Source organism: Mustela putorius, unplaced genomic scaffold, assembly GCF_011764305.1.
Source record: "Mustela putorius furo isolate JIRA1106 unplaced genomic scaffold, ASM1176430v1.1 tig00004007_pilon_pilon_pilon, whole genome shotgun sequence".
Lineage (NCBI taxonomy): Eukaryota > Metazoa > Chordata > Mammalia > Carnivora > Mustelidae > Mustela > Mustela putorius.
In genome coordinates, this window is record NW_025422145.1 from 15,228,693 (window position 1) to 15,472,713 (window position 244,021).

The following is a 244,021-nucleotide window of genomic DNA, read 5'->3' on the forward strand; positions in this document are numbered from 1 at the left end:
CAGATCGCCTCAAATTATACACTTTACGTATGTGCAGTTTAGCGCCTGTCAGCTACACATCAATCAAGCTATAAACAACAGCTTCAGGCCAAATGTTTACTTACTTATTTACTTGAGAGGGAGCAAGCAGGAGTGAGAGGAGGGACAAGCTGACTCCCTGCTGAGCACAGAACAGCCACTGGGTTCAGTCCCAGGACCCAGAGATCATGACCTGGGCCGAAATTGAGAGCTGAATGCTCAAAGGACTGGGCCACCCAGGCACCCTGGGACAAAGACTTTTAGATTACAATTTTGAAAACCAGATTAACATTTTGTGTTCTGTAAGTATACTCAGAAGGAAGCCAATTTTCAGTGTAGATCACACTCTCCCCAGTAGCATCCTGTAGTTGAGAGCACAGAGCCACACTGTGTTTACTGATATTTTATTCGGTGGGGAAAGATTTTTTTTGTCACCTTCAAATTTAGTAAAGTACATTTCTTAGAGTAAAAATAGAACATCAGTTTGTAAAGCACAATGTAACTCCTCCTGACTCAGCCTGGGTTTGGGTGATTTTCTTACTTAAACATTTCCCTCTGGGACGCCTGGGTGGCTCAGTTGGTTAAGCAGCTGCCTTCGGCTCAGGTCATGATCCCAGCGTCCTGGGATCGAGTCCCACATCGGGCTCCTTGCTCCGCAGGGAGCCTGCTTCTCCCTCTAACTTTGCCTTCCACTCTGTCTGCCTGTGCTCGCTCTCGCTCGCTCTCTCTCTGATAAATAAATAAAATCTTTAAAAAAAAAAAGTCTTTAAAAAAAAATTTCCCTCTGAAGTTGCGGGCACCTGCTCCCATCTTCCCATGAAGACAGGACTTGCCTGGAGCCCACTGCCCAGAGCATGCTATAGCCCACAATCTGCACCCAACCCCTTTCCCCCAAGGCCAAGACTGTGGCCAGGGAACTGGGCATGAGGAGCCAGCAGGGAGAGGTTTGTACAGGATTCAGAACTTGTGTTTTTGGCCTCAGGTCATACTTTCTGAAGTTCCCATCATCCTTCTCCCACTGTGTAAAAATTGTCCAAATTATTGTGTGGTGGCAGAAAAGTTAATTCTGTATATTTTTTGTTGTTTTATTTAAATTCAATTAATTAGCATACAATGTATTATTGGTTTCAGAGGTAGAGGTCAGTGATCAGTCTTATGTGACACCCGGTGCTCCTTTCCTAATTCTGTGTATTTCCAACGGACATTTCTCAGCCTTCATCAGACACCTGCTGGGGCAACTAGTTGAGTCTCTGACTCCTGGTTTCTGCTCGGGTCATGATCTCAGGGTTCTGGGATCAAGCCCCGCATGCTGGGCTGTGTGCTCAGTGGGGGGGTCTGCTTGTCCCTCTCCCTCTGCCCCTTGCCTCACTTGTGCTCAATCTCTCAAATAAATAAATTAAATTAAAAAAAAAAAAAAGAGGGGCGCCTGGGTGGCTCAGTGGGTTAAGCCTCTGCCTTCGGCTCAGGTCATGATCTCAGGGTCCTGGGATTGAGCCCCGCATCGGGGCATCGGGCTCTCTGCTCAGCGGGGAGCCTCCTTCCTCCTCTCTCTGCCTGCCTCTCTGCCTACTTGTGATCTCTGTCGAATAAATAAAATCTTAAAAAAAAATACTGGGACGCCTGGGTGGCTCAGTTGGTTAAGCAGCTGCCTGGGATCGAGTCCCACATCAGGCCCCTTGCTCGGTGGGGAGCCTGCTTCTCCCTCTGCCTCTGCCTGCCATTCTGTCTGCCTGTGCTCGCTCTCTCCCCCTCTCTCTCTCTGATAAATAAATAAAATCTTAAAAAAAAAAATGCTGTCAGGTACTGTCTCCATGAGATGCTCTGAAATATGGATGTGAGGACCTGCTCCTCAGACTCCAAAACTTGACAGTAAAGTTAGCCTCTGCGAGTTCAGTTAATGAAATCCACACCGATTACATTTGTCCCCTGAAGAATTAAAAAATACAAGATTTAATCAAAATACATGAAAAAAGAGTTACGGACTCCTCAACCCATTGGCAAGGTTCTATGGGTCTACTCACAGAGAGCCATGCCAGAGTCCACAGAGAAATAGGAAATGCACCAATTCCCTGCCGGTGTGGGTCTGTTTCGCCGAAGCACCAAGTTAGAATGAGCCGGAAAGAGGGAATTCTGGAGAAAGGTTCAGTCTCTCCTACGGTCCCCAGGACAGAAGGGCTGAGTTGGACAGAGCCCTAGTCCTGAGATGTAAGGGGGGACGTAGACAGGGCATCAGAGCACGCAGCCTCTGCCGTCTTCCAACTGGCCCTTGGGCGTCACCAGAGAGGGGCCCTAAGACCCCTGGTCACAGGAAAGGAGTACGGGTGTGCGCACACGTTAGAGCATGGCGGGCTGCACATCAGACATTGGTGAGTTTGCTGGGTGAGTCCGGGTCCACATGGGACGGTCTGCTAACACACACGTTCTAGAAGTAGCCCCTCTCCAAGCCCACGGCTGTAACGGGAGTCGTCTCGGAAGGACACCATGTCTAGCTGCAGCAAGACTGAGTCTCTGTGCAGAGCCAGGAACGGGCAGGACCCTCCCCTGGATACGCAGCATAGCATGGACCCTGACTGCTGGGCGGCAAGCTGGCTCTCACCCATAGGGTAAGGACAAAACAACATGAAGATAAGACGGAGGAACATCTGCTGAGCCTGATTTTTTTTTTTTAAAGATTTTATTTATTTATTTGACAGAGATCACAAGTAGTCAGAGAGGCAGAGAGAGGAGGAAGCAGGTTCCCCGCTGAGCAGAGAGCCCGATGCAGGGCTCAATCCCAGGACCCTGAGACCATGACCTGAGCTGAAGGCAGAGGCTTAACCCACTGAGCCACCCAGGCGCCCTGCTGAGCCTCAGATTTTGTGGATTCTCCGCAATTCATCTTCTCGCTCTTCCTGATTTACTCAGAGATCCCCCTGTACGGATGTCAAGGTGGAGAGAAGATTGGAAGTCAGAGTCAGCAGTGCTCAGGGCTCAGTCCGCAGCCGGATGCTAGGTCAAAGCAGGGGCATGGTGCACCCTTGGCAGCTGGGGAGTGTCTGAGAGACGAGGTCTCCCTCAGCCTCTTCCACCTTTCCTGTGCCGTTGGGGTGGCCTAGCCCTGGCGGATGCCACCGTGCACAGGGCAGGAAAGACACTCTGTTGGGGGAGCGGACAAGGTGAACGACCAGAGCGGCCAGAGATGGACACCGGGACAGCAGTGCGTGGCACAAGTCTGGCAGAGGGAGACCAGCATTAGTGCTTGGGCCTTTCCAAGGTGACACAAAGCTAACACAGGCCAGCCACGGTCGAATGTTACCAAACTACCATGAAACAGGAGAATTGAGCAGAGAGAAACTCCCCCAAACTAGCCATCCTTATTTCAGACAATTTTAAGGGTTCCTTGGCTGACAGAAAGACCAAGGCAAACACACCCAGCTGCCCAGGGCACCATACTGACGTCTCAGCAGCGACCCGTGTGGTTCATGACACCAGAGGGCGGACAAGCTGGGAGGTGCTCGTTTATCCGATCAGCGCTGAGGCCTGCTGTGCGGTTCAAACTGTGCATCTGCTCCCAGACACTGGTGAGATGCAGGAGAGGCTGGAGGGCCGTGGCCTCCTGGTAGTGCGCAGCCCTCTGCCTTGGCTGGGGTTTTCCGGGGCTCACCCACTGAAGGGGAAGCTCAGGGTTGGAAGGCCTGTCGATCGGCTTCTGCAGCTCAGGTTTCAGAAAACTCTGACAATCAGCCTTCCTTTCAGAGAAGCCGGCTGTCCCTCCGGGGATTTAGAGATGGCCTGTGTGAAAGGGGAGAAGCAGCTACTTCTCCACCAGCTGCTACGGAGCCAGAGTGCCCTGCTGGGACGCCAGTACCCCCGCCGGTCCCCTTGCCAGCCTCACCACCTGGCCCGGGGGTGCCTCTGCTGGTGTCTGTGAGCAAGGAGCCCCAGCAGCTGCCCTAGACCCAAGGGACAGAGCCACAGCCAGTGGAGCATCACAGGCAAGCTATTGTTTCTGGGCACTTCTGAAGAGACTGGCATTTGATCTGGTAGCCTGAAAACGGCCATCAGCAATGCGGGTGGCACTGCCAATGCGATCGGCTGATGGCCCCAGGGGAATGCAAAGGCAGAGGAAGGGAGATGCCCACCCCCCCTGCCCTGCTTGAGCTGGGATGTCCATTTTTCTTGCCGGAGCACCTGTTTCTCAGACCATCGGCCACCAGTGGCTTTCCTGCGTCTGCAGCTTGCAGATGGAGATGGTAGGACTTCTTGGACTCCACAGTCATAGGAGCCAATCCTTATAACAAGCCTCTTCGTATCTACCCATCCATCTCCTGCTGGTTCTGTTTCTCTGGAGAAGCTGACTGAGACGGTCATCAAAATCTGCTTTCCAGCCTCGGTCCTCCTGGAACAAAGCCACTGTGGGGTCCCAGAAGGTGGTCTTGCTTAACCAGACCCCTCGTGGGACCAGGTTTTTACCTCAACTCTGAGAGACCCAAGCTTCACAGGCAGCATGGCATGTCCACCACCGTGCCCCTGGCCACCCCCAGGGCCTTCCTCAGGGAAAGGCAGCAGCCCAACCCGGCAGCTCTGACAACAGCCTCTCTCTCTCACTGGCCAACCTCCCCAGTTGCCACTCTCTCTGCTTTGGTTTTCCATGTAGGAGCTTGGGAAGGACCCATTTGTCTGCCTTGCTGCTGGGCTCGACGCCCATTCGGTCTCTATGATGAGAAACACCTTTATTTTACTAGTAGTATTTTTAGTGGGCTCCATGCCTAGCACGGAGCTCCATGTGGGACTTGAACTCAGGACCCTGAGATCAAGAGTTGGACGCCGAGTGACTGAGCCTCCCAGGCAACTCGTGAACCACGTTTAAGTACCAAGCGCAGGGGACCCCTCTGCCAGGTGGCCTCTCAGCTGCCACCCTTCCCCCTGCATCTTGAAGGCAGGGAGGGTCTCTTCGAAGAATGAAGGGCCTAGGACAGGGGACACATGAGCATGGCGTCAGGGGCACAGGGCTCAGGCTCGTCCTCTAACGGCAACTGCCCGGGGGCAGACCAGGACCTCATGGGGCCATGTAGCCTCCCTGAGGACCAGGCTGGTTGGAGCACACCCCGCCCCCCGGGGAAGCAGACAGCCTCCCCTTGCCCCAGACTGGCCGGGGGATGGGGGCTTCAAGGACTAGGTGGGAAGAGGTTTCTAAACTCACAGAAAAAAGACAGGAAGGAAGCATCCCCATCTCGAAATGACTAGGTCACACTGGTGATTCCTTTAAAGCTACAAACTTTCCCAAACTCCAGTGTGTCAGGAGCCAGTACAGGAGGCCTACTATAAGAGCTATAAGGGACTGAATATGATTGGCTGTTCATTTAGGTCCACTCATGCAGGAGGTGCATGAGCACTGCGGTGATTGGCTAGGCGGGCTAAGCTGCGGGTGTATATATGCTTAAATGTACTTGTAGAGGGGCGGGCCGCCGGGAGCCAGGCCGGGGCGCGTCACGCAGGCCGGCCTGAGGGGGCCGCAGCTCGGACCATGGCGGCGGCGCAGTTCCGGTTAGGCAGCGGCGGCGGTGGCGGGCGCCGAGGGGCGGCGCGCGGCCCTGGAGGTGGCGGCGGCGCCCGAGCGGGGCGGCGGGAGCTGCGTGCTGTGCTGCGCCAGAGGGGGAAGAACATAAAAAGAAGCCATTAAAGAAGTTTGCCTCCACGCGTGTCTCCGTGTCGTTCTTGCTGGCGAGAGCAACAAGTGGTGCCGAAACCCGGGAACTCGTGCAGAAGAGACACGCGGAGTTAGGCAACGATCAGGTAAGGAGTGCACCTATTTCTGTCTAGTGACAGGGAAAGTTCCTCAAGTCGAGGACGAGCGTAGAAAGCTTTCCGGGATGGGAAACGAGATGGCTGCAAAGTTCCTAGGATAAGGACGAGGGAGCTTGCAAAAAAGGAGGAAAAGCTAAAGAAGGCTATGGCGCAGCTCAAAATGCAGGGGAAAGTTATGGCGCAGCTGAAATTAAAAGTGAAAGAAGGAGCTATGGCGCAGTTACAAACAGAGACGGAAGTGGTAGATAACTTAGATCCTATGCCCACGTGCCCAGCCCCAACAGCGCCACCTTACGAGGGGCCTCCTCCGTATAAACCTTGCTGCACCAAGGCCTGCTATTGTGCAAGCTGCACCGCACGAGTGGCTGCCATAGTAGCCTCTCAGGAGTTTGGGTGGGAACAGGATTCTCATTCAGTCCTAAAATCCCCACTTACTCTAACTCCACCTTTTTTGGCTATAATTATACCTACCAAGACCCTGCGCAAGGCGTGTCAGCTCACCTTCTAGATAGGTGGCTGCTCTGCAATGCTGCACAGGCATGTACAGGCTTGGAAAGCCTTCACTTTATTAATGGGTCTACATGGCGTAACTGTACGTACAACTATCACATAGGCTCTCGATTTGAAAAAATTGGATTCCACTTTAGGTAAGGCTGGGCCCTTCTTCAGGTTCACAAGAGACTTCATTACGACTTCACATCTTTTTGTTTAGTTTAAACTTTAGTGATAACGTACCTTTAATACGGATTCCATTTGTTTTTAAAACCTTGTAAATATAAAAGTTTGAATTAAAACAACTGTTATTATTGCAAGGGTAATTCAAGTTTACATGGTTTTTACATTTTCTTTTTTTTTTTTTTTAAGATTTTATTTATTTACTTGACAGAGAGAGATCACAAGTAGGCAGAGAGGCAGGCAGAGAGAGAGAGAAGGAAGCAGGCTCCCTGCTGAGCAGAGAGCCCAACGCGGGACTCGATCCCAGGACCCTGAGATCATGACCTGAGCCGAAGGCAGCGGCTTAACCCACTGAGCCACCCAGGCGCCCCTGGTTTTTACATTTTCAATGGTGTGATGACTTTTTTGATTCTGTGTACTCCAAGGTACTGGAAAAGTTTTTCTTTTACCAAATTTTTTCAACTTCTACTAAGTATAATTTAATGTAAATTGATGAAAACTTGTGCTACTTTTTGTAACTAAGTTGGAAACAAAAAATGATAAAAGGAAGTATGTAAGGGGAAAATGATTCTCGTTAAATCCTGCATTTTCAGTCTCCGTTGTGTCATGTGTATCAACATATTACATACTCCATGTAAAAATTTGCTTAAAGTATACAGCATTTAGCATGTAGTATATATGCCGTAGGTATTAGATTGAAACACTAAAGTCTGCCAGAAACTTTAGACAGTAGCAAGAAAATTGTTTTGTTTTTTCTTGGAGAGTATCAGTTTTGCAAACTTCAGTTGTAAATTTAAAGGGCTGACTTTAGTTCTTTCACGGTAATGGCTTGAATAACATCATCTTTGGGATATTGCACCTCAGCTAAGCACATAAGTTACTCACCAACGCCCGTCTGTGTTAGAGCTCCTTTTCTCTTCATAGTTTTTAATGCTTCTACTATTAACAAGTCATCTAGTCTCTCTTGTGAGTCCCAGAATTGTCAACTATCAGAATGTTGGAACGCCACAGTGGGAGACTCGGCAGTAATAGCCAAGATACCGACATACATCCCTATGCCAGTGCAAGTGAACTCCGATAACTTGCCTGTGTTGCTACGGCATAAAAGAGATTTTGGGATAACAGCGGCCATCATTGTGGCTATTGCAGCATCTGCCGCCGCTGCTACTGCTGCCGCGGTAGCGTTGACAACCTCAGTACAGACAGCAGCTGTGCTCAACAACATCACAGGAATGGTCGCTGAAGCATTGGCTACGCAAGAACAAATTAATGGACATTTGCATGCTGGGATCCTTATTGTAAATCAAAGGGTTGATCTTGTACAGGAACAACTTGATATCCTAGAGTCAATTGTGTCGATAGGATGCATACATAATATGGCTGGACTTTGTATCACCCCTATAGCTCATAACAACTTATCCTTAGCAGCTAACCTCTCTAGACAATTAGGAAATATGCTTAATGGTACCTGGAACCGTCAATTTCAAAATTTCACTAGGCAATTAAGAGCTCAAATTATGTCCATAAATTCTACCAAAGTAACTATTGCACCTGTTAGTGAGTGGAAAAAAATGTTACAGCAATCTGTTTCGTTCCTCAAACAGTGGGCCGGACTTGGTGCCATGGCTGTTCTCTTAATCACAGCTAACATACTAATGTTACGTTGGGTGTGTGGCCGTGTCCGTCGCAATCAACGACAATAACACCTCATGGTTCAAGCCATGATGGCTCTTGAAGCTGGTACCTCCCCCCAGATATGGCTAAGTATGCTAGATCGGTAGTCAAAGACGGGTAAGACTGATCCCACACCATAGCAACCTAAGACAGGGGCTCTTCGACCAGGGAGAGTACCCGATGACGGGTAAGCATGTGTGCTGAGGATTGGCAACCTAAGACAGGCACGATCTCAGCCATTATAAATAAATAAAAAAGGGGGAGATGTCAGGAGCCAGTACAGGAGGCCTACTATAAGAGCTGTAAGGGACTGAATATGATTGGCTGTTCATTTAGGTCCACTCATGCAGGAGGTGCATGAGCACTGCGGTGATTGGCTAGGCGGGCTAAGCTGCCGGTGTATATATGCTTGAATGTACTTGTAGAGGGGCGGGCCCGCCGGGAGCCAGGCCGCGCCGTGCCGCACCGGCCAGCCTGAGGGGGCCTCAGCCCGGACCATGGCGGCGGCGCAGTTCCGGTTAGGCAGCGGCAGCGGTGGCGGGCGCCGAGGGGCGGCGCGCGGCCCTGGAGGTGGCGGCGGGGCCCGAGTGGGGCGGCGGGAGCTGCATGCTGTGCTGCGCCAGAGGGGGAAGAACATAAAAAGAAGCCATTAAAGAAGTTTGCCTCCACGCGTGTCTCCGTGTCGTTCTTGCTGGCGAGAGCGACACCAGTGAATTGTCTCACAGTAAAAAGAGTGTGTTTTAGGGACATGCATTTTTTTTTTAAGATTTTATTTATTTATTTGACAGAGAGAGAGATCACAAGTAGGCAGAGAGGCAGGCAGAGAGAGGGGGAAGCAGGCTCCCTGCTGAGCACAGAGCCCAACTCAGGGCTCCATCCCAGGACCCTGGGACCATGACCTGAGCAGAAGGAAGGGGCTTTAGCCCACTGCATGCCCCTAGGGACATGCATTTAATGGCACAATGCAAACTGGTGGTACAGACAGGGAGGGCACTGCGTGCCCGGCCAGACCACAGCTGGGAGCGCCTCCCGTACAAGGGCACCTCAGAGCTTCTAACAAACAGCACAGAAAACAAATCCTAGGGTCCAAGGGGTTCCCTTAGGTCCTGGCCTGAATGCCAAAGAGTGATCATCAAAGGAACAAATGAGAGCTAGAATTTTCTGACCCCTCTGGGCCAATGAGAGGCTGCTGGTGACAATGGCCAGCTGGAGGGCCTAGAAAGTGAGGCCCTGAATGGCACAGGACTCAACCACCTGGGATATCCCAGCAAAGGACAGACTCCAGGGCAGATGGGGGGAAAACCCAGTCCATGTCACCAACGGCTGAGAGGGATGGGTGGCCCCCAGCCAGGGGATCCCATGGTAGTCCAACACCTTGGCGAGGAGATTCAGGATGCCAGGCTTGGGGCAGGAGGGATCAAACACGCTTCTCTAGCCTCCCTGGTCTGGCTTCCCCTTGTGGAGTAAGACCCCCAAGCGGAAGAGCAAGGAAGGGAAGACGGGGGGCCTGAAACACCCTGCTTTCTGCAGACAGGCAGTAGGGCCACCACAGGACCCCCAGGGGACACAGGAAGGAAGACAACAAAGGCCTCCCAGGCTGAGGCGAGGCAGGGCAGTTGGGGGGACAGCCACCGACCACAGGCCAGCTCCCCAGGGAGTTCCAGAACATCCCAGTGCCCCTGACAGACATCCACAGGGTGCAGGCCGGCGAGCAGGGGCCTCACTGCCTGATCACTCCCAACTGAGTACGGGAGACGGGGCTGTGGGGAGGGAATGTGGACATAGCCGAGTTCCCAGAGGACGGGCCAGTGTCCGGCTGAAATGCTGCTGAGACTGTCCAGTGTGGCGGTGGGAGGCAGCCCTTCAAGGAGCACGGCAGGAGCCGTCCCAGAAGTCCTCGGGAGACGGTGGACCAGCTTCCCTTCAGAACACTTCCTTTGCTTCAGGCATCCAGGGCCTGTCAGAAATGATGCCAAGGTCACAGAGGCAGACCGAGGGGCACCAGCTTCCGCCTTCTACATTCGCCCTGGACAGCACCCGAGGGGCCAGTCGAGAGTAGGAAGAATGCTGCGGGTCCCCCTCAGTGCCCAGAGAGGGCGGCGGCAGCCAGGCCCTGTGTACCCCTGGGTGTCGGTGGTAGGGGGGGATGTGGGGGACAGACACCGTCATCCCTTCTGCGGTCTCCCAGAGCTCCCCAAGATGAGTGTTCCCAGTGACTAGGGGCCAGCCTGGGGCCCACACCCTCCCGCTGCCTGGCCACCCACATGCCATGAGCCCTGAGAACCTGTCTGCCGGCAACCAAACCACAGGAGGCTTCCAAAGACGGGCTTCTCAGCATCACCTGTGTCCTCCAACAAACGCGCCTCCGGGAAAACTGCTCCAACCACGACTTCGTGGTGTGACCATATGCTGTGAGCCTCTGGGTGTCCCTCCACCACATCCACCCCAGAGACAGGACAGGAGCTGGCCACGGCCCTACAGTGCTTCTGCCACCAGCCCACACTGGGAACCCAAGAGGCTTGAGGGACAGAGGAGCTCAGAGACCCAACCACGTCCTCAGCCTTCTTCCAAGGAACCCGCTGCTCAGAGAAGTAGGGTCTGCAGGCCTCACAGGCTGGCCCCGACACGGGGTTAGGGGGAGAGAAGTGGAAGGTAGAGAGCAATGGCAACCCCCCTTCCTCACGGCCCAGCAGGCCCTCAGGCCTCCACAGGGGGTCACTAGTGGAGCTCCCAAAGAGAGGGGTTCCCATCCCCAGCAGGCAAGCCATGCCTGTCCTGATTTGCAGGGAGACCTGAAGTCTGGGGTGCAGCTCCATTGGGCTGGGCCCCTCCCAGCACCACTCAACTGTTCAAGAAGGCCCCTCCCCAGCCCTGCCCTACATACAGTTTGGTCTGTTGGGGTAGCCAAAACCCAAAAGTGCCCCAAAAAGTACTAAAAATATACCAAGGGATTCAGGGGAGACACATCAGGGCCCAAAACAGTGAACATCAGCCCGTTGGATGGGAGTTTCAGGACAGGGCCCAGGGACAGAGTGACCTCCAGAAGGTGAGGGCAGCACATCACCTAGAGCTTAGCAGAGAAGGACGCGAAATCTGCCAGCAACTTGAGGTCGTTGGGGAATGTCAGCCACGCCCCGCCGTCAACCACCAGCACGGCGCCCGTCACGTAGGATGCCAAAGGGCTGGCCAGGAACAGTGCACCATGGGCGACTTCGGTCTTGTTGCCCAGCCTCTGCAGGGGGATGGCCAGAGTCTTTGTGCTGACACTGGCCTGGGAGCCGACTGGAAGGGCAGAAGGAGACTCAGCCCCGTGAACCCTAGGCCCCAAGCCCTCCCCTCTCCTCTGTCCAGCTCTCCCTAAAGCACACCCAGGAGCACTGAGGGCACTGTTAGCCCTACCCTGACAGAGCAGGAAGGCAAGGTCTGGCCACGGCCGCAGGGCCAGCACACAGCTCTGACGCACACTCTGTCAAGGTCCTGGAAGCCCTAATGGGGGCCCCCCTTTGTGTCTGGCCCGAGGCCAGAGGCTCTGCGGTCTCTATCTCCAAGGAGCAGCTGCCTACATCTGGCCAACCACTAGTCTCTCGCAGGCGTGCTCCCCAAGAACAGCCAAGACTTGGCTTGAAGACCACCTCTTTGCTGGCCCTGGGAGCCATGAGGAAGTGGTCCTTCACTTGGGCCTGTCCCAGCCGGGTGGGAGAGGGTCCCATGGAGGCACTGTGGGGCACGGGGCTCCCCAAGGGGCTTACCCAGCCGCCGAAAGCCCTCTGTGCCACTGATGGGGCCAGGGGCGAGGCTGTTGACACGGATGTTCTGGGGACCCCACTCCACAGCCAAGTGCCGTGTCATTGCATCTGCAGAGAAGACAGGCAGGCATGAGAGGAGACACAGGGCTGTTCCACTTTTTGTGATGGCTCAGCTGTGAGCTGGGGCTCAGGACCACCCCACTCCACTGCCCACCGCTGGGCTTAGCTTCACTAGGACACTACTGGCTTCCAGGGACAGGCAGGGGAGGGACCCAAGGGAGCCCAGGCAAGCAGAGCAGAGGGGGTGCCCGTACCCACAGCTGCCTTGGCCGAGCCGGCATGCACTTGAAGCACCTGCCCCCGGATCCCCAGTGTCGCAGTGATATTCACGATCACCCCTCCATGGTCCTGTAACACAAGGGGGCGTGCAGTGAGTGGATGGCCAGAGGATACGGCTCCCAGGCAGAAGGGACACTCACCCTGAAGAACTTCTCATAAAGCACACGAGATGCATTGAAGGTGCCCAAGGTGTCGATGTCCATCACGGTCTTGAAGGCGTTGAAGGACAATGCACTGGCGGGGCACAGGAAGTTTCCAGCTGCACCTGCAGGGCGCAAGAAGATAGCGGCTGGCGTCCGGGCCCCAGGCAGTTAGGACACATGGGCCCTCAGGGTGGTCCAGGCTGGACAGGGAAGGGGCCTGAGCACTTGGGTAACCTCTTGAAGGATGGGGCAGGATGGGTATCATGGGCTGAATTATGTCCCTCAGAAACACATGCTGAGGGGGTACCCGGGGTACCCAGTCAATTAAGCATCTGACTCGATTTCAGCTCAGTTGTGAGACTGAGCCCCAGGTCGGGCTCTGCACGGAGCATGGAGCCTCCTTAAGACTCTCTCTCCTCCCTGCGTCTAAAAATAATGATAATAATAATAATAATAATAATACTGGTGATAGGAGTGGAAAGTCGGCTTCTCCCTGCCCCTTAGCTCCTCTTCCTGCACATGAGCACGCTCCCTCTCTCTCGTCAATAAAATCTTTAAATAACAACAACAATAGTTTTTACACACATGCTAAAATTCGAATCCCTGGTGTGTGTGAATGTGACCTTATTTGGGAATAGGATCTTTGCAGATGCAATCGAGTCAAGAGAGGCCACCGAGGGTCAGGGGCCTAAATCCAAGGCCTGGTGTCCTCCTAAGAAAAGCAGAAAAGACACAGAGACGCATGGGGGAGGCCACACAGAGAGGCCCCAAGCCAAGGGGCGCCGAGGACTGCCAGCAACACCAGAAGCTGAGAGAAAGGGCGGGGACAGACCCTGCCCGGGACCCTCCAACACCTTGGTTTTGGATTTGTGCCCTCATGAGAATGAGAGAACATGTTTCTCCTACTCTAAGCTATTCAGCTCGTGGTGCCTTGTTAGCAGCAGGAAACCAACACACCCCATGTTTTTAAAAGGGAATTTCAGGGCACCTGAGTGGCTCAGTGGGTTAAACCACTGCCTTCGGCTCAGATCATGGTCCCAGGGTCCTGGGATCGAGCCCCACATCGGGCTTTCTGCTCAGCAGGGAGCCTGCTTCCCCCTCTCTCTGCCTGCCTCTCTGCCTGCTTGTGACCTCTCTGTCAAATAAATAAATAAAATCTTTAAAAAAAAAAAAAAGGGAATTTCAGCAAAGAATGAACCTTGGTGGTTGGCAGGACCGAGCTCACTGGGACATCAACTCCAGTGGACGCGAGCTGCCCACACCAGGGGGCGCTGTATGTGCAGACACGTGGAATTCTAGGTACCGGCTGCTCTAGTTTCCTATAAATCTAAAACTTGACCAAATTGTCCATTTCTTCTTTTTTCTTTTTAAAGGGAGAATTTTGGGCCATGAGAGTGCTCTGACTCCTAGGATCTCCACTTGGGCCATGACCGCACAGACCCAGACTGTGCCTGGGACCTGGAACAGGAGTTCTGAGGCCCCTGAGCAGGGAGGTCTGGTACTGCCCACCCATGAGGAGCCCCTGGGTGTCACCCAGCAGCCACTCACAGTTGACAAGAATGTCGATCTTCCCGAACTCCCTCAGTGCCTGGTCCACAGCAGCTGTGATGGCAGGGAGAGCCCGAACGTCCAGAGATAAAGGGAGGCACCGCTGGCCGGTGGCAGCAGCCAGCTTTCTGGCAGCCTAGAAGCCAGACAGGAAGAGAGGTGGGCAGCAGCCCAGTGACTTCTGAGCCTGATGTGGCCAGATGATGCTGGAAAGCCAGGGTGTGCTGCTGGACCCCACTTTGGGAAGGCATAGCTGGCAAGTGGCCACTCTGTGGGGCCACTCTCTTCCCCTGTCCCTGGGATTCTCCTTCCCTATTACCTCCAGGCCACTGGTCCCTGCTCATGGGTCAACGGCAGCTCCAGGTGGCATCTGGATCCTGCCCAGAGACCAGCTGCAGCAGCGGCGAGAGTCTCCTCCCAGGTGGACGTGATAGGCAAACCACCCTCAAAACCTTTTTGGGCTGAGAGCCCTCTCAGAGCCACAGAACTACCCACCCAACCACAGAGCCTCCTTCCAACAAGGAAACGTTGTAAGAATCTGGGGTATCCTTGGGAGGCACTTGCACGGAAGCTGCCTGTTTGTTGGGGGAGCGGGTTTTGGTGTCACCATCTTCTGGGCCTCAGGACCTCCCAGAGCCACCCATGGATGTGGTGGACACAGGAGAGACCTCTCACCTTTGACACTCTTGGAAGGCTTCTGCTGGCGATGACCGTGTGGCAACCATGCCTGCAAAGCCAGAGGGCAGGCGTGAGGGGGGACAAGGTGCAGGAGGGCAGGCGTGAGGGCACCAAGGTGCAGGGACACACCCAGGTGGCCTCGCACCCACTGCTCTAGGCGGAGTTCCTTTCCCCCAGGGATCTCAGGCTGAAGCACCAGCCCAGGGCCAAAGGCATGGCCTGCAGAGAGCACAGGGGCTTGAGCAAAGCTGAGTGGTGCCCACCCTGGTGCCCACCCTGGGGTCCGCCATCTGGGTCTCCCTGGCATGGGGTAGCCCAGCCCCGCAGAGCTGTGGGCCCTACGCCCAGCAGCACCTGCGCAGCACTGCAGCAGCCGGGAGCCTCAGATGCACAAACCAGGCGACTGCATGGGGCCTGCAGGGTTCCCCTGGCCTCTCCCTGAGGTCAGACTGGAGGACAGGGAGGGCCCACTCCAAGGCCAGAGCACCCTCCCTGCCTCACCGCCTGACAGACTCAGTCTCACAGGAAGGCCAGCAGCTACCACCTGCTAAGGAGATCCCACCTAAGCCGAGAAATGACCCTCAGCACAGATGGCCACACTCGACTCAGAGAAGCAACATGCACAAAGCCAGCAGCCTGGACAATGAACCCACCTGCGATGGACGAGTTCCCACATCTCATCCAGTGAGACCTACCCCTCTGGTATGGAAAGTGGGGGCCTGGAGAAAAACTGGGAAGGGATCCCTAGGATATCAACAGGCTTTCTCTTTCCCCCAACCCAATCTAATTCTGGCCCTTTCCTGGGTGGGGGTCACAAGCGGTTGACGTGGACATAAGCTCACAAATCTCATGTCTCAAGAGACACTGTGCTCTGCACACTGCTGGGGTCAACTTGGCTCACCCCAACCCTGGCTTGGCAAAACCCCAGGGAGCCTGGCAGTAGAGTTACCTCAACCTGTTGAACCCTTCCTCTTTGTACAAGTGGGGGTGCTGAGGCTCAACTAATCTCTAGGAGGAGACCCCAGAGTCCTGCCTCCTCCGGGAAAGCATGTGACCCCATTCAGATGCTCCCTGATAGCCTGTTGCCTGGAGCAGCTCCTGCCACCCAGGAGCACCTTGCCCAGGGTCCAGCAGAGCCCATGCAAGGTGGAGTGAGTTTCGGGGAGTAGGAGAACACAGAGGACACAGAGGAGAGCTCACCGCATAAAAATCTCAGCAATCCGGAACCCGATCCCAGAGCCACCACCTGTGATGAAGGCCACTTTGTCCCTAAGAAAACAGGAGGCACTTTAGAGAGATAGATCCCGAGGGGCTTGGGTGGCTCAGTGGGTTAAGCCTCTGCCTTCGGCTGAGGTCATGATCTCAGGGTCCTGGGATCGAGCCCCACTTCGGGCTCTCTGCTCAGCAGGGAGCCTGCTTCCCCCTCTCTCTCTGCCTGCCTCTCTGCCTACCTGTGATCTCTGTCTGTCAAATAAATAAATAAAATCTTTTAAAAAAAATAAAGAGATAGATCCCTACTTTTCTAATAAATGGACCAAAATACACACAGGGTCCAGTGTTTTGCTTGGCTCTCTACACCTCTTTCTCTCTCTTTTTTTGATTTTGGGTCTCTTGATTTATTTAATGTATATTTCTCTGAGTTCATTCTTGGCATTTTAGCATTTTGTTTTCTCCTTCATCTATTCTTCTCTGGACAGAAAAACAAGACAGAAAAACTCACCTCAAAAAAGAGAACAAGAGGCAGTGCTGACTGCCAGGACCTAATCAGCGTGGGCATCAGTAAGACGCCAGAATGAGCATTCAGAATAGCAACTGTAAAGATACTAGCTGGGCTTGAAACAAGCAAAGATACTACAGAATCCCTTTCTGGAGAAATGAAAGAACTCTAATATAAACAAGTCAGAATCAAAAAGGCTATTAATGAGATGCAACCAAAAATGGAGGCTCTAACTGCTAGGAAAAATGAGGCAGAGGAGAGAATCAGTGATGCAGAAGACAAAATGATGGCGAATACGGGAACTGAGAAAAAGAGATAAACAGCCACTGAACCACAAAGGGAGAATCTGAGAGGTAAGTGATACCATAAAGCAAAACAATATTGGAATAACTGGGATCCCAGATGAAGAAGAAAGAGAGAAAGAGTTATAGAAGGTATATTGGAGCAAACTATAGCTCCCAATGAGCCAATCTTGCAAAGGAAACCAACATTCAAGTCCAGGAGGCAGAGAAGCACCCCCTCAAAATCAATAAAAGTAAGTTGATATCTGTGGAAAGCAGCTCAGGACAAGAGAGAGAAACCTACAAGGGCAGAAACATTAGATTGGCAGCAGACCTTTCCACAGAGACCTGGCAGGCCAGAAAGGACGGGCATGACCTATTCAGGGCTAAATGAGAAAAATATGCAGCCAAGAATACTTTATCCAGCTAGGCTGTCACTCAGAATAGAAGTTGTGATCAAAACTTTCCTGGACAAACAGAAACTAAAAGAATTTATAATCACCAAAGCAGCCCTACAAGAAATATTAAAGAGGATCCTTTGAGCAAAGGGAGAGCTCAAAAGTAACAAAGACCAGAAAGGAACAGAGATAATCTACAGGAACAGCAACTGTACAAGTAATACAATGGCACTGAAGTCATATCTTTCAATAATCACTCTGAATGTAAATGGACTAAATGTTCCAATCAAAAGGGGATAAGGGGATATCAGACTGAATAAAGAAAAAAAAAGAGAAAAACCCGCAAGACCTGTCCATATGCTGTCTATAAGACACTCATCTCAGACCCAAAGATTGAAAGCGAGGGGGCAGGAAACAATTTACCATGCTAATGGACCTCAAAAGAAAGCTGGGGTACCAATCCTCCTATCAGATAAATTCGATTTTAAGCCAAAAACTATAATGATAGATGAGGAAGGACACTGTATCATGCTTAAAGGGTCCGTTCAACAAGAAAATCTAACAGTTGTAAATATTTATGCCCCTAACATGGGAGCAGCTAATGATATAAACCAATTAATAACAAAATTAAAGAAACATATTGATAGCAATACAATAATAGTAGTGGACTTTAACACCTCCTCACTGTAATGAACAGATCATCTCATCAGAAGATCAACCAGGAAGCAAGGGCCTTAAATCACACATTTGGACCAGATGGACATCACAGATATATTCAGAGCATTCCATCCCAAACAGCAAAATACACTTTCTTCTCTAGTGCACATGGAACATTCTCCAGATTAGATCATGTCCAGGGTCACAAATCAGGTCTCAACTGGTACCAAAAGATGGGATCATTTCCTGCATATTTTCAGACCACAATGCTCTGAAGCTAGAACTCAATCATAAGAGGAAATTTGGAAAGAACTCAAATCCATGGAGGCTAAAGCGCATCCTACTGAAGAATGAATGGGTCAACCAGGAAATTAAAGAAAAACTGAAAAATTCATGGAAACAAATGAAAATGAAAACACAACTGTTCAAAACCTTTGGGATACAGCAAAGGCAGTCCCAAGAAGAAAATATATAGTGATACAAGCCTTTCTCAAGAAACAAGAAAGATCTCAAATACACTACCTAACCCTACACCTAAAGGAGCTAGAAAAAAGAACAGCAAATAAAGCCTAAAGCCAGCGAGACAAGAGTAATAATAAAGATCAGAACAGAAATCAATGAAATAGAAACCAAAAGAACAGTAGAACAAATCAACGAAACCAGTTCTTTGGGAAACCAAAGAACCAGTTCTTTGAAAGAATTAAAAGACTGAATAGCCCCTGGCCAGACTTGTCAACAAGAAAAGAGAAAGGATCCAAATAAATGAAATCATGAATGAAAGAGGAGAAATCACACCCACCACTGAAGAAACACAAACAATTACAAGAACATATTATGAGCAACTGTACGCCAACATATTAGTCAACGTGGAAGAGATGGATGCATTCCCAGAAAGAGAAACAACCAAAACTGAACCGAGAAGAAAGGAAACCTGAAGAAGCCCACAGTCAGCAGGGAAATTGAAGCAGTCATCAAAAACCCCCCAGGAGGGGAGCCTGGCTGGCTCAGTGGGTTAAGCCTCTGCCTTCAGCTCAAGTCATGATCTCAGGGTCCTAGGATCGAACCCCGCATTGGGCTCTCTGCTCGGCGGGGAGACTGCTTCCTCCTCTCTCTGTGTCAAATAAATAAATAAATAATATAAATATATAAAAAAATATATAAATAAAATAAAAAAAAATCTTTGTAAAAAAATAAATAAAAGGATGACTCACCATGACCAACTGGGATTTATTTCAGGGCTACAAGGTTGGTTCAAAATCCGCAAATCAACCAATGTGATACAATACATTAATAAAAGAAAGAAAAAGAACCAACCACATGATACTCTCAATAGATGCTGAAAAAGCATTTGACAAAGTACAGCAAAACTCTTCACAGTGTAGGGATGGAGGGTACATACCTCAAGATCATCAAAGCCATCTATGAAAAACCCACAGCGAATATCATTCTCAATGGGGAAAAACTGACAGCTTTTTCCTCTAAGGTCAGGAACACGGCAGGGATGTCCACTATCACCACTGCTGTTCAACATAGTAGTAGAAGTCCCAGCCTCAGCAATCAGACAACAAAAAGAAATGAAAGGCATCCAAATCAGCAAAGCAAGAGTCATACTTTCACTCTCTGCAGATGATAGGATACTGTATGTGGAAAACCCAAAAGACTCCACTCCAAATCTGCTAGAACATGTACAGGAATTCAGTAAAGTGTCAGGATATAAAATCAATGCACAGAAATCAGTTGCATTTGTCTACAGCAACAATGCGACAGAGGAAAGAGAAATTAAGGAGTCAATCCCATTTACAATTGTACCCAAAAACCATTAAGATACCTAGAAATAAAAGAGGCAAAGAGTCTGTACTCAGAAAACTATAAGGTACTCTTAAAGAAATTGAGGAAGACACAAAGAAATGGAAAAACGTTCCATGCTCATGAACTGGAAGAACAAATATTGTGAAAATGTCTATGCTACCTAAACCAATCTACACATTTAATGCAATCCCTATCAAAATTCCATCAATTTTTTTCAAAGAAATGGAACAAATAACCCTAAAATTTATATGGAACCAGAAAAGACCTCAAATAATCAAAGGAATGTTGAAAAAGAAAACCAAAGCTGGAGGCATCACAATTCCAGACTTCAAGCTCTATTACAAAGCTGTCATCATCAAGACAGCATAGTACTGGCACAAAAACAGACACACAGATCAATGGAACAGAACAGAGAGCCCAGAAGTGGACCCTGAACTCTGTGGTCAACTAATCTTCAACAAAGCAGGAAAGAATGTCCAATGGAAAAAAGCCAGTCTCTTCAACAAATGGTGTTGGGAAAATTGGAAAGCCACATGCAGAAGAATGAAGCTGGACCATTTCCTTACACACACGCAAAAATAGACTCAAAATGGATGAAAGACCGCAATGTGAGACAGGAATCCATCCAATTCCTTGAGAAGAACATAGGCAGATACCTCTTCGACCTCAGCCGCAGCACCTTCTTCCTAGAAACATCGCCAAAGGCAAGGGAACCAAGGGCCAAAATGAACTACTGGGACTTCATCAAGATCAAAATTTTAAATCAAAAGCTTTTAGACACCAAAGAAAAGTCAAAAAAACCAAAGACATCTGACAAAACGGAAGGAGATATTTGCAAACGTCTTTTTTTTTTTTTTAGGTTTTATTTATTTATTTGACAGTGAGATCACAAGTAGGCAGAAAGGCAGGCGGTTGTTGGGGGGAGGCAGACTCCCTGCTGAGCAGAGAGCCTGATGTGGGGCTCAATCCCAGGACCCTGAGATCATGACCTGAGCCGAAGGCAGAGGCTTATCCCACTGAGCCACCCAGGCACCCCAATATTTGCAATGGTCTTATCAGATAAAGGGTTAGTATCCAGAATCTATAAAGAACTTATCGCAGATGCCAAGGTGTTCCATTGGTTAAGCATCTGCCTTTGCTCAGGTAATGATTCCAGAGTCCTGGAACTGAGCCTGGCAGGTATCAGGCTCCTTGCTCAGCAGAGTCTGCTTCTCCCTCTGCTGGCCACTCACCCTGCTCGTGCACTCACAGTCTCTCGCCGACAATTTAAAAAAAGAAAGAAAGAAACTAACCCTAAGAACAAATAATTCAACCAAGAAATAGGCAAAAAACACGAACAGACATTTCTCTACAGAAGACATACAAATGCTTAACAGACATGAAAAAATGCTCCACATCACTTGCCATCAGAGAAGTACAAACCAAAACCACCACGAAACGATACCTCACACCAGTCAGAATGGCTAAAATTAGCAAATCAAGAAATGACACATGCTGGTGAGAATGCGGAGAAAGGGGAACCCTCCTACACTGTTGGTGGGAATGCAGGCTGGTGCAGCCGCTCTGGAAAACAGCATGGAGCTTCCTCAAAAGGTGAAAAAACAGAGCTATCCTACGACCCAGCAATTGCATTCCTGGATATTTACCCCAAAAATACAAATGTAGTGATGTGAAGGGGCACCTCCTCCCCAGTGTTTATAGCAGCAATGTCCACAATAGCCAAAGTATGGAAAGAGCCCAGATGTCCACATACACACAATAGAAAATTACACAGCCATCAAAAAATTAAATCCCTATGTCATTAATTACCATAAATATAAGTGGCATAATATTCCACTAATAAAAAAAAAAGATTTCCGGGGCACCTGGGTGGCTTAGTCATTAAGCAACTGCCTTCAGCTCACGTCATGATCCTGGGGTCCTGGGATCAAGGCCTGAGTTAGACTTCCTGCTCCTTGGGAAATGCCGAAATGCCTGCTTCTCCCTCTCCCTCTGCCAGCTGCTCCCCTTGTTTCTGCACTGCTTCAAGTAAATAAATAAATAATCTAAAAAATAAAAATAAAAAACAAAGACTTCTGTGCTAGTTTTAAATACATGGGGCGCCTGGGTGGCTCAGTCAGTTAAGCTTCTGACTCTTGATTTTGGCTCAGGTCATGATCTTAGGGCTGTGTGTGGGGAGTCTGCAAGAGATTCTCTCCTTTTCCTTCTGCCTGCCCCACCTCTGTTCCTGCATGCACACACGCACGTGTGCACACTCTCTAAAATAAATAAATCTTTAAGATGCATGTGTAGGGCACCTGGGTGGCTCAGTAGGTTAAGCCGCTGCCTTCGGCTCAGGTCATGATCTCAGGGTCCTGGGATCGAGTCCCGCATGAGCTCTCTGCTCAGCAGGGAGCCTGCTTCCCTCTCTCTCTGCCTGCCTCTCCGTCTACTTGTGATTTCTCTCTGTCAAATAAATAAATAAAATCTTTAAAAATAAATACATAAATAAAATAAAATGCATGTGTATATTTAATAAAAAACTGAAATCTTGGGGCACCTGGGTGGCTCAGTGGGTTTAACCGTCTGCCTTCTGCTCAGGTCATGATCCCAGGGTCCTGGGATTGAGCCCCACATCGGGCTCTGCTCACCTGGGAGCCTGCTTCCTCCTCTCTCTCTGCCTGCCTTTCTGCCTACTTGTGATCTCTCTGTCAAGTAAATAAATAAAATATTAAAAAAAAAGAAAAAAGGAAAAAGAGAAAGAAATCTTGCTATTCGCAACAACGTGGATGGAAGTAGAGAGTATTACGGTAAGTGAAGTAAGTCCGTCAAAGATAATGACCATACGATCCCACTAACAGGTGGAATTTTAGAAACAAAACAGGATCATGGGGAAGAGAAGGAAAAATAGAACAAGAGGAAATCAGAGAGGGAGACAAACCCTGAGAGCCTCTTAACTATAGTAAAGAAACTGAGGGCTGCTGGAGGGGAGGGCGGTGGGCGAAGAGGGCACCCCGATGGTGGACAGAAAAGGCAGATGACTCCGCGAGCACTGGGAGTTTTATGAGACCGACTGATCGCTGATCCCTACCTCGGAAACCAGGAATACACTCTATGCTCACTAACTGAATTTAAATTTGAAAAGATAAATTACTTGAAATTTTAAAAAATTTAAAATTTAAAATTAAAGAAAAAAAAAAGGTACAGTCAGAATAAAAATCGCGAAATTCTAAGAGAGAGAGCGCGCGAGCGCGAGCGATCCCCGCAGACCCGGGGCGGGAGGAAGCTCTTGACCGTCCACTGCGCGCTCCCAGAGGCCGAGCTGATGGCCAGGGACGGGGGGAGGCTGCAAGGCGGCTCGACGCTCCTTGCTCGAGTCCGCAGCCCCCGGCTTCTGGGGCTCCGCGGAAAACGGTCTCACTGCGAGAAGCTCCGCTCAGAGCTACGAGCTACCGGGCGCCTGAGGGCTCGCGGCGGAGCCGAGACCGCGTCCCGGGCCCGAGTTCAAGCCGCGCGGGGCACGGAGCCTGCCCGGGACGGGCAAGTCATCAAGTCCTCCGCAGAGCGCGGCTCCGGAAACAGACGAGCGCCCGCCACGGCCCCTGAGCCCCCCGCCCAGGACCGCCGCCCGGAGCCCCCAACCCAGACACGGACACGGCCGACAGAGCGAAGCGGCGCAGACCACCGGCGTCCCCACGCCCCGCGGCGCCCGCACCACCTCCGCAGAGGCCGCCCCGGCCCCCGCCCCGGGATCCCCACCCCGTAACCCCCACCCCGTGACCCCCACCCCCGCCCTCACTGCAGCAGGTCGGGGCAGAAGTGATGGCGGTACTCAGGGAGACACTCGTCCTCGCTAACGTCGGGCGGCGGCTGGGCCATGGCGCTCGGTGCGCGCGGCGAGGACGGCTGAGACCGGACCGGTCGGGAACCCGAGCGCCTTCGACACCCGCCACGCTTGCCGGCCGTCAACCCCTACAACGGCGGGGGACCGAAGTCCAGGGTGCGGCCCACTGCGTACGACGGCTCCGCCCGCACCGCCCCCAGCCACCGCCTCTTCCGCCCAGGACTCCACGCCCACGGAGCCCGACGGCACCACCCCCCAGCCACCTCCTCTTCCGCCCAGGACGCCCCGCCCACGGCGCCCGACGGCACCGCCCGCCCCGCCCCCAGCTTCCTCCTCTGCCGCCCAGGACGCCCCGCCTATGGCGCCCGACGACTCCGCCCGCCCCGCCCCCAGTCACCTCCTCTTCCGCCCAGGACGCCCCGCCCACGGCGCCTAACTACCCCCGCCAGTCCCACCCACATCCCCCTCCTCTTCCGACTAGGGCGTCCGCCCACGGAGTCCGAAGACTCCGCCCACAGACTCCTCCTGTTCCTCCCCGGACGCTCCGATAGCACCGCCTACAGGCACCACCTCTTCCGCCCAGGACGACCCGCCACAACCACCTCCGCTTCCGCCCAGGACGCCCCGCCTACGATGTCCGAAGGCCCCGCCCACAGCCACTTCCTCTTCCTCCCTCCTCCCCGCCCCCCGCCCCCCCGCCACTACCTCTTCCGCCCAGGACGCCCCGCCTGTGGCGCCGGAAGACAAGCCCCTCCCGTAGCTGCCTCCTGTTCATCCTAGGACACCCCGCTAGCCCCGCCCACAGCTGCCTCCAGCTCCTCCCAGGACGCCCAGCCCACGGCGTCCGGCCGCCACAGACGCCCCGCCCACAGCCACCGCTTCCCTCCCCCAACCCTGACCGCCCCGCCAGCCCCGCCCATAGCCTCCGCTCTTCCTCCCATGACGCCCCGCCCACGGTGCCCCAAGGCTCCCCGCCAGCCCCGCCCACAGCCGCCTCCTGCTCCTCCGGTAACGTCGCTCCCACAGAGGCCGACCGCCTGCTAGCAGCGCCTACAGCGGCCATGGCTTCTCCCAGGATCTTTGACTCTCCGCGGCGGCGCGGCCTGCGAGCAAGGGAGGCTGGTGGCGACGCGCGCAGGCGCCGTGTGGCTGGTGAGTCCCCAAGGCGGGGACCGCTTGAGCGGGCTACGGGACTTCCGCGTCCGAGTCTCTGACAAGTCCGGGTGTCAGTTCGGTGCTGGGAGCCAGCGGGGCACGGCGACACTAAGTTCCCGGCTTAAGGGGCGCCCTCGCGCGCCCGCTCTGCACGTAAGACACCTGGTCGGGGCGCCTGCGCGGCTCACTGGGTTAAGCGACTGCCTTGGGCTCAGGTCGTGGTCCGAGTCCTGGGACGGAGCCCCGCGTCGGGCTCCCGGTTCCGCCCGGAGTCTGCTTCTCCCTCTGACCCTCTCCCCTCTCGCTCTCACGCTCCCAAATTAAGCCTCAAAACAACAACACCTGGGGGGGGGCACCCCCTTTACTGTTGCATAAACACGACAGAGCAGGAGCGAGGACCCCGGCCCAGGAAAGCCACGGTCAAGGACAGCCTTCCCCTCGCGCAGCCAACCCCAGTGCGGGTTCCCAGAACGTCGGTTTCATGACCCATGAGGAAGGTCTGGGCACGTCGTCCGAGCCATCACGTGCAGGCACGGGTAGCGATGAGGGCTGCAAACCCGGGGTCAGGGCATCCTTTGTAAAGCTGTCAGAGTAAGTGAGGACCAAGTCGGCTCAGCAGGTGTAACGATATGCAAGGTCCAGTACCTGGGACAAGGGACCGGAGACACATCTGAGGCCCCAGGTGTAGTGTGCAGTGTGTAATGCCAACGTGAGAAAAAGCAGACACAGGCAGCTCCAGTCAGTCTCCACCATAGGAGGCCATGAAAGGCCTCCTGCCCTGGGAGTGGTCTTAGCGGGCCCCCTCCAGTTCTGCGCAGGGCAGGCAGCTCCTCATTCAGCATGAGGCGATGAATGAGGGCTAGGGCAGCACCAGCTCTGGGACTTGGCTTGATTCCCCTGCATTTCAGGCTGGAGGTCTTTGGACCTCACCTATCTGATACATTCAACAAAATTATTGATCTCCTGCTGGTGTGTGAGAGTAAGCTTTATTTCTACTCTCAAACTCTTACAACTTTGCATGAAGTCCTCATCCCTACTTCAGAGATGGCAAAAACTGTAATCATCAACCCCTCACACACACACATACACACAACACAGTGAATTTTAATATCCCACCCACGTTTTGGGGAAGGGAGGTTACATGACACACTTTTGAAGATGCCCTGAAGGTTGTCTGACACTTTGGTCCAGAAAGTGGATCTCTTACTGGCTTAGGATTCTAAAAGGCACGTAAAGTTGGTTGCTCAACCCCTCTGGGCTGGGATGGGGCAGAAGGTAGACTGGAAGGTGTTCTGGGGCCAACTAGCAAACCACAGTGTGCGCTCAAGTCTGGGAAAACAGAGGTAGCTGATCCTGGGCGGCTGCTGGGGTGGCTGATGGCAACCTGAGTGCTCATGGTGGGTAGATGCCGCTCTGGTGGCCTTCGTCTGCCCAGTCCACCAGCTCGCTGCTCTGAAACCACAGCTGGATCTCCCTCTGGGCCCCCTCCACGGAGTCGCTGGCATGGATGATGTTCCTGTGCCAGAGGACAAGCAGCAAGGTAAGGCATAGACCTCAATGTGCACCTCAGGGACCCCGAGACTACCTGCTCATCCCCTACCATCAAGAAGAGCAAGCCCAGCATTGTACAGAGAGGAAAGCAAGAACAGGGCCTCTTACCCACAACCTCATGACCAGCCCAGACCGTCTCCAGAGCCTCACGGTCCCACCAGCTGTCCCATGCCAGCCCCTGAGGGTGTCTGGCCAGAGTCAGGTAATAGGAAATAATGGCGGAGTACACACACAACACAAAGAGAATGCTTTATCATCTCCTGTGTGCAAAGGCCTTTGAAAAAACTCTTCTAGCAAACTTAGGTGTGTGTGACATCCCAGCATCAAAAGTCTCTTGTGGCTCTACTGTGGCCCAGCAAGATCCCCAGGTCCCACGGATCTGCCTCAGGGACAGACAACCACCCCTGACTCAGGCCCTCCTCAACCCTGAGGAGCTGGCCCATCAGCTCCGGTGGCTTGAGTGTGTCAGGGCGCCCGGACCTGCTGATGTGGATGCTGAAGTCCCCCCTGATGGTGCCAGGGGCAGCCTCAGCAGAGTCGGTGTGTCCTATCATGGCCCTTGAGGAGCCGACCACGTTGGGACCTTCCCAGACCTGCAGCACAGAGATAAAGGAGGTTGGGAGTGGTGCGGACCACCAAGGACTCAGCAGCTCTGGGCTCAGCCCAGGGCCCTCCACCCTTTCCACCACCCATGCCTGCCGTACCATGGCCACCACAGGGCCGGAGGTCATGTAGCTGATGAGGGCTGGGTAGAAAGGCTTCCTCTGCAGGTCATGGTAGTGCTCAGCAAGGACTCTCTCTGGCGCCTGGGTGGCATTGGAGCAAGATGGGAGAGGAGCCCCTGGGCACTGGGGCAGTCGCCATGGTGTCCTGACCTCAGGGCACTTTGCAAATAACACCTACATGGCCTGGCACACCAGCAGCCACCTCCCCACCCCGCCCCTGCTACTGCCAACACCATACTCCTCCAGATACAGGGCGGAAATATGAAGGGCTGAGGTCCACGAGAAGTCCCCCACCCCAGTCCCATCAAGGACACCCACGGATTGAGAGCCCTGGTACCTGGAGCATCTTCATCCCCACCAGCTTGAAGCCCCTCCTCTCAAAGCGCTGGATCACGTCCCCAACAAGCCGCCGCTGCACCCCATCTGGCTTCACGGCAACCAGGGTCCTCTCCCGTGTCCAGGAGGCCCCTCCTTTAGAAGAATGGGAATCAGGTGCCTCACCCTTTCACATCTCCCTGAGCCCCGAATCAGCCACGGCCCAGGTGTCACCAGAGCAGCCCTGGAGGGGAGAAGCACAGGGTCCACAGCCAACAAATGCCCAGCAGGACTCTGCCTTTCAGGGACCGACAGGACAGTGGGCCCCCGGGTGCTTCCAAGCTGGTGGGAGGGGCCGGGCAACCCGCAATGGATCCCATGTCCTTGAGAAGGCATCCAAGAACTGGGAAGCCACAGCTCGGGCCACTGGCCACACAGAGCCTCAGAGATGTCACACGGGAAAGAAAGCACTGTTGCAGGCCATGCTTTTGACCCCTGTCCTTTGGAGGGAGGGCACAGCGTCTGAAGTCCCAGCCTGCCGCACGATGAGGACCCAAAGCTCATCTTGTGGGTCTGAGGTGAAGGATTGGCAGGGAACCAGGCAGTAGTGAGGGGCACTCTCCCCACCACGTGGGCCACACACGACAGGACGAAGAGAGCTAGGGACCAAGAAGCAGGGTGGAGGGCTTCCTGTCTGAAGTGGGGGACTCTAGAGGGCTCCTCTATTGGCCCGAAGGACTCAATGCCGCTGGAGGCCTTCAAGGGAGGCAGCTTCCAGACCCATGTAGAGGACTGACCCTCGCCCAGCCCTTCTGTTCTCCAGGGGACACCACCAGGGGGACGGAGGCATCATCAACCCCTACAGCCCCAGGCCACAGAGTTCTGCTGACCCTCAGCCCTGAGTCCAGGTCAAACGTGCTTTTGAGAAGAGCCTACACCCTGGGTGTCCTGCAGAGTTCTGCTCCGGGGGACAGCAAACTGGAAGACCAATGATAGAGTCAGGGCAGGCCAGTGTCCCTGGGGTTGTCTGCAGCTGCCCTTTCCCATCCCATAAGGTGTGCTGGGCCTGGACAGCAGGCACTGGGCGCCCCCACTTCACTTCAAGACTGCAGGAAGCCCCCTGGTTTGTGCCCCTAAAGCCCAGTGTCTACGGGCTGGGGAACCTGGCCTGCCGCCAGCTGGCTTGTCCGCTGGAAGGTGGCAGTTCACCCCCTCCAGCTTTGGGAACACCGAGACATCCGGCTCTCAGGGAGCACCCTGTGGGCCGCAGTTAGGGGGAGAACCGGCTACAGATACGGGCCAAAGGGAGTTAGGTCCAGCAGAAAACGCCCCGAGGGCAGCGGCTCCGCGGGGAGTGCTTATCTGTTCACAATGTGCCCCGCAGTAGCCCCAGTCCGCGGGGACCCTCACCCCGGCCTGCGGTGGCCACCACGCCTCCTGCTCCGGAGCCCGCAGGTGACCGTGCCCCCGAGCAACCTGGGGCAGTGGGCGGAGGGTGGGCGGAGGGTGGGGGGCAGTGGGAGGTGGGGAAAGGCGTGCAGGGCGCCCCCGGTCCGCCCGGCGAGACCCCGAGGCCATCTACAGAGGCCAGGCAGCCTCGGGTCGCACGCTCGCCAACAAAGGCCGGGCTACGCCCCCCGCCCGCCTCCCCCTCGGCCGGTCGCGGGCCACTCACCCGAGCTGGGGCGCACGAACAGTCTCGGGCCCGGGGCCCGCGGACCGCTCAGCAGCCCCGGCAGCGCGGCGCGCCCCAAGAGACCGCCCATGACCCCCTCCCGCCGGCCTCTGGCTGAGCGCAGAAAGAGCGCGAGCGACTGAGCCCCGCGGGAGAAAGGGCGGAGCGGAGGGAGAGGGAGGGGCGAGAGGGAGGGGAGGGCGGGGCGGAGGGAGAGGGAGAGGCGTAAGGGAAGAGGAGGGCGGGGCAGGAGGGAAGAGGAGGGCGGGGTAGAGGGATAGGTGGGAGGGAAGGGGAGGGCGGAGCGGACGGAAGGGGAGGGCGGAGCGGACGGAGGGGGAGGGGTAGCAGAGAAGGGGAGGGCGGGCGCAGGGAGAAGCGGGGCAGGAGGGAAGGGGAGGACGGTGCGGAGGGCGAGAGGGGATGAGAGGGCTGGGTGGAGGGAGGTGGGGGCGAGACCGAGAGAGCAAGAGGGGGCGGGGTTTAGAAACGGTATCCTATTATAATACCGTTGGGGTAGTAATGGTGGCCAGCTTCTTTTCTAAAAGATTTTATTTTTATTTATTTATTTATATGACAGTTAGCACAAGCAGGGAGAGCAGAGGCGGGGTGAGAAGCAGACTCCCCACTGAGCAGGGAGCCCGATGTGGGACTTGATCCCAGGATCCTGGATCATGACCTGAGCGGAAGGCAAGCACTTAACCATCTGACCCAAACAGGTGACCGCAGCTTGTTTTCTAAATAAGAGATCTGCTCGCTGTTAGGTAGTGAGTTTTTGAAAAATCATATGTGCTTTTTGTTGCTACTGTGAATAGAAATGTTTTCTTTTTTTTTTTTAAAGATTTTATTTATTTATTTGACAGAGAAATCACAAGTAGATGGAGAGGCAGGCAGAGAGAGAGAGAGAGAGAGAGAAGCAGGCTCCCTGCTAAGCAGAGAGCCCGATGCGGGACTCAATCCCAGAACCCTGAGATCATGACCTCAGCCAAAGGCAGCGGCTTAACCCCCTGAGCCACCCAGGTGCCCCTAGAAACGTTTTCTTAATTTTATTTTTAATTGTTCTTTGAAAGTATAAAAATACAGTTGACTTTTGTGTGTTAAAGTCTTATCCTGCAACTTTGCTGAACTCGTTTATTAGTTCCAGTTGTTTTTTAGTGGATTTCTTAGGATTTATTATGCATGAAACTATGTCATATGGGCCTAGAGATAGTTATTTCTTCCTCCCCAATCTGGATGCCTTTTATTTTATTTTCTTAATTGATCATTCTGGCTAGAATCTCCAGTAAAGTATTGAATACAAGTAGCCGCCTTCTGGCTTAAGATGGGGTGTTAGGTTATTGCTTTGCTTACCTTAAAAATCAAACAGTCCTGGGGCACCTGCGTGGCTCTGTCACTTAAATATCTGACTCTCGGATTTGGCTCAGGTCACGATCCTGGGGTCAGGGCATCCAGCCCAGACCACTGCATGCAGAGTCTGCCCAAGTATTGCTCTCTCCCTCTCTCCCTCTCTCCCTCTGCCCCTCGCCTGGCTCATGCACGTGAGCGCCCTCTCTATCTCTAAAATAAAATAAATAGGGACGCCTGGGTGGCTCAGTTGGTTGGACGACTGCCTTCGGCTCAGGTCATGGTCCCAGAGTCCTGGGATCGAGTCCCGCATTGGTCTCCCAGCTCCACGGGGAGTCTGCTTCTCTCTCTGACCTCCTTGCTCATGTTCTCTCTCACTATCTCTCTCTCAAATAAATAAATAAAATCTTTATTAAAAAAATAAAATAAATAAAATATTTTAAAAAGTAAGAAAGAAGTTTCACGCAGATGAAAAACTGAAATACAAAAGGCAAATCTATAAAGCTTTCAGATGATGGGAAAATATATTCACAGCTTTTTTTTTTTTTTAAGATTTTATTTATTTATTTGACAGAGATCACAAGTAGGCAGAGAAGCAGGCAGAGAGAGGGGGAAGCAGGCTATCTGTCGAGCAGAAAGCCCGATGCGGGGCTCAATCCCAGGACCCTGAGATCATGACCCAAGCCAAAGGCAGAGGTTTTAACCCACTGAGCAACCCAGGCGCCCCTATTCACAGCTTTCTGTGGGGAAGAATTTCTTGAGGCACAATAAGCACTAATTATAAAGGAAAAGATTGACAAAGTCAACTCTATTAAAATTAAGAACATTATAAAAACACCATGAAGATACCAGACGAGCCAAAATTCAAACACTTATGACGTGAAATGCTGGCAAGCGTGTGAGCCATGGGAGCTCCCATTCATTACTGCTGAGACTGCAAAATGGTGCAGTCACTCTGAAGCCAGGTTGGCAGTTTTCTAGAAAACTAAACATATGGGGCGTCTGGGTGGCTCAGTGGGTTGAGCGCTGCCTTCGGCTCAGGCCCTGATCTCAGGGTCCTGGGATTGAGCCCCACATCAGGCTCTCTGCTCAGCGGGGAGCCTGCTTCCCTCTCTCTCTCTTTCTCTGCCTGCCTCTCTACTTGTGATCTCACTCTGTCAAATAAATAAATAAAATCTTTAAAAAAAAAAAAGAAAACTAAACATGTGACCCAGCAGCCATGCATTTCGGTGTTTATTTAAATGAGTTCAAAATGTATGTACACAAAAATGTGCACCTGTGTATCTGTAGCAGCATTACTCATAACTTCCCAACTCAGAAGCAACCGAACATCCTTCCGCAGGTGTCTGGATGAACAATGTGACCGTATCCCTGCAATGGGACACTATTCAGTAATTACATGTGTGAGCTACCAAGCCGCAAAAAAGACACGGAGGAAAGGTAAATGCCTATTACTCAATGAAAGAAGCCTATCAGAAAAGGTTACGTGAGGGCGCCTGGGTGGCTCAGTGGGTTAAGCCGCTGCCTTCGGCTCAGGTCATGATCTCAGGGTCCTGGGATCGAGTCCCGCATCGGGCTCTCTGCTCAGCGGGGAGCCTACTTCCCTCTCTCTCTCTCTCTCTCTGCCTGCCTCTCCGTCTACTTGTGATCTCTCTCTGTCAAATAAATAAAATCCTTAAATAAATAAATAAATAAAAGAGGGGCCCCTGGGTGGCTCAGTGGGTTAAAGCCTCTGCCTTTAGCTCAGGTCATGATCCCAGAGTCCTGGGATTGAGCCCCACATCGGGCTCTCTGCTCAGCTGGGAGCCTGCTTCCCCCTCTCTCTCTGCCTGCCTCTCTGCCTACCTGGAATCTCTCTCTCTGTGTCAAATAAGTAAATAAAATCTTTAAAAAAAAAAAAAAAAAAGAAAAGGTTACGTGACATTCCAGAAAAGGCAAAGCTATGGGGACAGCTAAAAAAAAAAAAAGACAATCAGTAATTGTAATTATTAGGGGCTGGGGGAATAGGAGGGGTGTGGGCAGGTTTTTAAGGTCACAGAACAATTCTGTGTGACACTACAATGGCAGATAGATGTCATTACACGTTTGTAAAATCCAGAATGTACAACACCAAGAGTGAACCCTAGAGAAAACCGTGGACTTTGGCAAACAATATTGTCAGTGTAGCTTCACTGGTCGTAACAATGTAGCACATGGCCCAGGTGGGATGTCCATAGTGAGTGCGGCTGTGCACGTCTGGGTGTGAAGGGTGTATGGGTTACTCCATACTTTCTGCTTAATTTTACTGTGAATTTGAAATTTCTCTAAAAAAACAGAATCTACTCAAAAACACACACAAACCATGAAGAAAGAAAAAAGACAAAATCACAGAATGGGAAAGAATGTTTCCAGCACCCAAAACCTATACAGGTCTAGGGTCTTATTTCCAGAAGTCGGTGAGTAAAGTACCAATAACTCCGTGGTACGGCAGACAAATACTTGAGGTTTCTCTTCTCCAGAGAAATCCAAACAGCCAAGAAACACACGCAGAGGGGCTCGGCTTCAGGACCGATCACAGAAATGCAAGCCAAGCCACACCAAAAATCCCAAAGTTTGGGGAGCCTGTTCTGACTCTTGCTCTCAGATCAGGCAATGATCTCAGGGTTGTGGGACAGAGCCCCACATCGCGCTCTGTGCTCAGTAGGGGGTCTCCTTGAGGTTCTCTTTCCCTCTCCCCCCACCCCAACTCTCCCTCTCTCTCTCAAAATAAATAAATAAAATCCTGAAAAAATTCTGAAGTCCGAAAATTCCAACTATTAGCGAGAATGTGGACCAAGCAAATTCATGTACGGCTAGTTAGACTCTCAACTGACAAAACCCACCTTTGGTAAATAGTTTGGAATCATCAAGAAAGTGAAAAATCAACCTACAAAATGGAAGGAAATGTTGAGAAATCATATATTTCAGAAAAGTCTTTTTAAAAAGATTTTATTTATTTTTGTCAGAGAGAGAGCTCAAGCAAGGGGACCAGCAGGCCAAGGGAGAGTCAGGCTCCCAGCTGAACAAGGAGCCCGATGTGGGACTTCATCCCAGAACTCTGGGATCGTGACCTGAGCCAAAAGCAGACACTTAACCAACTGAGCCACCCAGGCGTCCCAAGGGTCTTTTTTTTTTTTTTTTTTAAGATTTTATTTATTTGACAGAGAGAGAGTAGGCAGAGAGAGAGAGGAGGAACAGGCTCCCCGCCAAGCAGAGAGCCCAATGCGGGGCTCAATCCCAGGACCCTGGGATCATGACCCGAGCCGAAGGCAGAGGCTTAACCACTGAGCCACAAAGGCGCCCCAGGCTACTCCATTCGAAACTTCAGATTTTCCAACTCTGGCTGTGGGGGGGAAGACCCTGAAAGCAAAGCATCCCTTGGTGGGATCCACAACTGCTCCCTGTCCATTAGGACCACCGTGAGCCAGCAAGACCCTGACTACCCGGTGACTGACCCCAAGACAATGACCAATTTGACTTTCACTGTGCACCGTTACCCCAGGTTTTGTGTATATACACCTGGAAGCATTTGCACACTTTGGAATCAGTCTTTGGGACCCTAGTCTCCTGTATTTGTGGCATTGGCATCACTGAAACAATCCATTTTCTGCTTCAGCACCACTCATTCCTGCGCCTGGTCTGCTTGGGACTCCCCCGGTCAGGTGCCCTTGCAACCCCGCACCCTGGCTACAACCCCTAGGGCTTCAGCTCCCTCCTCGCCCTCGCTCCCTCTCTGTCTCCCTTCCTGTCCCAGAGTCCTCACCGGAGGAGGAGCCTGCTGCCAGGTTGTGGGCAGTCCCATGTTCACGGCCAAGGAGCTGATGTCTTCGGCCGGCTGCCATGCGGACCCAAGGGCTGCCAACCGTGACCTGGTGAGCTTAGATGTGGATCCTCCTAAGTGTGTGTTGTTTCAGTGCTAAATTCTGAGTTATTTTGCTGTGCAGCGGTAAATACCCAAGTCCAAGACCAAGGAGGGAGGAGGTGTGAGTGGTCTGACCCTCACTGGTCCGGGACCCCGGGGCTCTTATGATCCATGCAGCTATCCCTTCCCTCGGAGGCCAGGGCTGGGACTGTGTCTGGTATCTCTCCCAGCCCTCTTCCCGGAACCCCCTGCCTTTCAAGACTTGGCCCATTGGGTTTCAGTGTCGGGGTGTCAGTCTGTCTTAGGAGGACTGACAGTGTAGTGTGGCATTAGGATGAGCACAAACTTGGACTTCTGGAACATTCCTGGGAAAGTGCTGGTGGTCTTGGTACAATGTTCTTGGAGAGACCCTGCCCCACAGGGTGGAAGGGGAGGTGGCAGGAGAACCAGATTCCAATCCTGCCCCTGCCACCTGCGACTGTCAGCGTCCCCTTGCCATCCTGGTAAGAACTGGGTTCTCCCAGCAGCCCTCTGTTTGTTTCGTTTAGAGAGAGAGCCAGCAGGGGAGGGCAGAAGTCAGGGGAGAAAGAGAATTCAAGCACACCGAGCACTGAGCACAGAGCCCAACTTGGGGTTTGATCCCATGACCCCAAAGACAGAATGGAGCCAAAACCAAGAATCAGACACTTAACTGACTGAGCCACCCAGGGGCCCCTCTCCCAGCGGTTTTTAAACTTTGGATAAACATGCAAGTTTCTGTCACCTGTAACAGGAAGTGGTGGGCCCCAGGGGTCACCACTGTCTGTGCCCATCACCTGCCAGACCGCAGCCAGGAGGGGCTCTCGGGGCTGGTTGTGACTCATTTCCAGATGGGTCACTGTTAGGGACGTCTGCTTTAGTTCCATGTGATCAGAAAAACATACTCTGTGTCCCTTCAATTCTTTTCAGTTTATCAAGAGCTGTTTTGTGGCCCAGCATTGATCTAGTTCAGGGAACTTGAAAAGAACGTCCACTTGGTGGAGTCCGACGCAGTCCTCTGTAAACACCGTGAATTCCGGGCCCCTGACTGCGGGACCAAAATACTCCATCTTTCCTGGTTTTTTCCTCTACCATGTTTCATCAACGGCAGAGAGAGGGCCCTCAAGTCCCCTCTCCCCACGTGCAAATGCCTATTTCATGGTTTCATTCTGCCCATTTTTACTTCATGTAGCTGGAAGCTCTCTTAAGAGGCGTGTGCACACATTTCTTCCCTTACGAAGGGAATTTTTCACTACTAGAAAATATTTTTGCCTCTGCTTGATCATAATCTCTATTTTGAAGTCTACCTTATCTGGTAAAGATAGAGACACTCGAGTTCCTCACGCTCACTATCAGGTGATTTATCTCTGTCCATCCACTTACTGTTTTTTTTTTTTTTAAGATTTTATTTATTTGGCAGATCACAAGTAGGCAGAGAGGCAGGCAGAGAGAGAGGGGGAAGCAGGCTCCCTGCTGAGCAGAGAGCCCGCCGCTGGGGGGCGGGGGGAGGGTTCCGATCCCAGGACCCTGAGATCATGATCCAAGCCAAAGGCAGAGGCTCAACCCCCTGACCCACCCAGGTGCACCGATCCACTTCCTTTTAACGCATCCATGTCTTTAAGGTTGAACCGAATCATTTCTAGATTGTCTGGTCTTGCTTTATTTAAAATTCACTTCGACAATATCAGCTTTTTTTTTTCTTAAAGATTTATTTATTGGGGCTCCTGGGTGGCTCAGTGGGTTAAAGCCTCTGCCTTCAGCTCAGGTCACGATCTCAGGGTCCTGGGATGGAGCCCCGCATTGGGCTCTCCCCTCAGTGGGGAGCCTGCTTCCCCCTCTCCCTCTGCCTGCCTCTCTGCCTACTTGTGATCTCTGTCTCTCTGTCAAATAAATAAATAAAATCTTTTTTTTTTAAAGGGATCTTTTTTTTAAAGGGGATCTTTTTAAAAAAGATTTTATTTATTCGTTTTTTGAGAGAGAGAGAGAGTGCCCAGGGCTGGAGGGGCAGAGGGAGAGGAGCGAGGGCAAGCAGACTTTGCACTGAGTGCGGAGCCTGACTGGGCATGGGCGGGGGGGGGGGGGGGGGGGGGGGGGGGGGGGGGGGGGGGGGGGGGGGTGGGGGGGGGGGGGGGGGGGGGGGGGGGGGGGGGGGGGGGGGGGGGGGGGGGGGGGTGTTTCCGTGACCCTGAGATCATGACCTGAGCCAAAACGGAGAGTGGGGAACTCAACCAACTGTGCCACCTAGGTGCTCCTCTACCCTTTTTTTTTTTTTTTTTTTTTTTTTTTTTTTGTGAAGTACACTGAGCACGTGTTACATTGGTTTCAGGTGGACGACGTCCTGACTGGACAGTCTGATACATGATTCCGTGCTCTCCGTGACATGTGCAGTCGCGTCTGTCAGCACACGTCACAGTATCATCCATGGCATTCCCTATGCGGCATTTTTCATCTCCATGACTTCTTTATTTTATAACTGGACGTTCGTACCTCTTTGTTCCCTTGATTTCCCCTATCCCTCTACTAACCTCCCTGCCCGCAGCCACCAGTTCATTCTGGGTATTTAGGAATCTGTCGTTTGGGGGACGCCTGGGTGGCTCAGTTGGTTAAGCAGCTGCCTTCAGCTCAGGTCATCATCACAGCGTCATGGTATCGAGTCCCACATCGGGCTCCTTGCTCCGCAGGGAGCCTGCTTCTCCCTCCAACTCTGCCTGTGCTCGCTCTCGCTCTCTCTCTGACAAATAAATAAATAAAATCTTAAAAAAAAAAAAAAGAATCTGTCGTTTGGGCTCTTTCTTCTTTGTTGGTTCATTTATTTCTTAAATCCCACATATAAGTGAAATCCTTTAGCAATTGTTTTTTTCCTGCCTTATTTCACTTTGCATTTTATCCTCTAGGTCTGTTCATGTTGTCTCAAATGGCAAGATCTCATTTATTTTTATGGCTGAATAATATTGCATTCTCCACACAAACCCTCTCTTCTTTATCCATTCATCGTTGTTGTTGTCGTTGTTTAATAAGCTGTACACCCAACGTGGGGCTCAAACTCACTAACCCTGAGATCAAACATGGCACATTCCTCCAGCTGAACCAGCTCCGTGCCCCCACTTTGTTTATTTGTAAAGGATGTTTTTGCGAGATATTGAATTGTGGGTTAACAAGAGTATATTTTTCCCCAGGACTTTGAAGATGACATTCTAGGATCTTCTGGCCTCCATTGCTCTGACTTCTGAGAAGTTAGAAATCATTCAAACTCTTGCTCCTTTGAATGTCATTTTTCTCTGACTGCTTTCAACACTTTCTGCTCAAGTCTGCCTTCCAGTTGTTGTGCCTGGGTGTGGTTTTCTTTCTTTCTTTTCTTTTTTTTTTTTTTTAAAGATTTTATTTATTTATCTGACAGAGAGATCACAAGTAGGCAGAGCAGCAGGCAAAGAGGGAGGCAACAGGGTCCCCGCCAAGCAGAGAGCCCGATGCGGGGCTTGATCCCAGGACCCTGAGAACATGACCTGAGCCAAAGGCAGAGGCTTAGCCCACTGAGCCACCCAGGTGCCCCTGGGTGTGGTTTTCTTTGTAGGGATTCTTCCTGTGGTCACTGAACTATTTGACCTGTTGAGTAATGTCTTTCACCAAATCTGACAGTTTTTGGCTCCTAATTTTTCACATTTTTTTTCTGCCTCCTTCTCTCTTTCCAGTCTTCTTGGGATTCCTATTTTATTTTATTTATTTATTTATTTTTAAAGATTTTATTTATTTATTTGACAAGCAGAGATCACAAGTAGGCAGAGAGGCAGGCAGATAGAGAGGAGGAAGCAGGCTTCCTGCTTGAGCTTGATGCAGGGCTTGATTCCAGGACCCTGGGATCATAACCGGAGCTGAAGGCAGAGGCTTTAACCCACTGAGCCACCCAGGTGCCCCTCCTATTTTATTTTTTCAAGACTTATTTATTTGAGAGGGGGAGGGACAAAGGGGGAGGGAGGGAGGAAGTCAAAGAGATAGTCAGGCGCCCCAGGACTCCAATTCTGGATGTCAGACCTCTGTTTGTCCCTGATGGAAGAGCCAGGAAAAATGGACTCCTTCCCCTAGGACAGGCCTCAAATAGCCTGAGAGCCCAGGCTGACTGGTCAGGGCTGCCAGTGAGAGCCTTTGAACCAGAGCAAAACTCTTGGGTCCCCTGCTCTAGCGCGTCTTCTGCCCCTGTCACCCTTTCACCTACCTCTTAGAAGGGGACCAGGAGTTTGCTCTGGTCACCATGCTCCAGTGCATTTGGATCTCATCCCAGGCTCACTGGTGGTGAAGAGCCCAAGGGCACTGCTTGTACCCTTCATCTTCCGGTTCGTGAGTGCCCAACACCCAGGACAGGAAACATTTGTTTGCCCAGATAAAATATGCATAAAGAAGAACCACACACTGGGGTGCCTGTGGGGCTCAGTGGGTTGAGCCTCTGCCTTTGGCTCAGGTCATGATCTCAGGGTCCTGGGATTGAGCCCCACATCGGGCTCTCTGCTCAGCAGGGAGCCTACATCTCCCTCTCTCTCTGCTTGCCTCTCTGCCTACTTGTGAACTCTGTCTGTCAAATAAATAAATAAAATCTCTCTCTTTTTTTTTTAAAGGGCTCGATCCCAGGACCCTGAGATCATGACCTGAGCCAAAGGCAGAGGCTCAACCCACTGAGCCCCCCAGGCACCCCAATAAATAAAATCTTAAAAAAAAGAACAAGAACCACACAATGAACTTAAAGGGGGAAAATATGCTAACCTTTATTTTTATTTTTGTAAAATAAAGATTCAAAAGTTTTACGTTGCTTCCAAAACTTTTGGGTAAAACATTGCTATGAAATGCAAATTTGGGGGGATCCTGGCCCAGTTTATGCCAACAAGTTGAAGCACAGGGACAAGGAGGGAGACAAAGGCTTGCATCCCCCCACCCCAGCCATGAGATCACAGAAGGTGTGACCCAGCCCCTTCATCCGGGAAGCCGGCAGAACGGTGTTGGGACAGGAGGCCGTGAGCCCACAGAGCAGGGGGCTCCTTCTGACCTGGGGTCTTCACAGGGACTCCCGCACAAGAGGCACTTGGAGGAGGAGCCCATGTGAGTTAAGATTAAGACAGGCAGGTTGGAAGAGAGCAGCCAGGGTGTCTGAAGACCTGAAGCATTCCACAGTTTGTGGAGGGCTGAGCACCCGTCTCTGGCTAGAAGGGGAGCCGTGGGAGTGGAGACCAGATGTCAGCTGGGCCCAGGGTGGCCGCACCACTAGCCTAGAAGAACCAGGGAGAGAGCGTGAGAGGGAGAGAAGGGTGGGGGGGCAGAAGAAGTGGGAGCGGGCAGGGAGTCAGAGCCGGCAGTGAGGCAGGCAGGAGGGGAGGGTGATGGGAGGGAGCTCGCTGCATATTTTCCTCTTCTGAGGTCTTAGAGACCTCGTGCTGCATTTCCTCCTCTGATTAGCTGAATAAAATTGGATTATAGTTTTTTTTTCTTTTTTAACTTTTGAAATTCTTATGCAAACCAAACACAAGTGGCCAGACATGGTTTGCATGTGGGGAAAATCTCTCTCCTGTCCACTGCTCCATTTTCCCCTCCGTGTGAGTGGACAGCAGTCCCCTCGGTCTACACACACCTAGCCGGTGAGAGGGCCTGAAAACATTTTGGTTCAGAAATGGGATGGATCCGTGTTATCCGGCAGCGGCATCTCTCCACTCTGTCAATAACCCTGCAGGATTATCCTCTAGAAGCTGTGCAGAAATTTACAGTACACATCCTGATTTCTTTGTAGAGTTCCCAGGTTTTTGCAAGGACACAGGCTCTGGGCCCATTCCCTGTGTGTCTGTCCCCAGGCTCCTGGGTTTGTTTGATTTTAATGTTGCCACAGAGACCTTCAAAAGGCTGAGGCAGTTTGCATTCCCAGGGGCACAGTGTGGGGCACCTGTTCCCTGCCTCTAGAGAGGGCTGCCTGCCTGAGTCTGACTGAGGTTTTTTTTGTGTTAAAACACACAAGCACTAGAATTTTCACCTGCGACTGAGCAGGGGGGGTTCATGCCGGCCTCTGGTGTCTTCTAGCCCATTCTCTTGTGATTGCTGTGAGTGGCCTGAGTCTGTTTTCCTTTTGGGTTGTGTTAGTTTCAGTGTGTAAATTTCTTTTCTATCTTAGATAGAACAACCCGTTATCATACACACAGCACATGTATTCTCCCATTTGTCTTTTGACTTGGTGACTTCTTTAGAGATTTTATTTATTTGACAGAGAGAGAGTGAGAGAGAGCACAAGCAGGGGGGGCAGCAGGCAGAGGGCTACCCAACAGTAGGCTCCCCACTGAGCCAGCGAGGCTGGAGATCCCAGAACCCGGAGATCATGACCTGAGCTGGAGACAGATGCTTAATGACAGAGCCACCCAAGCGCCCCACGAAATGTTTTTTAAAATGTAGTCAAATGAGTACCTTTTCCCTCATGATTCTCCATCCCTTCATTCCAAGTCTCTTTCTAGTATTTCTCTCATTTTATTCTCAACAGTCGACCACTCCTCTGGTTGGAATTCATTGATCTGTGTGGGGTGGAAGGCAGGAGGCTCTGCAGACAGGGCCTTCCTGGTGGGGCCTCTTCCTGTGTTCCCACTGAGGCTCTGCCAGGTGGGCCCTCAGCATCTTCCCGCCACCAGTGCTCTTGCACTTAGCACAGGTCTACCGACCTCAGCCCAGGGCACAAGTCCATCTACGAGTTCACCAGCCCCCAGACACAGCCATGGTATGGAGCGTGTCTGCCACCTCCTCTCCTACCTGTTGGGGAGCTTGGGGGCACAGGAAGCCGCCCTGGAGTGACACAAGGGAAGCCCCAGAGTGAGGCGGGCGAGTGGGGGACCTGAGCTCAGCCCAGAGTAGGAAGAGCTTTCCAGTGCCCAGTGCTGACCACAGCTGCTGCCCAAGCACGATTCAGACTCAGCATAGAGCACCAACATCCAAGCTCAGCAAAACCCCACAACTGACCTCTGTCCCTTTAAACTGAGAATGGTCAACAGCCCAGGGAGTGCCCTGCCGTCAGGGGTGAGGAGGCCCCAGCCTAGGTCCCCACGAAACAGAGGAGCTCTTCAGTGGCTTCACATCTTGGCCTTCCTCCTGCCTGGGCCTCCAGTCTCCACCCTTCTGCAGCTTTTAGTGGTATTGGTCTGGCTGGGTCAAGTGTCTCCCCCTTCCTTTCTGTAAACTCTCAACAGACAACCCGAATCCCCTGCCCCAAGAGGCACAATATTCAAAAAAGACACCCACAGGTAAAATCCTTCCTTCCAATCCTAAACCAACAGGGCTCCCTCCCATGGAGTCAATCAGCATAACCGGCTGCTGGATGCTTCCAAGTCACCCTATGCCTCTGGTGCAGGCAAATGCAATTTTCAGTGGCTCAGTCGGTTAAGTGCCTGACTTTTGATTTGGGCTCAGGTCATGACCTCAGTGCCATGAGATGGAGCCCCTGGGCTGCTTACATGACTCATTCCCCCTCCCTCTGCCCCTCCCCTTCTCTAAAAAATTTTTTTCCTCTGAAAATGGTACCTTTCTATACACTTTGTTCTGCCCTTTCCTTTTTTCAGCCAAGGCTCCATCTGGCAGACCGTTCTCAACTGGCCATAGGGCTTCCCGGTTTACCGCCGCACTGTGTCGGTGTTTGAATCATGGTATGAATGTCTGTGATTCGAATGCGCCATTGCCTAATGACCAACATCTGGACATATGCTGTACCGTCCTGCAATCTCACTTCTATGAGCATCTCTACAGGGCGAGTGCAGAGGGGGACAGAGCAAAGCCCTTGTCGCTCTGGGAGCTGAGTCCAGAGGCTTCCAGATGCTCTAACACTACTCAGCAAATACAGGAATGTCTGTGGGCCCACAGTCTAACCCTTCCAGCGTGATCAAACTTTTTGACCTTTGCAAATCTGTTAGGTATAAGGAAAAAAGACGTCAAGGCGCTTTTTAGTTTGGGGAGGTTGGAGACTGTTCCTGTTCATTTGCATATCCTTTAAGGGAGTCTCCTTGAATTTACTGAAGAGTGGGTATTTTGTTATTGATTTGTAGGGGCTCTTCATTATTAAACTTATAATTTTTTTTTAAGATTTTACTTATTTGTCAGAGAGACTCAGAAAGCACACATGCAAGCACAAGCAGGGGGAGTGGCAGGCAGGAGAAATGGGGAGGGGGGGAGGTTCTTGCTCAGCAGGGAGCAAGATTCCAGGATCCTAGGATCAAGACCTGAGGGGAAGGCAGATGCTTAACTCACTGAGCCACCCAGGTGTCCTGTTATCAGTCCTAAACTGCTATCAATCTTGGTAATTAAACAAATAAATAAAACATTTACAAATCTTTAAACAAATAAAATCTTTAAAAGACTGAAAATAAACTATTACTAATCCTATTAGGACTGGCCCTTTGTGGTAGACTATGCAAGCATGTTCTCCTCTGTCCATGGATTGTTTCTCCACCTTGCAGGTGGTGGTCTGGCTCTGGAGGAAGCTTCTATTTCACCTGGTTGAATTTCCGTGTCTCTTCTAGTTGGCTGGGCTTGGAGTCCTATTGAGAAACACCTTTGCTTCCCCCAAGAATCTGAAAAATTTCCCCCAGGTTTTCGTCTTTTTTTAAAGGGGGAAATTCCTAGCCCGTTTAGAATCTAAACCGATGGGAAGGGTGAGGGATGAGTCCCACTCACCGAGGCAAATTGCCACCTTATAGAGCACGAAATTCCCACACAGACATGGAGCCTTTCCATTTTTCCACAAAAGTGTGTTCTTTGCACACACACGTAGCAGTTTCGTGGTGTGGAGGCCTGGCCTGGGGAGCCCAGCTGTGAGGGGCTGGAGGCACACGGTCAAGGCTAAGGCCCACGCTGGCAAGGCGGAGGTGCGCCCAGGACTCGACCGCTGGTGGGCGCGCGTCTCCCCAGCGTCCTCAGCACCTGGCTCGGAGGCCCTCATCACGCGTGCCCGGCGCACACTCGGGGAACCCAGACGCTCGCCTCTCGCGCAACCCAGCAACTGTAGGAAGCTCTTGGGGGCGATCCGGGCACCGCCTGCCGCCTCAGATCTACAGTGGGTTCCAATTCTCGCCCGACCCTTTCCCTTCTTAATCCTTGATTCCCGCGCCAGCCCGCCGCCCCCTCTCCGTACCCCCTCCGTCCCACGCTCCCGCGCGCACCGCTGGGTCCCGCGCCAGCCCTCTGCCCTCGTGCACCGTGGTCCCCCGCTAGCCCGCAGCCCCCCCGGTGCCCGCTCCGTCCCACGTCCGCCGCGCGCCCCGCTGGGTGCCGCGCCAGCCCGCAGCTCCCTCCCCGTGCCCCCTCCGTCCCACGCCGCCGCGCGCACCGCTGGGACCCGCGCCAGCCCTCTGCCCTCGTGCGCCGTGGTCCCCCGCCAGCCTGCAGTCCCCCAGTGCCCGTTCGTCCCACGTCCCCCGCGCGCCCCGCTGGGTCCCGCGCCAGCCCGCCGCGCCCCGGCCCTCTCGGTTCCAAGTCCCTCGTGCGCGCTGCGTGACCCTCCTGTCCCGCCCTGCCTCCCCCAGCAGCGCGCGCGGCGGTGAGTCTGCCTTCCCTCTCAGCCCGCGACCTCCCTCTGACCCATTTTCCTCGCGCTCCCCCTGTGTCCCCAAGTCTCCTTCGGCCCGCTTCGGCCCCCGCCAGCCTCCTCCTTCCCACCCCTGTCCGCGAGTCCCGCTCAGGCCCCGGCTCCCGGCGGGGCGGGGCCTCGCAGGCGGAAGTGCCCGGGGCGCCGGCGGCTGGGACCGGCCGGGACGATGGGAGCCCGGGGCAGAGGCGGCAGCTGCGGCGGCGGGGGCCGCAGGGGCGGCGGTGGCTGCCCGGGCGGCGGCGGGGGCGGGCGGCCGGGGACGCGGTCCGGGTAGCGCCGGGCCGAGCGCGGAGCCATGGGCCGGGCTGGGACCGGGACCGGGACCGGGGGCGCGGCGGTGGCCGTGGCGGGGCCGCTGCTGCTGCTGTTGCTCGCTCGGCCCCCGCCTGCCGCCGCCGGCGACAGCAGGAAGAGCGGTGAGCGGGCGCCGACCCGCGGGAGCCATGGCGGGGGGAGGCGTGCGCTGGCCGGGTTGGGGGGCTGCCGGGAGGCGGGGTCTGGATTGTGACTCACCCTGGGGGCGCCTGTGCGCTCACCTCGCGCGGGCGCAGAGCCCAGGTCCCCACCCCAGGCAGGGGGGTTGGGGGGGGGTTCAGGGCGGCCCCTTGCGGGAGCCGAGTGTTAAAGTGGTGGGGGTGGAAAGGACGCTGGCGCCCCATCCACTGTCCCCGGGGCCGAGTTCGTGCAGACTGACCCCTTGGAGTGCGCCCTTCGCTCTCGGGCCCTCCCGACGCGTTTAGGTAGGGCACAACCCACGGGCGAAGGGACCGGGAGGCGAAGGAGCGCAGGGGGACGCAGCTGGCACTCCGGCTGCGGGAGAGAGGAGCTGTGCCATGTTGTTCTGGGGCGCCCCTCTGGCTTCAGAGACTTGGGAGTTAGGAGAAAGTTGCTTAGATCCAGGAGTGGGGCCCAGGTGGGTGGCCCGCCTTCATCCTTCGCAGAGTCTTAGCCAACCTAAGTGCAGTGACTCTCAGCAGCTGGCCGTGCTTCTCGCAGGCTGGACTCCCAGGTGGACCTGAGGAGCTTGGCAGGCCAGGGTTGTCTGAGAGTCCCCATCCTTGACTGAACCCCCAGGAGGTGGCTTCTGCACCCCCCCCCCACCGTCCTGCCTGTGGGTGCTGAGTAGCCTCCCCTGACTATGGCCTGGGTCTCCCTGAGGGCCCTCTGGCCGGTGATAGGTGGCCCACACCTACCCCCCTCCACAGCAGGCCCCAGCCGACACCTCCCCCTGGACAGCAGGCAGCTTATCCCGCTCAGCAGGGGCTCTCTCCCTCCACTTCCTGGCTCCCTGCCCCTCCCCCCTTCCCTGAAACCCTCCAAGCTCTTGTTTCTTTGAGGGCTGTGCCTCTGGTGTCTGAGCTTGACACGGCTTGAAATGAAAGGTAGTTTACCCAGAGATGGGCTCCTGGTTGAATTGCTCCGTGGGATATTGCCCTCCTTATGTCCACCCGTTTCTCCATCCTGGGGCAGGGCTGAGGAAGGGCTCGCTGGTGGGGGGTTTATGGAGATGGAAAACTTGGGGCAGCCCCTCACCTCTTAGGCCTGCTGAGAGGTCAGGCCCTGTGTGGCCCTGGCTTCTGGAGTTTGTGCATGGGCAGGGTCTCTGTACAGGGTACCTGTGTGTGTTGGCGTGCCCTCTCTGGGGTTCCCAGGACAGTCTCAGGGACTTTTTCTCTTTTCCATCTGACCCTGTGTCCTTGGAGGGGCCTGTGGCACAGGGCTGGGGTCCATGAGTCCGAGGCTCCCTGAAAGATGTCATGTGGTAATGGCCTAGCATTTAGCAAGATACTGGCTGGGGGTCTGGGCCAGGGAGGTCAAGCTGTGGCCCTGGGAAGGGGTTTCCCTGGCTCTTCAGGGGATTTTGAACAGGTCTCTTATCTCCTGTGCACCTGCTGAAACGTCACACCTACCAGCTGTGTTCCAGGTGCCCTCAGGCTGACATTCCAGCGCTGGCAGCAGCCGGAAGTCCTTGCCCCTTTCAGGCCAGGTTGCTGGGTGCCCAGCTGGCAGACTGTTTCTCTAAGGTGCCCTGGTTCTGAGGTGGGGGTGGGGGACTGTCCTACCTCAGCTCCCCAGCACTCTGCTCTGCCCTTCTCATCACGTTATCCTAGGGGCTGAAGCAGCCCTGGGAGGAGGTTTGTGTTAGGTCAGCAGCTTCTGGCTTCCTAGCGTTCAGTCCACAGCCTGGGGGGTGGGACCTGGCGGCCAGCAGCCACAGGGAAAGTCTTGGATTTAGAGCCTACCCCTGAGCTCCCTGCTGTGCGGGGCTCCTTTGGAGCTCAGTCTGGCTTTGCAAGTGGGTCACTACTTTCTCTCCAATGCCTCCATGGGAGGCTCAGGAGGTTGGCAGAGGGGATTGGCTCTCCTGGCTCCCTCCCTGCTCCCCTGGCTTACCTGGAGGGGCCCCTGGCCTGCTTGTTGAGGTGGGGAAGGGGAAGTGGAGATGGTGTCAGCCAACCACTCGCCCAGTGGGGCAGGGAGAGGCCTTCAGCCTGGAAGAGAGGGAGGTCACACCCTACTGTGTCTACAGTGCATTTCTTCCAGAAGCACTTTCGTATCCATTAACTTTGGAGGGCAGGGCACCTGAAGGGAGGTGCTGTCTCCCTTAGCCAACTCACAAGGAAATTGGGACTCAGAGAGAGGAAGGGACACCCAAGGTCACAGGAGGCATGAGGCCTGAGCCTGAGCTGGGGCTGGACTCTCTGCCTTCCAGCCCAGGCACCTTATGACTGGAACCCACGCCCAGTTAGCTATCCCCAGGAGCACAAAGAATGCTCGGGGTGATCTGTTCTGTAGGATCTCCAAGAGGGAGGATTGTGGGTGGGCACCACATGTGGGGTCAGACACCTGCTCTGGGGCAGGGTATGCTCCATCAGTGGACACCCCCAGCAGGGGCCTCATCAGGGTGGGTCCCCCTGTCTCTGGGCTGAGCTCCAGAAGACTCAGAACTGGCCCTGGAAAGGTTGGCATGACACAGGCCGAGTTACAGAGTGTGGAGGGGTGGGGAGCCGGGGAGCCTCAGAGGTGGGGACCTGAGAGGGGCTGGGAGGCTGGGGCCGGGAGCCTTTTGCTGCCAGGGGCCCCTGCCTTGTCTCTGTACCACCCTGCATGGGCACACGCCCACGTGAGCACAGGAGCCAGCTGTCCCTTCATCTTCGCACCTGGCTCTGTTCACCTCCTGTCTGGGTGAGGCGGAACTCTGACTCTCCTCTGGCTGTGTCTCAGGTCACCGTGGGCCTGAGCAGGTGGCCAGCCTCTGGGCCTGAGTCCCCTCACCTCAGCGTGGCCCCCTGCACGGAATGGGAGGGGAGAGAGTCTGCTGCTGTCCCGTGCCCAGGACAAAGGTGGGGGCAGGGGCGGCGCTACAGCCCTGAGCACCTCCCGTGAGCCTCCATCTTTTGACCCTGGAGTCACCGGGGCTGCAGGAGGGGAGGACAGCTGCCATGGTTGGTGGGGCAGCGACGGGGCCGGGGGTGGGGGTGTGCCAGGCTATTCTGTCTGTAGGGCCCCGTGAGGAGATGGGGGCCCAGCTGACGGCACCTTCTCCCCGCAGATGTCAGGCTGGTGTCCGAACATTTCTCCCAGTCCCCACAGAAGCTGTCTTTCTACAGCTGGTACGGCAGTGCCAGACTGTTCCGCTTTCGCGTGCCCCCCGACACCGTGCTGCTGCGCTGGTTGCTGCAAGTGTCCCGGGGCAGCGGCCCTGCCTGTGCCAGCGTGGAGATCACTGTGTAGGTCCCCTCCCCCTCTCTCCCACCCCCTTCCCCTCCCCCTCCTGGGCGGGCCCTGCCAGGCCCTGACGCCCCTGCCGCCGCCCTCTGCCCACAGATACTTCCGTTATGGTGCCCCTCCTGTCATCAACCCTTTGGGCACCAGCTTCCCCGCCAACAGCTCTGTGCAGTCCCCCTTCTTCATCAAGATGCTGGACAGCAACGCTTCCCTCAACATCTCCCACCCAGCCCCCGGGGACTGGTTTGTGGTGGCCCACCTGCCCACCGCCTCCCAGAAGATCGAGGTGAAGGTAAGGGGGCTGCCTTCCGGGAGGAGGGGACAGGCTCCCTCACCGTGGGCATGCCACTCGCTGACTTTGCTCTAGGTTCCTCCCGGCATGCACAGGTCCAGTGCCTCCCACACTTCTCCACCCCGTTCCATGCCTGGGCTCTCTGCTCCAGCCCTGCACCCCCCACCCCACTCCACTATGTCTGCTCCAGCTCTGCGCCCCCCCAGCTCCCGTGTCTGCCCCTGACGTGCCCCCCACGTATGCATGTTCTTTCTCCCCACACTTCGCTCTCTCCCTAGGGTTTCGTTCCCACCTGCGCCTACGTCTTCCAGCCTGATATGCTGGTTGTGCGGACGGTGGAGGTCTCCATCCTGGAGCCTGACGTTCCCCTTCCGCAGACCCTCCTCTCCCATCCCAGCTACCTCAAGTGAGTAGGACCCCTGGGGAGGTGGTGCCTCGGGAGGCTGGTGGAAGGCACAGAGACTGAGCGAGACCCTGTCCCCGCGGCCACAGAATCTTCATCCCTGAGTACACCCAGGAGCTGCAGCTGGAGCTGCAGGGCTGTGCCGCCAACGGGAGCCTGGGCTGCCCTGTGCGCCTCACCGTGGGCGCTGCCACCCTGCCCAGAAACTTCCAGAAGGTGTTCATGTGCGTCAGCCCCACTGGGGCCTGCCGCCTGCTGCTGCCCTCACCACCCTGGGACCGGTGGCTGCAGGTGACCGCCAAGAGCCTGGCGGGGCCTCGCGTGCTGGTGGCTTTCCAGGTGGTAGCTGCCCTCACAGGTGGGCTAAGGGGGAGGACGGGCACGGGTGGCTCCGCCTCCTGCCGCCGATCCCTAGGCCTTCCTGTGGCTGAACCCCTTGTCCCCCGATAGCCTGCAGGCCGTGGAACCTGAACTTCCAGCACCTTCCACAGAGCAGCCTGAACGAGAGCTGCAACGCCTCCACGGGACTGCTGCCCCCACACCCCGGTGACCACAGTGACCATGGCCTGGGCGGGAGCAGCAGGAGGCATGGGGGCCCCTGCTGCCTGGCGAGCTACCCAGTCATTCGGGAAGACCTGGACGTGGTGTCTGTGCGCTTCTGGCCTGTGGACAGGGTGTGGGTGCGGGTGCGGCCTGCCACGCCCTCGGTGATGCGGCTGTACATGGACACCGGCATGGACAGCGGGGGCTCCCTCACTGTCTCCCTGCGGGCCAACAAGGTAGGCACCCTGACCGGGGAGGGCCTTGCTTCCTGGCTCAGCCTGGGCTCAGCCCCGCCCAGCCTCAGGGGTGCTGCCTGGGTCTTCCTACGCTGACTCTGGCACAGAGAGTAGGTCGGCCTTTCGGGCGACAAGCTGACCCCCGCAGGCCCTTGGGCAAATTAGGGGCTCTGTCTGAGGAGAGGGAGGCCTGTTCTGCGGGCTGTGCCTCAGGAAGTGAGGCTGTGGGTGGGATCAGGCTGGGCGTCCCCCGTCCTGGAAGAAAGGGTTCTAGAAGGGCCCTGGGCCAGCAGAAGCCACGGAGAATGGAGCCAGCCAGAGTGGGAGCCCACTGCCTTGGGACTGGGGCCGAGTGCGTGGCTTCTCCTTCCAGACTGGAATTACCAACAGCACCTTGGTCGCTGTCTGTGTGAATGCCGCCTCCCCCTTCCTCGGCTTCCGCACGTCGCTCAACTGTACCACAGGTATGCGCCGGCAGCGTGCGGCCCAGGGTCCCTGGCCAGCCCCTCTGGCTGCTACTGATCAGCCCCCCTCTGCTGCAGCCTTCTTTCAGGGTTCCCCACTAACCCTGAGTGCTGCATCGCACAAGGCCGACCTCATCATCCCCTACCCAGAGACGGACAACTGGTACCTTTCCCTGCAGCTCATGTGCCCCGAGAGTCCAGAGTGAGTAGACCTGGGGACTGCTGGCTGGGGGCAGGCGGCGGACTGCTCCCAGCAGAACCATGCATGGGGCTGCCCAGGTCTAGGTTGGGGAGCGACCAAAGCCCTGTGGGGCCCTTTGCCTTCCGGGAGTTGTGAGGGCTTCTTCTCCACGTGCTCACCCATCATGCTGCAGCCCTGGGAGTCAGGACCCAAGGAGGGGGACCAGTCCAGGACATAGCCCCAGGAGACTGGGCCTCAGGGCATGTTGGTGGGGGGTGGAGGGTACGTCTCAGACTCGGCAGAGCTCGCTGCTGCTGTCCTCCAGGACTGGGAGCCTGGGGGCCTCGGATGTGGGTTCCTGTATCCCAGAGCCTGCCGAGAGCCCGGACGAGGTACGGGCAGCGGGTGTCAGCAGCTAGGCTTCCTGCGGCCCCTTCCTTACAGGGAGTGTGAGCAGGCCTCAGTCCTCGTGGAGACCACCTTGACCCTGGTGCCCTGCCTGAACGACTGCGGACCCTATGGCCAGTGCGTCCTGCTGCGCAGACACAGCTACCTATATGCGGGCTGCAGCTGTAAGGCCGGTGAGGCCTGGGCCCATGGGCCTTGGGACACCGGCTCTTGTTTTCAAGTTTACGTATTTAAGTCATCTCTCCACCCCGGGTGGGGCTTGAACTCAGATCCTGGGATCAAGCCTTGCGTGCTCCATCAACTGAGCCTGCTGGGCGCCTTGCCTCTGGGCCTTGCAGGGCAAGGTTGGGGAGCCCACCTCCACTCTGCCAGGGCCCAAGAGGGACTCTGCCGGGCTAGGGCAGATGCCTCCTCCCTGTTCCTTCCTACGTACTTCCTCAGTCCCTCACCCCCACTGAGTCTCAGGCACTGATGGCCTAGGCCTCTCCTGCCCACAGCTGCCCTACTCCTGCCCTGCCCCATTCCAGCCTGCTTCTGGGTGAGGAAGGGGCTTCTCTGCCGGGGAGGGGAAGGCTCTGGGGTTCAGAAGGATGCCTCCTGGCCTCAGCCCCCTTGGCATCTCATTGGCTCCCAGGCTGGCGTGGGTGGAGCTGCACGGACAACAGCACGGCCCAGACGGTAGCCCAGCAGCGGGTGGCCGCCCTCCTTCTCACTCTCAGCAACCTCATGTTCTTGGCTCCCATCGCCGTCTCAGTGCACCGCTCGCTCCTGGTGGAGGCCTCTGTCTATGCCTACACCATGTTCTTCTCCACGGTGGGCTCAATGCAGGGGGTGCGGGAGTGGGAGGGGGCTGGGAGAGGGGCTGGCCGCGGCTCACCACCCCTGCCCTGCAGTTCTACCACGCCTGCGACCAGCCCGGCGAGGCAGTGCTCTGCATCCTGGGCTATGACACCCTGCAGTACTGTGACTTCCTGGGCTCCGGGGTGTCCATCTGGGTCACCATCCTCTGCATGGCGCGGCTGAAGGCAGCCCAGAAACACGTGAGTGACTCCTGACACTTGTGCCTGGGCTCCTGGCCCACCGTGTGTTGAGGACTAGACCAGAAAGAGGGCTTGGTGCTTAGAAACCTGCTGTGCCTTGGAACCCCCATTCACCTGCTGGAAGAAGCTGCCTCCAGCTGGGAAGGGCTAGCTGCCTGGGGATGCCAGGAAAGAACGGCAGTGGACAGGGTTAAGTGAGGTCCCCAGCCTGTCTCTCCCACAACCCCCTTCAGAGAGGAGGCCTAGAGCACCTGCCTGAGGCCAGGCCTCCCTGGCTCTGCTCCCACAGTCCCAGGTGCTAAGGACACTCTAGGGACTTTTCTGCCTCAACTGGTCCTGGCTGACAGAGACACGTGGCCTGGCACCTTGCCGGGCCATGTGTGTGCCTCAAAAGTTCACTGGTGGATGGATCAGTGGATCCGTGGATCAGTGCAGAGCAGGACAAAATCTGCTGGCAGCTCTCAGGCCAAGGGATAGTGGGGGCTGTGGGACAATGACCAGGCCCAGGGCACCTGTTCCTCCCGGACCTTGTGTGGTCATGAACGACTGGCTGAGGGTTCCCGTGACCCTGTGGTCACCCCTGTGTCTTGTCCAGGTCCTGTTTCTCCTGGGCACGCTGATCTTCGCCATGTCCCTGCAGCTGGACCGCAGGGGTGCCTGGAACATGATGGGGCCTTGCCTCTTTGCCTTTGTGGTCATGGTCACCATGTGGGTAAGGAGCTGGGACAGGCCAGCGCTCCTGCCCAGGCCCCCTCCCCTGATGATTGGGAGAAGACGGTCTGGGCCCCCCACAGACCCCTGCTTCGGGGGAACAGAGCCTGGCCCTCCATTCTGGCCATGTTCCTGCCCCTGGGCCCGAGTCCCACACATCTGCTGAGAACTTGCTGGGGGCACCCATGAGGGCCCAGCATGGCTTCGGGCGTGGCCCATGCCAGGTCTCTGTGCCCTTGGGGCCTCTCCAAACAGCCACACCAACAGTCCATCCCACTGCCCAGACCTGGGGGGAGGGATCCTGGGAGCTGCGGCTCCAGTAGCATCCTCTGCCTGCGCTCACGGGCCGCTTCACTCTAGGTGTACCGCTGCGGACGCCGGCGCCACTGCTACCCCACGTCCTGGCAGCGCTGGGCCTTCTACCTCCTGCCCGGCATCTCCATGGCTGCTCTGGGCATTGCCATCTACACCTCCATGATGACCAGTGACAACTATTACTACACCCACAGCCTCTGGCATGTGCTGCTGGCCGGGAGTGCGGCCTGCCTGCTCCCGCCACGGGAGGAGCACACCACGCCCTGGGCCTGCTCGCAGAAGCTCACTTGCCACTACCAGATCTGCAAGAACCACCGAGAGGACCTGTATACGGTGACATGACGTGGCCAGATCAGGGACACCGGCCACTGTGATGATGGGCTCTCTGGCCAGGGGCAGGACCAAAGGAGAAGGACCCTGTCCAGGTCCATTTCCAGCTGAATAAAATTGCCCGCACACTCTTTGGCTTCCTTCTGAGGAGAGGACTGCACCCGCCCCCTCAGTTCCCAGGTGCCTGCTGGTCCCTCAGCAGGTCCCAGCCAGCGTCTGCTGGGGCGCCTGGGGCCCAGGCCTGGCTCCTTAGAAACTTAGGACCTGTGTTCTGGCTGAAACAAAGTGGTTGGAGATGGGGAGAGAGAGGCCCCCATCATCCCTGTTCCCCTGTGAGGTGGTGAGGTGAGACCCAGGGGACCGAGGAGTCCTGAGCCCACCTCCCACAGGTCTCTGCCCCACCAAGCAGGGTTTGTGCCCTCTTTGCATCCCTGGCTCCGTGATGAGGTGTGCCCTGAAGCCAGCCTTCCTTGGGCATGGGGGTGCTCCCTGCAGATGCACGACTGTGGCGGGAGGTGACGGCACTCACCAGGGAGCTGCTGGGCCCTGGGGCTGCCACGAGTGGCTGGGTTTTGGCTGTCCAGTCCTGCTGCTCCCCTCTGTTTGGCACTTGGCTTTGGAACTGCAGGCGCTGGGGACAGGGCTGCTGAGCTGCTCTGGTGTGCAGTACCCCTGGGCACACACTGGCCTGACTCTATCTCTCTAGCCACCCCATGGGTTCCTGGGCCCTGTCTGGGGGGCTACGCATCCTCTCTGGTTGCTTCGGGGAAGGAAGGGATGACTGCTGCCTTGTATAGGCCTGACTGTGTATTTGGGGAGGGGTTCCCCAAGACCTAGCCCAGCCTCTGTGGGGGAAGCAGGAGAAGGGGGGCTGACTGCCTCTCCCCTAAGGCCACACTGTAGTGGGCTGCTCTCTGTACCAGGAGTGCTGGAAATGGCCAGAAGTGACCGCAGGAAGCTCAGGCAGCCGAAGGTGCGGTGAGGTGGGGTGGGGACATGGAGCCCTCCCACTTACTGTCCCTACTCCCCCACCCCTTGTCACCCTGCACTTGTAAAGGGAGAACAAACATTTATATATGGTGTTTTTTGGGTTACAAGTTTTCAAAACGTTAAGACATTTTTATGTCGCTCTGATTTTGCTGTGATTGCTGAGTTTAATATTCTACAGTGATATTTCAAGGCACAAGGGTCTTTTAGACAGCGCGGGGGCGGGGTGGGGGACGGGGCAGGGGGGGTGCGGGAAGGCTCTGTAGCAGGATCTATGCTTAGTGAGGCTGGGTCTCAGAGCTGAAATCAAGAGTCGGACTTTTAACCGACGGGGCCACCGCGGCGCCCCGAGACAGAAGAGTTTTCCACTTAACACAGAATTCTGCTCTCGGAGGGGAGCAGGAGTGGGACCAAGGATGACAGGATCCACTCTTCCCCGCCCCCGGCTCTGCTCCAGGGAAAAGGAGCCGCATTTGCTGACGGTGCCTTGAGCCGCCGCCGTCACTGCCCGGCATTTTCCACGGTCCCTAAAGGCAGGAAAGGGGGCGGGACGAGGCTAGACTGACGGGCTTTTCGGCCAGTTAGCGGAGGACAGGTGCTGAGCGTGGTGTCACGACTTCCGGTTCCGGTGGGGCGCGGAACTCGGAGAGGCAGGCTGGACGCTAGGTTAGAGCCGCGTCTAGCGGGGCGAGGAGGTCCTGCCCGGGTCCGGGTCAGGGTCCGGGATTAGGAGTCGGGGCGAGGGGAGAGAATACATGGGTAGTTGGGCTCGGACTTGGAGTTGGGGCCGCGCCGGTTTCGGGGGGCTGGGTCTGGAGGACCGGAGTCGGGAGTCAGGGGGCTGGTGTCGGGGGTCCGGGGTGGGGAGTCAGAGGACTGGTGCCGGGGGGACCGGGGTGGGGAGTCAGGGGACTGGAGTCGGGAGTACCGGGGTGGGGAGTCGGGGCTGGTGTCGGGGGGACCGGGGTGGGGAGTCAGAGACTGGGGTCGGGGGGACCGGGGTGGGGAGTCAGGGGTCTGGGGTCAGGGGCGCCGGGGGTCAGGGGACAGGGCCGGAGTGCGTCGGGGCTGCGGTCTAACAGCCCCATTCCCGCCTCCGGTCAGGCTGCCGCGATGCCCCTGCACAAGTTCCCGGTCGGCCTGTGGAAGCGGCTCCGGCTGCGGGAGGGTATTTGCTCCCGCTTGCCCCAGCACTACCTGCGCTCCTTGGAGGAGGTGCGAACACCCACTCCTGTGCACTATAGGCCGCACGGGGTTAAGTTCAAGATCAACCCCAAGAATGGGCAGCGGGAACGCGTGGAGGATGTACCCATTCCCATCTACTACCCCCCAGAATCCCAGCTGGGGCTCTGGGGTGGGGAAGGCTGGATCTTGGGCTACAGATACGTCAACAACGACAAGGTAGGGGAGCAGGGCAGGCTTCCGATGACTTCTCTGGGGTTTGCTGCTCTGGGTGCAGTGCTGAGCCCTGGGGGTTCCGGGGTGGGGTGCGGTAGGGGTGTGTGCTTGTGCTGTGGTGGAGACTCAGTTCTGTGGAAGAAGCAGGCTGACCTGTGAGGATGCTGTTCCAGCTAACTTGACTGCCGGTGAACCCCTCTGGGTGTCCTGAGATGGTGGTGCCTGTGGGAACCAGTCAGCGCAGGGCCACTGGGGAGATTAGCCAGGCCAGGTGTAAGGATGGGAGGACATGTGTGCGCGGGGGCCGTCGGAGGACGGCAGGTCTTCGGCCCTCTGTCAGCCTGACACGCTGCCGTTGGCCTCCTTGACATGGCCGCGGCCAGCACTGGCACATCGTCACTGCACTCGGGAAGGCTGGGAGACACATAGCCGGCCGTCCACCACCTGCCGTGTCTTGTGGGAAACCTGGACGGGGAGCTGGGCCTTCTGCACGGTGGCTTGTGTGTTTGAGGCCCCTTCAGGTGGCCTCTCCCTTGGCCTTGGCCCCTTGGTCCCTGGTTTGGAATGTGATGACCCATGCACCACGGGGTTATGGTTGTACGTGTGGTGTGTCTGGAACACACACCAGCAGCCCAGGCAGCGCTGAGGAGAATCTGATCTCTGGGTCCCCAGGTGGGTCTGGTCCATCTACCTCTTGGTCCTGAGTCTCAGGAAGAGGCCCTGGGCCCCGTTTGGCTCTGTAGGGAGGAGCGGCAGCACTCACAAGGTCTCTGGTCCTCCCTTAGCTCTCGAAGCGGGTGAAGAAGGTGTGGAAGCCACAGCTCTTTCAGCGTGAGCTGTACAGTGAGATCCTGGACAGGAGGTTCACCGTTACTGTGACTCGGCGGACCCTGGACCTCATCGACGAGGCCTACGGGTTTGACTTTTACATCCTCAAGGTGAGCAGGGGGATGTGCCAGCACACGGCCGAGTCTCCTGGCAAGTCAGAGACTCTCTGGGGCACGCCCGTGTCTGGGGTGCAGGGTCACCCGTGAACTGTAAATGGGCTCCCGGTGAACACTGCTGCCTCCTTCCCTGCTCTCAGGCCTTCCTTTCCTCTGGGGGTGGCCTGGGGTCCTCTGGCTGCTGAGGAGGAGCCTGGTGGTGTCCGCTGGCGGGTGGGCAGGCACCCCCACCCCGCAACACCTGGCCCCATGCGTAGCCTCCTGCCAGACTCCCAAGGAGGACCTGTGCTCCAAGTTTGGGATGGACCTGAAGCGAGGGATGCTGCTGCGGCTGGCACGACAGGACCCCCAGCTGCACCCGGAGGACCCCAAGAAGAGGGCCGCCATCTATGACAAGTACAAGGTGAGGGCTTCGGTTTGAACTTGTTGCTTCCTGTGGGCCCCGTTGACAGGTGGTACTGCTGCTCATTGTGTGCCCGGTCTCTCCCCTGCAGGACTTTGTCATCCCGGAGGCAGAAGCCGAGTGGGTTGGCCTGACGCTGGATGAGGCCGTGGAGAAGCAGAGGCTCCTGGAGGAGAAGGTGAGCAGGCGTGGGCACTAGCAGACAGGCGGGGTGGGGGCGTGCGTTGCCTTAGGGCAAGCCTGGACTAGGGCCACGGGCCCCACTGAGCCAGGGGAGGAGTTGCCACCGTGCACAGCTGGCCAGATACAACCACAGCCCTGGGTTCTGTGCAGCATGCCCTCTCCTCTCGAGGCCCTGACTCTCTCCTGTCCCTGCCCCCGCCCCCAGCTGGCTTCATAAGTTCATGGACAGAAAGACTCTCAGCGGCACCTTTGGTTTCTTTGGCTACGTAGCCTCCCTGTCCTGGGGTCTTCCTGGTATGGAGCTGAGGTCTTTTTGTGTCTTGCACCCTGGAAGGGTCTGGAGCCTGTGGTTGCTGCTGGAACAGGGAACCCACCATGGCGCAGTGGCTACTGATTCTGTTCCCACTGCAGCCCCGGGGCAGGGAAGCTGGGGACAGACACTGGTCCCTGTGTCCCCAGTGGCCCCGTCTCATGGACAAAGTGCTGTCCTCTGGGCTGGTAGCTGTGGCCAAGCCTGAGGGGTCTAGTCTTCTTGCGCCAGATTTCTCTTGGTATTTGGGCAGCGGCAGCTGAATTCCCGTCTTCCCTGGGTCCCTCCCGTAGGCTCCGACTCCTCTGTTCAAGGTCTACGTGGAGGAGCTGATTGAGCGGCTGCGGCAGCAGGCTTTGGCTGAGCCAGCAGTCGTGCAGAAGAGAGCCAGCAGGACATGAGCGACTCGGACCCATGCCTGACAGCCATGCTCACCGCCTTGCCTGCCCCGCGGCACTGTGGACCCAAGGGCCTGGGGTGGTGCTGAGGGCCACGCATGGGTAGTGGATGAAACCGTTCTTCTCTGATGACCCAGCAGCTTCCAGGGTTGGGAGGGCTTTGTGGAGGCCCCAGGAAGTCTCATGCCAGGGTCCCCAGAGGTCTGGGGCCATCTTGCTGCCTCTGCATTTCCCCTCCCCCTCAAGTGGGGGCCCAGCTGACGTGGAGTCACCACACTTTGGGGGCAGCACAAGTAAAGTCTGAACTGGGCTATGTGTGTGCTGCTTTGCTTGGAAGTACTCTTCTGAGTAGTCTTTGAGCTCGTTGTGTCCTGCCCCAGAGACCCGGGATATGGCTGAGCTGTGGGACCGGGATTGGTGTCAGTGTCTTGCCTTCCTCCAGGAGGGTTCAGTGTTGCTGAAGCCATCTGGCAACAGACCGTCTCCCTGTTGTACATCCCCGTCTGCCTGGAGGGCTCTCTGGAGCAGAGGCCAGGTAGCTTGGGCTCACCCTGGGAGTGGCCCGGGAAGGAGCTCTGCTGACGCGCCATTCAGGGCAGTGGGCACCCCCACCAGCTCTCGGGAGGTGCAGGGATGGGATTCCTAGTGGGCGGCTGGGCCAGTGCCCTGAGTCTGTTCTGCTCCGAGATTTGGGGGTGCCTTGACCTTCATCCCCAGCCCTTTCCTGGGAGTACTGAGCATTGAGACCCATTTGGATCACTCTGGGAGGACAGGGAGTGATCCCCCTGACCTGGTCCTGGCCCCTGACCCAGGGGCACTCAGCTCCCCTGACAGGTGCTGTGGTAGTGAAGACATCTATCTGGGCAGTGTTCATGGAGGTGGAGGCCAGAGGGAGCCTGTGGCTGGCCAGCGAGCACAGCGGCAGGGGAGCCCTGGAGACCCCCCAGCATAGGGACATCATTGAGGGGCAGGGTCCCTGCTCTAGGGAGTGATCCTGAGATCTCTGGGTGAAGCTGGGAAATGCTGTCGTCAGTCCCAGACTCCTCTGGAACTTACCTTTGGACCCATGTCTTGATGCACACAATTGTTTCTGCATGTTCCCAACATTGGGAACAGATTTTATTTGTTTTAAAGATTTTATTTATTTATTTGACAGAGATCACAAGTAGGCAGAGAGGCAGGCAGAGAGGGGGGAAGCAGGCTCCCCGCTGAGCAGAGAGCCTAATGTGGGACTCCATCCCAGGACCCTGAGATTACGACCTGAGCCGAAGGCAGAGGCTTTAACTCACTGAGCCACCCAGGTGCCCCCAGATTTTAATTTTTAAGAAATTCTACCAAAAGGTGCTAGCACCCAGCCCACCCCTGCCCCAGCCCTGGTGGTCTGGACAGGCCAGCCCTCGAATGCCCACTTGATCCCACTTGATGTTTCCCATCCTCAGCCCCGGACTGAATTAAATGGATCCCTTTCTAGCATGGCCTGTGTCACCGGCTCCCCCTGCCCTGTGCTGTGCACCCCAGATGCCCCCCCATCCACTGGCATGGCTCTCAGTCACACCTTGCCCCACTGCTCGCTCTTGCCCCCACCCAGGCTACAGGTTCAGGTTGGGGAACCTCCTGTCGGGACTTGCAGTGTATGTGTGCCTGCCGGTAGCTGAAGGGGCCTGTGGCTGGAGCAGGGTGAGGACTAGGCTTCCTGTGGGCCATATTGGGGGACGGTGGACTCTGGCCTTGGTCTTTCTGTCACCACTGGAGGACCATGCAAGAGTGTTAAAAGCACAGGCCCAGCCGAAGTGGGGTTACCACACTTGGGGGCAGCAGAAAGAAGGTCTCAGGGTTGCAGGTCTGCTCTCCCTGGGGCCCGGGGGTTACCACAAGCGCGGCCCAGACTGGCCCCCAGGGCTGCTGGTCAGTAGAAGGAGCATGGTGCGGTCTCAGCAGGTCACTTCCATCCCTGTAACCTGTGTCGGGTCTGGCTGTGGCCTCGGCCCTTTCTTGGCAGAGCCAGTCTCTGGTCAAATCCTCACAAAGATCCTCTGTCCAGGGAAGGCCAAGCCGTCTGTGAATGACGGACTTCCTTCCCCGCTAAATAAAACTCCTGGGGCCTGGGAAGGTGCCTGACAGGCAGAAACTGCCATGTGGTTCCCCTTGCAGAGGTGGGGAAGCTCGCACACGCTGCACAGCGACCCGGAGATGAGCACTGGGAGGCCACCAGGCCAAGTGCCCCCTCTGGTTTCACCTTCTTTGTTGCTTCTGCCCACAGGCCATGCCTCCACTAGTCTGCTGAGAGTCTCCAGTCCCCTCACTGAGGCCCTGCAGGCCCTCAGGCCTCTATATTGGGGTGGCTAGTTGTACTGATCACCATCAAGCCCCCAGAAGTGCAGACTGTGCTGCGCTGGCCCCGGTGGGCAGACAGGCTGGGCCCCGTCCCTCCTCAGCCCTCCAGGAGCCCCTGGGCAACGCCCTTGTTCATGTGTTTCATTGACAGTCCAGCCAGTCTGTGAGGGCTGGCCATCACTAGCTATGGATGGAGTAGTCCCTTGGGACTGGGGCAGCAGAGGTTCCTGGAAGGGACCGTCAACATCATGGGGTCCTGAGGCCCAGGAAGGATACCTGAGGTCAGGAAGGGTGTGGCCCAGCCTGTGGCTCTGTGCCTGGCCCCTCACCTTGAGGGTTTTGCCTGAGTCCCACTCAGGTGTATGTCGGCTTGCAGAGTGGGGGGTGTGGAAAGAACAGGCAAGTCCACAGCTTCTCTCTGCTAGGAACACAGAAGAGCTCTTGAGAAGCCACCCACGTGCACTGTCTTTTTCCCTCTGGAGCCTGTGCTCCAGGTGCCCTTCCGCCCCCGCCTGCCGCCTGCCCCCAAGCCAGAGCCCGGGTCCCATGGACTGGCTAAACAGCATCAGCCCTACGCCCTCAGGCCCCCTCTGCCACAGCACGCCAGAGCCCTTCCCAAGCTCTCCCTGAGCCCCAGAATGCATCTCCCAGTGCTGGACCCTCCAGCAACTCCCAACTCCAGCGGACCCAGCCTTATGTCCCCACCCACACCTTGTCCCTGGACAAGACCTGTCTGCTGGTGGTGTCCAGCAGACAAGGGGGCTCACTTGTGACTGAGCAAGTTGGGGTGAGGCCAAGCCAGTATGGAGAAGTCTGGGGCCAGGTGCCTGGGCTGGTGAGCAGCTTTGGGGCCATGTAGCTCTGGGCCCCACCTGGCCCAGCCTGAGCCCGTTTCCCTTGGACGTACAACCACTACAGACCTGTGTTCCAGATTCCGTTTCCCAGGTCCTTCTGACCTTGGCGGCGGCTTCCTCAGCAGCCCCTGGGCACCTTCCACCGTAGCCTCTTCCCAAAGACCTGGGGCTCACGAGTCGTCACAGGCCTGTGACCGTTGCTCACTTGTCTTCTCCAGCAAGCGTGGGCTGGATGTGGTCCAGGAAGTGGGATGTGGCTTCCCAGGGCTCTTGGGTAGATGTCTCATGGGGGCCTTCGTGGTGCTTGTGCTGAACCGAGGATATGTGGACTGTCTCAAGACGGGGGTGGGTTGGCTCCGGGGTGGTCCGTTCTCAGGGAGATGCTGTGTTGAACCGTTGATGAGAAGCACTGGTCTTGAGACATCCAGGAAACCCTTACCAACGGGCTGGTCGTGGACAGACCCAGGGGGTTCAGGCCAAGGGAAGAGCAGGTACAAAGTCAGTGGTGTGCGGTTAGTTTCTGCAGGGTTGGGGAGTGCTTGGTGTGACTGAGGTTCCAGAGTCCCGCCGGGTTGGGGCACAGGGTCTGTGAAGCAACAGGGCTGGCCAGGCTGGGGCCTCTAAAGGCTCTTGAAAAGGGACAGGGTGAGCCTGTCTTTGTGTTCACTAGGTTGGTGAGAGTGGAGGAGGGGTTGGCAGGAAGAAAAAGCTGGCAGGCCCCTTGGAGGTCTCAGGTGGATTGAGAGCTTGGCTCTGTGTCCCTGAGTATGATGAGTTCCCCCTGCCCTTTCTCCCATTGCCCTCACCCCTTATTTTCTCACTGGATGGCCTGGCCTTCAGCCCCTGGGGCAAGCCTGACCTGAAATCCTCCTCGAAGTGTAGGCTGCAAAGACATTGTTCCTGCTTCCAGCAGGTGGTCAGGCAGGACACAGAGTGGGCTGGGACATGTCCCGAGAGGGACCTGGACCCTTCACACTGAATGTACATGAAACGCACGCACGCACGCACACGCACTCAACAGCTGGTGCAGGAACAGGGTCCTGTGATGCCTGACCTGAAACTCGAAGGGGACCCAGTGTGTGGGCCCACGGCAGTATTGCCTGCTCCCTCGGCAGTCAGGAGTGGCTCAGGGGGTGGCGGTGTCTAAAGGGGCTGGTTGCCATGGCTACCATAGGGTTCTGAGGCCGTCATCTGGTCCCTGCCTCAGCCAATCGGCGGTGGAAGCCCGAGCTGCAGCCCAGAGTCACACTTCTTCCTCCCAGCCACACAGTGGCCAAGAGCAGGGACCCGCGTCCTGGAGTGACTGAAAGTGCTCAGACAGACAGCCAAGCCCATCATGGCGGACCGTGGGATGGTGGGGCGTGAGCAGGCACACGGAGCCAGGCAGGTGAGGTAAGCCGGGCGGGCAGACAGATGGGCAGACGAGCGGGCGGACAGGTGGATGTGCTCCCTGCTGCCCATTGTTCTTAAGGCTGGGGCCCTGCCCTCAGCCCCCCTGCCCTCTGCACCCTCCCGTGCGCGCTTGCACCCATGTCCGCACCCGACCCTCAGCCCGGGACCCTCTCCCCAGACGGCCCAAACAAGGGTCACGGGGAGAGAAACAAAGGGAACCGCATGAGGCAGGATGAATCCCACCGCACCGTCGGTCCCGAAAATCGTGCTCCCGTGTCTTTCACTCAGATTTCCCGTGGAGGCGGCATCAAAGACCCCCAGCCGGCCAAGCGCTCAGTGAGTTGGCCACTTGGCCCCCGGCCCGGCCCCGTACGCAGGCCTGGGGCACAAGCCATGTCAAGTCAGTGCCATTTAGGGAGTATTTTTTTTTAAAGGCAAGAAAAATGTGAGAAAGGAAAAAAATGTCCACCTGTACCGGGAAGTGGCCAGACCGAGGTGGAGCAGAGGTGCCAAATCCCGTTACTCGGGACATTGGTGGACAGGCCCCAAAAAGCCAGCTGCGATGAGGGGCTTGTAAACGGAGTGTCCTTTGGAGATCAAAGGGGACATGCTTGTGTGTGTGTGTGTGTCCGTGTGTGTGAGTGCACGCGTGTGCAGGAACGTGCACCACGGGGCGGCACTCATGGGCCGTGTGCTGCAGCGTGGTGAAGAAGCCTGGCGTGTCACCCACCCGCCACGGCCACCCTCCATGTTGCTCCCGTCCTTGCTGCTGCCTGCCAGTGTGGGTGTGCCCGTGGGGGGTGGCTGAGTGTAGCCAGGCCCGGTCCCCACTCCCTACGCCTGGCCCTCGGGAAGGCGGTCCTGGCTGGGCCTTTTTCCCCCACCCGGGTCTTTTCTACCCTCCCCTACAATCTGGCGTCACCCTGAAGTTTGGCCCAGATGGGCCTGGCAAAAGCACAGGCCTGGCCACGGGCAGAATGGAGGGTGAGGACAGGCAGCCTCCGGCCCTCATCACCCGGACCGCTGTCCTGTTGCTCGCTGAGGCCGAGAGCTCCCAGATGGCCCGGCGAGCATGTCCCGAGGTTCAAAGCCTCTTTCGGCATGATTGTTGGGTTATTAGGTAAACTCTGGGAAGCAAATCTTTTAATCCACTGTGGCTAATCCAGTGCACTTTTGTTTGCCACGACAGATTCTGCAGCAACAAAGGGCCGGAGGGACCCCGGCATACATAATCACGTACTTAGACTGTGCTGCAGTGGCTGCGAGGCTTCTAGGCAGCTGAGAGAGACATCTCTGGACAGCGCAGTGGGGGGCAGGTGGCCGAGGGGCCGATCTGGTGGGTGTGGGCATGGGCATGGGCACGGGCAAGGCAGCCGGCTGGCTGGCTCCCCACGACCAAGTCTCCTAGCCACCAGGTCCAGGGGCTGCCTCTGGGCCCCAGGGCTGCACAGGCTCTGGAAGCTACATGAGGTATGCCAAGTGGAAGGAGAACGAGAGCCGGCAGCCGACAGAGAGGCACCGAGCTCCCACACTGGGAGGGGCCTTCGGGGATGGGGCTGTCAGGTCAGGGAAGGATGTTCCCGGTGAGCAAACAGCAAAGACAAAGGTGGAAGTTGGCCTCGTGTCGGGGTCGGTATAGCAGCAGGGCAGGCGTGCCCAAGACTGAAGTCTTGGGAAGTGACCTGAGGCCACCTGGGAAGCTGGGCCTCTCCACCCTGGGAAGGTGGAGAGGTGGGGTGAGGCCCCTCAGGTCCCTCCATGCAGGCACTTCCATTCCTGGGAAAATGGTGTTGGGATCGGGGGAGGCCAACAGGAGGCCCTTTCTTCAGTGACCTGGGCCCCTGCCAGGCATGGGCCCCCTGCTGAGCCTCAGGCTCCTTGATGGAAGGGGCCAGGAAAATTGGGCAGGACCCTCACTTTGCAAAGAAGAGGTGCTGACCTTGACACATGTCCCCAGGGAGATAGGAGCTGGGTTAGCCCTGGCTGCACCCCTATATCCCTGAGGCTCTTAAGTTGGAGAGGTGCTGCACTGGTGATGCGTGTGCTGCTCTCCCCTCCTCTCTCCCAGGCCTCTGTGGCGGGCAGGAGCTACCACCTCATTCAAGTACTGTCCTCCAATCGTGAGCCTACTCACCCATGTCCTGGATGCATCCCCGGGGTCAGCATTCTCCAGAGACACAGCATGGGAAGATGTCCTGAGTGACAGGAAGCCCTTAGGACCCTGGGGTGAGGCCCAAGTTGGGATGGGTGTGGATGGCTCCCTGGGGCTCTGGGCCTGCTGCCAGGCCCCTCTGCTGCAGGGCCTTCTCGCCTAGGCAAGGGGAGAGCGCAGCAACCTGTGACCAGCCCTGAATGCGGCCGACTCCGGCTCCTAGGAGCAGGGACAACCGCTACATGATGCCGTGCATCAGCAGGGGAGAAGGTGACAGTCACACCAGGTCTCCCCAGCACTGAGTTGGTCCTGGAGCTCATTTGAGGGAAAGCCCCGATCTCATCCTCTGCTGCCCCAGCTTGGCCTCAGGACAGGATCACTTCCTAGGGGTCTGCCTGAGGCAGCTGGAGTCGAAGGGCTTAGAGAAAACTCCAGCTGCCAGCCTGAACACACCTGCCCCAAGGTGTGAAGGGGAAGAGGAGGCAAACACAGGAGGAAAGAGGCAGGGGGACCTGTCTGATGTGTGGTCAGGACCCAGAGAGGCCCCAGCCTGGAGCGTCCACAGGAAGCTGGGCTGGCCCAGGAAGCTCGATTTGGCACCTTCTCACTGGTCCTGGGACCTTCGTGGAGCAACACCACCCTTCTTGACTCTGCCCAACAGGTCAGCTCTGTCCTGTCCCCCAGCATCCTCGCCCACCCGTCTTGCTTCCCGGGGTTACTGTGGAGTGATCCCTGAGACATGGTGCAGAGCCTCACGGTTCCCACGTAGTCACGACAGTTACGTGGGAACAGAACTCACTCCTGAACATATAAAGGAGGCTACAAAACCCACCCCTGCTCCTGCACTCCGACAATAACTAGTATTAATACTCTGGAATAGCATTATTATTATTTTTTTTTGTATTTTTGTATTCTTGACTATAAAGTCAAGAGAATGGGCACCCGCTCTGGGTGGTTTCCTGGCTTCCTCCTTGGTGCCCTGTCTCAGGACTTGAGTGTGATGTCTCTACATCCTTTTGGGGGCTTGGGATGGGGTACCAGCAACACCTGGCCCTCCCTGTTTGGCTCAGAACTGATGGAGAAAGGACACTCCGGGATGAGGAATGGAGCCTGGGGGCTATGCTGATGGCCGGGAGGGCGGCTCGCCAGTGTGACCTGGGCTGCGCATCCAAAGCAGAGTCCACACCATACTCGTCAGAACTGGATATGCCTCGCTCCCGCTTGAGGGCCTTGCCTGCCCACCTGCTGTCCCCTCTCACCCCTGTAGACAGGGGTGGAGAGCCCAGAAGGGACTTAGCCTGAGACTCTGGTCCCCCTCCAGAAGCCCAAATCGGAATGTCCCTCCTGACCTCCCCTCCCAGGAAGACAACTGGAAAGTGGCGTCCTTATCCCATCTCTGCCACTTATCCTCGGCCGCTGGTTCTCATCACCGCACCTCGGGGCATGCTGGACGCACCTTCCACACCCTCCTTGGTGCATCTCGGATGATTTCTTGGAATCACTTTTTTAAAAAAAGATTTATTTATTTGACAGAGAGAAAGAGATCACAAGTAGGCAGAGAGGCAGGCAGAGAGAAAGGGAAGCAGGCTTCTGCTGAGCAGAGAGCCCGACTCGGGACTTGATCTCAGGACCCTGAGATTATGATCTGAGCCAAAGGCAGCGGCTAAACCCATGGAGCCACCTAGGCACCCCTTGGAATCACTTTTTTTTAAAAAATATTTTATTTATTTATTTGAGAGAGAGAGCATGAGCAAGGAGAAAGTCAGAGAGAGAAGCAGACTCCCCATGGAGCTGGGAGCCGGATGCGGGACTCGATCCCGGGAATCCAGGATCATGACCTGAGCCGAAGGCAGTCGTCCAACCAACTGAGCCACCCAGGCGTCCCTTGGAATCACTTTTTTTTTTTTTAAGATTTTATTTATTTATTTGACAGAGAGAAATCACAAGTAGGCAGAGAGGCAGGCAGAGAGAGAGAGGAGGAAGCAGGCTCCCTGCTGAGCAGAGAGCCCCATGCGGGACTCGATCCCAGGACCCTGAGATCATGACCTGAGCCGAAGGCAGCGGCTTAACCACTGAGCCACCCAGGCGCCCTGGAATCACTTTTTAAAGGAGGTCTTCCTCAGGCCAGGGGATGAACAGGCTTAAGGCTTCAAAGTTCCCTTTATTTCAAAATGTTCGTTTTGTGTCTACGTCAAAGACAATAATTTCATTTCTGCTCTTAAGTTTTTCATGTAGTTCCTGGAAAGCCTGAACACATGTCCTCTACAGTTCATCCCATCAAAGCCTCTAGTGGCAAACTCCATCACTCCCTTCACCGGGAGGGTGAAAAGAGGGTGCTCCGTCAAACTCACCTGTTATGAAGTGAGGCTCCTGTGGCTTTTTGTCAGGTTTCATATCTGGGGGTGCTGACACAGTCCCTGCAGGCTCACCCCTGCTCCCTTGCAGGCCCCACTTCTGGCCTCTCTGAGCTCCCTCCTCTGGTCTCCCCCTACTCCCACACTGCTTGGACAACCAGCCCTCCATGCTCTCAGTTGTAACCCACTCTAGCAGGGCTGCTGCATCTCCTCCAGGCCTTCTGATTCCCTTCCTGTCCCTGCAGGGCTGGGGCCCCAAGGAGCCAGGGGCCCCTGGGTCCTGTTCTGGTCCCAGGGCCTGGGGACACCTGCTGCCATGGGCCCGGAGGAGGATGGACATGGACACAAGCCTGGGAGCCTGGCCTGGTCACGGTGGCCACTCTGCAGAACCAAGGCAAGCAACGGGGACCCGCGTCTGGGGGTGGGGAGGTGACCTGACCGCCAATGGCTGGGAGTTATTGTTGTCTGTCAAGCCCACTTAAGACTCCCACACCCCACACAGACCCTGCTATGCCAGAAGGCTGCGCACTGCATCTCATCTCCTCTAAGATGCCTGGGCTGAGCAGGGTTGGGAGGGGAGGAGCAGCACTGTGGGGCCTGGGGCCCTCCCAGCTAGGTGCTGGGGAGAGTGGTTCCTACTGGTGAGACCCTCGTGGGGCCAGTGTGGGTTCAGTGGTGTAGCTCCTCACCAACAGCGCCAGCCTCTGCCCAGCCTGCCCTGAGGCATGGTGATGGCCCTGGGTGGCCTGGGCCCTTGGTAGGTTGGGGATGCTTCCCTGGGGGTCCTGATCCCTCACTACCCCCCAGGCCTACGAAACCCTGGGTATGGATGCTGGGTGGAGCCCTGAGAGAGGCCGGCTGGCATGCCTCCACAGCTGCTCATCCCGGGCAAGCACCATTCCCCGGCGGCTGGCTGGGAGGTTGAGGACGGCTAGCCGAGCCCGCAGCCAGGACTCCAGTACTACTGTGATTATGAAAGAGAAGGATGGGTAGTGAGGGCGAGCCTGTCCAGAAGTTCACGTGGTGATTGACACCCACCCCCTGGGGACTGCTGGGAGCACTTCCTGAGGTGCCAGGCCCAGCATGGTCTGCGGAGCACGGAGTCTGGGTGGCCACGGGATGGGGGGGTACCAGAAGCAATTCCTTAGGGGCAGTGATAAATGTCTGATGCCCACATCCTTCTCTCAGGGAGGGGCCGGTGGTGGGTGGGCAATGTGGGGTTGACCAGTGGGTCCTGCAGCATGGGCAGGAGCTGCTATGGTGAGAGTGATGAGAGAAGTGTGGTGGACACAGGAAGCCCTTGCTCTCAGGTGGGCCAGTGCCAGTGTGACCTGACAGCAGTGGTAGGAAGGAGAGCCCTTAGCCAGACTCTGGCTGGTGCCTGGGAGAAATGGAGCAGGCATGCCCAGCGGGATGGAGCCCCAGGCCACAGCTCTCTGGAGGTGGGGGCTCCTGCCCAAGTGACAGCCAGCATTTACTGGAGGCCTGTTGCCTACTGTGTGCCCTGCTCTTGAGTCTAGATCTACTGGAGACTGAGGGACGGTGGAGCCCCAGCCCACCTTCTCATGGTCAGGGCCAACCCGGGGTTGGGGGGCGGGGCCCGCTGGCGGAGAGAGGGACTGGACGTTACCGGAGGCTCAGCTCCAAGTCAGCCTGGCTCTGCCCTGCAACCATGCGACTCTTGCACTGCTGCCTCCTTCAACGTCATGGACGGCTGTTGGCTGTGCTACGGAGGGGTCCTTCCGGGGAAGGCCGGCCCAGCAGGTCCCAAGCGAGGTCTCCAGTCCCTCTTGCCATTCCTCCCGCCGGTGCACATGCTGCTCCCTCCGAAGGGTTGGGAGGCCGACTCTGGGAGCCCGGGGCCGGTGGACACCGATGTAGGCCACAGAAAGGGGCTGCAATGTGGCGTGCGCCTCGCAGTGCCTACATAAGGGGGCCGCCTGGCCGCTCGGTGCACCGGACCAGGTCTTCCTAGCGCCATGGTGTCTCAGAGACCCTCGCAGGGGGTGTCTCCGCCCGCCACAGCCCAGGCGTAAAGCTCAGGTCCCCGGAGCCGACCCCCGGGTTCCCGCCCCGCCCCGCGCCCCGGCACTGCGGCGCACCTGCAAGTTGACCACGCCCACTCCGCTGGGCCCGCCCCACGCTTGAGGCCCGCCTTGCAGTTCTTGGCTCCGCCTCCCCTCTCAGGGCCCACCCCTACGCCCAGGCCCGGGCTCCGCGCCCTCCGCCCTTCCTAAAGGTCGGGCTTGCGTCTCGGCCCTGCCCCCTCTCTCGGCTCCGCCCCTCACTCCCCGCCCCCATCTCGGCCCACCCCACGCTCCCTGTACCGCTCCTCCGCTCCGACCCCGCCCTACGTTCCGGGTACGTCCGTCTTCCCGGCCCCGCCCCACGGTCTCGGCTTCGCCCTGCGTTCCCGGTCCCGCCCCACGTCTGTGTCCCACCCCCACGCTCCGAGACCCGCCTCAGGCTTCGGGATCCGCTCCGCAACCCAGCCCCGCCCCAAGTCCCTGCCCCGCCTCACGCTCTCACCCCGCCGCACGCCTAAGGTTGCGGTTCCTGTTCCGGCCCCGCCCCGCGGGCTCAGAAGAGCCTGCGTCTTGGTCCGGCCCCACGCTCCGGGCCCCGCCCCACGTTCTCGGCCTAGTCCCCGCGTTCGGGGCCCCGCCCCACGTTCTCGGCCGCGCCCCCACGCTCCGGGCCCCGCCCCACGTTCTCGGCCGGGCCCCCACGCTCCGGGCCCTGCCCCACGTTCTCGGCCTCGTCCCCACGCTCCGGGCCCCGCCCCACGTTCTCGGCCTCTTCCCCGCGCTCTGGGCCCCGCCCCACGTTCTCGGCCGCGCCCCCACGCTCCGGGCCCCGCCCCGCGCTCCGGCCCCGCCCCCGCACTTCCGGGCGGCTGCCGGCGGGGGCGCTCCGGCCTGGGCTTCGGCGCTCTGGGCTCGGGCTCCCCGCTCGGGGAAGCGATTGCGGCCGTCGCCGCCGCTGCCGCCGCCGCTGCCGCCGCCGCAGGACCGGCCGGAGTCGGGCTGGAGCCGCGTCCTCCGGTGCAGGCGGGTGAGAGCGGACGGCCGGCCTCGGCGGCGCCCCCGCGGCCTGCCCCGCGCCCGTCTCCGGGCCGCCGCGCCGCCGCTGCGATGGGGGCCGCCCGGGGCCGCGACCCCGCCCCGTCCCGCCGGCTGCGCCGCCGCTGAGCGCATGGGCCGGGCCGCGCCGCTCCGGGAGCCGGGCCGGGGCCCCGCCGCCGCCGCCGCCGCCGGTGAGTAACGCGGGCCGGGCGCGCGTTCCTGCGGGGCGCGGGCCTGTGCGGCCGCCCATTGTAGGCCGCGTAGGCCGGGCGGGCCGGGCGCCGGACCCGGAAGAGGGGCTCGGCGGGTGCGGGCTCCGGGGGCGTGCGGGGCGGCGCGCAGCGCGGAGCGGGCGGTGCGGACCGGGGGCTGAGCCAGGGGGCTGCGTGGGGCTAGGGGCCGTGAGGGCGGGCGTGCCAGAGCGGGGCTGCGCGCTCGGGCTGGAGACGGCGGGGCCGTGGGCGCGGGGCCGTGGGAACACGGGGAAGTGCGGGCTTGGCTCCGGGAAGGGCAGCCCTTGCTCTGGGTGCGTGCACCAGTGCGAGGAGCATCCGGGAGTCCGAGGGGGTGTGGGGCGTCCTTCCTGGAGGAGGCTGTCACCACCCAAGCACGCCCGTGGGTCTGTGGGCCCGGGCCCCGTCTCGCGTGCGGTGTAGAGCAGTGCCGTGTGCGGGGATCCCGGGTAGAGGCTGGGCAGCGGCGCATCCCTTCCCTGTTCCTCCTGCCGATAGTGGGTTTGAGGGAGCATTGCACCCAAGGAGGCGCCCCCACGGAGACGGGTGCCCGAGCCTGGGTCCAGGCTGTGCTTGGACCTGAGCGGTTCTCCGCTTTCAGGTCGACGCCTTGTACCCACAGCTCGCTCTCGGCTGTGGGTCTGACCCACATGTTGGAATTCAGGCCCCCGTGAAGCCAGAGCTGCAGGGCCGGGGCAAGGAAACTTGCAGCTCAGCGCTGGGGACAGTAGAGAAAACAAGCAAACTTCAGTTTTCCGGGGATTTTCCCCAGCCCATCTCCAACCCCCTTGAGGAAGAGTTCTTGCTGTGTGTCTCCACGGCTCCTTCCTCCTCGCACGTCTGTCCTCAGGCATCCTGGGATCCGCAGAGCACACAGGGCCTAAACCTGAGCTCCTGGGGGGCCATATTTGAGTTTCACTTTTGAGAACTTACATTCAGGGACAAGAACAGACAGGCGTGCAAAATACGACGTTTCTGTGGGATTTGCAGGAGGCGTGGGGGGGTGTCCTGGGTTTCTGGAGTCAGAAGAGTGGGCTGTGTTGGTTGTTGAGAATTTAGATGGTGAAGGAATGGATTCCACTGTAAAACCGTGGCCCTGGTCGTTTTGGAGTTTAGTGAAGGGACAGGAGAATGTCAGTCGTGCTCTGTGACTGCCACACGCCACGTAAATCAAGAGTGAAAAAGTTAGGTTTGAGCAAAACACATGAACGCGTAAACACGTGTCCCGTTGAGCTGGCTGCCATGGTACCCAGGGGTTTGCCGCAGCAGTGACTGAAGGAGATTTTAAGTGCCTTATCAGGCTTGTAGATTACTTTTATGGAATCCTTTTATTGATGGTGGTTGCCGACTGTTGGCCAGATTCAGTGCTTGTGGGCATTTGACTCTCCCTGAATTAACATTAACTGCTTTATGTGTGGTAGGTCCGTGTGTACGCTAAACGCTTGGTGGGCCTCGATGTGGGAACCCAGAGGCCGCAGGAGTCAGAGCGTGTTCCGATAGTGCCCGTAATCTGGAGAGGCGTTCTCGTGCTTCTGGGGACAGCAGAGGTCTTCCGTCACTTGACAGCCAAAAATAGATGTGAGTTATAAGAACTATGTCTTCCGGGCACTGAAAAATACTTTAAAATGATTAGGGGGACGTGCTCACACATGAATTGAAGAGTCAGTTTTTAGAGACAGCCCCAGTTTTGTAATAAAGGGCTAGATGGGGAGTTTCATTGCGGTCCTTGTAGCTCAGTAGTTCAGCGTTTGTGAGGGGCTGATGTTTGGCATCTGTGACAATTATCATTTGCCTTCACGTCAATGAATGAAACGTTTATCGGTTGCAAGACCTCGTGCTAGGAGCTGGGGGTCCCAGGAAGGCGTTTCATCAGGCTGCTACTGATAATTGATGCAGCAGAGAGCCGCGTCTTGAGAGCAGGTAACAGTGACTTGTTATTAACTTCCCGTTGAAACACAGTGACTCAGTTCTTTCTCGGGCTGGTGAAGTAACAAGTGTTTCTGAGGGTAGGGCTCAGGGGGCCAAGCATGAGCCCTCCTTCCTGGGAAGGAGCCCTGGACAAGGGGACATGAGATATCCGTGAGCTGGTGCGGAGCTAAGACACCACAAGTGCTCATTCATGTTGATGGGGCTCAAAGAAAGCGACTTTGCAGTCCAAGTGGTCCCTGATGGCAGGGTGCCTCAGCCCATGGGCCTTAACCTTAAAAAGCAGGCTGTTCCTGCTGAGATGACCACCTACACAGTCGTTTTCACTAAAAGTCATCAGCTGCAGGAATGTCATTTGGGGCCCATGACTGGGACCAATTCCCTGTGTCTGGGTGCTTTTCGCTGCTGGCAGGTGCGGGGTGAACAGTGTCCATGCAGGCCCTGGCCCGAGCGTGGAGGGGTGGCCAGGAAGAGCTGCCCTTTGTGTTCGTCCCAGGTTTCAGGGCTTGTTCAGTGCTCCCGGCGGTTGGACCTGACGTACTTTTCTCCAGCGCGTTTGTAGTCAGACCACCTTGATCTTCCGTCCCGGCAGGCCACAGGCTGGGCGGTGTCGCTCCGCTCGTGGGCTCTCTGAGCTCCTGTAGGGTCACCACCAGGAAGGGCCAAGACCGTGAGAGTCCCTGTCCAGGATAGCGTTCCTTCACACCTATGGCAGGCTTGTTGCAGTAGCAACAGCGAAACCACCAACCCCGCAGTTCTGACCCCAAAGAGGGCTGGTAGTTTGGGTTTGAGCTTGCAGAGGTAGGTCTTGCGAGCAGTACACCTCCTTAGCTGAGAGGTGGAGCTGCATTTGGGCTCCAGTTTTCTTTGTCCATACCTTCTCCGTTCTTCTGAGTGCCCATTGCCATTTGCCTAGAAGGACACTTTGCTTCTGAGTCTGGTCGAAGGCAGCATTCCGGTGGAAGCATTTTCTAAGATCGTCCTCACTGGTGCTGTGAGATGGCCACTGTGTTTGTGGGGAGGGGGTGTCCTTTGGTCACCTGGTTGAAGGTGCTGAAGGTGGCCCACAGTTGTTTCTGTAGGTGTGTGCTGAGAGTTAAAGGAACACCTCCTTGTGTGTTTGCACCTGTCGGGAGGCACACTGAGTGTGAAGTGACGGGGTAGTCAGAAAACGCAGTGGCTGTGGGCCTAGAGAGCGTGGGGAGCAGACATGACCACCTGCCTTGTGGTGTGTGATGTGCCTGCCTTTCCGTACCTGAGTATCGCGGCAACCCTGCTGTGCAGGTGGGCGATCGCCCTCATCGTACGTGGGAGGACCCAGCTCTCCTCATCCAGGCCTACGAAGCCAGGCGGCCTGGGAAACATATTTCTTCTTCCAGTCCTCCTGCCTCCCGGGAAACTACAGGGAAGGACTGGCTCTGGCCAAGATGGGAGGTCCCCAGGCTGCTGGTCTCGGTGATGTTCTCACAGAACGACACCTGAGGGTAGTGGCCATCTCCCTGCTCTGGACACTGATCTTTTAGATCCAGAGGCATTCCTGTAGTTGTAAAAGTTCCCAGAAATTGTTTTCATACGTTACAAACCTACGGCAAAAGATTGAAAATGTAAACTGAATTTCTGGCTTTGAGTTGGAGTGGGAGGGCGTCATAACGGATCTTGTCTTGAGAAAACCTCTGTGGTCATGTTTCCGTGGACCCACCTTTCCTAATCCTTGTCCTCTTAATGGTTTCAACAGGACAGATTGCTTCCCTGTGGAGCTGTAAGTACTGATGTATTAGGGTGCCACGCTCATTGTTCCTTGACGCACAGAGTCCCAAAATGAATATCCAAGAACAGGGTTTCCCTTTGGACCTTGGAACAAGTTTCACCGAAGATGCCCCCCGGCCCCCGGTGCCTGGTGAGGAGGGTGAACTGGTGTCCACAGACCCCAGGCCCGTCAGCTACAGCTTCTGCTCCGGGAAAGGGGAGACTTCAGCGGCCACTCCGAGGCGCTCGGATCTGGACCTGGGGTACGAGCCTGAGGGCAGTGCCTCGCCCACCCCGCCATACTTGAAGTGGGCCGAGTCGCTGCACTCCTTACTGGACGACCAAGACGGGATAAACCTGTTTCGGACTTTCCTGAAGCAGGAGGACTGTGCGGACCTGCTGGATTTCTGGTTTGCCTGCAGCGGCTTCAGGAAGCTGGAGCCCTGCGACTCGAATGAGGAGAAGAGGCTGAAGCTGGCCAAAGCGATCTACCGCAAGTACATCCTCGACAACACCGGCATCGTGTCCCGGCAGACAAAGCCCGCGACCAAGAGCTTCATAAAAGACTGCATCATGAAGCAGCTGATTGACCCTGCCATGTTTGACCAGGCCCAGACGGAGATCCAGTCCACCATGGAAGAGAACACCTACCCCTCTTTCCTCAAGTCCGATATTTATTTGGAATATACGAGGACCGGCTCAGAGAGCCCAAAGCTCTGTAGTGACCAGAGCTCTGGGTCCGGGACAGGGAAGGGCGTACCCGGATACCTGCCCACTCTGAACGAAGACGAGGAATGGAAGTGTGACCAGGACCCAGACGAAGACAGTGGCAGAGACCCTGCTCCCCCCGGCAGGCTCACACAGAAGCTGCTCCTGGAGACGGCCGCCCCGCGGGCCTCCTCAAGTAGACGGTACAGCGAAGGCAGAGAATTCAGGTGAGTCCGACGCAAGGCATCCCTGTCTGTGCTCACGTCTGAGACCTGGAGGACTGGCCAGGGCAGAGTGTCGGGAAGGAGCGGGCTTGTCCCTCCGCCCCCGAGTGGCTGTGCTCCTGCTCCTGGGGTGGGTTGGGCTGTTTGTACCGCTTCGCAATACCTTCCCGTTTGTCGTTAAATGTTTGTACTGTCTGTGAGCTGAGGACCCTGTTGTTAAGAGCAGCTTAGGTACGTGGCCTCGTGTGTCATTAGGAGTGTTGGAGGTCTTAGAAGTCCTGCCATCCCGACGTTGCCTCCGGCGGTGATGTCTGCACTTGCTCGCACAGGAGGCGGGCTTACTCCAGCCACGTCATTCTCGGGGCTGACACAGAGGAGCTGTGTCTGGTGACAGTTTCCTAAGACTCTTCCTGGAGGTTGGGAGGTGTCGAGGTGTCGGCGGGGAGGCTGCCACGTGACATTATCAGGGCCCTTGGCAGCGGGCTGAGGATGTAGCTTTAGGGGCGGACCTCTGCCCTCTGCAGTGGGTGTGGAGTGCACGGACAGCGCCCCATGTGCTGGTGCGCTGCAACTCGGGACGCACCAGTGGGGCTGCTGGGGGTCGTTCCGCGTGGGCACCTGCGTCTCCTCTCTCTTCTCCGGGTTCTGGAGGTGTCCTGGGCACGGGTCGGAGCCTCTGGCCAACGCTAGCCAGGTTGGTGGGGCACTTCTCTCTTCCACGCACTTCCCTGTAGCTGCTCCTGGGGACGTCGATCCGTGAAACTGTCAAAGTGGGGAATCCGTGTGACCCACTGATTTCATTGGGAGTCAGAATCCTCTCCCCTCCTCTCCCGTGATGTGATTAAAACCTGGATTGTTTCTTCAGGCTTACAGTGGTAGAGAAATTGGCTCCTTGCTAATAAACACAGGATAAAACTTTCTTTCCTTTTTTTTGGTAAGATTTTTTATTTATTTGACACAGAGAGCGGAACACAAGCAGGGGCAGAGGCAGAGGGAGAAGCAGGCTTCTCATGAGCAAAGGGCCCAATGCGGGGCTCGACCCCAGGACTCTGGGATCACGACCCCAGCTGCTTAACGACAGAGCCATCCAGGTGCCCCATTTCTAAGATTTATTTATTTATTTATTTAAAAGATTTTTGAAAATTTACTTGACAGAGACACAGCAAAAGAGAAACGCAGGCAGGGTCAGAGGGAGAGGGAGAAGCAGGCTTCCCACCGAGCAGGGAGCCCGATGCAGGGCTCGATCTGAAGACCCTGAGATCATGACCTGAGCCAAAGGCAGATGCCTAAGGACTGAGCCACCCACGCGCCCCCATTTCTAAGGTTTAAATATCATTTAAATGATTGAACAATTTAAATGTCGTTTAAGTGATTCAGGGTACACTATTTGTAGTAATTTTTGTGCACCTTTTGCTTATGTCTTGAGCTAAACACTATTGATATAGCAAACTTTTTAGGGCAGAACTTTCTCTAAATTATTGCAAGTAAGGCTACTAATTGATACAGCTTTAATTTTATTTTACTTTATTTTTTATTTTTTCTAAGTTTGCATTTATTTGACAGAGTGTGAGAGTATAAGCAGGGGGAATAGCCAGAAGAGGGAGCAGCAGGCTCCCTGTAGAGCAGAGAGCCCCTTGTGAGCCTCGATCCTAGGACCCTGGGATCATGACCTGTGCTGAAGGTAGTTGCTTAACCAGCTGAGCCCCCCAGGTGCCCCCAACACAGGTTTTAAAACCCAACCTAAAATTATTTAATTAGAAGTTTTAAGATGGGATTAAATTGGAGTCCTGGGCTTTAGGTAAAACATTTTGAGCTCGATTCTGCTTGCTTGCTTGCTTTCTGCCTTTTTGTCTGTCTTTTTTTTTGTTTTTTATTTGCTTTCAAGTTGTTTTTAAACCCAGTGTAGGGCTCGAGCATAGAACCCCAAGATTGAATTGCATACGCGACCACCTGAGCTGGCCAGGGCTCAGGGTTTGAAACCTAAAATCAGAATTGGGCGGCTCCGTTGGTGGAGCACGCGACTCTGCATCTCAGCCTCATGAGTTTGGGCCCCAGTTTGGGTAGAGAGATGACTTAAGGAAAAAAAAAAATCCCGAGCCCCATCCTGCACTTTCTTCCGTTCTCAGTCCTCAGCAGCAATTTTGGGTTTTCTTTCTTTGGTTTGTTCTATTTGTAATAAGCAAGAGTTGCTTTTAAATTAATAGACTGTGTTGGCTTCCCTTGTTTAAGGGGGTTGAGCTGTAAGGACCGTGGCCCATTTTAGTTCTGACCTGTCGTGCAGGGGCCGGCAGCAGAGGGAGGCCGGAGCTCGGGCGTTCCTCCTGCACTTGAACGCCATTCTGCACGAGGTCGCCTGGGGTCCTTCTGTGGGTGGAGGATCTCTGATGTCAGGGTCGTCCTGACACCCGCTGACGGGGCATGGCGTCTTCATTCCACTTTCCTCTGGGGTGTGTGTGGTCAGGGTGCACTAGGCTGAAGTCACAGCAAGGCCCCCCCACCCCCCTCCCATCCCAGCTTAATCGGTGAAGGGGATTGGTTGACTGAGACCAGTGAAGAGTCCAGAGGCAGGGCTAGCTTCAGATGGGGTTTGATCTGGACTGTAGCCACTTTTCTTTTAAAGACTTCATTGTTTCAGAGCAGTTTTAGGTTATCAGCAAAAAGGAAAGGAAGGTACAGAGGTTTCCCATCACCCAGTCCCCCAAACACACAGCCTGGCCCGTTGTCAATCCTCCTCACCAGAGCAGTACGTCTGTTACAGCGGACAAGACTGCATCAGCGGCATCACCACGCAATGGCCGCCGTCTCCGTCAGGGCTGGTACCCCGCGCTGGGCGCTCTGGGGGCCCCACAAAGGCGCGGAGACGTGGAACCACCATCGCAGTGAGGGACAGACTAGTTTCACTGTCCTGAAAAGTCTCTGTGCTCTGCCTTTTCCTCCCGTCCTTTCCCCCAACCCCAGGAAACTGCTTTTCCTTTTCTTTTTTTTTTTTGCCTGACGTAGCTTTTGCCTTTTCCACAGCGTCAGGTAGTTGGAATCACACAGCCTGTGCCTTTCCCCGGTGGCTTCTTTCCCTTGGCGATAGCAGGTTCCTCCATGTCTTCCCATGGCTCGCAGCCCCTTCCTTTTTGGCGCAGAGCGATAGCTCATTGTGTGGATGGACGACGGGGGGTTTATGCCCTTGCCTGCTGAAGGACGGCGGAGTCGCTCCCAGGTTCTGGCAATCATTAATGAAGCGGCAGTAAACTTTGGTGGTGCAGGTTTTGTGTGGACAGAAGTTTTCGCCTCCTTTGGGTAAACACCATGGAGTGCGATTGCTGGGTCACAAGGTGAGAGCACGTTAAGTTTTGTAAGAAACTGCCCCTTCTCTTCTTTTCTCTACCTTCCCGTGGCCACTTTTGCTGGCAGGTTGGAGGTGGCTACTATGGCGACCTTGGGCTCTGGGCTCCCTTGCTTTGTAAATGGACACTATCCCCAGCATTTGAAGGGGGTCTTGCATTTGGCTCTGTGTGGCCAGGGGTGCTCTTGCCTCTGTCCCTACTGTTCCAGCACAGTCTCTGTGCAGGGGCCCGGGATTGCGCTGCTGGCCTTCACATCAAGTAGGGCAAACCAGAAGGGACATGAGAGGCCCACGGCTCCCCAGTGGGGACCCATCCAGAGGTGGGTCAGGGTGGAGGGTAAAGGGAAGAGGAGGGCAGGTGCTGCCTGCCGCGAAGGGGGCCAGGAGCTGGACTGGAAATCTCCTTCTTGGGGGTGCACTTCCTGTGGGCAGCGGGTGCCTCCCTTAAGCATTGATTCTGCCTGGGGAAGCGGGTCTGGAGGACTGTCGTTTAGGGTCTCTCGAGCCTGAGCCCTACGGTCCCGTAGGTTCGACACCCTGGGGCTGCCCTGTTGTGCTCGCTGGTGGTTGTTCAACCTCCCTAACCAGGCGCCGCTGTTTCCCCAGAGGAGGCCTGAGTATCCGCCTTCATTTGGCCGTGCGGGTGCTCACGTGGCTGTTCTTCCTGCGGCCGACGCGTGGGATGTTAAATGAACGTCACCTTTAGGTCTCTGTCAAAGCTCAGAAGACACTCGTGCCCTTGGCCTTTTTTGGCATTTATCCTGCCTACCTGGGGTCATTTTGCCCTGGGCCAAGGGATCCCAGAATGCCTTGCTCTCCGTGTCTCTGTGCAAATTCTCTTCTCGGGGTCTCTGTGCAAATTTTCATCTCCATTGCCATAGTCGGTGAACTTTGAACATAACTTTGGTTGGTTCCCACCCACTGTTTTAACTGGTGTGAATTGACAGAGGGTCCTCTGGTGATGGCTGTGTTTGGCCGAAGGGCCAGGTGCTGTAAGATGGTAGCCGGCAGGCATGGGGGCACCTGGGTGTTTCCCCTGGGTCAGGTCCTGATCCCAGGGTCCTGGGATTGAGCCCCCGTTGTGTAGCGGGGCGCCTGTTTCTGCCTCTCCCTCTACAACCCCCCACTTGCGCATGAGCTCTCGCTCTCTTAGATAAAGGAATAGAATTTTTTTTTTTTTTTTAAGGATTTTATGTACTTATTTGACAGAAAGCAAGAGCATAAGCAGGGGAAGCAGCCGGCAGGGGGAGAGGGGGACGCAGACTTCCCATTGAGCTGGAAGCCCGATGCAGGGTGCGGGGCTTGATGCAGGGCTCGATCCCAGGACCCTGGAATCATGACCTGAGCCGAAGGTGACACTTAATGACTGAGCCACCCCGGTGCCCCATGAATAGACTCATTAAAAAAGAAAAAAAAAGTGTGGCCTGGCCCCTAGGTGTGTTCCGGGACTGTGTGGGAGGGCCTGTCTCATGTTCTCCTGACCCACTGCTTGGTCACCTGCCCCAGCCCTTCAGCTCTCCGCATCTAGCAGTCGCTGCTGGGTTTGACGACGGACGTTTGCAGGTGCTTTCCACGTGTCTTTACTGCCCTCACCCTTATCATTGGCTGAGAAGTTCCCCAAGGACAGGGTCTCAGATGTTTTCTTGTGTCTCCCTGGTGGGCCAGCCCAGTGAGGAGCTCCTGGTCAGGGCCGGTCCTCATGGTCACGGCCAGAGAGTAGATCACGGATGCCCTTCACAGTGGGAGCAGCTCAGCATGTACAGGGCCGACAGCCAGGGTGCCTGGGCAGCTCGGTCGGCGGAGCGTGCAACCCTTGACTCCGGGGCTGTACGTTTGAGCCCCACGCTGGGTGTAGAGAGAACTTAAACACCAAGCAGCCCTCCCTTCCCAAGGTCCGTTCAGAGTTTGACTGAGGAAGTGTGCGGCCTGTTTGTCGGTTTGTGTCTGTGTTTCTGGTAACGGCTTCGAAGGCCTGGAGAAGAAACGTCAAAAGAGGAAGTGCCCCAGATACACAGTTTCACGTGGAAGACAGAAAAGTAAGACCAGTCCCGGGTTTCTGACGGAGTTCGGGGGTGAGGGTTGGGCAGCGGCTCTAGTGATTGTGGCCCGGCCGGGGCACCCTCCCACACTGTGGGACGGTGGCCCCGCGGGCCCGTCTGCTTGGAGCGCCACACATGCTCTGCAGCGTGCAAGTTTTAGGCCAGTGGTAGAGGAGGGCAGCTCATTTTTAAAGTCCGGTTCTCCCTGAGGTCCTCCTGCTCCCTCTGTGGTACTGCTTGCCGTTCCTCTCGATGAGGGGCCGGACGCCGGGGGAGCACACGGCCCTGTTGCCTTTCCTTGTCCTCTTCTGGATGTGTGACACGTGCCCCTGGGTGGACCTCAGAGGAGCGGACCTGTGCTGGTCCGCAGCCGTGGCGTTCTCGCATCAGGAGCAGGCTGCTGTCACTACCTTGCTGGGTGGATGGGGAGCGGGAAGCCTGTGGTTTAGCTTCGCGATCGCTTGCTCAGTGACATCTCCTCTGGGCAGTGCCTGGGGAGCTCAGCCTTCAGGTCTGTGGTGGGGGGACAGTCACTGGATCTCCGCGCTCCTCCGCACCCGGGGACGGTGAAGGGGCACCTGCCTGGGGAGGTGGCCACAGGGCGTCTGCTTTGGGCACAGGGCAGTCGTCCGGGCCACGCACAGCCGGAGCTCCGCACACCCGCCTATTGCCCCGTGCTCCTCCTCTCGTGCTCCTCGTCATCTGCTCGATGTTGGCGAGGTTGGTGTCAGAGCCACGGCTAGCTTCAGAGATGCAGATGATATGTTCGGATTTTGATGTATTTCCTTCCGGGGAGGTGTGTTAATGCCCACCCAAACCTGGTCCTCGTAGTCATTCTGGCCTCCAAGAGGCGCCCCAGAGTGTCACATCCCCGCTCCCTTCCGCCCACGTCCGGGCCGGCCGTGGGTGCGGATCCCTGCCCACTGTGCACTGACCGCCTCCGCTGCTCGCTGCCTGCGCGCCGGCTCCCACCGCCTGCCCCAGGGCCGCTGCAGAACCTTTTTTTTTTTTTTTTTAAATAGCCTCCACACCCGGCATGGAGCTCAGTGTGGGGCTCGGACTCACGACTCTGAGATCAAGGGTCGGATGCTCAACCGGCTGCACCCCCAGGTGCCCCCAGTACAGAACCTCGCACGAGGCCCCTGTCTCTCCTCCCCACAGCGCCCATGCCGACTCTCCCAAGTGCAGGTCTGGTCATGTCCGCCCTCCTTCCAGCTTGGCTGGGACTTCCCGCCGCGCCCGGACTCCTGCCTGAGCTCCTGCAGTGACACGTACCTGTGCTGGCCTTGAGCCGTTCATAATGCCTGTCAGTGCAGTGGGACTGGCCCTTACAGTTCTAGGGTTAGTCTGAAGGCGTGTCAGCTCTGCCGCAGCCGTGTTAAGACTTCGTGGTCTAGTGCTCTGCAGCAGCTTCCGCAGAGCCCCGCGGAATGCCCACAGCCGGGGCCACCTTGCCACGGCCTCTCTCCCGGTCTCACGAGACAGGCGTGCCAGGAAGGGACGGGCTTGCGGGGGCTGGCGAGTGCTGCTGGGGCCCGGGGCCCTTTGCGGTGGGGACAACGCGCCCCGGACTCCGACATGCCCCGGACTCCGACGCGCCCCGGACTCTGACAGGCGGCTGCAGCTGTTCTGAGACCCTGCAGGCTCGATGTGCTGGGCCTGGGGAGCAGCTCCGGGAACTGCGTGGTACCTGTGAATCAGCGGCCGCTGGGATCGCCCGTGTTTCGGTTTGATTCTTCTCCCCTGGCCCTGTTACCTTGTCCGCAGTCCTGGCTCCCGTCTATGTGCTGTGTAGGAATGAGGAGGTTGGGCGTTTGGGTGTCGTGGTGGCTCGGCCGGACGTGGGGCAGTGTCGTGGCCTCTCTCCAGGCCTGGCCGGCGCGGGGGCGCACACGGTATGTGGAGGGGCATCGGTGCCGCACTGCATCCGGCGTCCCATTGGTGCAGACGCTCCGTGGAGCGAGCCCCTCCGGGTCCTCTTCAAGCCTGTTCGTTCCAGAAGAGCTTGATCTGAGGAACCTGTTCAGTGTATCTCTTCAGTCCCCTCCTGGGTCTGAGGCCGGCCGTCTGACTTTATTAGAATAAACTGCTTCAGCGTCTTTGGCGAGCCCACGAGAGAGGCTGTGCATAGGGCCTGTGGCGCAGAGCGGGGCTCAGCCATGCCCTCCACGGCCCCTCGGCAGTTGGACACCCATTGCAGGGCAGCTTCCAGTGTTGACCCCGGAGCCTTCTCTGTGAACCGCTGAGACTTCTGGTAGCAACTGGACTTGGCTCTTCTGGCTTTAAGGGACTGGGGTGGCCAGGTGCTCGGGTGGGCGTCTCTGGCGCCCCAGCAGCAGGGAGTGCTCTGTGCGCCCCCGGAGCTTCTGCTCAGCCGCCTCGTGCTCTTGCAGCTGCTTAAGTGCATTGTTCGTTCTTGCCATGGACCCCGCTGGACCTGTACTAACTGGCCTTCAGTCTGGAGGGCCAGTGTCTTCTCTTGAACCAACGTTTAAACGTTTATTTATTCATTTGAGAGAGAGAGAACGCGTGCACTTGAGAGTGGTGTTGGGAGGGCTGCGGGAACAGGAGACAGAGAATCCCAAGGAAACTCTGCACTGAATGGGGGGCCCGAGGCAGGCTTGATCCCAGGACCCTGAGGTCACAGCCTGAGCCAAAATCAGTAGCTGGACTCTTAACCGAAGTGAGCCACCAAGGCTCCCCTTGAACCAACATTTAAAAATAACCGGGAAAAAAATAATAAAAAATAAAGAAAAATAAAAATAACTGGAAAGGAGAACGCGGCTGGCTCAGTTGGTAGAGCGTGGGGCTCTTGACCTCGTGTGGTGAGTTCAAGCCCCACACTGGGTGTCTCTATGTTGTTCGCAGTGTTGCTTGTGACGGGTAACAAATGTCCGGCTGTGGGGCTGATTGCACAGGGATTTGGGGGTTTTTTTTGTATGGTTGGAGGACATAGGCTTTTTAATTTCTTGTTTTTGTTTTTTTCTGTATTTTCCGATTCCTATAAAACATTTATAGAAAGTATGCTGTTAAAATATATACGAAAGTATGTTGCAAGAAGATCTAAATTATATACAGCTGTAGAAATGCCTTTTTTTAAAGAAGGATGCATGTAAATGTTTCCTTTTCATATGATCTTAGATCTAATTGTTTTTTTTTTTTTTTAAAGATTTTATTTATTTATTTGACAGACAGAGATCACAAGTAGTCAGAGAGGCAGGCAGAAAGAGAGAGAGGGAAGCAGGCTCTCCGCTGAACAGAGAGCCTGATGCTGGACTCGATCCCAGGACCCTGAGATCATGACCTGAGCTGAAGGCAGAGGCTTAACCCACTGAGCCATCCGGGCGCCCCAGTCTTAGATCTTCTTAACATTTGCTCTACTATACCAGTATTTTATTTTATTTTTTTTTAAGATTTTAGTTATTTATTTGACAGAGATCACAAGTAGATGGAGACGCAGGCAAAGAGAGAGAGGAGGAAGCAGGTTCCCCGCTGAGCAGAGAGGCCGATGCGGGGCTCGATCCTGGGACCCTGAGATCATGACCTGAGCAGAAGGCAGAGGCTTTAAGCCACTGAGCCACCCAGGCGCCCCAACCAGTATTTTAAATTAATTTTAATTTTTATGAAAAAAAATGGAGGCAAGGAAAGACTCAAATAACACTAAAAGGCTGATAACTAAGCTTAGCTGTCCGTGTCCCCTAGACGCCCCCACGACCGGCCTTTCCAGGATGGCCACCTCCAGCTGTGTCCTGCCCTCGCGTATGAGTCTGCTTAGCGCAGCCCCCAAAACACTGCAGATGCAGTGACTTAAACAACAGACATGTACTTCTTACAGTTTTGGTGCCTGGAAGTCCCAGGTCAGGGCCCCGGCAGGGAGATTTCTTTGCAAGGCCTCATCATCTGCCTTGCACACCGCCGCTGTCTCACTGTGGACGTGTGGAAAGGGAGCAGCTCCCTGCTCTGTCCGAGTGAGGACTCTGTTGGGTCAGGGCTTCCCTCCTACGACTTCATTCATTCCTCAGGACTCCTCTAGAGGCTCCCTCTCCAAATGCAGCCACAGTGGGGTCAGGGCTCCGAAATGGATTTGGGGCCGAGTAACCTTGTGGTCCCTCAAATCTGAGCCGTGTATCCACATTGCTGTCTTTAGGCCATTTCCACTAGGGTTTTCGCTGCCCTGCCACCTGTCCTAATTACTAACACATCCTAGGCTTGGTTTAAGTCCATACTTGGTGTTTCCATTCCTGAGGTGGGCCAAGCGCTTCCTTTTTTGCACCATTTTTTGTTTATATTTTTGAATTTTTTTTTTAAAGATTTTATTCATCTTTTTGACAGACTGAGAAAAGTAGGCAAAAGTAGGCAGAGAGGCAAGCAGAGAGCCCGACGTGGGGCTCGATCCCAGGACCCTGAGATCATGACCTGAGCCGAAGGCAGAGGTTCAACCCACGGAGCCACCCAGGCGCCCCTGTATTTTTAAATTTTAATAGCTGCATTTCCCCCATTGATTAGTTATTTCACTTTCTGACATAAATCTTCCCTTACACTGTATCAACTTTTAAAAAATGCCTGTGAATATATTTCTCGACATTATTATAAAACCTGTCAGATAAGCTGTCTTTCGGAGACATGTCTCCTGAAACCGTTCCTGTTCCCACCCCCACTGAGATGGTTATTCTTCAGGCATGCTAGTGACTTCTGTGTGACTGCCGTGTGACAGCCGTGTGGTGCCCCATGACCGCCCCGTGGGTGCTGCGTGACTGCCGCGTGATGGCCCCTTGGGTGCCGGGTGACCCTCCCATGACTGCCGTGTGACCACCCCGTGGGTGCTACGTGACCGCCTCGTGGGTTACAGTGACTGCTGCATGACTGCCACGTGATGGCCCCTTGGGTGCCGTGTGACCCCCCCTCGCCCGTGACTGCTGCGTGACCGCCTCGTGGGTGCCGCGTGACTGCCCTGTGACAGGCCCGTGGGTGCCGGGTGACTGCCTCGTGACTGCTCTGTCCATACCCTGTGGCTGCTGTGTGGGTGCCCCATGACTGCCTCGTGACTGCCCCGTGGGTGCTGCTTGACGGCCCCATGGGTGCTCCAGGGTGCTGCATGACGGCCCCTTGACTGCTCTGTGGTGCCTGGGGCCTCTGTGTCACTCCTGTGTCAGTGCTGTCTGGTGTCGTGTGGCTGCCGTGTGGTGCTCTGCTGGTCTGTGTGCAGGAAAGATTCAGTGGGTTTATGATCCAGTTGAGGTGATGTGCAGAAGTTAAAGCCTGGGGCGCCTGGGTGGCTCAGTGGGTTAAGCCTCTGCCTTCGGCTCAGGTCATGATCTCAGGGTCCTGGGATTGAGTCCCGCATCGGGCTCTCTGCTCATCGGGGAGCCTGCTTCCTCTTCCTCTGCCTGCCTCTCTGCCTGCTTGGGATCGATCTCTCTCAGTTAAATAAATAAAATCTTTAAAAAAAAGTTAAAGCATTTGCACCATTGTCTCCTTTCTTATAGAGTTGTACTGGGAGGCCGGACTCTGTTCTGTTTTTACTCCGATGGCTGCGGCTTCCCCTCTCTGAACCTGGCTTGGGTGTTGTGTCCTCGGTGCTGTCCCACAGAGGCTTAACCCACTGAGCCACCCAGGCATTCCTGGTGTTTCCTGTTATTTAGAAGTTGGATCATCTGGAATGAGTCTTTAAATTTTAAATCTTCTGGTGCGCCTGGGTGGCTCAGTCATTAAGCATCTGCCTTCAGGTCGGATCATGATCTCAGGATCCTGGGATCGAGTCCCACATCGGGCTCCTTGCTCGGCAGGGAGCCTGCTTCTCCCTCTCCTCCTGTTTTGTGTTCCTCCTCTCACCATGTTTCTTTCTCTGTTAAATAAATAAATAAAATATTTTTTTTTTTTTTTTTTTTTTTTTTTAAGATTTTATTTATTTATCAGAGAGATAGGGGGAGAGAGCGAACACAGGCAGACAGAGAGGCAGGCAGAGGCAGAGGGAGAAGCAGGCTCCCTGCCGAGCAAGGAGCCCGATGCGGGACTCGATCCCAGGGCGCTGGGATCATGACCTGAGCTGAAGGCAGCCGCTTAACCAACTGAGCCACCCAGGCGTCCCATAAATAAATAAAATATTTTTTAAAAATACATTTTAGGGACGCCTGGGTGGCTCAGTTGGTTAAGCAGCTGCCTTCAGCTCAGGTCATGATCCCAGCGTGCTGGGATCGAGTCCCACATCGGGCTCCTTGCTCGGCCGGGAGCCTGCTTCTCCCTCTACCTCTGCTGCCACTCTGTCTGCCTGTGCTCGCTTGCGCGCGCTCTCTCTCTCTCTGGCAAATAAATAAAATCTTTAAAAAAAAATACATTTTAAATATCTTTTTCTCTTATTTTCCGTTTCTTTTTTGTTGTGTTTTCTGATCTTTCTGTTAAGTGTTTTCTGCCCTTGTTTTCTGAATATATACCCTAATGTACTTTTTTCTGCTTGTAGGTCAACATTTATAAATTTTCCTGGAGATATTAGTTATAATTTGTTTTTTCTTTTTTTAAATTTTTAAAATTTATTTATTTGACAGAGATCACAAGTGGGCAGAGAGGCAGGCAGAGAGGGGGAAACAGGCTCCCCGCTGAGCAGAGAGACCGATGTGGGGCTAGATCCCAGGACCCTAAGGTCATGACCTGAGCCGAAGGCAGAGGCTTAACCCATGGAGCCATCCAGGTGCCTCTACATTATTTATTTTATAAGCTAGATACGGTTAGATTTTTTAAAACTCAGGTTATATCCTTTTAATTTGCATAGTTTATTTATATTTAACATAATTACCAGTCATGACCGGAGCTGAGGGCAGATGCTTAACCGTCTGAGCCACCCAGGTGCCCCAAAGTGGGGATTTTTTTTTTTTTTTTAAAGATTTTATTTATTTATTTGACAGAGAGAGATTACAAGTAGGCAGAGAGGCAGGCAGAGATAGAGAGGAGGAAGCAGGCTCCCTGCTGAGCAGAGAGCCCGATGCGGGACTCGATCCCAGGACCCTGAGATCATGACCTGAGCCGAAGGCAGCGGCTTAACCCACTGAGCCACCCAGGCGCCCCAAGTGGGGATTTTCTTAAGAGAAATGGGTATGACCTAAAATTATTAGGTCAGTCACACAGCGTATGGTATATGTCAGGTATTAATTCTGGGTCTTTTGCATGTATTTCACTTATAAAGTTGACTAGTTACTGCAAACATTTCTAGGATTTCTTTGTGTTTTGAATTACCTAGCTTTTATCCATCTTAGTATTTGCCCCATTCCTTGTGTGTCAGAGAGGACTGGGATTGGTGGCCGAGGTCAGTGCTGGGGAAGTTTGCTGAGGAGCGAGCTCCGGGTCCCGGCCGCCTGGGCGCTGCCTGCGGACTCCGACTCTGCTCTGCGGCCCGTGCGTGCGGCCCGTGGGCGTAACAGCGCAGAGCCCTCGCTGCCCTGTGGGCGGAGGGATGCAGATGTTTTGAGCCTATGTCCTTGATGCCTTTGCTGGAGGGACAGAAAGCGGAGGCCCACAGGCGCCTGTGTGGGGACCTCTTCTCCTCCCCTGGAGCTCCCGCACCCGGCCTGGCCCTCCAGGTGCCCGCGCAGCCCCACGCCATTTCCTGAGGTCGAGGTGGGCCTGGGCTGAGGCCGGCGGTGGACGGGCCCTGCTGGACGGCCCGGCCGTGGAGAGAGCAGGACCAAAGGGGCATCAGACCTGGACCTCGGGGCTTTGAGGTTTCATTCCTGTGGAGTGTCCAGGTCTGTGGCATCCGTCGTGCTGTGCCCGGGTGCTTTAAAGTTGAGAACGTGCCCTGGCCAGCACTGCGGGGCCAGGAAGGGTGCCCCCGGCCACGCTCCGGTCCCTGCGCCGTCTGCTCGCCCGCGGGTACGCTGGGCGGGTCCTTAGAAGTTCGGTAGCCTTGTGAAGGTTGTTTGGATCAAACCCTTTAGAGGAAAAACCCTTCTGAAACGCTGTGAGAGAAGACGCAGGAGCAGAGGAATCCAGTAACCCCCACTAGAGGTTTTCTGTTTCTGTTCTGGGTTTTTGCTGCTGTGCGGAGGCTGCTTCTCGGTGTTCAGTGCAGAGGCCAGACAGGTTTCCTGCAGGTGTTGGAGCTGCGGGATGGACAGCCTGTCCGCTTGGTTTGGAGAATTACCTGATGACGTTAAGAAGTGAAGAGGGTGACCCGAGACTGGGAGTTTGTGGCGGCTGCATGCAGGGAACAAATCAGAGTGATGGCTCTGGCTAGATTCATGAGTGTTTTTATTTATTTGTTTATTTAATTGACAGAGATCACAAGCAGGCAGAGAGGCAGGCAGAGAGAGATGGGAAGAAGCAGGTCCCCGCAGAGCAGAGAGCCCGATCCGGGGCTTGATCCCAGGATCCTGGGATCATGACCTGAGCCGAAGGCAGAGGCTTAACCCACTGAGCCACCCAGGTGACCCCATAAGTATTTTTAAAACATTATTATTATTGTTTAAAGATTTTATTTATTTATTTGGCAGAGAGAGATAACAGCACAAGCAGGGGGAGTGGGAGAGGGAGAAGCAGGCTTCCAGCTGAGCAGGGAGCCTGAGGTGGGGGCTCGATCCCAGGACCTTGGGATCATGACCCGAGCAAAAGGCAGATGCTTAACTGAGCTACTCAGGTGCCCCTTAAAAATTATTTTTGATAAACTACATTTTTCCATACTCACTCTTTTGGTCTTATAGCTTCAAAGCTGAGAACAGGTCTTCTTCCCAGCTTTGTGGGATCTTGGGGTTTCATTTGTAAGCCTCTCCATCTCGTTGTGGATTATGGACTGATTCCGACCTGTGTTAAAGACCTCAGGAGTGTGACATGTGAGCTGCCATTTTTAAAAATTTATTTGCTGGAGAGAATACGAGCAGGGGTAGTGGCAGAGGGAGAGGGAGTCCAACGTGGACCTCGATGCTGGAACCCGGAGATCAGGAGCTGAATCGAAGGCAGGCGCTTAACCCATGGAGCCAGCTGGGCACCCCGCAGGCTGCCATTCTGAAATGAGAGTCTCCAGTGTATTGTGGTTCGACGGCTCATGCCTGAAAGGCCGCAGGGGTGGGTGGGTGCGGGTAGAATCTCAGTCAGTCTCTCCAGATCGCCAGCTGTTTGCCGGGAGTTGTTACTTCTCAGTGTGTGTTGCCGCCTCTCCAGGCTCTGTGAAGTGTGACTGGCACTTCTGTGGGACTGGTAGATTTACTGGAGCTTTGGTCTGAGGGGGCAGGTGCTTCCCAGAGAGGGCGGTACCAGGTGTAGGCTGACCCCCTGAATGAGAACTATGTTCTAATTGTAATGAGAAAAACTCCTTAAAAACTACAGTAGGAGATTCTGTAAAATGTTTATTGTCCCACTTGTTAGTCTGCTTCTTCGGGACACCTGTGTGGCTCGCTCAGTTAACAAAGATCCTCTTTTTTTTTTTTTTTTTTTTAAGATTTTATTTATTCATTTGTGAGAGAGAGAGAGCACACGCCGGCTCCCTGCTGAGCAGAAAGCCTCATGTGGGGGACGTGATCCCAGGACCCTGAGGTCATGACCTGAACTGAAGGCAGTTTCTTAAAGGACTGAGCCACCTGGACGTCCCAGAGACAGCACTGTTCTGTCTAGATCACTCTGGAGGCCTCTTGGCACACATGAATCCTTAGGTCCCCAATGAAACCAGGGTCCCGATCGCTGTGGCCCTCCGTGTGCATCTCCCACAGTTGTTGGGAAGAGCTACCAGATTCAGGAGCACAGCTATGTGTAGGAAGTGTGGCGCAGAGGGAACGGTCCCCAGGGCTCCTGCCTGCCAGTCTCTCGATCTGGGGACCTGTCCTCCAGTGCCTGGGCTCGTGCGAGGATCTCGTGCTTCTGATCTCAGAGCCTCCCGTCTGGTCTGTACGCCTTTGTATCAACTCTTACGGGACGTTAGGTGGGATGGTGGATTTTAACCGCTGCCTAGAGGCTTTCCCACCTCGTCCTTCTTTGTCTGTATGCGAGGGACCCGGTGCCTGGACAGCATGGTCGTGGTCTGTACGGAGGGCTTTCTGTGTCATGTGCTGACCCTCGGCAAATGCCTTGAGTGCCGTTCCTGGAGACACTGCGGATCTTTATAAGGCTGCAAGGGGCCGTGGTCGTTCCACTGGCAGCTTGATCAAGGTCAGTGGCTGGGGAGTGGCGCTGAGGGGAATTTGGCCCTGAGGGCCATCGAGAGCCAGGCTGCTTCTGCGCCCCTCTGGCGGTGGGGGGCAATGAGGGGCCGGCTGGCGGCCCCCGGCTTAGTCTGTGCCGGGCATGTTCACGGAACACACAGCCTCCCCTCTTACTGCTTGATTTTGACCACAAAGGGCCTTTGCTATGTTGCGCCGCTCAGACCCTCTGTCGGGCGGGGTGAGCCCACTGTGGAGATGAATGAGGTGCCGGCCGGAGTGTGTAACTGGGCATCCGTGTGTCCAGGTAGCAGGATGGCGGAGCGGGGAGTTCTCACCTGGAGCCTCCCTCTCCCACCACTGGTTCCTCTGTGCGCCGTCGGGGGTGCATGTGCTCCCTGGTCTGTGTCCGCAGAAGGCTATCTGTCCAGCCTCTGGCCGCACCTGCTCCCACCTCCTGTGCTGACCCCAGGGATCTGTCATCTCTAGCTCACAATGGATGTGTATGTGGGGGCATGGAGGGGAGTCAGTGTAGACGCTGTTAACCTTGGCTGGTCGTAGAGGCCGGATTTCTGATTTTTGCATAGAGAACAGAACGTAAGGTGGAAATTTTTATAGCTGACATTGGCCTGATTTCTGTCATTTCTGGTATAAACTTGTTGACGTTTGGATGCAAGGAGAATTACTTGTTTTCCGAGAATAATACCTACGTGTGAGTGTGGGCCCCGTGGCCGGATGCGTCTCTGCTGCTGGAGAAGCACGGAAGCGGGTCTTCTCCGGGCCGATGCTCTGCACTTTGTAAAGAGGTTCATTTGAAATGGGGAAACGTGCATCCCACCCCCTTCTGGCGCCTTTGTCTTGCTCGTTTCTTCTTGGCGTTGTAGGCTCCATTGTGGGAGAAGACAGAACTCTCAGAGCACTGCTTGGTGAGGAAGCCAGCCCCTCCTTCCTTCCTCCTCAGGGGTGGTCCTGGGAGTAACGCGGGAGGGCCGGGCAGAGCCCGCTGTGTGGCTTTGGGTGTGGGTGGTGATCTCACTCGAGGGCGGTGGGGAAGATCTCTGGCTTGGTGGTCCCCACGCACCTCTGGGTCTGGACCGCATTCCCTCCCCGTGGGAAGGTGCAGGTGTGGGGAAGGTGCTGGTCTTTGCCTGCCGTGCAGTGCTGTACACGTGGGAGGAACCCGTGTCAGTGCAGGAACTTGAGGCCCGGCCCAGGGGGGCCACAGCCGAGCATGTGGAGAAGCCAGCGATGGTGCCTGGAACGCACAGTGCCATCTGGCAGAGAGGGGACAGCCTGCCGATGAGAGCGGAGCCCGCACAGATGGCAGAGCAGACATGCCCAGCGAGGGGAGCCAGACGCACAGGAGCACGTGGCTCACTGTGTGCTGCCCTTTATATGGAATTTCCGCGGGCGACCTTGGGGGGAGGGGAGCACCCAGAGGACTTCTGCAGGGGCACAGGGAAATGGGGTTGAGAGGCGCACTTGCTGTCTCGGTTGGCAGCGGTTTCGCGGGTGTGGGGGAGTCCCAGGAGTCATCCCAGTCTGTGCTTCAGGGACGCAGCGTGTGGAGCATTGTGCTTTGGTAACGCTCTTTCTAGACCGCAGTCTTCGTGCCTTCTGCTAAGGGAGCAAGACTCCTGGGACCAGAGAAGGGCATCCTTCCGCAGAGCCATGGCGGTGGGCTCCTGCATCCGGCCACAGTCACTTGGGTCTCACTGAGGCCAAGGCTCTGCAGAGGGACCGGGGCGTCGGGCGCTGCCTTGGGCAGGAGGTTGCTTGGTGATGTGTGGCTGGTGTTCTCGCCTGGCCTGGCTGGGGCTCCTCGGGTGCACATTGGCGGCAGCCCTGGCAGCATTTGAGTTCAGGATGCCCCTGCCCTTCTGTTTTGTGGAGGTGAAGAGAATGGCACTGACGGGTTGCTATGCTTTTAGTATAAATTACGACTTGTCTTGTCAAAATAGCTATCAGTCAAATGTATTTGATAGGCTAATGTGTTGTTTCGGATCCTGTGATGGCATGGGGTAGGATCCTAATGACATTACTTCCAGTGTTTTTGTTTCCTTTTAAAAATATTTTATTTATTTATTTGTCAGAGAGTGAGCGAGCGCGCAGGAGCCCGCAGAGGCAGAGAGAGAAGCAGGCTCCCTGAGGAGCACAGAGCCCGATGTGGGGCTCGATCCCAGGACCCCGAGATCATGACCCGAGCTGAAGGCAGGCGCTTAACCCACCGAGCCACCCAAGCGTCCTGCTTCCAATGTTTGTTAGTTTGTTTGTTTTAATATTTTATTTATTTTTTTGATAGAGAGATCATAAGTAGGCAGAGAGAGGGGGGATGCAGGCTCCCTGCTGAACAGAGAGCCCGATGCGGGGCTCGATCGCAGGACCCTGAGATCATGACCTGAGCCGAAGGCAGAGGCCCAACTGACTGAGCCACCCAGGCGTTCCTTACGGGTGTAGTTAGGGATGTTGTGGAATGGCTTAAAGCTTGACCTATTTCTAAATTGCTATTTTATTTTTATTTATTTGCTTTGTAAGTAAACTCTTTGCCCCAGTGTGGAGCTGGAACTCGTTACCCGGAGACGAAGAGTCGCACAGTCTCCCAAGTGAGCCAGGTAGGCGCCCTGGGCTGGTCTTACTTTGCAGAAGTCACTTGAGCGTTTGTTCCTTCTGCTTAGTTCAGTTAGAATCAACTCATGTGGGGCATCTGTTGGCTTAGTGGAGCCCCTCTTGTTCTTGGGGTCCTGAGTTTGAGCCCCCGGTTGGGCATAGAACTTTCTCAAGACAGATGAAAAGGTAAACAAAGTGAGCTTACAGTTCGCTGCCATGGTCTGGGGTTCACTCAGCAAAGCACGCGCACCTTTGCGGTTTGCAGAGCCCAGGCAGAGAGCCGCTTGCCCGGTGCTTATAGGGTGCAGACTGTTTCCGTAACTCTCTGTAGGACGTCACAGGGCGGCCCGGGACTGTTCAGGATAGGAAAGCGGCGTTCAGCAGAGAGACGGAGCCTTGCGCAGGGAGAGAGGAGCACACAGGCTGGAGACAGCCGCGTTCTCAGAGGGGAGGAGCTGGCTGGGAGCATCATAACCGTCAGTCTGGGGACAGTCCAGTGTGGCCCGAGGTGACTGCAAGTAACTCACTGTGGCCCAGGACTCGTGTGCATCTGTGCCGGGGACTGTCCTTGCTGCACGGCTGCCTGGAGGTGAGGGAGTGTGGTGAGTCGCCCGGGCCTCTCCAGGGGTGGCCTTGGTGTCCTATCTGTCCACGCTTGTTTCGGTGCCTTGTCCGAACCTCTCAGGCTGCCCCCGGCGGAGCGCGCCGGGGAGGAGAGGGCCACGGCCGTGCTTCCTTGTGCTCCCATTGTTGGCTTCAGTCACAGAAGCTGCCTGAGGGAGGCGGCTTAGCTCCGTCCCGCCCACTGCTGTGGTGTCCCAGGGCAGTGGTGTCCCAGGGCAGTGGCCCGAGGGTCTGGCCGCCCCGTGAGCTGCCTGGATGGAGGGACAGACGGAGAATCCTGGGACAGCGGCTGCTTCAGCGTGGTGGCCTCCCTGTGGTGCAACAGCGGTCGCGACTCCGGGGCCCACGGGGCAGCCCAGACGGCGGCGCTCTAGCTCGAAGGCAGCTCGGTCAGAGCTAGACACAGACCCCCGGCATCCGGGCCGCCGCCTCGGCCCTTCCTGCTCATCACCCATTTTGGCCATTCACAAGAGAGGACAGCTTCCTTCTTGATCTTTCTAGAGAGAGTGAGCAGGGCACTCGCAGACACGCATGCGCAGGGAGGGATAGGGCGAGGGCAGGGGAGAATCTCCAGTGGAGGCCGGTGCTTGCGACCCTGGGATCGTGCCCCAAGGTGAAACTTCAAGTCTGTCGCTTCACTGATGGAGGGCCTCCCAGCGCCCCCAGAGGTGACTGCTCCGGGGTGGGAACCCTTTCCCTGAGTCCAGTGCCCGGCCTGCCTGCCGGGGCGGCCTTCTGTTCTTTGTCTCCCAGCTTCCAGGCCAGGCCCCCACCTCACCCCGTCCCCTGCTTTTACTTCCATCTGAGAGGCCACATCCCCATCTCTCCAGACTCTGGAGACACCGTCTGCCCTGAGAGGCACAACTGAAGCCCTGGCTGTGGCCCCGGGGCGGAGGGCCTGGTTGGGCTCGGCTTCTCGAGTTCCTGATTTCCTCGTCCTCCCTCCCTCCTGCGCCTGTGTTTTCTTCAGGGGCTCCCAGTCCGAGTCCGGCCTCTCTTCCACGTGCTGGTGTCAGCAGCGAGGATGGCAGGGGCCCAGCGCGGGAGCCCGCATTCGCGGCTGTTCCTCTGTACCTGCGCGTGGCAGGAGAGCCCGGCAGGAGAGCCCGGCGCGGGGCAGGGCGCGGACCTCGCTCTGCTCTCGCGCACGCTTTCTCTCTCTCTCTCTCTCTTTCTCTGTCTCTGTCGGCTCTTCGTGGGTATCGTTCCTTCCCAGAGATTCCGTAACTGCGGTGTCTGACAAGTTTCATAGGCGCAGAAGCAGAATCCAGACCCCCGGCTGTTTCCCATGTCGCTGCGGGAGCGCGGCCCCAACCTGCCCCCTCCAGTGTGCTGGAGCCTCTGTGGCTGGTTTGGGAGGCACGGCCCCAGGGAGAACGAGGAGAGGGCGTGGGCCCAGCTGCCTGCGGAGGGACAGGCTGGCTGGGTGGTCGCTGCGCTCAGGCGGGCCTCTGGGTGTGAGCAGGGCACGTGGCGGAGGTGGCCAGCGCTGGCCACTGTTTGCACAGCGAGGTCTTCTGCTTTCCTTCCTCCTCGAGGAGTATGAGGAAAGAGCCGTGGGAGAAGGTGCTCACAGCCCTTGCTCCCTCCCTACCTGATTCCTCCCCACTTGGTGCTTTGGGGGTCTCCCGACCAGCCCTCTGCTGAAGCAGCTGTGATGGCCGCCTACACGCCACACGGCAGGGGTGGGTGAGGTGTGCGAGGCCTGGGGGTGACAGGCTGGCCTTGGAGGGGTCACCGTGGAGGTGACAGGAATCTTGGGTGCATACATGTTCTCTGCACTTCTGTACAAACAAGCATGTCTTAGGATCAAAGATGCGTTCAGGAACTGACCAGGCTAAACATAGAGAGGGAAATTCAGGGAGCAAACTCCAGGGGGAGGATCTCTAACTCCGAGGTCAAATTTGGGGAAATTTGGGTTTCCTTTGTCAGCTCACAGGGCTGAGGCCCCACCTCCCAGCCCCAGACCAGGGCTGCTTCTGCACTGGGCTGGGTGCCCCAGAAGCAGGACTCAAAGCCAGAGTCCCCCTCGGAGGTGGGCCTCCAGCCGGCTGTGGGGGCTCTGGCGTCTGGCAGAAAGCGCTTCATCCAAACCCACGGCGACTCCTGTGGAAAACTCTGGAGCAGCGGCGGGTCTGCAGCAACCGGTGGTCACGCACAGAGTGGGGCCCCTGGAAGCAGATGCCAGGGTTAGGCCTAGGCAGAACTGCAGACATGGGGGTGTCGGACAGCCTGTGGGACGTAAGCTCCGTCCTCCCGGGGACTCAGGGCTCACTGACGGGCTCTCCAGACGACAAGAGAGCGAGCGGCCATGTGGCGACTTTAAGCGGCCACACAGATCTTCTAGGGCTGTGGCATGGGAGGGTCCCTGCTGGCTGCCCAGCCCCCCAGCCTCGGGTCACCCCACGGCAGGCACTCTGCAGCGCAGCCACTGTGTCTGGAGGCTGCACTTGGAATCTACGGAGTCTGACTATGTTTAGATGGCGTGTGTGGCCAGTGGCCACCATCAGGCCCACAGCCCAGATACGAAATCCCACGGAGAGCCTGAAGAGATGAGCCCATCAGAGGGGGAGCCAGGAGGAATCACCCGCAGGGCAGCAGGGAAGAACAGGAGAGGACGCCGACACCGTCACACAGACTCCGGAAGAAATGACCTTCGAGGAGCAGCCACTGGTCCCACAGTTTGCAGGGACAGACAGTCATGGCCCACGGGGTTCTGTGCACCCTCCCAGAGGGGACTCCCCACAACGGGGGAAGGCCTGTCGTGCTCACGTGGTCACGCGGTGAATAAGAACCGCTCAGTACAGAGGCGACCACAGTCACATTTTGGGCTTCAGAACACGCCCACGCAAGGAGTTCAGTCCCGTGCTGTGATCACTTCACGGCCAGACACCAGTGAGCGCTGCCCCACTGCCTCGAGGCCCTAGAACCGCCCACAAGGAGCAGGTGTGAGCTGACCTGAGGCTTTGCGTACACCTGGCACGGGGCCCGTGGCAGTGGCGCTCGAGTACTGATGCGCTGGTCTCCACCTCAGAGAAGCACTTGAGCCTGCAGCTGCCGGTGTTGATCGGGGGCTGAGCTTGTGGCATGTGTGTTGCTGAGCACAGTGCCAAGGTCAGGGTTAGGAAGTGCGGGTCGTGCACCAGAGGCTGGTTCATGGGGTCTGTGCCGGGTGCCGCTGAGGACACAACCAAGGAGACAGCTGGGATGGGGGGGTCAGAGCAGGGACATTAACGGTGATTCATTCTATTTTTTTTTTAAACATTTTATTTATTTATTTGACAGACAGAGATCACAAGTAGGCAGAGAGGCAGGCAGAGTGAGAGGAGGGAAGCAGGCTCCCTGCTGAGCAGAGAGCCGGACCCTGGGATCATGACCTGAGCCGAAGGCAGAGGCTTTAACCCACTGAGCCACCCAGGCACCCCAACGGTGATTCATTTTAGATGCAGGAATAAACAGACCAGAGGAAAGGGGGAGGCTGTGTGGCTTCCTTGACCCATTAGCCACGAGGCCCACCTGTCATCTGAGCTGACCAGGGACCTCCTGACTTGCTAGGGAAGGCAGTGTGGGGACATTGGTGTCTGTGCCCGACACTCCCTCCAGACCGACATGAATGCGAGAGGCCAGGGGGGCCGGCTTGTCAGCCCCGCGTGCAGAGCTGCTGCGGGACAGACACCCAAGCGCTTTCCTGGAATGCTGAGTGCGCTTCCCGGTGAGCCGCAGGAGGCATCATCTCTGTGTCAGAGCAGCCGGGGCTGAAAGTGGACACCAATACAATAGATGCCTGAATTTCTGAGAAAAAATCACAAGACCGTCACTCAAGGACACTTGACTGAGGGGGTTGACAGGAGTGTCCTTGTGGGGCGAGGGCTCAGGTGCAGGCTATAAGCGGATGGGGGGGTCTGAGCGGTTCCCCCACCCCCGGGTGGGGGTCAGGTTAGGCCGCAGAGGGTTTTGAGGAGGTGAGAGGTCTCCCCTCAGGTGAGGGAGCAGGCGGATCTGGGCACACCTGCTGCTGACAGTTGCTAGAAAGGGTGAGAACTATTTTTTATTTTTATTTACTTTGTTTTTTTACAGAGAGGGAAGGGAGCAGGGAGGAGCAGAGGCGGGGACAGAACTTTCGACAAATCTGACGGAAGCAGGTGCTTGTGCGACTCCACCAGGGCAGCGCCCAGGTCTTGATTTCGCTCCCATGGGGATCTCAGGCTCCTGAGATCAAGCCCCATGTCAGGCGCTGTGCTCGCCGTGGGCTCTGCTTGTCCCTCTCCCTCCCCGCACTTGTACATGTGCCCTCTCCCTCTCTTTCAAATACATAAAATCTTGAAAAAACAAAAATAAAAAGGTGTGGCAAGCGAAGCCAGTGGGAAGGAGTGGCAGCCCCATTCAGGGAGAAGGGACCCAGGGAGCAAGGTGGAAAGTGCTGCCGGCGCTGGGCTCGGTGAGCCACAGGAGGATGGCGACACAGTTCTTTGTCCTCTGGGTTAGCAGCTGGTGTAGTGTCAGTGCCGGACTCCAGCTGCCCTTGTTCCATGGGTGTCCGGGCTCAGCGCAGGGAGGGAACCCCTGTGAGAGACGCCCCGGACCTGGGTGGCAGTGGTGGGGAGATCGCCATCCGCCGGCCCGGACCTGGTGGGGCAATGTGGACGCTGGTATCCGCTGCCTTCCGTGGCCCAGGTGGCATTCCCCAGGACCCTGGGGGACAGGACTCCCTTAGACCCTGCTCCCCGTTCCCTCAGAGACCCCTTGAGACCCCGTGCGGCGGGACCAGTCTCTCTCCCAGGCCCTGTCCTGTTCCCTCAGAGACCCCATGCCGTGCTGGGCCGATCCAGCGGTGATTCCGTTTTGTTTCCGGAGCCGCCATCCTGGGTTCTGGGTCCATGGCGTGTCCGATGTCCCTTTCCTTCCACCAGCACGTGACGGTCTATAGAAGCCCGTGTCCAACCCAGGGAGCACGACTCTGGAGCATGATGGTTGCGGGATGTCCCCGGTGGCAGCCCAGCCGCGCCAGAGTGTGCTGTCCAGCGGTCCCCACGCAGGAGGGACGGGCGGTCACCGGAGACGGCATAGGCACCCATCGGGTCACTGGGGGGAGTGTCATGGCAGGAGCCTGGACTGACGTTGTTTTGGGGGCCGAGGCTTTTGCAGCGCCCTGTGGCGGGGCGGCCTCTCATTCCTCCTGCCCTTGCGGTGTCCGTGGGAGGAAAAGATGCCCAAGGACCTGCCGCGTCAGGCCCCTGTGGTCATCTTCGTTGGCACCTCGGACGTGCAGGACAGGCTCTCTTGTTCGAGTCAAACAGGTCACCCGCTGGATGCACGGCCGCGGCAGACGACGGTGTCGGAGGGAAACTCCAGCTGGAGGGAAACCTCCAGCAGACAGGATCGGTGGGTCTAGTTCACCTGCTGAAGGAGCCTGGCGCCCCACGGGCAGCCCAGGAGCGACTGTGCGGCCGGACGTGCTTCGGGCGGGTGGACGGCTGGTCCCCTGGAGCCTCCGTCCTGCAACCATGGAGAGGATGCGCGCCCCGCCCCGTCCCGGCTTCCCCCAGCGCCACGTCCTCTTGCTCTGGCCCGTGGCCTGCAGCAAAGCCCCAGCTACGTCTCCCAGCCAAGGCGCAGTTTTTCCGTCTCGAAGGTTTGAAGATGAAGTGAGGGCAGGAGCTCCTCGGCCTTCCTAGTCTTCCCTCTGGTCCGGCGTTCCCTTTGCTCGGCCACATGTCACCTGCGCGGGCCGCTCGCGTGCGCAGTCATTCGCTGTGTCCCGGAGGCAGCTTTGGAAGACCGCAAAACCTTCTCTTTCTTGCTTTTTGCCTTAAAGATGGATGTTCTGTCTTTAGAAGTTGTGTTTTTGTAAGTAACGTCTGTGGCCAGCGTGGACCGCGAACCCACCGCACCGCGGTCGAGAGACGCGTGGGCCACGCCGAGCAGCGTGGACCTGAGACGGACTCTCCATCCCGGGGCAGGGCTCGCTGGGCCCGTCCGCGGACCGTCCCGCGGGCCGTGGTTCCAGACACCTAGGGCGAGGCAGAGTCCAGGGGCACCGCAGCCGCGCTCCCCAGTGTGCTCTGTGGCCTGGGCCTTCCGTGCTGGCTGCTCTTTTCTCTTTAATTTGGAGATTTTTTTCTCGTTCGACCAAATGGGTATTTATGGATAGTTACCAAAATTCAATATTCTTTAAATGAAATGGAGAAACAGAAAAATAGTTTACTTCGCACTTAACCTAGTTAAGGAATTTCAGTAGTGGTTATTACGGTGACAGTATTGGTGGTTTTATTTTTTTAAGTGTAGACGAGGAACAGCAGTGCTCTATGAAAATAATATCTTATGACAGGAGGCGCCTGGCTGGCTCAGTGGGTATGTGTGACTCTTGCCCTCCGGGTTGCGAGTTCAAACCCTATGTTGGGCCTAGAGCCTCGTTTAAAAAATAAAGTGAAAATAAAAATAAAATTTCGTGACACTGCAGGCTCACATCGTTTTGTCTGCCTCCTGTCAGATGTCATCTAGGCGAGGTGTAAACAAACAGGACCAGGGACGGCTGTCCGTGTCGCTGTCCACATCCCCAACCCCTGCCGCGAGCCTCTGGTCAGACCCTGTTCTGAGAGCCTTTACCACCCTGCCTCCGCCGTCCCTTGGCTGAAACTGGTTCGTGGCCTCCACGGGAGCGTCAGGCTGCCGTGGGTGGGTTAGGAGGCCCAGTGTGCTGGAGGACAGTGACTGACCCCTTGCTGGCGCGTAAGGGATGTGGCCGTGTCACTGGCTTCCCTCCCTTGCTGGCTGGCATTCTGCTGGTTTCTGAGGCCTCAGGTGCTGCCCGTCCTGAGACCGTGTGTGCCCAGGCCCCCGGGATAGTTGGCCCCACCTGGTCAGGCCTCTCCTCCAGCGACAGGGTGGCCTGGTCCCAAGTCCTGTTGAAGCATCTTTTCTCACTGTGTGTGTGATTGGGATTGGGGCTTCCAGAAAGTTCTGTCGATCTGCTGACCGTTGTCCATAGAGCTTCTGTCAGCTGGTCTCCCTCCTTCTGCACTGCAGGTGGCATGGGTTCGTCCCAGGTCCCCAGCACTCGGTACAGGCTGTTGTCCGTCCATGTGACAAACGCTTGGGTCCTATGTCAGAAGGGAGGCTGGGGCTCGAGGTGTACGAATCACTGAGCACTCGAGGTGCACACCCCGGCCGCCAGGAGGGCTCGATGGGCCCTGTTGGGAGAACTGTGCTATCATGTGTCCCTTGGTCACTGTGTGAGGATGGTCTTTGGGGGAGGTGGCGTGGGAGCAGAGTCTAGACAGGAGGAGAGCGCAGCCTCCAGAAAAAGGCACGTGAAGGGCGGACCAAGATTGGCCTTGAGAATTACTCAGAATGAGATGGATTATTCAGTATTTGGTGCTAACAACAGACTCTCCATTTTGATGGAAGGGAACAAGGTAGATCATCTACCCACTGTTTTAGGTAAAGTTCTAAATTAAAAAAAAAAAAATTATTGGAGCATTTGGGGAAAAATAAAAGAATACAGTTTTAATCTTGGAATGAGGAAGGCTTGCCAACTGAGATACAAAAGAACCTATGAAGGAAAAGATTGGTAAGCCTGATTTTGTAGAAATGAGGACTGTCGTGTGACCAAAATTAGTCTAAACAAAGTTAGAAAAGTGACGTTTAGGGAGAAAGTGTATTTTACACGTGTGCCTGGAAGTTAATAGTAAGAATGTTTTAAGGCTGCAGTAGATTCTGGGAAACTCCTGAACATCCCAGTGGAGAGTGGACAAAAGGCATGAGCAGGTGACTGAGGGGGAATGGGATGTAAATGGTGCCGCCCTGTTGTCTCTCAGGGATGAGACTGAAACGCAGACTGAAACTTGATGGCACATTTCAGCCAATCTGTGTGTGGTCCCAGTGCCCCGAAGGGGGAGGAAGGGACTAGAAGGCGGTGTGTTCCGTCCGGTGACAGCTCTTGGACTTGGGCACGAGAGTCCTGGCTGTCTCGACCTGCGGTGTCCTCGCGCTCTTGGGGGAAGCACGTGAGGTTGAGGACGCTGGTGACACTGCTGCCTCTGGAGTTAGGGTTTCCTCCGCAGCAAGTCAACTTGCAGAGCACACACGTCCCTCTGTAGTTAGATGGCTGCCTGTGTGCTCGCCTGGGCGTGTGCGTAAGCACGCAGGAAGGATCTGGAAGATGCCTGGGGCTGAAGCGGTTGGTGTGGCAAGAGCAGCGGCCAGAGGCAGGATGGAGACCCCGGCCCTCTGTGCTGTGTCTTCAGGAGGGCTTGCGCGTGCGGTTCAGGAACCGGACGTCTTGGCGACTCTCGGGAGATGGGGGAGCACCGCGTGGTTTTCTGCCGCTGATGTTTGCTCCCTCTCCACAGGTGCGGGTCCTGGCGGGAGCCTGTCAACCCTTACTACGTCAGCTCTGGCCACGCTCTTGCCCCTGCCACCAGTGCCAACGACAGTGAGCAGCAGAGCCTGTCCAGCGACGCGGACAGCTTGTCCCTCACCGACAGCAGCGTGTGAGTCCCTCCTCCCGGGCACGTCCCGTGCGGTCCCCAGCGCAGTTTGTCTTCCTACAGAACATGTGGCCCCCACCCCCACCTCTGGTGCACAGACCGGTGGCGCTGCCAGCAGGATCACAAAACACCCTGAGTCTGTGGCCGCTGCTTCTCCCTGAGGCCACGGCTGCTGAGACCCTCGAGACCAGGAAAACCGGTGGGCACGGGGGGCTGAGCAGGGCCGGTGGTGGCACCCAGGGTGCTGGCTGTGCAGGGTGCCTCCCCATCAGTTCTTTCTGTCACTCTTCCACATTGCGTACCCATGCAGACTGCGTGGGAACTGGGACGATGGGAGCCAAACTGGTGCTGCTGGGTCTGTGCTGGCCCCTGTGCCCAGAGGACTGGAATAGTGGTGGGGGCCGCGGGTGTCCTAGAGGCCTCGGCGACTGTCTGGAGCCACCTGGAGCCTCCAGTCCCTCATTGGTCGCAAAGGACCTTATTCTTCCATTGTTCTCTTCAGGGAAGCCTTCCCTTTGTGGAAAAGAACTTATTTTCTGACACTCTGCTTTGGTTTTTGGCAAGTGGCTTTTTGGGACCCAAATGCACATCAGAAGTCCAATGGTGTAAAACTCTCTGTGGTCATATCAGGGTGTGGCCCGGCCAGCCTGCCAAGGTCATTTGGGGTCATGGCCGCCCACGAACATCAGATTTACCCCACTTCAGTCACCTGTCTCTGACAGGATGTCCCTGGCCAGGGCCCGGGCTGGCAACCGGACCCCTGGCACACTCCACCACCATCAGGGCCGGAGGAAAGCCTTTGGCGGGACAGCAAGCAGGTGTGAAGTGTCCCCGCACCCTGACCCCGGGACCACAGGGACAGGAGCAGCCAATGTCAACTGGCCGTCGGGGTGTCCGTCCCCAGCCAGCTTCTTTTTTCACGTGAAAGAGTAGGGCCCCTAAACCTGTCTTTCTGCAGGAAACCTGTCTGAACACGGTGGCCTCACTTCGGTAGCTGTCCCCTAGTGTGTGCTCTTCTTGGCCTGTGTCCGCATGTTCTTCCCACGCGGCCCAGGGGTGTGCAGGCCTGGCCAGCTTGCACCACTGCTGGGCCACACCAGCTACCCCTGTGTCGCGTCTGGAACCCCTTCTCTTCTCTTTGGGGATGACGTGGTGGTGACATCACGAGATGGGTTTGTCCTGATCATTTCATTCTCTCAGATGAAGCGTTGATGTGTGTTTAGCAGCGTCCTGCTGGAGCGGACCATGGTTTTGGCTCTTGCTCTGACCCCTACAAGCGGTGACAGCTTGGGAGCGGGCCTCTGTAGCAGCTGGTTCTCTCCTCCCTGAAATGGGTGCTACAGTGAAAATCGATTGGCCAGCATGCGTTTTCTTGAAAAGTCTCATAATTCTAAGAAGGGACTTCCATTTGTTAAAGGAAAGAACTTAAGCTTTTGAAATATTTTTTTTTTCCTGATAGTCTCTTCACCTTGGCTTACACCAAGACCCAGAAGTGTAGGGACAGTCTGTTTGGAATACAAGATACTTCAATCTGCACCAGAGGCAAAAAGTTGGGGTGTGTGTGCCGTCCAGATTCTGGCCCCTGGGGCAGCTGCCCTAGCCTATCAGCCGCCCAGTGTGAGCAATGTCCTGGCTGACTTCGGACATGGGCGTCCAGGGACAGCGTCTGACCGCAGAGTCGTGTGGGATTGAGTGCCCATCAGAACGTAGGAGAAGCAAGGAGTCGGGTGGTTCAGGAAACCCGAACAACCCCTTGGGGGGCATGTCAGGATGTTTTGGGTGCGTGTGATTCTCCTGTTCCTTGACACCCGAGCCCGTAAGTGCCCCTGCCGGGCTGCTGAGGTAACCACACAGCACACCCTGCCAGGGCCCTGACAGCCCGGGAAACTGAGGCAGGCAAGAGAAACACTGTCCCAGCCTCCTCCTCCCTTGCTCCGAACCAGAGTGCAGGCTCTGCAGCTAAATGAAGGCTCAGAGGCAGAGCATCAGGAGAGGCAAGTGTGGCCTCCCTGCCTGCCGAGGAAGCCGCTGAGCTAGGGGCTGTGGGGCTGCCCGGGACCAGGGTTAGGACACACTGGGCATCCTGTGCTGGCCCCGTGGGACAACTGCACGACACCTGCTAAAGTGAGATCAGCATGGGGGCTGCATGTACATGCCCTCAAGTCAGGGCAGCAGGGCTCAGACACGCCCTGGGGCCCCAGCGCCCAACCCCGGGCTGTGCTTGGGAAGGAGGCGGGAGCCTTGGGAAGGAGGAGGAGGCTCTCGACGGAACCCAGGACGGACTGGGCAGGCCAGGGTCCTCCGACAGCCGGACGGTCTAAGGACTCCTGCCTTCCAGCCATCAGGGTCCTTCAGTGAGAAGGAGACAGGGAGCAAAGAAGCTGTCCTCTGTGGGCTCGCGCTCTGTCTGGCATCGTCACATGCTCTGGGCTCCCGTTAGCCACTCTGCCTCCCAGGGCAGCGGGTTGGCTGGCTGCTTGCTGCCTGCTTGCTTTCTTCTTCTTTCTTTCTTTTAAAGATTTTATTTCTTCATCTGACAGCGTACTGTAGGGAGCAGAGGGCGAGGGGGCAGCAGGCCGCCATCGAGCTGGGAGCCCGACCCGGGGCTCATTCAGGGTCCCGGATCGTGACCTGAGCCGAAGGCAGATGCTTCATCGACATGGCCCCCCTCGGCGCCCCGAATAAATAGACCTTTACAAGCATGGAGAGACCGTGCTGAGCTGTGCAGCCACGCCGCAGGGAACGCCAGCAGGATGGTGTCACTGCGCTGTCCCGTGTGTTCACGTGAGGCTCTCTCCCGTGCACAGGGATGGCGTCCCGCCGTACAGGATCCGCAGGCAGCACCGCCGGGAGATGCAGGAGAGCGTCCAGGTCAACGGGCGGGTGCCTCTACCTCACATCCCCGTAAGTTCGCTGCCCAGCCGTCCCCTCCCCGTCAGTGAGGTCGCGGCTCACCCGTATTCCTGGACTGTGCCGGTCCCTTCTCCCCGCTCTGCCTGGCCGTTGGGGCACTGGGCGGTGGGAGCGGCCCTTGCCTGGTGTCCTGGGAGCTCAGCTCACCTCCAGACCCAGCACATCGTCCCGTGCGGTCCCACCCGGCAGGCTGGAGAGGGCATCGGGGCGGCTTGTAGGTCCAGCCAGCACCATCCTTGCCGAGGGGCAGGGAGTGCCTGACAGAGCACCGGAGCCACCAGGCAGCCTTTGCCCTTCCTGGAGAGTGAGGCACTTCTCCTCTACGTGGGACAGCGGCTCTGAGCCTGTCACTGGCTTGATACCGGGCCTGGCCCCTCGTGGGCCTCTTGAGTGCAGCGTGGTGACACTTAGCGACCCCCATCCCAAGTCACGGTGAACACTTTCTGTGGCAGCTGCCCCTGCGTCCCCTCTTAGGGTGCAGACGGTAAGGTGGCTGGGTGCCCTGTGGGCGCCGCAGGCCCGGCGTTCTGTCCCCACCAGCAGAGCTCCCACATGGGTGAGGGGAGGGGAGCTCCCCTCACTCTGGCCCACTGGGTGAGCCGCAGGGACTTCCCAGGGAAGAGGAGGGAAGCTTTGCGGCGGCCTACAGCCTCAGGGACGTCTGCGAGCACCTGTCGGCAGCTCCCGTGCAGGGTTCATGTATACCTGTCCACAGTCAGGGTTCCTCGGTTGGGGTCTCTTCAGTTTCACACGAGAAGAGTGACAGTTGATGGTTGAGAGGAAGGGAGGTGGGTGCACTCTTGCTTCCGAGGCAAGGGCGGGCCAGCGCTTGTCACCTCCCAGCCCACCCTTGGCACGGCCGATTTGGTCTCAACCAGGGACAGACCGGGTCTTCTTGGGGAGGAGAGGGAGATGCCACGGCCTGTGCGCGGCTGCAGGCGCCTCTCTGGGCTCCCTCCCAGGGAGCAGGTCCCACCTGTGTGTCTCAGCTCTGCTCCGTGGATACTGGAACTCGGAACTGGGTCTGGGCAGGGAAGCAGGAGGGGTTACCCGCGTCCTCAAAGGGAAGGGAGTAAGCGGACACAGGGCCAGGGGAGGCGCTGCCTTGTCCTCAGGGCCCAGCTGGAGTGTCCGGCATCACGGCGGTGCAAGCGGACAAGGGCCCTGTGCTGAGGGCCAGGGCCCTGACGAGTATTTGCTCTCGGTGGGAAGAAGCCGCTTCTGTGATGGGACTGATGGACACTGCCCGTGCGGACGGTGAGGAGGACCTTGCTCCCCCCAGGGGCCTCGTGCTGGGATGGCCCCAGGACACAGCGCACGTTGCACAGCGCACGTTGAGGGCCACCGTGCACGAGAGCTTCAGATTTCTGGACGTCACAGGGTCCCGAACGCCCAGGGGAGACAGGCGCAGAGAAGCACCCCAGCTGAGCACTGCGGGCCGCAGTGGGGATGAGGAGAAGTAGCGTGGGACCCATGTGGCCTTGGGGGTCTGGGGTGCCTGTGGGAGAAGGCCCCTGCGGGGGACACCTGCCGTCAGGTTCCTGGCAGCGGCACGTCCAGCGGGCGCTCAGGAGTAGCTCTCGCGTCGCTCCTGCGGCGTCCACAGCGGCTCCTCTCACGTGTTCCCGCCCTCGAGGTTGATGTATTTCAGAGAGGGGTGGTGGGTTGCACGTGTGGACCCTCACCAACAGCCTGTGCGACAGGGCCTCGACCCCAGACCCCAGGACCTGAGCAAACGGCAGATGCTTAACGGACTGAGCCCCCCGGCCCCCCTCAAAATGAACAGTTCTTAGCTCAACAAATTAAACAGAGTATTCGACAAAACCAGGAGAGAAAGTGGGTGAGCTGGATACAGACCTGGAACGACTTCTCAGAACGCGGCACGGAGAGAATCTGGAAGGGTCAGGAGCGAGAGGTGTTCTTCGGGGAAAGCTCCAGCGTCGGAAGTGAGGAGCCTCTGTGTTCTGGAAGGCCTGGCCAAGCCAGCGCGAAGATAGAGCTGAGACAGTACGTGGCGTGGCAGTGAGAGCCTGGCCTTGCCGTGTGGTGTGGATGGTGCGGTGGCCTCATAGCCTTCCTTCCTCAGTCGCCCAACCCCTGTGGGGAGGCTGACAACGATAGCGTGGGCCTTGCCCTCAGTGATCCCTCGGGGAAAGTAGGAGGTCCTCTGTGTTCCTGAGAGAAGTGGGTGACCTCTGAGTGCCGGTTGTCTTTCCAGGGAAGATTCTGTGAGCCCCGGTGTCCACGCTATTGACCCACTCATGGGAGCAAACGTGGCTGAAGCGGACGGGGCCCGGCCAGGCGGTCATTGCACACGGGGGCCACATGTCAGCAGCCTCCTCACCTGCCGGGGCTTTGTTTCTGGTCCCATGCAAGGGCCAGTTCCTGACTCTGTAGGCGCGTGGGGAGTTCTTGGCCTCGGGGTCCCCGGCTGCCATGGCTTGTTTGGGCCTAGGCAGGGGCCTGGCCGGGGTGCAGTTGGGCAGGACTCCAGCCCTGCTTGGGGGAGCTGGCCTTGCAGTGGGCATTGCACATGGGAGCCGTGGAGGCGGCCTGGAGTCCCGCCCAGCCCCGTGGGCTTAGGGCAGACAGCAGCATGTTCAGTGACAGAGGTTCGGCGTTCCAGGAGTAGAGTGGCCTGTACCTTGTGGACCTCGTGGACGCCTGTGGAAGCTGATCTGGATACGCCTCGTCCGCTGGAGTCGGGAAGCCAGGAGGGGCAGCTCTCCGCAATCCCAGCATCAGGAATGGTCTGTGCAGACGCCCAGGAGCCGCGGCCGAGGGAAGGGCCCTCAGTTACCCAGAGGATTGTGCCTGCGTCTCCCACCCCATCGGCCAGCCCCACACCTCAGCCAAGGAGAAGCCATCGTCGCCGGCCCGCTTGCTTCTGTCCCGCAGACTTCTGTGCCCCGCAGACTCCCACTGCCTCTCCCTTCTCGGTAAAATAACCTTTTCCTTTGCTCGTGGGAGTCGTCGACCGCTTTGCCGTAGACTGCTTGTCCTCGGTTGCCGTTCTTCGCTTTTCTGCACAAAACCATTCTTCCTGGTAAAATAGCTAACTTTTATTTGTGGGGTAACATTTCTTTTTTTTTCTTTTTAAAGATTCTATTTATTCATTTGACAGAGAGAGAGATCACAAGTAGGCAGAGAGGCAGGCAGAGAGAGGGAAGCAGGCTCCCTGCTGAGCAGATAGCCCGATGCGGGGCTTGATCCCAGGACCCCGAGATCAGAGTCAGAGGCTCTGACCTGAGCCAGAGGCAGGGGCTTTAACCCACCCAGGTGCCCCTGGGATAACATTTCTTACCGAAGAAACCAGCAAACAGCGGTCCCCATCTTCGCGGAGTTGGCGGCGTGCCGTGATTGGGGTGTGTCTCCTGTGGTGGCTGGCACCGGCCTGCCCAGGAACGTGCGTGCGCATCCTGCCATGGCGGCTGGAGCGCAGCCAAGATGTGCGGCCCGCGGCTGCCCCTCGTGTGTTCGCTGCACTGCGTACCTGGCGGGGGCTCCCAGGGCCAGGCGGGGGGCTGTGTGCCAGGGAGCCGCCCAGCGTGAGCTGTCTGCTCCTCCCAGCAGAGGGAGGGGCTGTTCTTATGCCCTAGAGGTCCCCCAGTTTTAGTGACCACAGCTTTTTCCCATGTGTTGTGTTCGTCCGCAGCTGTCCGTTCGTACAGATCTGCTCCTTTCAGAAGCATAATTGTGCAGCCTAGAGGCTCTCTTCCAGAACACACGGGCTCGGATGGGCCTCTGCTGGGCCGAGCCTGCCACGTGCCTGTGGTTTGGTCCTGTCAGGACTTTCCCCTCTGCCCGTGGCCTGTGTGTGGCATCATGTAGGGTCAGGACCATGAAGCTCTTGCTGTCTGGCCTTCAGCCCTCAGTCCCTTGTGGGTCCCAGCACTCCCCGATGGACCCCGCTGGCCTCTGGGGCTCTATCTGAACATCCTGTCCGGCATATTCCTTCAGGGCTACAGCCTCTTGGCCGTCCCCACTGCCTGGGCTCTTCTGGGAACACTTGCCCCTTCCCCCTCTTGGGTCTGGCCTTCAGGACAAACTACTGCCTGGTGTTAGGTACTGTCCGGTGAAGGACGTGCACGTGTGTGTCAGTGCGTGGACACACGTGTGCCTGTGTTTGTGCCTGTGTGTTCGTGTCTGTGGGTGGGAACGACAGTACCTGGCAGCTCCACTGGGGAAGTCTGGGTGAGGGCTGGACAGGAGTCCTTTTTGCTGTTCTTTCAATGTTTTTGAACATGGAATTACAGCAAAGTGAAGTACACTCCGGAAACGTGGTCTTGTGTATTCCTGTAAACTGCATTCTGGAGCTGTCTCCTCCCAACAGGCCGTCCCATTCCCCTGGACGTTTTCCTATACCCTGAGTTCTGGGTCTCCCATCCTTACAGCAGATCCGAGTCCAAAGCCTGGTCTGCCGTGCCTGCGGGTTAAGGGCTGCCGGCCCCCGCCATGCGGGACAGTGTGCGGGCTGTCTCCTGCCGGGGGCTCCTGGGCCCGGCCCCTCCCTCTTACGTGGTCTTGGCAGGTCCCCCTTCGCCCTTCCCAGGCCTCGCAGGGGATTGGCCTGGCCCGTCGTGTTAGAGGCACTTCTCTGGGGTAGGCTGGGGGCGCCGAGGTGAAGGGCACACCTGGGCTTAGGACACCAGAAGCTCCGGCCTGCTGGGGCCCTGCCAGCCGCTGCCCTAGTGACCTAATCCGGCTCTCGCCTGCTCCCTGCCTCTGGTTCTCTGCTCCTAAGGCTGGAGCAGCGTTGGCAGAGCTCTGTTCCGCCTCGCCGGTCGGTGCCGGGTGGAGGACAGCTCCAGTCCAGCAAGGAGAGGGGCAGCGAGGCGGTTGCCACCAGCGAAAGGGAGAAAGCAAGATCGCTCACTTGACAATGAAGTGTAGGTTTCATAGCCTGTTTCTCTTCACCCAGGAAGAGCACATGCGTGTCTCGGTTTGGGGGGTGCGGCTCTGAGCGGCTCGTGGCTGGCTAATCCGTGTCTCCTCACAGCGCACTTATCGAATGCCAAAGGAGATCCGTGTGGAGCCCCAGAAGTTCGCCGCGGAGCTCATCCACCGCCTGGAGGCCGTGCAGCGGACACGGGAGGCGGAGGAGAAGCTGGAAGAGCGGCTGAAGCGCGTCCGGATGGTGAGTGCGCCTCCTGGGAGGGCCACAGCGCATCTCCAACGGCTGGTAGAGTTGAGGATGGCTTCAGGCCCCCACAGAGCTCCCTCCAGGGTCTCCCAGTGTGCCAGCTCCTGACACGCTCTGACCCTGTCCCAGCGTCTGCCTGCTCTCCTATGACGCCTGTCCGTCTGAGGCCCCCACCGCACCCGCCCAGCCCTCACTGGCTCCTGGGAGGAGGTGCTCGTTGGGGGAGGCAAGGCCTGGAGAGACCCGTAGGTGCTCAGCAGCAGCATCTTGGCCCTGTGGCTGGGGCCCCCAGTCCACCCTCTTACGGGAAGAGAGTTGGCTCAGAGGTTCTGCGTGCCTGTGACCCTGCAGGTGCCCGGGAGGCGGATTCCTGGGTGGCTCAGGGGGTTAAGCCTCTGCCTTCGGCTCAGGTCATGATCCCAGGATCCTGGGGTCGAGCCCCACATCGGTTCTCTGCTCAGCGGGGAGCATGCTTCCTCCTCTCTCTCTGCCTGCCTCTGCCTACTCGTGATCTCTCTGTCAAATAAATAAATAAAATCCTTAATAAAGGTTCCCGGGAGGCCCCTTAGACACCGCTGGGCTGCAGGTGCCCAGCATACTTTCTCACAGCCAAGCAGTGGTCCCTTCTTCTCCGGGGCATCCCCGGCGGGCCCACGGCGGTTGTGTCCGAATCCAGCAGGAGCCTCGCCCGCAGAGGGCAACACCTGCCCCAGGGACTGCGTGGGGCTCCGCAACGTCACAGGACACGTTCAGACCAATAGCCCCTAGTGTTTCCGGCATCTTGATTCAGAAACTTAATGGGCAGACACGTGGCCTTGGCTCTGGTGTGCGGCTCCACTCGGGGCCCGCAGTAGCCTCTGGGATCAAGCCCCACGTCAGGCTTTGCAGTCAGTGGGGGGTTCTGCTTCAAGGCTGCCTCCCCTTCCCTGCACATGCCAGCTCGCACGCTCTCAAATAATACGTCTTGGCAAAAATAACTTATTTTTCTGTAAAACTTGGAAAATGAGAACAAAGAAGAGGGGCGCCTGGGTAGCTCAGTTCTTAAGCCTCTGCCTTTGGCTCAGGTCATGATCTCAGGGTCCTGGGATCGAGCCCTGCATCGGGCTCCTTGCTCAGCAGAGTCTGCTTCTCCCTCTCCCTCTGTCTGCCGCTCTGCTTATTCATGCTGTCTGTCTCTCTGTCAAATAAGTAAATTAAAAACAACAAAAAAACCATTACTCAGACAATTCGGTTAAGCCTATAACATTTCAAAATCCTAAAATGGATTTCTTCCATATGCAGAGCCACCGAGATGGTGTTGGCCAGTCCCCGCCTCCTGGGGATGGAGAGTTCCCCTTCTTCACTGCTCCCTTTGGGGTCACTTCCCGTGTCCTGGGGAGGGCAAGGCAGAGGGGTCAATACGGGGATATGGGGTGGAGCGAGGGAGCCCAGGGTCCCAGTCTGTATCCATCAGGGGCACACTCACCGTCCACCCCTCTGTGTGCCCTCCGCGCCACCTCTGCCCTGAGGGAGACTGACGTGTTTGCAGCTGACTGCCGGTGCTGGCGACGTTTAGGTACTCTCCTGTTAAGTGAGAAGTCTTGTGGGGAAGGTTTTGAGATTGGGTTAGAGTGGAGTGCAGGGGTTGGGGTTCCTACCTCGCTCTTTGGGTTACTACCAGATTTAGTCAGCGTTATCCTGGTCTGCACTGTTGAGTGAGATGAGAAAGTCAGCGTGAGTTATGTCCTTGGGAATTAGACTGGTCAGATGTGTTTACGGATGTGGTTCTGTGGACTGTCAGACAAGCGAGGGCCAGCTAGTTCACTGGGAGGATTCACCAAGAAACACACGGCAAGACGTGAGCGCCTCTGTGCAGGGGTAGAATTCTCTTGAAAGCGCAGCAGAAGATCCAGCAGTAATGCAGAGGAGTGGGGGCGGCCGGCTCAGTGACAGCTGCGTGCGGCTCTTGGTCTCGGGGTTGTGGGCTCGAGCCCCACACTGCAGGTAGAGATGACTTAAATAAATAAGATTTTTTATGGGGCGCCTGGGTGGTTCAGTGGGTTAAAGCCTCTGCCTTCGGTTCAGGTCTTGATCTCAGGGTCCTGGGATCAAGCCCCACATCGGGCTCTCTGCTCAGCGGGGAGCCTGCTTCCCCCTCTCTCTCTGCCTGCCACTCTGCCTACTTGTGATCTCTGTCAAATAAATAAGTACAGTCTTAAAAAAAATTTTTTTTTTTAATAAATAAGATTTTTTAAAAATCAAGGAATTAGAAAATCACCTGAAAAGGTAAAAATACGTTTATTGAGAAAGGTGAAGGAAAACTCCTTGTGGAGGTTTGTCCGTGGGCAGGACATAGGCTGGTGTTGGGACTCATAGTGGCCACGTGCGCGTGTGCATGAGTGCTTGTGGCCGGGTGGGGTCGGGGAGCCCTCCCCTGGTCCTCAAGTCAAGCCAGCGTCCGATGCCTCACCGGACCCCCAGGATGAAGCTGCCAGGCTGACTTCTTTGTGACCCCAGATGTGAGGTTCTGCGACACGGGCAGTGCCAGGAGCTGACTCATGGGCTTGTCCTACAGGAGGAAGAAGGCGAGGATGGGGACATGCCCTCTGGCCCCCTGGGGGCCAGTCACAAGCTGCCTTTGGCCCCCGCCTGGCACCACTTCCCGCCCCGCTACGCAGATGTGGGCTGCATGGGGCTCCGGGACGCGCACGAGGAGAACCCGGAGAGCATCCTGGATGAGCACGTGCAGCGGGTCATGCGGACGCCCGGCTGTCAGTCACCGGGGCCCGGCCACCGCTCCCCTGACAGCGCACATATGCCCAAGATCGTGGGTGTGCTGGGGGGCGTGCCCTCTGGACACGGGAAGCACGCGCCCAAGTCAGGGGCGAAGCTGGACACGGCCGGCCCGCACCTGCACCGGCACAGCCACCACCATAGCCACCACAGCACGGCCAGGCCCAAGGAGCCGGCCGACGCCGAGGCTGCCCGCCGGGCGCAAGGCAGCTTCCTGTGGGGCCAAGAGGTGCACAGCCACGTGGCCAAGCCTCGCAGCCACTTGGAGAGCGTGGGCGCTGCCCCCAATGCCAGCGACAGCCTGGCCTACAGGTGAGTGTCTGGCGAGTGCCAGGCAGCCGGAGCCTTGCTTTGGGATCGGTGCTGTGGTTCCTTGTCTCTGAGCCCGTGTCTGTGAGGGCCACATGTGTCTTCCTAGGATCGAAGGTCACACATAGGAGCTTCGTCTCCGGTGGGCTCTGTCCTGGTTTTTGTGGCCAGAATTCCCTTTTAAAAGTCATCCAGCCATGAGGGGTGCCTGTGGGGCTCAGCCGGTCGGCTTTGGCTCAGGTGTCGTGAGATGGCCACTCACGTCCGGCCACTCCACTTAGAGGAGTGCTGCTCCTCTCCACCCTTTGAAGTCGCTTTGCCTCTGCCCTTCCTGCACATGTGCGAGCACGTGCTAGCGCTCTCTCAGACCTTTAGAAAAATAATTTTAAAAAATAATTTTAAAAAATCAAAGTTGTCCAAGTGCCATCAGCTGGAGAGTGTGGCCTTTGACCTCCCAGGCAGCTTACCCTCAGATGCATCTGCCTCAGGGGGAGGCATCTGGGCCCTGGGGCGGCTGCCAGCAGGCCGGGGAAGGACAGGCGCTAGGCCTCCCAGGTGGTGCCGTCTGGACGCTTTCCTCCACGTCCCAGCCTGTAGAGCCCCGACAGTTCAGTCAACCCCGACTGAACCCCAGCACCGGGGTACAGCTGCCCGGAGTCAGGCCGGGCCACGTCAGCAGGTGACCCCCAGTTCTGCTCTTACAGCGGGAAGGCAGGCGCTGCCCCCAGAAGAAGTGCCAAGAAGGCTGAGTCAGGGAAGAGTGCGGGCGCAGAGGCGCCAGGCCCGTCAGAAGACACGGAGAAGAACCAGAAGATTATGCAGTGGATCATTGAGGGGGAGAAGGAGATCAGCAGGCACCGCAAGGCTGGCCACGGGTAAGGGGCGCACTGCGTCCGGGGTGTGGGTACGGGGGTGTGGAACCAGTGAGGAGCCCCCAGCCCGCGGCAGCCCGCGCTCCTGAAGCAGTGCCTGGCCGCCCGCTGTCTCCTCACGTGGCAAGATCTCTATGGTCTTCTGAGCTCACAGATGCCCCCCGTCCCCCATCGTGTCCTGGGCAGGGGTGCCCGCGGGTGACATCAGTCTGCGGTCACCATGCTCTGTCTGAGCTCCTCTTGCTGCCCTCCACCCCCACCCAGGAGGGGGCCCCGCTGTCACACGGTGGTTCTCACAAGGTTATTTCTGGGGTGGTGACGCCTCCACATGACGGTGACCTCAGTGACTGGGGGAGTTAGGCCAGTGCCTGCCCATCACTGCAGACAGAGGCTGCATGGTTGGCAGCGGGCCGTCCCCCCAGCCATTGGCTGTCTGCGGCCCTCGGAGCTCCATCTTGGCTGCCGCAGGACCAGGGCTGCTCTGTTGGTGCAGAGCCGGCCTCTGGACGAGACATTGCTGCCCCTTGTGGACTCCCCCATTGTGGGAAGACCGTGGGGGACCAGGGCTGGCTCAGACACACCCCTGGGCTGGAGACATGTACCATCTCTCACAGGGCAGCTGTCTGGGCCCCAGGCTGGTGGGATATGCTGGCGGTGGGCGGGCTTCCGCTGCTTCCTCCGTCTCAGGCTCTCCTGAAGCTCCTCCGTTTTGGACGTGGTTGGGGAGGCTGGAGTGTGTGCAGCCGGTGGGGGGGTATCAGGTGGGCACCTGCCCAGCCCCTCCTGAGTGGTGAGCTGAAGTGGCACTGTCCACCTCTGGGGCCCCGTGTTTGGTCTCCACGTGGCCCTGGGGACGAGCACAGTCCCAGAACCTGTTCTAGCTGACGGTTCTCTCCAGAGCCCCTCTCTTGTTCTGGTTGGGGTGGGGATGGACTGTCGGTTTCTCTGGATTTCTTCCGGTGTTGGGTTTTCACAAGGACTGGCTCTGTGCTTGCTGTTAGGACATGACCGTGATTCAGCGTCCCCATGAGTTCCCGCTGGCCTCCCGAGAGCTAGGGGGCCATGTGCCTCTGCCTTTGCTGTTCTTACACAGGGGCGTAGGGCAGGGAGATGGAGGACCTGGTGGAGCCTGGTGGGGCCAGTAGATGGGAGACAGAGTGGGAGTGGGGAGTTGAGAGGGGTGGGGGGAGGGGAGACGGGTTGGCGGGGATGGGTGGAGAGATGAGGGGCTATGGGGAGATGGGAGGGGATGGGGTTTGGGAGAAAGTAGGGGAGGGGAGGTTGGGTACAGAGCCAGGCAGGGAGGGGGTGGGAGTTGGGCCCAGGGAGGAGGTGTCCTTGTGGCTGCCCTTGAGCCCATTCCCCCTGGGGTGTCTTGCCTTGGGCAGTTCTGTTCTGGAGTCCTGAGGGCACTGAGCCTACCCACTGCCCAGGGGACCCTCTTCCTGGGATTCCCTCCTGGCACAAAACCCCCTTTCCGAGGGCTGCAGCCAACAGCTAAGAGAGGCTGATGTTTTCCTGGAATTCACTCAGGGGTTGAGTGAGGCGTCAGGTGTTTTCTGTGTTGAGTAACAAAGGCACTGGTATGCTAGCGCATGGAGGGGGAAATCAGGAAAAATTATAAGTTCAGAGATGTGCCAATTAAGTGGTTTTTTTTTTTAAGATTTTATTTATTTATCGGGGGGTGGGGAGAGCGAGCACAGGCAGACAGAATGGCAGGCAGAGGCAGAGGGAAAAGCAGGCTCCCTGCTGAGCAAGGAGCCCAATGTGGGACTCGATCCCAGGATGCTGGGATCATGACCTGAGCCGAAGGCAGCTGCTTAACCAACTGAGCCACCCAGGCGTCCCAATTAAGTGTTTTTAACAGGGAAGAGAATATACCAACATGATGGGAACAGGTATCTCTAAATCGTGATGTTTCGAATTGTTTATATATTTTTTAAATTTTCTGTATATTTCAGGTTTTTCACAAAGAGCGCTTATTTTGATGTTAACATGTTTTTTAAAATAGTAAAGACTTTTCTTTAAAGGAAGTCTGTGTAGCATCGGGTTTATATTTCAGTGAAGTGATTAAAAGTGGGCCACAGAGGGGTACCTGGGCTGTGAGAGTGGGCCCGTAGTTGGCGGGGCGTTGGCTGGAGGTTCTGTCTGCCCTGCCCCCTTTCAAATAAGGACTTTTTCTTCTTTTTTTTTTTTTTTAAGCTTTTGTTTATTTATTTGACAGACACACAGCAATAGAGGGAACACAGGCAGAGAGAAAGGGAGAGAGAGAAGCAGGCTTCCCACCGAGCAGGGAGCCCAATGCGGGGCTCGATGTCAGGACTCTGGGATTGTGACCTGACCTGAAAGCAGATGCCCAACAACTGAGCCACCCAGGCACCCTTCAAATAAGTACTTTTTAAAAAAATTAACGAAAGAGGGGTGCATGGGTGTCTCAGTGGGTTAAGCCTCTGCCTTCGGCTCAGGTCATGATCTCAGGGTCCTGGGATCGAGCCCCGAGTCGGGCTCTCTGCTCAGCAGGGAGCCTGCTTCCCTCCTCTCTGTCTCTCTCTCTGCCTGCCTCTCTGCCTACTTGGATCTCTGTCTGTTAAATAAGTAATAAATAAAATCTTTATAAAAAAATAAAAATAAAAATTACGGAAGAATGGGGTGCCTGGGTGGCTCAGTTGGTTAAGCATCTGCCCTCAGCTCAGGTCACGAGTCCCGCATCGGGCTCCCTGCTCAGCGGGGAGTCTGCTTCTCCCTCTGACCCTCCCCCATCTCATGCTCTTTCTCTCTCTCATTCTCTCCCTCCCAAATAAATAAATAAAATCTCAAGATTACAAAGAAGCATGCCACAAAGGAACATGTGTATCAGGGGCACCGGGGGAGGGTGTGAACTGTTGCCTAACAGCCAGGGTCAATGCCAAGCTTGGTCTCCCCGGGCCCTGCCCCAGTTCCTGGCACCCGCACTGGCCAGGCTCTCACTTGCCACCACTCCTTGTCCTCTTGCTCCCAAAGGTCTTCCGGCGCCAAGAAGCAGCAGGCACACGAGAGCTCTAGGCCCTTGTCTGTGGAGCGTCCTGGGGCCGTGCACCCTTGGGTCAGCGCTCAGCTGCGGAACTCCGTCCAGCCCTCTCACCTCTTCATTCAAGACCCCACCATGCCACCCAACCCGGCCCCCAACCCTCTGACCCAGCTGGAGGAGGCCCGCAGGCGTCTGGAGGAGGAAGAGAAGAGAGCCAGCAAGTTACCCTCCAAGCAGAGGTATGCTGGGTTGGGGGGAGCAGGCCACACCCAGAGCCAGGTCCATTCTGGGTACTGTGGCTTGGCTTTGGTGCTGAGGCTTCCCTTGGCCCAAGAGCCCCACAGAGAGCTGTGCTGGCTGCTCACTGGCCGTCCTGCTTGCTTCTTGCCACTGAGAGCCGCCCAGGGCACGGCAAGCGGCCCTGCTTTGTGACCAGGGTCTGGGAGGGCATGTGGTCATTACACTGTCCTAGGGATGGAGGGGACCCTCTGTCTTCTGGCAGTGTGCTCATCCTGTCAGTGTCCGTGGCACAGGGACCACCAGGGGTTCCCATCAGGTCCCCTGGCTGCTGTGCGGGCTGAGCTGCAAGTGGGGTCTTGGGGGTTCCTGGCTGCCTCTGCTCGCAGACCCCAGAAGGGGCCGCACCGTCTGCAGGCGGGACAGTCAGCATTGCTGACGTACATGCTGATGTGACAGTCTTCTCCTGGAGGGACCCCTAAGCACCAGAGTCCCCCTCGTTGGGGACCAGAGAGGCCTGACCCGCGGCTCACGCCGTCTCAGAGAAGCCCGGGGAGCACTCCTTGGTGATAACAGGCTTTCTCTGCAGGCCTGAGTGTTGTTGTTTCCCTGCCTTTTCAGCTGGGCCTTGAGGTCACTTTTTCCACGTGGATCAGGGTCTCTGAGGCGGGGGCATGGTCACACAGTGGCCCTGTGTTCCTCGGATGTCGCCGGCGCCCCTTATCCCGTCTGTGATCACTTGTCATCCTTCCGGGGGGCCTTACTGTGTGTGGGGCTCTCCAGCTCTGGGGAGGCTGGTGTCCATGGTGGTCTCACTGGGCAGAGCCCTGAGTGTGTGCCCTGGCTGTGGTGCGTAACCACGTTGATGGCCCTTTGTCTCACACCCTGTCATCCTGTCCCCATAGAACCAGAGAGCCAGCCTGGCGCGAGATGCCTGGGCTGGTGTGGGGGATGCCTCTTGTCCGCTGGGGCCTGTGACCTGGCGCAGACGGGGTAGCAGGGGCGTCATCTGGGAAGGGGCCAGGGAGTGCTTGTGGGATGTCCCCTCTCTGCCCAGACCTTCTACGGGGCTGCATGGGACCGTTGTCCCTGGCATGCTCTGGGGGAGCCGGGCTCGTGTCTCCTCTTTCCACCAGCACCGGCGGGCCCTGTGTGTGCCCTTGCCGGCCAGACACCGCGCAGCCACACGAGCCTCTTGGGGACACATGTCTCGGGCCGTGAGTCTCCTGATGGGGTGCTAGACGGTGGTTGGCGTCCATAGGCCTTTCGTAAACAGCCACAGACACAAGTGAAGGCCCAGAGGCAGCAGTGGGGGTGCTGGGCCCTCTCCAAGCTCGCTGCGGGGTGGACCCGCCAGGCTGACAGAAGATGAGTCTCTGTGAGGGCGGACAGCCCTGCGGAGAGCTGCCGCCATGCGGCTGGCCCGGAACGGGCCTCCCCCGCTGCTCAGGACGGAGCTGCGTCAGGGCATGGATGGGGAAGAGCCGTGTAGAGTGGAGGAGGCCAGGGGCAGGCCCTCCCAGAAGACCCTTCCTGGTGTGGATGAAGCGACAAGACGCCGGCGCCCCCAGTGGGTGCTTAGAGTGGGGTCCCGGGAGCTCCACGACGCAGTGAGGAATCTAGGAGCTCCGGATGAAGTCCAGCGGCCTCTGCCTCCTGACTGACCCCGAAGCAGCCCTTGACCTTCCCGTCCGTGGTTTGGTGTCTGTCTGCTCACACAGTAGGAGCCCTGTTTAGTGGTGATGGACCCTCGTGGGGGCCCCGCTGTCCCCTCCGAGCCTTGGCAGAGGCCCCCACCAGCTCTGCGGCTCACTGACCGGTTGTTCCCTAGGTATGTGCAGGAGGTCATCCAGCGGGGGCGCTCCTGCGTCAGGCCAGCGTGCACACCTGTGCTGAGCGTGGTGCCGGCCGTGTCCGACTTGGAGCTCTCCGAGACAGAGTACGTGCGCCCCGCGCGGGTCCCGCTTGCCAGGCTGCCCGCGGTGGAGCCGCTGCTCCCAGGACAGGATTCGGGGCGCCGCACTGGAAGAGATGGGGCTGGGCTCCAGCTGCTTGTCTCCATCAGAGGAGACGCGGGCCATCCTCGTGGGACATGCGGCTGGCGGGCCAGAGAGGAAGTTCTGCCGTTCCTCGCTCTGGCCGGGGCTCCCCACCCACCTCCACTGTCCTGAGCTTCCGCGCCGGCCCCGGGGGCACGCGATTGCGTGCTGGGCCTTGTTTCCCTGGCTCAGCCACGTGAAAGCGCCTGCCTGGGTGGCTAGGGTGTGTCCGGGGCCCGTGCGCCCACCGCCCGCCGGGCCTTGCTCTGTTCCCATGGGGCGTGCGGGAGTGCCTGGAGCAGGGAGGGCGCTGGGGACCACCTGTAGGCGGTGCCGGTCGCCCAATCCCTGCATCTCCACTCAGGGGAGAGCAGAAAGGGGGTCCCCACCACATCTCAGATTGTGCCCTGTCACGTCCAGCCGAATGCGTGGGTGACTCGGCCTCCCCACCAGGTCACTCCTTGAGGGTAGTCTCTGGAAAAGCAGGGACCCTGCCTCCTTTCTGTAGAGAATGGAGTCCCAGAGGACCCCCCCACCCTGCAGCGTGAGGCTGTAGGACTGAGGGAAGGAGAGCAGGCACCCGGGAGCCCAGCTTGAGCAGTGGATGGCCACGTGGCCTGAGTCGCTGTCAGCCATGTGCCCAGGAGCAGCTGGGAGAGGGGAGGGCTCCCAGGGAGAGACAGGCTGGTCGTGAGCTCCTGGCCAGCAGGGCCCAGGGGCTGTGTCCGAGCACACCTGGGTGGCTCTGGTGCGGTCGCAGGGACGAGAGCTGCTAGATGACCACACGGTGCTGCCTGTGGTCTCAGACACAGAGCCCTGCCTCAGCACCATCAGGATGTGCAGTCCCGGGCTGCATGGTGCTGGGCTCCTGCCCTTCTCTGCATGTTGGGCTGGGCTCTGCCCCTGCCCCTGCCTGGGGCTGTTCCTCGGCCGTGCTCCGGCGGTGAGGTGTTCCCACAGTCACAGGGCTCTCTAACCCTTACCTGGGCCACAGGGAGTGTGGCCCAGCCTTGAGCTGGGGGCCGCGCTGGTTCCAGTGGCCTGGGTGTCTTAGGAAACCAGGTGCTGGGATCCACTGTGGGTTCCGGCCCCGAGAAACTTGCTCCCCTGCGTTCATGGGGCCTGGGTAGGGGGTGCCGCTCCCCCAGCCAGCTCGGACCACAGGGAGGCCTGAGCCCATGTGGTGGGTGCAGGAGGGTGGTGGGGAAATGGAGGCGCCGGCTGTATGGGGGCAGGGGGCAAGCAGGGGAGGGATGAGCCGGTGTCCTTGCTGTTGGTCTGAGGGTGTGGGGGGCTGATGCAGGACTGGACCCTTGGGTCAGGACACCACGTGGAGTGAGGCTTCCGGAGGGCTGGCCCTGGAGCTCCAGGCAAGGGGGTGTCTGAGGATGACGAACCCCCCCGAGGGATGAACCCTCGCCCTGTGCTTCCTGGAGAGCCTGTAGCCCTTTGGGGTATGCCCTGAGCCTAGCAATCACCAGTACACCTCCACCTCCAGGACGAAGTCCCAGAGAAAGGCGGGCAGTGGGAGTGCGCAGCCGTGTGACAGCATCGTGGTGGCCTACTACTTCTGCGGGGAGCCCATCCCCTACAGGACCCTGGTGCGGGGCCGCGCCGTCACCCTGGGCCAGTTCAAGGAGCTGCTCACCAAGAAAGGCAATTACAGGTGAGAGCCCCGCGTGTATCCTATGCTCAGTGTGACCCCCGCAGCAGCTGGGCCGCAGGGCCTGCGGTGCACACGGGGCCGGGGGGAGCCCTCATCCCCGCTCCCCCCTGTCCCGCAGATACTACTTCAAGAAAGTGAGCGATGAGTTTGACTGTGGTGTAGTGTTCGAGGAGGTTCGGGAGGACGACACAGTGCTGCCCGTGTTTGAGGAGAAGATCATCGGCAAGGTGGAGAAGGTAGACTGACCTGCCAGTCTGGCCTCTGCGCCGGCTTGGGCCCATGTCAGGCAGGGACCGGGCATCACGGCGAGCGTCCGAGTGTCGTGCCGTGTCGTGTGCTTCCCGTGTGTGCAGACACACCGCCGCGGTCAAAGACCAGGTGCTGCTCGCCCCGCAGCTGGCCGGGGGTCCCTCGAGCGACCCCGCCCACTGCTCAGTGATCCTTGGAGCGGCCAGCAGAGCAGGCCCACCACAGGGCGGCCTCTAGTGCCCCTGCAGCGGCGCCCGCTGCTCACTGCTCCTTGCTCCGGCGCTCGCACTGCAGGCTCTGCCCCCCGCTCTGGGATTGGTCCGACACACCCTGCCCCGGCCCGGCCTGGGCCTGGGGTGCCAGGGGCCCCGCGGGGGCCTCTGTCAACTGTACATGTCACCGAGTGCCTTCAACACAGCTTGTCTCTTGCCTGCCACTGTGTGGATCCGGCGACGGAGCCCCGTAGCGCTCGCGCTCCTCCACCCTTGTGTCCAGGGCGCCGGCTCAGCGGGTCCCGGGCCCCTCCCCTCGAAGGGCCCCTGTAAATATGTACATTTCTCAGGCCAGGGCCAGTGGGGGGCTGCCCCAGCCCATTTTTCATGCGCTGACTTGTACAATTATCTTTTCAAAGGTACTTGGATAATAATGAAATAAAATCATTTTTGAACCTTCTCTGGCAGGAGTGCACCTGTCTTCTGTGGTGGGGCCTGGCTGGTAGGCTTGCCGTTCTCGGCCAGCTTCACGCCAGGCCTCTGAGGGTCGAGAGTATGTGTGGGAGAGGGGTGTCTTCTGGAGCATGGGGACAGAGCTCTGGAGAGGGCTGGGTTCCCAGACCCGGATCTGAGATGGAATGGGCCCCAGGAGGCTAACTGGGCAAGCCCAAGGGCCCGGCGGCCTGGGACCACACACACAGGAACCACACACACAGTCCAGGACCAAAGCTCTTTATTCTCTGCCCGGCTTCCAGGGCTCTGCTCTGGGGTCTCTACAGCACTGTGGGGGCGGCTACAGCTCCTCTTTGGGCTCCGTGCTGGCGTTGGGTGCTGTCTCCTGGAAAGGGTCACAGAGGCCCAGCTGGAAGCTGCACCCTGGCTCACCCCTGCCCCTGGCCACCGCAGGGCCCCATGCCGGCCTGGTGCAGAGAAGGGTAACCCTGGGGCAGGGGCACCCACCGGGACGGGGACTGTGGGCTCTTCAGCAGGCAGCTGGCCCCCGTTGTCCAGAAACTTGGAGAAGGTCTCCAGATCCCTAGTGCTTTTGTATTCAATCACCTAAGGAGGGACACCGGGTTCTGGAGAAAATACCCACCCTGTCCTACCCTGGAAGGTGACATCACCCCCATCCCTGGAGGCTCCACCCTCAAGCCAGGCCTTACCCCAAGCCCAAGGCCTGCCCCAATGGCCCCAAACCTCCATCATCCGGGCCCCGCCCACCTGAGGCTCCGCCCCCTGGGGCCCTGCCCACACGAGGCCCTGCTGCTGGAGGCCCGACTTGTGTCTGGTCCCCTGCCTGAGGAGCATGCACAGCAAGCTCCAGACCTGGGAAGACGGGGTCTAGCCTCACCTTCCGACCCGGACCCGCTGGGAAGTACTTGAGGGTAGGGAAGCCGTGCACAGGGAAGGCCTCCAGCTCATTGGCTGTGGCGTCCAGCTCCGCGATGACGATGTCCTCATGGTCCTTGTACTTCTCAGCCAGGGCCTCCCAGGCCGCAGCCATTTCCTTGCAGTGGCTGCACCACGGGGCGTCTAAGGCAGCGGTTTGTTGGCACAGGCAGGGCCCCCTTGCCCCACCCCACCCCTGCCCACTGCCCACCACCCATCGCCTTCTACACTCACAAAACTTGATAAACACATTCTTGGTTTCATCGAAAGCCACCTGCTCAAAATTCTTGCCCACGAGGGTCTTGACTGGCCGCTGATCCCAGTCAGGGGGGAGCTCCTGGCTCAGGAGATAGGGCTGGGGGGAAGCGGGCCAGGGGCTCCACTGGGGGTCTCTCCTGACAGCTGCTGCTCCCACCCCTGCTCCCCGGGTGGCCGCTTAGCATCCCACCTTGACCTGGCCGCCGAGGACCGCGTGGCAGAAGGCGGTGACAGAGGCCGCGGTGACCGGCCCTCCAGCTGCAGGTGCGTACTTCTTGGTGGTCTCCATGTTGATGAAGCGCAGGGTGGGGACCTCCTCGGTCTTCAGACCAAAGTACTGCAGCACGTGGTCGTTGCTGGCGCCCACATCCACCACCACAAACAGCACCTGCCGACAGGGAGTCTGTGCTGGGCGGCCCTCCCGCCCTAGCCCCTGCCCCCCAGCCCAGCCAGTACCTGTCCCCGGAACGGAGGCGCTGCCTCCGCAAAGCCCGCCAGGAGCTCCCGGTGCGGGGCCAGCGTCCGGTTGACGAACAGCAGCAGGTGGTTGAGGATCCGGGCTGCGAAGATCTTGGGCGACGTCTGCGGGGACAGGCCAAGCTCACGGGGCTGCTCCCACGGCCGCGCCCCCAGCCCGGCGCCGGCTCCCACTGCCCCACTTGCCTGGCTGTTGAACTCCATGACCAGGCGCATGCTGTGCACCAGGAGGAACCGTGACAGGTCCCCCAGATCCAGGCCCAGCTCTTTGTCCACCAGGAAGTCCGCCCGACCCTCGTCAAACTGGACAGCACGGGCCAGGTCAGCGGGAGCCACAGCCCCGACCCCCAACACCCACCCTGGCCCCATGCCGCACCTTTTTTTTTTTTTTTTTAAGATTTTATTGATTTATTTGACAGAAATCACAAGTAGACAGAGACACAAGTAGAGAGGAGGCAGAGAGGAGGAAGCAGGCCCCCCACAGAGCAGAGAGCCCGATGTGGGGCTCGATCCCAGGACCCTGAGATCATGATCTGAGCCGAAGGCAGAGGATTAACCCACTGAGCCACCCAGGCGCCCCCATGCCGCACCTTCTTGAAAAGAACCACAGTGTCCTTGGTGAGGCCGAACTTCTGAAAGAGCTCTGGCTGGTCAGTAAAGCCAAAGGTCATGTCCAGGGCGTCCTGGGCCAAGGCCAAGAAGGTGGCCACATCCTCATCTTGTAGGTCCTAAGGAGCTTAAGCTGTGAGGTTGGCTGGCAGCACGGGCCCCACTCCTGCAGCCCAGACCCCAGGGGTAGCAGCTCACCTTGAAGAATCCGATGACCACGACGTCCCGGCTGTCTATCAGGGTCTGGGCGCCCTCCTCGTCCTCCAGCCGGGTGGCACTGGGCCCCAGCCGCCGCCTCAGCCACTCGGCGATGCCGTCGGCCTCTCGGGGGCCTGTGAAGCGTCCACTCAGCCCGGGCCCAGCCCAGCCCAGCCCAGCCCGCCGCCCCCCCCCCCCCCCCCCCGTGCCTGCCGCCTGTACCAGTGTACTCCTCCGGGTGTGTGCGGTTCCCGTCCCGGAAGAACCTGAGCGTGGGGTACTCCGTCACAGCGAACTCCTGGGTCAGCTCTGTCTCGGCGGTCCCGTCCACCTTGGCCAGTCTGGCTTTGGCGGACTCTGCCGCCAGCACAGCAGCTGCCTTGCTGTACTCAGGGGCCAGGGCCTTGCAGTGCCCACACCATGGGGCATCTGGGGGAGAGGATCATGAAGTCCCCGGCCTCCGAGGCCCCAGCCTTAGCTCCTCTCCTCCTGCCCAGCCAGAGCCAGGAGACCTTGGGGTCAGTCATGTCTGGCAGGAGCATTCCTGTCCACACACCTCCCTCCTTCGGGGCCCGTCTGAGCCTCCACACCAGAGCCGGGCTCCTCAAGGCCCCAGGCCTGGGGCGCCGTGGCCAGCGCCGTGCCGACAGCGTGTCGGAGGAAAGTCCTCCAGCTGCTGCTCCCTGAGGCCTGCACAGGGGCGTCTGCTCGTGGATGCCTGCGACCAGGGAATGGCCCATGTAGAGAAGTTCGTGAACATCTACCAAAAAGCAAGCAAGGCCTGGATGCTCTCTGGCCCTGGCAGAGAGTCTGCAGCTGGGCCGTGATCAAGGGGCCTCCCTGCACCTGCACCTCCTCCCAGTCCCACCCTCCCCCGCTCCAGCTGGACTCCCTCCCCCCAGCCCAGTCCCTGGCCTTGCTTCCCATGCCCTTCGGTGGAGCTCCAGGAGCACTGTGGGGGCTGAGGGCTCACTGAGGAAGCCTCTTGTGGGTCCACAGGGTGGGGAGCTGAACACCCTGGGCAGCCCTGGTGGGTCCCCCAGCCCACCGGCCGGGTGCACTCACAAAACTGCACCAACAGGGTGCGGTGCTTCCGCAGGGCCAGGCCCAGGGTGCGCTGGCTCAGCACCAAGATCCCGTCCTCCTCGGGGACCTCCTCCTCCTCAGGGGCCTCTTCCTCAGGCCCCCCTGGCCCCAGGCCCTGTCCCCGGAGGCCGGAGGCCGCAAGCAGCAGCAGCAGCACGAGCTGGAGTCGGCCGTCCATGGCAGTGCGGGACCCACGAGGCAGGGGCAGATAAGGGGGCCGAGGGCCAAGCCGCAGCCGCCACGTGGCACCCAGTCCCAGTCCTGGGAAGATAAGGCCACAAGGCACCCCCCACCCCACCCCCAGGGGAGGGGAGGCAGACAGAAGCAACACCCAGGGCACTGAGACAAGGCGACTTTAATAGGACTGTTCAGGGCACAGTGCCAGCCCAGGGAGGGGGCGTCCCAGGATGGAGCAGGGGGTGTGGGAGGGAGTGTGATCACTGATGGAGGGGCGGGGAAAGCAGGACTCCAGGTGGGAGGACAGTCCCCAGGGTGGGGGCGCTCAGCTCTTCCAGTCTTGGCAGATGTGGAGGCCCCACTCCCAGGACAGGTGGTCCGTCCTGTCGTCGTCGGTGAAGAAGGACGTGACCACGTAAGCACCCCGCACCAGTGCTCCTCGGGGCACCTCCTCCAGCGGGGTCACAAACTCATACTCCTGGGCACGCGGGCCGTAACTGCCCACCATGTGCACGGCCTTGTCCACTAGGAGAGGGGGAGGCCGTCAGGGGCCACCCTCTGCCCCATCTGCCCCTCCCCACAGCCCCCCTCCCCCAGCAACCCCTCCTCGCCGCCCTCACCGCGCAGGCCCTGCCTGTAGGTGTGGTGCAGACACTTGAGGCCACTGACGATCTCCTTATTGACCTGAGAGACAGAGAGTGTTAGGGCCCCTCCAGGGGGCTGACCATGTGCTGGCAGGTGTCCCCCAGGGCAGCTGCCCTCACCTTGAAGGTAATCTTCACTCTGTAATCAACACCCTCCTTCAGGACAAACACCTGGTTTCTCAGCACGGCCAGCTCCCCTGTCGGGGAAAGGGCAGCTAGAGAAAGACCTCCTGGGAGAGCGGAGACCCTGCCCCAGGAGCCCCATGGGGGGCAGTACCTGTGAGGTCCATGGTGATGGGCCCCGGAGCCTGCTCCGACATCAGCGTCAGCCTGGTCACCTGCACGTTGGGCAGGCTCAGGTCTAGGAGAGACCGGAAGTCACCGGAGTGCCTCCCTCCTCCCCGGTCCCCCAAGCCCTGGGCGGCGCATACCCACAACCGGTGGCAGGGGCCCCAGCAGTGCCTGCTTGTACTTAGCCAGGCTCTCATCCTCCAGGTCCAGCTGCTGGATCTCTCGCAGGCTCTTCCTCCCCGGGGCCCGGTACTCGGGCACAGCCTCGTCCAGGGCCTCGTCAGGGGGCAGCTGTCTCCCCTCCTTGTCGGTCAGGAGGACTGGGGATTGGGGAGGTGCGTGAACGGTGGCCAGTGGCTGACCCGGCATTCACGCATCAAACTGGAGGCCCCCCGGCTGGCCAGCTGTGCCTCTCAGTGCCCACAGGAACTCAGAGGAAGCAATGGAGGCTCAGGAGAGGGGGGTGCGCTCAGGGAGGGAGGGCTGCATGGGGCGCAGGGGCGGGCTGGGGAGAGACCGAGCGGCACCCACACCCGAACCCTTTAGGGAGGCCCGTGGGGGGGTGCAGAAGGCTCCTGAGCCAAGTGACACCCCTGAGGCAGAGCTGCCTTCTCTGGCCCAGCCATCCACCTAGGGCTCCTCCCTGACTCTGAGGCCAAAGATGCGGGGTGCAGGGGAAGACCCTAAACGGGGTTAGCCCCACGGACTGGAGGCCACCACTGTGAACTGGTGACCTCTGAGGTCTTCCCTAGAGCAGAGGCTCTGCTCACCATACCTCTTCACATCCCCCTATGCCTTCCTCTGTCCTAGGGGTTCTTCCCGGTGGTGCTCCTGGGGTGTCAGGGTGGTTCTCTCTAAACCCCTCAGCTTGTGCTCTGGGTTACCTCCCTGGGCGCATTCAGACTCACAGCCCCTTCCCATGGTGCCCTGGGGCAGGGGTCTCTCTAAGCCCCTTCCCACAGTTCTGGGACAGGGTCTTTCCCACTGTGCTCCAAGCTTCTCAAGGATCACCCCACGCCCTGAAGGAGCCCCAGCCCCACCCAAGGGAGAGGGGATCTCAGGGGCAAGTTCCCAAGGGGAGAGGGTCCCCCTGCCACCCTGGCTTCACAAACAGACCCGCCCACTCTCGCCTCCTTTGCCCCTGAGTGTCTGGCCTGGACGAAGCCCCCCCACCCCCGCCAGAGCCCAGTAGGGGGGCCGCGCCAGGATTTCCCCACGCGCGCCCCCAAAGTTTCCACGGGGAGAGGCCCAGCCCCCGCCCCAGGCTGAAGCCTCCCCGACCCCCCCTCCCCGCCCGAGACCCCCGCCCACGTGGCCACCCTGGCCCCAGCCCAGCCCGCTCACCTCGGGCGCACAGCGCCAGCCGTAGCAGCTCCAGCAGCTGCGCCCCCAGCTCACATGCGTCCAGGCCCAGCATGGTGGCCCGCGGCCCGGCTCCGCCGCGGAGCCGCCGAGGAGCCGCCGCCCGCCCCGCCGCCGCCCGGCTCGGCGCTCAGCCCCGGCGCGACTGCGGTGAGCTCATCCCGGCCGGGAGCGCCCCCCGCGCCCAGCGCCGCGCCCGCGCCGCGCGCCCCCAGCCGCTCCGCGGACCCCGCGCAGCCCCGCAGAGACGCGCGTGTCGCCCGCACGGCGCCGGCACCTGGTCGTCCCCGCCGCGGGCGCCGCAGAAGCCCGCACGGCCGCCGCGGTCAAGGTCCCAGCCAACGGCCCAGTCCGCACCCCGCTCTGTCCATCAGAGAGGCCCCACCCCCACGGCGCCCGTGAGAGTCTGGGGGATTCTCGGGGAAGCCCTCTGGGAGGGGCGGGTGGGGCCGGGGGCGCCCAGTGGAGCAGGTGCTCCCCACCTCCCCCAGGCCCCTGGGCTCTCGTTACCTGCAGGCAGTACAGGCAGCACCTGGGGCTTGACGGCTTCCCCTCCCTCCCCGCCCCCACCGGATCATCTGTCTGGGCAGAGGGCTGCCCTTTAGCCTGCCCAGCCCCGGCAGCTGGGGGAGGCGCTGGGCGGGGGAGTGGGCATCCCGGAGGCGCTCGCACGGAGGGACTTGTGTCCACCCACCCAGAGGCCAGGGTCCCACCCTCACAGTGAGAGGCAACATGGAGTCACACAGCCATTGCCATACCGTTTATGGACTGGGCTGCGGGAGCCAGCTCCCAGAGCCCAGACTGTAAGGAAGCCCCCTGCCCTTGAGGAAGAAAGGACGCCGATCCAAAGCAGAATCCTGGGGGTGGAGGGCTGAGAGAGGGGCACACAGGGCGCTTCTGGTCTTGAAGCCTAAATAACCTTGGGGCTGGGCGTCAGGCAGGGGAAAGCTCACAGGTGTGAGTGGAGGGGTTGGGGGAGGCAGAGCTCCAGCCCCAGTCCTCCCTTCTCCCAGATATCCCTTCTGCTCCCCGCCTAATTTCTGAGGACACCCAGGCATCATACCCACCTTTGCCTGGAACAAAAGGGAGAGGGTCCGCCTAACACGCTGGCTTCACAAAAGGAACCCTGTCCACTCTTGGCTCCTTTGCCCCTGAGTGTCTAACCTGGACAAAGCCCCCCTTCTCCCACCAAAGACCAGTCAGGGGACCACGTTCTGATTCATCTGCACCCCCAAAATTTCTGCAGAGGAGGGCCATGGGTGCTAGGGGACATGTGGGCTTGTGTGGAGACGATCCCTCTTGGAGTTCCACCTCTCCACAATCTTTCCCAGGGCAGGATTCACCCACCTGAGACGCAGGCCATTCTGGAGTCCTTTTTTTGCTGCCCTTTCCCTGGGGTTGGGGGTGGTCAGGGAAGCCACTTGTCGAGGCTGGGGACATCTATGGCCTCTGGTGGCCATACAGCTTCTGTAGATAGCCAACCATCCAGAAAGGACAATCAGGCCTGGGACCAACCTGACCCGTACCTGTGTGGGTGGGAATGATTGGGAATTCGCTGGGCTCTCAGAGAGGAGGGTACCCTGGTAGCCATTCCCCCTGCCCCCAGTACCACTGCCCCAGCTCATCCTGGACCTGGCCTTGTCAGCACTGGAAATGGATCAGTGTAAGGCTGTAGGCCAGAGGCCAATCCCAATTATCCTGCCCTGTCCCCAGCACCCCATGAGAGAGGAGGGGGACTCTATCTTCAAAAGAGCAGAAACAGACCTTTTAGAACTTCTTAAAAATAGGGGCACCTGGGGGGTGGAGTCGGTGAACCATCTGCCTTTGACTCAGGTCACGATCTCAGGGTCTTGGGATAGAGATTGCATTTTGGGGGCTCCCTCTCAGTGGGTGCTTCTCCCTGTCCTTTGCCCCACTCATGCTCTTCCTGGCTCTCAAATGAATAAGTAAATAAATAAAAATCTAAAAAAAAAAATCCAGCAACAGGCCTCTGGGTTGGTAGTGGCGGAAGTGGCGGAGCTGCTGGAGCAGGGAAAGGGCTGGAAGTGGGCCCTGAGCCTGGAAGCTGCAGGTGCTCCCCCCTCAGTGTGTGTGGGGGGGGGAGCGGGAGCTGGGACCCCCCGCCCTGCAGTAAAGCTCCTCTCCCACAGTCTCTGAGCTCCTGCATCTGTGATGTCTCTGCTCTGCTCCGTCCCCTGTGGTCCTGCCCAGGTCACCGCGCAGGGATAGGCCAGTGAGCTCCCCCCCGCAGCGCCGCCTGCCCGCAGGCCTCCATGCACCCCCAGTCAGCAACCCGCACAGCCGTCCTGTGTCGCAGCAGCCTGGAGGCACTGACATGCTGTGCCCCTTCGCGGACACACTCCTGGGGCTAACTGACCCCTCGCCCTGACCCCGCCGCCCCGCCCCGCCGCCAGTGTTGCCGCATCCCGAAGTGCCCCCGTTGCCTGGGTGTGCGAGGCAGCAGTGGGCCTTGCACGGCTGCCCTCGACCCCACCTGCCCCACAGAAGCCTCTCCTCGAGACTCTCCTGTCTCTGCGCACCCCCACCGGTGCCCGCAGAGCCCGACTCCCTCACAGTGCCCGCAGCATCCGGGGCGGACCCTTCCCACGGACGCGGGCCTCAGTGTCCCCTGACGGGGCGGGGGGCGACCCTCCTAGACCCCAGAGCCAGGCCGTGCGGGCGCGGAGGCTAAGGCCGCTGAGGGTCGGGGGTGGGGGAGCCCATCTCGCCCGGCTAGGGGCGGTGGGGGCGGGGCCGGCCGGTGGGGCGGGGCCGGGGCGGGGCGTGCGGGCGCGCGGGCGCGCGGGCGGGGGCGGCTCCACCGCTCCGCCATCTGGCGCTCGGCAGCCATGGCCGGCGGACGGCGGGGTGCGCAGCTGCCGCATCTCAGCAAGGTGGGTGCCAGGACGGGGTCCCGCTCCCCGCCCCCTGGGTTTCCCGGCATGCGGGGCGGGGAGCGGCGGGACAGGGGTGGTGCGGGCGCGCACGAGTGTGGACGCGGGGCCGGGGGCGCGGCGCCGTGTGCGGCGGGGCGGGGCGTCGAGCCGCGGGAGGGGGCGCGGGGGCGTGGTCCTGTCCCTCTCCCCTCCTCCCGCTCCTGCTGCCGGCCGCTGCCCCAAATCCGCAGTGGCGCGGTAATCTTCCCTGAGCTCCCCGATCCCGTCGCGGGGAGTCGGGTCTAGGGCGGGGGAGCCTGTCCGGAGCAGCGCCCCCCGGTGTCCCCTCGCCCAGATGGAGCGGGTGGTCCTGAGCATGCAGGACCCCGACCAGGGCGTGAGGACGCGGAGCCAGCGCCTGTTCATCACCGTCATCCCGCACACCGCGGCAGGTGAGGCGCCGCCGGGCGGGGCTTGGTGGGCGCCCTGCCGCGGCCCACCCCCGCCCCGCCGCCGCCCACCCCTGCCCCATGCCAATTTCTGCTGTGCAGGCGGCGACGTCGTGGCGTGGCTGATCCGGAAGTACTGCATCTCAGACGAGGGTAAGGGGTCAGCCCCTTGCTCGCCCTGCCCGCTGCTCCCTGCCCTGGGGTCGCTGTGCTGACGTCCTGGGTTGGTCCTCCTCAGGGCTCACAGGTGTCAGGGCAAGCCAGGTGCGCTGGGGAGTTTGGTTCTGGCGGCTGAGAGCCCGCCTCCCTGTGCCCCTCCCCTGCAGAGGCCCTGCACCTGGGTACTCTCCTAGTGCAGCACGGATATCTGTACCCTCTGCGGGAGCCCCGCAGCCTCCAGCTCTGGCCGGATGACACGCCCTACAGATTTCAGGTCAGGTGCTGCTGGGAGCAAGGGGGAGCCCCAGACTAACAGCTCAGCCAGAGGGGACTCCTGGGAGGGGGACTGGGATTGGAGGAGGAAGCGGTGATGTCACCACAGGCCTGGGTCCATGGCCCCTCCCCACGAGGCCTGGACAGTATCTGCCCGGTGGTAGAAGGATCCAGTTAAGGTGAGAGACCTGCAGTTTCTCTGAGATCACAGCAGGGACCCCATAAAGGGCCTAGTACCTGGGGAGGATTCTGGTGGTTTCCCTGAGGGTCCTTAAGCCCTGGCTCATGAAGGAGCCTGTGTGGGGCCTGAGGACAGGGTCCTTGCATCTCGGTGTATAACCCCAGGCACGGTGGAGCTCCCCTGCCCGGCCTCTGCGGCCCCAACTGGGATCCAGGCAGGCTTTGCTCTCAGTCCTCACCCACAGTCTTCAGCACAGACTGAGTACATGCGTGGCTTGGGCAGGGCCTGTCCACCCCACCAGGCAGCGAGGACTCTGGGAGGCCAGTCAAGGAAGCAGTGCCTGCCCTGAGCCCCAGGGGGTGAGTGGAGCTAGGTTCCCGCTGGGGAAAATGGCCAGTGGTCTGTGAGTCTCCAGGCTGTAGGCAGACAGGCAGGTTCTGAGGCACCATCTGGCCAGCCCAGTCCCTTCCCAAGGGATAGGGGAAGGTGGTCACAGCTGGGGTGGGGAAGGCCCCGGAGGTCCCGGACGCCCTGTTCCTGCACCATACCAGACGCCCTATTTCTGGACAAGCACTGTGTGGCCAGCTGCGGAGCTGGACTACGGTGAGTGTGGAGGAGTGGGCTAACCTGGGACAAGTTCCTAGCCTTGCTGCCGTCCCTCCCGAGTGATGCCACGACAGACGAGGGGCAGAGAGGTCTCCCCTGCAGCCTGGCCCCCTATCCTTCCAGCCATCTACCTGACAAAGAAGAACATCCGAAAGCAGGGGACCCTGGTCGGGCACGAGAAGGTGGGTCCCCCCCGCCCCCTGGTGAGTCCAGCCCGAGGACCCAAGACCTGCCCTTGGTCCCGGGCCTCCCGGTTTGCCCTGGAGCACAGCCCACGCCCCAGGAGAGTGCAGACACACAAACACGTCATCTGTAGATATCTCTGTGGGGAGGTGGTTGGTCTGCGCCCCGAGCTGGGCACGGGAGGGGTTATCCACTGGCACCCTCGACATCCCCCAGGAGCACTATGACCAGCTGCACAGGAAGATCAGCCACACCTGGGACCTGGTGGTGATGCAGGCTCGGGAGCAGCTGCGGTAAGAGCTTGCCCTGCTCGAGCCGAGGGGGCACTGCCCAGGCTTGGCTGCCCACCTGGCTCTGCCTGAGGGTGGGGGCGGTGTGGGAGGGGCTGTTTTGGGCGCCACGGCCCCCCACCTCCACCTCCATCCCCAGGGCAGCTAAGCAGCGCAGGAAGGGGGACAGGCTGGTCATTGCGTGCCAGGAGCAGACGTACTGGCTGGTGAACAGGCCTCCGGTGAGCCCCCTTGCGTGTGTGTAGGGGCGGGGGTTCTCGTACAGCAGTGGGGTCAGGGGGCCCTCATACAGCAGTGGGGTCAGGGGGCCCTCATACAGCAGTGGGGTCGGGGGGGTCCTCGTACAGCAGTGGGGTCTTGCTGGGATTCAGTGTGCCTCCCTCAGGTGCTCTCTCTGGACCCACAGTTTGAGCCTGTGGTGAGGATGTGGCTTTTGGGGTCCCAGCAGAAAGTTCTAGTTCTAGGACCCATCAGAACCAATCATAGGGCCAGTCCACACACATTACAGGAAACCAGTTTCTTTCTTTCCTTTTTTTTTTTTTTTTAATATTTTTATTCATTTATTTGACAGGGAGATTACAAGTAGGCAGAGAAGCAGGCAGAGGGAGAGAGGGGGAAGCAGGCTCCCTGCTGAGCAGAGAGCCCGATGCGGGGCTCGATCCCAGAACCCTGAGATCATGACCTGAGCCGAAGGCAGAGGCTTTAACCCACTGACCCACCCAGGTGCCCCAAGAAACCAGTTTCTTTGAGGTGTAAGGGCGGGGGCAAAGTGGGGCCAGGCTTATTGACAGCACTGAGGGGCTGGGGTCACAGGCCAGGAACTTCTGGGGGTGCTAGCCTGCAGTTAGGCCTTCCCCAGAACTATGGTCTGGGCGGGAGGTTTGCAGTCCCCCTGCTGGGTGGGGCTGTGGGACAGTCCCAGCTACCATGAGGGGAAGTTCCTGTGGGATAAATCCACAGGGAAGAAAAGAGCGAGCCCCGCACCGGCCCAGTAGGTCATGCGGGTTGTGTACGTGTGGGTTAGGGTGGGGCTGTCTCTGGGGAAGTGATGGGTCATCTTCCGCCTGAGCGCTAGGTTGGGGAGGCTGGGGCAGGAGGGTGAAGTGGGTATGGCTCCCAGGCTGTGTCTATGGCTGAGGGTCCAAGTGGAGGGCCCTGGGAATGGCAGCTGGAGCCTCTGGGTGAGCAGGCATAAGGGCCGTCTGTGAGGGGGGGCCAGCCCAGCACATGTGTTGGAGGATGGGAGGGCCAGCATGCGGGGCACGTGACTGCCCCAAGACGGGCGTCACCGCCCGGCTGGCATGGTTAGGAGAGTGCAGCTCTGGGTTTCGGGTCATGACTTGGAGCCCCACTGGGCGTCCAGCCTACTTTAAAGAAGAAAGAAGAGGGATGGTTTGGCTTGTGCTGTGAGCAGTGAGGACCACAGTGGGGAGGTGAGCTGGCCTCAGGGGAGGTCCCTGTGGGGGTGGGACTGGTAGGGAGGGGGCCCAGACTCTGCCCTTCTCCGATGGCTGGTTGGCACTTTACAGAATGACGTACGGGTGCAGAGTTGATGGGGGAGCCAGGGGCAGAAACCCTAGGCTGAGGTGGGTCTCGGCAGCCCACCTGGGTTGGACCACCCCACCACATCTCGGCCTTCCTCTGCAGCCGGGTGTCCCCAGCGTCCTGGAGCAGGGTCCCAAGCGCAGCTCCTGTGCTGCTGATCGAGTGCAGATGGTGAGGCCCTGCCCATGTGCCCCCAGGCCGCACCCTTCCACCCCTACATACGTGTCTCCCCACCCCATGTGGGGGCTGCCCAACCATCTGTCCCAACGGTGTCTGACCCTGACACCCAGAGGCCCTGCTCTGTTCCTGGCATCATGCGCCCCCGCCTGCACCCCTGCTTCCAGGTCTCTGCTAATCCTCACCTCTTGTCTCCCCAACCTGCTACGGTGGGTGCCTGTAAGTGTGACGGGGCTCTGGGAAGGGTGGGACAGCCTCAGGGTCTCCGGGAGTTGGAGACACCCCCCACAGAGCCATGGATGGGCCCTGAGGGGCCTGGGCTGAGCCGGCCACCTCCCTCTAAGGCCTCTGATGGCCTCTGGACAGACGTGTTCAGACCTGGTAGCAAGGCTCTGTTCCAATCCCCCAAAGCGCAAAATATATAATACCTGGTACCTTACAGATAAAACTTTCCCTTTGAAGTGGTAGTTCACGGTCATGGGTTTGGAATGTCCTCATGATAAGATTGGCCAAAGAGAGCCAAGACCAGCACTGGGCATCCCAGGCATCCTGACGGTTGTGTGGATGTTGGGCAGGGCCAACCGGTCCACCTGGCCCCGAGGTTGTGGCAGGCGGGCTCTGAGCTCTGAACACGATGGGATGACTTAGAGTGCGAGTTAGCAAGATGGAGTCCCCCACTGTGATCCTGCGGCTGGATCTCTCATGTATCTGCTGGTTTAAAAAAAATGAACTAGATACATTAAAAAAATAGGAAGTAGGGACAGTTGGGGACTGTAAGGTGACTTCGACAACCTGTGGGCTCCATGGGACATTCTGGAAACCTTATCTAGAGGCCCCAGATGCTTCTTGGAAAGCCAGACCCTCCATTAGAGGAGGGGTCTTCACGGGGTAAGACAGGGGGCTTGAGCCATTCTCCACCAGCCCAAAGATGGACTCATGAGCCCAGGGTGGGGGGTCGGTCCCCACAGGGCCCACCTTCTAACTGCAGTCCTTTTGGCCCCTTCCAGACCAAGAGCACAGAGTTCTACAAGCAGGAGGTAAGTTCTGGGGGTGGTGGGAGGGAGGGGCCTGGGCTGGTTGACCCCCAGCCTGGGCCCCACCTCATGGGCCTCACATCCTAGATGGAGCGCTGCAGGAAGGCCCTGACCAGGGCCCGGGTGAAGTCGTCCGTCTGCCTGGAGGCGTGAGTGGGTTGGGGGGCCTGGAGTGCAGACCCTCCCTCTAGGGCCCTGGTCCCCACGGCCTCCCCCAGCACTGGCCCCTGGCACGGCCCCCCACCCCCAGGTACCTGAAGTTCAGCGGCCAGCGTGGGCCACACGACCCCATGATGTCGGGCTGCCTGCCCAGCAACCCCTGGGTCAGCAACGAGGACGCCTACTGGACCATCAATGCGCCCAGGTGAGCCCAGGGCGTGGGGGCCGGGGGGCCCTGCCATCCCGCTGGCACAGTCCTTGTGCTCCTCACCAGCCCCCGCCTGTCCCCACAGTGTGGCCGTGCCCACAAAGCTCCGTGTGGAGCGATGGGCTTTCAGCTTCCAGGAGCTCTTGGAAGATCCCGTGGGAAGGGCCCATTTCATGGACTTCCTCGGGACCGAGTTCAGTGGTGAGAAGCGCTGTGCCCTGCTCGAGGTCCCTCCGGGTTTCTGCCAGGCCCGGCCACTGCTTGGGTGGGCCTCACTGGGCTCGTGGCCTTCCAGCTGAGAACCTCAGCTTCTGGGAGGCGTGCGAGGAGCTGCGCCACGGAGGGCAGGCCCAGGTCCGCGCCACCGTGGATGCCATATACCAGTGAGTGCCGCGGGGCAGGGACTGGCGGGCGTGCGGGGCCCACAGCCACGGGCCTGTCTCCTCGCACGCCCCCGTTGTGCTGACTCAGGCAGTTCCTGGCCCCCGGTGCTGCCCGCTGGGTCAACATCGACAGCCGGACGATGGAGCGGACCCTGGAGGGCCTGAGGCAGCCCCACCGCTATGTGCTGGACGAGGCCCAGCTGCACATCTACATGCTGATGAAGAAGGTGAGCAAGGGGGGCAGGCGAGTGCCAGCCTGGCTCCCTGACCCCGGCTGCCGTCGCGCATACACCTGCAGACTGAGGTCCTGCGGGCCGACTGAGAGGTCTGCTTGTGATTTTTATAAGTATCGTAACGTGGAAGATTCCAGATGTAAAGTAGACACAGTGACATGGTGAATCCCTGCGTTCCTGCTGCCTGACTTCCAAACCGGTCAGCTTGGGGCCCGTCCGGACCCCTCGTCCATCCCTGCCTGCTGCCCCCCACCCCGTGACTCTTGTGCCATTTTCAGACTTCCTGTCTCTGTGTGTGGTCAGGATCCCCTAAAGGACACGGACCCCACCTTCCCTTTCCAGTGGGACCCAGGTGTCAGCATCACACACTGAACACAGGGTATTTGGCCCATGTCCTTGAAGAGCTGATCGGGTTCTGAACAGGCTCTGCTTGGCGTCCGATCGTCCCCGTAACACGTCACCACAAACCCAGGGCCTTAGGACAGCGCCATCTGGTTCTGTCACAGTGTGCTGGTCAGGCGTCCCCGCTGGGTCTCCTGGGGCAAAGGTCATGGTGTGGGCTTGCTGGCTCCATCTGGAGGCTCTGGGGGGCCGGTCACGTTCCCTGCCCTTCCCGGCTGCTGGGGACGCTGCTCCTCTGTGAGCAGCCACTCCTGAGGTCCTGTCACCAGCGTAGTGTGTGCAGCCGGTCCCTCTGGCCGTCCTGCTGGCCCCTTGGACTTTAGGCCGCCCTTTGTTCTGTCATGCCTTACCTCTGGGTCCTACCAGCAGGGCTGTTGCCGTGTCTTTGGAGGGACTCTGTCGCCTCGCTTCCTGGATGTAGGTGGTGAGGGTGACTGGATTGGGCTCAATGTCGGATTGTACCGTCTTTGGTTTCTTCAGAGGTGATGCTTGGCGTGTCCTCATTAGGACATACGTGGGGCCCGGCCGCCTCCCGTTCAGGGATGCGAGCTGCCTGACAGTGGCTGGCCCGGGTGAGGAGCCGCCACCCCTGCCTCTGTTGGTGAGCTGGTGTGCGTCGCGGAGGTGTGTCCCCTCGCCTGCGTCTTGCCCACGGTCCCCCAGGGGAGGCACAATCAACACGTGATTTCTTATCCTCTTCTCCCCTTTTGAGTCGTGACTTAGAGCCGCTCGCCTGCTAGGGGTCAGTGAGTGGGAGGTGGTTTTCATACCACGGTCCTTCCAAGCTCTCGCCGGATGGTGGTTTTGTTTACCGTGGTTCTCCCTCTGCCTTGCTGTGCGGAGCCCCCCACCCCCACCCCCCGTTGGCTCTCGAGGCACTTGATGTGTTCTGAGACCTGCTGCGGCTTGCCCAGGCCCCCGTGCGCCGTTCCCACGGGAGGCCCTAGCCCCTCTTCTAGGCTCTTCGGAAATCTTGACCTGCTGGGCATGTTCGCGGTCACCCAGATCGTGTCCAGGTCCTTCAGTGAGCAGAACCAGAAGTACAGGGTTCTCGGTAGAACACGGGCTCCCACGAGCACGATCATTCAGATCGGCTGTGCAGAGCTCCTGGGCGCGGGCTTCCATCGTCTTCCTCACTAACCCACTGGACGTCTTGGTTCGCAGCAGCGTGGGTGGCGACACGCTCGCTTTCCTCCCCTCTCTCCCCGGCATCCCGGCTGGACGACCCCACGCTCCCGTGCACTGTAAACCCACGCACGACGGTTACGTGCTTCGCTGGGTTCTGGGTGTGTCCCCTCCTGGGGGCGCCCCGTGGACGGCTCCGCTGCCTTACCTGTGCTCAGGGTGGCATCACCACCCGGACGCACGGTCGTCCCGCTTTACCTTCCATGTTCAGGAACTGATGATTTGTTGTTTCCTTTTGTAATTATGTGAAGCATCTACATGGGTCTAAAATCCAATCTATAAAGAAGGCATACTTCAAATACGTCTAGTTCTATCGCAGTCTTCCTACTATAATTGTTTAAAATTTGTATTTTTTTTTAATATAAACAAGGAGGTTCACGGCTTTTTTTCCTTCTTTATTGGTTTTTCTTGACTTTGTGTATTTTTTTTTTAAATGATTATCACTCTTTTTTTTTTTTTAAAGATTTTATTTATTTATTTGACAGACAGAGATCACAAGTAGGCAAAGGGGCAGGCAGAGAGAGAGGAAGGGAAGCAGGCTCCCCGCTGAGCAGAGACCCTGATGTGGGGCTCGATCCCACGACCCTGAGATCATGACCTGAGCCAAAGGCAGAAGCTTTACCCACTGAGCCACCGAGGCACCCCTCAACCTTGTGTTTTATTTTGCTCCGTTTCCTTGCCCTCCCACTTGCGGGTGCATTGAGAACCCGGGGAGGCACTCCTTGGGGTTTCCTGCTTGGGGTCCCGTGGTTCAGTCCTCCGTGCATGGGTGCTGGGCCCCTGCCTACCTTCTGAGGGTTAATGGGCCCACTGGCTCGGAGCCCAGGTGTCCCTGCACCTGTCTGACTTGGTTGGGGCAGGTCTGGGACGGCTGCCTCTAGTGCCGTCCCCTGGGGGTACTCTGGGGCTGGCAGGGGCCCAGCAGTGCCAGGCAGGGGCCCAGCGGAAGCCGGCTGAATGCTCTCTCTCCCAGGACTCCTACCCGAGGTTCCTGAAGTCCGCCGCCTACAGAGACCTGCTGGCAGAAGCTGTGGTTCCCCCAGAGGCCAAGAGACGGTGAGCTTGGCCGCGCCCTGTGCCCGGGCAGTGAGGCGGGCGGGACCCTCACAGCCGCCCTGCACTCAGGTCCCCTCTTGTCCACAGGGTGTTCCCGTTTATGCGTAAGCCGCTGCATGCAAGCCCCAGCCCTGCTCTCCTTCCTGCCTCTCCCTCTGGGGAGCCTGTGGCTGCGACCAGTGGCCCTGAGTGTGGTGACAGGGGCACCTAGGTGGGCAGATAGCAGGAGAAGGAAGTGGCCATCCTCACCACTGGCCTGGGGTCCTGGCAGCTCTTGAGACCCTTGGCATGGGCGTCCCCTAGTGCCCAGAGGGCCCGGCCTTGCCCCCGTGTCTGTGGGGCTCTTGGGCTCTCACCTTTTCCCTTGTCAAGCCTTCCCCTCCCCAGAAGGGGCTGGTCCAGGGGCTGATTCCTGGGAAAAGGTGTCCCTGAGCTTCGGTCACCTGGACAAGGGGAGGATAAGGGGGTCCAAGCGGGGCTGGCTGCATGAAGCCCCTGGCATTCTGTGGTCTGCTGGCGGGACCCTGCGGGGACCACACGGCACGCCCCAGTTCCACTGGGGCTGTCTCCGCCTTGCAGCCCGCCCTCACGGGTCTTGCCCACACCGTGGCCATCATTGTGCACGTCCCAGACCTCCTCCCGCAGGGACACCTCCAGTGCGTGTCCTCGAGGCTGGGGCTCCCCTGGAGCCTCGCGTGTGAGGCAGAGCTGACTCCAGGGCCTCACCTGGGACAGCCAGTCCCGTTCATGGCCAGGGCAGGTGGACTCCTTGGGGAAGAGGGGTGTGCCAGACCCGGGGAAGGTGTAGCTGGTCTCTTGGGGTGCGGCTCTCGTCAGGCCGGGGAGGTACCCGTGCTACTCCCACCCACACCCAACCGGGAAATAAAAGACCCTTGGCCCTCACTCTTGAGTTCACCCATTGTCCGAGTTGTGGATTGTGGTGGAGTGTGTGGTGAGTGGTAGGCATGCGGGAAGCGTGCGTGACGCGTGTGGCATAAGGCGTGTGTGGTGTGAGAGGCTCGTGGTAGACATGAGGCACGTGTGCAAGTGAGGTGGTGTACGTGTGAGGCATGTGGTAGACGTGAGGCAGGCATGGTGTGCGTGAGCCACATGGTCTCGCAGTGTGAGGGGCGTGAGGTGTGTGTGAGCCGGGCAGTGGTGGCGGACACTGGGGGAAGTCGGGAGATCTGAGGCGCGGGTCACGGAGAGTGTCATGTGGCGGGTCTGCGGCAGAGGAGGGACCCAGCTTCCAGGCTGGACCGGGGCTGCAGCCCCGGCGGTCTTCAGAGGAGACGGCAATTAACATCATTTGCACTCCGGCCGGACAAGGGTGCTCCAGGGGAGTCCAGACACGGAGTCCTGGGACATCATGGGAGACAGGAGGCTCCTGGCATTCAGCCCAGCGCGCACCGGGCCAACTGAGGCCTGGGGCGCAGGAAGCCCAGCCGGTACAGAGCCCCTGAGGGGCCGCGGGCTGGCTGCCACGTCCACAGGTCCAGGGTGCACGGCCCGGCAGCACAGGCATCTCCCGGGCGCCGCTTGAGCTCCGGCCTGCGGTCTCAGGACCTGCAGGGTGGGCCCTGGGAAGCCAGGGGGGTGCTGCCACAGCCCTCCTGGTCCCAACACGGTGGGCCGGGCAGCAGCTTCCACAGTGACCGGGGTCCTGCTCCCAGCAGAGGGCTCCCTGGCTGCAGGCATCTGTGCAGCTGGGAGACCGGCTTCTCCCGTCCAGAGGCACAGGTAGTTCAGGGGGGCCTCCCTACACTACCGGCCTCCACACGAGGGTCCCATAGCTCTGCCTCCCTGAAGCACCAACCCCCTGCCACTGGCCGGGTTCCTGCCGCCTGCAGCTGCCCTTGGAGGACACAGGTGCTCAGGACCCCTGCCTGTCCCGAGGGAGCACACCCACGTCCCCACGCCGGGTCCCTGACTTGAACCAGGGTGACCATGGAGGGATCCTCAAACCCGAGCTCCACTCAGAGGCCGTGCAGGAAGTCCTCGGGGCCCCATTTCCAACTGGGCGGGTAGAGGGTCCCCCACCTCTTCGAGAAGCCCGGCCAGCACCACGTCCGCTTGCCCCCCTGCAGCGCAAGCACACGAGGCACACGCGTGCCCTTTCAGACAGTGCAAACCGTTTATTCTGGTTTCCTCCTGCGGTTCCGGGGTCGTCAGGGCACAGTGAGACACACAGAGCACCACAGCAAGGCACAAAGGTGAGTCCTGCGTCAGGGGACACCGACTGCCGGGTGTCCGAGCACCAGGAGAAGGCCAGGCACGGGCTGGGGGTGTGGGGACCCCCGCGGGATAAGCAGCTCCAGTGTGTAGGGATGGGGTGTGCACACACCCCGAGTGCGCCCTCCACCCAGTTCCTCAGAACAGCACTCGCAGCCAACACGGGACGGAGACGCCCCAGGGACACCCGTGAGCAGCAGGACAACCTCACAGCTGCACGGCAGCCCCCCTCCTCACGGGTCTCAAAGGGGAACCCCAGGGCAAGCGTCCGCTGCCCACTACAGCGTCCCTCCCCCCATTGCTCTGGGACAGGCCGGGAGCTCCAGCTGCTGCCCCGAGGCCACCCCAGGCCAGCCACCCTCGCAGGCCCTGGGGGATGTGAAGACAGGAAGGAGCAAGGGAACTTCTCAGGACGGGGCTCTCTTCCCAAAGCCACAGTCCCTCCCGCTAGGTGTGGATGCGGTGAGGCTGGTGCCAGGGGACCAGGAACACTGCGATGAGGACAAGTGGCCTTGAGTGTGACTCCAGTGGGGCAGAGTGAGGGCTTGTGGGGATGTGCTACACAGGAGAGGGGAGAGGCCTGGGCATCCGCTCACCCATACACGTCCCTGCGTAGGACGGGAACCCCGGGGTCAGGAGTAGGGGAGTCAGTGCAACCAAGTGACAGACCCAACGTCCCATGGTGGCAGCCCCTCCACGCATGTGGCCCGCAGGCCTCTAGGCCTCACTCCGGTACCGCAGGCGGGAGAACCGATCCCGGACAGCCTGGTCACTGTCGGGCCTGCCCTCAGCCAGCCGAACCACCCTGCTGCTCTGGACCAGGTCCCGCACCTTGTGCTTGACCACGGAGACCGTGCCAGGCGTGTCTGGGCTCGCCGGGCCCGTCAGCAGGACGCAGGCGGCATGGCGGCTTGGCTCGAACAGGACGGCTATGGGAGACGTGGGTGGTCAGGGTGCTGGGACCGGCCAGAGCGGCCAGACGGCCGGCAGGGCCCTAGCCCCCGGGGGCCACACTCACCTTGGAAGGCCATGATGTTGGCAGAGATGTTGGCCAGCTCCAGCAGGACGCCAGGCAGGGTCGGATGGAACATGTACAGGCTGTGCTGGGTGTCTCCGGGCTCCTAGAGCAGGAACCCATGGTGGGGCACACGGTGGACCGCGCTCGCCCCAGACCCTACACCCACCTGCCCGGGCCCAGGGCTGGGGCCAGGCCATGCACTCAGGACACCTGGCTGGCACAGCCCTGCCCAGAGCTGTGTCCATGGGATCCCAACTGTGTGTCCACCTTCTCCTCCTTTCCCCTAACCAGACCCTTCTCACGCACGCTCCACATGGAATTCTGCACCTGCCCTCCCCCACTGACCCCCACTTCTTCCCAGATCCCCAGCCTCCCTTGTGGTCCAGGGTGCCTCATCCCACCCGCTGTCCTACAGCTTCTCTGATGTGTGCACCCCAGTCACCCAGTTAGCTCTCAGGAGCCTCGAGGCAGGACCCAAGGCTGGCCTCCGGTCTCTGGCCTCAGCATGGGCGTGTGCCCAGCCCGTACTGCCTGGTTGGTGCCCTCCAGGTCGTGGAGGCCCCAGAAGAAGAAGGCGGAGCGGTGGTCTGCGGTTGGCAGGCTGGCGGACTTAGGATCCCCGGGGAGGCTTGGGAGGGCCTGGTTCCACAGGACAGCCCCGGTGCTGAGGTCCAGGAACAGGATCTGGAAGGGAGGGGGACAGCCCAGGGCTCATAGGCAGGGCTTGCACGGGCTTCAGGCTCCAACCAGGCCAGCCCTGAAGGAGCTGCGCCCCGAGGGCAAGCAGGCCGCCTGGCTGCGGCCCCTCTGCTGCTAGCCCAGCCTCCCAGTGCAGCTCCAGCTGCATTCGGACAGGGGTCCGTTGGCTACAAACCCTGGTGGGGCTTCACAAGGGGGTGCAGCCAACCTGTCTGTCCACGCCGGTTCCGTTCTCGACAACCACAGTCAAGGTGTCAGGTTTGTAGTGGCCAAGGATGGGTTTCCTGCAAGGAAAGGGCAGAAGAGTTCACAAAGGCCCTCTGTGCGGAGATGCCCAGGAATGGGCATGCCGGCCACCTGCTCCCTGGCTGCACCAGGACGGGGCCTGGACGGGAAGCTGGGGCCGGGGGGCGGCGTTTCAGCAGCTCCTCTTGGGCGGCGCAGCACCAGGGCACAGGCAGGAGGCCTCTGTCCAACACACAGAGACCTCCACTATCCGCATGGGCCTCATCCCAGGGTTGCCCAGGGACAGGCTGCAGAGCCGGCTTGTGAGCCTGGCCGGTCTCTGGAGGAGGACGCACCTGAAGACCTGGGCTACGCGGAAGGTCCACCTGGGCGTCAGGTCCTGCCCGTCGGCCAGCACACAGGCCTCGGCGCCCACGAGGAGGAGGTCCTCACCAGCCTTCCCTGGAACGTTCATCAGATAGCGGAGGGCTCCGGGGCTGAGGGGAGAGGACCGGAGGGATATGGCGGGGACGTGACCGCCTGCTGGGCCGAGCCGTCCACCCTGTGTCCCCTGCTTCTCCGGTCTAGGGTACAAGACGCTGGCTGTGTGCAGACATGACGGGACACCCGCTGTTCAGTGGGCCCCCATGGGCTCGGTCCCAGCTTCTGTGGGGCTGCTCCCCGCGTCTGAGCCCGGCAGCAGGCAAGGCCACGTCCCTTGGCCCCCTGCCCCGTGCAGTGCCCTGTCCAGACCGACCTGCGCCACACCGGTCCAGGGGTGCTGGCGTTCAGTGCGCCCTCCCAGCGCGGGTCTCTCTTCAGTGGGCTCCCGCTCCCAGTGGCCGTCTCGTGGAGACCCTTCACAGAGCAGCTGCAGAGGGAGCTCGCTGCTGGAAAAACAGGGGACCCTGAGCCACTGCCAGCCGGAAGGAGGCCACCCATGGCTGCCGGAAGCACCACGCCCTCCCTGAGCCTTGGCTGCCCACACCCTCCGGCTTCATGGGCCTGGCTGTAGCGAACTTGTGTCCTCCCACGGTCCCTGGAGTCCTCCCACTCCGCACTGGCTTCCACCAGATGGACAGTCCCCGGAACGGTGGGTGCCACCTACCGCAAGGGAAAAGGATGTAGGGGGCACCGGCCCGGGTGACATGGACGAGGGAGCCTGTGGTCCCGCCCACACCGAGGCTGCCGCGGTGGCCAATCTGGCGTCCGGTGCTGCCTGAGTAGATGTAGCCGCCGACCTGTGACGCGGAGAGGGCGTAAAGACCGCCCAGTCTGAGGAAGAACGCCTGTGTGGATGCAGGTGTCCTCATGCCCTCCCAGCCTACAGGGCCCCGCTCTCTATGCTGCAGCCAAGTGCATGCTCTGCCATTCTTGGGGAGCTCTAGGAGCTGCCCCGGCGTGCTGGGCAGCAGAGGTCGGGAGCACGGCGCCCCGGGCACGTCCCCCGACCAAGGCAGACCCAGGCTGTGCCCAGGAAGTGAACATGAATGAGGGGCAGAGAAGTGGCCTCGTGACAAGTGGCCATGGCGACCTGGAAGGGGAGTGGTACCTCTTTCTCCTCCTGGGTGAGAACCAGCAGGTCCGGGGCCCCGTCCGCGTCCACGTCAGGCAGCTGGAGTAAAGAGCTCAGGACGGACGTGTTCCTTCCAAAGCTGCTGGGGTGGCTCCACAAGGTCTCCCCTAAAACCAAGCATGGCATCACCAGGTGCTGGCGCCGGATCCCTCTGGTGTGGGCTGGTGATGGCATGGTGCCCACCCTGACAGATGGGCACACCGGCTGGTGGGAGGCCAGAACCCAGTGCAGGTGCCCAGCACTGGGCGATGAACAGCGTTGTCACACGCCAGAGCACGAGACCTGTGGCCTCTGGAACCACAAAGCTCCACCTTCCTGGTGTGTTGCTCCCGTTTGGCTCTACAACATCTCAGGGCCAACACGGCCTCCCCTGCCTGAGCGCGACACTGCCCGAGCCCCTCAGGACCCCTGACTGTTGCTGGAGTCACAGGGGGCCCTTCGGCCTCAGGGAAGCCCCGGGTGGGTCCTGCCACGGAAGGTGAAAAGGAAGGTGCATGCTCACGGCTTACTCACGGAACAGCAGCCCGGACGTAACAGCTTCTTTCTGACCCAGACATAACCTTGTCCACACCCCTTCTAATACAAATGCCTCTTCTTAAAATATTCCCAGGCTGTTCTTTATTTTCCTCTATAACCTTAAAAGCATGACTGGTGGGGCGCCTGGGTGGCTCAGTGGGTTAAAGCTTCTGCCTTCGGCTCAGGTCATGGTCTCAGGGTCCTGGGATCAAGCCCCGCATCCGGCTCTCTGCTCATCAGGGAGCCTGCTTCCTCCTCTCTCTCTCTGCCTGCCTCTCTGCCTACTTGTGATCTCTGTCAAATAAATAAATATCTTAAAAAAAAAAAAAAAGCATGACTGGTAAGGGACATGCTGGTAATCACCACGCCTGGCATCAAGGCACAGAATTCCTTAAGCTCCTGGTGTAGTTTGGGGGCTCCCCCACCCCCATCTCTGCCGGCCGGCAAGCACAATGGAGCTGGGTGGTGACAAGACGGGGTTGGGGGGGTAGTGGGACTGCCAGGAGGTGGCACCCTCCCTGCGATCCCAGGAACCTCTTCCCTACCGTGTCCGCCAGTCCCAAGAACACAGGCTGAACCTCCTCAGAGCGTCCTGGCGTGGGAGCTCCCGGGGGACTCCACCTACCTGTGAACAAGTCCACGGCGACGAAGGAGCCGGGTCTGCCCACGAGGACACAGGCAGAGGACGTCCGGCCACCCTGCAGCTGGGGGACGGAGCACTGCACAAGGGCTCCATCCTGGGCCGCGGGCCTCTCCCACAGCACGCTGCCGTTGGCCCCGGACACGGCGGCCACAAAGGTACAGGGGGAGGAAAAGCCTGGAGGGGAGAGACCCAGCTCTGTGGGCCACGCCAGCCTCTCCCCACCCCTGCTCCCAGGCCCAGCCCGGACCACTGGCCCTGTGGGGACCCCTGGCTGGCCCCACGGCGTTGGGAGCTGTGCCTGGGTGCTGGGACCATGGCCTGTCCCGGTTTCTTTGCAGTCCTCCCGGGAAGGAGGGGCGAGTGCCCGTTTCCCGAAATTCCCCCAACCACGTCCCCCAGAGATGGCAGAGGGAGAGAACCCCTCCACCCACAGTAAGTTCCTCCTTTCTCAGGTAAAAGCAAAATTACCTTCGTCGGTGCAGGACAAGTTGAAATTGTTGGAGCCGTTGCTGTTTTTGTAAAGAAAGAGAACATCCTGGATCCTGTCCCTGTTGATGTCTTCTGTAGCCAGAAAGTCATAGGTGACTGGAAGAGAAAACAGCAGAGTATTCTCCTCGGGCCACACCGGACCTGTCCACCGGGGCTCCCCTAGGGTGGGCGCCCGCAGCTCCCGCTTCCCCACAAACACGGCAGGCGGCAGGACCGAGCAGGTTGCTGGGAGACAAACATGCACTCTGCACACCTTCTCTTCAGGAAGGGGCCTCCCACCCGTCTAGGCGCTGCGAGTCTGCACGCCCACGATCGATCGTAAGGGTCGCTTCTCCCTTTCTTTGAAGGACTCAAAAGATAAACTCCAAGCACTAGAGGGTGAAGCTAGGCTTCCCCCATATACAAAAACAAACGAAGGGGCGCCTGGGGGGCTCGGTCAGTTCAGCGTCCGAGTCTGCTTGACCCTCCCCCTCCGCTCCTCCTCTATCTCTAAAACAGACATAATCTTTAAAAAGCAAAACAGGAATGAACTCACAGTGGATCAAAGACCTGAACTTAAGATCTTCCTAGAAGCAAACAGAGACAAAAATCCTCATGATGTTGGAATTAGTAAGGATTTCTTGGATGTGACACCAAAGGCAAGGCCACCAAAGAAAACACGGACCGACTGGAGTCCCTCCAAATTTAAAGCCTTTGTGCACCAAAGGACACTGTCCAGAGAGCAAAGAGACGCCCCACAGAGTGGGAGAGAACGTCTGCAAACCCGGTATCTGACTAGGGACGACCCGGGGCAGAGAGAAGGCCTAACCGCTCCTCCACAAAGACAGCTGGAGGCAAACACGGGTGAAGGACCCGCAGAGGCATTTCTCCGACGAAGACACACTAAGAATCATGAAAAGAAGCTCAACGCCACCATCCATTAGGGAAACGCAAATCAAATTGGTAACGAGACACGACCTCGTACTCCTTTACCCACAGTAACTGGAAGAAGGGACTCGGGCCCCGACCACCAGTTCACGGCATCATGCACGGGCACCAAAAGCAGAAACAAGCCACGTGTCCACGGACAGAGATGCATCTCCAGAGGGCAGTCCACGCTCAACACGGCTGCTGCCCTGCAGAGAGGAAGGAGGTTCGGGCACACGCCAGGCGCAGATAAACGTGATCGAAACCGGCCGGACACACAGGGCAAGTCTTACGGGGGCCCGCTTGTGCGGAGCCCCTGGAATCGGCCAGCTCAGATGAGCGTGGACCAGAGGCTGGGGGGTCGGGAGGATGGGGTTGACGACGGTTCAGAGACAGCGGTGACGGTCACACAGTGTCATCTGCACACTGAGGCCAGTGAATTACGCTCTTTAATTCAACGTCCACGAAGTCCGTCTCATTAGGATTTAAACCGGAACTCACACACCAGACTCGGGGCTTGCAGAATCATGGAGGGGAGAGCGTGGCAAGTCCTCTCCCTCGAAACAGCAACACGAAACGCCGCCAGAAGCAGCCCGGTTGGGACTCCGGGAGCAGACTCCAGGTGCAGCACATAGGGAGAAAGACCAAGCCACGGGTTGGGATGGGCGGCGTCTGGGGTCTTACGGTTCCTGCTGTTCTCGCCCCCACCGCGGGGGCAGGGCAGAGGCCGGTGGCCTCCCCGCCCGAGAGGGAGGATGGGACTGGCAGCCCGATGTCCAGGCGGACGGTGATCTCCCAGGCAAACAGGGAAGGCCAGGGCTGAAGCCAGATGCAGGCGGGGACCCAGGGAGCAGCAGACAACCGTCGGGGGACTAGTGGGAAAGTGAGCGGAGAGATCCCGAAAACGAGACGGTGAGAGCTCTTGCTCCTACGTCCCCACACAACCTGGCAGCCCGCGGCTGCATGAACCCTGGGGAGGAAGGCTGCTCAGCCCCAGAGAGAACCAGGGGACATGCTGTCCCCGACAGACTGGTCTCGGTGAGAGAAGCCAAACTCAAAGATCCATGTCCATCTTTCCCTTTATGTGACGTGTCCACCAAAGGCAAGACTGGAGGCAGAAGGTAGCAGGTGGCCGAGACAATGGTGACCGTCTCTAATGGACTGGGCCGCTCCACAAATGGACTAAAAATCATCAAATCATACACCCAAAACAAGTGAGTATTTTGACATACCAAGTCAATAAAAGCTGCAAGCAATATACACAGAAACATCCATTATTCCTCTCTCAAAACGAAGCGTCAAGTTCTGAACCAAAGCGACAGTAAGGCTTGAACAAGAAAGGCCCTTCACGGCATGACCCGCCCGCCCGCTGGCAAGTTAAAGACCCATTCCAAGGCCGTAGGCGCAGGCGCTCCCACTCTAGGATGACAAGCGTCTGGACAGAGGCCGACTCAGTGGCTCTGCGTGCCGATCTCAGGGGACGAACAGGTCTGCTCGTCCCACTGCACCGGCACTTGAGGGGACCAGACAAGGCGGCCTGTGGTTTTCGTGGCTCTCACTGACCTCCCGCCACCGACCGCCCTCCCTCTCCCCAGCCCTCCAGCGGCTCTGCTTTATTAACCTTTTAAAATCCCCAAACAGAACCAAATGAGCCCCATCCCTTTATGGGCACAGCCCATCCTTCCTAAAACACAAAGCAGGCCACGGTGCTCCGCTCTCCCCGAGACGCTGCCCGGCAGCTCCCCGACATCCCGAGACCGCGGATGTGCCATCAGCAGCCACGTGGGGCCGTGTCTCAGTCATGACTCCCCCAGATGCCTGGACACACCTGCTGCATTGTAGTTGACCCTCCACACCCCCTGGGATGCAGGCCGGTCCGGACATGGGATGATGAAGGAGACCACGAACACGACAAAAAGGCAGACAAACAGGGAAAGGAAGAAGGCCACCGTGCGGCAGCGGGACAGGCGGGGCTGGCGAGGCGAGCCTTTCGAGCTCTCCTCGGTCTTCGCCGGGTTCCCCACGTTCGCCGGCACTTTCTTGTCTTCGTTCTTCAAGGGGTGGATTTCGGCTTCAAGGTCCTTGCTGTCCATCCTCACGTGCACATCCCAGAGCTGCACGCCCGGTCACTGCGTCAACAAAACAGGGACAGTCATACAGTGGCCGCCCCCACAGCCTTGCAGGGCTCTGCCGTTCCCGGGCTCCCCGCCTGGACGCAGCCACAGCTGCAACCCTCAGCCCAGGAAGGAGACGCTCAGTCAACGTATAGCGTCATGGACGCTGCCCAAGAAGGTCCCTCTGTGACTGGCCAGCTGCTTGTGGGGATGGGCAGACTGGGGACATGCGTGTCCTTAACCCCCAGTGCCTCCTGCCTGCTGACGGGGAGCAGGGCAGGGCCAAGGGAGCACAGGGCAGGGCCGGGCTGGCCGCAGCGGAAATAGAGCCACCGTGAAACATTAACTAAGCTCCCCACCCACCCCAGTCTGGACACGCCCAAGCCATCGCCTCATGGGGACCCCCCAGAGAATCATGGGCCCTTGTCACAGGTGAAGGCCCGCTCTGGCGTCCCTGCCCTGCCCCGTGCTCGCTGTGTGAAATGAGGTGGACTCCTGGCCTTGACCGTGCCCCCTGGTCTTGACTGTGCCCCCCATCTCCTGACTGGGAGGAGGAAATCAGGATCTACTTGAAGGACCACATGTGCACATCCACAGGAAGCACTTAAAGCCGCCTGTGGCCTGTGCACTCAAAGGCCAGCAGACTGTCCCCCGTGAGCTGAGATGCGCTAGACGGCAGTGGAGGTGGTGGACGGTGGGGGTACGGCCCCGTGTGAGTGCTGCCGGGAGCCCTGCCTCCTGCTGGCCAGACGCAGGGGAGGGATTTGGAGCAAGCTGGAGGCACCACCTTGGAAAAAGAGCCAGTGAAGGCTTCTGCAGATGGCCAGGCCACAGGACAACAAGCGCCTGGGTCCCTCCCTGGCAGCCGAAGACCAATGCCCCTCCTTGGGTTCCTTATTACACGAGAAAGACAGGGCTGTCGGCCTCACGTAAGCCAAGATACTGCTTATCCAGGTCCTTTTTATTTAAACAGCCAAGCCAGTGTCCTAACGAATGGAACTTGTGTTCCATTGCGAGAACGGCAGGGACTATGTGGGTCTGAGTGAGTTGTAACCCTTGTCCATCCGAAAAGAAGGTCCACAGCTCACGACTTGGGGAACGAGGACATGCCAGGGATCAGACAGTGGCGAGAACCCGAGGAAGAGGCCGGCGGCTCAGAGGGGCTCCCATAAGGACGGGTTAAGGAAGACACAAGGAGACAAGAGACTGCTTTTTCCCTATAAACTTTTCACTCCCTAACTTCAACTGTTTTTCTCTAATGATTTAGTTACAATGATTCATTTGAAGACCCGTGTGTAGCCTTCTGGGGCGCTCAGTCCGTTGAGCGCCCACCTCTTGATTTTGACTCAAGGTCACAATCTCGGAGTTCTGGGATGTCAGAAAAGGCGAGCCTGTCCACAGTAAGGAGCTGGACTCGGGAGATCAAACCATGACTCATGACCAGGGACCTCATTAAACCCTAGCACCTGACGTGGGATGGGGAGCTGGGGCGAGGATGTCTAGACCAGCAACTGGGGGAAGAGCCGTAGCGAAACCGGGGTCAGGCTCCACCAGCAGGCAGGCTTCTCGGTCGACCACCTAGATACTGCATCCCCAAGGAGAGGGTGTCGGGCGTGTTGAGAACATGAACATTCCTCTGGCAAAGGAGGGGAAACGGAGAGAGTCAGAATGCTAAGTTGTTCATCTTAAAACCTCTTTCTTGGGGTGCCGGGGTGGCTAACTCGCTCAGGCTGTGGGACCGAGACCCCGGGGCTCCTCCCTCAGCAGGGACTCTGCCCCCGCCTCACACATGCCCTCGCTCTTTCTCCAACGAATAAATAAATAAGATCCTTCTTTCTTCTTTTTAAAGATTTTATTTATTTATTTGACAGAGACAGAGATCACAAGTAGGCAGAGAGGCAGGCAGAGAGAGAGGAGGAAGCAGGCTCCCTGCCTAGCAGAAAGCCCGATGCGGGGCTCGATCCCAGGACCCCGGGATCAGGACGTGAGCCGAAGGCAGACACTTCACCGACGGAGCCCCGCAGCGTCCTGCAAGTCTAGTTTTTAAGGAACCTGTAGTTCTGTTGTTCGTCACGTACATATTAAGGGTTGCTGGGACTCCTGTACCATCACAGTCCTCCCTCTGTCCCTGCTTGAGTCTGCGCTGACAGTCACATTGTTCATCTTTTTTTTTTTAAAGATTTTTATTTATTTATTTATTTGACAGAGAGAGAGAGAGAGATCATAGATAGGCAGAGAGGCAGGCAGGAGAGGGGGGAAGCAGGCTCCTTGCTGAGCAGAGAGCCCCATGTGGGGCTCCATCCCACCCTGAGATCATGACCTGAGCTGAAGGCAGAAGCTTAACCCACTGAGCCACCCAGGTGCCCTTGTTCATCTTCTTTTGATTAAAGCTTGCATGGCTTATCTTTGTCCATCCTTTTACTCTCGACCCATCTGTATCATTAAATATGTATAAAGTATTATACATATGTGTACACAAAGGTTAATTTTTTTTTAAGGTTTTATTTATTTGACAGACAGAGATCACAAGTAGGGAGAGAAGCAGGCAGAGAGGGGGATGCAGGCTCCCTCTGAGCAGAGAGCCCGATGCAGGGCTCGATCCCAGGACCCCGGGATCATGACCTGAGCCAAGGGCAGAGGCTTAACCCACTGAGCCACCCAGGTGGCCCCGTCTTTTTTCTTCCTGACATTCCAAGACCCTTCTTTTCCCATTTCTTTTCTGTTTCCAGAACATATTTCAGTCATTCTTTTAGAACAGGTCTGGGGCAACAAACTGATTTTCTTCCCCATGATAATGTCTGTGTTTCTCCACTGTTCCTGCGGAATCCAAACACCGCTGGTGGGATCCGGGGCTTGGCCAGGCTTCCACCCCGCCTCCAGGCTTCCCTGGTTTCTACTGGGATGGTTCTTCCAGGTACCCAGTCAAGAGGTCAGTGTCTCTCCTGACGCCTTTACATGTTTGTCTTTGTCTTTAGTTCTCAGAAGCTTCCCTGTCTGCGGTTTGCTCCGGTTCTTGAACCTGTAAGTTTACGTCTTTTACCAAGTCAGGGATATCCACAGCCATTCCTGTGGTTTCCCGGAGCAGCGGCAGCACCCGTGTGAGCCCCAGCCCGGGTCGCAGGGACGCCGCGGTCAGACGCCGGCTTTGGCCAAACTCCAGCCATGCGGTGTCCTCTGTTTCTTCCCTGGCGGCTCCAGTGTGTGTGTATTTAAATAGAAGACGCGAGGGGCATCTGGGGGGCTCGGGTTCAGCAGCCAGATTCTTGATTTTAGCTCAGGTCATGATCTCAGGGTCCTGGCATCGAGCCCCGCGTCAGGGGGCTGTGAGGACCGTGGAGAGTGCTTGGGGACGCTCTCTCTCTCTCCAAAATAAATAAATAAATAAATAAATAAAATCTTAAAGCAAAAAACAGACTATCTCTCTCTTCCCCTTTTCCTGTGCCCCTCTCCCCCACCCCGCTTGCCCTCTCTCCCTCTCAAAGAAGTAAATAAATAAAAATAGAAGTGAGTTGATTAAACTACTCCATGAAATGATTAAAAATATTTAATTTGAAAATTTTATGTATTTATTTGTCAGAGAGAGAGAGCACATGCACCAACGGGGGAGCGGCAGAGGCAGACGCCCCACACAGCAGGACGCCCCACGCAGGGACTCAGGCTCCAGATCAGGCCCTGAGCCAAAGAGCCACTCCAGCGCCCCATGGAGCTTCATAGGTAATCTGCGGATACGGTGCGTGAGTGAGGTCTGGAGGGACTGCTCCAGCCCAGAGGAGCGAGAACACCTCCCCTGTTGCCCGTCCCATCGGAGACCTGCTGTCCCAGAACCATCCCCATCCAGAGTCTACGCTGCCACATCTCACCCCTTTCCAACACGGAGACTTGCAAGTGTCTGGAGAGCAGCTGCGGAGAAGCCCCATCAGGTGATTTTCTCCCCCTTCACTTACTGTGAGGCTCCTGCGGTGGACAGAGCCTTGGGGGGGGGGGGGCCTAACCCTAACACTTTTCCGGAGCGCAGTCAGCATAGAACATCCCTCCATTTCACAGCCCACAGCACATGCATCTGATATTTATGAAGACTTTTCTGATTTTTCTAACCAAATATGACCCAAAGCCAGTCAACATTTCTGGCTATTTGGCGGGTGGGGGTAGAGACATCAGAGTTGAGGGACACTGATTTCCCCCTAATCTAAGTCACGAGAAGGGCACAGTCCAGGGGAGTGGCTGGGCCTGGAGGCTCACCCCGTATCTGGAGCACCTTGTCCATGTTACCAACCTGGCCTGTCTACAAAGTTCCTGCTTGCCCAAGAGATTAGGTAGAAAAGGATTTTGTTAGGAAGAGACTAGACAGTATCCAGACTGATAAGAAGCACACTAAGGGTGGCCAAGACCACAGCAGAGACCACCCCCACGGGAGCAGCCACCTGAACAAGGCTCCTGGGCCCCTAGACCCTGCCTCACTCCCCATGGCCTCTCACAGTGGGCTCCTCCCAGGACAGGCTGGGCACCCCTCCAGCTGTGGGGTCCCCAACAACCCTGTATCCTCAGGTGGGGCTTTCCAGGTGCAGCTGGACCCCTTCCCTCCCCCATACCTTCACCCCATGTGCCAGTGAAGTCTGGAGATGGCAGCAGACGCACAGCACAAGTCCTACGAAAAGAGAGCAGACGCTATCCTGAAGGAGAAGCTTCTTTCAAAGGTAGAGAAATACCATGAAAGTGTTAGCACCTGAACTTCCTAGTCCTGCTGCTGGAGCTGCCTAGTTTCCTCAACACACTGGGGTCCACAGTGAGCAACACCGAAGGCCACGGTCCACCTCTGGCAAAGTCTGGCCTCTTCGTGCTGTTTTTATATTGGGGTCAAGAATGAGCAATTCTGAGAAGTAAGATACTAAGTTCTTCTTTGTAACATCTCTGAAAATTCAAAAGGCTTCCTTTTGAAGGAAGGGTGGCCTAGGACAGGCCCTGCGCAGAAGAGCAGCAACTGCGGCCTCCGGAAGAACCCGCCTTTCTGGGAGGGGGTCATGGGCAGAGTGACATGGGAACCCAGGCTGCCGCGACCCTGCTGCCTGAGGACTAGAGGCCGAACCAAATGCCGACTTCTGGCTCTGGCCCAATCTCTGCAGGAGCGAACTGTCCCTGAGTGCTTCTGTATGAATCTCTGGCTCCCTTTGATGCTCCCTCATCACCTTCAATTACTCTTAATATCTCTCTTCTTATTTTTTTAATCATTAATAGAATTCTAAGACTTTGTCCCAGTGAAAGTAACCATCCACTCCCTGGGAAGGGACAGCAAGGCACCTCCAGCAGCCCCCTAGAACCCGAGCTGAGGGGGTCAGGGGTGGGCGGGGTGGGTGCAGGACGTGGGGGAGGGGCGGCAGTAAGGGATGGGGGAGGGCAGGGAGGAAGGGCGCTGGGATCCTGTGGGTCAGCTGTGTATCTGATCGCATCTGATGGCACTGCTGACGGCAGATCCTCCCGAGATAAAATCTCATCCAGGGAGACCCACATACAAATGAGCGCAGGTAGGAACCGGTGAGACGGCAGGGTGGGCTGTCTGTGCCAAGGTTGACTTCCTGCTTCTGATAATGTGTACAGTTACGTAAGACATCTGAGCGGTGCAAGGACAATCCACACAATTTCTGTAACATCTCGAGAGTCTACAATTAGTTCAAAACAGAAAAGAGAAAAGGAAAACCTCTGGCGAGAGGGTGTGGCTCGGAGCACCAAGCTAGCTGGGAGGAGGAACCAGCTTCCCCCCAGGCAGCCTCGGGTGAGGTTTCCGCTCCTGCGGTGTGAAGCTCTTTTGTTCCGAAGGCAGGAACTCTGTGTGCTTTGTTTTGCCCGTTTTTTGGGCAGAATATCAACAACAGTGGAGCTCTGTGGTCACTTGAAGTCATTTTGTAAGAACAGCCAAACCCGGGGGCTACAATTCTCTATTCCAAAATAACGACCAGCTTTCTGAAAACCACACCTAGCAATCATTTCCCTTCCCATCGTGGAAAAGAAAGATACTTCAGTTCTTCCGGCATAGCCGGCTTTTAATGATACCGCGGAACACCCAGGGCACAAAGCAAATGGCAGAGATCACTCAGGGTAACGATGTCCAAGGACACCGCCATAGGGGCGCCTGGGTGGCTCCCTTGTTGGGCGTCTGCCTTGGGCTGGGGTCATGATCCCTGGTCCTGGGATCAAGCCCCAAGTTGGGCTCTCTGCTCAGCGGGGAGCCTCCTTCTCCTTCTCCCCTTCCTCCCTGCTTGTGTTCTATCTCTCACATGAACAAAATCTTTTTTTTTTAAGATTTTATTTATTTATTTGACAGACAGAGATCACAAGTAGGCAGAGAGGCAGGCAGAGAGAGGGGGAAGCAGGCTCCCTGCTGAGCAGAGAGCCTGATGTGGGGCTTGATCCCAGGACCCTGAGATCATGACCTGAGCCGAAGGCAGAGGCTTCACCCACTGAGCCACCCAGGCGCCCCTCAAATGAACAAAATCTTAAAACACAAATAAAAACAGAACCCTGAACAAGCGAAGTTTCCTCAGTCCTATTGTTAACCTAACAGGACTCCAGAGTCAGTACTTTTGACTCTCCCACGACTTACTTGGGTTTCTCAGGGCTCTTTCTGGGGCCAAATGAGAAAACCTTCCATGGCACGGTCACCAAGAAGGTCTTTCCAGATGAAGCCCACCCCTGGCTTTTCCAGCTTCGCCCTACTGCCTACGAACACTTCTCACCGGACACGAAACCACAGGGTGAGCACAGCGATCCTCTGCGGGTGGGGTGGTGGTGGTGGTGTGTGTGTGTCTGGGAATGGGAATGGGAAATGAAATTATCCTGGACCGGAAGCGGAGGGTGGGGGGTGTTCCGGACTCACCAGGGCCCTGCTCAGGAGCAGGGTCGGGGCAGGGCTCTCAGAGCAAGGGAGGCGGTGCTGGGTGGAGGTCTGCGCCCAGGACAGCCCGGAACTGTCCTCCCAGGGACAGACCTCACTCTCCTGGCGAGGACCCCCGGGCACTGTGGGGCACCTGGCTCAAGACCCAGCAAGGCCATTAGTACCACGTGCCGACCAGGCCCGCGGAAAGGCTGAGAACTCAGCGTCCGAGATTCCTCCCCGAAGTAAACCTGAAGGTCTATGAGTGGTTGGTTGATTTCCATTCTGACTTTTCCCCATAAAGAGGGAATGAGAGGAACGTGAAAGGTATTTTGCCTCTAAGAGGACCATGAAACATCTGAAACCCTAACCCAGACATCGGGTGTGCTTAGGCATTAGCTGTCCTCTGCTAGCACAGGAATGACCCAGAGCACGGGTCACACACACCCACGTACCAGAGGCTTCTCCAAGCCCCACCCGGGCACATGAGGCTCGCCTGCGTGTCCGTGACACGAAACGTGAGAAGCAGGAGAGGAGTCTGGGGGGACTGGTGACACTCATTAACACCAGTCAGTAACTGCGACAGGAAAAAAGTCTGGATTCCTGTGCATGGCAGTAAATGGGCACTTTCCAGCTACCAAGATGGAGCGAGGAGCCTTTCACTGAACATCCAAGCTGTTACACCGTAAGAGGGGCAAAGGCCTTGAGGTGAGACAGTCACTGACTGGGATTTTCTCCCATCAATTCCGAGTCATCAATGGTAAAACGAAACGTCCACTTTTTAACTTAATGTCAAAAAGCAAAGAAACGGTGAGAAATGTGGTGGAGGAGAAAGAAAATGCATGAAAAGATGAGACCTTAAGGATGCCTGGAGACAGCAGTCCGTGGCCGGCGGGGGTGATTCCCAGGCAGGCTGGCGCCCAGCTGCCGTGGGTGTGCCCGCTCAAGGCCACACCAGCCCTCCTCGTGGAAGGGAGGAAGCGCCAGTCCCGGAGAAGGATCAGACAGAACACGCTGAGGCAGGCCGTCCACACTTGAAGGGGGCAAGAGTGCTACAGCGTCTGCGGAAGATATATCGCCTGTCTCTCCGAGGCTCTTTCCCTAAGAACGCTTTGCTGAGTCAGAGACAACAGAAAATGTAAATTAGAAAAGTGTCATCCTAATTGTTAATGGACTAAGAAAGTACAAAAGTTCTGGCAAGGGCAGAAGGAAAACTGGCAGGACCCGTAACTGGCGATTCTACCTACATTATGGAAGCAGGGGGTCTAATTTTTTTAACTAAAACTCAATCTTTTTTTTTTTTTTTTTAAGAAAAGATCACTTTGGGGTACTTTGTTAAGAAATCCCCTCCTAACCTTTTAATTTTTTTTTTTAAGATTTTATTTATTTATTTGTCAGAGAGAGAGCGAGTGAGAGCGAGCACAGGCAGACAGTGGCAGGCAGAGTCAGAGGGAGAAGCAGGCTCCCTGTGGAGCAAGGAGCCTGATTTGGGACTTGATCCCAGGATGCTGGGATCATGACCTGAGCCGAAGGCAGCTGCTTAACCAACTGAGCCACCCAGGCATCCCCTCCCCTCCTAACTTTTAAAATTTGATTTCTACAGCATTCTTTTCAGGGAATTTTCAGACTGAGCGCACTGTCCTCTGTCCTTTGGGGCCACATCCGCACGGACTTTAGGGACTGTCCGCCAGCCAGCTGACCGGTGCGCCCACGGTTTAAGAATGTCTGTCACATGAGGAGCCCTGTGTTGCGGCCGGGAGCGGCCGAGTCTTCCCACAGCAGTTTGACTTGAGGCATTTCAGAGGCCTGCGGAAGATGCCAGCAGGCAGCCCTGGACTTCTGGCCAAGCAGAGCAGAAGCCAAACAACCATGGCTACAGTGTTCTGTTGTTTACAGATGAAGACTGTTTCCTCTCTTCCCCAAGAAAATCCTCTGAAGACAAAGAACAGGCCCTTCGCCATCTGCCACAGGAGAACAAATCTGAAGGTCATGGCTCCCGGACGAAGGCGATGCGGTCAGCGCCCAGAGACCTCGGCACACGGGCTGCTGCCTTCACCAAAATGCCAAGGGGAGCCTGACGGAGGGGGGTCCGCCGCTCCCCAGGTTTCAGACCGTCTGTGCACATCGGACACTACTACACGGAATCGCACACCGTTCGTCCAGAAAACAGCACAGAGCAGCCTCTTCCCAGATTTTATTTCCTTCGGGTGCTAGGCCAGTGCCCGAAGAGAAGCATTACTTCTTGTCCCTCCGTTAAGGGAACGGTGTGGGGGTGGGGCAGCAAGAGCCCTTGAAGACATAAGCGTGACCCCGAGTCCCTCGCGTCTGACCGAATCTGCAAGACCGGCAGGACTTCACTTCACGCACTGGTCACCATGACTTCTCACGTGAATGTTTAAATATCCTCAACAGGACAGCAACCCTCCTGGGTCTCCTCCCTCCTCGGGAGCTCACCTTACCTCGCTGCCCACCCAAACAACAGAACAGTAAAAAGTATTTGTAGGAGCAGAGGCCCGCAGCCCCATGAGCCCATCAGCGGGCTCGACTGTCACCGACCCAGGGCTGACCGTGAGCTTTGCCCCACACCCCACCTCCGAGCTTACAAAACCGTCCACTGGAGAGGCCCATGGCTCTGCTGGTGTCCTCCGGGAAGCAGCACTCCTCTTCTCTTCCTTCTTCTTGTTTTTCTTTTTTGGACATCATATCCGAACGAGCTAAGCTCCATTTAACGTTTTATAGAGTGGGGCCAAAATTCATTAAGTGTATAAAGACCAGTTTTGAGCGAGATTAGAGTATGTTCTGAAACATCCAACAAATGCTGTGGGTTCGAACGTGTGTCCCTCTGCAGGTTAGCCCCCCTGCCTTCGGTGATGGTCCTACAACTTCTCACCTGGGCTTGTGCAGCTCTCTCCAACTGTCTTTCCTGGATGCTGTAAGAGACAGCTTTTTCAAGCATCTCCTGAAAATGTCCTTCCCCTGCTGACAACCCCTGAATGATTCCTCAGGACTTTAGAACAAGAACTCAAGACGCCTCCAGTCCAAATCCTACATCCCGGATCTGTTCCCCAGTCACACTGCTGATCTGTGCACACCGTTTCTTGGTTCTTCCTCCTCCAGTGACCCCAAGTGCTTTCAGAACCCACTCTACCTGACCTCCCCATCACTCCAGTCAGTCCTCACTGAGCCACTGCTGAGACCAACCCCTAGACTGTGAGGGGCCTGAGGGCCTACACTTGTTTTTATTGCCTTTGTTTTTCTGTAAAATAAACACATTCACAGGTCTGAGTAAATGCCCACATCTTGCATCTGTGTTTTATTGGAAGAGTAATTGTTAACGGATTTATTAACTAACTGTTGCTTTGAAATCTCCAGCTTGCAAAGGCGGCTGGAGATTTTTTTTAATTTTTATTTTTTAAAGATTTTATTTATTTGTCAGAGAGAGAGAGAGAGAGAGAGCGCGCACAGGCAGACAGAATGGGAGAGGCAGAGGGAGAAGCAGGCTCCCCGCTGAGCAAGGAGCCCGATGTGGGACTCGATCCCAGGACGCAGGGATCATGATCCGAGCCGAAGGCAGCTGTTTAACCAACTGAACCACCCAGGCATCCTGGCAGCTGACTTTTAAAACCTGATTTTAGGGACGGCTGGGTGGCTCAGTTGGTTAAGCAGCTGCCTTCGGCTCAGGTCATGATCCCAGCGTCCTGGGATCGAGTCCCACATCGGGCTCCTTGCTCAGCAGGGAGCCTGCTTCTCCCTCTGCCTCTGCCTGCCATTCTGTCTGCCTGTGCTCGCTCTCCACCCCCCCTCCGATAAATAAATAAAAATCTTTAAAAAATAAATAAAACCTGATTTTATTTTTTTTTATTAAAGATTTTTATTTATTTATTTGACAGAGAGAGATCACAAGTAGGCTGAGAGAGAGAGAGGAAGAAGCAGGCTCCCTGCTGAGCAGAGAGCCCGATGCGGGGCTCGATCCCAGGACCCTGAGATCATGACCCGAGCCGAAGGCAGCGGCTTAACCCACTGAGCCACCCAGGCGCCCCTAAAACCTGATTTTAAATAATGGTATAAATCACCTGTAGGGGTCACTGTGACTCCCTGACATCCATTCTCTCCAGGAACAGCACCTTAACTTCCCTCGGGAAAGTGCACTTTCCTATGTGCCCCATGTAGTTCTGGTGGGACTGACTCACCCCACTTAGGGGAAGGCTCCCTATCCTGGTCTAGCTGACTGATTAGACCCCAGATGAGTATTGGGCCCAGAATTCACCTGGAATTGCAGGGACTAGGCTGCTCTTCTGCAGGAGTGGTCAGTGGAATGGTGGTTTAAAACATCTCTGATTTGCCAATAATGCTGACAAACAGAATTCTGCAGAAGTCACAGAATCAGAATTCCTAAGCCAGGTCACAAAAAAGCACTGTGGTTTCCATTCTCCTCCCCCTCATCTCTGATCCCTCACTCCGAGGAAGACCGCCGCCACATGAAGGCCCCACGGAGAGGCCCGCCAGACAAGGAAAGGAGGCCTCCTGCCAACGGTCCGTGGGAACTGAGGCCTCCAGTCTCTGGTCCTGTGAGTTCCATCTGGAACCAGACCCAACAGTCCCGGTCCAGACCTCAGATGACCACAGCCCCAGCCAAAGTTTTGGTTGGAACCCGGTCAGTCTCTGAACCACAGTCACCTCACCAAAGCTACCCCTGAACTCTGGATGGGCAGCAATGGAGATGATACATGTTGGATGTTTGGGGCACCTGGTGGCTCAGTCAGTTAAGTGTCTGATGCTTGATTGAGGCTCAGGTCATGACCTCCGGGTTGTGAGATCAAGCCCTGCTTTGGGCTCCATGCTGGGTGGACAGCCTGCTTGGGACTCTCTCTCACTCTCCCTTTGCCCCTTCCCACCTCTAAGAAACAAGTAATAAATGCAGGATGTTTCAATCCATTGGTCCCCCACCCCCACCCCGGGGATCGTGACCTGCGCCAAAGGCAAAGGTTAAACGCACTGAGCCACCCAGGCGCTCTAACCTATGAATTTTGGTGTTGAGTTTTACGCAGCAGCAGATAACTAAATAAGTAGCCAGACGGAGGTAGGAACCCAAGGGAAAAGGCCAACCCAGAAGCAGGGCAAGAGGAGGTATGTGAAAGATGGGGGCCCAACAAGACCTCCTCCTCACACCCCTACCAAGTCCTGAGGACTTCGTTTAAGTCACGAACCCCTCGTATTCTTGGTCCCATGAACTTTCCTGTATGAAAGCCAGCAGAACCCCCCAGAGGCTGAGCTACTTTTTAATGGCTTCTCAACACTTAAAGTCAAAAGCACTCCAATCTTGCAACCAGGTCCAGAAAACTGGTAAAATGCACGAATAAATATCCAGGTGGTGCTTGATCACTTCCTTCTCACGTTCCCTGCTCTGTGCTCCGTCTTCAGCGTACATACACACAATTACAGGTTTTGCGTATTTGTCAGAGAGGGAGCACAAGCAGGGGGAGAGGGAGAGGGAGAAGCGGGCTCCCGACTGTACACCGAGCCCGACGCGCGCGGCTGGATCCCAGCACCCCGAGGCCATGACCTGAGCCGAAGGCAGCCGTGTCACAGACCGGCCGCCCAGGCGCCCCGCAGTCTCGGGGTTTAGTTTATTCTCTGTACCTCCCACTGGAATGGGGCTCCCCGAGTTCAGGTATCCTGACCCGCGCGCAGGGCGCTGCTCCGAGCACCTAGAGACGGGCCTGGCTCCCAGCGGCGTCGGGGCTCGCTGAGTCGGCCGAGCTGGTCCAGCCGCTCCGGAGAACCGCGGCAAAGGAGGGAGAGCCTGCAGCGCGGGGCTGGCGGCGGACACCTCGCCGGCCGGTACCCGGGGAGGGAGGACTGGCCACCGAGCTCCCGGCGGACATCCCTGGGCGTCCACGGAACTGGGTTATGGGTTAGGAGCTGCGATTAACTAGCTGCAAATAAGGAGTCGCCTCCTCGGTAGCTCCTCGGTCCGCTCAAGGTCAGACTCTCCGTCGGGTCACTGCCGGTCAGTTCCCAGGGCCCGGGGCTCCCGGACAGCCGCCTCGCCGCGCCCGTCCCAGCTCCGCCGCGCCCCCGTCGGCGGTCCGCGCCGCAGGCGGGCAGGCATCGGCCGGCCTCTGCGTGCTCCGCCGGCTCAGCGTCCCGAAGGCAGCGCGGGGGCAGGACGCGAGCCCCGAACGCCCTCCCGCGCACACCCGGGTGGGCACCACCCCGCGCCGCAGCGCACTCGGGGGACCGGGGCAGCCGCTCGGGGCGCGGACGGCGGGGCCGGCTTACCTGCTGCGCGGCCAGCGCGGGCGGGAAGCTCCCACCCGGCACGTCCGTCGGTGCGCACCCGTGGGGGCTGCAGGGCCGGCGCGGCGGGTGACCGGGGGGCGCGGTCTCGCTGCGCGGCCGTGTCCCCGCGGCCCGACCGCCCAGGTGCAGAGGAGCGGTGGCGAGCGGAGAGGTGGGGCCCCGCGCGAGCCCCGCCGCGAGCGCGCCCGAGGAGGACGAGGCCGCGCTCACGCACCTGCCGCCGCGCCCTCGGCCCCGCCCACAAGCGTCACTTCCGGCCGGCGGGGGCGGAAGCGCGCGGGAGGGGTGGCGTTCGGCCCGCGAGCCCAGCTCGCGGAGGGGGCGAGCGGGCTCTGCAGGGGGCGGTCCCCGCGGCCTTGTGCTGCTTCCCCGGGCTGGCCGCAGCGGCTCCGGCCGTGGGTCAGTCGTTGCGCAGCGCGCCCGGTCCCGCCTGCGCCGGCGGCGTGTGTGGCAGCCACCGCAGCTCTGGGACCCCTTCCCGCCCTCACCACAGGGAGACCGTCGGCTGGTCCTGCGCGCGGTCCGAGGGCCCCTTCCCGCCCTCACACGCCGCACGTGTCCCCGGGGCCGTTGCGTTTCCCGTCCGAACGCTCGTCCGAACGCTCAGTTTCTGGTTCGGCGTGGCCTCGGCCGAGGGCGGCGTAGGGAGGCCGCGGTCCGTTCTTCATGGTGGTTCCCGACAGTGCTCGCGCCGCGGGTCGGCGCAGTTTCCCAGCAAAGGTCCCGGCCACGTTGAGAAGAACGGGGTGTGCGGATGCGTCTGTGTTCGTGGTGCGCACGCGCGGAGTGTCGGGGTGTCCTGGACCGGACCGGGCGGCTTGCTGACCACCCCACGGTCCTATGGATGCGCGGCACGAACCCCCACAGGCCCCCCCAGCCCTCGCCCCCAGGGAGACACAAGGAGGCCCGACCCGCGTGGCCCAGCAGAGCACACGTGAGGGGTGGACAAAAGGGACTGTTCTCTGCTTACGGGGGGAAGAGGCAGCTGTCCCTCTCCCCTCTTTAAAGGGTCTGCCCGCTCCAGTCCTTCGGTATGTTAGCGAGTTCCCCCAGGACCCCACGGCCCCAGCGCCTCTTGGCTGGTGTCCTCAAGCTCGGGCCTCTCTCCTTGAAGTGTGCGTGCCTGCGACGGGAACGTGTGCTGCCCGGGGCCTAGGCACCTACTCCAAGGGCGGAATCCGTGGCCCGCCCTTTCCCTAGAGAAGCGACGCGACCCTTCTGGACCAGAGGAGACGACGGCACAAGCAAACGGCTGCAGAGCTGATGCCGTCGGAGGTGAAGGGTCCGAGCGAGCCCCGGCTTTTTACAAAAGCACAGGGAAGCGGGGTTTCCCCAGCGCTTCTGTCTGCATCTTCAACCTATCCGTGCCTCCCTGCTCTCCCCGTTTCTGTGCCGGTACCGCACGCTCTAAATCACGAAGTCCTTAGAGTAACTCGGGGATGTCTGCTGGGACAGGTGTCTCCACCTTTCCGTTATGTTGAAAAGCTGTAGCCATTTACTCTCCAGTGACATTTTACAACCAGGCCAAGTTTCACTAAAACAAACCCAGAGGGGCCTTTATTTTTTGTTTGTATTTATTTATTTATTATTATTATTATTTTTAAAGATTATTTATTTATTTATTTGACAGAGATCACAAGTAGGCAGAGAGGCAGGCAGAGAGAGAGGGGAAACAGGCTCCTTGCAGAGCAGAGAGTCCGATGCCGGGGCTCGATCCCACGACCCTGAGATCATGACCTGAGCCGAAGGCAGAGGCTTAACCCACTGAGCCACCCAGGCACCCTATTATAATTTTTTAAGTTTTTATTTATTTGACAGAGAGAGAGGGAACACAGCAGGGGGAGTGGGAGAGGAAGAAGCAGGCTTCCCGCTAAGCAAGAAGCCCCATAGGGGATTTGATCCCAGCACCCTGGGATCATGACCTGAGCCGAAGGCAGAGGCTTAACCCACGGAGCCACCCAGGCGCCCTATTATAATTTTTTAAGGTTTTATTTATTTGACAGAGAGAGGGAACACAGCAGGGGGAGTGGGAGAGGAAGAAGCAGGCTTCCCGCTAAGCAAGAAGCCCCATAGGGGATTCGATCCCAGCACCCTGGGATCCTGACCTGAGCTGAAGGCAGACGCTTAATCCAGTGAGCTACCCGGGTGCCCCTATTTTATTTTATAATTTAATTTAATTTATTTTATTGCACTTTGTCTCAATAGAAAGGTCTCCGAACCTAGAGCAAAATCAGGGTTGGTTGGACCCTCTCGGCTGGTCTCCCCCAGGGCGGAGTTTCAGTTCCTGTTCCGCCCACCCCACCCATAAACTACATTTCCCAGCAGGCTCAGCGCCCCCGCCTACGCACTTCCTCCCGGCGTTCCCCGCGGCAGGAAGGAGCCGAGCGGGCTCGAGGCCGACGCGACCAGGTTTCGTCGCCGCTGCCGCCGCCGCTGCTGTCCCACCGCTCTGAGAGGAGTCGTAGCCGCCGTCCCTGCCGCTCTCGCCGGCCACCATGTCCGCCCAGGCGCAGATGCGGGCCCTGCTGGACCAGCTCATGGGCACGGCCCGGGACGGTGAGTCGGAGCGGCCGGACCGGCGAGGGGTTGGGGCGGGAGTGAGGCGAGGCCGCCGGGCGGCCTGAGGCGGGGGCCGCGACCGTCTGCGCCTGCGCCGGACACCCTCCCCCTCCCCCGCGCGCCGACCGCAGGCGCCGGGCCTTTGTCTGAGGCGGCGGCGGCGGCCGGCTTCTCCCTCGCTGACGGCAGTGCCCCGGGTGGCTCCTGCCTCGGCGCCCGAGTCGCGGGTGGGGCTCCAGCCCCGGTCCCACGGGCCGTCCTGCGGCTTTCTCCCTGGCCGGCGCCGCGCCTCGCCCCGCCCCCCGCCCGCGGCCTCGCGCCGCCCCGGCAGGCCGCGGAGTCGGCGAAGGGCGCGTCGGCGTGGGCTGCACTTCGCCGGCGGCGGCGGCGGCGGGGCTCCGCGGGAAGGACGCTCCGTGCCAGCCGAGGGGGCCGGGCGGGCCCGCGGCCCCGGGCGTGGCTGCCGTGCCTGGCGCCGCCGTCCGTGGAGCTTGTGCAGCGCGGGTTCCCGCGGCGCCGAGCGGGCCGGCCCTCGCAGCCGCGCGGGGGCCCTCCGTTGAGCTAGCGCTTGCAGTCGTTAGGTGCAGGTCGGACAGGGACGGCGTAGGGAGGCCGAGCGGTCGCGGTGGTTGTCTCGGGAGCGAGCGGTCGCGCCTTCGCGGCCCGGTGCGCCCGCCGTGGTCTGTGTTTTCTCTTCCGCCCGTGGACGGAGCTGTAGTTCCCGCTGGCACACTCGCAGGGCTGTGCGGACTCTTTGCACTCTACTCCGTAGGGGAATAAGTGCTTTTTAGCGTTCTTTGTATATTGAGTTGCTTTTGAATTGCTTCCCATACTTGTATTTCCTACAAACTGAACAATTGTGGCCCCTCTATTTTATTCATAAAGGTTCAGTGTATCTTTGCCTGCCTACATCAATCTGCAAGGGAGTTGCAGAAAAGCCTCATGTTCATCGAGCCGTGAGTCACAACCAATTTCTAAGCTGTTATAACGAAAAAGTGTGTGCTTTTTTTCACGAATAACTTTAAAAGTGTAGTTCAGAAAGCAAACATTTTCAGTAAAGAGACACGACATGAATCCTGGATGCTTGCGAATCCTGAAGTGTATTCCTCCTCTTCTCATATGACACAGCTCTGTGTAGACACAGATTAGCTTTAAAGTTTGTCACGTTCCACTTTGCCTTTACTTTTATGTATCGTTCCCCCAACTTCCTTACTGCAGGTGGGGCAAGAAAACTTTCCCTTTAAAACTTTTCAACAGCGGGCATAAAATTCTGCAGCTGAGGTCTTGAAGAATGCAGATGGGTACAGTATGTGTTGGAACTCACAGTGTGTATTGACTAATCTAGTTCCCCCCTTTTTTTTTCTCCTTTGGTATTGTCTTGTTAAAAGTGACTCCCAGGTGCCAACTTTCTTTTTTAAGGGTGGGGGCGAAGGAGACAGGAAGATTAAGTCTAGATCATTTATCAGCCAGTGGTAGAGTTCGAAAGCTTTCTTCTTCATGTGATTTTGGGCAAAATACTGCCTATGTATTTGTCCATAGCAGAACGATCAGAGTAATACGTAGCTTCTGTTGGTGGACACTACCAGCCATAAGTCAGATGTGGTGATTCATGGCCCTCTGATCAGCGTGGGGTTTGGTATCATTGCCCACATGTATGTGTGCGGTTAACGGCCTTTTGGTGCTCAGCCTCTTACTTCAGATTCCTTGACTTCTTTGGCACAATGATGGAGTCAGATCTCATAAAGTGTGTGATTCTTCATGATACATTTAGCATCAAAAAACATCCGTATCCCGCTCCAGTTGTAAATACCTCTAGATCAGCCTTCCATTGTATTTGGTAGTCTGCCAACCATCCAGGTGAATTGTCGTACCAGATGTGCTTTGGTGCTTAACGTGGTAATATTGTCTTATTTAAAACCACAAATGAATTTCAGGAGACGAAACCAGACAGAGGGTCAAGTTTACAGATGACCGTGTCTGCAAGAGTCACCTTCTGGACTGCTGCCCTCATGATATCCTGGCTGGGACGGTAGGTGTATTCGGGGTTGGGGGAACATCATGGAACACTCAGACATGGGGGCTGCCTTTACCAGGCAGAAATCACTTACTGCCTTTCAAATGATAGATTGTTAATTTGGTGGAATCTTGTTATGGGACCTACTTCACTGCTGTAAGAATTTCTCTCTGTAAGTTACCATCTATTTTGTAGAACCACTTTTATGGAGGTTCATAACCAAGTAGTATGAGTTGTATCATTTGGCTAAACCAGAAAAGTACGGTTCAGATCAGCCTTTAGTTCTTTGAAAATTCCGGGTTCATTGGTTGGGTTTCATGATTGAGCATATGCCGGTGCTAGACTTTTGATCTAACGACATACTTTCCTTTTTTTTTGTTTGCAGCAGTGCAAGGTTTATTGAGTGATAGCCGAGTGATAGTACAAAGTTCCTCAGGAGGGAGGGGACCTGATAGGGTTGTCCAGGTTGTTTTTAATAATTCAGTTGGATATACCAACCGAGTTTTTAGCATTGTGTTACAATACCCTTTCAAGAAATCAGCATGTGATCCAATGAATATCCACCTCTAAAATTGTACATTCACTTTGGACGAACCAAATAGATAAAGGCTAGTTTATGGAATATGCATTTATTCAAAATCAAATAGGATTGGAGAATACCAAAGGGTAGAGAACCATCTACAGCGATACTGTCACTTAGAGCCAAGGAGTCCTGTAAAGACCACCACCGTGTTTGGATGGCACAGCCACCTCATGGAGTATGAAAACTGTCTGCTCATTTTAAGGGTCAAGTGTGCATCCACTAGGGAACATTTTCTTCATGATTAATTGTTGCTGTTCTCGTTACCATTGTGAGGGGAGCAGCCTGTGGGAAATCGCACGTATGTATTAGATCTTCTCAAGCTGACTCTACAGAGGGCAACTAGGAGATGAATGTCCAACATTGTCCCTTTGTTACCTGAGGTTTTGCCTGTAGTTGGACCTGATGTAGAGAGATGCTTTGCTATGGATTGTTGTTTGTACCATCAGTGTAGACTAATGGCTTCCACTGGTTAAGAGCAGTTCTGCTGAAGGAAAATCCTGTAGGGAGGCATCAGAACTTGGAACTGCTGATTGCTCTTAAGGGGAGAAACCAAGGGATGGATGTGCACGAGTGTGAAGCATCTTGGTTTCTTGAGGGGAGGTCAGAACCCTGGGTAGCATTGTTCCAGAATGCTGGTGAGAAAAGTAACCAGAATGAAGGCATTTCCTGCCAGCGTTTATTGTGTCAGGTACAGATGAATTCCTCAGCTATTTACTGAACACCTGCTGTGTGCCGGGCACTGTGGATATGGTGCCAGTAAAATAAAGGCTTCAGCCAGTGGAGGAAGAAGACGGACAATGAATAGATAACGGGTTGTTTTAGTTATCGCGAAGTGGCTAAGTGAAAGTGGCTGTAATCATCCGTCTTCACAGGATTGCTCCAGGCCCAAGTTGTTGCTCAGAACCATCTCCTGTCATTAGAGGTGAGGCACGGAGGAACAGTTTCATCGAGGCTTAACCGGAAAATACAGTATTGGTTAGTGGGTCTGGGAGAATAAGATAGCTGGAGGGAATGTAGTGTAACTTGTCTCAGTGGAAGTATGTTTGTTTTCCAAAAGTTCTGAAAGGAGCCTTGAGTACCCTTCCGTGTCACCAGTGCGAGGCAACCAGAGGGTAGAGAACACAGGTGTTCCTTCGGTAGAAACGATTTTGACATGCTGGATTTAACAGCCTCTTAAAATCTTCTGGAAGAAGACTTACTGTGGTATTTCAGCTGTGTTTGGTGCTTAGCTGCCAGGGGAACTGGCCCGCCAGTATTTCCTGCCTCATACACAGTCAGAGAGTAACCATGGAACCCAGGTCTGTCCTCTGCTTGCATTAGCCCTGGCTGCTTGAGACTTCTCAGCCAAAGGAAGGCCAGCAGTAGATTTTTGCTTCATGAGTGGTTCAGTGATGTCAAAATTTTCTTGACAGTTGAAGTTCGTAGAGCGGTAATTTATTTGTACTTAAAATGGCTTAGTAGTGAAGGTTTTAGTGCTTCCTTCCGCTGGTGGTGGGTTTTCTTGGAGATACAGAGTTTTCATTAGCTTTTAAGCATTTCTGTTTGCCAGTTACTTTGCAGCAATGGTTCTTGGTTTTTGTTTGTGGAGACTGTATATTTTATTTTATTTTACTTATTTGACACAGAGAGATAGTGAGAGAGCACAAGCAGGGGGAGCCGCATCCAGGCAGGCAGAGGGAGAGGGAGAAGCAGGCTCCGCCCTGAGCAAGGAGCCCGACATGGGTCTTGATTTCAGGATCCTGGGATTATGACCAGAGCCGAAGGCAGCCGCTTAACCCACTGAGCCACCCAGGCGCTCTGAGACGGTGTATTTTAAAGAATCATCCTGATACTTAAAAGAGAGAATGAAGTGAAAGTTGTTCAGTGGTCCAGGGAGAGCGATTCTGGCTCGGCTGGTAGAAACGTTGTTGCCCTGCCTCTAGATTCCCCTCAGGTAACAGAATCCCAGGGCTACATGTAACTTCATGGGAAGAATAATGAAGAGGAGAGGCCTTTAGTGTTTAAATGCAGAAGTTGACCTCAGTCTAAAGGAAGATGAGCTCCGCAGTAGGGAGCCGGCTGTTGGTTCTATCACTGTTCATACTAAAGGACGTTTTGTTAGTGAGCAGGGCGTGCACGTTCTATGAGACTAGGGCCCAAGAGTCAGGTACTGCCAGCCACCCTAATTGGCCTAAAATGTTAAGTACTTTATAATCCATGAAGTTTTTGAGCTCCTTTTGGACATAGTTGTACTCTGAGCTTAAAGGAGGTCCTGGCCTCCATCATTGATTGTTTGTTTACTAGTTACGAGGACACGTTTTGGTCAAAATGCTTGGGCTTTGCAGGTGTCTCCTCACGGTTATGCTGGGTTTTGTTAACTTGCACTGTGTGACTTGATAGCAGACAAACCTTGCTTTTGCTCTTGATGGCCAGAGGCGGAGGGTGCCGTCTCAGAGTCCCACTCTCAGATTCATTGTTGCGCATGTGCTTACAACACACAGCAGCACATCAGGCTAATCTTACTGGTAACACAGGTCATTTGTTTCAGTGAAACAACCTTTTGTTTCTCAAATGGGACGACTGAGTGGCCTGATTCTCTGTCTCCAATCATATCCAGGGTCATTTACTAGGTTAGGAGAGTGTTTGGAGGATTTTTTGGACCTGTTCTGCTTCATGTCTTCTGATATCCGAAGAGGTGTACAGAGCCAAGCGTTAGGTTGTGTTGTAGTTGTCCAGACCTGGTTGCTATCTGCTCTGTCCTTGTCCTTTCTTTGCACCTTAGGCATTGAGCATCTCGCGTACTGAAGATTGCAGGAAGGAATGCCTAGAAATTTGTGGCTGTTGGTGATACTCTTGTTTTCTGGTGTCTTCCTTGCGGCCTCTCCCTTCCTCCATGCTGTTGTTTACTTAATAGATGTTTCTTCTTCATTTTTAAAAGATTTTATTTATTTATGTATTTAGAGAGAGGCTGAATGGGACAAGGGGGGAGAGGGAAAGGGAGAGAATCCCAGGCAGGCTTCCCGCTGAGTGTGGAGCTTGCCGCAGGGCTCTATGCCACATCCCTGAGACTTGAGCAGAAATCAGGAGTTGGACACTCACCTGACTGAGCCACCCAGGTGCCCCACTGAATAGATTTCTTACATGTCTGATGCAAAAGTAAAACTAGCAAAAACTAATTAATACGGTTTCCATTATTAGTCCAGTATCTCTGGGTCTAGAAGAGACAGAAACCTTCGCACTTAAACGTATCAAAGTGTCATATTATCATGGTGATAGAAGAAAAGTACGATTTCTTGGCTATGTACTGTTTCTTAATATTTTTATTACAGTTTACTGTTCAAAAAGGTGTTGTTTATTTTGGTAACAGTTGAAACACCAGGTCATGTGCTTTCTGCAGTGGGTAGATGTTCATGTGTAAACTTCTGTTTCTTTCTCACAGCGCATGGATTTAGGAGAATGTACCAAAATCCACGACTTGGCCCTCCGAGCAGATTATGAGATTGCAAGTAAAGAAAGGGACCTGTTTTTTGAATTAGATGTAAGTTTTATTTTATGTTGATTTGTCTTTACCTTGAAGAGCCAAATACCAACTAACAAGAATAAAAATGTAACATTTGTAAGTTATGCAGCAGAATAACAAAAGAGATAATTTGTTATTCTGCCAGTAGGGCTGGGAGCTAGAATGGCAAGTAATACTTGCTGTCACCTGTGAGTCTACCACCCCAGCACTGTTGTGCATTTTTGTGTGTATCATTTCCTTTTAAAAGTGTTATTATGTATTTTTATGGTTCCTTGAACTTTATATTTTTGCTTGTTTTTAAGCCTTAAAAGAATAGTTTCATAGCACAATCTTTAATAACCTTACTTTTTCATTCAGTATTGTATTTTTGTTTACCCGTTTTTTTGGGTTTGGTTAATCTCATTGCTGCTTGAGTATGCCCCAAACTCTCTTCATTATCCATAGACACCTGGCTTGGTTCTTGGGTGTGGGTTTTGTTTGTTTTGTTTTGTTTTGCTACTACAAACAGTATTACGAATGTTCTGAAATATATTCTTGGTATATGTGTATTAGGGTTCATTTAGGGTCTGTTTCGAGGGGAGGAAGTTTTGGCTGGTAAGGATTGTATACGTTCATCCTTGTGAGCTGGTTTTGTAATGGCGTCCTTTCTCTGTCTCATTTCTGTTGTTGATAAAGCCATGGTATCAATTTATACCCCAATAGTGTTGAATTTTTGCAATTCACTGGTTATAAAATGGAATTTCACAATTTTTTTTTAAACTGTTACCTCCCAAAGGAACCCTTTTTTAGACTTTTCTTCCTAATATGTCCCCTGTCCTTCAATGAAATTTTGTTACCACAGAAACCTGAGTATTACCTTAATGTGCTGTAGTATTCCAGGCCACAAACCACTGTGATAGCTAAGATTTCTTTTTCACCCTTTAAAACAGCAGTTTTCACCTCTGAGTGCAGGATTTAGCCACCCCATTTGTTTTTTTCTTTTTCCTAACTGTCCATCACTAGTGTGACCAAAGGTCACTAAAGGGGTGTGGTGGCATTCAGGTTCCTGAGTGAAGACTGGGAAGGGACAGAACTTGGTGTGAGGAAGCCACGGAATGGCGTCTCTTCTCACCAAAGGACATCATAAAGGATGTGTTGTAGCTGGAGTAAACTCTCTTTAAACAGTAGTCTTGGGGCACCTGGGTGGCTCAGTGGGTTAAAGCCTCTGCCTTCTGCTCAGGTCATGATCCCAGGGTTCTGGGATCAAGTCCCACATCAGGCTCTCTGCTCATCAGGGAACCTGCTTCCTCCTCTTTCTCTGCCTGCCTCTCTGCCTACTTGTGATCTCTGTCAAATAAATAAATAAAATATTTAAAAAAACAAACAAAAAACAGTAGTCTTTTTTTTTTTTTTAAAGATTATTTATTTATTTGACAAAGATCACAAGCAGGCAGAGAGAGAGGAGGATGCAGGCTCCCCGCTGAGCAGAGAGCCAGATGTGGAGCTCGATCCCAAGATCCTGAGATCATGACCTGAGCTGAAGGCAAAGGGTTAACCCACTGAGTCACCCAGGCGCCCCTAAGCCAGTAGTCTTAAAAGTCATTAAGATTAATTCTTTTCAAATTCCTTTAACCACCCTGTGCTCTCAGTGTTGAATATTTGTATTAACTAAAAGTGCCTTTATCAACAGCTTGACTAACAGAAGAGGCTTGGAAAGGGAATTTTTCTATATTATGAGTTTACGTTCTTCAGTAACCTGCAGGTGCTTATGCAAGGAGGCCATTACTTTCGGATGTCAAGTTTCAGAAACTGGTAGATACACAGGTGTATTTTTTGAAATCTCAGATTTAATAATGTTTCCTGGATCAGAGGTCTTAGCATTTCTACTAAATCAGAATGTCAGTGCATTTTTTTTTTTTTTAAGATTTTATTTATTTATTTGCCAGAGAGAGAGAGAGAGCGCGCGTGAGCACAGGCAGGCAGAGTGGCAGCAGAGGCAGAGGTTAGAAGCAGGCTTCCTGCCGAGCAAGGGGCCGGATGTGGGACTCGATCCCAGGACACTGGGATCATGACCTGAGCTGAAGGCAGCCGCTTAACCAACTGAGCCACCCAGGCGTCCCATGTCAGTGCATTTTTTAAATGCCCTGATAAATTTAAAGTTAGACACAGATGAGTAGAAGAAATGGAGTCAGTGACTGAAACACACATTTAGTGTATTTTGAAGGAGGTGTGTTTAGCCAGTGTGCAGAAGGGTAGAAAGTGTTCTTTTGTTTGTTTTTTTGTTTTGTTTTGTTTTTAAAGATTTTATTTATTTATTTGTCAGAGAGAGGTCACAAGTAGGCAGAGAAGCAGGCAGAGAAAGAGAGAGGAGGAAGCAGGCTCCCCGCCGAGCAGAGAGCCCGATTTGAGACTCAATCCCAGGACCCTGAGATCATGACCTGAGTCGAAGGCAGCGGCTTAACCCGCTGAGCCACCCAGGCGCCCCTGTTTGTTTGTTTTTTTAATGGATATTGTTGAAAACTATCCATTAGCCAGTAGGAAAATACCCAGTTGGATCCCTAGGAAATGAATTTTGTTTGTCATCTTAATGCTATAAAGTCTAGAAGCTATAAGAGGAAGGAGGGTACATTTGTGTAAAAACTTGAAATTTAGTCTAACAAAAATACCTGTACATGAGATGCCTGGCTTGCTCGATCTGAAGAGCATGTGATTCTTGATCCTGGGGTCACAAGTTTGAGCCTTGTGCTTGGTGTGAAGATTATTGGAAAAAAGTTCCCTTTTGTGCAATGAGAATAAATTGGGACAGGACATTGACAGTGTGTATGATGATGGGCTAGTTATCTTAAATGTAAAATTCATCATAATTGACAAGAATGGTATCAGTGGCTCAATTTAAAAATGAGCAAAGGATAGAAAAGGACATTTCCCGTGGGCATCTAATCCTGTGACAGATGCTCCCCTGGCTCAGAACCGAAGAAATGGAGGGTCAGATAGTCCTGATACACCTCCTGGTAACTTAGCGTCTCAAGATGTGAAAGCACATGCCAGCCCGGCCAGTTCTAGGATCACATCTCACTGGTACAAAGACATACCTGTCCTAGAATATTCCTACAGCATTCATAGCTTCAGGCAACAGGAACCAGGTTGGCTTCCTCAGTAAGGGACTGCCTAAATCAGTCACTCTTTAGGGTAGAATCATGGATAACTGTGAAAAGAAAATTGGCCTGTTCGTTGTATTGTTGATGTGAAAGTATCTGCAAGACAGATTAAGTGGATAAGCAAAGTCTAATATCCTACTTCTCTAGTGTTTATTTTTTTGATTTAATTTTTTGGGAAGAATTTATTTATTTATTTAAACAAATAAATAAATAGGAAGCTCCACTCTTGCAGGAGTGGAGGTGGGGGCTGAAGGAGAGAGATAAGCAGACTTTGCGCTGAGCATGGAGTGGGTGACAGGGCTTGGTCTCACAACCCCTGAGATCATGACCTGATCTGAAATCAGGAGTGTAACACTCATCTGACAGAGCCACCCAGGTGTACCCCCATAGTGTTTGGTTTTTTAGGATTTTTTTTTTAAAGGATTTATTTTAGAGACCGAGTGGGCACGCGTGTCCGCGGTATGTGTGCAAGTGGGAGGGACAGGGGGAGCAGCAGAAGCAGATTCCCCTCTGAGCTCGGAGCCCTACATCAGGCTCAGTCCCACAACCCTGAGATCAGGACCTGAGCTGAAACCAAGAGTCCAGTGCTCCAGGTGCCCCTTGTCTTGTTTTTTAAACAATGTGTTAAGTTGCATACATCCTTTTTTTTTTTTTTTTACTGATTTACTTATAAATGAGCTGTATGCCCAGCATGGGGCTTAAATTCACGACCCCGAGATCAAAAGTTGCATGCTCCACCAGCTGAGCCAGCCGGGTACTCCTCCACAGTGTATCTTGTGTTTGTTTTATTAAGGAGGGTGCTGTACACTTGTTAACATATTTAGATGTGCAGAGAGGTGTTTTAGAGGAACCCAAGAGGTTATAACCACTCTTAACTTGGTTGGAGGGTTAGAGCGGGGCAAGAGACCTTTGTGTACTATGTGAAAATTTATCATATATAGGAATCACTTTTTCTGTTAAAAAGGTAACCACCTCTCCCCCCAACTCCTTAAAGATCACTTTTGATCTTATAGATGGTTCATATTAAAATGTGAAGTGGAAGAAGTCCTCTTGCCCTGAAAATGAAGGGCATTTTGGAGTAGCCATATTTGAAGGAGGACAGTCTGTCAGGGTATATAGGAACTCATTCCAGAACTCTGCTGTTGGGAACATATCTTAGGGATATGTGCAAATGAGTGCACAGAAGAGATGCTGGTTGCAGAATTTTTTTAAAGGGAGAAGAGTTTAATTACACAGTGGAGTGTTGCATTATAAAGCTGAGAGGAAGATACCTCTGGGTGTTGAGGGTGGAGATTTTACCTTAAAAAGTTTCTTCAGTGGGTTTAAGATAAAATTCACATGCCATACAAATTACCCCACCTTTTGGTTTTTTTCTTTTCTTTTTTTAAGATAGGCTCCATACTTAGCATGAAGACCTTGTTTTGAACTTATACTTCTCAGTAGTGATTGGATGTACATGGGTTACTTTGATAAGTAATTAAATATGGCCTGACTTTAAATACCAAGCTAAAATAACTTCTTATCTCCTTAGTTTTACAGAATAAATTTTAATGGAAAAACAAAGGCTTTTCTTAAAAGACAGATTTGTAAAGTTAATTTAATGAAAATCAGTATTTTTAAATCTTTTTGGTAGGTAATGCATGTTCGCTGGGGGAGATTGCAGAGGTCTAAAAGGTTCAGATAAAAAAGTCTCCCCTTTCCATGTAACCAGCCATCCAGTAGTTCTCTGTAGGTTGGTTTCATCTTTTAAAGGTAGCTGATTCAGGATGAACAGATAGGATTATCAGAAGGCTAGTTGTGATGTTTTGTGTCAAAATTGAGAAGCAAGAATCCTTCAGAAACATTTTGGTCAGATGTGGTTAGTGGACGGATTCTTGCTAAACCTGACCTGCTGCTGGTGCTGCTGGGCTCCTGGGCTGCCCTGAGGCCCCTGCACTGTGCAAGGCCCCGGCCCTGGACCAGCATGTGGCTCCCAGGGGTCCCTCTTGAGGTTGGTTCCAAGGGCTGTAGTGTGGTCATCACTGTTGGGAAATGGGCCCGGGTTTCATTGTCATAGGGTAAACCATCACTAATGGAAGATTGGCTCCGGGTTTTTTTAGTAGTGTCTTTTTCCGTAGCTCACCAGATGTTTTGGGGAGTATCTCCATGATTGGCAATAACTCTGTTACACGGGCCCACCATTTACCAAGTACCCTAAGCCTGATGTTATTTGCCAGCATTAATGGAGGCAGCACCATGAGGTGCTGGCAGAGGAGTTGGATTTGGAGTGGGCCACTCAGGGCAACACCTGACCACAAGCTCAGAAAATTTGTTTTAATATTGAGAAGTTTATCAAATATATTAAAGATAGCAGACATTAAGTTATATTTTAAAACCGTTTTTGTTATACATAGGATGTGTTTTTTTTCTTTAGAACAATTATTGTAGTCGGGTCAGTGAGAAAGCTTTGCGTGTTCCACAGGCCTGCTAAGACATGCATGCGTTTTGTTTATTTTGTTTATTTTTTTTTAATTTTTTAAAATTTTATTTATTTATTTGACAGAGATCACAAGTAGGCAGAGAGAGAGGAGGAAGCAGGCTCCCCGCTGAGCAGAAAGCCCTATGTGGGGCTCGATCCCAGGACCCTGGGATCATGACCCGAGCCAAAGGCAGGGGCTTTAACCCACTGAGCCACCCAGGCACCCCATTGTTTATTTTTTTTATAAAAGAAAAACTTGGCTAAAACTTGGGGCTTTAGTTGATTTATTCATGATTCATTAGTTTAAAATAAAACCTGTCTTTACAGAGTGCGTCATTAAGATTTTTTTCTTAAGGTTTTATTTATTTATTTGAGATAGAGAATGAGAACAAGGAGGAGCAGCAGAGGAAGAGGGAGAAGCAGACTCTCGTGAGCAGGGAGCCTGATGTGGGACTGTCGCAGGACCCTGAGATCACGACCTGAGCGGAAGGCAGAGGCTTGACTGACTGAGCCACTCTGGTGTCCCTGTTGTTAAGATCTATTTTCATAATTAGTTGCTGAATTTATAGATTGACATTGGACTTTGGGTGATCTTTTATAAGAACTCATCAGCCCATTTTACAAATTTAAAATATTAAAAAAAATTTTTTTTTAAAGATTTTATTTATTTATTTGACAAAGAGAGATCACAAGTAGGCAGAGAGGCAGGCAGAGAGAGAGAGAGAGGAGGAAGCAGGCTCCCTGCTGAGCAGAGAGCCCGATTTGGGACTCAATCCCAGGACCCTGAGATCATGACCTGAGCCGAAGGCAGCAGCTTAACCCACTGAGCCACCCAGGCGCCCATATTTAAACAGTTTTTAAGAAGATGTCTTATAAGAACATTTGCGTATGTATGAGAAGACCTAAGATGTTCATTGCATCATTTTGCATTAGTGAAAAAGTGAAAATACCCAAATAACTTTCTTCTCAGAGGACCTAAAGTAGTCATGTTACAGTTAAATAAAATATTGCATGGCTGTAGATTGTAGAAGACAGATGTATGCATTGGTATGAAGAAGAAAAAATGGAAACTTACTAAACTGCCTTGTTTGGTTGGAATAAAAATTGAGTGCTTAGGTATGCATCTTAATGGAGTTTTTAAAAATATATACCAAATTCTTAAGTTTTTGTTTTTTTTCTAAGCCTTGTGGGAGCTGTTGGGGGGCAGTATGGAGGGAGAGAGTGAATCTCAAGCAGGCTCCATGCCCAGCTGGGAGCTAGATCTCTTGACCCTGAGATTATTACCTGGGCTGAAATCAAGAGTCATGCCTGACCCGACTGAGCTACCCGGGCACCCCATTAAGTGATTATTTCTTGTGAGAGGAGAGAAGAAACTACATTTTCTGTGTCCTGTGCAGTTATCAGGTCCTGCTAGCTAATGTAATAATAGGCAGAAATGAATATGTAAAAATATTTCTGTCTTGTGATTTATTTTTACAAATTTCTTGCTTTAGGAAGTAATTAGAAATATAGTCAGAGGTTGGTACATAAATGTATTCATGGTAGGATTGTTACAACGTTGGAAAATTGGACACAACAGAATTCTTTGTTCAAAAAGTGAGAAATGAGTTAGCAAATTAAGATTACTCCTGGCATAGACTGCCCTTGAAACTTTATAGAACCTACTTAATGACAGAACTGTGGTGATATCACGAGCAAGACAAAGGTGCAGAATTGTACCAGAGAGTTCACCTCTAGATTTTGGGAGGGGGTGCTCACTGAAGATACAGTACTTAGAGAATGGGTAGATCTGGCCTTTAAAACACGGAATGTGCCCTCCCCTCCGTTGAGGCGGTCCTTTAGTATTTGAAATGCAAGGAAGCAAACACATTATTTATTTATTTAAAGATTTTATTTATTCATTTGACAGAGACAGAGATCACAAGTACACAGAGAGGCAGGCAGAGAGAGAGAAGAGGAAGCAGTCTCCCCGCCAAGGAGAAAGCTCGATGCTGGGCTTGATCCCAGGATCAAGCCCGGCATCGAGCTCTCTCCCAGGACCCTGAGATCACGACCCGAGCTGAAGGCAGAGGCTCAACCCACTGAGCCACCCATGCACCCCAAAGCAGACACTTTAAAAGCAACAACTCACTGTTTTTTTTTTCTTTTTTTAAGCCTTTTTAATTTAAATAATCTCTACACCCAGTGTCCGCTGGATTTGTGACCTAACTCTTCCTACTGAGCCTCTCCAGGAGGCCCAGCAGCAGCAACTTGCTTCTTACCCCCCACAAGTGAACCTTGGCTAGTGAGGCTTTTTGTGGTGTACTGTTGGAAGCCTGGGTCACACTGCCAGTTTAGGAATAGGTTTTGGGTTAGAATTCTGAGGTTCTGTTGGCAAAAAGGAGGGTAGGAAGTTACATTCAGAGAGCATTTTAAAGCTATGATTACATGGATTATTTTTCAGTTAAGAAAAAAAAGACCAAGAGGGTGCCTGGGTTAAGGGTCTGGGTCCTGGGATTGAGTTCTGAATCAGGCTCCTTGCTCAGTGGGGAGTCGGCTTCTCCCTCTTCCCCTCCCCCTGCTCCTGAGCATGAGCAGTCTGTCTCTCTCAGATAAAATCTTTTCTCTTTTTTTTTTCTTTTATATATTTATTTATTTGACAGAGAGAGAGATGACAGGCAGGCAGAGAGAGAGGAGAAAGCAGTCTCCCTGCTGAGCAGAGAGCCCGATGCGGGGCTTGATCCCAGGACCCTGGGATCATGACCTGAGCCGAAGGCAGCGGCTTAACCCAGTGAGCCCCCCCTGGCGCCCCTCTTTTTTCTTTTTTGAAGTTCAAACATTCTTTTTCTTTTTTTTTTAAGATTTTATTTATTTATTTGACAGAAATCACAAGTAGGCAGAGAGGCAGGCGGGGGTGGGGGGGCGAAGCAGGCTCCCGGATGAGCAGAGAGCCCGATGCGGGGCTCGATCCCAGGACCCTGAGATCATGACCTGAGCCAAAGGCAGAGGCTTACTTAACACACTGAGCCACCCAGGCATCCCAAATAAAATCTTAAAAAAAAATTTTTTTTTTTAAATGTCTAAGAAGGGTTGATTTACAAGGGATTGATTGATTTGAGAAAGAGAGATTGCATCCCTGCAAGGGAGGGAAGAGGCAGGGAGAGAATCTCCAGCCAGCTTCCTGCTGAGTGCAGAGCCCAGTACAGGCTCAGTCTCAGGACCCTGAGATGATGACCTGAGCCAAGACCAAGAGTTGGACGCTTAACCATCTGAGCCACCCAGAGTTTTTATTAAATTTTATTCTGGAGAATCTCAAAAATCAAAAGTGGAATGCAGTCATACAGTGACATTCCTAGTACCCATCACTTAGCGTTGGGAATGATCAGCCCACAGCCAGCAGGGTTTCATCTCCCGCAGCTTCTCACAGATCTGCAGACAAACCGTGTGCGTCTCAGTCAGTCTGTAAATATTTCAGCATTGTCTTTGCCATGTGTGTTGAGATCTGGTATCACGCTTGGAATGAAGAATGCACTTGGCATGTTTTTAAAAATGTGTTCAGGAAAATTTTTAAAGATACAGAAGTGGACAGGATATTGTAATGAAATTTCTGGGTTCTGTCTCCCAGTTTTCGGTGATTATTGACATGAAAACTCTTCTTTTGTCTTTATCTTTGCGTTTCCCCCCTGGATATTTGGTCGTATTTTTTAGGGGCATCTGGGTGGCTCAGTCGCTTAAGCGTCTGCTTTCAGGTCCATTCAGGTCCTGGGATGGAGCCCCACGTCCGGCTGCCTGCTCAGCAAAGAGTGTGCTGCTTCCTCTCCCTCTGTTCCTCCCCTAGCTTGTGCTCAATTTCTCTCTCTCTCTCTCAAGTAAATAAAAATCTTTAAAAAAAATTATAGTTTTTAAGTACTATCTGGACCCATAGTGGAGCTTGAACCCACAACCCTGAGATCAAGAGTCACGTGCTCCCCTGAGCCAGGCAGGCGTGTGCCCCCCCACCCCCGCCCCATACCTGGATTTCTTTATACTAGCTACTAGACAGAATTTCCTCTGTAAATACTCTATCTAGAATTTGAGGATTTTATTAGAAATGGTTATCTTTAAAAATAATTTCTTAGCATCTGACTGACAGTGTTCGAATTTTCCAGATTGCTTCAGAAAGGATTCTTTTATAATTTAATTTCTTTGACTCAGGATTCAAAATAAGGGCTACATGTTAGAATGCTTTCGTAAACCTTTTAAAATCTATTTGTTTGAAAAAAACTAATTTTTTAGAAGTCTCATACCCTGGATTTTGGTGATTATAGCTTCATGATGTCTTGTTTAACATGTTTCCCTGGTCCTTGAAATTCTTGCTCTATAGGCATTGAGTCTGGAGGCTTGATCATCGGATTAAGGTTCTACGTTGTGGCTGGAACATTCCGAGGCGGAGCTTTGCACCTGCCCTTGGACCACCTCCGAGGCAGCAGTGGTTGCAACAGCTTTGACCTGCTGATGGTCAGGGCCCCCGTCTGCCTTCGGCCTGGTGCTTTAAGCGGCAGATGAGCGTTATTGCCTAGATGTGTTATTTCACAAAGGGTGCTGCATTTCTTACTAATGTGAGCACATATAGGGCTGTCGCTTGGTTCAGACTTGAACAGGACAGAAGGTGAAACCTCTCTCCTGCTCTGCTCTTCAGTCATCTGGTTTCCTCTAGAAGTAACCAGTGTCTTCCGTTGGCTTTAGAGTTCACGCAGATGCCTGAGGCAGACAGTATGTCTGTATTCCTGTTGTTACATGAGTGGTAGTTTCTACGCCTATTCGAGCCTAACCCTTCCTTTTTTTGTTTAACTTCTTAGTATACCTTTGTGTAGAGTTCCTCATTGCTTTTTGTGGCTGCACAGCCTGCCAAGGGATGGTACCTGCGTTACATGTCCAGTCCCCTGTTGGCGATCGTGGTCTGCATTACACAGCGCCGTTGTGCGCAGGTCTGCGCTGTCTGCACGCATCTGGGGGACGTTCCGAGACGCAGAACCGTTGCGTCAGAGGGTATCTGGGGTTTTGATGATACCGTGCTCCCACTGGCAGGCAGTAGAGTTCCTATCTTCACATCTTTGCTGATAGTGAGTAACCATGTTTTGGGGTCTTGGTTAGTCAGAGTTACTGGAAGATGATTCTTTGTGTAGGTGTTGCCTGCCTAGACCCTCAGCTTGAGCTTGGTGGGTGGAACCACTGGTACACCTGTCCTCACTGTTGTCTCCTTCTAGCCTAATATAGCCTCAGTCTGACCATGAAAGTGTTTTATCCAGAAATTTCTTAGGGATGGGTGTATGACGTCTTTCAGATTTCTGAACTTGAACACTGGCAAACAAACCACAGTATTAATACTTTAATTCAACCTGTGAAGCCGTTACAGAGCAGTACAATTGAGTTAAGAGTCCACATTATTGAAAGTATGGGGGCGCCTGGGTGGCTCAGTGGATTAAGCCACTGCCTTCGGCTCAGGTCATGATCTCAGGGTCCTGGGATCGAGCCCTGCATCCGGCTCTCTGCTCAGCAGGGAGCCTGCTTCCTTCTCTCTCTCTCTGCCTGCCTCTCAGTGTACTTGTAATTTCTCTCTGTCAAATAAATAAATAAAATCTTTAAAAAAAAAAAAAAGTATGAAGAATTTGATTCTTTTTAACTTGGTAAAAACACAGTTAACTTAGTTCCCAAATTGTCTTGGTTTGTGATGTTTTATTTGACAGGTTTCTGAAACTACACACGGTATCAACAAATTTCCAGACTTTTTAATATGCCAGTTGAGACCGGTTCTGATTATACCTACTTTTTCTGTGTACGATGAACCGTATAATAGTTAAAGTTACTAGGTCAGATATCCCGGGCGGGGATCCCTTTGTGACCTTGGGCAAGTTACTATAACTTGTCCTGTTCTTCTATGAACTGGGCTGGTGGTGACCGCCTCGGAGTTGTGCACATTTTGAGTGTAGGGAGTTTGGAGCCAAACCATAAGGGTCTTTGGACCCTGATGCCATCACTTAGTATTTTGGAAACTGTACCTCACTTTCTTCATCTGGGAAGTGGAGACTTTCGCAGTTTCACATGTGGCCGTTTTAAGGCACATGTGGACACGCAGCATAGGGGCTCATGTTCGCTGTGACCAGTCTCCCTGAGAGTGCGTCTCAGGCTCCTGGATTTCTGGCTGGTGTCATCTCTGCTGGGCTGGCGACACTGGGAACAGTGCTGCTCAGTCCTGAGTGTGGAGGAACGGCCTCCAGCAGCAGTGACACTCAGTTGCCTCCTGGTGTCAGCGCTGTGCCCAGGCCTCCTCAGCAGGCCGAGTTTCATCACAGCACTCTGAAGCTGGAGAGGTTCGGGGACTTTCTAGAGAATGGTAGATTGTGATTAGGGTTTAATTTTTAGACTTGAATATCCTTTCGTCTTTAAGACTTTATTTATTTATTTGACATAGAGTGAGAGAGCACAAGCAGGGGGAGCAGCAGAGGCAGAGGGAGAAGCAGGCTCCCTGCTGAGCAGGGAGCCCAATGCAGGGCTCAATCCCAGGACCTTGGGGTCATGACCTGAGCCGAAGGCAGATGCCCAACTGACTGAGCCCCCCCAGAGTGTCACCTCTTAAAAGAATGTGGCAGTTAAATGATGTCTGGTCTGCTGCGTCTGTAGCTAATTGGATTCTGCTGAAACTGCAGCTTGTTTCTTTAATGGATTGTGACCTGTCACCCTGACGAGTGGGTTCCTGGGTCTGTCGCAGGTGTGGGATCACTCTGGGCAGTTAACGGAAGGATCTGCACTATAGATTGAGGACCTCTGTGTGGGTGAAGCCGGAGCATTTGAGGATGGTCTGCCACGATCCATCGTCCCTTACGAGCACAGGAGTTGTGCCACCTGTGTCAGCTTGCTGGCACTGGATCCTGGCAAGTTAGCACCCTATCAGCGGAATGGTCAACTCTATCTTTCCAGAAAGTGTGGGGCACGCAGACAGATGATCATGGGCTTTCCTGATGGCTTCATTTGAACTTAGTGAAATGTTTATCAGGGAAACTATCTGAACGGGCCCACAACAGGAGAGAGGTCCTGAATTCTAGGAGTGAGTGAATGTGGAGTGAAACCAGGAGTTGGCGTCAGTGGGCCATTATACTTCAGGCTTTCTCCAGTGCCCTCGGGCTTGGCGCCACCACAGAACTTCTCTGTCTGAACATGTCCAACTGTGCATTTCTGTGAAGAGAGATATTTAGATTTCTGGAGGAGACCATATCCCTCTTGTCCGTTCCAGTGTCACACTGGTCCTTGTAGAGAGCTTTCTTTTTTTTTTTTTTTTTAAAGATTTTATTTATTTATTTGACAGAGAGAAATCACAAGTAGACGGAGAGGCAGGCAGAGAGATAGAGGGAAGCAGGCTCCCTGCTGAGCAGAGAGCCCCATATGGGACTCGATCCCAGGACCCTGAGATCATGACCTGAGCCGAAGGCAGCGGCTTAACCCACTGAGCCACCCAGGCGCCCTGTAGAGAGCTTTCTTAACAGCCGACCTGCTGACTTGCTCCCTCTGGCTATCTTTAGATGGAGGGACATAGATTATTACCACTTGGTCTTTGGTTTTGTTTTGTTTTGTTTTGTTTTTAAGATTTAATATATTTATTTGGGAGAGAGTTTGAGAGAGAGAGATCATGAGCAGGGAAAAGGGGTAGAGAGAGAAGCAGACCCCCAGTTGAGCAGGGAGCCCGATGCAGGACTCGATTCCAGGATCCCGGGACCACGACCTGAGCCAAAGGCAGACGCTTAACCAGTTGAGCCTCCCCTGGCGCCCCGGAAGGCAGCGGTGCTTCATCACCACTGGATCTGCTGGCCTGTCACCTGCTTTCTGTCATCTCCACCCAGAGCTGTTTCTTCCGTATGTTTTGGTGCTAGATCACGTGACCCAGGCCTCTCATCGTATGCTAGCCTTGCTTGCTGGTCACTGGTTGTGGCCAGACAGATACCCTGTTTACAGGTTTACCTGAAGTTATGCTGGGGCCTGGGGCTGGTCATGGCAGATCTGCTGCCTAACACATGTGAAGCAGCTTATTAGTGTGTCCGTGTTTCCCCCACAAGTCTTTTCAGAGTGAGCATTTAGATTTCTAGAGTTTCTTTTCCTTTATTTCTTTGGGTAAGTAGTAACCAGTTTTTCTGCTGCTTTAGACAGGCAATAACTAACTGTGCTCACAGCTCTCAGTAATATTTGTTCTATTGTTTTGTTTTGAGGTGGAAGGGGGAACTCTACCCTCAGAACATGAGGGGATAATATTTACGTGGCTCACACAGACCAGTGAGTACATCATGCGCACCCCCCACAGCTCACCAGAAGAGGGCCTCCGATACTAGTCTCAGTCCAGCCTTTCCTGCCCCTCAGAGAATGCTATAATTATGGCCTAAAATAGTCTGGGAAATGTTATTGAGGGATGGGGGTCCTTTGACAAAATTTGAGAGAGACATCAGATGAGAACACCGTGCTTCTGAATGATCGGTTTAACAAAGCCCCTTGGTTTAATGTGGTTACGGATGTGCTAGCTATAGCATAGTTTAAGATCTTCCCACCGAACTTAACAGGCTTTAAGAAACCAACCCAGGAGTGTATGTCCTGTTGAACTGATGGGTTCCAAGACCTTCCTCGTGACTGATCACAGCTCTCTGATTCTCCTGAGCTAGGCGATGGATCACTTGGAGTCCTTCATTGCTGAGTGTGATCGGAGAACTGAGCTTGCCAAGAAGCGGCTGGCAGAGACGCAGGAGGAGATCAGCGCTGAAGTTTCTGCGAAGGTATGCCTGGGGCTTTCTCTTCGAGCTGTGTGTGTGGCTCACTGTGTGGTGAAAACCAGCCTGCCGGCAGGCTCACAACACCATTATAGTTACTGTCAGCACTGACTGCGTCCTTGGGGTGGACAGTCCGTGCTTCCTCAATGCGTCCCAGTAAGGAGAGAAGGCGGTCAGCAGGTTCTCCGCTCCCTGGAGCTGCTTGCTGCCTCTGACCCTCCTCCACTGTCCATGTTGATCAAAGTTTGCCTTCTTAACACCCCCACATCGAACAGTAAATGGGGGACGTTGAGTTGAGCAATGGTTAGACTGTGGTGCGGCTGTCCTGAAGAATGGAGACGGTAGATCCGTGTGTCATTGGCCTGTGACCACATTCTGTTTCCTGTCTTTGCGTGCAGCTAATGAATCTCTTCAGTGTCCTCTCCTCTCAGTTTTGTAAAAGCATTGTTTGGGGTATGTGTAGTTGCTATTTTATTCATTTATTTTTAAGATTTTATTCATTTATTTGACAGAGACACAGTGAGAGAGGGAACACAAGCAGCGGGAGTGGGAGAGGGGCAAGCAGGCTTCTGGCCGAGCAGGGAGCCTGATGCGGAGCTCAATCCCAGGACCCTAGGATCATGACATGAGCCAAAGGCAGATGCTTAACAAGTGAGCCAGCCAGGTGCCCCAACTATCTTATTTCTAAAATTAAATCCCAAATGATTAGGCATTTTGCTTACAGTAGAGATGTATGTGTTTAAACCGGACATTTTATGGCCCTTATGCAGAAGGTTGAGTGGTGATAGAAGGTGTGAGAAGAGACAGCCTAGAAAGTGACCACCATGATGACCCTGGCCACCATGTTGGATGTGACAGGCATGGTGCTGCTCTTAGGGACTGCAGCCGGCTGGGTTAGTTTAAGGTCAGAGTCCCAGCGGAGGCAGTAGAGATGCCAGAGTTGTTAGAGTTTGCTTGTGACCCCGTGAGGACCATGGCTGTTCAGTGTAGTTTTGGTAGAATGGAGCAGAAGTACAGCAGGAGAAAAACGCATTGTCTCTGTGTTACGATCTTTTGGTTTTAGATGTCTGCTCACCTGACTCTCTGCCTCACCTGGCTGTCTTCTTTCAGGCAGAAAAAGTACATGAGTTGAATGAAGAAATAGGAAAACTTCTTGCTAAAGCTGAGCAACTGGGAGCTGAGGGAAATGTGGATGAATCCCAGAAGATTCTTATGGAAGTGGAGAAAGTCCGTGCGAAGAAAAAAGAAGCTGAGGTTGGTGGGAAAAGGTCTTCAAGAAAGATGTTGTAACCCCTGAATGTTGACCATTTGGGCTAAAATTAAACTTGCATTTTTTGAATGTTGGGAAAAAGTTGGAAGAAGGGTGCTATGTGGACAGGGTTGGAGGATTTAGAGTCTGTGCATACTTGCGTTTCTGCCTCTGCTCTGTCCCCTGTGTCCCTTGTGTGAAACACACCCATCACTGGCCGGCCCTCCGCACGACACCTATACAGAGCGCAGTTCCTCAAGCTGAAGAGTCACTGCAGTGGTGCCAGTTTACTCTCTAGGGGTTTGCCGGGCTGTGGTGGCCGCTCCGCCGGTGTGGTGGCGCCAGATCTGGAGCACAGGCTGCCCTGCAGACCAGAGCCTGCTGTTCTCGGTGACACGGCGTGTCTGGCAGAGAGAACCCGTGCAGACTGAGGGTCGCATCCGCATGGTATCTGCTGGGGTACCAGGCCAGGACGCACTGTCAGGGTGGTGGTGAAGCTGAGTCAGAGACTCATTATTGTGTTGGCGGCTGTTTTCTCTCTAGGCTGTTTGATCCATTGGATATGCTCTGACTCCCAGATCTTTACCACTGGAACTGGAAATGGCTCCCGTAGCCTTTGGGAATGGTGGCGACGGTAGAGTCAGAGGGAGGTGGGGACATCTGTATTCCTGGACGAAATGCTTGTTGGGCTCCAACTGTGTGCCGGATGGCTTTTTAGTTGTTGGTTTTTGTGTTTTTTTCCCCCATTATTTATTTATTTATTTTTAATTTTAGGTTTTATTTATTTATTTGAGAGAGTAGAGCAGGAAAGAGCATGAGTAGGGGGAAGAGAGGCAGAAGAGAGGGAGGAGCAGATACCCTGCTGGTGAGCAGGAATCCAATGCGGGGCTCAGTCCCAGGATCCCTGGGATCACGACCTGAGCAGAAGGGAGAGGCTCAACAATAGAGCCACCTTGGCACCCCGGCTAGTTTTCAGTTGGGAACAAGGGAGAGGAGGTCCTCCTCGTGGAGACGGCGCTGGGGTTGGGAGGGGTACAGAAAGAGGGTACGTGAACAGATGGATAAGAGTCATTCAGATGAAAATTGGTGGTCACAAGAATGGGGTCTGAGTTTGAGAGTGACTCTGTGTTTCCAGGGGTCTCCAGGTGAGTTCGGGTAATCCTGGAAGTGCCCTTAGCCAAGACCCATCGGTTGAGAAGGTCATTAGAGCCGTGGGCTTGGTGAGGCTGGGTAGAGATGAGGAGATGACGTGTAGGTGCCCCTGGTGCAGGCCTCTCTTTGGCCACTTCTGTAGCCCTGGTTCAGCTTGGTGCTTAACCAGAGGTCCAGAATGATGGACTGAAGTCATGGGTGGCGCCCAGGGCCCATGGGGGCTGTCACGATGCCCACTGGGGCAGTGGTAAGTCTGCAGAGCAGAAGAGTCACTCCAAGAGGGCCCAGCCTGCGTTGGGGTGAGTAGCACGGTCTGCTGGAGGGCGGTGCTGGCATCCTGCCGCATGCCCTGGGCAGCACAGTATCCCCTTCAGGGACGTTCGTAGCTAATATGTCTGTCCTTGAACTCGAGAGGGAAAGGAACTCGTATAGGTGGATGTTGGTACGTAAAATGTAGTCACGCCCAAAGACAGATGGGCTCACGAAGGTGACCGCTGCAGGTCACACTTGAATCAAATACCTTGAGTGGCATTTGTCACACCATGGAGGTGTGACTTGTTAAAGTTCCCAACAGTGTTCCCTGGTTTACGGAGTGGTTCCATTTCCTGGAGATGGGGTTTATATTTAAATTCTGCGTTTTGTACAGGATTTAAATCCCTGCACACTTATTATAAATATAAATCATGTATATAAATCTGTATCATGGGATCTAAAGCCCTGTCTCCTGAAACAGGAAATACGCATTTATGTGTGGAACAGAGTCGGCTCCTTGGGTTGCTGACTGCTCTACCAGGAAGACCAGAGAGTCAGGAGGGAATCTCTGGCTTCTTGGTGCAGCCTGAGGCCCCGCCCTTCATGCTTCCAGGAGCAGAGCAGACACCCACCGTCCCTGGGCTGGCTGCGAGATCTGTATGTGGGTGTAAATGATTGTAGATGACGGGGTCATTATGTGGCTGCTGCAGATGGCCCAGACAGGAGCAGGATATGGGGTGCCTGCTGTTCATGCCCAGGATTCGTAGCATCCTTACCCTGGCCAGCGTCCTCCATCCTGTCACTGGTCGTGCCCCCAAGGAGACCGCACCACTTCCTTAAAACCACTGCGCAAGACAGGCTGGTGTCAGGGGGGCCTCCGCCACGCTGCTCTGTGGTGGTGTGGAACCTATGGGTCCCTGTGTGCTCTCAGCAGCAGGGGTGTTCAGTAGTCTCAAGAAATGATACCGAGAGATCCCATGTACCTTTATCCAGATTCCCCCTGAGATACCATCTTGAAAAACCATTGCACAGCGTAATAGAAAGGATGTTGACAGTCACGAAGTATCCTTCACCACTAAAATCCCTTCCTGACCCTTTGGTAGCCACATGCACTTCTCTGACCCTTGGCAGATACGAATCTCTCCTCCATCTCTCTATGCTGGTCATGTTAAGAATGTTACGTAAATGGAGCCATACAGTACTTAACTTGTTGAAACTTTTTTTTTTTTTAATTCAGTATAATGAGAGTTTATTTTGAAAGAAATTAGAGGGTAGTAAAAGTTTCAGAATTACAGAAAGGGATAGAGTATCACAGATATTCATGGGCACACTGAATTTACCATTTTCCCTAAAGTTTTCGGTTTTTTGTTTTTTTTTTCTTTTTAATAAAAGCTTTGGCACATCATAATAGAAATTCAGGTTCCCAGTGCTTCTCTCTCCAGTCCCCTCCCGTCCCTCCCCAGAGGCAGGCATTAGTGTGCATTCACTTTTCTTCATTCTTTATTACACGTGTGTGCTGCCCATAAACTCTGTGTGTGTGAGTGTTGTGGGTGTGTGTTATGGGTATGTTTTTGTGCTTTAAAAAAAATCCCACTGAAATGCTGTGTCTGTCTGTCTTGCTTTCATTGTTGACTCACCACTGTTGGTGAGGTCTCTCCTTGATGCTGCATACAACTTCCTTCAGTGTTTTGCTGCAGAATTGTGTTTCATGAACCTGCGACTCTCTGGGTGGTGTTCTCTGTTCTTGGTAGTTTCTCGTCTTCACAGACAGTGTCCTTGTGCTTGTTGGCTGGCACACATATGAGCATATTCCAGAACGGACGCCCAGAAGAGTTCCCGGAAGGGGCGCACACCTGTCTGGCTTTCAGGGGTAGTTCAGGTGCACTCCCTTTTAGTGGCACCAGTGCAGTCTCCTGCCAGTGGTGTATTTGATGTCTTTCCTGGTATCTTATTTTAATCTGCTTTTGCCAGGGAATTTTGAATGTGTGAATTAATGGTAGATCCCTTTATTTGTTAATTATTTTTTATTAAAAAAAAATTTTTTTTTTAAAGATTTTATTTATTTATTTGTCAGAGAGCGAGCGAGAGTGAGCATAGGCAGACAGAGTGGAAGGCAGAGTCAGAGGGAGAAGCAGGCTCCCTGCGGAGCAAGGAGCCCGATGTGGGACTCGATCCCAGGACGCTGGGATGACCTGAGCCGAAGGCAGCTGCTTAACCAACTGAGCCACCCAGGTGTCCCTATTTTTTAAATTTTTAAAAAAGATTTTGTCAGAGGGCCCACACACAAGCAGGGGGAAGCGCCCTGTTGAGCAAGGAGCCTGATGGGGATTTGAGCACAGGACCCTGGGATCACAACCCGAGGTAAAAGTAGGTGCTTAACCACTTGAGCCACCCAGACATGGGAGATCCCTTTAAATAAGGATCAGTAACTATTAGACTGTGTTTCTTTTTTTCCTTTTTTTTTTTTTTTTAAGATTTTATTTATTTGGGACGCCTGGGTGGCTCAGTGGGTTAAAGCCTCTGCCTTCTGCTCAGGTCATGATCCCAGGATCCTGGGATCAGTTCCCGTATCGGGCTCTCTGCTCAGTGGGGAGCCAGCTTCCCCCCACACTTCTCTGCCTACTTGTGAGCTCTGTCTGTCAAATTAAAAATAAATAAATAAATATTTTATTTACTTACTTGACAGAGAAAGATCACAGTAGGCAGAGTAACAGGCAGAGAAAGACGGGGAAGCAGGCTCTCCGCCAAGCGGGGATCCCAATGCGGGAATTGATCCCAGTGTCCTGGGATCATGATCTAAGCTGAAGGCAGCCACTCACCTGACTGAGCCACCCAGGCACCCCTAGAATGCGTTTCTTTTTAAGATTTTATTTATTCATTTGGGAGAGGGACAAGACAAGCACAAGCAGAGGGAGAGAGGGTAAAGCAGACTCCACACTGAGCCAGCCAGAAGCCTGATGTGGGGCTCAATCTGAGGACTTGGAGATCATGTCCTGAACTGAACACGGATGCTTAAACATTAACGTTTGAGCCACCCAGGTGCCCTGGAATGCATTTCTTAAATCTGGGTCTTTTTTTTTTTTAAAGATTTTATTTATTTATTTATTTGACAACACAAGCAGGCCAAGCATCAGGGAGAGGGAGAAGCAGGTTCTCTGCTGAGCAGGGAGCCCGATGTGGGGTTTGATTCCAGGACCCTGGGATGATGGCCTGAGCCGAGGGCAGACATTTAACCAACTGAGCCACCCAGGCACTGCTTAAACCTGGTTCTTAAAGGCATGTTTTGACTTTGGCACTAGCATCAGGAACCATATCTTCATTTCTTCTATATTACATCTGTTCTGACTGGAGTTGCTGCCAGAGAGGTGTGTTTTAGTCTGTTTTGTTGGACATACTCTTTTTTGAAGAGAGTGTATAATGTATTTGTTGGTCCAAATTTTAGCCTTCAGGGCAGAGTTGGCATACAGCTTTCTGGACCTTGGAATACCTCCATGAGTGGCTGTTGTGTATTTTGCTTGGTTATTTGGTTTGGCTTTTGTGCTTTGTTTTTTTGGAAGGCCCCTTTTGAAGAGGCTCCCTTGGTTCTCTGGTCCTCCTACAGGTCCCCACTGCACGTACCTGAAGCCTGCCTTCCCTGTTGGCCTCTGAGAGCAGACAGCCTCCTGCTTGTCCCGAGAAGCTTGAACGTTTCTTACTGCTTTGAAATCATGATTGCTCATTTTGTAATAAACGATGGAAATTGAGTCAGTTACAAATATCTGAAGCTTGTAAATGATGAGTTTTAGTTTATTTCAAAGTTATCTCTATAGTCCCCTCAAATATTTCCATTTGGGGGTTGAATATTTAGTTGTGGTTCTGTGTACCTCATTTTCATTGCTTTGTTCCCATTCTCCAGGAAGAATACAGAAATTCCATGCCTGCATCCAGTTTTCAACAGCAGAAGCTGCGTGTCTGTGAGGTCTGTTCGGCCTACCTTGGTCTCCACGACAATGACCGTCGTCTTGCAGATCACTTCGGGGGCAAGTTACACTTGGGGTTCATTCAAATCAGAGAGAAGCTTGATCAGTTGAGGGTATGTTAATACGTTGTTTCTGGAGAAACCCAGGCAGTCTTGTGATGGCTTTGTATTAACTTGTAGAAAACCTTGTGTTTTGACCTTATTTTCTTTTTCTTTTTTTTAAGATTTAATTATTTACTAGAGAGAGAGTGTGCACAAATTGGGGAGGGGAGTGCAGAAGGACAAGCAGACTCCTAGCTGAGCAGGGAGCCCAATGTGGGGCTCAATCCCAGGACCCTGGGATTGTGACGTGACTTTAGACACTTAGTTGAGCCACTCAGGCACCACTATTTTGATCTTTTCTAAGAATATGTCTTGAATTTTATAGTGAAATACTCAGAGTTTGTCACTTCGTTCACATGCGAACTAAGGGAAGGGACCCTGACTATTTCTTTAGTTTGAACTTGTTTGCAGGAAAAAAACACAGTCTAGTCCTCTGGTACACAGAGCTCTTGCACACCCCTGAAATAACTTTTGGTTGGAGATGGGAAGAACCATAGTCTTGTCTCTCCTTGGGCAGAGGTGTGTGTGTGAGAGCAGTGAGGCTAGACAGATCACACTGCCTGGCCCTTGCCTTTGAGCCTCCTTGGAAGGACGAGAATGTGGTGGGGCGTTTTGGATGGACTGCTCCACAACTGCCCACCCTTGTCTCTTCCTCAGGCGGCTCAGTTTCCTGGGTTAGACTCTAAAACTTACCTTGGGTGTGGAATACTTAGAGGGAAGGGTGAGCATGTTTCGAATACTTTGAATTATTTTTCAGATTGGCAGAGTCCTCCTTGCTATGTAGGGACCACTAGGATGGGTTACTGGGAGCTGTGCGGGTCTTCTGGCCACATGAGATTTGGTGGCAAGACACATGGCACCTGACAAGGACACTATGACAGTGAAGGTGGAGGCCTTTTGTGTCCTTTGAAAGGGCAGGGGACAGCCCTGCACTTGAAAAGGGGTTTCCTGTAGGTGAGAGGTAAACTTGGCACTGGGAGCGGAGCGGGGGTGGCCGCCACTGGTCTTAAAACAGTTTGCTCCTGTGCTCCCACTAGAATTTTCAAAAGTGATACACTTTATTATAGATTTTCTTAAAGATATATTTATTTGCGAGAAAGAGCATGTGTGTGAGCAGGGGGAGGGACGGGAGAGAATCAAGAGAGAATCCCCAAGTAGACTCTCCACTGAGCACAGAGCCCAGATCATGGCCTGAGCTGGAGTCAGACGCTTCATGGACTAAACCACCCAGGAGGCCCTTCCATTTCTCCTTTAAATTGTATTTCCATTTCCTATCACACCATCATTTTGTTTTGATATTTTTTTTATAGCTGAAAGTCTTTTCTATTTTAACATGTATTTTTTCAAATGAAATGAGACTATTTTGAAAAATTATACCCTGAAACCTTAAGAACTTAAGGTTTTGTTTTTGTTTATTTAAAGATTTTATTTTTCAGTAATCTTTACACTCAACAAGAGCTCCAACTTTAAATGCCCAGATCAAGAGCCACGTGCTCTACCGGCTGAGCCAGCCAGGTGCCTGTGAGGAATTTAAGTATTAACTAGATCTAGAAGGCAGCCTTTGTCTTTGCAGAGTGAGCGGTACAAAGTTGATCCAGACAACCCAAACCTATTACAGATTTTGATAATGGCGATTAGACTAACAACAGAAAACATGTCTAGAAGTGTACCTCTGAACATTCGGGAGGGTGAGAGCTCTGGACCCTGGTCCCAGATGGCTTTGCTTACCACGGTCCCAGAGGTCCTCACCCCAGGCCACACACCAAGGCAGTAGCAAGGCAAGGCCTTCTTACTTAGGGCTGGAAGGAAGCAGAGGTGTTTGGAAAGGAGCTAATCCCAGACCACAGCCCTGTGCTCAGTCACTTCCCCTCTTCAGTCAAGGGGCTGAAATGCCCATCCTTGACCTTCATGTGTCCGTCCTGTGTGCCTGCTGGGGGCAGGGCAAGTGACACGCGGGCTGGAGAGCCCAAGGGGCCAGACAGGAGGGCTCTTGCACCTCGTGAGTGCTTTGAGGGGGCCAGCTGGCCTCTCCCCTCAGTCCTTGCTGTACCCTTCGTTCAGGGGCCTGGCTCCAGTATGCACTGAGGTGCGGCGTTATCCTTTGTGCCTTCATGAGCACGAGAAGACTGGTGGTCCTTTGTCTCCCTGGCCCTGTTTTACTCCCCCTTAGGGCTTCGTTCCGTCAGCAGGGAGTGGGGGCATGAGGAGGCTTTGGGTTGGTGTTGAGGGTGGGGGTGTGGAGCTAGTGTTCTGAGCTCAGCTGTGTCAGCAGTGTCCCATAGTGGAGTTTCCCCAGGCTCCCCTGTCTGCTGTGTTGTCTTCTCTGCTCTGTCCACCGCCGGGCCTGATGAGCCAGGTTTTGAGCTTGGTGCTGAAAGCCAGGGGTGGGTGCGCCTGGCTGGCTCTGTCTGTGGAGCATGTGACTCTTTTTTTTTTTTTTTTTAAAGATTTTCTTTTTTTAATTTATTTGACAGACAGAGATCACAAGTAGGAAGAGAGGCGGGCAGAGAGAGAGGAGGAAGCAGGCTCCCTGCTGAGCAGAGAGCCCGATTCGGGGCTCGATCCCAGGACCCTGAGATCATGACCTGAGCCGAAGGCAGAGGCTTTAACTCACTGAGCCACCCAGGTGCCCCGAGCATGTGACTCTTGATCGTGGGGCCGTACATTTGAGCTCCGTGGTGGGTGTAGCAAGGACTTCATAATAAAATACCAAAGAACACCAGCTCATGGTCTGCCTTCCCTGGCTTGCTGTCCCCTGAGGCTGGCTCTAAAGCCGCTGGAGCGCTCAGCACTCCAGGGACGGGCTGCTCCTGGCCAGCAGGGTATGGTTGGTCACACCGTAACCATAACGTGTGTGGAGTCTCCTTCGGTAAAAAACTAATGTTCTGGACTGGTGTGAAGCAAAAGATCAGTTTCCGTGACTTAGAACTAGAGCACGTCTTAGAGTGTGCAGTTGGTCACTGAACTTACAAGGTGAGTTTCTATGGTAGCATTATTTTCATTTATTTTCCATTAAGAAGTTTTAGAGGTGATTATGTTCCTCTTAAGAGTTTCATTTAGATTTCTAAATTACTAATATTGAGATCATGTAAAAGTGCTTTTTTCTCTTTAAAGATTTATTTATTCGACAGGGAAGAGAGAGAGAGAACACAAGTAGGGGAAGTGGGAGAGGGAGTAGTAGGCATCCCACTGAGCAGGGAGCCCGATACGGGACTCGATCCCAGGGCCCTGAGATCATGACTGAGCTGGAGGTAGACGCTTAACGACTGAGCCCCCCAGTCGTCCCCGTGCTTTTTTTTCTTTAAGATTTTGTTTATTTGACAGAGACAGCTAGAGAGGGAGCACAAGCAGGGGGCACAGGAGAGGGAGAAGCAGGCTTCCCTTGAGCAGGCAGCGCAGGGCTCCATCCCAGGACCCTAAGACCGTGACCTGAGCTTAAAGCAGTCGCTTAACAACTGAGCCCCACAGGCGCCCCATAAATACTCAGTGGTATAGCTTCTCTCATTTTCCAACTTTTTGCTTATGTAGAAAACTGTGGCTGAAAAACAGGAGAAGAGAAACCAGGATCGACTGCGGAGGAGAGAGGAGAGAGAGCGGGAGGAGCGCCTGAGCAGGAGGTGAGTCCACAGTGCGCACCTCACCCCGACCCTAACCCTGCTCCTTCCTTGCAGTCTGGCGTGTAGCCGTCGAGGTCTGCCACGGACCCGCGTGCCCCTAAAAGCAGAGCAAGCCGACATGCAGCCTGCTCAGAAGAGCGGGGTTTGGGCCGGCCTGGGGGAGCACCATGTGGCGTGGACAGTCGCCCGGGGCTGTGCGCTGCTCAGGCCACCTGCCTCGCAGCTGGGAAGGCGGAGGGCAGCGCTGTAGGAGAAGAGGAGAGGAGCCTGCTGTGCCCTGACCAGCCTCGTGGCTGCGAGGCGCCCAGCCAAGTCAGGCTGGAGATGAGGCTCTCCAGGGTCGGAGCGTGCTCTGTCCATGCAGCCACACTGGCTGGGGGGATGTCCGTCGGGGAAGGTTCGTCGGTCTGAGCAGACTCTGGAGCAGATCATCTGGTGTGGGCTTGTGAGGCAAACAAAGGGGAAATAGAGTGGGCCTCAGGGTTTCTGGCCTAGAGTTGCCACTGGGGGGATGGAGAAGACGGAGCAGTGTAAAGGGCTTTTGAGGAGGTGACGGGGGGAGGTGGGGATGGAATTTGGCTCTGATCATATTCAGTTGGAGAAGCTTGGGAGACATCTGGTCAAAGTTCAGGGAGAAGGCTGGAGCCAGGACCACACTGTCGGGAGAGATCTCACTGTCCTCGAAAGGCCCAGAAGCTGGGCTTTCCTGGAAGAATTACTATATAATTCAGAAATGACAAATAGCTGTTGAATTTTTTGTGTTTCTTTTCATTACTTTAATTACCTAACAGATTTTGATTGTAAAGAGATTCAGACAGACAGTCTTAAAATGTATTAAGCAAAACACCTAAGTCCCTTTTTCCAACGAAGTGACCACTCCCGTGGCGGGGTGTGTATGTGTGTGCGGGTCCCTGTGGGAGCCTCACCTCATCCCCGAGACCTTCCGCAGCAGGAGTGCCCTTGACAGATGACACAGTGCCCTTGCAGTGACGTGCCTTAACCGCCCTTTTCCTCTCCCCTCCCTTCACCATCTTGGCCCGTTCCTACCCACTGCCTCTGGCAACAACCAGCCTGTTCCTTCTCTGTATCTGTGACTTGGGGTTTTTTAGATTCTGCATATCACCAAGATCATAGTTTACTTGTGTCTCTCTGTGACTGATGTTACATAACACAATGTCTTCGTGGTGTGTCCATGCTGTCCCATAGGGCAGGGTGTCCTGTTGCATGGCCGAGGAATGCTGCCCTGTGTACGTGCCTCACATTTGTCTGTGGGTGGACACTGGGTTGTCTCCATGTCTCGGCCCTTGTAAATAATGATGCAGTGAATGGGGGGGTGCGGAGGTCTTTTCAAGAACCTGCTTTTATTTTCTTAGGTAAATGCTCAGAAGTAGGGTCACGGGACCATGTGGTAGTTCTAGTTCTGACCTTTTGAGACTCCTGCACACTGTTCTCCACAGCGGCTCTGGTAGGTCCCTTGCCCGCCAGCCGTGCACGAGGGTTCCTTCTGCCCATGTCCTCACGCGCTTGTTACTTCTTCCCGTGTTTGTTGTCCTGTTCTTTGTTGTTGTGTTGGTTATTTCTTGTTGCTTCTCTAACAGATGTGAGGCAGTTATACCCCACTGTGGTTTTGCTTTGAGTTTCCCTTGTGATGAGGGATGTGGAGCATCTTTTCATGTTCCTGTCAGCCACCTGTGTGTTCTCTTTTATAAAAAAAGTTTGGGGGCGCTTGGGTGGCTCAGTGGGTTAAAGCCTCTGCCTTCGGCTCAGGTCATGATCTCAGGGTCCTGGGATCGAGTTCTGCATCGGGCTCTCTGCTCAGCAGGGAGCCAGCTTCTCTCTCTCTCTCTCTCTCTCTCTGCCTGCCTCTCTGCCTACTTGTGATCTCTCTCTGTCAAATAAATAAATAAAATCTTTTAAAAAAAGAAAAAAAGTTTGGATCCTTTACCTTTTTATTTCTTATTTATTTCCTTTTTTAAAATTTATTTTAAAGATTTTATTTATTTGACAGAGATCACAAGTAGGCAGAGAGGCAGGCAGAGAGAGAGAGGGAAGCAGGCTCCCCGCTGAGCCGAGAGCCCAATGCGGGGCTCGATCCCAGGACCCTGAGATCATGACCTGAGCCTAAGGCAGAGGCTTTAACCCGCTGAGCCACCCAGGCGCCCCTCTTATTTATTTCTTTAAAATTTTTAAAAAGATTTTATTTATTTATTTGAGGGAGAGCAAGAGAGAGAAATATAAGCTGGGGGCAGAGGGAGAGAGAGAAGCAGAGTTCCAGCTTAGCAGGGAGCCAAACACGCAGCTCGGTCCCAGGACCCCAAAATCATGACATAAGCTGAAGACCCTTAGCCGACTGAGCCCCCCATGTCCCAAGATCCTCTGCCTGCCTTTTTTTTTTTTTTTTTTTAAGATTTTATTTATTTATTTATTTATTTGACAGGCAGAGATTGCAAGCAGGCAGAGAGGCAGTCAGAGAGAGAGAGGGAAGAAGCAGGCTCCCTGCCGAGCAGAGAGCCCGATGTGGGGCTCGATCCCAAGACCCTAAGATCATGATCTGAGCCAAAGGCAGAGGCTTAACCCACTGAGCCACCCAGGTGCCCCCTCTGCCTGCTTTTTAACGGAGTAGATTTTCTGTGGGGTCTCAGGCCTTGATACATCTGGGTCTTGACCCTTAACAGGTGCTCAGCCCGCACTTGCTCTCCTCTCCCACTGCTGAGCCGCATTTGTCTTGATGTGCCGTGCAGACGTTTCCTGGTTTAATGCAGCCATACTTGGTGTTTGGTTTTGTTTCCTATCCTTTTTAATAGCAGTTTATTTACGTTTATTTATTTATTTGTTAGCACAAGTACACGAGCAGAAGGAGCTGTAGGCAGAAGGGGAAGCAGGCTCTCTGCTGAGCAATGAGCCTGATGTGGGGACTACGGGATCGTGATCTGAGCCGAAGGCAGACAGACTTAACAGACCGAGCCACCCACGCGCCCCTAAATTCATTTTTTTTTTAAGATTTTATTTATTTATTTGACAGGGAGAGAGATCACAAGTAGGCAGAGAGGCAGGCAGAGAGAGGAGGAGGCAGGCTTCCTGCTGAGCAGAGAGCCCAATGTGGGGCTTGATCCCAGGACCCTGAGATCATGACCTGAGCTGAAGGCAGACGCTTAACCCACTGAACCGCCTAGGCACCCCATTTTTATTTACTTGATAGAGAACGCAAGCCGGGGGAGCAGGATGGGGAGAAGCAGGCTCTCCACTAAGCAGGGAGCCCGAAGTGGGGCTCAATCCCAGTACCTTGGGATCATGACCCAAGCTGAAGGCACATGCTCAACTGGCTGAGCCTCCCAAGTGCCCTTGTTTTGTTTTTTAAAGATTTCATTTATTTGAGAGAGACAGGGTGGGGGAGGACAAAGGGAGAGCGATCCTCAAGCAGACTCCCCACTGGGTAGAGCCTTATGTTGGGGTCATTCCTAGGACCCTGAGATTATGACCTGAGCTGAAACAAAGAGTGGGAAGCTTAACTGACTGAGCCATCCAGGTGCCCCTATAAATGAACCAGTACTTTAGTGATCATCCTGATTTTGGTATGTTTCAGTGGTTTATAAAATTCCTTAGGATTTCTAGGACAGGGGCACCTGGGTGGCCCAGTGGGTTAAAGCCTCTGCCTTCGGCTCAGGTCATGATCCTGGGGTCCTGGGATCGAGCCCCACATCGGGCTCTGTGCTCAGCAGGGAACCTGCTTCCCCCTCTCTCTGCCTGCCTGTGATCTCTCTGTCAAATAAATAGAATCTTAAAAAAAATTTTTTTAAGACAAATGTAACATGTAAATATTAGTAGTGTTGGAAAACTGCTTTCTAAGAACCTATCAGACCACCCTTCAGATGTATGAACATCTCTGTCACATCCAGCTCAACACATTGTGCCGGTGGTCTTGTCCGTTTTTGCTGTAGAATAGGGTGTAGAATGAGGACCCACGTATCGTGTATTTCCCAAGGAGGTCATGTCACCCTCACCGAGCAGTGAACTTATGTCTGGAATTCGAGGCTTTGCCTCAACTGTGGTGTCCTCTGGTGACTTTAGATCCTGCCCGTTGTTGGCATCTGCTCTGTGACAGTCTGCGTAGCTGTGCGAGTCTGTTGTTGAGCTCCGGGTGTAGCCTCTGACCCCTGGGGCTGTGGGCCTGTGAGTGCGTGAGCTGCTAGAAAACAACAGGACTCGGTGGGAAGCCAGCACTCCTTCGTCTTGTAGGCTGCGGGGCACCGCTGTTCGGGGGAGATTGTTCATCCTTTTCTTTTCCATTTTAGGTCTGGATCCAGAACCAGAGATCGAAGGAGGTAGGTTTCCAGATCCATTAACATGTTCATTTGAGAGGGAGAGAGTGCACACACAGCTGAGAGGGAGAGAGTCCCAGTCGGATGCTGCCCTGTGCGTGTGGCCTCTCCTGGACCTCAGTCTCATGACCCTGAGGTCACAACCTGAGCTGAAACCAAGAGTCACTTAACTGACTGAACCACCCACGGCGCTCCTCCTCATGCATTTTTTCCTTAACTTCTACAGCTTCACACTTGCTATCTGGTGGGCAGGGCTGGTGAGGGACCAAGCTCAGGCCCCTGTCTGTCTGTTGTCAGGCTGGTTGGGGTGTTAGTGCAGGAGAGGGACCCACTGTAAATGAGAGGGGGAGTCAGAAGGTACTAGCGAGGCCTGTGGCGTCGCAGTTGTTTTCAGGAAGCATCAGTGAGAGGAGGCCATAATTGTGCACTGATGGGACTGTTGTGAACCCCAGTTGTAAATTTGTAGGAAGGAAGGGGAGGTGCCACTGCAGCATCCAGCAGAAGCTCCTGCCAGAGAAGGGCTGTTGGGATGAGGCATCCCGGCCTTCAGAGCCTTCTGGTTGTCTGCTACAGGTCACGATCCCGGGACCGGCGTCGCAGGAGGTCCAGATCTACCTCCAGGGAGCGACGAAAGTCATCCCGATCTCGGTCCCGAGACAGACACCGGCGCCACCGCAGCCGTTCCCGGAGCCACAGCCGGGGCCACCGCCGGGCTTCCAGGGACCGGAGTGCGAAATACAAGTAACTACTCTGACTCCTTCAGTAGCTGCAACCAGGAGTGAGCCCCTTCTCTTGTGTTCCCAGGGTCTTTTGGGGGTCTGTCGTTGGGGCCTGTTGGCCGTACCTGGTAGGGACGGGTCTGGGGCTTTTGTTCAGGAGCCTGAAGGGGCATCTGTGCAGCTGAGTGTTGGAGCCTTGAGGAGTCATGAATGGGGCCCAGCGCATAGGGGCCTCTAAGCGCGGGGGCAGCAGGTGGATTCCGGGCTGGGACAGTTGAGAAGTGTAGAGGTGGTTACATGGGCTCAGCTCCCTCGTGACCAGCCACACGCTCGCTGTCCCCTCAGAACACAGAGCCCCTGAGAGCTCTGTCCTGACCAGGTCCTACTTACCTCTGCTGGGGTTTTCTTAAGGAAAATAACCCAGAAAACAATGACCCACAACTTTGAGGGAAACACCGTGAGCACCTTTGTGTGCTGGATGACAGCCTTCCGCTGCGTCTGTATAAGGGTTGTACCCCACACGGGCGCTTTGTGGTCTTGCTCTGGTCACGTTACAGCAAAAGCCAGCCCCGTTGGGAGAGATGTTTGCAAACGGCACTTTGGAGTGGCTGTGTCAGCGCTCCCGTGCAGCATCCTGGGCCCTGGGTGGTCGGCTGCCCTCTGCCCTCTGCCTTCTGAGGGCTTCCCGGGTGTGCTCCGGCGAGGCCTTCCCTGACCCGATGTTGAGGCTCCAGGTTGCCCGTGTTCAAGGGGCCAGCCAGAAGGGAGATGCGGCCTCCTCTGAGCCTTGCGTCTCCTTTCCCAGGTTCTCCAGAGAGCGGACGTCGAGGGAGGAGTCCTGGGAGCACGGGCGCAGTGAGCGAGGGGCCGCTGACTGGAGGCTGGAGAGCTCCAACGGGAAGACAGCTTCGCGGAGGTCGGAGGAGAAGGAGGCTGGCGAGATCTGAACCCACATCCGGGCCTGTAAATAGTCTGACGAACATTGGACACAGCCTAAAGTTACCCTTTATATTTGCTGGATACAACTCCTCTTTTGTAGTTACAGTTTCTATTGTTAGGAGCTAGCTGTGGGGTTCTAGAGATGTACAGAATTGCTCCTGTGTTCTGGGTTATGTTGAGTAGGAATAAATAAATCTGATGGACGGCCTCCTACGGTTGCGGTGGGGTCTCTGCTGTCCCTCTGTGCCCTGGAGACTCCTGCGGCCTTCCAGCTGGTGCCCCATTCCACACGCGCCGCTTTAGGAAGGGCCGCCCACCTGGTCTGCCGTTGGCAGCCTCAGCCCGACCCTGGTGAGCCACACTGCAGCTCCCCCTTTGGGAGTCACCTAAGGACAGAGACAGGTGTTTGGACAACATCCACGGGACAGCCACACGGTCCTCAGGGCTGGGGATGCTGGACTCAAACCAGCCTGGTGGTGGTACCTGTGCTCTCAGATGTTCTAAGAGCCCAGAGTGAGCCCTTCTGGAAAGGGTAACCGATCTCTTCTCCATGTTGGGGGCAGGGGTTGGTTTATTCTAGGAGAGAACTTCTGGTGGCTGAGGTGTGGAAATAGTCATTGCTTCTCTCCCTGTGCAGAGGTGGCTCAAAGGGCCCGTGGTCACTGGGTCTGGATCCTGTGACCACCAGCACCATACTGTGGCCAGTAGTTCTGCCCTGGGCTCCTCTGCCAGAATCTGGCCTCTCCTCGGGAGATGTGCGGGTAGTGGGTGCTCCTGCCCTACAGGTGTCCCCTGGCCGGGTGTCGTCGGGGTGTCCTTCCCACGGCCCTTGTCTGGGGCCCGGGGCTGAGGCAGGAGGCAGGGGCCTTGCTGGAGTATACTCTGCTCACGGCAGGCAGGGTGGGGGCGTTGCTGTCGGGTCAACAGCTGCTTGGTAGCTTGTGCAGACCGCACACTAGTTGAGGAGAGGTGTGTCCTCTAGGGTGTGGGAGGTAGATGCAAGGAGTTGCAAGCCATGAGTGGGTTAAGGGTGGTCCTGAGGAGGGGAGGGGCGAAGGGGATGAGGCCTGGGATCATGGGTGCCTGGCGGCTCTGCTGCCAGGCTGTGGCCTTCAGGAAACGGGGCTCAGCCCCGTCAGGGAGCGGGAGGGTGCACAGCCGGGAGCCAGGACGACAGGACCTCCCGCCTCCATCCCTCATCTCCTGGATGAGGGGGACTTGAAAAAAGACAAAGAAACTAGTAACATACACAGAACTCTGCATCTCAACCATTATTAAGTGTGTTCGTGTGTTGTGCAGCCGTCACCACCGTCTGCGGAGGAGTGGTTTTGAAAAGGCAGAGTGAAGCCATCTGTGGACTTGGTAGTAATGAGGTGTGGGCCGCAAAGGTAATGCTGAAGTCAAGACCGTTGTAGGGTGCCTGGTGCTGCGCCTGCTCCCCCACACCTGCGAGGTCCGCAGTCTGCCTGGGAGCAGGTGGGCTTGAGCTCTTGGGCTGGCCTCTTCCAGCCTTGGTGCCGGAGGCAGCCGCCTGGCCCTGACACACCCTAGACCCCTGAGCCTCAAGGGCTTCGAGTGTGTGGGAATGTAGTGCACACATGGGCCTGGACCTGGGCCCTGGGCAGGTGCAGAGGAGGAGTTTGGACTGGTGGAGGCTGTGCTCAGCTCTCCAAGGACCCCATAGCTCGCCCCGGTTGGGTTCCAGCAGAGCAGAGCTCTGGACTGGGTGGGGGGGTGTGGTGGACCGTGCCTAGAGGAAAGCGTCCATAAATCATAAGGGGGCTGGAGCCAGAGGGTTCACCACCCTACTTTGAGTCCTGAAGAATACAGAAGTATGGGAAATACTTGTTTATGGAGAGAGAAGCAGGGGCACAGGTCGGGAGGCACTTGCAGTCCCTGAGGGGGTTCGCAGGGGTCAGGCCAACAGGAGCAGATCCTCCGGGGCTCACATCATGGTGGAGTCCAGGCTCCCAGCTGTGTGGGGGTCCTCGGTCCCTCCCAGACGATGTTCACGGACATCCTCCACCCCCCCCCGCCCCCGACACACATCTGTCCAATGGAGGAGGACGCAGTGACCAGCTCTTGGTGTGGGCTGTGGCCTCTCCTAACTGCATGGAGGCCCCAGGCTGTGCTGGAGGAGGGGTCCTGAGCCACAGCGAGTGGGACTTCTGGGGCCTCCCTCCAGACTCAAAATGGGGGCTTCCAGCCAGGCCCGCAACTGCAGTCTGGCAAAGGGGGCTGGAGAGCTGGTGCTGGTCTTAAAGCCTGTATGGGAGCCCCTAGAATCCCCAGCAGGGAGCAGCCATCCTGTGGTTGCCGTGACTTATGGGTAAGTGGAGAGTCTCCCCAGGATAGCGGGGTGCACTTGGCTGTGCCTGGGAGTTGGGAGTGCACTGTGCGAAGTGGTACCCGGCTGTGATTGGAGCAAGGCAGGGAGGGGATGTGTACCACAGTGCTTTGGAAGGGCCCCTCACCGAGGAGTGGGACGGAGGCCCCAGTGGGATTTGGGATCTGCATGTGGACCTGCTCAGGAAAGACGGGGACAGTGGAGTCAGGCATCAGAAGTTCTTGGAGGACTTAAAACAGATTACTATCCCGCCTCCAATCCTGATTTTCTGGGGAGGGGCCCGAGAATGTACTTTTATTATTTTGTAGGTAGATTATAATTGAGTTAAAAACATAAAATTCAACATGTTAGCCACTTTAAAGGGTACAGATCGGTGTTTTGTGTTTTTTTTAAGATTTTATTTATTTATTTATTTGACAGAGATCACAAGTAGGCAGAGAGGCAGGCAGAGAGTGAGGGGGGAGCAGGCTTTCCTGCTGAGCAGGGAGCCCGATGCAGGACTCGATCCCAGGACCCTGGGATCATGACCTGAGCCGAAGGTAGAGGCTTAACCACTGAGCCACCCAGGCGCCCCAGATCAGTGGTTTTAAATAGACCCATGATGTTTTGCGCTCTAGTTTGCCATTTCTTAGTCTTAGGACATTTTTATCACCCGCAAAAGGCACCCCGGTTACCCGATGGTGGACACTGCCTCCAACACCAGCCCCAAGCAGCCACTGATTTCCTTGCCATGTCTGTCGGTTTGCCCATTGGGGGCGTGTCATGGGATTGAAAGCACAGCAAGTGACCAGGACCAGCTCCCGCTGCTGAGTGGGTCTGCGGGGTTTGCGCCATAGCCTGTGTCAGTACCTCTGATGCGCTTTTCCCCGGCTTTGGTGCTCTTGGTCTGAAGGACACCACGAGCTGGAGTGGGAGCAGCAGGGGTGGGGGGAGGCGGGAGACACTAAACAGCGTCTCTTCTGGGATATGAGGCGAGCTGCCCCCCCCACCCCGAGTCTTTAGAGCAGGGCCCCCAGCACATGCCAAAGGTAATACTTGACCTTAGGAAAAGGGGTTGAGGAGTCATGTCCTCAGCTGCTGGCACAGTTAATTGCTTTTCTGTCCACAGAACAGTCCCTGTGCCAGCCCCACAGACAACCCTTCCCCTACTTACCCACATCCCCACAGGTGCTTAATCTGGGCTTTCTCCGGCACCGGAGTCTGTGGTGCCACATGGCCGTGCATTCTCTATCACAGGTGACAGAGCGGATGGCTACTCTCGGACAGCAGTAAGGTCTCCCAGGTGCCTGTGGTCCCTGACCCAGGCCGTACAGGAGTCCAACCCCAGTGGCCAGGCCCCCCCGAGTGACACAGGCCTTCACAGGGAAGGCTGCAGGGATTTCCGGGCACTTTTTTTTTTTTTTTCTCTAGCACTTTTTGACCCCTTGTTCCTTGTTCCTGCTATTTCCCTCCTCGGGGCTAACCCTACTGAGCCTGTGGCCTGGGACTGCTCTCCCAGGGAGGCTGTGCAATGGACACCCCTGCCACCACCTGTCCTCACATCAGGGGAGGGGCCGTGGTGAGGGTCCGGCAAAGGAGACTTCTGCCCCCTCACCCTGCCCTTCACCTCACCCGGGCGCCTTTTTATTTTTATGGAGATGGAATAGATTAATAGATAGTTTCGGGTGTACAATATAATAATTCAACACATACAGGTTGCAAAGTCATTACCACCAGAAGTCTACTTAACATCTGTATCAAAAAAGTGTTTTCTGGTGATGAGGCAGCTTTCAAATATAAATTATGCTGTTACTGTGCATATAAGAATGTAGCGATATGGTAAAGTACAGTATTGTGTATGGAACTCCGGATATTAACAAGTACAACGGAGCAGTGTTGTATGCATAATGCCATATCTGTGACTGTGTAGTACTACATGATATGGCCCTGCTGCTGTATATAAAAATCCGTATAGTTGTGTAATACCTACTACACTACTGCATGTACATGACTGTGTGTGTAATTAATACAGTGCAGTGCACATTATGTAATACTGTATATGCACTAATATGTAACACTTCAGGGTTTGTTTGTTTTTTTAAAGATTTTATGTATTTGAGAGCGAGAGAAAGAGAGCACAAGTTGGGAGAGGCAGAGGGAGGTGGGGAGCAGATTACCCGCTGAGCAGGGAGCCCAATGCGGGGCTTCATCTCCAGGACCCTGGGACCATGGCCTGAGCTGAAGGCAGATGCTTAAGCTACTGAGCCACCCAGGAGCCCCTGCGTTTTTTTTTTTAAGATTTTATTTATTTATTTGACAGGGAGAGAGATCACAAGTAGGCAGAGAGAGAAGAGGAAGCAGGCTCCCTGCCCAGCAGAGAGCCCTACGTGGGGCTCGATGCCAGGACCCTGGGATCATGACCTGAGCTGAAGGCAGAGGCTTAACCCACTGAGCCACCCAGGTGCCCCTGCGGTATTTTTTTTTTTTTTTTTAAGATTGATTTATTAGAGCATGAACAGGAGGGGGCAGAGGGAGAGAATCTCAAGCAGACCCTGCAGCAAATGTGGAGCCTGACGTGGGGCCCCATCTCCTGACCCTGAGATCACGACCTGAGCAGAAAGCAAGAGATGCTTAGACGCTTAACCAGGTGCCCCAGTGCAGTATTCTATGTATATAATACCATATGTGTAGTGTAACAGTATATAATACTGGGTATGTAATCATGTAACAGCGTGGTGTTACTATATATGAGATACTGCATGTGTAATTACATAATATATGGTACAGTATTATATATATATGATAAATGCATGTAAATAATCCAGATCTATAGAAAGTACACTGTATAACACAGTGCATTTATTGTATATGGGATACTGTGTAGTATGCAGTGCAGTATTGTACTGCATATGTAATTTTGTGATAATTTATATAATACAGTACAGTATTATATATTTTCAGGCCTTTTTCTGAGGTTGCTGGACCTCCTTTGGACCTCTTCCAAAGTCTAGCACACCTGGGATTCAAAACCCATCAGCTCCTGGCTGAGCCTGGCTTCTCTCCCTCCAGAAGAGATCACAAACTAAGAGGCAAGCCCTCCATGTCCAGTGGGTCAGGAAATGGAACAGTGTCAGCACCTGGGAAACCCGTCTTCCCTTCACAGCCCCTCTGTCTTCCCAGAGCTCATGTGTCAGAGATCACTGGCACAGTTACTCTCTCCTGGGGTTTCCGAGGACCAGGAGTCCCACCGTAGCTCACCACATTCTCCCTCACAGGCTGCAGTCAAGGGGTCTCATCTGGGGCTGTTCTGGAGAAGGGGCTTTGCACACTCACCCGGTCATTGGCAGCAGATAGCTACTTTCTGAGTGTCAGTAAGAGGCCACTCTGGGGGAAGCCACAGCATGGCATATTCTCTGAAAGAGAGAGGATCCCCACACAAGAGAGGCATGATTTTAAGATTGTACTTCTTTGACAGAGAAACAGCATGCGCTCAAAAGTGGGGCAGGAGGAGGGCAGAGAGGAGAGATGCTCGACAGACTCCGTGATGACCGTGGAACCCAGCGTGGGCTCTTTTATCTCACAGCCCTGAGGTCATGACCTGAACTGAAATCCAGAGTCAGACACCTGACCGACCGAGCCGCCCAGGTGCCCCACGGGAGAGGCATCATTAATTACGGAAGTGACACCCCATGCCCACAGAACTCTGTGAGTTGAAAGCAAGCCATAGGGTCCGTTAGCATGGCCCGTAATTCCAAAGGGAAAAACAGAAGAAGAAAGGAAGAATAATGCTGGGGAGGATGTGCAGAAATTGGAGCTCTCACTCACCGCTGCTGGTGGGAATGGGACGCAGCAGCTCCTGGGGAGAACCGTCTGGCGGTTCCTCACAAGTTAAACAGTGGTCTGACTCAGCAGCTGCACCCCGCAGACGCAGACCCAAGAGACCTGCAAGGAGGAGCTGCAGTCCTCAGGCGCACACGTGTACAGCAGCATCACTCGGAATAGCCAGAAGGTGGAGACAACCAAAGAGCCATCAACAGCTGGATGGATGAGCAGAAAACAGAACATTGGCAACCGTTCGGAGGATCCTCAGGAAGTTAAAATAGGATTGCCAGATAATCCGGTAATTCCACCGCTGGGTGTTGACCCAGAGAAAGTGAAAACACTGATTTTCATAAAAGGATTTCAAGGTCCAGCGTGGGGACCTTGAAAACGATGCTAGGTGCAAAAGAAGCCAGACACAAAAGACCACACATCGTAAGACTGCATTTATGCAAAATACCTAGAATCAGTCAATCTGTACAGACAGAACATAGACAGGGGACCTTCAGAGCTGGGAGTGACTGGTTCTGGGCACATGGCTTCCTTCCGAGGGTGGCAGCAAGTTTTGGAAATAGGTAGTGATGATGAATGTAGAAGATGCTGCGAGGCAGTCCCCAGGAGGTGGGGCTCCCGGGGTGGTACTCTTCATGACACTTTTGAGTCTGTGCTTGAGTCTGTGCTTGTCTTAGCCTCTGCGTCTGACCTTTGTGCTTCATCTGGGTCAGTTAGTCACTTACAACCCATGTCGTTAACGTTTTGGTTTTGCTGATAGTATTTTATTCTGGGCCTTTACCTTGGTCACACACGTTCTGTTTCTGTTCCTTTTTCCCTCTTTCTGGGGGGTGTAGGGGGGTTAGACTTGTAATATTCTACTCTTTCCTCTCCATTACTTTGGAACTCATACATTCTATTTGTGTTCTGCGGTTGCCGAGAACTTGCCATAGGCACGCGTATGATGTCGTGGTGCCCCACGATCACCTCCAAGAGATCCAGGTCCAACTCCCTGGAACTTGTGAGTGTGACCTTAGATGACAAAAGGTTTTTGAACATAAGTTTAAGAATTTTGAGATGGGAGGGCGCCTGGGCAGCTCAGTGGTTGGGCGTCTGCCTTCGGCTCAGGTCGTGATCCCAGGGTCCTGGAATCGAGCCCCACATCAGGCTCCTTGCTTGGCGGGAAGCCTGCTTCTCTCTCTCCCACTCCCCCTGCTTGTGTTCCCTCGCTCGCTGTGTCTATCTGTCAAATAAATAATTAAAATCTTTTTTAAAAAATAAAAAAAAAAGGGACGCCTGGGTGGCTCAGTTGGTTAGGCAACTGCCTTCAGCTCAGGTCGTGATCCCAGCGTACTGGGATCGAGTCCCACATCAGGCTCCTTGCTCGGCAGGGAGGCTGCTTCTCCCTCTGCCTCTGCCTTCCACTCTCTCTACCTGTGTGCTCGCTCTCTCTTTCTCTCTCTAACAAATAAATAAAAATCTTAAAAAAAAAAAAAAAAGAATTCTGAGATGGGGGCATCTGGGTGGCTCAGTCATTAAGCGGCTATCTTCGGCTCAGGTGGTGATCCCAGGGTCCTGGGATCGAGCCCCTCATTGGGCTCCCTGGTCAGCGAGGAGTCTGGGTCTCCTTCTCCCACTCCCCCTGCTTGTGTTCCCCCTCCCACCATGTCTCTCTCTGTCAAATAAATAAATAAAATCCTTAAAAAATAATAATGATAAAATAAAAATTTATAGAGAATACATTTGTGTTAAGTCACTAAGTTTGTGTTACGCCAGCAATAGGAAACTAATACACCTACCGAAATCTAACATTGATAAAAGCCTTTTGTGCCCCTGGATGAGACGAGGACTTAGGAGCACTTGAATGACGTGCCGCCGTGACTCGGTTCTGACAGTTGTCGCTGTCTGGTGTCTCATGTCTGTTGAGGCTTTGTTCTGTGTAACTCCACAGACATTATTTTATTCAGAATTAATGTTTGTATTTGCCGCTTCATTTGTTCATTCCTTCTTACACTGCATCTTCTGCCTGGGCTCACTCTCCTGCTTCAAGTACATCCTTGACTAGAGGCGCGTGAGGCCCCGGGGTACAGAACGTCAGGAGGAGCTCCTGCTCAGGGTATGCAGGGGCTGTAGTCTGGAAAACTTATTCTTAAAGATTTTCATTTATTCATGAGAGACAGAGAGGCAGGGGGAGTGGGACAGGGAGAAGCAGGCTCCCCATTGAGCTGGGAGCCCGATGCGGAACTCAATCCCAGGACCCTGGGACCGTGACCCAAATCGAAGGCAGACACCTAACTATCTGAGCCACCCAGGAGCCCTGGATAATTTATTCTAACCTACCTTAAGTTCCCTACTTCTCTTAATGATCGTGTTTTGTCTGTTTAACTTATCCATTGGGTTTTAAGGTTTTGTTTTTTTTTTTTAAAGATTTTATTTATTCATTTGACAGAGATCACAAGCAGGCAGAGAGGCAGGCAGAGAGTGGGGGAAGCTGGCTCCCCGCTGAGCAGAGAGCCCGACACGGGGCTCCATCCCAGGACCCTGGGATCATGACCTGAGCCAAAGGCGGAGGCTTAACCCACTGAGCCACCGAGGTGCCTGGATTTTACGTTTTGATGACTGTGTCTTTTCTTCATCTGTGTATACAGGTTTAATGCAATTCATATCAAAATGCCAGCTTATCATAGGTGCTGTGTCCCTTTTTATATTTTATTACTTCCTGCAGATATTTAAAATCTTGTCTTTGTGGGGCGCCTGGGTGGCTCAGTGGGTTAAGCCTCTGCCTTCGGATCAGGTCATGATCTCAGGGTCCTGGGATAGAGTCCCGCATCGGGCTCTCTGCTCGGCAGGGAGCCTGCTTCCCTCTCTCTCTCTCTCTCTGCCTGCCTCTCCATCTACTTGTGATTTCTCTCTGTCAAATAAATAAATAAATCTTTTTTTTGTTGTTGTTTTAAAGATTTTATTTATTTACTTGAGAGAGAGACAGTGAGAGAGAGCATGAACGAGGAGAAGGTCAGAGGGAGAAGCAGACTCCCCATGGAGCTGGGAGTCCGATGCGGGACTCGATCCCGGAACTCCAGGATCATGACCTGAGCCGAAGGCAGTCGTCCAACCAACTGAGCCACCCAGGCGTCCCATAAATAAATCTTTAATAAATAAATAAATAAATAAAATCTTTAAGAAAATAAAAAATAAAATCTCGTCTTTGATCTTTTTTTCTTTCTTTCTTTCTTTTTTTTTTTTTGGATCTTTTTTTTCTTAATACACTAGGCACACCTGTAATTGAACCTGACACATTTGGTGCCTGACCTTCGTGGTCTGTCATGCAGACTCACGGGTCTGCCGGCTCTCACACGCGGTGTGCTGTAACCCCTTGTGTGCTTGGTGAGTTTGCTGCGCTTTGCCTTCTGTGGTCTGTGATGAGGTGCCTTTATCCACGGAGGATTTATTTGCTTCTGTAGGTGCCTGGGGCCTATGAAGGAGCCCTGAGAATGTTTGGGAAAAAATTTTTTAAAAATATTTTTATTTGGTTAGTTTTTAAGTAATTTCTACACCCAGTGTGGGGCGTGAGCTCACAACCCCGAGACCAAGAGTCGCACAGTCCACTGACTGAGCCAGCCAGGTGCCCTGAGTCCAGGATCATTTTTTATTTTTAGATTTTATTTATTTATTTGACAGACAGAGATCACAAGTAGGCAGAGAGGCAGTCAGAGAGAGAGAGAGAGGAGGAAGCAGGCTCCCTGCTGAGCAGAGAGCCCTACGTGGGGCTCGATCCCAGGACTCTGAACCGAAGGCAGAGGCTCAACCCACTGAGCCACCAGGCACCCCTCCAGGATCATTTTAAATGAAATCCATAGTCTGAGATTTGGGGGGGGGGGACCATTCAGGTGACAGGAACTTGTGTTGCAGATCATGGGATTTTTTTTTTTTTTAAGATTTTATTTATCTATTTGACAGAGATCACAAGTAGGCAGAGAGGCAGGCAGAGAGAGAGAGGAGGAAGCCGGCTCCCCACGGAGCAGAGAGCCCAATGTGGGGCTCGATCCTAGGACGGACCCTGAGACCATGACCCCAGCCGCAGGCAGAGGCTTAACCCACTGAGCCACCTAGGCGCCCCAGATCATGGGATTTTAACATCAGGAAATGATGTTCCTTTTTGGCTAAATACCAAGCTATTTTTTTCCTCAGGCCTTATGTTTGAGGAAAGGAAGGAATTGTCCAGTGCGTGTAGCCTTTGGGGCCCAGTTTTATGGGGAAGAGTCACCTACTGAGCACATCACCTTATACTGGCTTTTTTTTTTTTTTTTTTTTTTTTTTTTTTTTTTTTAAGCGTATGAGCCCATGAGGAAGAATATTCCAGCCCCAGTTTACTAGTTTTGGCAAATATCTCAGGACCCAGGAGTTTAGGTGTTGTGACAATCTCTCCCGCTCGGAGTTCTCGCCTTTACTTTGTTTTTGGCCTGAAAGTTCCTTATTATCTCCTTTGCTTATTGATGCTTTTAGGACCATTTAGCCTGGGTGTCCACTGGGTTCAGTCGGAGAGCTCGTGCTTCTTGATCTTGGGGTTCTAAGTTTAAGCCCCACATTGGGTATAGAGTTGACATAATTAAAAACATTAGCTCATGCTAAACCTTAAGGAATTCTGAGTGCTCCACTATTAAAAATTAAGCAAGGGGGTGTCTGGGTGGCTCCGTGGGCTAAGCCTCTGCCTTCAGCTCAGGTCATGATCTCAGGATCCTGGGATTGAGCCCCGAGTTGGGCTCCGTGCTCCACAAGGAGCCTGTTGCTCCTCCTGCTCCCCTGCTTGTGCTCTCTCCCTGACAACTAAATAAGAATTAAAAAATTAAAGTGTATTAATTTACAAATAATTTGTTAAAAACAAAATACTGAAAGCTCTTTTTTTTCCTGAAAACTCTTTACTTTCAATTATGTCACTACAGTTCACTACTATCTGTGTTCCTATTACCCATGTGGACCTCTAGTGCATCTTGCATTTGGACAGTGGGAATACAGCAGGGGCAGAAACTATACGTGTCTTCCTAGTTTTCCCTCCAGCGATAGCATTTGGTAACTTGACCTCAGCCATCACAGCACCGGCAAATGCTGCAGATCAGCCCCTTCCCCGCAGGCCGGAGCACCCATCATGAGACACTCGCCAAACAACGACTGGGCACACCTGAAATGCTTTCCCGAAAGGTTGTTTTCTTTTTATTTTTAGAGTTTATTATTTTTTTAAAAGATTTTTTATTTATTTATCGAGAGAGAGGTAGTGAGAGAGAGCATGAGCAAGGAGAAATCAGAGGGAGAAGCAGACTCCCCATGGAGCTGGGAGCCCGATGTGGGACTCGATCCCAGGACTCCAGGATCATGACCTGAGCCGAAGGCAGTCGTCCAACCAACTGAGCCACCCAGGCGTCCCTAGAGTTTATTTATTTGAGCGAGAGAGCGAGTGAGCCCACAAGCAGGGGTGGGGGCTAGGGAGAGGGAGAAGCAGACTCCCCGCTGAGCAGGGAGCCCAACTGGGGCTCCAACCCAGGACCCCGGGATCATGACCTGAGCCGAAGGCTTACGTTTAGCTGACACTGAGCCACACAGGTGCCCCCTAGAAGGTCATTCTGGGGTACACTTCCAGCACAAGTGTATTAGATCTTGCCTTTTTATATCTTTTCCTGCTCATTGTCTGTTAAGGAACATTTCAACATGCACGTGTTTGAGGATCACTGCAAATGTCTGTGTGCCATCGGCCCCTGTGAGCTGCCAGTTTCTCCTTCCGCTTGCTCTTCTGCTGGGTTCACTAGCTCAGAAAAAGGTGGGGGAAGGGAAAAGAATGTGGAGGTGTGTCTTGTGTGAGGAAGGTCGGAAACCTTCCCCCGCTGTCTGTGACAGTATTTTTCTCCCAATCCCCCCATGTTGCTGTTCTTCCCTCCCCAGACCGGGCACTTTCCTCTCTATATGTCCTATGTGCCACTTTTCCCAGTGTCACTTTGAGGATGCCGTTTAAGAAAAAATATATCCAAATGTTCCCGGAAGGACCTGGAGCGCTGTGCATTCAATGTTAGCTTGTTACACGCCTGCGTGTGTGTGTGTGCGTGTGTGTGTGTGACACACATGCTCTTGATCTGACCCCATGTCCTCCCCGTGTGTTCACAGTTGCTCCTGAGCCAGGTGGATGCGCTGGACCCGCTGGGATACAGAGGAAGGGGCAGTAAGTGCGCTATTTTCTCAGTTTCTTTAATGACTATGATTGATTTGGAGAAGAAATAGCTAAAAACAAAACAAAACAGAAAAACGCTCTGACGTCTGTCTCCTCAGAAGTGTAGGGTGTAGGCAGGGCTCCGGCCGGATCCACCTTGTCTGCTACACGACTCCCACCGCCCAGGTCCAGGGTCTGGCGAAGGCCTCTCACACCGGCCTCCAGGGCCCCCTCCAGGGCCTTAGTCTGCGCAGGTCCTGGGCCCCGCCAGCAGGAGGCGCCGCTCCCTCCCCTTCCCGGAGGGTGGACCCTGAGGGCGGTTCCGGAGGACGGTCCGGGCCCCTCCCCAAGCCTGTCTCGGGCGCCAGGGATGGGGGCGACCTAGGGCTCCCCTCGACCGCGCAGGGCGCCCAGCGGGCAGCCAGGGGCGCGCCCGGGTCTGATGACGTGGGGTGCGCCTCAGAGGTGCCCGGACCCCCCGACCCCGCAGACCCGCGCGCGCCCCCAGAGACGACACGCGCGGCCGGTCGAGGCTTTCTGGCTGGACTTTACTGGGACTCTGGAGCTCGCGGGAGGGGCGGCTGGGGTCCCGCGACGCCCTCTGGAGTCCAGCGGTAGCTGGAGGCCAGCGCCGCGCTCACGTGGCTCAGGAACTTGTCCAGCGAGGCGTGCATGGCGGGGCCGAAGTCTCCGGGGTAGTGCCGGGCGAGGGTGACCAGCAGGCAGTGGCCGAGGAACTGTGGGGAGAGGGAGTCGTCCGGCCCAGAGCCGCCCTCCGCCACCGCCCGGCCTCGGCCACCGCGGGCCCCGCGCCCGGCCGCGCTCACCTTGAAGTTGACGGGGTCCACTCGCAGCTGGAGCGCGTGCAGGTCGCTCAGCGCGGACAGCGCGCCCGGCAAGTCGTCCAGGTGAGCCACGGCGAGGGTCAGCGCATCGGCCACCTTCTTGCCGTGGGCCTTGACCTGGGCGGAGCCGGGGCTCAGGTCGAAGTGGGGGAAGTAGGTCTTGGTGGCGGGGAAGGACGCGAAGGTCCTGCGGGAGGAAGCTCGAGTGAGGTGCGGCCTGGGGAGGAAGCCCGTGGGGCGGAGGCGCAAAGCCCGGGAGCCGGAGGTCACGGGGGCCGGGTGGCCGCACCTCTCCAAGGCCTCGGTTGTGTAGATGCAGACGTTGCTCCCCAGCTTCCTCCAGAGCGCGCGCACCGCTGCCCGGTCCGCGGCGGACAGCGCCATCGCGGAGCCTGCGTCCTGCCGCGCGCGCGCCCCGCGCCGGGTCCCTGCGCCTGCGCCACCGGGGTCCCCGCGGCCTCCAGGGGGCGCCGCCGCCGCGCCCCACCCCTGCTCGCGGAGTCTGGCTCCGAGCGGTCCCGGAGCTTGGCACCCTCCTGGTGGCCGTGGACGCCGCCGTCCCATTCTCCTAGTGTCTACGGTCCGGAAAGTCCTCACTTACTAGTATTAGGGGACCCTGAATTGTATCATGAACTTTGACAGTGACTCTCAACTTATTCTCCCTCCCTTCCTCCAGAGCCTGTGATGACTCTATTTTCGCATTTATGGTATAAAATGAACAGGAAAACGTCCTCTTCCCAAACTTGTGAGACTTCGGCGGGAAACCAATGTCCTGAGCGGGGCTCGTAGCAATTGTTCTTTCAGGACGGAAAACAGGTATTATTTTTTTTTTTTTTAAATATTTTATTTATTAATTTGACAGAGAGAAATCACAAGTAGACGGAGAGGCAGCCAGAGAGAGAGAGAGAGGGAAGCAGGCTCTCCGCTGAGCAGAGAGCCCGATGCGGGACTCGATCCCAGGACTCTGAGATCATGACCCGAGCCGAAGGCAGCGGCTTAACCCACTGAGCCACCCAGGCGCCCGGAAAACAGGTATTAAATGCCTCGGACGTATCTCAAAAGTGATACCTGATCCCTGTGGGGCCCCCACTCTGTGCCAGGCACCGCTCCGCATTAAAAGAATTGCTGGGTGTAGGGCTTCTGGGGAGCTCAGTCGGTTACCCAGCCAGCTCTTGATCTCAGCTCAGGTCCTAATCTCAATGCGCTCAGTTCAAGACCTGTGTGGAGCCTACTTAAATAAACTTTTTGGTACAATTACTATATAACATAAGATTACCATATTAGCCATTTTATTCTATTTTATTTTATTTTTGAGAGGGAGAGAGAGGGTGGACTGTCCGAGGAAGAGAGAGAGAGTGGAGCCCAATGCCGGGCTCCGTCTCACAACCTTGAGATCACGACCTGAGCCAAAATCAAGGGTCAGATAACTTGACCAACTGAGCCACCCAGATGCCAACCCCATCTAAGCCATTTTGAAGTGACTTTAACCACATCCACAGTGTTGTGCAACCACCACTGTCATCATCCCAAATGGAAACTTTGTCCCCATTAGCAGTCACCCCATACCCCCTCTCCTCCAGTCCCAGCAGCCTGGTCTTTGTGTGAGGATGCCTATTCTGGACGTTTCATGTGAGTGAAATCACACATTCCTGTGTCCAGCTTCTTTCATTTAGCACCATTCCCGGGGTCCTTCCTGCTCTAGGCTGTGCCCCCCCCCCCCCCCCCCCCCCCCCCCCCCCCCCCCCCCCCCCGCCTTCCAGCTCTTCATGACGACTGCGTTTTGTTTACGCGTTCATCCCCCCGTAGACATTTGGGTTTTCCCACCTTGAGCCCAGGCCATCATTTTCATGATAACAAAAGAAAGAAGACGGCCTAGTACTGGGAGCTCATACTGTACCACCAGCTGTGCCACAAGTGTCACCAGTTGAGGCAGAGGCCTGCCATCTCATTTTCCAAGGATGACTCTGGGACCTCAGGAAGAAAGGACATTGCTGTTAGCTGGGAGCTCAGCCCCCATGGCTGCCAGGACCAGACACCGAGGCGGCAGGGGGCTTGCTCTGAGGGCAGGAAGCACACAGGAGTGCTGAGACCCAGGACCTGGCTCTTCTCTGTTGCAGTGTGTGTGTGTGTGTGTGTGTGTGTGTGTGTGTGTGTGTGTAGGGGGTTTGGGGGTGGTGGGCCTCTGGGCTATGTAGTCAGTGCTGAGCTGACCCCCAAAGCCAGGCCTCCAGGTCCATATAGCCCCAGGACAGCAAGCTCTTCACAGCGTGTGTCCTGGAAGTGACCCTGGGAGAAAGCAGCACCACCAGGAAATTGCCTGGCATCTGGGATGGGCTGCTCATCCCGATTTCATCTAGATTGTGTGCGTATTTGAGGAGCACTTGACAGGTCGGGGGCATTTGGTGAGACTCCCAGGAGCCTGACCTCTGGTCTTCCCCACCCCCCAACTTCAGGGAAAGCAGTGGGAGAGCTCAGAGGTCCAGGCTGGAGGCCCATGAACTCTCCAACAAAGCGTGTGTCATAAAACATAAAGGTGGAAAAGCAGTTCATTGTTCGAGCAAATCGCAGGAAAATCCACAAAGCTCCGGAATGAAATGGAGGACTTGGCCTGCGAGCGGGAAATCCCAGGCAGGGGCGGCAGAACCGGCCCCACTCCCCCCTCCTCTGCCCCGTCTTCCTTTCCCTCTCCTGGCCGCTGCGGACCGTCCGTGGTGCGAAGCGAGGAGAACCCCCGGCCTTCCCCCCACCCCGCACGTTCCCACACAGAGAACAGAGAGACGCGCACAGGCTGCAGCCCACTCAGACTTTATTCAGAGATCGGGAGGTTGAGGTGCGCGAAGCGCAAGAGGGCCCCGGGCCGGGAGCCCGAGCACCGCCGCCGCTTCAGCTTAACGGTATTTGGAGGTCAGCACGGTGCTCACGGCGCTGAAGAACTTGTCCAGGGAGGCGTGGACGGCGGGGGTGAATTCCGCGGGGTGGTGGCAGGCCAGGGTCACCAGCAGGCAGTGGCTCAGGAGCTGCGGAGGGAGGGGACGTCAGGGGCCGTCGCGGGACGCGGCCGGCCGCGCTCCACCTTCGGGACCCCAAGGGACTCTCCGCCGGGCCAGCAGGCCTCGCGGCCCCGCCCGCCCCCTCGTTCCGGGCCCGCCCGCGCTCACCTTGAAGTTGACGGGGTCCACACGCAGCTTGTAGGCGTGCAGGTCGCTCAGAGCGGACAGCGCGCCCGGCAGGTCGTCCATGTGGGCCACGGCGTTGGTCAGCGCGTCGGCCACCTTCTTGCCGTGGGCCTTGACCTGGGCGGAGCCGTGGCTCAGGTCGAAGTGGGGGAAGTAGGTCTTGGTGGTGGGGAAGGACGCGAAGGTCCTGCGGGAGGAAAGGGTGGGCGAGCCGGGGTTAGGCGGGGCGGTGGCGGACAGGTGCCGCGAGGGGTCGGGGAGCCCGGATCCCAACGGGGGAAGGTGGGGGTCCTCACCTCTCCAGAGCCTCTCCGCCATACTCGCCCGCGTGGCCGCCGATCTTGCCCCAGGTGGACTTGACGTTGGTCTTGTCGGCGGGAGACAGCACCATGGTGAGTTCTTTCTGAGTCTGTGTGAGAACCAGAAATGTGCCGGGCGCGGGGAGCGCGGGGCATTAAATGCCTGGGGCACGAGGGGCGCGCCCTCCCGGCCTGTGCTCATTGGCTGGTGCGGAGCCGGGCTGCGCTGCGAGGCCGGCCGGCAGGGGGTGCGCGCGAGCGGCCAGCGCCCGCCAGGAACCAGGGGACTTCGCTGCAGGCTTGCGGGGCCGGGGGTGGGGCGGGGGGGCGGGGGGCGGTCTCTGGCTGTCTCCCCACACCCACTTCTTCACGCCTCTGCTTCCACCGCCTCAGGAAGTGATCTCCCAGCCCCCCAGCTGGTGCGCGCTGCTGGACACCGGGGGCTTAGAGAAATCAAAGACCCACCCACCTCCTAGGCTTGGGACAATCCCCCTGACACTGAGTCCTTTTTAGGCGAGACTTGGGGAACATGGCTCAGCCGATGGCTGGCACTCCGAACGTGGGAAGAGCTCCTGTATATTTGCACGGGAAAGAGGTGACAACTGACAGGAAGAGGAAGAAAGAGGAACAACTGACAAAGGTTATTAACAGGAAACTAACAGAACTGTAGAAATGACCCACAGTGGGGCGCCTGGGTGGCTCGGTCCGCGAAGCCATCTGACTCTTGGGTTAGCCTCGGGTCGTGATCTCAGGGTTGTGAGACTGAGCCCCAGGCCGCCCCGGACGCCATGCCCAGTGCCCAAACCGTCAATCTGTGTTCCTGCTGCAGGGGTGGGGGGCAGGGCAGAGGGACTCTCTTTCCCTACTTTGAATAACACAAAACGACCTGTGGGGGGGGGGGGAGAAAGCACAGGCGTATTTTAGTTTATTTCTGGATTGTTTTCCACATTTAAATAAAAATGAATTGGCCTTTAGGGCAGAGGAGGGGTGCGCAGTGCAGAGGAGGAAGCCCTTTCCCAGCTGTTCAGAAAGATCCTTATCCAAAAAGAAAGCGGTGAGCAGGGGGCTCGGCCACCGGCTCAGACCTTGCCCAGGCTGCGAGTTGCCTGGAGACCAGGCTGGGCTGGAGGCACTGCCGGAGGCCTCCTTGGGGTGGTTGCCCGGCTGGGTGCCCTCTGCCAAGTGGAGTCCAGGACTTCGTTCTGCACTTTGGCCAGGGGCCTTGGCCAGTGGTGCTCATGGCTACAAGGCAGAGACCCCGGGGAGCACCCTGGGTGCTGGGAGACCCCAGGAGCCTCGGACTATTGAGTGGGGGGAGCCGTGAGCTGGGGGACCCAGGACTGCAAATGCAGTGAGCTGTCTGTGTGCCTCACAGACACAAGGGAGCTAGGTACTGCGCTCAAGCCCTCCCCATGGTGTGCCCAGGCCTCGTCAGCCAGCTCATGCCCCACTCTTCCCCTCGCCTCTCTCCCTGCCGCCAACCCCAGAGGGTTCCGTGACCCAGGAAGGGTGCAGAAAGCTGCGACCCCCTTTCCAACCCACCTTCCCTCAGGTAGGAAGGGGGTGGGAATCTTGCAGATGTCACCCAGCACCCACACTTGCCGGGGAGTGCTGTATTTTTGTGGTTCGTTTCCTTTGTTTTGATCTCGACTATTTAACGGGCATCAGGGAGAACTCAAGAGGGTGGTGGGGTGCCTGGATGCTCAGTCCCTCGGGTGTGGGATTCTGGAGTGTGGGACTCTCGGTTTCCACTCAGGTTGTGATCTTGGGGTCAACAGATGGACCCCATGGAGGCCTCGAGCTCAGCGGGCAGTCTGCGCTGCCCTCTTCCCCTTCCTCCCAGCTTTCTCTTGTAAACAAACAGATACATTAAAACATAAGAAAAAAAAAAAGGAGGGTGGCAAATTTAGGACTCCCCTATCTCTCAGCCCAGAGAGGAACCTTTGGAAGTCTGGTACCACAGGGGCCTGGAGGATGATTTGGCGCATTCCCCGAAGCATCTGCCTTCCTTCTCCTACTGTCCCTCTCCTGGCCCTGCGGTCGGGTCGGTGGTGCGAATCGAGGAGAACCCCCGGCCTTCCCCCCACCCCGCACGTTCGCACACAGAGAACAGAGAGACGCGCACAGGCTGCAGCCCACTCAGACTTTATTCAGAGATCGGGAGGTTGAGGTGCGCGAAGCGCAAGAGGGCCCCGGGCCGGGAGCCCGAGCACCGCCGCCGCTTCAGCTTAACGGTATTTGGAGGTCAGCACGGTGCTCACGGCGCTGAAGAACTTGTCCAGGGAGGCGTGGACGGCGGGGGTGAATTCCGCGGGGTGGTGGCAGGCCAGGGTCACCAGCAGGCAGTGGCTCAGGAGCTGCGGAGGGAGGGGACGTCAGGGGCCGTCGCGGGACGCGGCCGGCCGCGCTCCACCTTCGGGACCCCAAGGGACTCTCCGCCGGGCCAGCAGGCCTCGCGGCCCCGCCCGCCCCCTCGTTCCGGGCCCGCCCGCGCTCACCTTGAAGTTGACGGGGTCCACACGCAGCTTGTAGGCGTGCAGGTCGCTCAGAGCGGACAGCGCGCCCGGCAGGTCGTCCATGTGGGCCACGGCGTTGGTCAGCGCGTCGGCCACCTTCTTGCCGTGGGCCTTGACCTGGGCGGAGCCGTGGCTCAGGTCGAAGTGGGGGAAGTAGGTCTTGGTGGTGGGGAAGGACGCGAAGGTTCTGCGGGAGGAAAGGGTGGGCGAACCGGGGTTAGGCGGGGCGGTGGCGGACAGGCGCCGCGAGGGGTCGGGGAGCCCGGATCCCAACGGGGGAAGGTGGGGGTCCTCACCTCTCCAGAGCCTCTCCGCCATACTCGCCCGCGTGGCCGCCGATCTTGTCCCAGGTGGACTTGACGTTGGTCTTGTCGGCGGGAGACAGCACCATGGTGAGTTCTTTCTGAGTCTGTGTGAGAACCAGAAATGTGCCGGGCGCGGGGAGCGCGGGGCATTAAATGCCCGGTGCGCGAGGGGCGCGCCCTCCCGGCCCCCCGCTCATTGGCTGGCCCGGTGCCAGGAGGTGTTCCCGGCGAGTACTGGCGGGGTTCCCAAGGCAGCCTTCACTCACTCTCCCCGGCCCAGACCGGGATCCAGTTCTGTATGGTACCCTTCATTTCCTCTCCTGTGGTTCCGGGGAGCCCACACAGGTTCCCGACCCACCCGACAGGCTCCCGCTTTTGGCTGGGAGCCAGGGGTATTTGCTGGTTGGGAAGGAGAGCACATTTTCCGAAGTGAAACAAGCTGCTTCTGCACCAAACGTTCCCAAGGACCAAGGCTGTAGACAGTCCGTGTAAACAGTGGGGCTGAGGGAGATAATGTCGGATCAGGGGCTCCAAGCCCTCCGTCCCCTCATGGTGGGCAGGGGTTCCTGGCCACCCTCGGGTAACAGGCACAGGCACAGCCAGGTAGGGTGGGTAGTTTCCCACAAGTCAGAGCTTACTCTCTGGCATCCTTTGGACTTGGGCACATCCAGCCAGGTGGGGCTCCGTGCTCTCTGTGCCGACAGAGATTTTCAGCAGGGAACTTTCCTCATTCAGAGTCTGGTGAGCTCCTGGAGTCCCCACTCCCTGGCCTCATTCCCTTATCGGAGAAGGTTCTCCGTAGAGTGCTAGGATTCCTGCCCCCGCATGCCACAGAGGGGAGAGACTGACCCTGGGGACCGGGTCTGGCGGTGAAGGAGAGGAACACCTTGGTTGGGGGACCCGCAGAGACTGAAAGGAACGATGTAGTGGAAGCTGGGGGTCCCTGGGCCTGCCTGGTGCTGACCCTGCTTTATGGTCTTATAAATTATTTCAAAGAGCCAGCACGGTGTTAGCTTTTTGTTTGTGTTTACGTCGGATGCATTAGGCTCAGACTGCTCCTGGACATGTTCGGTATCAGAGCAGTTGTGTGGATGGGGTGTCTGCTTGATCCTGGCCGTCAGGAGCTCCTTCCCCAGACCCCCGCCCCAGGAGATTCAGAGGGAGGCACTAACTTGGCTGGGGCAACGTTTCCTGCAGACTGAGCGTCAAGGGGAAGGGAGGAAGAGAAGGTCCTCGGGGTCCCTACCTCTGACCTCCCGCCAGGAACTTGACCCTTGGCCTCGTGCCTGCATCTGTCTGCAAAAGAGCCGAGGAGTCCAGGGAGCGGCTCCCAGCGGGAGGGCACGGAGGGAGGACGGAGGAGTGGTGAATGCAAACGTGCTTTGTGAACGGTGTGGCACAGCGGGTGTGTTGAAAACGAACTGCACCCAGAAAACCTCCTTCCTCGCAGCTCCCACTTGCCACCTCCCCCCATTTCCCCACCATAGGAGGGGAATTGTTCTGTTCAAGGTTTAGGGATCCACACCCTGTCCAGACTCGGGATTGTCAACCCGGGAACCGTCCCCATTTGAGAGTTCCTGGCCCCTCTTCCCTTGTGCGCAAAGGTCTGGGATCTCGCCCTAAGATTCCGGGGGGCTTCACATCCGACCTGGAGCTTTCTGGCCAGGCACAATAACCTCAGCCTACCCGCTCCCCAAAGACCACACAAGCGCACGGTCCCTCCGTTGGAGCCTGTTTATTGACATGCAGAGACGGGAGCCCGCGGGGCGGGGGACTCAACGATACTTCTCGGTCAGCACCACCGACACGCCCGTCAAGAATTTATCCCACGCCGCCTGCATTTCTACGGTGAACTCGCCCTGCAGGTGGGAGGCCAGCACCACCTGGAAACACTGGATCAGCAGCTGCGGGAGAAGGGGCGGATGAAGGGGCGCTGCCTCTGCCGATTCCCTCTCCAGCCCCAACCCCGGCTGCGCGCGCGCGCGAACCCTACGAGGGCCCGGGCGGGCTCACAGGGAAGTTGGAGGGGTCCACGCGGAGCACTTGCGCGTGCAGGTCGGCGAGCGGACTCAGGGCGGCGCGCAGGTTGTCCATGTGTCGCACAGCCACGCCGACCGCCTCGAGCATGCGTTGTCCGTGGGTCAGCAGCTGAGTCTCGTCAGGGCAGAAGCCCAGGTGCTTGAAGTAGACCTTGGTGCTGGGGTAGACCGTGAAGAGCCTGACCGAGCAGGTGGGTGAGTTAGGAGGGCGGCCGCGTGGGGTCCTTCCTGCGCCTGCACTACCTAGACACCCGGAAATCCCCCGTCTCGGCCCCTCCTCCGATTCAGGCTCCAACCCACTGGCACCGCCCCACTGTGATCCTGGAAACTCCTACTCAACCCACCTGAGCAGCAGCTCCGCCCCAAAGGACGCCTCGTGGCCGGCGATCAGGTCCCAGACCTGCGCGACCTGGGCGCGCTCTTGGGCGCTGAGCATGGCGCTGGCGGGGCGTGCTCTGGGGGCCCCTGCCGCCGCGCCGGCCTCCTTATAGCCTCCCCACACCCCAGGCGCCCCGCCTGCCCTTATCTGCGGGACGGCGGCCGGAGCGCGGGGACCCTCGGCCGGCGCCGGGAAGCGTCTCCAGGCTGGGTCCCTGTGGCCGCGGAGGCCGCCGCCCGGGGCGGGGGGTGTTCCCGCACGGACTCACGCGCTGTGCGTGAGCGCTTTTGCTGCAGACATCAGCAGGACCTGGAATAACCCCCGCGCGGGCAAAGTGAGGGCCTGTCCCGGAGACAGCCCGTGGGAGGACGCGTGAAAGAGCGCAGCGCAGGGACGGGGCGGGGGCGGGCGTCCTATCATGGGGCCCCGCAGCGCGGGAGCTGTGACAGCAGGCTTGGAGGAAAAGCCCCCGGAGGGTGCACACGCCCGCAGCACGCAGAGTAAAGCAACCGTTGGGCGATTGGGGCTGCAGGAGCGGAGCAAAGTCCTCTCTGGCCTGAGAACCGCATGGGCCCGCCTGCGCTGCTTTGCCGCTCCCCTACTCGGGTGCGTAGGCCCAAGGATCGCCCCAGACCACCCTTGCGGTGGCCTTCAAGCCGGTGGTGACCCTGGGGTCGGCCGCATTCCTGCCGCTACCGCTTTCTCTCACTCCCCTATTTCCCGCCAATACTGAGAACACAAGAGCCACTTCCTCCTCATCCATTTATTGGAGAATCCGTGGAGGAATTAGGGAAGTTCGGGGCAGGGAAGGGGCGGCAGCCCGCCCTCCGTTGGGCGGCTGCGCTCAGCGGTACTTCTCGGTCAGGACGCACGACACGATGGACAGGAACTTGTCCCAGGCGGTGTGGGCGTCCGCGGTGAAGTCGGCGGGGAAGTGCGAGGCCACGGTGACCAGCAGACAGTGCGACAGGAGCTGAGGGGCGGGAGCGCGGCCCCGTGAGCGCCGGTGCGGTGGGGCGCGGGGAACGGAGCTTCCGCCCGCGCCCCTCGCCCCACCCCAGGGGACCCCAGCCCCGCGCCCACCTTGAAGTTGACTGGGTCCACGCGCAGAATGTAGGCGTGCAGCTCGCTCAGCTTGGCCAGGGCGCCCCCGATGTTGTCGATGCTCTTGACCGCCTCGCCCAGCGCGGCCACCACCTTGGCGCCGTGCACGCGCAGGTGCGCCGAGCCTGGGTGCAGGTCGAAGTGCGGGAAGTAGGTCTTGGTCTGGGGGTAGCTGGCGAAGAGCCTGCGGGCGGGGGCGACAGGCACACCTGGTGAGGCCAGCGCGCGAGTGCGCCTCGGGCGCAAAACTTACCCAGCGTTGAAAAGGCCAGCGGCCTGGAGAAGTCATACTTGAAGGCAGCATTTGAAGACATAAACATTAAGGCAAACCACTCCCGTTGAATACGATGTTGTAATTTTACACAAGGACGGGATCCCCATTGCCGCTTCCCCTCTTACCCCAGGCGCAGACAGGGCGCGGTGGAATCCCGCCCTCACCGTCCCCTCCTGGGCAACCCGTTCATTGCTTCACTGATTCCTTCCAGCCATGTTTGTGGACACCTGGGCGCTGGGCCCAGCACAAAAGACAGTCTCACAGCCACACGCCCTCTCCGTCCACCTCCTCTTCCTGCTCCCTGAGTGTCGTCCCCCTCCTCCCTGGTCCCTCCGTGCTGGGCCCTGTCCTCCCTAACCCCACACTGTGCCCTACCTGGCTCTGTGCCAGCCCACTGGGCGCCCCCTCACCTCTCCAGGGCCTGGGTGCCAATGGCTTCGGCCTGGGTGGAGATCTTGTCCCACATGGACAGGATGACGGTCCTCTCGGCTTTGGTCAGAGACATGGTGGTAGCGGAGCTGGGCGTGCTCAGGACTAGCCTCTGTGGGGTCACCCCCCAGGATCCCTTTATACACAGGGAGGCTGGGTGGGGGCCAGGCTGTGGCCGTTGGTCTGGAGAGGGGACAGGGCTGTGGGGGTGGGGTCTCTTATCAGACCCAGCGAGGTTGGGTGGTCAGGGCCTGGTGGCCTGGCCCCTGAGGGGCTCTCACTCCAACCTCCCCCACTGGGCCACAGCTAGCGTCCACGTTGCAGGGAGATAGGGGCCAAGCCTGGGTGGAGAGTCCACATGTCAGCCCAGCCCTTGGACTGGCCTCCACAGCCCTTGTTCCTGACCCTCTGTCCTTGTGGTAGAAGGTGACCTAGAATGCCTCAGGCTCTCACAGAAGCACTCCCCCTCCTTCCTGTGCTGGCACCTCTGCACTGCCGCCTCCTTTACAGTTTGTGGAGGACTGAACCGATGTCCATGGTGGGAAACTGAGGCCAGCTGTCACAGGGTGTAAGTAGCAGTCTTGGCTTCAGACACTGCTCTGTAGCCCTTGCCCCACCCAGAGGAAGTTCTCCCCCAGAATCCTGACCAGGAGGACTCCCCATGCTGGGTCCCCGGGCCAGGGGTAGCTGGGCTCCTATGAAGAGCCTGGGACTACAGGAGCCTGGGGTTCCCCTGCCCCATTCCCATCACAGCCTCTACTGTGTCTCCTCTCCCTCCTAGCGTTTTGTGTCCCCTTTCCCCCTCCCCCATAAGGCAACCGTTCTAATGTGCTTAACTAGTCCCTTTAGTTAGTATGTGTTCTTCCAAAGGGTACATTTTTAGGCACGTATTTTAAGTTAAGTTATAGCTTGATTCTTAAAATTTAACATAATCATTTCCTCACAAGCGCACCTTTTTTGAAATACAAGAATATTTCTTCAGGGGCACCTGCGCAGCTCAGTTGGGTGAGTGTCCTCAGCTTGGGTCATGATCCTGGGGTCCTGGGGTCAAGGTCAGAGTGGGGCTTCTGCTCAGCGGGGAGCCGGGGAGCCGGCTTCTCCCTCTCCCTCTGCAGCTCCCCTTGCCTGTGCTCCTTCTCTGTCAAATCAATCCATCAGTCAGTCTTTTTCAAAAGAAGAAATATAGGAATTTTTAAAAGATTAATTGATTTATTATGTGAGAGAGAGAGAGACAGAGGGAAAGAGCATCTGATGCAGACTCCCGGAGGAGCCTGACACTGGAGCTCTATCAAAGGACCCTGAGAGTCTCTCCACCAACTGAGCACCCACCCCCGCCCCTGTCCCCAGCGTCTCTGACAATGTTTTTCCACAGAAACAAAGGCTGAACACAGCTGCAGCACAACAATAGTGGCCCTTACCCTTCAGGGATGAGGCTTAGAGTTACTCCCCTCTGTTTGCCTATGCGCCCCTGTGTTTTCACAGGGCTCCCACACAGTCCTCGTTACTAAGCCCACCCTGTGCCATGAGGGGGAACCTGAGGTGGGCAGTTCCCGACCTCACCCTGTCTTGGTATGAGCAGGGAGTTGGGGCCTCCAGGCAGATCCCAGAGTCCAGGCCTGAGTCTGGTGGGGAGGCCCCAGTTTCCTCAGCTGACTCCCCCTGTCCCACATCCCTCGACCGGGCCCTGGGGCTGCCTTCTGGAGAGCACCTGGTGGGGCTCCCCAGGCTGCCACTCAGTTCTGCTCCTGGGCTGGGCCGGCCCTCACGGGGTGGCGGCCTGGCCTGGCGGCATTCAGGGTGACTTCTTTGATTTACCCATGGGGTTGAGCTGTTGCCCACATGATGGTTTGAATCCCTGGGTTCCTTTTCGCTGGCCAGGTGATCTTGGCTTATTTCTGTCATCTGTGTTTTATGAACACACACACACACACACACACACACACACACTTTCAGGGTTTTCTCTAACACATGCACTGTGCATGTATTTAAGGTTTTTTTTTTTTTTAAGATTTTATTTATTTATTTGACAGAGATCACAAGTAGGCAGACAGTCAGGCAAAGAGAGAGGGGGAAGCAGGCTTCCCGCTGAGCAGAGAGCCCAATGTGGGGCTTGATTCCAGGACCCTGGGATCATGACCTGAGCTGAAGGCAGAGGCTTTAACCCACAGAGCCACCCAGGCGCCCCGTATTTAAGGTTTTTAAAAAATTAATTAAAAAATTAAACTTGTGGGGGTACCTGGCTGGCTCCATTGGTAGAGTGTAAGACTCTTGACCTCAGGGTTGTGAGTTTAAGTCCTGTGTTGTGTATAGAGGTGACTTAAAATCTTTTTTCCTTTTAAAGATTTTATTTATTTATTCGAAAGACAGAGATCACAAGTAGGCAGAGAGGCAGGCAGAAAAAGAGGGGGGAACAGGCTCCCTGCTCAGCAGAGAGCCTGATGTGGGGCTTGATCCCAGGACCCTGAGATTGTGACCTGAGCCGAAGGCAGAGGCTTAACCCACTGAGCCACCCAGGTGCCCCTAAAATCTTTAAAAATAGGGCACTGGGCAGGGAGCCTCAGTCAGTCAGGTGGCTGCCTTCAGCTGAGGTCATGATCTTGGGATCGAGTCCCATAATGAGTCCCACACTGAGTGCCACTCTGGAATCGTGACCCCAGCGCAAGGCAGCCGCCCAACCGACTCAGCCCAGATGCCCCTTAATTAAACATGTTCGTTGTAACAGCAATCCTGACAAGAGGACAGCTTAAAGGGACACTTGGGTGGCTCAGCTGGTTAAGCCTCTGCCTTCGGCTCAGGTCATGATCCCAGGGTCCTGGGATTGAGCCTCCCATCGGGCTCCTTGCTCAGCAGGGAGCCCGCCTCTCCCTCTCTCTATGCCTCTCTGCCCCTGCCTGTGCTCATGCATTCTCTCCCTCTAACAAATAAATAAAATCTTTTTGGAAAAGTACAGCTTAAAAAACAAAATTTCAAAAAAAAAAATTCCCTTTTCACCTACTTACCTTCAGAGATAACCCTTCCATTATTTCCTAGGACCTTCCCCACGAATTAGGAACGCATGTGTTAGGGGGCGCCTGGCTGGCTCAGCCCATAGAGCACGGAACTCTTGTTTTCAAAAAGATTTATGTATTTGAAAGAGAGAGAGCACAAGCAAGAGGGACAGACAGAGACGGAGAGTGTCGCGCAGACTCTGCGTTGAGTGTGGAGCCGATTTCATGACCCTGAGGTCACGACCTGAGCATAAACCAAGAGTCTGATGCTTGACGGACTGAGCTACTCAGGTGCCCTCAACATGCAGCTCTTGATCCTGGGGTTGTGAGCTGAGGCCCATGCTGGGCATAGAGATCACCAACAAACGTGTGTGTGTGTGTGTGTGTGTGTGTGTGTGTGAGACCATGAAACTAGGCCTGAGAGCTCAGTGGGTGTCATTCCCCCATTCCAACGTCTGGAGCTGCCAGGGTCCTCGCGCCTCCAAGAGGGGACCGGTTCACACTGTGTCCTTAAAGCCTTCCTAAAAGCTGCCTTTTCTGTTCATAGATACGATGCATGGTCCTTGAGACCCCTTGAGGGAGTTTGCAGACTAGAAGGTGAATGGACATTACTTCCTCCTCACCAGGCACACTCACATGCTTGTGTTTTCTTCCTTCAGCTGAATGACCCTGGTAACGCGTCTTCATGTCCTGCGGTCCAGCGCGTGCATACCCGTCACAACTGGCCCATGGGGCCCGCTGGAGCCGGCCATCCGAGAAGCTGAGTCTGAAACCACAAGTAGGCATTGGAGGCTCACCGTGGGGGCCCTTGCTGGCCGGGTGTTGTCATTGTCCCGGTGCGCACGGCTGAAGTCCAGCAGAAATGCTTTCTGCGTCTTACAGAGGATGAGGACAGCGCTCAGGCCCCGAGCTAGGGAGATGACCCACAGGAGACTGCCAACCCTTCCCCTGGAAATCCCTCCCAGGAGGGATCTCCAGGCCAAATGGAGGCTATAGAGAGGACTGTTGGGGGGGGGTGTCACGGTGTGCAGGCCTGGGCTCCTGCCTGCCCTCATGGGGCTGCCCACACATTCAAGTCTCCAGAGCCACCGGAACAAACAGGCACTGGTTGTTTGTGGTGGAAAGGATCCCTGGGATCATGTGGGGTCCAATGGAAACTGAGGTCCAGAGCAGAGGAGAGGCTGGGCACAGTCACAAAACCCATAGGAGACTCAGTCTCAGGCCTCTGTTTGCCAAAGGCCCGCTCCTGGCAGGCAGCTCCTGGACAGCCAGGTACGTGGGACCACTCCGTGTGCCCTACGCCCGTGGTTGGGCAGGAGTCCTTCTGGGTCCATGTCCACCCTGGAGAAGGGGGTCCCACTTTGGGCGCCGCCCCTCAGAACAGAGTTTCTCTGTGGCCCTGAGAAGAGAACCCTCAGACCCTAACGCCAGGCAAGGAGCCAGAACCATCTCCGGCAGGTTCCTGAAAGCCCCCAGAAGCTCCATGGGATCTTTCCAGGTGGCATCTGACCCTGCCCTGAGCCAGGCCGGCTCTAACAGCTGGGGGCACAGCACGGGACCCACGGACAGAAACCCCTGCTGGCCAGAGCCTCTGCTCTAGAGCGGAAGCCCTACAATGCAGAGAGAGCGCAACAGGCAAGCACAGCAGCTACCACCCTGACCCTGGGCTGCCGCCCCACAGCCTCCTGTGACAGCGACAACCAAAGCCCCAGGTGAGCATGGAGGAACTGCAGGGGAGCTCAGCATCCCTGTCCTGGCAGAGAAGGCTTCTAGGTAAGGAGTTTCAAGCTACGGGATCATAGGGCTACTCCCACTTCTCGGCAGCATCCCATCGAAGGCAAAGCCCCGCTTCCTCGGGCCCTGATTGTTAAACACCAGGCCCAGCTCTCTAGCTCAGAGGCCCAGCATGTCCCGCGCTCTGCCTCTCACCCTACCTTTTCTCCAAATCAGTGAATTTTCGAACAGTCCAGGCAAGGTGTCTCGTAGAACACGGTCTGTTTTGGGTTGGTCTGCTGGTTTGCCTGAAGTGGGTTTTTTTTTTTTAGATGGATCCTTTATCTGTATATTTCCAGTACACTAGAAGTCAGAGCTAAAGGCCAGAAGTCAGGGCTTGGTTGGTGAAGTGTCTGATTTTGGCTCAGGTCATGATCCTGAACTACAGGGGTGCCTTGGTGGCTCAGTTGTTGAGCCTCTGCCTTCAGTTCAGGTCATGATCCCAGGGTCCTGAGATCGAGACCCGCATCAGGCTTCCTTCTCAGCGGGAGCCTGCGTGTGTTCCCTCTCTCACTGTGTCTCTCTCTGTCAAATAAAGAAGATAAAATCTAAAAAAAAAAAGAACTATGATATATGTATGTAAAACATGAGTTTACAATATTTCCAATTCAGACTTTATGTAGTTTTTAGTAAAGAAAGTTTAAAGCATATAAAAAACATTTTAACCTTAAAAAGAAGATGTATATTTAGTTATTTTAGTAGGGGAGGTAGGGCAAAGGGAAGAGGAGACAAGCAGATTCTGTTGATCGGGAAGCCGGACGTGGGGCTTGATCCCTGGACCCTGAGATCATGACCGGAGCCAAAATGAAGCATCAGATGTTTAACTGACTGACCCACCCAGGGGCCCCTACCCCTTCTTCCAAGTAAACTTGTGGGGCTGGAACTCTTGAGATGAAGAGTTTGATGCTCTACAGACTGAGCCGACCAGGCACCCCAATCATAAAAAATGTTTTAAAACAAAAAAATGTCATTGTTTTTATATTTGCACCTATTTTCACTTAGGCTGAAAACAGTGGTTCCCCGTGGCATAGTATTTTCACTTATTTGCTTTGATCCTACAAAATCAGTAATGTAGTTGCAAAATTATGATATCAGCTACTGGTGCTGCTTGGTATACGCTGACTCAGTTGGGTATTGGTAGCATACAGGAAACTGAGCAAATAAGTCACAGTTTTGACTACAGCCAGAGCCAGGTTTCTCACTAGTGTGGGAGGGAGGCGTGGACGTGGACAGGGAGAAGACAGGAAGAATCCATGTGGTCTTGGACTGTAACTAGAGATGCTGGTGTGAGGTTATGGTTTCTGACATGCTTGGACTGACTGAGGATAGATATTCATGTGTGCGTGTGTGTATATAAATATCAACGTATCTCTTAATTCCTTCCACTGAGGGGGACCGGAAGAGGTGACACCCCAGGAGCAGGGAGCCCATCCAGCCCCCACATCCTGCTTTCCAAATTTCACTCCCCGGTGGGAAGAAACAAAACTACGTGTGGATATCAGTCTGGTGTTGGGCTGGTGCAGGGGATGGGAAAGCACAAGGTGCTCCTGGAGCGTCTTATGGCAGAAATAAGGAGCATACCCAAAGGTGGCCAGGGCCCATCGCAGGACACATGGGTCAGTTTGTCCGAATCTGGGACACTTTGGGGATCAAAATAAATAATGATTGGTAATAGATCATAAGCCCCTGGATAAAATGGAAATTAATGAGTTAAAATGATAAATATTCAAAAAGATAATGGGAAGTAAAAGCTTTTTTTACAGTAGAATGCCTACTGATAACTGCAGAGGGAACGATGGAGAATCGCCTTCGCAGCAACAATTGGTACAGGCAAGGCTCATCAGGGGCTGCTGGGAGCAGTGCACGAAATTGTATAAAGAACAGGGTATTTTCATAGTCTCAACAGATCACTTTGTAAAAAATTTGGGGGTGCTGGGTGGCTCAGTGGGTTAAAGCCTCTGTCTTCGGCTCAAGTCATGATCTCAGGGTCCTGGGATCAAGCCCCGCATCGGGCTCTTTGCTCAGCGGGGAGCGAGCTTCCTCCTCTCTCTCTACCTGCCTCTCTGCCTGCTTGTGATCTCCGTCTGTCAAATAAATAAATAAAATCTTTAAAAAAAATTGTTATCCATTAGAAAACATAAAATACGGATTTGCTTTGTCGTGGAGAACATTGGCAGACCCCGTTTCAACTAGGTGATCAAGGGGAACATCACCAGTAAAGGACAAATCAATGTTACGAGCATAGGGGATGCCTCGAGGGGGACACGGCTTCGCTTCTGCAGTTTTCTTGCCAGAAATGAATCACCTAAGTCTCATCATGATGAAAGTGACTGGCAAGTGCTCTTCAAAATTATGGTCATGCAAGGAAAGACTGAAGAGCAGACCAAAGGAGACTGTTAATGTTTTGTTCTCTTTTAATCTTTACTGAAATTCCAGTTAGTTAAAGGCAAGGTTTGATTCCAGACGGGGAAAGGACATTGCTGATTCCAGACGGGGAAATGGACACGTGTGGATGAGGTCTCTGGGTTAATGGGTTCGGATCAGTGTTAGTCTCCTAATTTGGGTGGTTCTTCTCTGGCTCTGCTATCCGGTGCTCTTGCTGACCTCAGAAAACTCACCAAATGTTTAGGGATATTAAGGGTATTAAGGGGAACCATGTCTGTATCAACTGGCTCAGAAAGAAAGCGAGTGAAGCCAGCTGTGGGGAATGCTAACGATTAGGGAGTCTTGGTGAAGCGTATCTGAGAGTGTTTTGTCTTGTTATCATTTGATTTTACAGACTCATTGAGCTGTAATTCACAAGCCATACGGTTCACCCACTCCAGGTGGACAGTTCAATGGTTCTTATATATTTTTTTAAAGATTTTATTTATTTATTTGACAGAGAGAGATCACAAGTAGGCAGAGAGGCAGAGAGAGAGAGAGAGAGGAGGAAGCAGGCTCCCCGCTGAGCAGAGAGCCCGATGCGGGACTTGATCCCAGGACCCTGAGATCATGACCTGAGCCGAAGGCAGCGGCTTTACCCACTGAGCCACCCAGGCGCCCCTCAACGGTTCTTATATTTATGGAACTGTGCAGTTATCACTGCAATCAATTTTAGAATATTTTCATCCCCCCCAAATAAACCCTGTGCTCACTACCAGTCACCCTTATTTCTCCATCTTTGTCTTTTTTTTTTTTTAAATGTTTTATTTATTTATTTGACAGAGAAAGAGAGAGAGAGAGACAGGAGAGGGAGAAGCAGATACCCCACTGAGCAGAGAGCCTGATGTGGGACTTGATCCCAGGACCCTGGGCCTGGGCCGAAGGCAGAGGCTTAACGACTGAGCCACCCAGGCACTCCTGTTTTTAATTTTTTAAAAAAGATCTTATTTATTTATTTGACAGACAGAGATCACAAACAGGCAGAGAGGCAGGCAGAGAACCCGATGTGGGGCTCCATCTCAGGACCCTGAGATCATGACCTGAGCTGAAGGCAGAGGCTCAACCCACCAAACCACCCAGGCGCCCCCTATTTTTAATTTTTTAAAAAAGATTTTATCTATTGTTTATTTTGAGAGAGAGAGAAAGGAGGAGGAGAGGGGGAGGGACAAGGAGAGGGAGAGAATCTCCAACAGGCTCCACATTGAACAGGGCTTGATCTCATGACCCTGAGATGATGACCTGACCGACTGATGACCTGAGCCACCCGGCTGCCCTTTGAAATTTAAAATAAATAAATAAATAAAGTCTTAAAACAAGGATTTACACGAGCGAGCAAAAGTTTGAAATCATGGAGAAAGCTAGATTGGGGGAAGCGCCCTCCAGCTCTCATTTTCATCCCACCCATATTATTATTTGTAAACATTTCCAGTTTATCCTTGCAAATTTTTTTTTTTTTTTTTTTTTGCAAGAATAAGCAATCCCATGGGGTGCCTGGCTGGCTCTGTCCATAGAGAACGTGACTCTCCATCTCAGAGTCCTGGGTTCAAGTCCCATGTGGGGCATAGTTTTTCTTAAAAAAAAAAAAAAGGAAACACAAACTAATGAACACTCACCAGTGCACGCACCCAGGGCTATGAACGGTCATACCCACATGCCAAAATGCACATGCACAGCACACACACATTTGTATCTCCTGTCACTTTTTCCTTTTCTTTTTAGTAAACTCTGCGTCCAGTATGGGACTTGAACTCCCTGCCCAGAGATCAGAGTCACATGCTCCACTGCCTGAGCCAGCCAGGTGCCCCCCCGCCCCGCTTCTTACAGAAAAGGTACTGTGTTATACATACACCACCCTCCTTTTTTCCTTTTTTCTTTCCTTTTATTTGATAAATGCTGGACGTCACTTCACAGCCACTATCAGAAACCTCATTCCTTGTCAGGTGACAGGTTTCTGTGGCTTTTCATGGTTTATTCACTCAGTGCCTGAAGATGGACGGCAGTTCCGGGTGGTCAGGAAACTGAGCTGCCCCCGTGTCTGCACTGTGGAAGGGACCACTGGCAGAGTATGGTCAAAGTCTTGGACTTTTGTCCCTCAGGTAGCTGAGAAGTGGTTTGAGTGAGGTTTCATTTTTAGTGGTGTTAGTTTGCCTTTTTCTAATTTTGAGCAAAATTGAGCTCTTTGCCTTTTTTCCTATGAACTGTGACCTGACTGTAGACTGATGTGCATTCCCCACTCCACACTCAGCCCCAGGGGGCAGGGGCTTTGCTTATTTTAGCTGTTTTTTCTTTTTAAATTTTTATTTATTAAAAGATTTTACTTATTTATTTGACAGACAGAGATCACAAGTAGGCAGAGAGAGAGGAAGACAGAGAGAGAGGAGGAAGCAGGCTCCCTGCTGAGCAGAGAGCCCAATGCGGGGCTCCATCCCAGGACCCTGAGATCATGACCTGGGCGGAAGGCAGAGGCTTTAACCCAGGGAGCCACCCAGGCGCCCCAAATTTTTATTTATTTTTATTCTAGCTGTTGTATTAGAGCCAGAAAAATACTTGGCGGCTGACTACCAACAAACGTTCTGCAGCAGAAGAATGGAAGAATGAAGGAGGGACGGGGCACACTCGTTTCGCTCTTCTTGCTGTGACCCAGCATCAACCAGGGAGTACAACGAACTCCAGAGGAAGAGAGTAAGTAGCATAGTGGGCCCCGGGAGGGCCGCGGGGCCACGTGGGCTCCAGCGCTGACCTCGGAAGTAAAGGCCAAGAGGAGCCCTTTCTGCCACCCGGTGGGATCCCCAGTGCCCCCGACCCACGCGCCCAGCCTCCGCAGCTGCGCTGTGCGCTCTGAGAGACCCAGGTCGCTGCGAAGGATGCGCGCAGCCCTCCTGGTGACTCCGTGCAGCCCCCTCCACCTCTGCCGCCCCCCTGACGGCCCCAGTGACTACAGAGGCAAGCGGACGTGCATTCGTTTATTGGCTGTCGGTGGCAGGCTGGAGGGTTAGGGAAGGGCCCAGAGTGGGAGCGTGGAGGGGCCCCAGCCCGCCCTCGGTCGGGCAGCTGCGCTCAGCGGTACTTCTCGGTTAGGACACACGACACGATGGACAGGAACTTGTCCCAGGCGGTGTGGGCGTCCGCGGTGAAGTCGGCGGGGAAGTGGGAGGCCACGGTGACCAGCAGACAGTGCGACAGAAGCTGAGGGGCGGGAGCGCGGCCCCGTGAGCGCCGGTGCGGGCGCGGGTGCGGTGGGGCGCGGGGAACAGAGCTCCTGCAGCCCACACCCCGCAGCTGCCCGCGCCCCTCGTCCCCCCCCCCCAGGGAACCCCAGCCACGCGCCCACCTTGAAGTTGACCGGGTCCACGCGCAGAATGTAGGCGTGCAGCTCGCTCAGCTTGGCCAGGGCGCCCCCGATGTTGTCGATGCTCTTGACCGCCTCGCCCAGCGCGGCCACCACCTTGGCGCCGTGCACGCGCATGTGCGCCGAGCCTGGGTGCAGGTCGAAGTGCGGGAAGTAGGTCTTGGTCTGGGGGTAGCTGGCGAAGAGCCTGCGGGCGGGGGCGACAGGCACACCTGGTGAGGCCAGCGCGCGAGTGCGCCTCGGGCGCAAAACTTACCCAGCGTTGAAAAGGCCAGCGGCCTGGAGAAGTCATACTTGAAGGCAGCATTTGAAGACATAAACATTAAGGCAAACCACTCCCGTTGAATACGATGTTGTAATTTTACACAAGGACGGGATCCCCATTGCCGCTTCCCCTCTTACCCCAGGCGCAGACAGGGCGCGGTGGAATCCCGCCCTCACCGTCCCCTCCTGGGCAACCCGTTCATTGCTTCACTGATTCCTTCCAGCCATGTTTGTGGACACCTGGGCGCTGGGCCCAGCACAAAAGACAGTCTCACAGCCACACGCCCTCTCCGTCCACCTCCTCTTCCTGCTCCCTGAGTGTCGTCCCCCTCCTCCCTGGTCCCTCCGTGCTGGGCCCTGTCCTCCCTAACCCCACACTGTGCCCTACCTGGCTCTGTGCCAGCCCACGGGGCACCCCCTCACCTCTCCAGGGCCTGGGTGCCAATGGCATCGGCCTGGGTGGAGATCTTGTCCCACATGGACAGGATGACGGTCCTCTCGGCTTTGGTCAGAGACATGGTGGTAGCGGAGCTGGGCGTGCTCAGGACTAGCCTCTGTGGGGCTCATCCCCCAGGATTCCTTTATACACAGGGAGGCTGGGTGGGGGCCAGGCTGTGGCCGTTGGTCTGGAGAGGGGACAGGGCTGTGGGGGTGGGGTCTCTTATCAGACCCAGTGAGGGTGGGTGGTCAGGGCCTGGTGGCCTTGGAGGGGTGAGGGGCTCTCACTCCACCTACCCACACCTACCCGGGGCCTTGGAGGGGGTGTTGGCCACAGCCTGACCAGTGTCCCTGAGACATAGGGGCCCAGCTAGCCCAGGAGTCTCGGCTTGTGTTTGTAGCCCAGCTCTGACCTGCCCCCCCCCCCACTTCATTCCAGAATCACAGGACGGGGGAAGCCGGGATCAGGTCAGCACACACCACCTTGGGCTGGGACATGCAGTTTCTGGTGGTGAGAAAAATGAGCCGCCCCGTGTCTGTGGCAGCCACGACCCGCTCCCACCCGCGATGTAGAAAGGACTGCTGGCAGAGTGTGGTCAAAGACTTGGAACGCATACTTTATTTTTAAAAAGATTTTATATATTTATTTTAGAGAGAGAGAGGGTGCACACATATGTGAACGGGGTTGGAGGAGGGAGAGGGGGAGGGAGAGGGGCAAGCAGAGGGAGGAGCACACTGCATACTGCCTGTGGGGCCCATCTCGGGACTCAATCGACAGCCCTGAGATCAGGACCTGAGCGGAAATCAAGAGTCAGTCGCCCAGTGCCAGAGCCCCCAGCCGCCCCTGGAGTGACGCCTAGAGCCCTGTAAAGGAGGGAAGGTGTGAGGTGCCAGCACAGCTGTGCAGAGCTCGTGTGATGTTCCTCTTCCCACCTGACTCTGCAGCTCTAAAATGGTTCTGGTCACTCTAGTCCCCTCGCCTTTCCATGGGAATTTTAGAGGCAGCCCAAGAGCCATGTGCACAAAGTCCTGCTGGACGTTTTTAGCCTCCAAAGCCAGCATTTCCTCTGCGGGGCGTTTTGATCACGGGTGTTTTGCGGAACTGTTCTGAGAGATGGTTTGGCCTAGACAAGCCTCTGAAACGTCAGCTAGTGTCAGACACCTGTGCGTTGTGGTGCTCCCTTCCTCTGTGCCTGAGATGGGAGCTGGTAAGGTCGTGGGGCGGGGGAGCCCGACAAATGCCTCCTCTCAGCTCGGCAGACAAGGTCTCACCTCTGTCCCTGCGGGCCATACCCGAGTGGGTCCCAGAGGTGGAGGTCTCCTTCCCAGAAGCCCCTTCCAGCACTGCCTGGGTCCTTCTCCATCCTGCTGTCTTGCTTACATCTCACAGCTGCCTCCTCTCCCTGTGAGACGGGGCTCACCTCTGCTAGGGCTGTACTCCCTTCCCCCGGCTTTATGATTGTTTGCTGACAGTCCCAGGATGTCTGTGCGGCCCCTGGGGGTACACTCCAGATGGCGATGGGCCCGGCCCTCCTCGGCCTACTCTTGCTGTTGCTGGGTTCAGGAGAAAACTCTAGGACCACCTCAGGCCTATGGGCCTACAGGGAGGGTGGTGGCTGTGCCCATGGCTTCTGCTCCTAGAAGGGACACAGGCAGGGAGAGGCAGGGAGAGAGACATAGATAAGCAGACAGGCTGGCCAAGAAAACAGAATGAGTGAGTAAGATAGAAGAGACAGAGGGTCAGAGGGAAGGTCAGGCGGAGGCGGGGAGTCTGGAGGCCCAGAGAAGTCTCAGGGAGGGATGTACCTGGGGGAATCCCCCCGCTATGGCATCTGGGGAACTGGTGGCCAGAACACACCGCAGGGCTGCCCTGTCTCCTAACAGAAGGGAATGACCGGATTCTGGGATGGTGCTCCCAGGAAACTGCCTCACCCCCATCAGACCTCCAGGGTGTCCTCCCCCTCCAGGCAGAAACTCCATCCCATTCTTGACCTCCACAAGGAGAGGGAGGCCCTAGAGGCCTCTTTGTTCCGGAAACTTCCAAACCCCACAAACCATTGTTGTGGGCAAACATCCCATTATTATTTTTTATTTTTAGTTTTTTACTTCTTTTCCTTGTGAAATGCAGTATAGGCCAACAGGCCACCAAATAAAATAAAGATTTTATTTATTTATTTGAGAGAGAGAGCAAATGAGAGAGCAAGCAGGAGCCTGGGAATGTGGGGTGGAGGAGGGGCAGAGGGAGAGGGAAAGGGACTGGCTCTGAGCAGGGAGCCCAAAGTCAGACTCATCCCAGGGCCCAGGGATCACGGCCTGAGCCAAAGGCAGACGCTCAACTGACTGAGCCACCCAGGCGCCCCTAACTCCACTCTCTTTTTTTTTTTTTTTTTTAAAGATTTATTTATTTATTTGACAGAGAGAGATTACAAGTAGGCAGAGAGGCAGGCAGAGAGAGAGAGGAGGAAGCAGGCTCCCTGCCGAGCAGAGAGCCCGATGCGGGACTCGATCCCAGGACCCTGAGATCATGACCTGAGCCGAAGGCAGAGGCTTAACCCACTGAGCCACCCAGGCACCCCTAACTCCACTCTCTTTTTTTTTTTTTTTTTTTTTAAAAGATTTTATTTATTTATTCGACAGAGAGAGATCACAAGTAGGCAGAGAGACAGGCAGAGAGAGAGAGGAGGAAGCAGGCTCCCTGCTGAGCAGAGAGCCCGATGCGGGGCTTGATCCCAGGACCCTGGGATCATGACCCGAGCCGAAGGCAGAGGCTTTAACCCACTGAGCCACCCAGGCGCCCCCTTTTAATGTTTTTTAATTTTTATTTATTTGTTTGTTTTTAGATTTTTTTAAAGATTTTATTTATTTATTTGACAGAGAGAGATCACGAGCAGGCAGAGAGGCAGACAGAGAGAGAGGGAGAAGCAGGCTCCGCCACCAAGCAGGGAGCCTGTTGTGGGGCTCGATCCCAGGACCCCAGGATCATGACCTGACCGGAAGGCAGACCCTTAACAACTGAGCCATCCAGGCACCCCAACATCTTTAAATTGTTTAAATAAATATTTAAATAAAATTTTATAAATATTATATTTATTTAAATAAATATTTAAGATAATTGAATTTGACACTAAAATGACAAACTTCTGTTTAACCAAAAAGAGTATTAAGAGAGTGGATGGGGCACCTGGGTGGCTCAGTGGGTTAAGCCGCTGCCTTCGGCTCAGGTCATGATCCCAAGGTCCTGGGATCGAGTCCCGCATCGGGCTCTCTGCTCAGCAGGGAGCCTGCTTCCTCCTCTCTCTCTCTGCCTGTCTCTCTGCCTACTTGTGATCTCTGTCTGTCAAATAAATAAATAAAAATCTTTAAAAAAAAAATACTTTCCTTTAAAAAAAAAAACATTAAAAGGTTGCGCCTTCTGTTTACGAATGCTGAATGTCCGTCAGTGGATGAGTGAATGAACAAATCATGGTGTTTCCATTCAGTGAGACAGTGTTCAGCTGTACGCGCCCTGGCGCCCAGCACGGCGTGCATGAACCTTGAGAGTGTTACACTACGGGACGGTGGTCAGATGCCAAAGACCACAGTGTCTGAGTCTGTTTGTGTGATGTGTGCAGAAGGAAAGCAGATGAGTGGGCTCCGGGGGCTGGGGTGTGGGAGCGATTGCGTTGAGGGTCCTGAGTTTCCTTTGGATATGATGGAAATAACTCTGGAACTAGACAGTGAGGACTCTTGCACACTTCGTGAATATACAGAATTATACAAAATGCTGCTGAATTGTTCACTTTCAAATGATTAACTTTGCATTGTGCGAATTTTACCTCAATTTTCTTTCTTTCTTTCATTTTTTTTTTAAAGATTTTATTTATTTATTTGACACAGAGAGAGACACAGTGAGAGAGGGAACACAAGCAGGGGGAGTGGGAGAGGGAGAAGCAGGCTTCCCGCGAGCAGGGAGCCTGATGTGGAGCTTGATCCCAGGACCCCGGGATCATGACCTGACCCGAAGGCAGATGCTTGACTGAGCCCCCTGGGTGCCGCTTTGCCTTAATTTTCTGAAAAGTGAAATTAGTGTGATGTTGAATCCTGAGGTGACATGGAATCTGTCCATGTTAGCTCTCTAAGAACTTCAGTGTTTGGTCTTTCGAGTGTGACAACTGTTCAACTGGGGCTGGGGCTGGTGTTGTGTGTGAGGGGAGGCAAGCTGTGCGGTGTCTAGTGGACATCTGTCACGGGTACAGCGCTGACACTCTCCAAGCTGGGTGTTTGATCCTCACAGCTCTCCACGGGAGAGGTTTTTCCCATTGTTGTTATGTGCTTTAAGATGAGGAAATCGAGGGGCGCCTGGGTGGCTCAGTGGGTTAAGCCTCTGCCTTTGGCTCAGGTCATGATCCTGGGGTCCTGGGATCCAGCCCCACTTGGGGCTCTCAGTTCTGTGGGGAGCCTGCTTCCCCATCTCTCTCTCTGCCTGCCTCTCCGCCTACTTGTGATCTCTGTCTGTCAAATAAATAAATAAAATCTTTAAAAAAAAAAAAAAAAAAGAGGAGGAAATCGAGGCTCCAGAGGGTTAGGAAGTGTTCACAGTTTCAGTGAAGGAAGGAAGCAGCCCCATGGGTGAGGAGACCTGGGTTTGGTGTGAGGCCGATTGCTGGCTCTTCGGGGGCTCAGGCAAGTCTCTTCTGTCTCTGGGCTGGGGCTTCCCCCATGACACAAGGAGCCTGAGTCCGGGCCGTGCTTTGGGACCCTGACCTGCTGGATGCAGCTGAGCTCCAAGCCCAGGGCTCACACAGAGCTTGTGTCGTTGGGGCTGAGCTCAGAGGGACCCTGAAGACTCAGCAGAAGGCCCTGAGGGGCCACAGACCCTCCCCTGAGAGCAGCTCCTGGGTGGCCCTGGCCAGTCTGGTTAGCCTTGGAAAGCGCAGTTCCACATGCTTTCCTGTTTCCTCTGTTCCAACAGCCCCCACCTCACTGCTGGGAGGGATAATCTATCACTGCAGGAACGCAGGACATTGCCTCGCAAATTCGAGACGACTGCAGCACTGTGGTGAGTGGGTGATTCCTTCCGGGCAGCAACACTGCAGCTGAGAAGGTGGAGAGGTCAAGGTGGGTCCAAGATAGGGAACGTGAGCCCCGCCTGGCCCTCTGACAGGCAGTGGCCGCTCTCCTGGGCCTAGAACAAGTGGCAGGACTGATAAGGCCTGACTAAGTGGCCTCCTAGCCCTGCCCACGGGGACCTGGGTGGGGCGGAAGGGTCAGGAATTTTGGTTTCCAGGAATCCAGTTACCTTCAAAAAAGTAGGTTACTAAGCAGAGTATTTTAAATTAAAAATGAGGATGTAGAGGTGTGGGCTGTTAGCAGGGAAACTGAAGAGCGTGAGCAAAGGCCGGCCCTGGGCACATCGTTGCTCGGGAACCTGGGGGGGCTTTGAGCTAGGACCACAGCTAGAGGCCACCTGCTCCCAATCCTGGAATCCCAAAAGAGGGCCAGCCTACCCTCAGGTCCCTCCAGCTGCTGGCGCCAGACTGGACTGGCCAGGGAGTGACCACGAGCTCTGACTTCGGTAACAGCCCACTGATGCAGACCGATGGGGACGGCGTGGAGTTCAGACCAGTGCTCTCTCCAGTCCGGCCCTGGAGAGCCCTGGCCCTAAGCCCCACTAAGGCAGCCTGGGAAGGGACGCATCCAGGATCTCTGTGGCCTGAGTCCTGGTGGTTTACCTGTCATGGATTCCAATGTCATTACGGTGATAAGATACTAACCATATAGCCAGAAAAACAACAGATGCTCTTGTGAAGGTTGCTAGCAGGAAGCCGGTCCCAAGGGGGGATTGGAGAATGGTGGGTGCGGCTTCCTGACGGCCCATGGGAGAAGAACGAGGCAAGAGAGAGGGAGCCGGGGAAGACAGGAGAAAAGTCTGTCGCCCCGAACCACCCCTCAGTCCTGTAGTTATTAGATACGGACAGTAATCAGCAAAGGAGCTAAAGAAGACTGCACATTAATCATATGCCTTGTAGATAAACAAGAAGGAATAGGAGTGATACACTGATTATAAGTCTTACAGATAAGCAAGAAGAAAAGCAGGACATGTCTGGTCAAGTAGAATAAAGTTAATAGTTGAGCAGCACATTCAAAGAGCTCATCTAGTTAGCCACAGGTGCTCTCCGGGGAAGGAGAGATACTGGGAAAATGAAGCAGGTGGTGTCCCGCCCTGAGCAGGCCGGGCATCCCCAGCTGCTAGGCTCCAAGGACGCATATCATCCTCTCTCCCCCAGAGGCCTTTTGCCAGTACGTGTCTTTCTTAACCCCATATCTAAACGTGCTTGACGGCTAGTACAATTCCTTGTAGGTTATATTTTAAGTACTACTCTGTTCTTAGGGTCAGTTATAGTGGGTTCCTCCAACTCTGGGCCTTCTCCCAGCCCAGGGACAGCCCCTGAACATCAGACATCCTCCCCAAGGTCTGGGGTCATGAGACCGCCCAGTGGGGTAGCAGCATGGTCGGGGAAACTGGAGGAAGGAGACCTGTGCCAGGGTCCTGGGTCTCACATGTGGGTACACGCAGATTCACAGTGCCCCTTAGACAGACCCCCAGGACCACAGCTGGCTGTTCCCCCAGACAGGTTTCCCCTTCCCCATTGTCCCAGCTCCCACCGGCTCACCTCCTGCTGCTGTGCCCTTATTTCCTTCTAGGACACTCCTGGTAACTGTAGGAGAACTCAGAAACCTTTCGATTACACATAAAACCAAAACACAGGAGACCAGGAAAAAGGCTTTTGGCATCTTTAATGGAGGGTGAGTATTCCTCCAAAAGAAGCATACACCCAGATGGCCAAAGAGGGACGAACAGCTCACAGGGAAAGCAAGAAGGCGCTTCTCAGACACCGGGAAATACTCGAGTGATGCCGTTCTCTACCATGGTAATAATCAGAGACATGCAACGTAAAATAAGACATGTTTTTCTTTTTGGAAATTTTGGAAAAAAAAAAATCTGCCATGTACCCCACACTGGGCTATTTGTTTGTTGGCGATATCCGAGACCTTCCCAGTATGTGCCCACACACAGGCCTGCCAGGCATCAGGTTTGGTGCAACAGGTGAGTTCACCAGGAAGTCAAGGGGTGAGGAACTTGAGAAAGATTTCAACTACTGTCACTTCCTGGGGAAGCCTGGAAGTATACGGGTGCTTCATTGATTTCTTAGGGAGAGCTGTGATGAGGTATAATGCACATCTCGGGCACCTCACTCATTTGAAGGGTGCAGTTCAGGCGGTTTGGGTCCTTTCAGAGCATTGTAAAAATATCACCACGATCAATTTTGAATGTTCTCATCAACCCAAGGGAAGCCTGGTACCCTAGTAGCCACACGCTGCAACCCCCAGGCCTGAGAAGCCTCATCCTTTTCCTTCCTCCGTCGATCACCCTCCTCTGGACTTTTCAGAGGAATGGAACCGCACAGCATGTGCATCTCCGAGGTTCATTCACGCATCGAGGCTTCCTTCCTTTTCATGACCGAGTACTATTCCCTTGTACGGATGAGACTGTATTTTATTCCCCTGTCCACCAGTGGGGGGGGGCAGTGCAGTTGTTTGCACTGCGTGGCTACTCTGAACCATGTTTCTGTGAACAGAAGAGTTCTTGCGCAACCTCAGGCTTTCCTTTCTCTTGAGTCGACACCTAGCAGTGGTATGGTTGTGTCATATGGGAACAGCCTGTCTGGCCTTTCTCAGCAACTGCCCGTTTCCCACAGGGGCTGCACCACGTCCTGTTCTCACCAACAGGGTGTCCAGATTCCAGTTCCACATGCTTGCCAGCACTGTTTGTCTTTCTGACTGTAGCCATCCTAGTGGCTGTGGAGTGGGG

The 244,021-nt window shown here is 55.8% G+C and overlaps 16 protein-coding genes and 2 long non-coding RNA genes across 37 annotated transcripts; 7 read left to right on the top strand and 11 right to left on the bottom strand.

Annotated features, from left to right (window-relative positions):
- Positions 1 to 8,924: 8,924 nt before the first annotated feature.
- On the bottom strand, positions 8,925 to 23,528 carry DECR2 (2,4-dienoyl-CoA reductase 2). 2 transcript variants are annotated; one of them, XR_001179111.2, is made up of 9 exons: positions 23,249 to 23,528; positions 15,809 to 15,877; positions 14,606 to 14,657; positions 13,931 to 14,066; positions 12,380 to 12,504; positions 12,215 to 12,308; positions 11,904 to 12,008; positions 11,219 to 11,386; positions 8,925 to 10,111 (listed from the first exon to the last, which is right to left on the bottom strand). XR_001179111.2 is itself a non-coding variant. In XM_004750910.3 (9 exons), the coding sequence occupies exons 1-8, from the start codon at positions 23,326 to 23,328 to the stop codon at positions 11,219 to 11,221; spliced, it is 879 nt and encodes a 292-aa protein (XP_004750967.1). In that variant the 5' UTR covers positions 23,329 to 23,523; the 3' UTR covers positions 8,925 to 10,111. The 2 variants fall into 2 exon arrangements, 1 of the variants encoding a protein (XP_004750967.1); XM_004750910.3 differs by having other exon boundaries at positions 11,219 to 11,436; positions 23,249 to 23,523.
- A 2,004-nt stretch (positions 23,529 to 25,532) lies between these two features.
- Positions 25,533 to 28,885, bottom strand: NME4 (NME/NM23 nucleoside diphosphate kinase 4). Of its 2 annotated transcripts, XM_004750914.3 has the most exons (5): positions 28,715 to 28,882; positions 27,062 to 27,195; positions 26,704 to 26,805; positions 26,480 to 26,592; positions 25,533 to 25,964 (listed from the first exon to the last, which is right to left on the bottom strand). In XM_004750914.3, the coding sequence occupies exons 1-5, from the start codon at positions 28,803 to 28,805 to the stop codon at positions 25,841 to 25,843; spliced, it is 564 nt and encodes a 187-aa protein (XP_004750971.1). In that variant the 5' UTR covers positions 28,806 to 28,882; the 3' UTR covers positions 25,533 to 25,840. The 2 variants fall into 2 exon arrangements, with proteins under 2 accessions (XP_004750971.1, XP_044927900.1); XM_045071965.1 differs by lacking the exons at positions 26,480 to 26,592; positions 26,704 to 26,805 and having other exon boundaries at positions 28,715 to 28,885.
- Positions 28,886 to 29,155: 270 nt separating this feature from the next.
- On the top strand, positions 29,156 to 42,003 carry LOC123389718. Of its 2 annotated transcripts, XR_006604366.1 has the most exons (4): positions 29,156 to 29,433; positions 31,401 to 31,498; positions 33,831 to 33,948; positions 41,525 to 42,003. It is a non-coding gene; the product is annotated as an uncharacterized LOC123389718 (long non-coding RNA). The 2 variants fall into 2 exon arrangements; XR_006604365.1 differs by lacking the exon at positions 41,525 to 42,003 and having other exon boundaries at positions 33,831 to 35,382.
- A 1,221-nt stretch (positions 42,004 to 43,224) lies between these two features.
- On the top strand, positions 43,225 to 52,328 carry PGAP6 (post-glycosylphosphatidylinositol attachment to proteins 6). 4 transcript variants are annotated; one of them, XM_045071969.1, is made up of 13 exons: positions 43,225 to 43,494; positions 47,099 to 47,276; positions 47,374 to 47,566; positions 47,845 to 47,972; positions 48,059 to 48,327; positions 48,420 to 48,748; positions 49,122 to 49,212; positions 49,291 to 49,414; positions 49,838 to 49,974; positions 50,436 to 50,614; positions 50,695 to 50,841; positions 51,437 to 51,553; positions 51,913 to 52,328. In XM_045071969.1, exons 3-13 carry the CDS (start codon positions 47,465 to 47,467, stop codon positions 52,207 to 52,209), a joined length of 1,920 nt encoding a protein of 639 aa, XP_044927904.1. In that variant the 5' UTR covers positions 43,225 to 43,494; positions 47,099 to 47,276; positions 47,374 to 47,464; the 3' UTR covers positions 52,210 to 52,328. The 4 variants fall into 4 exon arrangements, with proteins under 4 accessions (XP_044927904.1, XP_044927901.1, XP_004751061.2 ...); XM_045071966.1 differs by lacking the exon at positions 43,225 to 43,494 and adding an exon at positions 43,780 to 43,961; XM_004751004.2 differs by lacking the exon at positions 43,225 to 43,494 and adding an exon at positions 44,038 to 44,285.
- A 1,450-nt stretch (positions 52,329 to 53,778) lies between these two features.
- Positions 53,779 to 57,131, top strand: MRPL28 (mitochondrial ribosomal protein L28). Of its 2 annotated transcripts, none has more exons than XM_004750915.3 (6): positions 53,779 to 53,850; positions 54,289 to 54,585; positions 55,368 to 55,520; positions 55,795 to 55,929; positions 56,021 to 56,107; positions 56,716 to 57,131. In XM_004750915.3, exons 2-6 carry the CDS (start codon positions 54,298 to 54,300, stop codon positions 56,821 to 56,823), a joined length of 771 nt encoding a protein of 256 aa, XP_004750972.1. In that variant the 5' UTR covers positions 53,779 to 53,850; positions 54,289 to 54,297; the 3' UTR covers positions 56,824 to 57,131. The 2 variants fall into 2 exon arrangements, with proteins under 2 accessions (XP_004750972.1, XP_004750973.1); XM_004750916.3 differs by lacking the exon at positions 53,779 to 53,850 and adding an exon at positions 53,851 to 53,943.
- Positions 57,132 to 69,090: 11,959 nt separating this feature from the next.
- AXIN1 (axin 1) lies at positions 69,091 to 120,901 on the top strand. 3 transcript variants are annotated; one of them, XM_045072251.1, is made up of 11 exons: positions 69,091 to 69,162; positions 72,866 to 73,811; positions 100,885 to 101,025; positions 103,830 to 103,926; positions 108,935 to 109,072; positions 111,633 to 112,162; positions 112,864 to 113,034; positions 116,032 to 116,277; positions 118,107 to 118,214; positions 119,813 to 119,980; positions 120,099 to 120,901. In XM_045072251.1, the coding sequence occupies exons 2-11, from the start codon at positions 72,949 to 72,951 to the stop codon at positions 120,223 to 120,225; spliced, it is 2,589 nt and encodes an 862-aa protein (XP_044928186.1). In that variant the 5' UTR covers positions 69,091 to 69,162; positions 72,866 to 72,948; the 3' UTR covers positions 120,226 to 120,901. The 3 variants fall into 3 exon arrangements, with proteins under 3 accessions (XP_044928186.1, XP_044928187.1, XP_004750975.1); XM_004750918.3 differs by lacking the exon at positions 69,091 to 69,162 and adding an exon at positions 70,605 to 70,782; XM_045072252.1 differs by lacking the exon at positions 118,107 to 118,214.
- A 256-nt stretch (positions 120,902 to 121,157) lies between these two features.
- Positions 121,158 to 124,658, bottom strand: PDIA2 (protein disulfide isomerase family A member 2). The gene is made up of 11 exons (XM_013055335.1): positions 124,438 to 124,658; positions 123,595 to 123,801; positions 123,373 to 123,506; positions 123,156 to 123,293; positions 122,752 to 122,868; positions 122,545 to 122,670; positions 122,279 to 122,476; positions 122,065 to 122,185; positions 121,793 to 121,974; positions 121,402 to 121,500; positions 121,158 to 121,279 (listed from the first exon to the last, which is right to left on the bottom strand). Exons 1-11 carry the CDS (start codon positions 124,634 to 124,636, stop codon positions 121,235 to 121,237), a joined length of 1,566 nt encoding a protein of 521 aa, XP_012910789.1. The 5' UTR covers positions 124,637 to 124,658; the 3' UTR covers positions 121,158 to 121,234.
- A 136-nt stretch (positions 124,659 to 124,794) lies between these two features.
- Positions 124,795 to 127,406, bottom strand: ARHGDIG (Rho GDP dissociation inhibitor gamma). Its single transcript, XM_045072253.1, has 6 exons — positions 126,915 to 127,406; positions 125,711 to 125,890; positions 125,557 to 125,640; positions 125,400 to 125,476; positions 125,256 to 125,319; positions 124,795 to 125,160 (listed from the first exon to the last, which is right to left on the bottom strand). Exons 1-6 carry the CDS (start codon positions 126,985 to 126,987, stop codon positions 124,961 to 124,963), a joined length of 678 nt encoding a protein of 225 aa, XP_044928188.1. The 5' UTR covers positions 126,988 to 127,406; the 3' UTR covers positions 124,795 to 124,960.
- Positions 127,407 to 129,715: 2,309 nt separating this feature from the next.
- Positions 129,716 to 139,234, top strand: RGS11 (regulator of G protein signaling 11). 6 transcript variants are annotated; one of them, XM_045072240.1, is made up of 18 exons: positions 129,716 to 129,826; positions 130,164 to 130,260; positions 130,360 to 130,410; positions 130,584 to 130,690; positions 131,422 to 131,473; positions 131,600 to 131,658; positions 131,876 to 131,952; positions 132,089 to 132,170; positions 133,597 to 133,665; positions 133,839 to 133,880; positions 134,679 to 134,708; positions 134,793 to 134,854; positions 134,956 to 135,069; positions 135,158 to 135,273; positions 135,368 to 135,455; positions 135,544 to 135,682; positions 138,249 to 138,331; positions 138,419 to 139,234. In XM_045072240.1, the coding sequence occupies exons 1-18, from the start codon at positions 129,782 to 129,784 to the stop codon at positions 138,540 to 138,542; spliced, it is 1,437 nt and encodes a 478-aa protein (XP_044928175.1). In that variant the 5' UTR covers positions 129,716 to 129,781; the 3' UTR covers positions 138,543 to 139,234. The 6 variants fall into 6 exon arrangements, with proteins under 6 accessions (XP_044928175.1, XP_044928174.1, XP_044928176.1 ...); XM_045072239.1 differs by having other exon boundaries at positions 133,597 to 133,890; XM_045072241.1 differs by lacking the exon at positions 133,839 to 133,880.
- A 1,212-nt stretch (positions 139,235 to 140,446) lies between these two features.
- On the bottom strand, positions 140,447 to 162,143 carry FAM234A (family with sequence similarity 234 member A). 3 transcript variants are annotated; one of them, XM_045072238.1, is made up of 12 exons: positions 161,897 to 162,143; positions 148,464 to 148,764; positions 145,709 to 145,825; positions 145,223 to 145,414; positions 144,058 to 144,188; positions 143,614 to 143,746; positions 143,263 to 143,392; positions 142,862 to 143,002; positions 142,489 to 142,564; positions 142,110 to 142,265; positions 141,582 to 141,684; positions 140,447 to 141,492 (listed from the first exon to the last, which is right to left on the bottom strand). In XM_045072238.1, the coding sequence occupies exons 2-12, from the start codon at positions 148,726 to 148,728 to the stop codon at positions 141,281 to 141,283; spliced, it is 1,656 nt and encodes a 551-aa protein (XP_044928173.1). In that variant the 5' UTR covers positions 148,729 to 148,764; positions 161,897 to 162,143; the 3' UTR covers positions 140,447 to 141,280. The 3 variants fall into 3 exon arrangements, with proteins under 3 accessions (XP_044928173.1, XP_044928172.1, XP_004750981.1); XM_045072237.1 differs by having other exon boundaries at positions 143,263 to 143,395; positions 161,897 to 162,142; XM_004750924.3 differs by lacking the exon at positions 161,897 to 162,143 and adding an exon at positions 155,345 to 155,543 and having other exon boundaries at positions 143,263 to 143,395.
- Positions 162,144 to 164,277: 2,134 nt separating this feature from the next.
- On the top strand, positions 164,278 to 201,452 carry LUC7L (LUC7 like). 3 transcript variants are annotated; one of them, XM_045072250.1, is made up of 11 exons: positions 164,278 to 164,473; positions 165,362 to 165,432; positions 166,411 to 166,505; positions 170,492 to 170,590; positions 184,828 to 184,938; positions 186,043 to 186,186; positions 191,481 to 191,657; positions 195,174 to 195,262; positions 199,555 to 199,584; positions 200,155 to 200,322; positions 201,106 to 201,452. In XM_045072250.1, the coding sequence occupies exons 4-11, from the start codon at positions 170,495 to 170,497 to the stop codon at positions 201,245 to 201,247; spliced, it is 957 nt and encodes a 318-aa protein (XP_044928185.1). In that variant the 5' UTR covers positions 164,278 to 164,473; positions 165,362 to 165,432; positions 166,411 to 166,505; positions 170,492 to 170,494; the 3' UTR covers positions 201,248 to 201,452. The 3 variants fall into 3 exon arrangements, with proteins under 3 accessions (XP_044928185.1, XP_044928183.1, XP_044928184.1); XM_045072248.1 differs by lacking the exon at positions 165,362 to 165,432 and having other exon boundaries at positions 164,289 to 164,473; XM_045072249.1 differs by lacking the exon at positions 165,362 to 165,432 and having other exon boundaries at positions 164,289 to 164,473; positions 200,155 to 200,359; positions 201,106 to 201,244.
- A 12,138-nt stretch (positions 201,453 to 213,590) lies between these two features.
- HBQ1 (hemoglobin subunit theta 1) lies at positions 213,591 to 214,861 on the bottom strand. Of its 2 annotated transcripts, XM_004750930.3 has the most exons (3): positions 214,703 to 214,860; positions 214,396 to 214,600; positions 213,591 to 214,305 (listed from the first exon to the last, which is right to left on the bottom strand). In XM_004750930.3, the coding sequence occupies exons 1-3, from the start codon at positions 214,795 to 214,797 to the stop codon at positions 214,117 to 214,119; spliced, it is 489 nt and encodes a 162-aa protein (XP_004750987.1). In that variant the 5' UTR covers positions 214,798 to 214,860; the 3' UTR covers positions 213,591 to 214,116. The 2 variants fall into 2 exon arrangements, with proteins under 2 accessions (XP_004750987.1, XP_044927983.1); XM_045072048.1 differs by having other exon boundaries at positions 214,098 to 214,305; positions 214,396 to 214,861.
- LOC123389706 lies at positions 214,381 to 215,324 on the top strand. The gene is made up of 3 exons (XR_006604334.1): positions 214,381 to 214,476; positions 215,090 to 215,158; positions 215,276 to 215,324. It is a non-coding gene; the product is annotated as an uncharacterized LOC123389706 (long non-coding RNA).
- Positions 215,325 to 217,202: 1,878 nt separating this feature from the next.
- On the bottom strand, positions 217,203 to 218,037 carry HBA1 (hemoglobin subunit alpha 1). The gene is made up of 3 exons (XM_045072050.1): positions 217,886 to 218,037; positions 217,572 to 217,776; positions 217,203 to 217,430 (listed from the first exon to the last, which is right to left on the bottom strand). The coding sequence occupies exons 1-3, from the start codon at positions 217,978 to 217,980 to the stop codon at positions 217,302 to 217,304; spliced, it is 429 nt and encodes a 142-aa protein (XP_044927985.1). The 5' UTR covers positions 217,981 to 218,037; the 3' UTR covers positions 217,203 to 217,301.
- A 1,980-nt stretch (positions 218,038 to 220,017) lies between these two features.
- On the bottom strand, positions 220,018 to 220,853 carry LOC101673656 (hemoglobin subunit alpha-1/2). Its single transcript, XM_004750932.2, has 3 exons — positions 220,701 to 220,853; positions 220,387 to 220,591; positions 220,018 to 220,245 (listed from the first exon to the last, which is right to left on the bottom strand). The coding sequence occupies exons 1-3, from the start codon at positions 220,793 to 220,795 to the stop codon at positions 220,117 to 220,119; spliced, it is 429 nt and encodes a 142-aa protein (XP_004750989.2). The 5' UTR covers positions 220,796 to 220,853; the 3' UTR covers positions 220,018 to 220,116.
- A 1,575-nt stretch (positions 220,854 to 222,428) lies between these two features.
- HBM (hemoglobin subunit mu) lies at positions 222,429 to 223,228 on the bottom strand. The gene is made up of 3 exons (XM_004750933.3): positions 223,093 to 223,228; positions 222,723 to 222,927; positions 222,429 to 222,613 (listed from the first exon to the last, which is right to left on the bottom strand). Exons 1-3 carry the CDS (start codon positions 223,182 to 223,184, stop codon positions 222,485 to 222,487), a joined length of 426 nt encoding a protein of 141 aa, XP_004750990.1. The 5' UTR covers positions 223,185 to 223,228; the 3' UTR covers positions 222,429 to 222,484.
- Positions 223,229 to 223,897: 669 nt separating this feature from the next.
- Positions 223,898 to 225,070, bottom strand: LOC123389707 (hemoglobin subunit zeta-like). The gene is made up of 3 exons (XM_045072051.1): positions 224,916 to 225,070; positions 224,211 to 224,415; positions 223,898 to 224,100 (listed from the first exon to the last, which is right to left on the bottom strand). Exons 1-3 carry the CDS (start codon positions 225,008 to 225,010, stop codon positions 223,972 to 223,974), a joined length of 429 nt encoding a protein of 142 aa, XP_044927986.1. The 5' UTR covers positions 225,011 to 225,070; the 3' UTR covers positions 223,898 to 223,971.
- A 9,998-nt stretch (positions 225,071 to 235,068) lies between these two features.
- LOC101675077 (hemoglobin subunit zeta) lies at positions 235,069 to 236,300 on the bottom strand. The gene is made up of 3 exons (XM_004750934.3): positions 236,155 to 236,300; positions 235,450 to 235,654; positions 235,069 to 235,304 (listed from the first exon to the last, which is right to left on the bottom strand). The coding sequence occupies exons 1-3, from the start codon at positions 236,247 to 236,249 to the stop codon at positions 235,176 to 235,178; spliced, it is 429 nt and encodes a 142-aa protein (XP_004750991.2). The 5' UTR covers positions 236,250 to 236,300; the 3' UTR covers positions 235,069 to 235,175.
- Positions 236,301 to 244,021: the final 7,721 nt, after the last annotated feature.

Coding starts and splice junctions, on each gene's coding strand:
- DECR2 (XM_004750910.3), bottom strand. CDS start 23,328: ATGGCCCAGCCGCCGCCCGACGTTAGCGAGGACGAGTGTCTCCCTGAG. Junction 15,878..23,248: donor TTCTGCCCCGACCTGCTGCA/GTGAGGGCGGGG, acceptor CTGTTTTCTTAG/GGACAAAGTGGCCTTCATCA. Junction 14,067..14,605: donor GCCTTCCAAGAGTGTCAAAG/GTGAGAGGTCTC, acceptor TCTGGCTTCTAG/GCTGCCAGAAAGCTGGCTGC.
- NME4 (XM_004750914.3), bottom strand. CDS start 28,805: ATGGGCGGTCTCTTGGGGCGCGCCGCGCTGCCGGGGCTGCTGAGCGGT. Junction 26,806..27,061: donor TGGGGATGAAGATGCTCCAG/GTACCAGGGCTC, acceptor AATGCCACCCAG/GCGCCAGAGAGAGTCCTTGC. Junction 25,965..26,479: donor TTCAGCATCCACATCAGCAG/GTCCGGGCGCCC, acceptor CCTCTGGCACAG/GAACATCATCCATGCCAGCG.
- PGAP6 (XM_045071966.1), top strand. CDS start 43,841: ATGGGCCGGGCTGGGACCGGGACCGGGACCGGGGGCGCGGCGGTGGCC. Junction 49,415..49,837: donor ATGTGCCCCGAGAGTCCAGA/GTGAGTAGACCT, acceptor CCTTCCTTACAG/GGAGTGTGAGCAGGCCTCAG. Junction 50,615..50,694: donor ACACCATGTTCTTCTCCACG/GTGGGCTCAATG, acceptor CCTGCCCTGCAG/TTCTACCACGCCTGCGACCA.
- MRPL28 (XM_004750915.3), top strand. CDS start 54,298: ATGCCCCTGCACAAGTTCCCGGTCGGCCTGTGGAAGCGGCTCCGGCTG. Junction 54,586..55,367: donor GATACGTCAACAACGACAAG/GTAGGGGAGCAG, acceptor GTCCTCCCTTAG/CTCTCGAAGCGGGTGAAGAA. Junction 55,521..55,794: donor TTGACTTTTACATCCTCAAG/GTGAGCAGGGGG, acceptor GCCTCCTGCCAG/ACTCCCAAGGAGGACCTGTG.
- AXIN1 (XM_045072251.1), top strand. CDS start 72,949: ATGAATATCCAAGAACAGGGTTTCCCTTTGGACCTTGGAACAAGTTTC. Junction 118,215..119,812: donor TTGGAGCTCTCCGAGACAGA/GTACGTGCGCCC, acceptor CTCCACCTCCAG/GACGAAGTCCCAGAGAAAGG. Junction 119,981..120,098: donor ACCAAGAAAGGCAATTACAG/GTGAGAGCCCCG, acceptor CCTGTCCCGCAG/ATACTACTTCAAGAAAGTGA.
- PDIA2 (XM_013055335.1), bottom strand. CDS start 124,636: ATGGACGGCCGACTCCAGCTCGTGCTGCTGCTGCTGCTTGCGGCCTCC. Junction 122,186..122,278: donor TCCTCGGCGGCCAGGTCAAG/GTGGGATGCTAA, acceptor GCTTCCCCCCAG/CCCTATCTCCTGAGCCAGGA. Junction 121,975..122,064: donor GAATGTGTTTATCAAGTTTT/GTGAGTGTAGAA, acceptor CCGCTGCCTTAG/ACGCCCCGTGGTGCAGCCAC.
- ARHGDIG (XM_045072253.1), bottom strand. CDS start 126,987: ATGCTGGGCCTGGACGCATGTGAGCTGGGGGCGCAGCTGCTGGAGCTG. Junction 125,641..125,710: donor GCCCCTGCCACCGGTTGTGG/GTATGCGCCGCC, acceptor GGTCTCTCCTAG/ACCTGAGCCTGCCCAACGTG. Junction 125,477..125,556: donor CATCACCATGGACCTCACAG/GTACTGCCCCCC, acceptor TTTCCCCGACAG/GGGAGCTGGCCGTGCTGAGA.
- RGS11 (XM_045072239.1), top strand. CDS start 129,782: ATGGCCGGCGGACGGCGGGGTGCGCAGCTGCCGCATCTCAGCAAG. Junction 130,411..130,583: donor GTACTGCATCTCAGACGAGG/GTAAGGGGTCAG, acceptor CCTCCCCTGCAG/AGGCCCTGCACCTGGGTACT. Junction 135,683..138,248: donor TCTACATGCTGATGAAGAAG/GTGAGCAAGGGG, acceptor TCTCTCTCCCAG/GACTCCTACCCGAGGTTCCT.
- FAM234A (XM_045072237.1), bottom strand. CDS start 148,728: ATGGACAGCAAGGACCTTGAAGCCGAAATCCACCCCTTGAAGAACGAA. Junction 144,189..145,222: donor CGCCGTGGACTTGTTCACAG/GTAGGTGGAGTC, acceptor GCTTGGTTTTAG/GGGAGACCTTGTGGAGCCAC. Junction 143,396..143,613: donor CTACATCCTTTTCCCTTGCG/GTAGGTGGCACC, acceptor CTGTTTTTCCAG/CAGCGAGCTCCCTCTGCAGC.
- LUC7L (XM_045072248.1), top strand. CDS start 164,413: ATGTCCGCCCAGGCGCAGATGCGGGCCCTGCTGGACCAGCTCATGGGC. Junction 164,474..166,410: donor CATGGGCACGGCCCGGGACG/GTGAGTCGGAGC, acceptor AATGAATTTCAG/GAGACGAAACCAGACAGAGG. Junction 166,506..170,491: donor ATGATATCCTGGCTGGGACG/GTAGGTGTATTC, acceptor TCTTTCTCACAG/CGCATGGATTTAGGAGAATG.
- HBQ1 (XM_045072048.1), bottom strand. CDS start 214,797: ATGGCGCTGTCCGCCGCGGACCGGGCAGCGGTGCGCGCGCTCTGGAGG. Junction 214,306..214,395: donor TGGACCCCGTCAACTTCAAG/GTGAGCGCGGCC, acceptor CTCTCCCCACAG/TTCCTCGGCCACTGCCTGCT.
- HBA1 (XM_045072050.1), bottom strand. CDS start 217,980: ATGGTGCTGTCTCCCGCCGACAAGACCAACGTCAAGTCCACCTGGGGC. Junction 217,777..217,885: donor GGCGGAGAGGCTCTGGAGAG/GTGAGGACCCCC, acceptor TTCCTCCCGCAG/GACCTTCGCGTCCTTCCCCA. Junction 217,431..217,571: donor TGGACCCCGTCAACTTCAAG/GTGAGCGCGGGC, acceptor CTCCCTCCGCAG/CTCCTGAGCCACTGCCTGCT.
- LOC101673656 (XM_004750932.2), bottom strand. CDS start 220,795: ATGGTGCTGTCTCCCGCCGACAAGACCAACGTCAAGTCCACCTGGGAC. Junction 220,592..220,700: donor GGCGGAGAGGCTCTGGAGAG/GTGAGGACCCCC, acceptor TTCCTCCCGCAG/AACCTTCGCGTCCTTCCCCA. Junction 220,246..220,386: donor TGGACCCCGTCAACTTCAAG/GTGAGCGCGGGC, acceptor CTCCCTCCGCAG/CTCCTGAGCCACTGCCTGCT.
- HBM (XM_004750933.3), bottom strand. CDS start 223,184: ATGCTCAGCGCCCAAGAGCGCGCCCAGGTCGCGCAGGTCTGGGACCTG. Junction 222,928..223,092: donor GGGGCGGAGCTGCTGCTCAG/GTGGGTTGAGTA, acceptor CTGCTCGGTCAG/GCTCTTCACGGTCTACCCCA. Junction 222,614..222,722: donor TGGACCCCTCCAACTTCCCT/GTGAGCCCGCCC, acceptor CTTCTCCCGCAG/CTGCTGATCCAGTGTTTCCA.
- LOC123389707 (XM_045072051.1), bottom strand. CDS start 225,010: ATGTCTCTGACCAAAGCCGAGAGGACCGTCATCCTGTCCATGTGGGAC. Junction 224,416..224,915: donor GGCACCCAGGCCCTGGAGAG/GTGAGGGGGCGC, acceptor CCCCGCCCGCAG/GCTCTTCGCCAGCTACCCCC. Junction 224,101..224,210: donor TGGACCCAGTCAACTTCAAG/GTGGGCGCGGGG, acceptor CCCGCCCCTCAG/CTCCTGTCGCACTGTCTGCT.
- LOC101675077 (XM_004750934.3), bottom strand. CDS start 236,249: ATGTCTCTGACCAAAGCCGAGAGGACCGTCATCCTGTCCATGTGGGAC. Junction 235,655..236,154: donor GGCACCCAGGCCCTGGAGAG/GTGAGGGGGTGC, acceptor CCCCGCCCGCAG/GCTCTTCGCCAGCTACCCCC. Junction 235,305..235,449: donor TGGACCCGGTCAACTTCAAG/GTGGGCGCGTGG, acceptor CCCGCCCCTCAG/CTTCTGTCGCACTGTCTGCT.